Source organism: Haliotis cracherodii, unplaced genomic scaffold (assembly GCF_022045235.1).
Source record: "Haliotis cracherodii isolate W230 unplaced genomic scaffold, xgHalCrac1.p SCAF_4, whole genome shotgun sequence".
Taxonomy (NCBI): Eukaryota; Metazoa; Mollusca; class Gastropoda; order Lepetellida; family Haliotidae; genus Haliotis; species Haliotis cracherodii.
Window position 1 is genome coordinate 13914892 of NW_027266297.1, and position 288358 is coordinate 14203249.

Here is a 288358-nt window from a genome sequence, read left to right on the forward strand (position 1 = left end):
AATGGGCAACGTTTCTTTATCGTGATGTGCAAAGCTCTTTGGATAATAATAGCGACAAACCATTTCCAAAGCCACAAGAAGATTGTACTAATCATGTGTTTGCACTCTCGTTTTGGAAAAAGAGAATATTCTGAATGTCTAACTATAACAATACCTCGTTCACTCGATGGTCTTGGGACCGCCAAACACATGTCGAATTCTTCAAGACAGTGTGGATGTACATGTCGACCACAGGGCACATGTGGACACCAACAGGACCACAGCAACACGTCATCTTAACGATTTAACAAGAAATTGAGTTCACGTTAACGAACTATCACTGTGTGCGTTAATTATATAAATAAATAATACTCTTCCCAATTGCATATATTGATGAATCACTATCGAATAGTGATGATACTAGGTGTTAGTAAAACGGAGCGCGTATCCTACCCCTCACGGAGCACTCGCCACAAGCACATGCAAAGACAAGTCAATTGTTCCACTAGAAAACATAATTATGGTACAAGTTAAAATGGGTGGTGAGGTGAAATCGGGTCAAAGATTACTGTACTGTAAAGATTACTGTATAGCGACGTGCATGTACGTGTGTGTGTGTGTGTGGCTGCTTGTTCTAGTGCCACAGTTTAACATGAATACCCCACTCAGACACAGTACACTGACTCCGAGCCGACCAGACCAGCGCCATGCAAGTACCGTCATGGATGCGGTCAGTTAAAATAGGGACTCGGATTATGGAAACATTTGAAAACCTGTACGTTGATCCGATAAATACAGATGAACACATAATCCCCAAACTATCATTGCTGAATGGGCAACTTGACTCTTTGTCTGCTAAAGAGACGCATTGATCTTTGACAGACTAGCACTGGCGTTATGGTTTCCAAGCAATACAGGATGAACAAAACAAATTGGGATCATGAAATATTTTTTATATATCGCACAAATGTAATTAAACTCAGTCTTCATCACGCAAAAGTATCCACAAAAATATTCAGGATCCTTTAATATTTTAGTTCAGAATATAATACGATGAAGTCCATTGTTGGATGAGTACTTGTCTGTGAGCTTGGGTCGATTTGATTGAACAAATCTTCGTCTTTAGATCGGTTTAAATTAATATTTACAACACTTCATGCTTAAAGAAAACCATACACTTCCCTATGTATCTATCTATCAGCATCATAAACAACTTTTTCCTATTATTTGAATCATGTTTTAACAGACTACATGTATTAATCAGAAACTGTAGACAAGGGCTTTCTTCCCAACCAGACGGTTTAACCATATCACACCGATTGCACTGTCAATACGGTTTAGCCTTCCTCACCTGTAAAAAATTCAGTTACATGTAAGTGTTGAGCGTTATTTTTTAAATATTCTTGTTTGTCCTATCTTATTGCACTTAACACAAAGTTAAACCAAGATTTCCTTGCTGACTCTGCAGGCCCAGCAGTATCACCCATACACTTTACGGATGGAAAGTTTTCAGAAGATCACTGCGGACGTTCCATCGGCATCTAGCGGTATTCGCACCCTTGGACTCATTCGTGCAGACATTTGTTTTAACTGGTATTCGCGCCCTGGTCGTGTTCGTACAGACGTTTGTTTTAACTGGTATTCGGATCGGGTGATGAGGCTCGCTGACTTGGTTGATGCATGTCATCGTATCCCGATTGCGTAGAGCGATGTTCATGATATCAATCGCTGGATTGTTGTCTGGTCCAGACTCGATTATTTAGAGTCCACCGTCATAGCTTGTATATTACCGAGTGTGGTGCTAAACAACAAACAAACAAAGCGTGGGAAATTGATGCAACTTTGAACGACCTTCCAGTTACATAAAGCCATGTCAAGTCAGTGTGATAGAAAAGTCTTCTGAGCGAATCTGTGGTTCTCTAAGCACCAGTCAGCTGGTTGTCCCATCTCGCGTGAAAATAACATTACTGGCAAGACCCTAGCTGTTCGTTAGGATGGAATAGAAAACCCTTAAATGAATTCTCCACGCAGTCTTATAGCTCTGTTTACCTAACACATATTAATCTGAAATATAATCCCAGCAGCGCTGGACTATGTCAGGGGAACACGCTCAGTTTCCAGTAGAGGTTTCTGAAATCTGGGGAATGTCCGCAGTAATCCCAGAAATAATTGCACGACTTCCGCTGACACCAAACACTCTGGTGGGGCCACGGACAAAATATATTGATCGTGTTGACTCTCTGAGGAACTCTATATGTTCAAACAGTGAAAAGCCTCAACTATAGATGGGGCTTCGTTTATAGATGCTTCATTGTGCTTACTGGCAGAGCAGGACACGCGTAGCCTTTTCTTTAACACGTGGTGGCATCACTGATTTTCAGTGATCCATTGAGATTGGGAGGGGGCGGGAGTGGTGGTGGCGTAGAGTCATGTTCATTTTTCTTCATTTGTAGGGACTGAGATTTTATTTTGTTCTGAAAAGAGAGCTGAGAATATTTTTTTACCACACATTTCAAATTCAACCTATGGAAAGAATGTTAAAAGTTTCTCACTGTTCACTAAAACATAATAACTGTAAAGGAGAAGGTGATTTTAAAACATAACAATGACAATAGCAGTATAACAAAGATTGTTCATATAATAAAAGACCATACTTAAAATCAAGCGACGTAAGGAGGTGTTAATTGATGTTTAAAGATAGCGCTGGGGATTAAGGGTCCTGCCAAGAGGGGCTTATGATTAGAGGGGATACGCTGAATGTATTCTGTATACCTTAAACAGTAAAAAAGAGATAGAATAATTTAAGTGCACTTTCGAAACATAATAAAACAAGTAGGTATTTTCGGTAAATGAAGCTTTAAAGAACCTATTGAAGTTGTTTGCACTATAACAATACCCTTGATCCTCATGGTGCTTTTGTCCCCAAAAGCGTTTTTAAAATGGTGACAATGTTGAAAGTACAAGTATACAGTAAAATGCATTTCTCCAATCACAAAGATCAGTATTTGCCTCAAATTGGTCAGGATTTTCAGATACTCACTTATATCATAACAAAATAGAAACAGCCATTAGGAAAGAATATTCCCGACAGGTGCAATAAATATAAGAAGCCAAAATCATTCAGCCCAGTTCTTCTGAATGGCACTGTCCCGTTGTCATGGTTAAAAAACGGGATAGCTCTTATCGCTTTGCCGTACATTATCGACGTCTATGCAGTTACCGAGCTTATATTTTTGCCTCTATGTCACGTATTGAAGATGTCGTTGATGCCATATATAGTCGACAGCCATACCAAGATTTTTAGAGTCCTTGATTGTGCTAGTGGCTTTTGGCATATATCACTCCATCCAGATACAAAACACCAGTCTGCCTTCATGACATGGTGTTTTTTTAATGGAATCGCCTCCCTTTCGGCCTAAAAAATGCTCCTATGGCATTTTAGCAAACCATTTCAAACGGAATCTGGCATCGTTCATCCCCTCTATACAACCTTCTGAAAAAATGCGTCTTTCGAATGGTCTAACAATTGCCATCAGACAATCGAAAAGCTAAAACAAGCCCATATAACAGCCCCCATCCTTGCATACCTGACCAAAACAAACCCTTCATCCTCACAACTGATGCATCTATTATTGCAATAGGGTACATTTTAGGCCAACTTCATTCTCATGGCGTAGCTTGTGATAATATTGTTAATTCATGTCTTTTGACCATACAAGTATCTTCCTGTTCTGCTTTTAGAAACAAACAATGTTGATTGATAACATTCCCTTTGTTCGTCAGTTTAGGTTATTGCAATAAACTATTTTTATTCATATGTAAGTTTATAATGTATTTTTTCCGAGTAAGGTTATATGATTCTCAATGGTCCTTTCCCATCACAGTCATCATTTGTTATGGCCTCTTGAAATGGAAGGTTTGAAATTATTATTAATAAATAAGAGCTACAGGAATACTGCCTCTCATGGTCATGTCTCTCTGTAAAAGATACTCTGTCCATATTGTGATCGATGTGATCGATGATTTTTATTGATGTTTTTTTCAAGCAGATGGAGGCTGAGTTTTTTATTTAAACAAAATTATTAACTTTTTTTGTTGCAACAATGTATTTTTTGTAGCAGGCAATTTCTTCTTTTTGTCAACAGTCTGAAGCATAATTTTTCAAGACTTTTCGGGGACATTTTGTTTCAATAAAATCCCAATCTGGGTGCTGGGTTAGCCTAGCGGTTAAATCGTTTGCTCGTCAGACCAAAAGCCCCGGTTCGAATCCCCGCAAGGGTACAATGTGAAGCCTATTTCTGGTGTCCCCCGACGTGATATTGCGGGGGGAAAACATACTCACTCACTCATTAAGAATCGCTATGAAATTGTGATGACAGTAGGTGTTGGCGAGAAGGTGGGCGTGTCCTGCTCTACCGGTGGCACCAGTCTCAGCCTACAATAAAACAGTTTGGGAAAGGTATAACCTTGACTGCTGTACCACACACCAAGACAGAGAGATACACGAGATCGGACGGTTAATTGACTGCTGATTGGTATAATGCGTGTCTGTGACGGCGATAGACAATGTAATCTTTCAGCCTGATTGTGCATTAGAAGGAAAACGGATAGAATAGTAATGTGCCTTACGTTTCTCAATGTGGGTCGTCTCTGTATGTTTCTCATTACCATGGCAACAGACTATGGATTAATAGATGATAAACAAGCATTTTATCTTCTGCGCAGCAGTTGTGATTTATATGTAAACTGGATTTATAGAACCAAACACAATAACAAATGTGAGTAAATGGGGAATTGATTGGAATTAAATTTGACAAACCTTTTATCAACTTTGATAACCCTTTCAGCGTGGAAGTGATTGGAAATCATAAAAAAAATTGCATTCAAATTTCATAAACCTTTAACAAAACTTTTACAAACTTTTCAGTTTGAAAGTGATTTGAAATAATTCGAATTTACATTAATTTTGATAAATCATTCTAAAAAAAAGTTACCAGTAAACGATGTTACCGTTGTAAAGTACACTGACGAGTCAGTTTCCTTCTGCAATTTTTAACATTGTGTATGAATATTCATTCATAATTCATCCACAATTATTGTCTCTGAGGTGTGATTTTGTATTTGATAAACCTGTAAATGACAATACACCTGTTTTAATTTTCAATTTGTCATAAAGTTTTGGATATATATTACTAGATTTGGAAGTAACGAGAATCTTTGGAGAAGTCAAATAGCATCATTTGAAACGGAATCTTCATTCAGCATATGGATGGCTTCAAACGTAAAGGTGATTATTTAAAGTTGTGTTTAAATTCATGTCCTCGGGGCGGATTTTGTCCAATGTTTCTGTGTTTTCTTCGTAAAACATCTTGGCCTCTGCATCATATAGTGTCAACCTTCCAGGTTAAAACAAGCAGGATAATAACATGCTGCGGAAACTTGTCAATTCGAACACGATAAATAGCTTAAGGTGAGTAACTTTTCGATCTGTCATGTCAGGTTAAGCCATGTTGGTCTCAAACCCACCCACGGTGCTACAAGAGAAGCATTTTTTACAGAATGTTTACAAGTATGTTCATAATTACACATGATGAAAGGTACATGTAGATACAGAAATGCTGGTATGATACACAACAATATGTTTTATTAACAGAAGTGAGAATAGTCGAAGTACATTTTGAAAGTCTTTTGATATCGTTGAGTGGCGTAGGACAAAACACACGTTTATTTATAAACTGAGAGGAACAAGAACGGATTTGTTTGTTTGTTTTTATGAAAGAACTGTTGTAAAATTTGATTGTCTATTTAACCATAATTCAATCCTGGAACAGTTTAGGAAAAGTGGCTGGGTAATTTTGTGTTAAAATATATTGGTTCAAAATAGACTGGGGTCAGAAATGAATTAGCAACCTTACGACCCCTAGAATGTCCCATGTTTAAAATGTTGTGAAATGTGTGCATAAAAGGGCATATTTATTGATTTTCAAAGATACAATGTCTTAGATTCCCATCAGCAGTTGTGTATATTGCCAAATTTTGTTTTTGATTTATTAAAGTTTTTACAAAAAATATTTTGAAAAATAAAACCATACAGAGGTTGAGTGCTGACGAATCGCCAGTACAATTCACTTAAGATATTTTTAATTGAAAATCAAACCTACGATAAATCAACTGAGTGGAATAGTTTCTATTACCACTCAATTTCTAACCATACGAGCTGAAATGGGAAGATTTAAATAGATTGTGAAATTCGACCCGTGAAGATCCGGGGTAGAATAGGTCTTCAGCAACCCATGCTTGCCGTAAAAGGCGACTATGCTTGTCGTAAGAGGCGATCGGGTGGTCAGGCTCACTGACTTGGTTGATTGATCTCATTGATCCCTATTGCGTGGATCGATGCTCATGATATCAGTCACTGGATTGTCTGGTCCAAATACGATTATTTACAGACCGCCGTCATATAGCTGGAATATTACTCGAATTCGACATATCGCTTTAGGCGTTGTTATTGTATTAACCTGTCAGAATCCCTTCCTAGATTTCAGTTTTACATCATTTTTGCATATCTCGAAGAAACTCGAGGATAGCTCAACATCAACTGTCCTGTACAGACAGTGTTTCGTTGTGCATGTCAACAGGGATCAACAGCCTTGAAATACCCAGTTGTGGCACGTGGATTAAGTACCGCATTAGGTGCTGATATCGATGGCATTACATGTTATAATGGTGGTCTGATAGCTCTTTCAGTACACCCAACATCCCTTATAAAATCCCCTGTCTGATGAAGACGGAAAGCTGTTAACTATGGTGGCTGAGAGGGGACATCGCTTTCTCGCTCTATCGCTTTCTCGCTTTATCGCTCTATCGCTTTATCGCTTTATCGCTTTCTCGCTCTATCGCTTTATCGCTTTATCGCTTTCTCGCGGTTAAGCAGTATCCCCTCTTGACCACTACAGGGGCCGCATGTGATATCTGCTGCAATTGGGAGGTAATATTGAACTTTTCTCACTATTTACTTAAAACATAATTTAACTGTACAGTCGTAGGTGATTTTAAAACAATCCACCGATTTTTGCGTAAAATGTAATTGATTTATTTATGGCCCTATTCAGTTGTATGTGACCATCACGCCGAAAGCGCGTGGCAGATCATGGCAATACGCTCTAAATAAATCAGGTTAAAATCTAAATATATACTTTTCAAAAGAAGTTAAGAAGACTATAGTTAATTAGTCATGGCTGATTGTTTTGCAAAAATACAATCTTATAATTGTGGGTGTTCTATAACTTGTTTCGGTAGTATATGATTTACAGTGTGTCATAATGTTGTCCGTAAATGTTCTTTTTGACATTTGATGTATGTTTAACTTGAATTGATTTCTTGTCTTGTGCAAATCTACAAATATATGTACTTGCATATAGTAATTTGATAAACACCGCTGTGATCCAGTTATGTCACGGGTAACACCAGAAATGGGCTTCACACATTGTACCCATGTGGGGAATCGAACTGGGTCTTCGGCGTGACGATCGAACGCTGTAACCACTAGGCTATCCCACTGCCCCCATCGCTGTGGCGTTACCACAGTTGATATGTGTACTTGTGTAAATTACACATATGGAGAGACATAATTAGTGTGGCCACATAGTTAAGGTTGATAACAATATGAAATGCATTACTATGATTATCTATCACATATATTAAATCAGCTATCATTGTGATATGTTATGTATATCTTAAGTATAGTTTTGTCAAAATTATGTATGTGTGTGTGTGTGTGTGTGTGTGTGTGTGTGTGTGTGTGTGTGTGTGTGTGTGTGTGTGTGTGTGTGTTTCCGACTCATTGTCTGTGTAAAAAGGTAGTACATAACAACATAACTCATATCAGAACGCACAATTGTTAACCATACAGTTTAAATGGATACAGAATTGCTACATGGATATGTATATTCCTGCCTGAGCCTATACTATAATTGGATATCTAGTCTCTCCTTGCGGGAAAGTTAAACTTTATTTTACAAGCACTTTAGCATTAAATTTAATTCCCGAAGACAGTTTGATCGAAAGTCATTATAAGAAACGAGTTGTTTAAAAAAATTATTTACAACGCATTTCATTTCTATTGTCCAAGGAATGGGGTTACGGGTTAATGACGCTCTCGAAAGTCGTATATGTGACTTATGGTAGAGACATATATCTAATTCATCTGTATTTTGTAAGGGAAACATAACTGTGTACATGTATGCATAATGTACATGCAACTTAATGAACATAATTGTGATCCCGAAATAGGACGAGCACATATTCGGCTTCAATTCCAAATCTAATCACCGAACAAAATAATTCTTTGGAAGCAACAATACAAACTGGCTAATAAAACTGACATATATGATCTCCTTTTTATCAGTTTTAAGTTTGATGGAGGAATGGGGGGCGGAACAAAATGAAAATATGAACAGTGACTATCTGTATTCTTTGAATCTTGCTTATTTATTACACTACAAGGAAATATGCAAGCTAAACGAGAAAAAATTACGTCTGTATTTTGTAACATATTTATCTACTGCAAGATGTTTAAAAAATATAATCATAAGAGGCAAAATAGCGGTGAGAATTACAGGATCACTAAATATCAGCAAAAACCGTTTTAATGTACGGCATTATGGGAAATATCGCTTTCTCGCTCTATCGCTTTCTCGCTCTATCGCTTTATCGCTTTCTCGCTCTATCGCTTTATCGCTTTCTCGCTCTATCGCTTTCTCGCTCTATCGCTTTATCGCTTTATCGCTCTATCGCTTTATCGCTCTATCGCTCTATCGCTTTATCGCTCTATCGCTTTCTCGCGGTTTAGCAATATTCCCTATTGTGGGTTTTAATCATAAAAGAGAGCTGAGATTTTTCCAGTCGCATTTCAAATTATACATATGGACGGAATGTTGAAATTTTCTCACTATCTACTGAAATATAATTTAACAGTACAGACATATGTGCTTTTATAACAATCCACGTATTTCTGCGTAAAAAAGAATTTGATTGATTTATGACCCTATTTAGCTATTGGATCCCCCGCCCCCAGGCCAAGTTATAAAAACAAATAGCAAGTAGTACGTTCTTCCTAAAAAGCAATAGTGTTTTCCTAAAAACAACGCTTATATCAACGTTTATTCTGTTTGCGGAGTAGATGTCATCAAAGTGGAATTCCTCACCCAAGCAATGGTTAATACTACCGGATGTCCTTTATGTAATTTCTAGTTTTTGGATGACATATTGTTCTCAGTAACCGTAATGTGGAAATAGATATTTGATTGGTTTTATATTCAAGTTGGTATTTCCGCTATTCAAAGTGTTCAGTGAGGCCGTCTTATCAACAGTCATTTCTGAGACATAAATGCAAAGTATAATTACCTTATTCGAAAGTAATATTGCGCCCCGCTCAAATCAACGCTATTTTTGCTAAAATATTGGCTATTGAACAATCCCAATTAGCACCCCTTGCGATTGATTAATCTACACCAGACTTATTTATTCGCGTATAATACGCACTCGTGCGTTATATGCACACTTAATTATGGGCAATTAAATTCGGGAAAAATATATCTGTCGTATATCAACATTTCAGGCTGTCAGCATAAACCACGAAATTTATCTTTCAACTCAACTTTTTTTTTTCGCCAAAATATTATTCTTGAGAGCGCCCTGGGCACTTATTACGTCGAATACGGTAATTATGTCTACGCTATTTTTATTTTCGTTTATAATTAACATTAATTTCAAGATTTACAGCACATACTATTCAAAAGAAGTTAAAGAACACCCGATTCCTTCATATGACTATGGTTAGTCATTAGAAGAAGCAATAGGGCGAGAAAGCGATAGCGCGATAAAGCGAGAAAGCGATAAAGCGAGAAAGCGAGAAAGCGATAGAGCGAGAAAGCGAGAAAGCGAGAAAGCGATGTCCCCTCTCGGCCACCATAGTTAACGTGTCTGATGAGAAGCGACAGCGAGGAGACGTCATGTTGAGAAAACAGTCCACGTTTTTTGTAATGTATTTCTTTGTATGTTGCTAAACCTCACTTTCAGCAATATTCTAGCAATATAAGGAAGGCGAGACCTGTCTGGTTATAATTTAGTTCATGTTGTTTTTCTTCCTATTTGTAAGTTTATATTTTCATGTTTTTTATTTACTTTTTTTATATATTATTATTGGGGGTGTGGGGGGGCTCAATGCAATAGTCTATTTAAGCGGCCTGCAAATAATCTAGTGTAGGTCTGATTTTCAAGGGACAGGATTGTCTGGTCCAGACTCGATTATTTACAGACCGCCGTCATATAGCTGGAATATTGCTGAGTGCGGCGTTAAACAACAAACCAACCAACTAATTTCAAAGGTTGAATGATAACAAGCGCGGATACAGTTTAACACACTACATGCAATGTGAATACAAATAGTTCGCGAAACAATTTGATTGTTAATTCTGGTGATCACATCAACAAATGAATTAGCGCTTGCGACCTTACGACCTAGTTGAACCCGTGTTGACCGTGGTTTTACCAAAGTAACCGTAGTTGATCAATGGTAGCACATGTTAACTGATTTACTTGACCAAAGGTGCCCATACCAAATGAACCCCTGGGGCGAGGTACCCTGATTGTCAGTCTCCAAGTGACGATATCGGTAAAGTTGATTAGTTTAATCTATTAAGGTAGTCATGTATAAATACATTTTAATAAATAAAAATACATGTACTAGGTATTGATAGTATATATACTCTTCAAAAAAGAAACGCACAGGTAGATTTTTAGTAATTTTTTTGTACCTAATAAAATCGATACATTTAATTTAATATCATAGATACAAATATGAAATTTTGGAGCTCGATAGTCACATGTTGTCGTTGTACAAATGCATTGAAAACTGCTCATTGTCATGTCACATAAGACCACAAGGTTGCGCTGAACTCAGTATCTCTTGTGACCGCCCCGGGCAGCAATCATGGCTCTGCATCTCCTCGGCCCTGACTGGGAAGTGTATGAATTCTGTCCTGCGGAATTCTACTACATTCTGCTTGTAACGCGTTGGCCAGGTGTGGGGGTGTCTGCGGCGTGTTCTGACGTTGACGTACACGTCGATCGAGTTCATCCCAGAGGTGTTCGAATGGGTTGAGATCTGTAGATCTTGACGTTGATGTTGGCATTATGAAGGTAGTCTACCGTGACACGAGCTGTGTGCGGTGGAGCGTTGTCCTGTTGAAACAGCTCCCTCGGGCGGTTGATGAGTGGAAGAAGTTGAGGTTGAAGAATTTCATTCATGTAGCGATTTGCTATCAAATGTCTCTGAACCACAACCAAGTCAGATCCCGTGGTATAGGATATGGCCCCCGACACCATGAATCTACCGCCACCGAATTTGTCGGATTCACATACACAATGTGGGGTAAAACGCTCATGTCCTCCTTCTCGTCGGTGAAGAAGACGTGATTCATCGCTAAACCACACTCGTCTCCAGTTTCTCAAATTCCAAGGCTGTAAGGTATGGCACCAACGCAAGGGTCGCTGTCGATGGATCTGTTGCAAAACAGGGACGATAACCGGGTCTTCTGGGTCGGATTCCAGCCTCGCGAAGATGGTTCCTGACAGTCTGGTCCGATATCCTCCTCAAACCAGGGATGCGATCTGCAGCCTCCGTAGCTGTGGCATTGGAACAGTGGAATGTGGCGATCCTGTACAGGGGTGGTAACTCTTGGTCAGCCGGCGTGTATCGGTCACAAAGGCGGCAAATGGTGCTGTGGTGGACGTTGAAGTGGCGTGTAGCATAAGACTGCCATTCCCCCCTTTGGATTCGTCCGATGGCGATGTTCCGATCGGCAGCACTAAGTCTCGGGTTTTTCGAACTTGAAAAATGTTGACAATTGAATGACAAATTATTAGCTTATGCTTGCCTTTTAGAGCCACAACCACGCGTTACGAATGCCATAATTTGCACGTGCATTTTGCTTTACTGTTTTTCTCTATAAAACTTTTGAAAACAATATCGTTTGAGACATTGCAAATCGACAATGGCTGCGTTTTGAAGCACCGTTTGTCGAATATCAGGCAACCAACATTTTCCAATAACATACAGTAAAGTACGTTTATAACGAACACGCTTATAACGAACTGACGGATATAACGAACTGATTTTTGTCCCGACTATTTGCTATAGTTATGCTGTATATATGCTTATAACGAAATACGGTTATAACAAACTAAAGTTAGAGGTCCCTTTGAGTTCGTTATAACCGTAGTTTACTGTATATCCAATTTATATACCGGATTTTTTTGTGTAGTCAGGTTCAATGAACTGCATACTACCTGTGCGTTTCTTTCTTTGAAGAGTGTATATATTTTGATATGCATCAGGGAAACATAACTTTCGATAAATACTTAAGATTCATTGTTGACAGTTTTGTGTTTGATTATTTTTCATCTGTTGATGTTCTACACGTTTCTTGCATTGAGTGAGTGAGTGTGTTGGGTTTAACGCCGCTTTTACAGTATTCCCGTTATATCACCACGTGTCAGCTTAATGTGGGAGGAAAGCCTGAAGTGATGCAGGTCTCAGACGTTAACCACTTCGGTGAAACCCACGAGCACGGGTATGGTGCTGACAAACCTAGAAACATAATCGGGGCGAGCCGGCATTCGAACTCACAATCACAGGTTTCTGGCGTGCCCAAGGGACGCAACTCTGCACAGCAAATCGCGGCGCCTAAGACGACTGGGCCAGTATTTGAAAGAAAAAGGACTATTGCAGTTCGCCAAGCAATGAAACACTTGTTCACTTGTTGTGTGTTACAACAATACACATGGCCGTTGTGTTTTTCTTTCTCCCGGCAGCCATCCTGTATTATGTCTAAGGTTGCATTTCCGGCGTTATATTTCGGATACAAGTTATGTTGGAATTAACGCTGGCTAACTCAAGTCAACCATGGTGGCCAGAAATGTGTTAGCCTTGGTTGACTCAGGTCACTCAAATTTTAATCGAACGCACTTATTATAGGGTTGCAATAAGTTTGCACTTTGTCTATGAAAAGTGGCCCGTGAAGATCTGAGGTAAAATAGGTTTTCAGCTACCCATGCTTGGCGTAAAAGGCGACAATGCTTGTCGAAAGAGGCGACTAACGGGATCGGGTGGTCAGGTTCGCTGACTTGGTTGATGCATGTCATCGTATCCCAATTACGTGGATCGATGTTCATGATGTTAGTCACTGGATTGTCTGGTCCAGACTCGTTTTTTAACAGACAGCCGTCATATTGCCGAGTGCGGCGTTAAGCAACAAACAAAACAAAAACTATCAAATTAGTCAAGGACCAACCTTTCGATTTTCAAGGCCAGGGTAACCCTTTTTACTTTTAAAAGTTGCTTGGTTGAATTTGTCATGTCAGAAAACATATTATTAGACACTAAAATCATGACTATCGGACAATGTTAACTGTGTTTGTGAATTTCACCGACTGCCAAAAGTGCGTTGACCTTTCAACGTTTTTGGCCATAGCTACCCCATTAAAGGTCGGAAGTATAACAAACTATATATGTCTAGGTTTCTTATGACTGGACGTGTAATTTGATATGCATATCGACACAATTTTGAATTTTGACCCCTGTGTGACCTTTGTTGACCCTTCCCAAAATGCCCGGGATTTTCAACCGGGCAGCCCAAGTCAAAATTGTTCAGTATACATCAGGAACTCAAAAACACTTTCAAACCTTTGTTTACATGATTTGGTCACGGGACCTACAGGTTGGTCTTCTAGTAAATGTATGAATATGTGGTATGCTTTGCAAATGGTTGGTAGGTATGTGATGGGGTTGCGCCCACCCACGGTTGGTTTATTATATCTTTGGGAACATTTCAAAATACACCCAACTCATAACCCCAGTCTCTGCTTCTTCTCATCTTTGACCCGTTCCCTTCGCGTCATATTCTTCATAACTTCAAGATGTTGTCGGTAATGTGCACACGCTGGGCGCGTGTAAGCACAGACACCTGGGCCAAGCGTGCCGCCCACGCATTTAAAACATAAGTAAACAACATATGGTTAGCATGACAGACTGATGGTGTCAAGTGGCTCGTGCGTTAATTTACTTGCTGGTCTCATGGGCTGGGTTTGTTTTGTACTCTGTTCAGTGGTTACCGGGTGACTATCAGCCTCACTGGACGCAGCTGTCGACTTCTGCCGGACAAGTTTGTCACTATCTCAGAAGACCAAAGACTAGGGTGACTATCGTGGGCATTGAACTATCATTGCCATAAATGATTGCCATCAACGATTGTGACAATATTGCAAAACATGTACAACTATTGAACTAGTTTTGCGACCGGTTTTACGTACCTTGTCTGGGCTTGGCCTCGTTTGTTTGCCTCGCAGTGACTGACGCAGTGGCGGAGTAAACTTGATGGAGCTGATAACACGGCTATCACCTTAACACAGAGTTGATAACTACCTCTGTCGTTCTATTAACATGGGGAAAATGGACAAAGTTTGACAAATATTTTATCACGTTAAATGTCACATATTAAGAAATGGAAATTGTGAAATAAGGGAATATTACAACTAACGAGCACATTCCATTATTTTTAATCTGCCAGGGGGCAACCCGATAACGCATGTCGGACACGACAAGCATCTCTCGTTTCTGCTTGTCAGATAGAGTTAGGCAAAATAATGTAAGAAGTTAATATCTTTATCTGTATCTTCAGCTGTTTATCGTCCACCCTTATGAAATCACCCGTACCACGTATACATTCGTGGCATACTAGAAACTGGTAAACTATTATTCTTACAAAACTTCACTCATAAACACCTTTATCATCAAAGCCTCGTTTAAACTTAATTATATAATTCTGTCTAGATAGCGCCACTAAAGTTCACAATAACAACTTTATCGTTAGTATAATCAGTAAATGAGATTATCTGTAGTAGCGAGAATAGGTATAAACACGGACGACAGACAGTCATAAATCGTTATGTGGCGTTTTAATAAACTCACTGTTTATTCACTCAGGTCTTGTGTTGTGTGGGTTGGTCGTATACAACGGCACCTCTGCAAAGCGAGCTGATTCCCCAACTCTCGTTTTAATAGTTCTACAATGTCCATTCTAGTCCTCCATTCCGCAGAATTAGGGAGGTACCTCTGATTATTTTCTAATGTATAGAACGCCGCGATATAACTGGAATACTGTTAAAAGCGGCGTTAAACCAAACTCACGCACTCACTCTAATGTATAGATGTGAACCTTTTTTCTGAATTGAGACCCACACGTATCTTCAAGGTGTACCTTGTTATCAAAACAAACGGAAAAACAATTTATTTTCCGTATTTTGCTTTTAACGGCTGTCCTTACTGTCGATATGATTGATAGTGTAGAGCGGCATCAGTTTTAACTATTGATAATGCCATCGGACCATGGACAATGGCAAAGCATCGGTAGTTGCATCAAACGTTACACACCAAAGTGAGTGAGTATGGTTTTACGCCGCTTTTAACTATATTCGAGCAATATCACGGCGGGGGACACCAGAAATGGGCTTCACACATTGTACCCATGTCGGGGATCGAACCCGGGACTTCGGCGTGACGAGCGAACGCTTAAACCACAAGGCTACCCGTCGCCCCTTACACACCAAAGATACATACATGCATTTTACCTTGCGGTTCATGGGTGCAGATTCATTACCCAAAACCACCCATGGTGGCACAAGAGTAAAAAGAAATTTAACATAAGATAAATATACATAGAACAATTTCAGAAATTGTATACACAATTACATGTTCAAATTACATCAGGATGAGGGTTTAAGAACTTATAGATACGTGTACATATATGTATGTATATATATGTATACAAAAGCGTTTAGTGCTGTTGTTGGAAAACAGTTTTGCCAATAATAGTCTTGTGCAAATGGGGGAACTTTATAATATTCATAGATGTAAAGAGACATATAAAGAACAAAGAATTCGCACTTAAATTTATATACATCAGCTTCTACGTGGGAGGTACATAGATGACATGTTTGGTCCTCACATGTGATTTTTTTATTATCTAAAGTATGGGGGGCACGGGTGGCCCAGTCGTCTAAGGCGCTGCTATTCGCTACGCAGAGTTGCGTCCCTTGAGCAAGCAAGAAACCTATGATTGTGGGTTCGAATCATGTTTCTAGGTTTGTCAGCACCATACCCGTGATCGTTGGTTTCACCGAAGTGGTAAACGTCTGAGACCTGCATCACTTGGTGCTTTCCTCCCACATTAAGCTGACACGCTGTGATATCACTGGAATACTGTTAAAATCGTCGTTAAACACAACTCACTCACTCTAAAGTATGATACATGTACTGCAACCTAACACAATCTGTATGAACACCGTTTTTGGGGACAGCTGGCGTTCCACGTGCAACGGAAGAATCAATTACATTAAACAGGGGTTGCGGGGGAGTGTGATGCGGTGCATTAGTGTTTTCATGAATTCGTGTCGACTCGAAGCCCTCCATCCCTGCTGCTGTTAATTGCTTAGAAGATGCAGATTCGCGGTTTCAGTTGTCAGGTCGCCATTTTTCTGAAGCTTGTTCAGTAGTATACGGTTACAAATGTCTATGCGCAGTTGAGATTATTGGACCATCATATGACATAAGGCACCTTGGTTCATAAAAAAATATATGCGAAATGGCAGCCGAGCAAAGAGGAAGGAGATTCGTGTTAATTACCAGTCCATCAAAAATAAGAGCAATATCATTTAAAATAGGATGGGCATCTGCATGCAAACTTGATATTTTACGAAAAAATAGATAGCTATTTGGCTCCGTCCACATTTCATCAAACACACATGTGTTTAGACTGTTAGTTGGCTTCGTAATGTGAAATATAATGGTATTTGCTGTCGCGGAAATGAAGTAGAAAATTGGTTTGGGAAATGTTTGTTTTTCCAACAGGACACGCTGGAATTTCTCTCCAATGTAGAAAGCTCGGACCGTGTTCTTAATTACATAGTTAATGTGAGGTGCAAATGGTAACGTGGGCGTTGAAGATTACTGCACTGTATACTGACTCCGAGCCGACCAGTACTTGTTTCAGCATTGCCGAGCGCCAGGCAGGGTAATAACAAGTACCATATTTTAACTCCGGAGATCGAATCACCAACCTTCTGCTCTCCGGGCCATGGAGGCGGTCTGTATCTTTTAAAGCTTAGAATACACTATGCATAATGTTGTGTTACACGGAGGCGGTACATTGATGATGAGATGGAAGATGACAAAGATGGTGACACAGATAATGACAAAGATGATTACATATATAATCCTAAGTGATGACATATGACGACACAGATGATGACACAGGTAACAAGATACATGATGACACATGATGACGATGAAAACGAAGATGACACACGATGACATAGAAAATGACGTAGATGTTGACACAGATGATGACACACACATGCTGAGATAGGTGATGCCACATGTTGATAAAGAAAATAACACATGGTGACACAGATGATGACACATATGACATATGATGACACAGATGATGACACAAATGATGACACAGATGACACAGATAATGACACAGATGATGACACAGATGCTGATACAGATGCTTACACAGATGATGACACAAATGATGACATAGATGCTGATACAGATGACACAGATGGTGACAAAGATGATGACACAAATGATGACACAGATGATGACATAGATGCTGACACAGATAATGACATAAATGATGACACATGATGACACAGATGATGACATAGTCAATGACACAGATGATGGCATAGATGATGACATATGATGACACACATGATGACATAGATGATGAGATAGATAATGACACAGATGATGACATAGTCAATGACACAGATGCTTACACAGATGATGACTTAGATTATCACAATCTGAACAAGTCAGGTATGTACAAGTAAGTAAGTTCTGATGCATTGAACAGTTCCTTTCAAGCAATATCGCAGATATCATCAACCTAGCTGCGTGCCTGTTGTCACCTATGAATCAAACAACATGACTGACCAATCAGAAACTCCGATGTGACACAGAATCCTGTATTTTGTCTGACAACCTCTCAGGGTTTTATCAAATATTCAGGTACACATTGTGAAATATATATTTTCCTGTAAAGCGTAATTACTCATCATGCGGAGAATAAATTTTCAAACAATTAGGAAACATGAATGAAAATTCTCAAAATATTTGTTTAAATGTATCAGTGAGTGAGTGAGTTGGGTTTAACGCCGCTTTTAACAGTATTCCAGTTATATCGCGGCGTGTCAGCTTAATGTGGGAGGAAAGCCCGAAGTGATGCAGGTCTCAATTGAGCCTTCGATGACTATCTTTCAATTTGACTATCCGCGTGGACAGAAGGATTGTGCGGAAGGACGGACATACAGTTGCACTTCAACTTCAATATGTTTTCACAGATATGTTTTATGATGTAAACTAAATATGTTCAGGGGAGATTGGGTGAATGTGGGGTCGCGATGTGATATCGCTTCCCCAGTAGTTGTGTGTCTGTCTCTTGGGCTCGATTACCTTTGGCGACTCATTTGACCCACAGAATTGAAACAAGTTTGTCGTGCCAATCGACAGCTGTGCCCGATAAAATCTGATAGTAGCCGGGTAACTGACTTTGAGGGTTATCGACACAAGATTACGGACCTGTTAAGCATACGGAATTGGTTGCGAGACAGAATAAGATTAAGCACTTCAGACTAAATGGTTTGTGTTGGTGATATCGAAGTGCAATTGGGAAATCTTAGCACAGGTTGTTTGGGACTTGGAGGTCATAAGGGTTTTCCAATGCTTAATGACTCTACTCTTCCTTGTGAAGTGGGTTATTGTCGGGACAGCGAGTTCATATGGAGCACGCCCAAGTATGTCGTTAAGTCGTTTTAATGAGAATATATAAGTTGGGATAAGTGAAAAAATATGTCACTCCTTGCGATAGACGGAGTGCTATTTATATTCTCGCCTCTCTGGGGCAAACCCTATTACAATCATACATAAGTCGTTAAAATTACCAATGGCCTACTTCGATAACACATCTCTATCATATCTCTCTCATATACATTTTTAGCTTCAAAGGATCTGCTTTGAACTTTGTATTATATCGCTTGTCATGGTGATACGTCACATGATAGTATTATAGGAAATTGAAAAATCTCTCTTCCCCCCCCCCCCCCTCTCTCTCTCTCTCTCCCTCTCTCTCTCTCTCTCTCTCTCCCTCTCTCCACCTGATACAATAATGCACATCACGAATTTCCCCTTCACTTACAATTTTAAACAACATTTTAAACAAATTAATGGTGTACTTATGTTTCTGTAATAATTTTGTTTAGACATTTTTTTCAGTAATTTAACTTCAAATCACACCCTTTTCTCAATGCTTTTGAGATTTGTGTTAAGTAGTATTCGGGATTCAGTTGAGGGCAATTAGATGGCGTTCAGGATTCAGGGGAGGGGGTTGGCACCCCCCTACAATCACGGTACACACGTGGAACTTACATTAGCTGTATAACAGCGAGGATGTAACTTCCCTCCAAAAGTTAACACGCGGGAGACAGGCAGCAGAATGCTATGAATGTCCGACTCAATACTGTCTCGCACAACTGTCGCTATACATTACACCTCTACATGCCCATGCTTGCCGACACGATGAGGACACGGTGAGATGTTACGTGTGAGGTTTGTGTTGCAATGTGTCCCACATAAACAACCTCTGTAGCTTCATAGTCCTAGAATGTTTCAACAGAAATGTGGCTCTTGTGGAGAAGACTATAATAATTAAATTACATCATACGTTTGCATTGAAGATGCACATCATACGCCAGGATCAGAAACTGACACTGCTTTTCACCACAACCGTCGACAACCCACTACTTCTAAGAAAAGTGTGAGGTGAGGTGAAATTGGCTTTAACGTCGCGTCCAAGATTATTGCACTTATATAGCGACGTGCATGTACGTGTGTGTGTTTGTGTGGCTGCTTGTACTAGTCCGGACTGATACCGATTGATAGTGCTAGCTCACTGAGATACCATCCCGCAGTTTAACATGAATACCCCACTCAGACACAGTATACTGACTCCGAGCCGACCAGTCCTTGTTTTAACCCCTTAATGCCGAGCGCCAGACAGGGGAACAACAAGTACCATCTTTTAACGTCCTTTGGTATGACGCGGTCGGTGATCGAACCCCGGACCTTCCGCTCTCCCGGCGGACGCTCTACGACTAGACCACGGGGGCGGTCGAAGAAAAGTGTGATGTGTGATTAAAGGCACATGTTCTTTTTCACAATAAAGTTTTTCATCTTGAGAACATGGAAATGGAAAGCTCTAAAGCTTAACATCGTCCCCGTGTTCCAAGTTTTCGACTCTGAATTGTGCAAATGAGACTGAAAAGACTGCAAAGGAGTTTTCCGTGTACATGAATTATCATGATTTATTGTCCGGTGATATATTGCCATAAATAATTATTTTCATGTACAATCCCTTAAAGTTAATGAGTGAGTGAGTGAGTTGAGTGACTGAGTTGATTTAACGCCGCTTTGAACAGTATTCCAGTTATATCACGGCGTGTCGGTTTAATCTGGGAGGAAAGCCCGAAGTGATGCAGGTCACAGACGTTTACCACTTCGGTGAAAACCAAGAGCACGGGTATGGTGCTGAAAAACCTAGAGATATAATCTAGACGAACCGAGATTCGAACCCACGATCATAGGTTCCTGGCGTGCCCAAGGGGAACAACTCTGCATGGCGAATTGCTACGCCTAAGACGACCCAATACCTAAAGATTGAGATGGACGCTTCATTGTCAAGACGCACACAGACCCCAACGAAGTCTCAAAACCCGTCATGATATTAATGCATCATCGACAAAAGTTGGAAACACGGGTGGCCCAGTCTTCTAAGGCGCCGCGATTCGCTGTGCAGAGTTGCCTCCTTTGTGCACGCCAGAATCCTATGATTGTGGGTTCGAATTCCGGTTCATCCCGATTATGTTTCTATGTTTGTCAGCACCATACCTGTGCTCGTAGGTTTCACCGAAGTGGTAAACGTCTGAGACCTGCATCACTTAGGGCTTTCCTCCCACATTAAGCTGACACGCCGTGATATGACTGGAATACTGATAAAAGCGGCGTTAAACCCAACTCACTCACTCACTCACTCATTCGACAAAAGTTGCCGGAATCCCACGATTAACCAAATGCAATATGTCAAATACACGAAACACTGCCAAGTGCCAATTTAAATATATTATGAAAATCATGGTGAGAACATCCTGACCCACAATAAAACTACGCTGGCATGTTTCCATATGATGCACGTGTTACACGTGTTAGTATTTATGATGTTCAGTAGACTGCAGAGTGACGCGTTTATCCGCCCGAATGTTTGAAGACAGAAATCTGCAAGTATAGCTTTTTTATGATCGTTTTAGTTCGTAGCGATGGAACCGCCTCCCTGGTCCAGTGGATAGAGTGTCTGCCTGGAAAGAGGAAGGTCGGTGGTTCAAACCCCTGGCACCGTCATACCGTTTAAAGGTGGCCACCGTTCGTGACCATTCGCCTTTCCGGAACACTCCCTTGTCTAGTGGATAGAGCATCTGCCCGGAGAGTGGAAGGTCACACCAAAAGACGTTAAAAGGTAAACTAAGTGCTTTTTGTTACCTTGTCTGGCGCTCGGCATTAAGGGGCTACTATAAAGACTGTCGGCTCGGAGTCAGTATACTGTGTCTGAGGTTGGATATTCACGTTATACTGCGTCATGTTATCTCAGTGTGCTAGCACTACAAAATCGTCATTTGTCCGGACTAGAACAAGCAGCCACACACATACACGTGCATGCACGTCGCTATGCTTGTTGTTACCCTGCCTGGCGCTCGGCATTAAGGGGCTAAAACAAGGACTGGTCGGCTCGGAGTCAGTATACTGTGTCTGAGTGGGGTAACCATGTTGCTGGGATGTGTTATCGAAACTACCATAGAGTGTCCTCCGGCTTTACAGAAACATATAAGCTGGTTTTTAAATAACCGTCTGTGCTCATTGTGTCTAATCCTACCATACAGATATCAGCATGACATTCCATCCGCATTGAAATTGACACAGCGAAATACGCACCGATCACTATCGCTAGTCAGTGGGCGTTGTGCAAACAATGAAAGGTACAACGATACGTTTCTCATTTCTCAAGATTCCGCGGTCTTATTCATATGATCACGAGCTAAGTGCTGATCGAAATCTAATAATACATCTACATAATACTGAGTTTAAACAGACGAGTTTCTTGTGACTTGGGAAAAGTCAAAGTTACCTCTGTAAGAAAATGTTCTTGCTTAAACGCTTGTATCGCGTAACACGGGGCCTGGGCGTTTTAGATACATTGTTGATAACACACATTCATTACGTGTGGCATAATACTCCTTATTGTAAAGGGGGAGACCGTACCACCTTATTTCTTTATGTAGGGCACGATTAGAGGATTAGGTCCATGTTCCTTAATGCTTTTTGACATTAAGTTGAGTTGTTTCTATATGAAACATGTGGAGGGTTTAAGTTTGATTGTATAAGGGTTGAATGTCACGTTGACATTAGTTACATTCGAGTCATGCACGTGTTTATACGTTTACCGTTATGCCGAGAGAATATCTTGTAAGTTTTGCCAAAGAATATCTTTATTGTTTTTACTATCGCTCTTTGACAAACACGCTGACGGACTGATAAACTGACAGAAAGAAAGAAAGATGGAGAGAGAAAGAAAGACACAGAAGAGTGAAGAATATTGCTGGTATAACGCCACTGAACACTATTTCCGTTATATCACGGATGTCGAAACAAAGCAGGTCTCAGATGTTTATTACGTCCGCGAAACCAAAGACCATAGTTTGGAGCTGAAACATTATCGGGGAGACTCTGGAATTCGAACCCAAGATCATATGTTTCTGGCACTCCTTAGGAACTCAATTCTGTAGTAGTGGCGCCTTTGGTGACCGGGAGACGAAAAGAAAAGAAAGAAACAAAGACGACAAATATAAAACTCGCGGAAATATGCAAGGACAAAGAATGGCATTCGTCAGAAAGTAAGTGAGTGAGTTAACACAATGTTAACATTATTCCAGTTAAATCACGGCGTGTCAGCTTAATGTGGGAGGAAAGCCCTAAGTGATGCAGGTCTCAGACGTTTACCACTTCGGTGAGACCCACGATCACGGGTATGGTGCTGACAAACCTAGAAACATAATCGGGGAGAACCGGGATTCGAACCCACAATCATGGGATTTTGGCGTGCCCAAGGGACGCAACTCTGCACAGCGAATTGCAGCGCCTTAGACGACTGGGCCACCCGTGCCCCCTTGAAACTAGGTGACCCACATGTAAGTTGGCTGATGTCCATTAGCGGTCTTTAAAGAGATTCTGCTGAGAGGCCGCCGAGTGACATAATTTGCTTAAATGACGTCGTAATGACCATAAGATGAATTCCCTGAGCTTAGGAGACGCCCAAGACCCTACTTACTCGTCGCGGATGGTGATTCCAGCCGCCAACAGATGAATGAAGCAGAGACGACAGGGCAGTTCCTTTTGTCCAGATGAGGAGACAGAAGTGCAAGGGATCGCCTATTATATCCGACATCTACATGAAGCATTACTCTGTCTAACTTAATTTGTTCCACGTCTCAACTTTCGATCCAATAACCGCTCCCTCGTGCACCATATGTTGCGCGCTGAAAACAATTACACTCCCATTTTACTAGCGCCGAAAAACATGCAAATAGCACGCCAGTATCAGGAATAAGTCAAAGCCAAATCTCATGGGGCTGACGGCGGCGAGAAAAGTCAGTTCTATTTGAACTTGTTAAGACTGTTTGGCTTCCGGAATATTTTTCTGACAAAGTATTTCCATAAAACAGAAGTCAGTCTCAACACGTCAACATGTTTTGCTCCCAAAAGCTCAATAACACTTCAGGCACCCTCCTCATCATCTTGTTATCAGCAGCATTTTATCAAGTTGAAACAGAAACAGTTTATCCTCTTAAATATATAAAACGCCAACGCCAGAGAAAACACAGTCTCGATTATCCGACGAAACAGATTCCATTGGCGTAAAATGAAATTATATGGATTGATTACTGGGAATCAGAGAAAAGGGTAAGCATGCCCTGCTTTGCCACCAACAGTGGTTTTGTTTGTTTGTTTGTTTGTTTGTGTGTGTTTTTGTTGTTTAACACCGCGCTCAGCAGTATTCCCGATATGTGATGGCGGTCTGGACCAGACAATCCAGCGATTGACATCATGAGCATCAATCCACGCAACTGGGATCGATGACATGCATCAACGAAGTCAGCGAGCCTGACCACCCGATCCCGTTAGTCGCCTTTTATGACAAGAGTGGGTTGCTGAAGACCTATTCTAACCCGGATCTTCACGGGTGATGCAAAAGAGTACATAGAAGTGTATTATTACAGACTTTAAAATCAAAACAGATCACAATGTCAAAATGGCATCGGTATGTTTTTATCGTGTCATGAGTAAGTACGAGTTAGTGTATATTTAGAAAGATGTATACTTCAGAGAAACATATCAACCAGTTTCGTTGTGATACCTCGTTCGTGTTACCTATGTTGTTTGAGTGTTTTTACGATATGACTGCATATGTACACTTGCGTTTAATACATACATCATACAACAAGTAACAGTTCAGCATAACAGCACAACACAGTAAAGTACAACGCAAAACAAAGCAGCACAATACAGTAAAGTACAGCGCACAAACAACACAGTATAGTACAACGCATCACAGCACAATAAAGTACAACGCATCACAGCACAATAAAGTACAACACATCACAACACAGTAAAGTACAACGCATCACAACACGGTAAAGTACAACGCATCACAACACGGTAAAGTACAACATAGAACAACACAGTAAAGTACAACGCAAAACAAAGCAGCACAATACAGTAAAGTACAGCGCACAAACAACACAGTATAGTACAACGCATCACAGCACAATAAAGTACAACACATCACAACACAGTAAAGTACAACGCATCACAGCACAATAAAATACAACACATCACAACACAGTAAAGTACAACGCATCACAACACGGTAAAGTACAACATAGAACAACACAGTAAAGTTCAACGCATCACAACACGGTAAAGTACAACATAAAACAACACAGTAAAGTTCAAAGCAGAACAGCACAGTAGTGTACAACGCAGTGCAACACAGTAAAGTACAACGCAAAACAACAGTAAAATACAGAACAGAACAACACAGTAGAGCAATACGCAGCACAACGCTGTAAAGTAAAGCGCGTCACAACACAGTAAAGTACAACGCATCACAACACAGTGAAATACAACGCATCACAACACAGTATAGTACAAAGCAACGCAACGCAACACCGTGCAGTACATCTCAGAAGAAACACAGCGCAGCTACACAACAGAGCTCTACAATACTTGGGAAATTACATTTTAACACAAAGCATAGCAACACATGTTAACAAATCAGATCTTCAACACGAAGTCCCTTCAGTAAATGGTAATATCAACATGTATGCCTACACTCATGCTAAAGATAAAAAGTACAAAAACGCCCTATTCTAAAACTGGAATATAAGTTGACCTTTCTGGCATCTGACTCAATTGTCGGACATCACACCTCAATTGTCATTTCTCAACCAGTGACCAAGACTTGGGCCTAAAATTACAAACACAATTTTTACGAATTACATGTGAGTGTGTACAGTATTCTACGGTAGTTCAAACAGGATGGACAGTTTTACCCTTTTCACCAACACCTGGTGTCATCACAGATTTTCAGGGATCTAATCATACAATTTGCACCACTGTTTTGCCTTTTATGGAATGGAATCTGTTTCGGCGGATAAGCGAGACTGGTTATTCTCTGGCTTTGACGTTTTATGTTTACAATGTCAGGGTTCCATGGCCTCGTTTAAAACCAATATTAGCGGTACTACTTTTGAAAGAAATATTTTTTCAATACAGTAAACTACGGATATAGCGAACTCAAAGGGACCACTAAGTTTAGTTCGTTATAACCGTAGTTCGTCATAAGCATATATACAGCATAACTACAGCAAATAGTCGGGGGGAAAAGTAAGTTCGCTATATCCGTCAGTTCGTTATAAGCGTGTTCTTTTAAACGCAGTTTACTGTACTTCCAACACTGTCTACTGGTCACTAACGCTTTGTACGTTAATAGTTTCACAGCTCAATATAGCAATATTAGTGATATTCTCTTTTACACAATACATTAATGCAGGGCATCCAGCATTCCCAGGGGAAATTATGTTTTTGGTTAAACCATGGCCAAATTATTTTGTTCCTGCATTTTCAGAAAAAAATTGTTAAACCCTCAATGAATATTTAATTATCCATCCTTTACGATCGTCGTTAAGATAAAATAATTTTGTGAAACATGGCCTATATAATTATGCTAATATGATGTTTTTCTTTTCCCCATGAGTATATTGTTAATGTGCATGCAGTTTACCGATTGTATTATTGCCGGTTACAGAAATAGGCGAAAGCTGGCGATGCATTCCGGGAGAAGAGATACGAATGCATGAATGAGTTGAGGTGAAATTGGATTTAACGTCGCGCCCAAGATTATATAGCGACGTGCATGCACGTGCGTGTGTCTGCTTGTACTAGTCCGGACTGATACCGATTTATAACGCTAGCTCACTGAGATACCATCCCGCAGTTTAACATGAATACCCCACTCAGACACAGTAAACTGACTCCGACCCGACAAGTTCTTGTTTTAGCCCCTTGATGCCGAGCGCCAGACAGGATAACAACAGGTACCATCTTTTAACGTCTTTTGGTATGACGCGGCCGAGGATAGAACCCCGGACCTTCCACTCTCCGGGCGGACGCTCTACCACTAGACCACGGAGGCGGTCAATGCACGAATGAAACTTTATCCTCTCATACAGTTCAGAAAAAGTTCCTTTGTTCGAAAACACGTTGTTTTGAGCCTCTGCAAATTATGACACATTGCGAGAGATGCTGATGCAGGCTTTCCAATCAATTTCTCTATCCCCTTTTCATCAAGCAAACTTAACGCCCGTACTACGAGTCCAGCTCAATCGGCATTTATTTCATCCAATTTGTCTACGCCAAATGGCCATCCACAGTAAGGTGTTGACAGAAGAATATTTGATCTCTGTTACAAAAATGGGAAAACAAAACATCAATCAATACCACCTCCTACGAACCATTACTTGTTCATGAATTATTCAACAATCAAACCTGCTCGGGCATTATTACGTTAAGGTTGACACCACAGCCACGCCGTCGACAAGGTACTAAAACCTATGTAAAACTATTTCGGTTCAAAAGACACAAAAGAGTGGGTGAGTTGTTTGTTAACGGTAATGAAATAAAGCTACTATACAAAACAAAACTAAATATCATGAAAAGTGAAAGTGACAAATATTTCCATATTCAGAAGAAATCACTTAAGTTTAAAATCGATTGTACGATTCCCACAATATCATGAACATGTGTTTATGAATCACTATGAAATAGTCATAATACAAGATGAGCGTATCCTGCCCAACCTGTGGCAGCCGTCACAAACACATGCAAAGGCAAGTCAATTGTTCACTTGAAGCCAACACGGAAACACATGAAAGCCACGTAAACTCACACCAAATTTGATTTCTATATTTTGTACATAACCCTCTCACTTAATACTTTCATTGCGTCAGGATGCGTGAAACCCATTTCTGGTGACCCCTGCAGTGATATTGCTGGAATATTGCTAACAACAGCGTAAAACCAAACTCACTCACTCACTCACTGCCTCAGGTGTTGTCCCTATTGTAATATTTAATATCACCCTTAACTAAAGTTGAACGGCATAACAGACAACAAGATTGCGACACAATCAGTAAACAACATGTCTTTCAAATGATCACGCCCCACAGGAAGAACCACAGACGGTTCACAACCCCAAAGCAACCCTTTCCAGCCCACAAACACGTTACAAATACTTTCAAAATAATTCGATTTTGTCTGAGAAGGGGGCTTTACTTCTTCCATATTGTTGTGTAGCTTTTGGCGCTGAGCTATTAAAGAAAATCACTTGAGAGAAGAAGAACCACACTCAAAAACAAACCAAATGAAATATAGACACATTGTTTGGAAAGACGGTTTATAACGGGTAAATAAATACCGTCAGTTGTTTGTGAAATACAGGTGAGGTGAAATCGTGTTTAACGTCGCGTCCAAGATTATTGCACTTATATAGCGACGTGCATGTACGTGTGTGTGTTTGTGTGGCTGCTTGCACTAGTCCGGACTGATGCCGATTTATAGTGCTAGCTCAGTGAGATACCATCCCGCAGTTTAACATGAATACCCCACTCAGACACAGTATACTGACTCCGAGCCAACCAGTCCCTTAATGCCGAGCGCCAGATAGGGTAACAACAAGTACCATCTTTTAACGTCTTTTGGTATGACGCGGCCGGAGATCGAGCCCCGGACCTTCCGCTCTCCGGGCGGACGCTCAACCACTAGACCACGGAGGGGGTCTGTGAAATACAGATTCCTTGTCTCTGAAAAGGCTGGGAGAAAAAAATTTCTCTTTGAAAATATCGTTCAGTGGACGTGCTGGATTTTCGGAAGATATTGAGGAGCTGTTAGGGTAGCTCTGTGGTTGAAGCATCTACTCATCACGCCAGAGGTACGGGTTCCCTTCTCTAATACCCTCCTCCATAATATTGCTGGAATTTGTGGCGTAAAATATCACTCACTCACTCACCAGAAACTATGCAACTCTTCCTCCAGATAAAGAGATCGACCCGTTGGTAAATTCGTGGTAGGATTGTGCTGAAGCTCTGATGAATTTGTGTTGACAAGAACGAGTTTGGAGGTTTCAAGGCAGGTCAGCTTTCAAGGCAGGTCATGCATCTGTATCCATTCTCGGTCTAGTCGAATCGATTCTTAATTCAAAATCGATAACGCTGAGCGAGCCACATGATCCAAATTGAACGTTGCATTGACTACCAACGACGGAAAAGCTCCATTTGACAAACAGGCAGTGGTTACCGTCATCGTCGACCTGCATGTATCATCGTCATTTATATTTTCAACAATGATCTCTTCTAGGAATATATGTACACGTTAATTAGAATCTAAGCTAAGAATATATCTAAACGTCAATCAAAATATAATGTAAGAACATCACTATTTTGCCTTTTACACCCTGTTTTTTGGCCAATATTCGTGACTGATTCGTCTCTGGCGCTGCCGTTTCGAATACTAAGTATATATTTCAACTACAGTTTAATCTAAGATTTTCAAAACGGTGCTCTCTGGAAATGAGTACTTACTCATGGAAAAATAGGCCAGGCGTCTTAGCCTAAAAGGAGTTCCAGGTAGTGACAAAACCTAAACAAAATATATTACTCAAGTTTAGTTACCTGACTAGTTCAAAATATTGGTGAAAAAACATACTTTGATAAAGAATGGATGAAATAACCACAAAATATATATTCATCGAAAGCTGTTATTTATTTGTACTGCTTGGACCAAGCCAAGTCATTTCTTAGAAATCAACATGACTTCTTCCATTGTCGTAGTGACAGGTTATAGAAATGTTATCTATTTCTCAAAAAACGTATTACATCACAGTGTTTTAGTTATTTTGAAGTTGTTCTTATGTAACAGTTGCTTTGAAATAATAGGTTTTAAAGTTTGAATCGAGACTTTGTCAAATTATTTTTCAAATCGTAGTCTGGAATGGAAGTGCAGTTTGCTTGAGAAAGCTGCTTTCTGACTGGCTAATGTCGACTTCTAGTGTCCAAGGTAGTTTTAACGCCTTAAAAACCGGCGGTAATTGTTGTTAATTACCAGGGTATAGCCAGTCGCGTACCTCTTCTTCTGAACTACGGTAATCCCCTCGTTCTTTGGTGTTGACTGTCTGGGATGGGCGTGAGGTACAATGTCAGCACTCGAGGGCCTTGGACTTTTTACCGTAATTCCTCCAACAAGCACAAATAGTGATCTTCGCTTAACAGCTTTTATTCCCACTTTGTGTTGCCGGTCAACCCACTCTATTTGGCATTTAAATACGAGACTCCGGCCGCAAAGCTTCAGTCTCAGTCGAAATGCTGGTACCTAAGCTTGGTTTCTGGTTCGAAAGATCGTGACAACAAGCCGAGAGCGGAGCACCAGTCCAGATGCAGTCTCCCCAGCCGCTCCCTAGCCGCTCTCTAGCCGTTCTCTAGCCGCCCTCTAGCCGCTCCCTAGCCGCTCTCTAGCCGTTCTCTAGCCGTTGTCTCGATTTGGGGCTTTTGCCCCTTTTTAAACCGGTACCTACGTCACAGCTCTACTCTACTCTTTCCATCTATCATTGGTCAACCACCGTTCCCCCCTACACTAGATCATTCTAACCCACTCTTATCTAATAACCAGCAGCTTATTCGGACTTGTTATGATGCAGCTTCTCACCCTTTTGGAATTCGAACTATTTTCGCTATTTCGGTCAGAGTTCGCGAAAGGTTGTTCTGACGTGATCAGTAATGGGATGTCACCAGACATTTGTTCAACGGTAGCGAGAACTAAGATCTAGTTTTAATGAGATTGACGGTGACGACGCCATTTACAAATTGCCGGAACCCAGGGGACAATTCCGATCTATAATTATGTTCGCCATTAACGTGATGATTTACTTCTGAAAATGATCCTGCTGGCACAACCTCCTTGCCAACAGATTCATCCTGAATTATGGCTGAATACCGCCGTTATTAGCTGAAGCTGAGTCAGCATTGTACAGGGAGAGGGTCGATGAAACTGAAACTTTTATGGCCGATGATTGTTTGGCTGTGACGCTGTGTTCAGGGTGTGTTTTTCGTAATTGTGTGTGTTAAGAAATAGACCTCATCATGTCTGATAAGCTGTTTGATAAGTTCCAAGGCTATACTGAATGATAAGTCTAGCCATATAATATGCAAGTCTAGACAAGCGACAATGCAGGACGCCAGTCTAGCATAGGGACAACTTGTTTTTATAATCAACATAATCAAAACATTTTTATTTAAACAAATGATCAATGGCTTAGAGACTCGTGCAAGTCTAGGTTATCGGCAGTCACTGTTATACGCAAGGCATTTGTATGAAAAGCGTGTTAATTTTGACATATCGAATGGAATTGGATACCTGGTTTTAATCATACTTGATCATTTCAGGAACGTTAGAATACACACAATGTCAACTATGATCTATTCACGTAAACGTTAACTGCAGTATGATCTAAAAATATACATCACCAACAACAAAAATATGAGGATGTCAGAGTTAGCTACGATCAAATCTAGGTTTATTTGTTTATTGTTTAAAGCCGCCCTCAGCAATATGAAGGCGGTCTGTAAATAATCGAGTCTGGACCAGACAAACCAGTGATTGACATCATGAGCATCGATCTACCAAATTGGGATACGATGACATCAATCATGTCAGCGATCCCGTTAGTCGCCTCTTACAATGAGCATCATGGTTGCTGAAAACTAATTCAAACCCGGATCGTCACGGTTTTCAAATGAAGGTATTGACGTGAACATCAAGTGTTGCCATTAATGTCAACTGGGATCTTATACATAGAGACATCTCCATTCATGACTGAAACTTTTGATGATATTCTTCATCACACACAAACTGCGCGCAGGTTACAGACAGTTATTTACCGGAAATAATGCATCAGAAATATTGCACCAGGAATGAACTCTTATTTCCTTTCATTGCAAAATCTCATTTCCTTCTAATCGATAAATGCACTATCGTGATTGTTCATTTCTCAGATAATGAAAAGGACAATAAGGAAAGTGTGTAGCGAATTCTGATCTCAATACGCTGCAGGCGAGTATAGGACATATTCAGGTTGATAGGACCCAAATAGACATTAGACTTCAGCAAATCACCACACGGAACACATGGTTTGTGCGGTGAAGTACTGGCGGCCGCTTGAGGACAGAGGCGCTGGGCTAGCTCAGTGGTTTTCTTGCCACACATAATACCAGGGATCGTGTTCCCTGACCAAGCCATTCCACCGATAAGGAATATTACTTGCAGTAATGACAAAAATGCGTAGCAGGCAGTAGGCAATCGATTCAATTCTCAACCGGTGAGTGAGTGAGTTGGATTTAACGCCGCTTTTAACAGTATTCCAGTTATATCGCGGCGTGTCAGCCTAATGTGGGAGGAAAGCCCGAAGTGATGCAGGTCTCAGACGTTTACCACTTCGGTGAAACCCACGACCACGGGTATGGTTCTGACAAACCTAGAAACATAATCGGGTCGAACCGGGATTCGAACCCACAATCATAGGTGCCCAAGGGACGCAACTCTGCATAGCGAATTACAGCGCCTTAAGCGATTGGGCCAACCGTGCCCCCAATTCTCAACCGGATATATAACCATGTGATCATAACTCCCTGATGATGTTCATCTCTTAGAAGATTTCTTGAAAAGCGCACCTTGTTATTTTAAGTTATATTGCTTATCGGCTGAATGGCTTGTTTTCACTTTAAGAATGTGTACACAAGCAGCTATCTTCGATAATCAATAATCGCGATATTTCGTGATTCTATTTCAAGTGGCGAGAACTGTAAATGTGGTTGAAAACAAGGCTCGCTCCTCCTGTTTTTACCGAATAACATTAAACATGGCGTCTTGATCATGACTTGTTTGTTTGTTGTTTTATGCCACACTCAGCAACATTCCAGCTATATGACGGCAGTCTGTAAATAATGGAGTCTGGACTAGACAATCCAGTGATTGACTTTATGAGCATCGATCTACGCAATTGGGGTGGGTTGCTGAAGTCCAATTGTAACCCGGATCTTCACGGGGATCATGTGATCAGGTTTGTGTCAATAGTTATGTATCTACACTGTTTTGCGCAGCTGGAAGGGCAATCGAAACAAGTCTGACATGACGAACAATAATAACACTTCTATTACACGTCATTACTGTGAGGTTTTTTAACCATCTTACCGCCGTACGTTTAGATGTATTCTGTGTATAACGGCGATGGTCAACAATCATAGCCAGCAACGAACCAAGCAATCTGGGAACGACGAACAGGTCTCGCGTTGTAACCATGGGAGCCCTTCCAGAAAGCATTAATTTTATCATGTACAAGGGCCTTGTTCTACTTCGGGGACGCCCCAGCCTTCCACCTGTCACCCCAACCCACTCCACACCCAACATCAAGTACAATGACGCCCCCCCCCCCCCCCCCCCCCCACACACACACGACCAACCAACCCGGCGTTAGTTAGTACACTTTACATTATGCAATAATCTCGCCCCATTCATGACTCAAAATAACATTCAAGGGGTGGTAAGGTAGCTAAGTGGTTAAAGCACTTGCTCATTATGTTCTGCACCCTGGTTCGAGTCCCCACATGGGTACATCTGTGACACGGATTGTTGGTGCATTCCACAATGAAATGGCTGGAAAATTGAGAAAGCAGTGTCAATTATCACAATGTCTTCATGGTCGATTGCCAGATTCGCTGAGGCTGTGATACGTTGTGTGACATACCGGCGCTCCTGGGATTCGCCAAAGTGATAAACGATCATGGACCGCGTCTTTTGGGGCTCTCCGCTCACATTAAGATTTAACGCCGCGATGTTTCTCCAATACCTCTGTTCAGCCACACGCCCAACTTGAACATCAATCTTGACTGTCGTAATGGAGAATATTACACGTTTCTGTACTGTTCCACACAGCGACAGTCGGATACAAACGCTGTGTTGAGCTGGCACAGGCATAGCAGCAACTGGTTGATTTTTTCGCGCTATGAATGTCGGTCAAGCTAATTTTTGACTAAAATTGAGCAAAATCATGTGATCAAAGCACTCTTTCTCATCTCTGCCAAATAGGACGTGTTGTGTCGGAAGCGGGAAAAGGCGAGTGATCCCGAGTAATCAAAGCTCATGCAAAACAGAATAATTCATCTGTTTGAGAGTCAGCAATGTGGATACACTGCCGACAAGTGGATGGGACGCAATGCACTTTCACACAGACCAGATTAATGCGTTCCCTCCGGGAGATTTACAGAGATTAAAAGTCCATCTCGGGGCGATCCTGGAATGATCGATAGTGACATGTTGTTAGGAGGACATGATGGAATAGAGGGTAATATATGCCTTGCGACTGCTTCGGTCTAAAAGAAAGTGGTGGCGGCGGTTGTGGTTTCGATTAAGTGTTAAATTATATTGCATCTTCGCGAGGCAAGGGCGTTAACTAGCTATAAGAGTCCAGTTTGTGTCCCTTGCCGAACTTGGCTGGAAATTCCAGGCTCGATCGAAGCGCCGCTAATGGTTATTACGAGTTATGGCCCTGCTGTGTCCCACTTATTTACCACACAGATTCCACCTCTCCTTATCACTAAACCAAATCAAACGAAATGGCGGCTCCCAGTCGAGACGATCTGATCGATACTCAAGATCTATATTGTAATAAAACGGGCTTTATCTCGCGAAATACATCAAATCGTTGAAGCACCTGGATTAAAAACATGAAAGGATTTGAAAAATGTATGTGTCGACGCCCAGTTCTGCCAGTTCCCGAAATCTGCACGTTGAAATCCATGTTGTACACGAACAAGGTGTCTAGTTCGTTAAACGATTTTTATTGGACTATGTATAGACTCGTTAGTCCAGCCAAAATGTAGCTCCGGAATTCCAAGCCTAGTTCGGCAAAGGTGGAAACGTGACTTTTATAGTCAGTTAACTCCCTTACCTCGGGAAGATGATTGTTTTGAGGCAGACGATAATTAATTGCACGGACGTTTTGAATAGCCTTTTTACCCTAACGGCGAAACCAGTGAAATATGAAAGGTACTCGACATGAGAGCTAACGATGAGTAATTTAATATTGTATGAAATGAAATCATGATCACTTTTTGACATCAGTTACCCGTTATGAAGGACGATCCTAAAAGAAAGGTTGTCATACCTGTGATATTAATATTTGTTTCGGGAAACTATCAAAATGCAATCCAAGAGCTCCCTACAGCGACAGGTTAACTGTATAAACCAATTATGCCACACGACCGGTGTGTAGTGGAGCTTGGATTGTACAGAAAACTACATTCCGGAGTACACCACTGATTCCAGAGTACACACAATAGGAATAATTCGTCTGGCCTGAAAAGTAAAACAGATAAATCCAATGATAAATCCAATGAAATCATTCATGTCATTGAATTGTCTGTCCCTTTAGATACTAATATGCTTCAAAACAAATATGGCAAATATACAGACTTCGGTTTCGAAATGCCAGTTTTGGGTGGGTTTGACCAGGCAGCACTTCCTGAGCCTAACCAGTGACATTACCATCTCATTCTACCGGGTACCCATTCAGTGCTGGATGTACACATGCCTATGTAGACACCACATGTGCTTCAGTGTTGGGCAGGACCGAAGCCCAAGAAACTCGCAGGAGTCAAGCTGTCGACCCATCCAATAACTCTCCGCGACCGACGTTAGTTAACTTCAGCTGATATCTGATATACTGTATAGCGCGGAGTTTAACCTAATATACTCACTCAGGACAATTACATTTCTAGGCAAAATCGCCCAGTGATTCTATGCTGAATTACTCATGTGTCATAGAGCCTTCAATCATCCAGACTACTTTCAGGGGATAAACGTAAGCAGCTTATAAATCCGTGATGCAGATAGCAAATTACTTTTGTCTTGCAATTTGTGAATCAAGTTAATAATTCACAATTCACAGATAAAAAAGTAATCATTGTCTAGCGATGAAATTCTCGATCAAGTTCAAGAGTATTGGTTCGGTGAAACTTCTTTAATGACCAAATAATAAGTTAGAACACACAATAATGAACGTTAACTTAAAAAAGAAAGTGATTAACTTGAAATATTTATACCATACGGATCAAAAGTAACTGTTCATACGGAAATACATCAGTTAGCTTGCCTATGATACGCCGATAATCACCCAAATGCTCTTAGTGTACTGCCTTCACGATGCAGTCTTAATGTTATCTTGAAAGTCATGCAGACATTTTCTGTCTGATGAAACACACATTCATACATTATAGATTTCATTAGACTAACTCAATCGTTTTACTCAGATAAAGTTGAAGTATGGCTGAAGGCTCCAGTCAGAATGTCAGTAGCATTCTCCTTTCTGGTACTTCAAATCCCATTACATCCTGTCTACTTGTGATGTTATGGTTTCATAACTAGAAATACTAACATCCGCCTCTACAATTGTGAGTGAGTTGGGTTTAACGCCTCTTTTAACAGTATTCCAGTTATATCACGTATCAGCTGAATGTGGGAGGAAAGCCCGAAGTGATGCAGGTCTCAGACGCTTACCACTTCGGTGAAACACATGAGCACAGGTGTGGTGCTGACAAACCTAGAAATATCGGGGCGAAACCAGGATTCGAACCCACAATCATAGGATTCCGGCGTGCCCAAAGGAAGAAACTCTGCTCAGCGAATCGCGGCGCCTTAGACGACTGGGCCATCCGTGCCCTCTCCGCCTCTACAAACCAACGAACATTTATTTGAGTACTCGGTCGGGGCTCGCATGAAAAACTGCACATATATTCAGTGTATTTCAGAAAATGTACATCCCTGGTTTATATATTTTCACGTAATGGTAGACACACTATTTAATTCAAACAGTCAATCTTATCTATTCTCAATACTGAACTGTTTAAAGTACATGCATTACAAAGTATAGGAGGGGAGTCTGTACACTGAAAATTACTTCCTAATTGACATGGCATGATAAATATACATTGATAAGTTACAAACGATGTTTATTAGTAACTGATATCCTCAAAGAAACGGGCGGTCGGGTAGCCTAGTGGTTTAAGCGTTCGCTCGTCACGCCGAAGACCCGGGTTCGCTTCCCAAAATGGATACAATGCGTATCCCCGCCGTGATATTGCTGGAATATTGCTAAAAGCGGCCTAAAACCATACTCCCACACTCATTCATCAAAGAAACAAATTTGTTTACATTTGGATGAACAAAATAGAACCGTAATAGGTATATGTTTCTCAAGTTATTGTATTTAGTACATACCAATAACAAGTGACATCCTCCTCCACTGAATTTGAATTACATAGCGTCCACAATCTCTTATTTCTTGGTGCATTATTGTGTCTTCCTAGTTTTATTAATGTATATGGACTGCATTTAATTATGATAGTGATGTTCTAACTAAAACTTTCTCAGGTTCACATCCATGGAATAGCTGTCATCAGATAACAATGGTTTGTATAAGGTGGTGAGGTGAAATGGGGTTTAACGTCCCGTCCAAGATTATTGTACTTATATAGCGACGTGCATGCACGTGTGTGTGTGTGAGGCTGCTTGTACTAGTCAGGACAGGTACCGATTTATAGTGCTAGCTATAGAGATACCATACCGCAGTGAATACCCTAATCAGACACAGCATACTGACGCCGAGACGACCAGTCCTTGTTTTAGCCCCTTAAAGCCGAGCGCCTGACAGGGTAACAACAAGTACCATCTTTTAACGTCTTTTGGTATGACGCGGCCGGGGATCGATCTCCGGACCTTCCGCTCTCCGGGCGGACGCTCTACCACTAGACCACGGAGGCGGTCTGATTTGTATAACTTATAGTAGAACATTTACATGATGAATCAACAAGAGAAGTCCACTGTTGGGTGAATATATCAACAATAATTTGTTTTAGTGATATTAAGAAAAACCTTCTTGAATTTTTGGTACATATATGTTGTTCCATACATAACCGTAACCACATTTCACATGATAAGCTAAGTTCTTAGATTCATGGGTTTCATATTGTAAAATGTTTTTTTAGTAATCGGTAACATGGCATTTATTTAGTAACTGCAATATATTGTCAAACATAAAGCGGTGAACGTCCACTCGCTCGAGCTCCATACACCATTACATTTAAAGTACAGTGTTTCGTACCAGGAAATCGTTTCGATGCATTCTCATCAACTGATTTAACCGATTTAGATTCACATAGCCCCCATACTTCAAAGTAAAATAAAATAATTGGGGAAATCTATGCATCAAAAATATTATAGGCTGTCTTATATGAAATGTCACTTACATTTTGTAAAGTATGTAAGACCCCGAAAAGTACTTTGACCCTTGAATCACTGCATTATTAGTACATTGTTTCCACGATAACTTATTTGTAAACGTGACACCTAAATATTTTAGGAAGTAACTGTTTCTAATGTTTTGCCTTTGAAATATCATATTTCCTCTTTTGCAAGTTCGTTTCCTTCACTGAACACAATAACCTTAGTCTAATCTATATTAACATTTAGTAATTCCAATTTTTACAATATAATTCTAACTGATTTATGAACCTTTGTAAGTCTTTAACAGTACTTTAGAACATAACAATATCATCAGCAAAGTGTAACATAAATATTCTTTATAGTTTGTTCCGCAAGTTCATTAATAAAGAATGAGAAGAGAAACCAAATCAATTGGTTTACTTCGATGCGTTATCTGGATGACATTTTCTCCATAAGATGTCCCGGCAGGAGAACTTTCCAATCAGCCAATCAGTGTGGGAGCATTCAGAACAGCCTATCTGGTTTCTGTTTCTGGTGGGCTGGTTGGTTGGTTGGTTTGAACCCTTTAACTACATGGCTACCCCCAGTTCATGAAGCGCTGCTACAGCTCAACGCCACAACGTCTACACAACATTGTGCAGATTCAATAAACGTGGAACGCCGCAGGGGGTCCACTGATGAATAAGACAGGATATTATGTGTAAAATAAGCCTTATTGTAATCCGACGCCACACAGTTTAGCCTATTTGATTTTACAGGGCAGCGGTGTGTTCAAGATGCTACTTGTGGGAAAAGACAATCTATTTGTCCTGGAATTATAATTCATCGCTGTTGCTTACCGGACAAATCTCTGGAGTAAATATGGCATCGGATATCTTTCAGTGCTTATGATTATAAAAGTCCCAGTGCTAAATATATGAATTGTCTATATTAACTTTTTGTCTGAAGACGTTTGCCGTATGCAATCAAAAAGTTATATATATTTAGATCAATCCATCAATCAATGTAGAAACCGGCGGATTATAGGTATTAAACGGTGCGTTGTTTCAGCGTCAAAGATACATACCATCTCATGAGAGTGAAGTGTTTGGACAGTATTTTCAGTACTTATTCAGTACCCACGTATGGCTTCAGGGCATTGAAGTTGATATCATTGAATAATACGTGTATTTCATTTAAATCCAGGGGCGGTCGGGTAGCCTAGTGGTTAAAGCGTTCGCTCGACACGCCGAAGACCCGGGTTCGATTCCCGACATGGTACAATGTGTGAAGCCAATTTCTGGTGTCCCCCGCCGTGATATTGCTGGAATATTGCTAAAAGCGGCGTAACACCAAACTCACTCACTCACTCATTTAAATCCATTTATGCAGTGTCTATGCAGCGTTCGTTCTTAAAATTACACGAACAACCAATGAAGATCCGTGTTAGAATAGGTCTTGAGCGACCCATGTTAGACAAGCTCGCTGACTTGGTTGATGAATGTCATCTTATCCCAATTGCGTACATAGATGCTCATGATGTCAATCACTGGATTGTCTGGTCCAGACTCGATTATTTTCAGACCGTCGTCATACAGTTGGCATATTGCTGAGTGCGGCTTTAGACGACAAAGAAACAAACATGATTACACAAACAATCACAAGTAATATATAGTTTCGCTTATATTATAGTTAATTGAAAGAGTCGACGAGAACTCCCACGCACTTTTTTAAAAATCCTTTTAATGAATTCCCCTATACATAACGCTACAGGACTTCCCTAATGCGCTGCTACACCTCGTCCTGGGATTACCTATATCCCGGGCTCTTCCCTGTGTGCTCAGCTGTAAATTATACAATGGCAGGAGACATCGCTGTCGGAGGTTTCCTATTTAATACAAAGATTAAGAGGACAAAACAAACACTTCATCCTCGACATGATCAAGCTTATAACTTAGTACTCAACGGCTTAAAGGTTGAAGGTCTTCAAAGCTTCAACAATCGAAAAACCTCGTCTGGTTCCGTACCTTCGACCGCATTAGTGACCAATCACGTCACCCCGTAAAAGGGCGAGTGTTCACGATTATTTCGACTGATGTACATGACGAGGGCCCGAGGTTGATCGCCTTTATTTCTGAAATTCAACCTCTTTACAGCGACAAGGCGTCGCGTAATGTATTAAAACACTAACTTTAGATGTACGTGATGCACAGAGCCTTCGCCTGGCAATATGGCGACAAAGTTTCGTATCTCAGTCTCACTTAAAGTCTGCTTGTATGCAGGGTAAGTTGTGGGGAATACGGTTTGATGTTCCCTCTGTGTGGCCATGGACAATCAATCGTAGTCCCCGCGGGATAATACCTAAAGTCTGCTCCGAGTATACACCTGGGGCACCCGCATAACACGTCGGCTGTAGAACGTGGAACAGGAATTCGTCACCCGTCCATCTCTCAATCAAACAACTGTATATTCGCTAAAAGGAAGGCGTACATATATTTATAAGATCAAGTAGCATTTGTAAATCTAATAATCTAATTGACCCAAGGGAGCTCCAAAGTAGATTGGCCCTAAATCGCCTCTGATTCGTTGATACAGTGCACGTAAACTGGTTCAAGCGGTATCGGTAACGTAAGCTGGAGGTAAATTTATATGAAAGGAGCTTATCAAAACTAGGCAGGAGAAATATCACAAGATAAGGGAGCAACCATTTGATTTTCCGGAATTTGAATATATACAAATGATATTCCCATTTCTTGCAGGAATGTGTCTGAAGAATATAGTTCATTATTATTTATTCAATAAAATGTAATCGAGCACCTGTTTTTGTTGGATTTTTTTTTTTTTAAATGCTGATCTCAAACCAAAATACTGAGCAGCAAAGAACTGATTACTTTTTTCATATTGGAACTGTGGGGAATAACGGGAGGTTTGCCACGCTGACGATCCGGGTTTTCGATTGCCTACAAGGGTATATGTTAAGTGTCCACCGTATTGAAAGATATTGGAAGAATATTGATGAAAACATCTTTACTCGCTAGTTTCCCATCAGGCAAATGGTGCCTTATTTGGCAATGTGGTTAATAATTGTTTGATTGGCATTCTAGAATTTGGTGAGTAAATAAGAATACATACACCTTTATAGATTACAACGTCTAGTTTATTTTATATAGCGAGGTTTCGATGTAGATTCTTACCCCGTTATTAAGCTGGGGTTACTACGACCAGGCAATGAGAGGCATTTACATATATGCCGAGAGCATGGTTCACCCCGTGAGTCGCGCAGCACGGAGATTTAGTTCAAGTGCTGACACAAGTCATCAGATCACCTCACCCATGCAGCGTCTTCCGTCATGGCAAAACATGCGATGCATGCTGATAAACAACATTATAAAAATGACACAACCGATTGTTCCCTGCCTCTTGCTATTAGATGAACTACAAAACAAGCATGAAATACGCCAATGTCGCCATTTTAAGTCTAAGTCAAAGTCGTTGCAATGAAAACTCGAAAAATGTTTTTGTAAAAAATCCCAAATTATCAAAAGGCACCAGGGCCCACTTGCACAAAACGATCTTAGCGCTAAGACTATTGTAAGCCTATGTTAAAGTATGGGAGTTAAGATCATCTTAGCGCTAAGATCTCTTTGTGCAAGTGGACCCAGATCATCATCAGACCTATCTATGTGCCAAGTTTGGTTAAGATATCTCTCATGTTTTGGGGTTGTTTTTTGCTGCTCCGGAAACGAAACATGACGGACGGAAGGCCGGAAGGACGGACGGACAGCACTCATTTCTATATCCACTTCTTTGCGGGGGATAATAACCAAAAGAGCCCTCTCGAACGGTTCTTCACACTCCTCAATTAATCAGCAATGAATCGTCATATAGTGAGTGTGTTCAAATCAGCAATAGGCCTGCTGACGAAGCATGCGGATCACCAGGCGTGACAAAAATCTCATAGAATATTACGTTTCCGCTTCTGAAAACGTTATAATGAGCATATAGGTAATTTAGGTATACACACATCAAAGTGTTATTCTTACCACGTTGTCACTGGTTGGCCTACTTGTGTAGATGTCGAGTCGGGGTCGGGTGACAAATTAGGTAATGTGGGTCTTCTCTTGTTTCCACTTGATTTTCATCGTTTCCGTACAGCGAAGCTTGCTCGTTTTGGTTCAAAATCGTGTGGTTTTGCGATTTCTTGAAGGGTCAAGGGAACTTCTTCGGACCAGGCAAGGTATCGGATGCCATGTTGTCTCACCATAAACTGGTACTTGATATCTTTTGCGTTGTGACAAGACAGGAACCCAGTTACTTTGGCACCAATTACGTCATAATCTAAGGGGGATAACTCAGGCCTGTTTAGCTCGGAAAACGAAGGCCTCATAACGGCATGACATTTTCACACTTATTGTGAGCTCGCTACATTGACTGTGAGGAAAATGAGTGTATATTTTCAAACACTGATACTAACTTATTCTAAAATTCCGTTTTGTTTAAAATAAGAAAGAAAATGATTTTTGCGTGTACACTTCCCCTTTAAGTGTCCATCGTATTGAAAGACGCATGCAGATAAACAACATTATAGAAAGGACACAACCGATTGTTCCCTGCCTCTAGCTATCAGATGAACTATAAAACAATCATGAAATACGCCAATGTCGCCATTTTAAGTCTAAGTCAAAGTCGTTGCAATAAAAACTCGAAATTTTTTTGGCTCAAAAATCCCAAATTATCAAAAGGCACCAGGGCCCACTTTCACAAAACGATCTCAGCGCTAAGACTATTGTAAGCCTATGTTAAAGTATGGGAGTTAAGATCATCTTAGCGCTAAGATCGCTTTGTGCAAGTGGACCCAGATCACCACTAGACCTATCTATGTGCCAAGCCCTCATTCCTATACCCCCTTCCACTTCTTGGCGGGGGAAATTGACCAAAAAGAGCCCTCTCGAACGGTTCTTCACACTCCTCAACTAATCAGCAATGAATCGTCATTTAGTGAGTGAGTTCAAATCAGCAAGCTATGATGGCCTTGGCACGTTGGCAGAAGACTGATCTGTCTTGGGTTGTGTGGCTGATCTGCTGAAGTACACTGTCAGTAAACGTATACAATTCGGTGTTCTAATGTTCAGGCAACTACTATCTATGCCAACGTGTTTATGTTAGATCGTTTTCCAGACCCTCGATCACGACTGCTTCCAATTTGATTCCAACTTCGAAGGACGAGCATGACTATTTATGTTGCTGAATAGCCTTAAGGGTGTGCTTTCGAGAGTGTTTATGGTTGAAACTTGAATGAAAAACATGAATTCTGATAAGCATCAAAGACCCATGACGCCTATTACTTGGTTTGAACAGGCGTTGTTAAATGCAGCCTATATCTCACGGACGTGTACGAGATCTCGAACGAGATTTTCACAATAGTAAAGCTTTCTAATAACAATCATTCACGTGAGATGGCAGAACATTTATTAAGTGGTGCAATATATGCCGCAGATATAATTGTAAAAAAACGAATTCTGACCCAAAAAATTGAGATAACCATGGACAAATGAGTTAGTGAGTGAGTGGGTTGGGTTTAACCTCGCTTTGAACAATATATCAGTTATATCACGGCGCGTCAGCTTGATGTGGGATCAAAGCCCGAAGTGATGCAGGTCTGAGACGTTTACTACTTGGTGAAACCCATGAGCACGGGTATGGTGCTGACAAACCTAGAAACATTTTCAGGGCGAAACGGGAATCGAACACACGATCATTGGTGGACAAACTGAAGGAGGTGCGGGTTCTGGGTACCCCATTCTTGTCATGGGGGATGAATAAATGAATAAATGAGGATCGGGTGGTTACAATGTGAGATCTGAGTTTCATTCCACAAAGCTGCCTCCAAAACTATTATGACAAAGCTGGAGGCACTTTGTAACTATAACAAGGGTTATATTTGGGATAACACTTTCTGAGAAAAGTACAGATTCTCGTCCTTTTTGGGGTTGAATCCCATACGAGAATCTGTACTTTAACCAGAAAGTGTTATGCCAAATATAACCTTTGTAACATTTGACCATTTTCTATATGGCAGTGTGTGTGCATAGCTTTCGGTCATTGTAGCCGTGTCAATTTACCCTTGTCAGAGGGGTACACAAAGTACGTGATCTAGATTACCAATTGTCGGACTTTCATTTTTGAGGAAGCCTCGATGGCTGGGTTGGTTAGATCCCTTACTTTGTGTGCTAGCCATTAGATGCCTCACTGTCAGTGTGGTTCGAATCCCGGACGAGAATCAGTACTTTACTCAGAAAGTGTTATCCCAAATAAAACCTTTGTTACATTTGACCACTTTTTATATGACATTTTGTGTCTGGCATGGCGACACTAATGTTATCAAATAAATTTGACTAGAAGAAATATTAGGCGAGATATTACAATCCTCTATGTCGTCTGCTTCCGTTTCGAGGGGGGATAACTCTAATATTACAATCTTCTGTGTTTCCGAAAAGAAGCTTTACTATTCTTGCCGAAGTTGTCGTTGGATTTGATATTTACACCATCAGATTAATACGTAATAGATTAGCATTTAAACTTCAACCGGATTGTAATTTGTACTTACAATACGATTTTGTTCTGTCATGTTTGGCATCGGACTCTACCGAGAGCAAAATTAATCAATTGCGGACTGTTCCGGTGTGATTGTGTAGCGTTGCTATGCAAGGTGAGATGTACTCTTATCTTAAGAAGGTTTCTAAAAGAAGCGCCGTTAAAGAGACTTTAGTGAAACGGCACCCTAACTGGGCCTTGAATATACATGTATCGTTGCTCATGTTGTCAGACACCGGTTTGTCTAGCCCAGATAGCCGATTGTTTATATACAAGACGCCATGATAATAGCTGCGCTATTGCTGACCACGTCGTAAAACAACATTCACACATAGATCAAGGACCCCATCAGTTGCCAGGCCAACCGAGAAATGAAATGTGTCCTAAAAGACATGTGTTTTTCATTTGTGAAATCTTTCGAATTGGTTAAATACGCACCCCTTCGTATTCAAAACAATTTGTTGTGTCCCCTTTGGGGCGACAAAACACTCGGCACTACGACATTTCTCCTCTCTGTTTTCTGAGTGCCTGGTCGTCGTATTTCCGAGTGGTTGCTCTTTTGTATAAAGGACACAGCTATCCAGTCGTTTGGTTGATGAAGGTGGATCTTTGAAGATAGCAGTAGGTCAGAAAGATCAAACAGGCACACACACATTGCTTTCCTGCTCTCACCACAACACTCACACTTGGTCATCTCGAGGTGGACTTGTTCCTTGGCTGCCGAATGATAGCCAGACAAAGAGCGTCTCATACAGCCCTGATTTCACGTCTGGATATTTCCTTCAGTCAGATGCCTTTTTTACCCTGTGACGCGAACTCCTGCACGTTCACGCAAACAAATCCGTGTTTATTCCCCACAATGAATGACATCGATTCTCCTCCGCGTTTAGAATTCCATGTAACGCGGACCTCATCACCGTGTTCTCCTCCCGCCAAACGCTATGTAGTGCTGATCATATCGTGGGCTCATGCGAAGGAGGATGCTGCTGTTTACATGCTTTGGGCGTTTACAGGCCCTGTTCATGATATAGAGGAAAATAAAAGCATCATTAGAGGAAGGTTTCGTGTGAGTGGTCATACTTGTTTTGTGAATATTCAACCAGGGAGTCTATAAAGACTTTGAATAGCCCCCTGATTCAACAAAGACAGTGTCCGTTGCAATCCGGGTATATTTGTATATGCAATAACAAAAGTAACTGTGACCATGTATTAAAACCTGAAAATTAAATTCAATTAAATACAACACTTTATATCTTCGGTGGAAATGAGAGAACTTTTGAGTTATATGCCTTAAGACTGGCTCAACAAGTGTCCCTGCTTATTCATCATAACAAAGACACGTACTGTACATCTTAAAGCTAATTCCTCCCTCATCAAGTATTGAGATGAAGGGACCGCCTCCGTGGTCTAGTGGTATAGCGTCCGCCCGGGGAACGGAAGTCCAGGGTTCGATCCCCGGCTGCGTCATACCAAAAGACGTTAAAAGATGGTTACCCTGTCTGGCGCTCGGCATTAGGGGCATACAACAAGGACTGGTCGGCACGGCGTCAGTATACTGTGTCTGAGTTGGGTATTCATGTTAAACTGCGGGATGGTATCTCAGTGTGCTAGCACTATAAATCAGCATCAGTCCGGACTAGTACAAGCAGTCACACACACACACATACACGTGCATGCACGTCGCTATATGATTGCAATTACCTTGGACGCGACGTTAAACCCCATTTCACCTCACCTCACCTTGAGATGAATGCCGCCATAAGGAGAGGTGGGTTCGAATCCCTATTCGCCCTGTTAATGTTTCTAGCCATGGCGGCACCATATCCATTGGTTTCGCCAAAGTTGGAATCGTCTGTCTAGCACCACTTTGGGCTTTGCTTCCAAAGATCTAGACATGTTTTGAACTTTATGTTTCAAAAAGGTAACCATCACAAGCTCGGTAATTTCTTATTATTGGTTTGGCGACTAACTAATTTATCTATTTACCAACGGGCGTCATTGCTTTTTCCAAATCACAATTATATAAGCATCTTAACTTATAGAATCACGCAAGGGCAATTCGCTGGATGTTGGTTGTTAACTAAAGACATCGCGGTGTTGTTCAAAGGTCATCGTAATTACACAGGTGTTTGTCAATATGTTATTGTCAGTGATAGGTGTCAGTGACGTCTTTGCATCCTTCATGAATAAAGCCGATTAGGTGGGCCACACAGGTCATGAACATCAAAGTTCATGTTGGAAGCAGATAGTGTGTTCGTTAGTTCATGTTGGAAGCAGATAGTGTGTTCGTTGGTTAATATGGGAGCCATGCAGTTTGTCCGTTAGTTGATATGGGAGCCATAGAGTTGATGCGTTAGTAAATATGGGAGCCAGACAGTTGATGCATTAGTAAATATGGGAGCCAGACAGTATGTCCGTTAGTTGATATGGGAGCCAGACAGTATGTCCGTTAGTTGATATGGGAGCCAGACAGTATGTCCGTTAGTTGATATGGGAGCCAGACAGTATGTCCGTTAGAAAATATAGGAGCCAGACAGTATGTCCGTTAGTTGATATGGGAGCCAGACAGTATGTCCGCTAGTTAATATGTGAGCTAGATAGTTTGTCCGTTAGTTAATATGGGAGCCAGACAGTTTGTCCGTTAGTTAATATGAGAGCCAGTTGGAATCACGTAGTATCTCTGCTTGTCCGTGTTTTTAACCGGATAGTATGTCCAAAATCATGTAGCATCTCCGCAAGTCCGTGACTGAATTGGATAGCATGTCCGCAAGATAGTTTGTCCGCTAGATCGCGTGGAAACCAGATAATATGTCCAATAGTCCTTGTTGGAACCAGATATAGCATGTCCGCTAGTCCATGACTGAACCAGATAGTATGTCGGCTAGTCAATGTCTGAACCAGATATAGCATGTCCGCTAGTCCATGACTGAACCAGACAGTATGTCCGCTAGTCCATGACTGAACCAGACAGTATGTCGGCTGGTCCATGACTGAATCATACAGTGTGTCGGCTGGTCCATGACTGAACCAGACAGTGTGTCCGCTAGTCCATGACTGAACAGAAAGTATGTCGGCTAGTCCATGACTGAACCAGACAGTATGTCGGCTGGTCCATGACTGAACCAGAAAGTATGTCGGCTAGTCCGTGACTGAACAGAAAGTATGTCGGCTAGTCCATGACTGAACCAGACAGTATGTCAGCTAGTCCATGACTGAACCAGAAAGTATGTCGGCTGGTCCATGACTGAACCAGACAGTGTGTCGGCTAGTCCATGACTGAACCAGACAGTATGTCGGCTAGTCCATGACTGAACCAGACAGTGTGTCGGCTGGTCCATGACTGAACCAGATAGTGTGTCGGCTGGTCCATGACTGAACCAGACAATATGTCGGCTAGGCCACGACTGAACCAGGCAATATGTCGGCTAGTCCATGACTGAACCAGACAGTATGTCGGCTAGTCCATGACTGAACCAGATAGTATATCGACTAGACCATGACTGAACCCGACAGTACGTGCGCTAGTCCATCATGGAACCAGACAGTATGTCGGCTAGTCCATGACTGAACCAGATAGTATATCGACTAGTACATGACTGAACCAGGCAATATGTCGGCTAGTCGATGACTGAACCAGGCAATATGTCGGCTAGTCCATGACTGATCCAGACAGTATGTCGGTTAGTTCATGACTGAACCAGATAGTAGTATATCGACTCGACCATGACTGAATCAGACAGTACGTCCGCTAGTCCATCATGGAACCAGATAGTATTTCCGCTAGTACGTGTTGGAACGAGACAGTATATGTTTTCTCGCTCCTATATCGCTCTCATCTTTCAAACATTGCTCTAAATTCAATTTTACGACAATGGTTCTCGTTTGGAAATATCGTTACGATCACAATATGACAGTCCTTCAAACTGAAAATTGGAAAGCTGTAAATACGAGAGCAATGTTGGGAGTTTAAGCATTAAGAGTTTTAATATTTTTAAAATGAAACAAATTCTCCTAATAGCTGCATCTGCTGAATATGGATTGCTTGTTTTATTTCCATCTTAGTATTGTTCCTAAAAAGGAAGACAGTTGATCATTTGGTATATTTTGTAGAAACATCTTATAAAGAGGAGTATATTAATACGCGTAAATATAGTTCAGTGCCGCGTTTGGACATGACGATATATAATGGGCCAGCTGAAATAAACTCCAGGCGTTTATTTAATGATTTATGGTATGTTTGTTGGAAACGAAAGGGATTGGCTGGTCAGTCGGCGATTTGGTTGATTTACATGAAATTGTTTCCCAATTGCGTGAAATATTCATGATGTCAATCACTAAATTGTCTGGTCCTGATTTGATTATTTACATGAAGCCCTCATTAAGCTGGAATATTGCTTAGTGTGGCGCGCAACAACAAATATTAGGTTGTTGCAAAAGGCTTTCCCTGCACTTGAAGTCTACATGAGGATGTTAACGTACGAGTGTAAACAGTGTCCACTGTTGTCCGTCAGGACACAGTATGAAAAGGACAGGCAGACATTGGAAACACCTCCAGTCGTTTCATCACCTTTGAATGTATGGACTGCACCTTTGATCTCTGGTGCAGACATTTATGATGCATATTATGCACCTTTGTGACAGCCTTGATTTGAATAGTGCATGTATTCCTGTTTTAGCCTCGCCATATATAATATTCACTCCGTTCTAGTCGGCTTATTCCGCCATTTCTATGTTATACCTCGGGTCCCTCGACTCATCTCGATCCAATAAAACCTCGACAAGCACAGGCGGGAATCCATCATAGTCTTCTTGTAAATGTTCAACTGTTTTCCTTTTGCTTTTTTCTTCAAATCAAAGCTATTTTCTAAGCACTGAATGTCAACAATGTGTCAACACATTCAAGATCCAAATCCTGTTTAAGACTGTGTTTCAAATCCTAAAAGGAAAACACATTTGGTATGTTCTATTTAACATGTTTAGGGTCTAAACATATGAAATGAGCTATCGTCTCACAGCCTAAACACCACCTAAACACAACCTCCTCATAATATTCACAACCTGTTTAAAACAAAATGCATATCATTGTGTATTATCCTCATAGTCCAAACATGTTTAGAATTTGAACATGATTTTAAAAATACAGTTCAATAGGCATTAAGTCAAATTAAGAAGAGATTTATAATATTATATACTCTGCAAAAAAAGAAACGCAAAAGTGGTAAAATCGTAAATATCTGACAGTGTTGCCGGCATCCACACAAAATTAATACCAAAATGATTTCTGAATGGATTTGGGATTTATATGCGTGGAAAGAATGAGATAATGCAGAAATTTGGTCAAAAGATGGAAAAGTCGCAAAAACACAACCACGTGATATTCACGTGCACCATTGCGGCTATAAAACCGTTGGGTTTTCATTTGCCTCTTACAGCAAGTGAAAAGCAAAAACATGCCACTACTGACGGAAGCCCAACACAACAACGCCATCGTCCGACTGCAAACAGGAGAATCATCTTCAGCTGTTTAGCTTTCACCAAGCACCATTACAAGATTGTGGAACCGTTTTGAGACACACGGAACAACACGGGACCTCCCCAGATCTGGTCGACCACGTATCACTACAAGAGCACAGGGAAGATTTATTAGTCTACGTCACTTACGTGAAAGAACCACCACGATCACCTCTACAACTACGACAATACCAGGATTCCGTAGGATATAAACCCATACAGTGAGGAACCGTTTACGCGCTGAAGGTATTCGCGCTAGACCACCATTTTGAGGAATCATTTTGACGGACCTGCATCGCCGTGCGGATGGTAGCCGTGGTGTTTACAGACGACGCGGGGAACGTTATGCGAAACACTGCATACAGGAAGTGGACAGTGGACTGTGGTGGTAGTGTAATGATGTGGGTAACCATCTCCTAAACTGGTAGAACAGACTTGGTACAGGTTCTGGGGAATTTAACGGCATAATGTTACACGGATGAGATTATTCGGCCACGCGTCCTTCCCATTATGCAACAAGCGAACGCCAATTTCCAACAGGACAACGCCCGACCTCTCACGGCAAGACTGACAACAGCCCTTTTCAGGGATCATAACACCCAGGTCCTGCCAGGGCCCTCCGGGTCTCAAGACTTAAACCCAATCGAACATTTATGGAATGCAATTGATCAACGACTGGGAGCACTTCAGCAGCAACCACAGAACCTCCGACAGTTGGCAAATGCAAGAGCGGGTGAACATTCCCCAGGCCACAATTCGGAATCTGACTGCTTCCACTGGACAACGATGCCAGTTTTGGACTCTAATGGTGGCCATACAAGATATTGAGAACAGATGACCACTTGGGAAATATACTGTTCCATGTGTGCCATATGGAACCTTGGTCGATGACAATGATGTGTGCCAATTTTAAACAATCGATTACCATCTGTTGATTGTTTATATGATATATAAAATACACATCTGAAATTACTTTTGCGTTTCGTTTTTTGAAGAGTATGTATTGAAATTAGATGTGCAAATCAGATTCACAGGCATGTGCATAACACATATACAACTATAGGACTTACAACAAACTTGATACAATATTAACATAATAATCAAAAATCATCGACGTTTGTGACGTCAACAATCTCCGTAGCGCAGGTGGTATAGCGTGAAGGACTTCACATCAAGAGGTTGCAGGTTCTTATCCCGCCGAGGTTTTAAAAGTGGTGTCTTCATGAATGTGTTGTTGCTGTATGACTGTTAGTTTTGTACATACAGAAAATGGAAGCTGACAATGAAACTATACCTGATTATCACGATAGACTCCTTACTTTTTAAAGTAACAGTTACTCTTACCAAGCATGAATTTTTGTTGTGTTGTGTGTTGTGTGTTGTGTGTGTGTGTGTGTGTGTGTGCGTGCGTGCGTGCGTGTGTGTGTGTGTTTCACGGCCCTCTCCGACTTCAGTCCCTAAACTTGTTTAGACCCTAAACACGACAAAATTATGGGTTTGTGTTGAATGGTGAGTAGGAAAATTGACACTTGTGACAACAGTCTCTGTCTCACAGGTGATGTAGCGTGAAGGACAACAACCAATCAGGAGTTTGCAGGTTTGTATCCCGCCGCGGTTTAAAACTCGATGTGTTCAGAAACGTGTCCTGCTTTTTTATTAGCACTATTTCTCCCATATAGGAGTTGACAATGAAATTCTGTCTGAGACTACGATAGGGCCTTAATCATATTAGTTACCATGACCAACTCACCCCTGCTGAGGCCTGTGAAGATCCGGGAAAGGCGACTATGCTTGTCGTAAGAGGCAACTGATGGGATCGGGTGGTCAGTCACATTATACAACATACAACTGACCAGCTGTGTTGTCATTCCGTTTTGTTCATGTCATGTTTTCTCTTTTCGTTAGCACATAATAATTTAAACTTCTTGACGACTCGAAGATAACTGGACATCAACATTTTAAGTACAACCCTTATTGAAAACAGAGGAATTCAAAGAAAAGTGTCGTAGCTTAGTCTCATTAACATTTAACCCATTCCGGATTCCGGATAGAATAAGTCCATAATTATAGCAGCCTACAGATCTTATTTATCGTAATAGGAGATTGACCCAGGCAGTCAAATACAACACTTGATTAATTACAGGTCGGCCTAATATATTTACATGAATCTTTACTGTCGATGACTGGATCGTTAAACAGCAAACAAAGTGTTCCATTTATGCATCCATTTACGACTGGCGGAAGGACAAATGTATTTTATACTTTAGTAAGAAAGACTGAGATTTCTGAAGATGAGAAAAGTGATATTCACATTGCAGTGAACATAACAATTGATATTTCACTGCTGTGAACGTAACACTTTGACAGAGCTATTGTCATGCAGGAGTAAGCTCCCTTCGAATTGTGTCCCTTTATCGTTAGTCTAGCCCGTATGCCTGCTGACGTTCATTTTACGTTAGTTCCAAATAGACAAGGCAAAATAATTACAGGTGGTCATTTATGGAGACAATATCAATTCTTGTCGTTTGTTATTCTCTTGAAAATGTTTCGTTATAAACTGTACATTGAAAACTGTTCGCAAAGCACCGTTTTTGTTACTTGAAAAGCGTAAATTCTTTCGTTTCCAAGAGCGTTCTCGTAGTTTTCAAGAATTTTTTTAATAATAAATTGGTTAAGTATATAATCATATCAAGATATATATTAATAAAGAATTTTGTTAATATTTCTTTCAAGATTTTGCAAACACGAAACTACTTTCTAATACAAGGAATGGCACGTGAACCGTCCCTGTGTGTTAGGTAGGGAGAATTTACGTTTCAAGCTTTTACATTTGTAATGAAATAATTTAATTTCCGGTAGACAAATGCACTAAAATTATATACTAAATAGGATATTCCACGTGTCTCCTGAAATATCACGTTTCCCTCATCGTAACAGGGGAAAAGGAAAGACATGATATTTCACTCGACACATAAAATATCCTCTATTTATTATATACTTCAGTGTGAAAGACTGAGTTTTCTGAAGTTGAGAAAAGTTATATTTAATGGTTACACCACTCGTGAAAATACCTCCTTTCCCCCCCCGTCACTCGATGAGAGAAACATGATATTTCACTCGACACATGAAATATCCTCTATGTATGAGGAAGTTCGCGGGTGTACGTCACAAACGTTATGACGTTAGTCAAACCATGACGTCAGCGCACCAGACGGAAATAGCCGGAAGTGAGATTGGCGCCCGCAAAGAACTCTGGGCAGGAAAATGCGCCATTTGCAGAGAGTATTCATGCTTCCGGTCATGCTTTCGCTCAAATATGTAGCATCTACTCCTTATGATGGGGTGTTGCGCCTCCGGAACCGAAGTTACTGATTTTAGGGTAAGATTATGCAAATAATATACCTACTGCAATGGTATTTCGTGGCATTCAATAGATCTGGTCTTCTAAACTGGTATGGGTTAGGCTAACTCTGACTGGGTATTGTCTCGTTTCCGCGCCATTTTATCGATTATTTTGTGTAAAATCAGGTACATGTATGTTCCTTTTCTAGTTCTACAACTAGTGTCTTGAGAACAGGAAGTGTTTTTTTTAATACTTGATATCATATCAATGACAACTAATATAATTTCCTTGGGGGCCGACACTGTTCCAAGGGATGTAACTCTTATTATGAATAGTTTCTTGCAAGAATTACCACCCTTGAAAACCGCAATCCATTAGCCGAAACTTATGAAAGTTTTAAAGCGGCAATCATACCGGCTAGTTTTATGTCACACATAACCACATTTTACCTCCACATTGACAAGGCAAGCTTGTCTTTTTCAAATACTTCATGGAGTCTATTATTGGTTTGTGATGCTACCTTCCACTAGGCAAAAGTAAACTACTCAGGGATTTTTCGTTTTTACTTGGGTTACTAAATGATTTTGGCCGGTGGCCAGGTTGACAACCGAAAGTGCGTGTTAAGCAAATGTCAGTACAAAATCTGCATTCCCAAACTGGGATCAAACAGTTTATGCCGTTATATCTACAATTAAATAACACTTTCTGTAATCCTAATAAATATCGGCTAAAAAAAGCTAGAGTACATTATTCCGACTATTTCATAAGCATTTGTTTATCAATCACGAATATTCATAACTTATGTATAATAGAATTATAACTAATATTGTGGCTTAGTAATATTATTGCATTGACTGCAATGTAAATATACAATGTTGAAATACTTTCGAATGTAGGAAAATACGAACCTTTAAGAAAAGCCCAATTTAAAAATAATTAAGGACGTTTACCAATTATTTCACTGCTCTATCACAGACGATATTACGATACACAAATAATCACAGAAAGAGTATTATGATTGTTAACAACAAGCAATTTGAGGCTTTTTAACCTATGAGTAGGTTTAGGTGTTATGTGAAAACGTATTTGAATCAAAGTTAAAGAAGCAAGGATATGTGATCATGTGAAAGTTGAGGAACATGCAGTGATCGTGTACAAAAAGGGTTTAACACCAAAATCCTTCCATGAAGATATGAGTACAACGCAAGGGAATTCGAAGGATGCCCCTTTCTATGCCACCGTAAAGATGTTTAAGCGGGGTAGGTAGGGCCTTGAAGACGACCACCAACTTGGAAAGCCTGTTAGGTCAGCAACACCAGAAAATCAAGGATATGGTGATGACCGACGGGGCTCATTTTGTTAGTTCATTGGTAATGTCTCAGGAGAAAGTACATATCACAAACACGTGGGCAATGCATAAAGTATCAGCTTGTCTGGTTCCAAGGCTTCTGACATCTGATCAGAAACGCAAAAGATAAGGACTTCTACGGGATAAAATCCCTACAACATTTTTGGCAAAAGTGTATCTATACTGAACCAAATTAAAAACTTCACAATCCTAAAATTTTAACATTTTGACCAGTTATCATTGTGGGCCCTTATTGTGTATTTAAACAGTAATGGCCACGTATTGTCTTCAGATAACACCCGTTTTTGTGCAGGTGAATCGGTCAAAATCATGTGCCCAGCAGTATAGTGGCAAAAGTGTTTTTTCACGTGCAACTGGTCACGTGGCCATAATACCGCACGTGTTTTCAGCCATACTTGTTAGCAGTCATTAAAAAAACAAAAAAACACACAAGAAAACAAAAGTCTTTACGGCCATTTGTCATGCCACGCCTTTCAAATGTGCAACGTGAACGTGCCATCGGCATGTTGCAGACGGGAACGTCCGTAGCTGAAGTCGCAAGGACGATGGGTTGTAGTCGACGGACTGTTTATGATTTACAGACGCGTCTACAGCAAACGGGTACCACCGCTGATCGCCCTCGGCCAGGTCGACCACGTGTGACGTCACATGCAGAGGATCGTCAGATTGTCTTACGTCCCCTCCGTAACCGATTTTTGACGGCTACATCAACCAGAAATGAACTGTTTAGGGGTAGACTGAGTACGCAAACTATTCGAAACCGTATGAGAACTGCTCACCTTCAAGCACGACGGCCATACTGCGGGCCGATTCTGACTCGATTACACAGACATCAACGTCAATTGTGGGCACAGCGACACTTACGATGGACTCAGAGGTATTGGAATCAAGTCGTCTTCAGTGATGAATACCGATTTAATCTTCGATTTGCTGATGATAGGGCGAGGGTGTGGAGGCGTCGTCATGAACGTTACGCCCAGTGTTGTGTACAGGAAGTTGACAGATTTCGAGGCGGAAGTATCATGGTGTGGGGTGATTTCTGTGGCAATGAAAGTTCCAGGATTCTTGTCATCCGTGGCAACCTCAACGCTGCTGCTTACCGCGACCAGGTACAGGCACCAGAACTTCTGCCTTTTATGACAGCACATGGACCCGGTTTGATCTTTCAACACGACAATGCCAGACCCCACACAGCAATTTTGACAAGGAATTTCCTTCAGAATGCGGGAGTGAATGTCATGGACTGGCCGTCAAGGTCTCCCGACCCCAATCCCATCTAACACGTCTGGTATGCTCTTGGCAGAAGTCTGCCACTCTCCGGAACCAACCACAGAATTTGCAAGATCTTGGCACCATTTTGCAGCAACGATGGCGTCGTCTTCCCAATCATGTGTTCACAAGCATCACAAGGTCCATGCGGAGGCGTTGTGTGGCAGTTGTCAACCCACATGGTGGCCATACACGCTACTGAACTTGTGTGCCATCAGATTCTCGTGCTTGGGACTTATGATTTAAACTGTTGATGTTATTACCGAATACCGTAGGTGCTTGGAACAAATTATTGTTATATTACCACTGTTAATTAAATTCCTTCTTTGGACATTAATGATTAAAAATTACCTTCTCTGATACATTTGTCCGTTGTATATTATATATGGGATTACTTTTAAAAATGTGAAGTTTTTAATTTGACTCAGTATATGTGGAAGGAGATTTTGTTGAAAAATAAGTCATTTGCATAATACTCATTGCCACAATGTGCAACAATATTTGTGGCAGACAATTTCTTCAGAAGCATAACTATTTTTTTCAAGAATTTTCAGGGATAATATATTATTTTGGATCATCGTATCAAATCCCGTAAGTCAACTACAAAACAATATGTGCATGTGTCGTCATACAAACACAGCTATGTCCTGTATGTCAGCAAGATTTGAAAGTAATAAAAGAAATATATTTAATAAAATATATTTAGGCTCACTTTTAAGTAAAATGTATCTGTTTTTTGTCTGAAAACATATATCAAAGTCTCCATCCAAAATCCCCCTCCCAGAATATCAAATGGTCGGTTTACATCCCTGTAGTTTCTGGAGCTTGTTTTTTGCAAAGTAAGATTCGATATTCTGATTCAAGTCCGTATTTACAAACATTGCATTGCATTTCATTGCATATAAGGTATTGTTAATTTTGCAGCAAAGTCCAACGATTTCGCAAATGGCTGCTGAAGACTACGCAGTTGGAGTAGCAGGAGGAAGAGGCTGCACCGACATACCCTTCCTTCTTCTGTTTTTTGCTTTTATTGGAGGAATGGTACACAACAAATACCTATAAAATGTAGATTTACCTAGGGCAAATACAGCTTCATAATGTTACAAGTTTTCTGTGGGGCCCTGAATAGGCACTCAGTTAGTTGTAACCATTACTGACAAATGTTTATAGTGCATTAGAGTACATTCTCATGGTGATTGGGGGTCCCCAGCAACCTCTGCTTGTCGTACATGGTGACATTTGTGTGTTGTTTAAGGCCCACTCTTCTAGCAATACGACAGCGGCCTGTAAATAATCGACCAGATCACCAAATGATGGATATTGTGGTAAACGATCCACGCCGCCTGGGTACCATGACATTCAATGAACTAGTTCACCTCGCCTGACCACTCGGTCCGTTTGGTCGCATCTAACGATTAAAGCATTTGTTGTTGGTGACCTATTCTAACCCAGAATTTTCAGGACCTTGGATCGGGTAGTGAGACTGGTTGACTATGAATATGTTGGACGTCATCGCACCTGACGACGTTTGACGTTGCTAATATCAGTCAATGGTTTGTTTAGGAAACAGAGTCATGAAACAGCATGACTCACTTACTCACTATCTCATTTAGGTGTGTTAATACTATTTACGGAATTAACATAAAGCAATTTAATTCTTTCTTCTTTTTAATATCATCAATCTCGGGTACATTTGTTGTGAATTAGACATGAAAAGCTGACTATGTTTAGGTACAGAATTGCACACATTGCTAAATGTGGTTGATGGTTAATTACGTCTGTTCATACACTCTCCGGACATGTGGGGATTCTGGGTAAGAATAAAGGTCTGAAACAGCATATGCTTCTCATAAGAGGTGACTAAAGGGGTCGGGTTGTCAGGCTCGGTAATATGGTTGATGAATGTCATTGAATCCTACGATGCCAATCACTGGATTGTCTGTTCCAGACTTGATTATTTACAAACCGCTGGAATATTGCCAAGTGCGTCGTTAAACAACAAAATAAACTCTTTGCCAATACCAAACAGAAGGGAAAATTAATAACATCTTATCATTGGCATTCCTTTACTTTCTACGATTATTAGATTTATACAGAGTAAATTTCAAACATTTGACAAGAACGTTTGTCATTCAAACATTCCTTGACATCTTTTGCTTAACAGAAAAAAATGTAATCCTACTTGAAGGTTGTTTCCATGTCATGTTTGATGGGCAGCATCTAATATAATATTATGTATTATATTACATGTTTGCAACAGAGCCCGTGATCACGTGTTTACTTTAGTACTTATGTAGTTGATGCTAGTCATCAAAAGCAATTTCATTTCGACTTTATTGTTCTATTATATTTAGATACGGTATGTGTTTCAAGATGAGAGGTTAGACACAGCAAATGTCCATTACCGCTTCACATTTTGGCATGTGGATAGGAACTGAATGGTCTTGCACACACCATACATCCTTAACAGTGAGTGAGTTTATGCTTTACGTCACATCGGCAATATTTCAGCCATATCGTGACGAACATCCTTAACAAGACAACTCTGTTGTCTGAAGACATAGTCAGTGATACTCATTGTGTCAGTGTTATAGGGGAGCACGGGAGGCCCAGTCTTCTAAGGCGCCGCGATTCGCTGTGCAGAGTTGCGTCGCTTGGCACGCCAGAATCCTATGATTGTGGGTTCGAATCCCGGTTCGCCCCAATTATGTTTCTAGGTTTGTCAGCACCATACCCGTGCTCGTGGGTTTCATCGAACTGGTAAACGTCGGATACCTGCATCACTTCGGGCTTTCCTCCCACATTAAGCTGACAGGCCGCGATATAACTGGAATACTGTTAAAAGCGGCGTAAAACCCCACTCACTCACTCACTCAGTGTTATAGGGCCCGGACTCATAAACTTAACGGTCTTAACGGTTAGACGTTCGTAACTCCAACACTTCAACATCAACTTTACGGATGGTTTGTTTGTTAACGCCGCTCCCAGCAATATTCCAGATATATGACGGTAGTCTGTAAATAATCTGGACCAGACAATCCAGTGATTGACATCATGAGCATCGATCCACGCAATTGGGATACGATGACATGCATACGAAAGTTTCCCTTAGAGTGGCCTCCCTTGGTCATGTTAAGCAGACGACGCATTTCCTTGCACATCATAATAAAAGTCGCCATCTTTGTTGTTATGGTACAATATTTAAGATCGATTTTAGCAATCCTAAGTTGGTCTTGAGCAACTTAGCATTTTGAACTTAACTTGCAACACTCTTAAGTTAAGATTGCTTTGTGAAACGGGCGGCTGATCGTAACCAAAATTTAGGATCGCATACTTAGTGAGGTACAATCAACTTAGCCCTAAGATCGCTTTGTGGAACGGGGCCCGGGTGTTTATGAGGTGTCACATTTCACTGTACAGAGTGTCATCCCTCAGCGGTGCCAGGTGCAGCTGGTCGTGGGGACGAATCATAAATTCACCTGATGATGGTCTTTGTCCTGCGGCTCGCTATCGTTGCTCTGGTTGTTTCCTCAGTAATAATGATCAACGACAGTCGTCACTGTCACGTGGTGGCGGACATGTAGATGTTTTCAAGGATCAAACAACTTCGAATTATTAACTGGTAATATTTAGTGACAGCACTAACACATACGTCTCATTTATGACCGAAATCAATAACGATATGTGCTGATTGAATCACAGGAGTGAGTGAAATATGCTTTGACTCAATGGGCTTTGGTCCATTCGGGTTGTATGCGAGTGTTTTTTATTTTATTGTGTGTCCTTTGTTTAGGGGTATGTGAGCTACATCGGATTACAAGAGGGCGACCCCTACCGCCTCATCAACGGCTACGACAGTTGGGGAAACGTGTGCGGGCGGCCTAACAAGAAGATTGCTAACGTGGTTCTCTCAGGACGAGACATGACAACAAGACCGTACGTACTGACAGAGAGAGTGAGTTGGTGTTGTTTGCTCCTGGGTCAGCAATATTACAGCTGTATCACGGCCTTCTTAAGATAAGTGATGCTGGAACATGTAAACTAGTGGTTAATGTCGTGACCAACGATACTCGCTACTGTGTTACCGTGACATTCAATAATCACCCAGATGTAACCACACATTCCTAGTTTTAGGCTTTGAAGATAATGTTACAATAAAACGGATCATGTAAGTTTGTTTAACGTTCAGGCTTTCACGTCGGTTTAGGCGCCGCATTTTTCCAGAGTTCCTTCCATTAGGTAAGCCAGAATTCCGGTTCGCCCTCCTTATGTTTCTAGGTTTGCCAGCACCATGCCCTTTCTGGTTGGTTTCACCAAAGTGGTAAACGTCTGAGACCTGCATCACTTTTGGCTTTCCTCCCACATTTAGCTGACAGATGGTGATACAACTGGACTACTGTGACTAAACCAAACTCACTCACTCACTCACTCCAGGACATTGTCTGAGTGTTGTCTACCGTTGGATGCGATAATAGGAGAATATCAAAAGATTACAAAGTCATGCAAATCTCCTAACGCCAAGTGTCTATCGCAAAATACTGAATGTTACTATTTCGCTTCTATGGTCTTTGTTTACTACAATAAAATCTTATACAAGTCACGTGGCTAGTACACAGTGGGTTTTCACATTAAGTTAATAATCTGTTTTGCTGAAGGATCTGCTTGACAAGTTCATCTTTCCTCCTCCAAAATTGAAGGCCTGATGAGCTACAGAGCCCATGTATTTATTTTTTGTGAATAGCAACATAGATTTGTTTTTGAAATTTTAATCAATTTTAACATTTATAATTCTGCTTAACCTTAAACAGGGAGTAATGCATTGACGTTGCGACGTTTTCTTAGGTGTACTACTAACAAATCAAGGATCACCTGATTCGTTCTTATTAGTACAGTTAATCTGTCATGCCATGTTATCTAATTCATTGGCAGATTAACAATGTTTTTTGTAATATATTTAACTTGATAAGATGCGGAGATCGTTTTTTAACGGATGTAAACGACATGTTTTCATTGCAGGCGTATGACTTGTCCGCTAGCTGTTGTGCGGGTCTTCCGCTGTGGATGGCTTCATATCCGATATTACAATGTTTTCACATTTTATGACTTTCCAATCAACGTGGCCTTAGAACAAATGTGTCCATCATTTGTTGCCATTTTCTTCATTTCATTCCGATAGATAGGAGGGCCTGTTTAGGCACTATTCCTTTGCTGTCGGTAAGGTGGATGAGGATGTAATGTGTTCTGTTCCTTTTGTGGCGATTTTGTGGAAGACAAATCTACTAAAATAGTAGAGGCGGATTCAAGTCAATAGGAAAATAAAACCACAAAACTTATACCGGCGCTCTCAAAATTAGAACTAGAGGGCTCTTATTAGAATATTATTTTGGTGAAAACAAAACAGAGTTGAAAGATCGGAAATTTCGTGGTTTATGCTGACAATCTGAATTTTTTCCAGAATTTAATTCCCCGTAATTAAGGGTGGATATAACACACGAGTGCGTATTATATGCGAATAAATAAGTCTTGTGTACATTGATTAATTGGAAGGGGAGCTAATTGGGATTGTTCACTAGCCAATACATTAGACAATATCGCAATGGGCGCTTATTAGAGCGGGGCGCTTATTACGTCGATGTTAACAGTTTTGGTCGGCTGTTGTTGTTGTACAGGATGCAATACTTCCCCTGTCTGCAACTACCATCTCATACACCCTCTGGGTCCCCTCTGGATTTATCTGGAGATATGCCATTACATAGTACGATGTTAAACACTTGAAATTATTTTTCAGAAAAACCTTTTTCCAAGACAAAGATTACTTCTACAAGAAGTTCCTACCCTCTTTCCCTGCTGGCACCTTCAATTTAAATCTGCCCCCTTCACTGGACAACTGGAACCTGGGTGATCCCCTAACATCAACGAACCCCATCGTTTGTGTGGTCAAATGTCCAACAACTGAGCTATCAACTCCCTCCAGTATAGAATATCTGTGTGCATACGACAATGGGTCTTGTCCACCATTGCCTGTGCTCCCTCAGTAAGTCCATTATAACAAAAATCACAAAATAATGCTTACAATCATTTGATGTCATTAGCTGTCAGAACCATTTCATTTGTTGAATGCGCATTTTTTATTTTTGTGTATTCAAAATATATATTTTACTTATATGTATGTAGTTGACCTATCATCCAAGCTGACAATACCGGTTTTCATGTAATAAATACCAGCAGATTTCACATTCGAGTGAAATGAAATGAAATATAGGACCAAACGAAGATTTTTACGACCATTTTATTGAATCATGATAATGAGGGGACACGGGTGGCCAAGTCGGTTATGGCGCCCCAATTCCCTATGCGGAATTGCGTCCCTTGGATACGCCATAAACCTCTGATTGTGGGTTCGAATCCCGGTTCACCCCGATAATGTTTCTAGATTTGTCAGCACCATACCGGTGCTCGTGGGTTTCATCAGAGTGGTAAACGTCTGAGACCTACAAACTGTCGGGCTCCAAAATCAAGCTGACACACCCTGATATGACTGGAATACTGTTCAAGGCCGGGTTAAACACAACTCACTCATTGTTGAGTATTTATAAGTCAAGGATTTACATATGAAAAGGGAACAAAAGAGATAATCGAATTCATTGACAACTATTAGAAAACGGCGAGTACGAGGGTTGATTGATAAGTTATAAGCCTCATGTAGAAGGAATTGGTAATAGTTTAATTAAAGTTCAAATTTGTCTGCTTGCCGTAAAAGGCGACTATGCTTGTCGTAAGAGGCGACTAACAGGATCGGGTGGTCAGGCTCGCTGACTTGGTTTGATGCATGCCATCCATCCCAATTGCGTGGATCGATGCTCATGATATTAATCACCGGATTGTCTGGTCCAGACTCGATTATTTATAGACCGCCGTCATATAGCTGGAATATTGCTGAGTGCGGCCTTAAACAACACACAAACCAACCAACCTTTTCCAAAGGTAACAGCGCCCTGCGTATTTTACTGACATCTTACAGCTCTTTTGACTCCATCTTTTGTGGATATACCTCTGTGACATCATGTTGTCCATAAGAAGATTTCACTGTTACAGCTACAGCAGAGTGAGGCTTAGAACGTATCAACTCTCGTATATAAATATTTATTTAAGATTCATACAATGATCTTTGAAATATCTTGTTTTTAGCACGTCGCTCCTGAACCGGTGTGTGCCATCCTCTTTTTCCGTCATGATAGAAGCCGTCACATCAAGTATTAAAACAGCCATATCAGGAGAAGTCCCGCAGGTGGGTGTGTTTGTGGGTGGGATTACTCGTGCAATGTTTGGGCTCCATCAGTGGGAGCCCAAACTAGTTTCTCAATTCTTCATAAGTATGTAAGTATAGCCCAACATCTTGGATGTCATACCAACACAGACAGAAATTTCAATTGCTCACCTCTTGTCACTGCTAGACCTTTTCAGCATGTACTCTCTGTGTCTACCTGGTCATATTGTGTTCCATCGTTATTTGGCATCATGAAATTATGATTGCATGAATTAGCTCGCATTCCACTTCAAAACCCAAGAGGACAATGATGAACCGGTATTGACCAAGGTATAAGCCCATTTAACTTTGGTTGACCAATGTTAGCACATGCTAGCTGATTTAGTCATACTTCGGTAGACCTTAGTTAGGGGCATCCAAGTGCTGTCATAGTTAAAGCTTATTAGTTTAATTTATTGATTCAGGAAAACTATAAGTATTATAAATTAAACAAATAACTTGGTATTGGTACTATATATGTATTCTGTTATCCTACAAGGAAATTTAACTTTCGATTGTTGATATCGATACTTCAGCAGCGATAAAAAACTAACAGTTTTAGCCCTTATAATTATAACATATTTCAAAACCCTTAAAAAGGGCAAATTTCTACTTATCCTTAGGATACCTTAACTATAGTTTCTCGCGCTGTTTAGAATGATTTAAATGCATTAAATAGAAAATGAACGATGGCAGCTATTTCAAGTAATTAAACAGGTGTTGACCTCCCATAGTCGTTTGTTATAGTAATACCTTGGCTAAGATCTGAGGCGCCGCAATTCGCCATGCAGAGTTGCGTCACTCACTCTTGGGTTCCAATCCTAGATTCGCCTTGATAATGTTCCTATAGGTTTGTCGTCACCATACCTGCGGCTTTGGGTTTCACAATGTAGTCAACTTCTAAGATATGTATCTCTTCGAATTCCACAAAAAGGTGACATTTGATATATATACTGGAATACTGTTCACAATTGCGTTGAATCCATGCACTCACTCTCAGAAAATGGCTGGTTGTTGTTTAAGTAACGGGCCACTCTAAACAGTGCAAAATGGGATTTATGTACTGTGAAAATACACTGAATCCCATCAAAGTATTTTACCCTTAAATGCTGAATCCAATTATGTGTATTTTGTGTCGACTGATGTGGAAGGTAACCACTCTTTTGATGGATTCTGCCAATTATGCTGTTTACGATGTTTTCCTGTCTTAAGCTAATGGTGTACATAAATAGCACGGAATGCCACAACGAATTTGCAGAAAGAAATTCCTTCATATTTCCCATTATATCTTAATCTAACAAAATGTACGAGTTTCAGGACGTTTGCATGTCATATGTAATTATGTTTTGTCTGGCCACAGCATATTCGGAGCTGTATACTTTTTCCCACCGAGTTTTTTACTAAAATATTTCCCCCCTTCACTCAATGGCCAACATCAACATACATACAGAGTATTGACTGCGAAACCTGAATTTGGAATCTATAATTCTATACATTATACATATGTTTAGATTTAATAGCCTAATATGCTTCTTCTTTTTTGTCTATTGACCTTTCTCTTGGGAATTATTCTGAATCAATGCCATTGACATGCGCACGCCCTCACCTTCTTCTACTTAACCACTTAATACCCCCGGTATAATGCATTTTGCTATTTCAGAAAATTTTTGCAGATATTCAAAATACATGGCAAGAGCAGTTGTATCTGGCAGGAATATCCTTCGGTAAGCAACAGTCTCCAATACAGATCGAGATACTTCATCTAAACTCCATCGTTTGTATTGCCAGACACACATATTACCACACACAAATATCGTTATTTCTACATTGTGCTGTTTTGTTCTGCTATACGTTAAAATCATGTAATGACCTTTCTAGTCAGAATTGACAGAGCTGTACCTGGTGGCGTCCTTTAAACAATATGATTCTTAGCTTCATGAAAAAATTATTTTGATCGAAAGATAAACGAATCTATGAGACACAGTTGGTCACTTGATTGATTTTGATATACATGTATGTCACATATTGTATAAGTTTATAAAAGGCCCAAGAATTATTTTTTTCTTTATCTTTGAACTTTTGTTTTGGTTTTAGATTGAATAAATGCAGTAGATTGAATAGTTCAGTTGCTGTCAAAAGTAATGATGTAAGGTAATAAGGTGATAACAATGTGATACGTGTGGCCAGACTTTTACACATTTACTTTGGACAAAAGTACCTACCCATAGGGACACATGTAACCTCAAGTAGTAGACCGACTCCGTGGTCTAGAGGATAAAGCGTCTACCTGGAGAGAGGAGCGGAATATGGTTTGATCCCCACCTGCGTCATTCCAAAAGACGTTCCAAGAGGGTACTTAAACATTTGCCATGCCAGGAGCTCGGTATGAAGGGATAAACAAGATTTGGTCGGCTCAGATTCAGTATATATATTCTTGCAATAATCATCTCAGATTGAATGGATCTGGTGATCAGGCTTTGTGATCTGGTTCATTGTTTGTCATTGTTATTAACGCCGTCGAGGAGGTGCTCATGATGCCAGTTCCACCATATAGCTTGAATATGGCCGAATGACACTATCAGTATGAGCTTCAATAAGACCATTTAATGATTAATTGCTAGTATATTCTTTTCCGATCCGATATCTGTGTATTCCAAGTATGACATGAAGATCAAAGGTCATAGCTGCGAGAATACTACGCGCACACACACACACACACACACACACACTTACTGCATATAAAATTAAGCAATGACATTGTTACATGACTAAATGGATGAACCCCATGCATAATATTGTTTGAGAGGATATGTCGAAAATGTCAAACGATTACAACGTACCCACCATGAACAAATGCAATAACATAAGCTCACATGGACCCTGAGCTACAAAATCGACAATTGCTTTAAGTTTTCTCCAACATTTGCACAGGTTTCGCACTTGTCATCGTCATAACGCTCAGGTTCGTGGCGGGGATTGTCGTCTGGACAGTAACCATCTCAATGCTGCTAGTGTTTTTCGCAGCAGCCGGATACTGCTGGTGAGTCTCAGTAAATGCATTTGGAGACAGATGTTGTTTGAGAAATGATATGTTCTGCTAGATTTTGACCATCATTAAAAACAGTGTTTTACATATATGTGAGGTAGATGTCTGGTGAACGTGTTCAAGTGTTCTTCTTCAAGGTTGACATCCCAGTCCTGGTTTGAAATGTGTTTGTTTTTGTCAAGCACACAGACAACTTTACTTCAGGTTACTTAGTTAAACTTGCCCCTTAATTTCTTTGTTATGTTTAAACATACCTGACATATTTGCGAACATCATTTATATAGGATTACTTTTCACAGTAACCCGACGGCGTGAGATGTTGCTCATGATATCAATCATTGGTTTGTTTGGTGAAGATTCTATTATTACAGGCCACCGTCATCTGTCTTTTTCATAATTTTAGCCATGGGAGCCGTGCCAATTTACACTTATCTGAAGGGTGCACAAAGTACGTGATCGACACTAGCAGTTGTCGACTTTTATTTTTGTGGAAGCCTGAGTTGGTTAGATCGCTGACTTTGTGTGCTGGCGATTAGGTGCCTCACTCTTGCAGTGTTGTTTAGAATCACGGATGGGACTCAACCCCTAAAAAGTACGAGAACCTGTACTTTGCTAAGAAAGTGTTATCCCAAATATAACATTTGTTACACCGTAATATTGCTTGAATATTGTGGTGTTGAATATATTGAAACAACCAATCTGTGAGGTGCTATTATTTAATGGCATGAGTTATTCAAAACTCCAAATGAACACAGCCCTCAAATCACAACCGCAACATCTGGTGGGTACTAACATACCATTTATGTTCCTCTAGGTATTTGTTCTACACTCATCACACAAATCTCCAAGAAAAGGTGGTCAAAACGCCGGAAATGCAGGCGAAGGTCGATACCTGGATGGCGTATGCTTCTGTTGCATCTGTGATTGCGGTGGGTTGGCGGGATTATTGACATCTGAGCCTGGTCCTTACACTCCGTAAATAGTCCAAACAAGGAAGTGCAATCAGAGGCATGATTGCTGTCTGATCAGGTCGTATAATGTTTCAGAAAAACAAGGTTTCCGTTTACTTCCGTTCAATTCAACTGCACCAAGGTCTGCCATATTGAAAAAGTTTGTTGCCAGAAGTCCGACATTACTAATTACTATGAAGCCAAATTTAATATGGCAGTGAAGCTCATAATCCACTCTCAACACGATGGGTGATGCTGAAGGCATTGGATGAGGTAACAGAAAGGGGCGAGTCTTTTTAGCCATTATGACCATGGACCAGGTTAGCAATACCAATAGGAGGTTACTGCTTTCAACCTCAGGTCTGTCTGATCCAGACTTGATTATGTTAAAGCCGACCAAGAAAATGTATAATAGAGTTGACGGTGATATAAACTATATACTCACCTTTCATTGATATGAGAGATGTCCGTTCAAGGGGGTAATAACAACTAAGCCTGCATATAAATATGTTCCTGGGTATTTTTTTGTGTGCAAACGTGAGGAGTTAGGTTGGACATTTTATCATGTTTTCACACCAAGAATACCAAAAAACACAACTGGTCACAAATCGGTTAATACAATGTCGGTGGTAAAGCATGGATAACAGAGTATGTTTTGCATGATGCGGGACATTTGAAAAATGTTTTTGTTGGCAATAAAAATGACTGACGTGCTGGATTTAAAGTGAGGCGCTGGTGCCTGAGAAACATTGGGTTGATGTTTTTTCAGCCTTACCGTTATATAGGTTGCCACCTCTATTCGAATACATGATATTTTATTTTTAGCCAGACCGTGGATTAGAACAGGCAAATATGATCAGAAACACACATAGAAATGCCACACAATACATTTAATCGAATACTCCTCACAAACTCTAGGTTTTAAAAAAGAAGACACATGTGGCAATGCCAGGTAAGAAGTTTATATCCTTAGCAAACTATGTTCGTCGCAAGAGTGAGTGAGTGAGTATGGTTTTACACCGCTTTTAGCAATATTCTAGCACAATGACGGCAGGAGACAACCGAAATGGGCTTCACACATTGTATGAGGATTGGAACCGGAACTTCCACGAGCCAATACTTTAACCACCAGGCTTCCCCTCCGCCACTTTTAAGAGGCCACTATATTGATTGGGTAGTCAAACCGGCTGACTTGGTTGATGCCTGTCGTCATTTCCAAATTGCGTGGATCGATGCTCATGATGTCAGTCACTAGATTGTCTGACCGACACTCGATTATTTACAGACTGCCGTCATATAGCTGGAATATTGCTGAGTGCGGCGTTAAACAACAAACAAACAAACCGTCCGTAAAGCTGATCTTGAAGTGTTGGAGTTACAAACGTCTTACCGTTAAGACCGCTTTATGAGTCCGGGCCCTTTAACACTGACACAATGAGTATCACTGAGTATGTCTTTAGACAACAGAGTTGTCTTGCTAAGGATGTATGGTGTGTACAAGACTATTCAGTTCGTAGACCGCCGTCATATAGCTGGAATATTGCTGAGTGCGGCGTTAAACAACAAACAAAACGTTATGAAATATAGGGTGAGTCATGCCTGTCACCATGCTGAGTTGACTAGCCATCGTATCATGACCTGAACAGACCATTTGTATGCATGCCTAGTGACAATTGGCAAGCTTCCGCGATTAAAACGCATTCACTCATTGTTTGACAACCATGGTATCATTTTGGTCAAAATGACAGACAATATATGGCTCATTTCAGGTTTCAGTCTCTTCTTTTTCAGATCATTGTTTTTCTCCTGGTAATTGTCCTACGGAAGAGAATCAAACTGGTGAGACTATAATTGTAATAAAATGCATAAACATGTTAAATACTAAAAGTTTTTGAAAGATAAAGCAAAAGTGTCAAATGCTCAGAGGCATTTTACGGGTGCTTCGTTTGCTTTGACACTCGTGTATGCATTAGGTACATTTTGGATAGCTGGGTGTTTGAGGAAATGAAAGCATGCCAAACCCACTTAAACTGAAAAACATATTCATATATTGTATTTTCATGTCAAACAAATACTTCTATTTATTCTCTGGTCATAATAAGGGGGAACAATATTGATCACGAGAAAAGTGACTCTGATGAGGTCATTGTTGTGGATGTAGTGATAGGCCTTGTCTCTTTAATGTTAATGTCAGTGTAGGGAGTATTTAACCCTTGTTTCTTCCAGGTGGTGCAGCTGTTTAAAGAAGCAGGATCGGTCTTTCAACGCATCCCTCTTCTGTTGATACAACCTGTCTGGGTATGTTGCATGTCATGATGTAGTTTGTGTAAGGCTGCACTCATCGATGTTTGAGCAGACCAGACAATCCAGTGATTGACATCAGAGGATAGACCCATGCAACTCGGATATGGTGATTTTCAATCTACCATATCAATCTACCCCATGCATTCAGTCCACAATCAGCCCTTTGGAAACCTATAGTCCTACATGGAATGGCCACAGGTGCCTTATTTTTTTAAAGAAAAAAGCCCAAAGTTATGTGTAGAGGGGAGTGTTTGATAGAAAATTCATAGATTCTTCTTGGTAATCCCCACAGGTCTTCCTGTTGTATGATCAGTGTATGGACTGGGTCCAGTTATCATAACATAACTCAAACAATACCTTACCATAACTGAAATGAAGACATTATGTTCATCAGTATCCCACAGCCACCATTGCATCCCCCTTCCAAGTTATTTCAGATTTCAAAATATGCCCCCTTCCCATTGGAATGCAACATAAACAACATTCATTCACTCTCCCACTGTGGGTATCAGTTAGGTTTGTTAATGGAGTCTTTCATTCAATGAACAGCTGTATATATTTTCTCCTGAAGCATAGCATCTATTCCAGACTTTGATCATTCTTCTGTCTGTGGTTGGAGCACTGGTCTTCCTTGGGCTCTACATAGAGACGGCAGGTAAGAGTTGTGTCCCTTAGATGAAAAATATTGTCCTCATCTCTCAGAGGTGAGTTTCACCAAAGTGGCAAATATCTTTGACCTGCACCTTTGCCCACCTAAGGTCGGGGGCATGTGTGGCCCAGTCATCTAAGGTGCCACAATTTGCTGTTCAGAGTTGCGTCCCTTGTGTATGCCAGAGACCTAATCGTGGGCTCAGATCACTGTTATGCCTGATCATGTTGCTAGATTTGTCAGCACCACACCTGTGCTTTTGGGTTTCACAATTTTGAAGCGATAACCATCAGACTTGCATCACTTGGGGCTTTCCTTCCACATCAAGATGACTCACTGTGATAAAACTAGAATACTGTTCATAGCAGCTTTAAACCGACTCACTCCCTCACTCACTCCTACATAAGACATTTTAAGCATATTTTTTTTCTCATGACCTTTTTCAAAAGTGACTAGGTAGGGAGGTAGGGATAGTTTTTTGTTTGTAGGTAACAGATTTAAAAAGAGTAAACCTGTAAAAAATGTACCTGTGACCTCACTCACACCCTGTGTCTCCAAGTAAAAAGAGACTGCTGAAAACCTGTTTAGGACACATTTTAGTGAGTGAGTGAGTTGGGTTTAACGCCCCTGTTAAAAGTTTTCCAGTTATATCACAGCGTGTCAGCTTAACGTGGGAGGAAAGCCCGAAGTGAGGCAGGTCTCTGACGTTTACCACTAAGGTAAAACCCACGAGCACACCTGCTGACAAACCTAAAAACATAATCGGGGCGAACCAGGATTCAAACTCACAATCATAGGTTTCTGACGTGACCAAGGGACGCAACTCTGTACAGCGAATAGTGGCGCCTTAGACGTCTGGGTTACCCGTGCCCCGAGGATACATTGGGTATTGTCATTGGGTGTACATGAAGTAGAAATCAGACTTCAAAAGTCATTTTTCAACAGGGCATAGAAATAGAATAGGGGTGTCCATGGGCGGATACAGAAGAGGGTGCGCACCCAACCTTTTCATTTCGAAACAAATCTTTATTTCTGTATAAATTACCACCAAAGACAATAAATAGATCTTAATTGTGCACCCCCCTTTTCAAAAAAGCTGTATCCGCCCATGGGTGTCCAATAGGAACAGTAAACTTATTTAAAGCTGAGACAGTCTATGATAAGTATCTGATAAACTCTATAAAGTGTGGTTTAACCCAGCTTACTCATTATTTCTTTGTTTATGCCTTTGCATTAACATATTTGAACTTTTACTGCTGAAAAATTGCTAATCACAGAGTCTTTTCCCCTCAACCACTTCAGTCATCTGCAGTGAGTAATGAGATGCCATCGTTCATGTACATCAAGGTGTAGTTTGTTTATGTTCCTAATTACAGCTGTGTTTGATGTAGTTTCTACTCTGTTTGAGCAGGAGAGCCTGTCATAGACGCCCAGACTGCTTTTGTGAAGTATGAGCTTAATGCAATGATGAAGGTACCTTGGTTGTTTTTCATCATTTATTTATTTGCAGATTTCGGTAAACTGTAAAAAGAGTTTTCTTTGCTGCAATTAGATTCTACTTGTGTTAATGTAAAATGTGTTGTAAAGTCCTGTAACCTAGCTGCCAAATTCCTGGTCGAATCCCATATTCCATGTTTCTTTGAATCCTTGGTTTGTCTGTACCATACATGTGCTGTTCATTGATGTTGATAACATGGGGCACTTTGGGCTTTGATCCAGCATGGTGGTGACACCAGTGTTAGACATTGGCATCAGTCCTATAGTTAAGGTATCATAAGGACTAGTAGAGATTTGCCATTTGATCAGACTTTAAAGAAGGTTAACTTTCTCACACACTCACTCACTGAATACATGTCCATTAAGAGCCCTGCTGATTCTCTCATGAGACCTACAAAAGTGCTGTCTATTACCCAGTGTTGGAGTGTGAGTGAGTTGGGTTTAATGCTGCTTTGACAGTATTCCAGTTATATCCCAGCGTGTCAGCTTAAAGTGGGAGGAAAGCCCAAGTGATGCATGTTTCAGAGGTTTACCACTTCGGTGAAACCCAGGAGCACAAGCATGGTGCTGACAAACCTAGGAATATAATCGGGGCAAACCGGGATTCGAACCCACAATCATAGGTTTCTGGCGTGTGAATGCACAGTGAATCGCGGCGCCTTAGACAACTGGGCCTCCCAGTGTTGGAGGTTCAGCATGAAAGTCAAAGTGTTCTTTCATAACACTGAGGTTAAAAAAGTTAAGAATATTGGGGTCCCTTACCAGAAGGACCCAAGGAATTCTTTTCATTTGAAACTGTTACTATAAAGATAACTTTACTGGAAAGTGTAGAACTATTGTACTATACTACTAAAACATTAAGAACCACCCAAATTGTTTCGTAGCATATATGTCAAAAAGGTTCTACAGTTATGAATGAACTTGAATGCAACATTTAGTGCAGTGGTTAATAGTATGCTTACTATTGATAAATAGGCATGTTTCAGTTTGTTCTATGCAATGGCATTCTGTTATAAAGTGTAGTGGTTGTTGCTGACATGTGTCAGCGCTTGGTACTACTTTGTAGTACCTACAACAGGGATGTGAGCAGATTTTCCCGAATTAAAAAAGAGGAAAGGTCGAGGGGGGTCTTTAAACATTTGATTGCATTTTAAGCAATTTCGTGCAGTTTGGACAACTTTCACACCAAGAAATGTAAAAAGTCAATGGTAAAAGTCAATAAGTCAAATAAACAAAGAGTGAGTGAGTGAGTACGGTTTTACACCGCTTTTAGCAATATTCCAGCAATATCTCAGCGGGGGACACCAGAAATGGGCTTCACACAATGTACCCATGTCGGGAACAAATAAACAAAGATGGCGGATGCAGTAAAATTTCAAAGTTCAATCAGTACTTTTAAAAAATCGGGCAAAGCTTCCGCGCACATGGCTACTGCCAGGTCTTGGAGCAGTACTGCCATGAACCTCACCCCCCCTTCCCCTAAACACAAGGACAACTGTCACAAGCGTGACCCTTTCCCCATGTTGAAGCATATTGAGAAAAAAAATTACCTTGTATTTACTTACCTTTTGTTAAAAACAAAAAAACAAAACTCCATTTCAAACATAACACATAAATACAATTTATATAACAATCTTATGGGTTTTCGGACGCTGAAGAAACATTCATGGTTTTCTCGCTAATCACATAAGCAACTGTAAAACATCTCATTCACTTATAGGATAAAAGACACCTTTATTTAAAAACAAGCCATCATCTTAGTATTTACAATTTCTGTGTGATGCCACATTATAGTACAAGTATTCGTGATTGAAAACGTATGATGTCCGAAAACCTATGATGCTGAAAGCTCTGATCGAAAAAAGGACAATCCGTGACGTTTGTTTGGTTTTCAATAAAATGTTTCGGAATGTTTTTGTTTTTTATCTTAGATTATATTTTTACGCAGACTGCTGTTTTAAAAAATGTGACTTTCCACGTTTCCGCGGAGATTTCACATACCTGCTACAATCATACCTTTGTCTGATTGACAACCTTCTTGCAGATATAAAGCTTTTCAGTGCTCCAACCACATTTCAGTATCTAGGATTGTACCACCTTTGTCACATTGACGTTTTTCTCTGAAAGAAAATGTTTCAGTAAGTGTTTCAATATATATATAGATGGTATCCCTGTCGCTTTGGTATGGCATATGTATTTTTTTATTAAATGTTTCAGTATATAGGATGGTACCACTGTTACAGTGTGATGGCATTAGTATTTTCTATCAAATGTTTCACTGCTTGGTAGCATGTTTCAGTATATAACATGGTACCACTGTTACAGTGTGATGGCATTAGTATTTTTTATTAAATGTTTCACTGCTTGGTAGCATGTTTCAGTATATAACATGGTACCACTGTTACAGTGTGATGGTATATGTATTTTTTATTAAAATTTGCAGTGCTTGGTACAATGTTTCAGTATATAACATGGTACCACTGTTACAGTGTGATGGTATATGTATTTTTCATATAAAATTTGCAGTGCTTGGTACAATGTTTCAGTATATAACATGGTACCACTGTTACAGTGTGATGGCATATGTATTTTCTATCAAATGTTTCACTGCTTGGTAGCATGTTTAGGCAACTAGGATCAGGTACTCTGTTTTTAGAGCGATGGTTTATCTGTTGACAGAACATGTTTCAGTTTGTGGTGTCATGTTTCACTATCTACTATGGTATCACTGTTTACAAAGCGATGGCATATCTGCAAATATTACATGTTACAGTGATTGGTATCATGTTTCAGTATCTACGATGGTACCACTTCTTTGGCCTGCTGTGGATGTCTGCCTTTATTGTAGCTTGTCAAGATCTCACCATAGCGGGGGCAGTGTCTGAGTGGTATTTTTCAAGGTGGGTCTCTTGAAAGCTAAAACTGTCTACTTTCTAAAAGGATCAAATTGAATACCATATAGTGGAAAAATGACACATATATATGGTTAAATCAGGGAACCTTGAGGAGTTTATAAGTCAGGACAAGTTCCTTCTTCAAGATGTTCCAAGAAAACAACTCTATTCATTAATTCTTTAGATATTCTGTGACTTCTCAAGGCCGTAGTTAACTTTTTTTGACAGGGGTGGGGGGTGGGTCGGGGGCAAATATTTGTACAAGTATCACTTGTCCCCAACTTGTATTTTCATGATTCAAATAAAACTGTTTTCTATTAAAAAAAATATGGGGCAACTGTCTTCCCCCGGCTGGCTACGGCACTGCTTCTGTTAACCCTAAACAAATAACAATACTTTTTGCATAGTATTGTTAGTCCAAGACTAGTAAAAATCTAAAGGGACTAGTTGTTATTTTAATATCAATTCAATATCCTGTAAATAATCCACTAATCCAAAATGAGCTGCAGACTAGTTGGATCTGACTTTAGGTTTTCCTTACACATCAAGTGTGTCAGCTGAACTACTTTTCAAAGGGGCATTCAGGGGTGAGAATCTTCCGCTGAACTGTGAATTTTAGTGAACACAAATTTGTTAAAATCTCATGGCTTCCCCACACCCCAAAATTATGGACCACACTCTGTTGCAAGGATGTTTCAGCTAGAAAGGAAAATATCCATTCTCATCCCTGGGCATTAGACCTCGCTCCATCACCTCACGCACTCACTCGATCTCGATGCCTCACTCACCTCACCCCCTGCTCGAACAATGAGTTCAAATATTGGTGCCAATGTGTCCAGTAAAAGTACAACTTCACAATGTTTTAAACTGTGATTCTTTATTTCAGTGACAAATCGAAACTTGGATACCCAATATGTCGATCCATATACAATCTAATTAGGTAAATATGTCATTTTTTAAATTATTTTTCTACCTTTTAATTTAAAAATTTAAAACATTGTGGGGTAACGCGTTTTAAATAAATACAGCTAAATTTACCTCCTTTGAATTGAATTTCCGAAGATATTGCAAACTCATGAATGATGAGAGAACGTATGCATGGGCGGATACAGCATTTTTTAAAAGGGGGGGTGCACAATTAAGATCTATTTATTGTCTTTGGTGGTAATTTATACAGAAATAAAGATCCCCCCCCCCCCCCCCCCCTCTGTATCCGCCCATGGTATGGATAATAGATGAGGTTTTATTCCAAAGCTAACAATATAACATCTACATCACAGGGGCCTTCAGTCTTGGACAAGGGAACCCAGACTTTGACAATGTCAGAGTAGATCCCATGTCAGGCCAGAGTAGAATATCACATGATTTTACAGGTCATAATTGTAAATTGATCATTTATACAAAAACTATCTGCAGCCTTTGGGACCATATGGCCTTTGTTTCGGACAACCCATGAACACTGACAAAGAGCCTCTACAAATATAATTTTCAGCTTTTATTTTTCATCTTTCTTTTAATACTAGTAAATACAATAATATTTGCCCCCCAATCAATCCACGGGTATCTAGCAGGATATAGCCATCAGGATGTATGCCCATTCCAAATAGTTTTGTTGTCCAAATGTAAGGGAAAATACCTACCCACCCACTTACATACCCAGCCACCTTAACTTACCTACTGTGTTACCCAAAACAGGGATATTGTTCAAGATGGCCCCAGTGTATGTTTTTGAACACTATCTGCAGGTATCACCTGGGTACAGTCGCCTTTGGATCCTTCATCCTAGCAATAGTAAGGCTCGTCCGATTCATCCTGTCCAGGATTCAAAAGAGGTAAGTAAACCAATGATTCATTAATCAAATTCAATACATTTTCAAAGAGTTCAAATGAGACACTGAAGAACTAAATTCTGTCAACACTGTCTTTATTAAGGTGTATAGTGACGATCACCAAAGCGATTAGATCACATTGTACAACTTCTCCCTTGTGATTGAGTGTCAGGATCCTTTAATTACAGTACGCACTGGTGGATCCCCTGTCAGTCCCTAAGGCATGTCATAAGTTTGGGATACACATATGCAAGGTATCTGTTGAAGTTGTAACCAACTATGTTGTGTTCTAAGGCTTCATAAGAAGACTGGCCAGGTTGTGGAATTCCTCCTGAAGATGCTACAGTGTTGTCTCTACTGCTTTGAGAATTTCATCAAGTATCTCAACAGAAATGCTTACATTATGACGGGTAGGGTCCTATGTTCTTCAACTTGTCATGTCATGATGCTCTCACATCAGAAGTTACCCTTTGTAAGATATATACTGTATTCAACGTAATAAGCGCCCAGGGCGCTCTCAAAATTAGAAATAGGGGACTCTTATTAGAATATAATTTTGGTGAAAGAGTTGAAAGATCGTAAATTTTGTGGTTTATGCTTACAGTCTGAAATGATACAAAAGAAAAGTCTGTGCATATTATACACGACAGATATATTTTTCCAGGATTTACATATACTTGAAAAAGATATTCTTATAAAAAGCATTTTGGTTTATCTGATGTCTTCATAACATTTTTTAGAAGTTTAAGCATTTCCTAGATTATGCAGATCACATGGGCCATATCATACCTTGTACTTGAGAAAAAACTACTTGACCACAGATGGGATTGTTGAGTGAGTGCCAAATATATATCTTGCCTTACTTTCCAGCATCTCATGGGTACAATTTCATTACTGGCGCTAGGAGGGCCTTCTTGTTACTGCTAGCCAATATTCTGAGGGTAGCAGCCATCAACTCCATCGGTAGCTTCGTTCTCTTCCTGGCCAAGATGGGGTGTGTGGCAGTCACGGTGGTAATCGGCAACGAATTCTTCAAAGTGAGTGATAGGGCCAGGAAGTAATTGTATTATTTCTTATAATATAAATGAGGTATGTTTAAATTAAACATCAACACAGTTCATTTTCAGGTCAAACAGAAATGAAAATACTGGATTTTGAAGCAGCATTTAGGCCAGATCAATTTATATTTTTGTTTTCTGAAGGAGTCTACAGTACCCTATAGTGTTGGTTTCAAATGTTTGTTTGTTTTTGTTTGTTTGTTGTTTAACGCCCCACTCAGCAATATTCCAGCTATATGACGGTGGTCTGTAAAAAATCGAGTCTGGACCAGACAATCCAGTGATTGATTGATATGATGAGCATCGATCCACGCAGTTGTGATCTATGACATGCATCAACCAAGTCAGCGAGACTGACCACCCGATCCCCAAGTCACCTCTTATGACAAGAGAAAACAGTATGTTCATTTCCAAGATATCCATGGGATGGTACATATTGGTTTGCTTTGTTTTTTATTCTGCCCTCCTTCTCTCTAACTCCCCCCCTCCCCTAATGATATGATGACACGTCATCATCCAAGCCTGACAAGCCTCTGTCTGTGGAACCTGATACAGTGAATCACGCCACGCAGGTGGCAACAAATGGTTACACACTGCATGATATACTGGTTCAGGTTCCATTGAACATGTGCCGGGTTCTTATCACGATACAAACGTTATGGGGGATTGTGTCTTGTTAGTAATTTGTGTGGCTATGTCTATTAAAAGAGTGAGTGATTATGGTTTTACGTGGCTTTTAACAATATTCCACACATTGTACTCATGTTGGGATTTGAAACTGGATCTTTGACGTGACGAGTGAACGCTTTAACCACTAGGCTACCCGACCGCATACATGCAAACATTATGGGGCATTGTGTCTTGTTAGTAATTTGTGTGGCTATGTCTATTTAAAGAGTGAGTGAGTATGGTTTTACATGGCTTTTAGCAATATTCAAGCAATATCATGGCAGGGGGACACCAGAAATGGGCTTCACAGTTGTACTCATGTTGGGATTTGAAACTGGATCTTTGACGTGATGAGCAAACACTTTAACCACTAGGCTACCCGACCACCTCTCTATTTAAAGAGAGTACATATTCCATAGTTTGGGAGCCTTCTGGTGATTTTCTTTGGTCTAAAAAAAGCTGCCTCTAATGACAAGCATAGGTGCTGAAGACATATTCTAACAGAATCCTCACATCCTGTTTAAAGCATGGCACATTCCTGCCACAATCTAGACAATCATACACATATTAGAGACTCAATCAAATCTGAATCCAACATACATCTCTTGAGTTATCTTAATCCATCAAATAATCCTATCATTATATCTCATTTTAGTTGTGTATTAGACAGACATGTTTTAAATCAACATGAATTTTCCTCGAAAATTAACATTTAAAAAAATATTTTGATTTTGAAAATGTGAGAGTTGTTGCTGCAGACGCGAGATGATATAAACTACGTCTGGGCCCCCTTGACTGCTGTTGGTGCCGTGGCCTTTGCCATCACTCATTGCTTCATGCTGGTCTATGAGGTAAGTAGAGTGTAGTCTGAACAGTGCCTCCACGCATCACCCTAAAAGACATTAGGAGATGGTACTTCTTGTTATCCTGCCTGGCACTAAAAATAATGGGGCGAAAACAAGAACTGGTTGACTCGGTGTCAGTATAATGTGTCTGAGTGGGGTATCCATGTTAAATTAAGGCATGGTATCTGATAGGGCTTGCACTACAAAACCGGCAAAAATCCGAACAAACACATGTGCATGCACATGAGTAAATATTCTTAATCTCGACATTAAACCCCACCACTTCTTATGTTTTGGCTTTATGATCTGACATACCTTAGCCAAAAGCCACAATCGGACTATAGAATAAAAACCGTGTTTAAAATACCCACTTGCCCGCCAGTCAGAGATTGTCTATTTTGCTGACGGAGGGTTAGTTTTGAAAAGTTGGACACCCGATGGTCGGGATTTACTATTACAAAGTTGACAATCAACCAGTTTATTTTTATTTTCTGAGAACATTAACAGTACTATTCTTATGTTTACCCATTTGTTACTTTTGTTAGTTAGTCTAGATATTTTTGGTTGTCTGACTCTAATTTGGGGGAATTTTTATACACTGATAAACATAGTTATTCTTATTTGCCCATCTTTGATGAATAAGAAGGATACACTTCCAAAAATACAAAATTAAAGTAACTATTAATGTTTTAAATACCAATTGAGCCTGGGACAGACAAACCAGTGATTGGTATTGTGAGCAACATTCCACACAGATATGATTATGGATTATCAACCACGTCACCAAGCCTGAGTGAGTGAGTATGTTTTACGCCGCTTTTAGCAATATTCCAGCAATATCACGGTGGGGGACACCAGATATGGGCTTCACACATTGTACCCATTTGGGGAATCGAACCCGGGTCTTTGGCGTGACAAGCAAACGCTTTAACCACTAGGCTATCCTCATCACGCCTGAAATCCTCATGTTTAGTCAGCTCGTAGCAGATGCTGCTGGGGACCTCTTCCAACCCAGAATCCCAATGGGGGCGAGATTAGTAATGATAATTGTTACTGTTTCTCAGATCACCATGGACACAATCTTCCTGTGTTTCTGTGAAGACTGTGAAGAGAATGATGGCGTCACCAAACCCTACTTCATGTCCAAGAATCTCATGGTATGTCCAGATGATTTTTTTAACAAGGGACAGCCAGAATATATGCACAGAAATTAAGGTGGAAAAGGGCACTATTGCGATACAGGTAGAACTTCTGCAATAGTATTGTGACTGTTTAATTAGTACTTTTACCGCCCTACAATATCCTGGTATCATTGCTGTCACCAGTGGGCAAGTGGCCACTACAAAAATCTTGAAAAATTTTCTCTAACTCCAAATATGATGGCATTTATATTGTATGTATGTCTTTGGGAATATTCAAGAATGAGAATGGATATTTTCCTTTTCAGCTGAAACTTCTTTGCAATGGAACGTGGTCCATAATTTGCTGATATATGATAGGTGATATATTAACCACATGATACTGGTAGCTGAAAAGTCATTTAATATTTGTGGACTTTTTTTTAATTATCTATTGATAATGTTGATAGGGAAACACAGAATTGATGTTGCATCTGATCGTTTGACAAATTTATTGTGGATCATGCATCTACGATCATTACCCCCCTATTTGTTTAGCAATTGTAATTTGTCCTTTCGACACGACAATCAAAATCCTCTTTTACAGGCAAGTCTTCCAACATTAGGCAACACATGAAACCTGTAAAAGACAAAATCAGTCCTGTGGGTTATCTAATATTAATAATGAACAGCTCTTTTAAGGAAAAAAAACGAGTAGCCTTTCATTCGCTCAACCATGTCCATTTTGGCCAGATCCGTGTGACCAGAATTTAATGTAGTCTTGCCTTAGCATGAAATACGTCATGAGACTACTTTGTACAATCAGTAGAAAATTGACCTAACTGTCAAGATGCACAAGCGTTATCTTTTTTTCCACAGCTATTTGTTAACAATGTAAACAAGGATGCTGAAACGAGAGAAGCAAAGAAGAACAAAACCGAACCAGATGAAGACGACACGGATTAAGAGAACACAAAAGCATCTTCAAAAGACAACACCACATGATTACTTTTACTTAAATGCTTATCATCATTGAGTATGTCATTCAACCATGGAATCCCCATAGGTTCCAATCTCATTACTGTTGCAGGTAGCACACCTCCAACTCAGCTTATGAGTGTCAGATCAGATTGCCCAACCAGAATGAAAATGAATTGGCCTCATTTTGTTATGGCCTCAATTAGGAAATTTAGATTTATACAAGGGGAAAGCCACACAGACCTCAAATGTTCATTCACTGCTATTCCCTTTTCAGTGCACATGCCACAGCATCAGAAATGATAGGATGTATGAATATCCACATAATCAACATCAATATCAAGCACCACTATATTTGTTGTTTTAGTTCATTTTGAGATGAAATCAGACGTGCTGTTTTGAATGTTTTGCTCACTTGTACCAGTGATTTAGAACCACAACGCTAATTGACTGATGAAAAAGTTCACTTCACAGAGTTGTCATCCTGAGAGGTATTGTATCAGAGTAAAATATCTGCTTTTAATGAGATTGTATAGGTTAGTTTATAAATGCTTCAAATGGGTAATAGCCTGTTTATAGGATGCATTGGAAAACTAAATTCATCAGGATTTCAGGCTAGAATAGGGCCCCAGTACCCCATGATTGTTACGAGAACCTCCTAACATGTGGATCAGGTGGTCACAGTGTCGGATCTGGTTGATTATAGATCTTCATATAAGATGTCTTGTTTGAATCAGAGTTGATTATATACAGACTGTAACGATGTTGAAGGAATGTGCTGTAATATGTGGACTGCAGTGTACAATAACACGCCTTGGAACACTGATATTGTTTCCTGAGCCAACAGTTTAAGGATTTGACTCCTCTCAGCCAAAAGCAAATCAGAAAATCAAATTGAACTAGTTAAACTTTTTCTTATTTACCAACCCCTCCATCACACACGGAAGTGAAAAATAAAAAGATACATGTATAACAATAAAACCATCAAGAATTAACATGTTTAATGACAACAGATCAAATGCATAGTACATGTAGCCTCTGCCATTGTTCACCTTCTTAGAAGTATAAAATAGACAAACATGCCCATCTTAATTTATACTACCATGTTAACTGTATGTTCTGAGATTTGACATTGAAGTATAAAATAAAAGAATATGCCAATCTGAATTCTTACTGCCATTTTAACTCTATGTTGTGAGATTTGACAGTGTACATTGTTGTATGTAATATTAAATGTAATTTCAAATGTTCATAATAAAGTGCATATTTTGTATGTAACCTGTTACAAATGTGTTGTGTAGACCTGTTTGTAAAGGCAGACATGTTTGACTACAGTGCAGGATGGGCAGAAGAAGAAAAAACATGTCTGATGACACAAGAATAGCCTTCAGTCTGCTTCAAAAGTTGAAACTACTATCCAAAAACTTGTCACTTGAGATCATTTCAGGTAGAGCTTACTGTTGATGTACCAGTGGCTCAAGTCACAGATGGACTTCACAGCTTCAACCACAGGACCATGTAACTAATAACAATAAAAAAAACTTGCAAAAAAAATCATAGGGCCTCGTCTGCGAGGTTTTTTTTGTTACTACCGCATTCGACGTAAAATCTCAAAATTAGAAATAGGGGGCTCTTATTAAAATATTATTTTGGTGAAAAAAACCAGAGTAGAAAGATAAATTTCGTGGTTTATGCTGACAGCCTGAAATGTTTATGTACGGCAGATATATTTTTCCAGAATTTAATTGCCCATAATTAATGGTGCATATAACACAGGAGTGCGTATTATACAGGAGTGAATAAGTCTTGTTTACATTGATCAATTGGAAGGGGTGCTAATTGGGATTGTTCACGTGCCAATATATAAGAAAATATTGCCATGGGTGCTTATTTGAGCGGGGCGCTTATTACATTGAAGAGGGTAATATAAGTAACATGGTCCTGTGCTTGAACCCATGACAGGAATCAAACCCACATCCTCAGGGTGACAAACACTTTAACCACTAAGCTACTCGCTGCCCTTATGAATGTTTCATTTACCCTCACAGCTGAAAGCAAGCCTGATCTGACCACTTGATAACTTTTCAAGGATGGACAGATCATGGTCCATTTGCACAAAGCGATCTTAACAATCACAGCAATTGTAACAACAATGTTTTAACATAACCTAATGATTGTCGTTGCGCTAAGAACGCTTTATTCAAGTGGGACCTGGAACTATCTTATAGTAAGTGCTCATTTGCATGTAATCAGGGGCAGATACGTTAGACCAGCATACTGAACAATGGAGGAGTGAGTGAGTTGGGCTTAACACCGCTTTTAACAGTATTCCAGTTATATCGCAGTGTGTCAGCTTAATGTGGGAGGAAAGCTCGAAGTGATGCAGGTCTCAGACGTTTACCACTTTCGGTGAAACCCACAAGCATGGGAATGGTGCTGACAAACCTAGAAACATAATTGGGGCGAACCGGGATTCCAACCCACAATCATAGGTTTCTGGCGTGCCCAAGGGACGCAACTCTGCACAGCGAATCGCGACGACTGGGCCACCCGTGCCCCCGAACAATGGAGGAAATGAAAGCCTGTGACTGATGACACCAAGAATAGGCTCATAAAGACATGCCAGGTCTCAGACCACTTGATGACTGTTCACTGTTTTATTGAGAAGTTATCCAGATGCCAACCCTAACTTGAGGCAATTAGAAATATCTGGGAAAACTGCCATCTTAAAATTATTTAATTGTAAAAAAAAATAATTACATCAGAATCAGCATATCTGATTATATGGTTCTGATAAAAATAAAACAAATTTGATCACCCAAATTTGGTAAACCTTACCACAAGCCAAAATAATTAAAAGTTTTATATCTGACAATGACTGTAGCGAGGTTAATAGTTAGCTTAAATTACAGGTGATGTTTATTTTTAACAAGATTCATTACATATTTCACTTAATCCCTTTGGCAGAACTGAGTTCCAAATATTTGAATGATTATTTATCTTCCCACATCATGAAGGGTGGCATCTCTGAAGGGTGACATACAATATCATTAAAATCAGATCTTCGTTCTCGCTTCAGCTAAACAAAGATATGAGGACATCCCATTACGGGTCACGTCAGAACGACCTTTCATCCAACCAATCAGAGCGTCACTTTCCATCCTGAAAGTGACAGTCGGAATGTGTTTTCTAATCATGCAACCTCAAAATATTTAACAGAGGGTATTCCGAACAACATTTACGGGTTTCTATGATTATATCCATACAAACTAGGCCATATAATCCATTCCAGAATGTTGTTTTGGTCAGTTTTAATTTTTTTAATCGAGAATATGTCAAAATATGTTTCGAAGCGTAGTCGCCAGTTTGAAACTAGTGCCGTAAAGCTGGAGATAGCTGCCTTCTGATTGGCAAATGTCGATTTCTTGTAAGTCATTTCCTTGGTCGGTCAATGTTACCTGTAATGGGATGTCCTCAGATCTCTGGAGAGCGGCAGCGAAAACTAAGATCTGATTTTAATGGGTGACATATCATGTACCTGTAGTAGAGTGCTATGAGAATAGGCTGGCACTGTCAACATTCTGAGGCTCTCTATCCATGCTGTCATTTAGATCATCAAAATCTCTATGTAAATTCTTTCTTGTCGATTTCCCATCTTTCTTCCGCAACTTTCCTGACTCCAGCAGCTTCTCAAAATCATCACTACTTTCTTGGAGAAGTCTTTGAACTCTTCTCCGCGGGGATTTCCCGGGAGACTTCCCTGGGGATGCTTTCCCTTTCTTCCACTTCCTGTGCTCACTAAAACAGTCAATACTCTCATCTGCTAAAGTGCTCTCGTTGAGTAAGTCCGATGTCAAATCTGCATCTTTTTCAGAAGTTGATGATTCTGGGGAAAACAGGTCGCAGGAATTTTCATTCTTCTTGGCTTTGGGAGGAGCAGGCTTCCTACGTGATGTGGAAGTGGTGAATAGATCATCAAGTACGGAAACACCTAACTGTTCCTCATCTTCTTTTGCATCTCTCGCTAACTGTGCTTTCTTCTCCCTTTCCCTACCGCAGTTACCAATTTGAAACAGCAACTCATCTACATCTGATCCTTCGTCTCCTACAAACGGCACTTTAACTTCATCAACAATGACAGTCTCAGAAAATTCCAACTCTGTATTAACCAGTTTCTGTTCCTCTTCCTTTGAATGCTTACTCAGTTTTTGTGGAACACTTTCAAACAGTGAGTCGAAATTGGATGCAGCAACCGTTCTAGTGGCCAGACTCTGACCTTGAGACTTGGTTCTTCTCCCACGAGGAGTACGTGTCCGAGTGGTGACTCCTCTCTGTGTTATTGTCCTGCCCACTTCCATGCTGGACAGGTCACTTTCGTCGTGGTCAAGTCGGCTTGGACCTGGTTTGGGTTGTGGAATGGACTGAGATTCACTGTCATCATACTCGATAAAAGTGAGACCTTGTTTTGACTTCCTTGGACGACCCTTAGGCTGAATTTTAGAGACAGTTTTCCTCTCATTGCCTGAAAAGATGAAACAAAACTCAAGATTTCAACATCTAGAATTATCGCCATAATATTGAAATCGCCTATTCTATATTCCTCACAATTGTACCCCCAAAACTCCAAAGTGGCAGAAAAGTTCACGGTGCAATAAAAGGCTGCAGAGTTTCTAACACAACTACCCTTGCAAACACCATGCAACATTTGTCTATGCATGTGGGTGGATGGGTAGACTATTGGTTTAAAGGGCAAGTAAAGTGAAAAAAAGTATTGTGATTTTGTTGAGTATAACAATTGTCCCAGATATTAAGTCAATTCCCGAAAGAAAAAATATAATAATCGTAAAAAGTATTTAAATGTCCAGGTACATGTAAAAGTGATGAAATGACATTCTCCGTTATCGGACTAAAAAACAAAACTGTTTAGGGATGTGGCCTCAAGTTACCAGCGCAACGGTGCAGCGATGGGTGACAAATGTTTTCAATGGCTGATATGTTGTGATGCTGGTAAGCCATATGCATATGATAGGACGAGGTCAATCTAAAACTGTTGCTGTTTCTGTTAATCCTACAAAAATAACATTGACCATTTTGCTAATTGTGAACTTGTATCCGTCAAAAACCAAGCTGCGATCCCTCTTAGAACTGGGAATAAACTGTAAATCAACCTGAGCATTTGCCACGTTGGAATACTGTTTCTTGTCTTTAATTCTTTTTATGATTAATATGTTCACTCGCTCATTGATATATATCTTAAACGCTTTCACTCAGTACAGTGTATGTGAATAGAGTTCACCAATTAGATGTGTCATATTTTGTGAGATATTCACCGATTACTTGTCTTATGTGAGATACCCTCATTAATCCTCCATTGACTTGCCCATCACCACCCATAACAATAGGTGTTGGACATGTAGAAAGACCAGGTAGACTGGCACCATCCTCATTGTTGAAATTGTGCAGCACATTGAGCAGCTGGAATCCCCTTCCTGCTGGGTATTTGTCATTTGAGGAACGATTTTACATGTCGTTTCTTATCGTCTTTTCAACACCATTTCCGATTTTCAAATTTAATTTTGGTCAAGCATTTGTGATCAAGCATGCCGTAAAGTATTAAAATATGCAAAGTTGCTATGTTGACTTTACTTGCCCTTTAAGTGGTCACTCATGCCGTAAGCCTGGGTATGATTACTCACATGGGTACAATATGTGAAGCTGATTTCTGGTGTCCCCAGTCATGATTTTGCCAAAAACTGTTGTAAAACCATACTGGCTCCCCTCTCACTGTTTATTGTGCACAAGCTGTACTAAAATAATTTCTTAGTCCACATGTTTATCATATCCATACAATTTTGCCCAAGGATCAAACATTTGCTAAAAAACCCACCTTTTTTAAGACTGTTGGGCTTCTTAACACTGCTGCTGACCACTGAACTGTCATCAGTCTTGGTGATGGTCAAGGATGTATTGACCACATCCTCCAGGTTAGGATGCTCCTGGGTATAGAAATCTCTTAGCAGCTGTAGGCGTGACGCTGTATCACCGCCAAGGATTGTCTCCGCTAGCGCCATCTGTTCTGCTGCTTCACTGGCGGCCATCTTGGCAAAGTGTTGTCTAGCAAATAGAAGATATGTATTCGATGCAAGTTGAGGTGAACACTGCTTTGAATAGTATTACAGTTTTATCATAACATGTCTACCTTTTATAATCACTGCACACACTGTCGTGTATGTTGGTGTTCTAATGAAAAAATGTAAGTTAACATATCAGCTGTCTGAAGAGATGAAGCCAAGAATTATATACTTAAAGCGAAATCATTCAAGATATGCCATTATATGTAAAATACAATGTAATTAATTCCCATTTTAGACATTATATCCCATATTTGCATATGACAAAGGTGATTGAGAGTTGTGCCATACCATTCTTTAAAACTTGAGTGAGTGAGTGAGTTGGGTTTAACGCCGCTTTTAACAGTATTCCAGTCATATCGCGGCATGTCAGCTTAATGTGGGAGGAAAGCCCGAACTGATGCAGGTTTCAGACGTTTACCACTTCAGTGAAACCCATGAGCACGGGTATGGTGCTGACAATCCTAGAAACATAATTGGGGCGAACCAGGATTCCAACCCACAATCATAGGTTTCTGGCGTGCCCAAGGGACGCAACTCTGCACAGCGAATCGCGGCGCCTGAGACGACTGGGCCACCCGTGCCCCCTTTAAAACTGCATCTGCATTGTAACCTTGTGTGATGTCATAGCACCGAATGACATCATCCACAAAATGTCGCTGCACATTCTCATGCACATTCTCATGCACATTAGACATGTTTGAAATTGAGGTAAATACGAATATGCTCACATTTTTATCGATTTGCCAGAAAAAAAACCCGCTAACATATACATATATATCATGATGCCTTCCTACCAACAAAATGTGCCATAAATTGTTAAAATATTATTAAAGTTAAATCCAATTAATAACAGATATACAGGAAACTCTTTAACATACGTTAACTATGGTAAGATGTGAATTTGGCTTGGTAGTTAACAAGAGTACATTGTGCAATAAAATGCACGCTAACCCCATACTTTGGTCTTCTGGCAAGATTTCAGAAATACTTACCACAGAAAAAGATTTATCCCTGTTTACTTTATTTTTCCCATTTACCAGATATGAATTTTCACCCCAAAATGTGTTAACCCCCTGGATGCCAGAGGGACATATATGTCCTTCCTCTACAACCCTCACTTTGAAGTCGAATAAAATTCAAAATACATCACCCACTCAACTACACTTTACAGTTTTGAATAAGGTGGGAAATTCCCTGTTCTGTGATATCATCCACTGGCATTTTAGGCCAAGCAAAAGTACTGAACATGACCTCTGAAAATTAGGTACAACGTAAATGTCGCCATTTTTTACACATTACTCAATCACCATTCACGGCGTTATTTACAGCATGTTTTGAAATATAAATTTCGGATATTTACTCGGAGAAATGATTTTCAAAAATAGCATATTAGTGATCTGTCTTTTATGAAATCACCAATGATCATTCCAAAACGTCTCCGATAACCCTAGAATCGTTTAGAATGTTTTGGGAAAAACGAAAACACAAACGCCGAAGTGAACTTTCCGCCATATTGGATAGTGTTTACAAAATCACGTTTCAGGTACACCGGTTATGAGACGCCTGTAACATCACGTATATTTCAAACTTATCTCCGATACCTACATCCTTGAATTCCTCATACATTTTAGAATCAAATGACCAGTGGTCTTTGTCACCAATACGAAGTGGCTAGATGAAATCAAGCAAAATAAGTAAGGTGTGAAAACGAACGCTGTGCTCGAAAAACTGGACATGGTTGAAATGTAAACAAAGCAAAATACAGATTTTACACAGTGTAGCATATTCTCCTATTTTGAGCTATCCATTCGACTATTCGTTCAAGATATTGGTTCAACATTTTCAGAAGTGTAAATGTAACTGCAGCATGTATACGTATGTCTTTGGATGTGTAATAAGTCAATATTATAAGTTCATATAACCAATGTCCATGAATAGCCGTTTCATTTTATTTTATAACTAAAACTGAATATATTACTTTAACAAAATGGATAATATTTTTCGGTAAAATATATGCACCCATTTCTGAAATGTCTTGGTCATGGATTTGTCTTTTATGTCGTTGGATACAGAGAACAGTGGTATCTAACGATTCGCCAGGTGCGCGTTAGTCCCAAACAATTTACGAATTATTCCTCTCGTTTGTCATTATATAATCAATGGTTTCATTCTGTTTTCAATATTGTGATCACAGGATAGTAAACAGTTTACTTTATTTCTCCAGGAATTGTAAAATGTATAAAAATAAAACCCATGCCAGGTACCCCTTTGGTTCAAACGTATACGATTATCCTGATAATTCTATACCAATAGAGCTTTCTTTGCATCTTTTATTGTCTAAGAAAAAATAACATAATCATGAACAAATATATGTCCAATATTGAATATAATTTTGGTTGTTTTGAAATATTTTTTTGGCAATTTCATTACGTAAATTGATGCCAAACAGGTGCGTGTCTTGTCCAATTAAGATACACGATAAACTATCTAATTGTTTACATATTTAAGACATTATTTACTTGGTGAGAGCAGTCATTTTATGTTGTGTCGAAAAAGCGTCAAATTCCACTCCACACATCGAGATTTTCCATAACATGAACAAAAATTAGGGGAGATATATATTAATCAAAATACCAGTGTCGTCTTTTCCCGACGTTATCAAAGACATAAAACCAGCAATGACGTCAAAAGGAATGGTGTTATTTTTAGGGTATTTCATTACATTGATGATAAGGCTTGTGCTCCATTAATAATGATGCAACATTAGTCAAATTACACTTACACAATCAGGAGAATGTTGGAATCTAAGGACTAAGTTATAGGTTAGATAAAGCCATCCATTTCTCTATTACCTCCTATTTATGAAGTACGATTTCATCATTTCTTATGGGTATATTTTATAACTAAACGTGTACAGTTTCAATATCGATATTTGTGTTGGAATAGTTTGGTTCCTCCTGAACAAAACACCACGAAAATATATTGTCCTTACCCACAGCTAATTCTTACCAAGTGACCTGAGTTACAACAAACTAGAGCTAAGCATAGCGGAGTTATGCCCCCTTTTCTCTGTACGTGTGTAACCTCTCTGTCACCTTTTGACGTCATAGAGAAAAATCAGTTTTCGTCATTTACGGCATGCTATTTTTGGAATTGAATGTATGTCGTTATACATACGCAGATAACTCCATTTGATATGTAGTTATGTCGTTCAGATATTAGGCAGTATTTTGTTCGCTCACAGTTTCCGTAAAGCTTCTTAATAAAAAATTTTGTCGCACAGTACTTTTATCGGTGTACCATAAAAAGCGGAGAAATTTTCTGTTTTTCAACGCAGAATAAATTCTCGGACAACACTTAGGAGTGTCTGTTTTTAAAACCGGTTTGATATTTACAGTTAAATTTACACCATCAAATGGGAAAATTAATATTCTCCACCCCTGCGTAATTTTATAGCCAGAGGTAGATCCAGTGCCGCGTTAGCGCAATTCTTGCACAACATTCACTTTTCTGATCTTAGGAAAATGTGCGTCAGAAAAAAAACTCGGCATCCAGAGGGTTAACTAAGAAATTAAGAATAATTAAGAAGCTGGCCTAAGTTCATAAACTTCATAATACACGTAATAATCCTACTAAGCTTCCTACCTTCTAATGGCTGTGGGTGTCTGGCCTATCAAGACCCTACAAGACCCATGTTCTACTGCCCGTGGGGTATTGTGATCAGGCCCAGGCTTCCTACCGCGGCCCCGCCCTCTGCTTCCACCCTTCTTCAGTGGGGGAGGGGTAGGGATCTCCTCCTCACTGGACTACAGCAACATATGTACAAATAAAAAATTGCAAGTGATTCTGTGTCTAACCAAGCAATTATTTTTCGCATTTGTTTCCACATTTAAAACTGAAAAACAATTAGACCACGCTCACAAATGGTTGGTTGGTTGGTTGGTTGTTTGTTTAACACCACACTCAGCAATATGATGGCGGTCTGTAAATAATCGCGTCTGGACCACACAATCCAGTGATTAATATCATGAGCATCGATCCACGCAATTGGGACCCACAAATGCACTACTGTTTCCTGGCTGATAATAGAATGGGTGGGGCTTGTGTTGTAATACTGGGCTGAATGATACCACTTACCTTCGCATAGTAGTGACTAGTCTACAGATTTTTGTGTGTTAATGATTAAATAAGCAGTCTGAGTTCCTGTTGTTGACATATTTATTTATAACAATTGACTTCATTTATGGATTTACACAGTGTGCACACCAGTGTTTTATGTTTATTCCTTCATAAGTAAAAAATTATAGTGAAGTTGATTAAAAAAAATACAACAAAGTTATCACTAATTATCACATTGTTGATAAAACACAAAATCAACTGTTTCTCAGTCACCATTGTTTGTTTGTTGTTCAATGCCGCACTCAGCAGCATTCCAGCTATATGACGGTGGTCTGTAAGTAATTGAGTCTGGACCAGACAATCCAGTGATTGACATCATGGGCATCGATCTATGCAATTGCGATCGATGACATGCAGAGACCAAGTCAGCAAGCTTGACCACCAGATCCTGTTAGTCGCCTCTTACGACAAGCATAGTCACCTTTTACGGCAGGCAAGGGTTGCTGAAGACCTATTCTACCCCGGATCTTCAAGTCATCAAGTCATTAAGAATGAATAACTGTTGAAAAAATACACTTATTTACTGTCGCTATAAATGTAAATAAATCATTTTAAAAAGAATTTACAAATTTGATTAACAGATTGAATTGAAGTTTCATTAAACAAAAAATGAATATTGGATCATGTTTCTGTGGGCAATGTATATACAGAGACATTTCTGGTGTCATACATGCAAAGTTTCAGCATCATAAACCTTGTGTTTTAGGGATGAGGGATGTCAAAAAAGCAAAACATGATGGATGGACAAATGAATGGACAAAAAATATTAAAAAAATTGTTGAAAATACTAACCTCTGAGTAAGGGTCAACCTCCATGGCTGGTACTTGAGAGTTCTGGTGCAGCTCATACACATCATGGATGGCATGTCGAGATATGTGGTTCTCTGCTCGAGATGCACCGACCACCTTGGGGTTCTCATGGACATGCATAACACCACATTTCTCTGAGGACAGACAGTGATAAACACACTCAATAAGCAGATTGAGTTTTTCAACTACTTGTAGACCTGCCAACCTGAAATTTCACAAATACCAGCTACTGAATAAAACATTTAAAAACTTTAAATTTTAAAACATTTTGCTCTTGTTCCCAGCAAATCTGACTCAACTTCAGTAATAAAAAAACATTTATAGTATATAAAGCTTTTTGTTTTGTTTGTTGTTTAACACCGCGCTCAGCAATATTCCAGCTATATGACGGCGGTCTGTAAATAATCGAGTCTGGACCAGACAATCCAGTGATTGACATCATGAGCATCGATCCATGCAATTGGGATATGATGACATGCATAAACCAAGTCAGCGGTCACCCGATCCCGTTAGTCGCCTCTTATGACAAGGTTAGTCGCCTTTTACAGCAAGCATGGGTTGCTGAAGACCTGTTCTACCCAAATCTTCACAGGTTTTATTTGTTCTTAATAAAACATTTAAATTTAAAATCTATTGTGCTAAATTTAACATCTGAAACCTCACACTGCAAGTTCGGTTCCCAATCTAATTTAGCAAAGTTATTTCTTCAAGTAACCTAGTTCTACACTAAAAAACACAGTATGTTAATCTCCTAAATAAACACGGATCGTATGGTTTCAGCTGACAGCCTGAATTGATACAAAAGAAAAGTCTGTGAGTATTATACACGACAGATATATTTTTCCAGAATTTAATTGCCCCTAATGGTGCATATAACACACGAGTGCGTATTATACACAAATAAATGTACACCAATTGTGTACATTGATCAGTCGGAAGGGTGCTTATTGGGATTGTTCACTAGCCACTTTATTGGCAAATATGGCCGTGGGAGCTTATTACGTCGAAAACGGTATTACCAAACACAGAGTTGATTGATGTGAAGGACTGAGCCACTGAGGCATCAGGGGCAGACAACTCCTTCAGTCTTGAGGCAGTGTTTGTGTGTCTCTGCCCTGAGCTCCTTGTGCTAGACACCTGTGCTTTAGTCTTCCTTGGTGGAGAGGGACGTGGTGATGCAATATCCAGACCTGAGTCTGAAAGTTAAGTATTTTTATATTAATGTACTTACAGACCACAAGAAATTATCTACTAAAATTTAGATCAACATATGGATCATTTAACTGACACTAGATAGCTATCAAATATTCATGATATTCTTTATTAGGCTAAAAAAAAATACACAATGTAGTCTTGGTTCTCAGACCCTGCCCGCATCATCATAAAGTTCTCCGCACACAAAACAAAAAAATCCTTAAATATTCCAAATCCAACGGAAGACAAATACTGTATTTCAGTATTTTACTTATTTATGTAGGGAGGCCCTTTCACCGGATTGATTGTATAAAATTGTTCATTGACATTGACAACTGTTTATTGGTTACATACTAGTTTGAACAACCCCCCCCCACCCCACCCCCCCAAAGAAAAAAAACAACACCTTAAGGAAAGGTGCCACCCCTATTATAACTTCCCTCTACCCAAGCAGGATGCTAGACAGTTGAATGGACATTTTAGTGAGTCAGTACACGACGTTGTCTTCACATCCTACCATCATCCGTGCCCAGCAGATGTCTGAGTGCATCTTCAGACTCTTCATCATCTGTCTGCTGGTCAGCGTTTTCGTCAGACAAATCTCCATCCTCCTTCAGTGTCTCCTCCGTGGTGTCGGATGGTGGAGCTACGTACTTCAACATCTGAAACCCACGTAAACCATCCTCCACCTTCTGGTTTCTCTGGAATAGTGACATGAAACTGTGAGTGAGTGAGTGAGTGAGTGAGTGAGTGAGGGAGAGAGGGAGGGAGTATTATTTCTAACAACTTTCCAGGGAACACCAGATATGGACCTTACATATTGTATCTGAGTGGGGAATCGAACCCGGGCCTTTGGCGTTACAAGCAAACACAGAATCCACTCGGCTACCTAACCAGGTACCGGGTAATCATGACAATGTGAAGAGCATATAATATGATTCACATTGTTTTGTTGCATCACAATACTGCCTCACAATACCATTAAGCACAATTACACGCAATCAATCAAGTCACTGAAAACACAATCCCTATTTGATTCAGTTCCTTTTTTTATCTTTTTTTAGTTGTTTTATGCTGCACTCAGCAATATTCCAGCTATATGACGGCGGTCTGTAAATAATCGAGTCTGGACCAGATAATCCAGGGATTGATATCATGAGCATCGTTCCACACAAGAGGGATCGATGACATGCTTCAACCAAGTCAGCGAGTCTGACCACCCGATCCCGTTAGGCAAGCATGGGTCTCCACGGGTAGATTCAGTTCTAACATCAAGCAACAGATACTGGGAAGTCTTCTTACTGGCATCTAAAGGGGGAAAACAGAAATGGCTTCTCACACTAAGCATCCTCCTCGTACCTCTAGAATATCCATAGTCAGACAAGAACCCCCTGTGCGGATCTGGAACATGTTCTTCACACCAAACAGCTCCCCCTTGTGGAAGCGATCACCTTGGATACCGTGGAAGAAACGCGTCGCATTCTCACTTGCAACAGCAACATTTCCTAGTTGCTGTAGGAGGGAGAGTATTTCACTCAATCTGAGCCAAACATGCATGGTAAGAACTAGGGCTAGAAATATGGTTTGTTTGTTTGTTGTTTAACCCCACACTATTATTAAAATATTCCAGCTTTATGACGGGGGTCTGTAAATAATCAAATCTTGACCAGACAATCTAGTGAATGACATCAAGAGCATTCATCAACGCAATTGGGATACAAGACATGCATCAATAAAGTTGGCGAGACAGATCACCCAATCCCATTAGTCGCCTCTTAGAACAAGCATGGGTTGCTGAAGATCAATTCTAACCCGGATTTCCATGGAGCTGGAAAGATGTACCATAGTCACGGTATGTTATGTATCAAGTTCCCATTTCAGGTAAAAATGAATAAATTCAAAATAACAAAGGATGACATAAGGTATATATATTTTCACAAATCCTTTTCATGTTAACAAAACACTGATACATGATCAGATTACCCTCAGATCATATCGCAAAAGAATGATCACTTACAGTTTGGAAACTGATGCATGCAAAGGTATACATACAAGTTGTGAAGAGATACATATCCATACAGAATGAAGCTTACTGTGTAACATATTACTGAGTGAGGTTTAATGCTATTGAACACTATTTCAGTTATGACAGTTATATGAGTCAGCTTCATGCTGAACGAAAGCAGGAAGTACTTCAGGTTCTAGAAGTTTACCACTTCGGTGAAACCCACAAGCACGGATAAGGTGCATCAGATGATTTGGCCACCTATGCATCTAAATATCATTGAGTATGGTTTCTCATGGCATTGGTGAATTGTTTCAGCCTCTGGCACAACAATAATACTGCCAGATGATATTGACAACTAAACTCAATCAATATATAGTAAATAATGTAAACTACGTTTATAACGAACACGCTTATAACTACTGGTGGATAAAACAAACTGGTTTTTGGTGTCGCCATTTGCGGTATGTATATGTTCTATATATGTTTATAACTAACTATGGTTATAACAAACTGATATTAGTGGTCCCTTAGAATTTGAACTCATTCACTATGCACAAAGAAGCTTGGTTATTTTTGTCACTCTCTGCAATATATCAGCTAATGACAGTGGCCAATAAATAATTGAGTATGGACCAGACAATCCAGTGATTGATCGTACGAGGATCAGTCAACATCATCAGGGTATGATGACACACAATGAACAGAGCTAGATCACCTGATCCGTCTAATCGATTCTTATGACCAGCGGAGGCTGGTGTTGACCCGTTCTTACCCATCATCCCCATAGGGTTGAACCACTTGAAACAGCCTACCTGTTTGTATATCTGACGTAGGTAAATGTTTTCTTCTATTGTTCCAACAGAGATGAGGCGATATACATTCACATTCTTCCTCTGACCAATTCTGTATGCTCTGAAATCAGCAACGATAAACATTAGAAATAAATGTTTTGTTGTTTAACGCCTCACTCCAGGAAATGACTTTGGTCTGTAAATAATCGAGTCTTAGCCAGACAATCCAGTGATTGACATCATGAGAATCGATCTATGCAATTGGGATCGATGACATGCATCAACCAAGTCAGGGAGCCTTACCACCCGATCCTGTTACACGCCTTACGAATAGGTTGCTGAAAGCCTGTTAGAGTCTAACCTGGATCTTCGCAGGGAAGTAGTGATAAATGAGATGCACTGACAGTAAGCATGACAGTAAGGTTTGTGTAGCAGGGCGTGGAGTTATCCCAAAGATGACATCCTTACCTTGTCAGCTTGCTGACGGGGTTAACCTCTTTGGTCATGTGGACAAGGCGTCCGACCTTTGATCAGAAGGTCCGTGGTTCGAATCCCATCACGGGACTCGGAAATTTTATGGCCGCAAACATCCAGTTTTCAGAACAAGCTCCATGGACCAGAAACAGCTCAAGGGAGAGCACTCACCTGTCTTGAGCTTGAAGGTCATGACTTGGATTCCAGTTGGGGTCAAAGATCACGACCTTGTTGGCCCCAGTCAAGTTCAATCCTAACCCGCCAGCTCTGAAACCATGAACAAATCATAGTTTGACATTGAAAGATGGATAACAGAATATGTTGAAATTGACAAAAAATAAACAGCGTACATGCATTCACTATGTAAAACTTAAATTCAAATGAAGTATTTTCCTTGAAATGCTGTCAATAATAAATAAATAAATAAATAAATAAATAAATATTGCGCTAAAACGTTTGGAAACCTAGTATTTGCACAAAGCGCTTCAGGATATTATATACATCATACATACACACAAGCAATGATAGCAATAGAAATGCAAAGCAGTGGTAATGCTTTGGTAAGTGGAAGGTCTTTTAAATGGGATATGAAGGAGGCTAGTGATGTTAAGACATGAGAATCATGTGGCAGGACGTTCCACAGAACAGGAGCAGTGTAACTGAAGGAACGGCAGCTGAATGATTTTACGTGCCGTTTTGGTATTCTCAGGAGATTGTGATAAGAAAATCTCAATGATCTTGCGAGGTCATCTCTGGATACTATCACAAAGATACTTTGGACTTAAATAAAACATTGTGCAATCTTATGCCAATGATAGTGTTTTTGAGTGCCATGTTAAATCCCATCAACACTTCCTCAATAACTGCTTCATGGGAAAGTTATTTCTGTGAGTGAATGGTATTTTACGCAGCATATTTAGCATAATAGTCACGCAAAAATAAACAAGGCCAGCGACAACACATGCAATGATCCATGTTGTTGATACATGATAATCCACAACCTGCCTTGTCACATAACTCACCAGACCCTGGGTCCCTGCAATATCAGGGATAACTGGGGTCTACAATTAGTCACTTTCAAAACAATTCTTTCGGATTATTGTCTATATGATTTCGATGAAAATATATTTTCTTTCACATTTTATTTTATCACCCTAAAATCAAAAACGTATTGTTAATAAATTACTGATTAGTAGTATATGGGACAAAGACCCTGCTTTTAGTAGTCTGAACTAATGCTGGCTTAGTGCACTGAGATATCATGCCACAGTTGAACATGGATACCCCACACAGACAAGGGCCATGCAGGGTAAGAACAAGTACCATCTGTTAACCTCTTTTCATATGACGCAGCCCGGGATTAAACCACTGACCTTCCGCTCTCCAGTCAGTAGTGATGGGTATTGCCCCTTGAACCTGTATTGCAATATTGCGATACAAAGTCGTGTATTGCGATACGTACCACAATATAATGCCAAAACCAAATGGTTTCAACTTCTGAGAAAAAATAAAGAAGTTCTTCTGTTTTAAGACTTGTTTTATTATATTTGGGTAAAAACAAACTTTCTTTTTGACTAGAAACACATTATCATCATGGAGTATTCCAAGAGGAATAAACTAATGGAAGTGTTATTATTGAGCCGGCGTATTTCACAAACGATTCACATTTGCTACAAACAGCAACATTTTCTTCGATTGTTTGATCGATTTTACCCTTTTTCAACCCGAAATGCTAGCACACATTGGATTTAACTCTAATCGAACGTGACATCAGCTTTATCGATCGCCTTTGATCGCCTTGAATTAAAACACAAAATTCAAATAGGTAATACATTTTTTTAAATGGCCTCAATTTATTGCAATATTGAAACTGTATTACAACACTTATTGGACACGAAGCAACATCATGGCTAACTGGTATACCGGTTATAACGTGCACCTCTACTAGTCCGATGCTCTATATCCACTCAACAAAAGAGGCAGTCCTGGTCAATAACTCACTGAAATTACTTATGTTGTTTTGCAGACCAAATTCCAAAAACATTTTGTATTATTAACTTGATTTACTCCAAGAGATGGTAACTGCTGGCATCTCTGGAATCCCCGCAGGTGGAAACTGAACACAACTCACTTTGTAGATATCAGACAGACAAAGATGCTGGGGTCCTTGTTGAACTCGCGTACAATATCCATCCTACGCCGGTTGTTGACGGTGCCGTCGATGCGTCGATACTCGTGTCCGTCACTGATGATGTACTGTTCCAGGATGTCCAGCAGCTAGAGAGGGAAGATGAACATTGAGTGTTACATTACAGACTTAGCCAGCTTCAGATAGAGTCTGCAGAAAAACATTATAAGGGTAACGGTATTTTTCAGGGGATTATCACTTGCAGTAGCTCGAGGTCTTACATTAACTTCCCAACAAAGGAGGGCAGTTGAAAAGACCGAGGGCTTCTGCAAATGATAATGCCCTGAAAAATAGCGTTACCGTTATTATAGCGAAAATGGATGGAATTTGTCATCAAACAAAAAGAAACAACAATATCGGTTTTCAAACATTTACTGCAATCAACACGAATGTCACTGACTCACTTTTACAAATATGGAAACGACATAGAACAAACCAGATGACGTCACTATTGAACATGACATCACCTATCCCTATCCTATGACGTCACCTAACAACAGGCGTCATAACGGCCCGTCATCAAGAAATATGAGGGCATTATCAAGTTACAGCGGCCCACTCATTTTTGATAACATGCGGGCGGTTTAATGATAATTCTATCCATTTTAGCTACAACACATTGTATCCCTTCAGCGATTTTAGGTAATTAAAATTTGAAAAATGGTCAAAACAAATTTAAAATTTGAGATAAAACATTACTAGACATGATGGTTTTCCGATTAAATTGTATTTTCTGTTATGCAAGACCTTGTTAAATATGCAAAAAAACCATCAAAATTCTTTAACCCAGTCTATAAGGCAACCCACTTGAAAGCCCTGTAGTTCTATGTACGAAAAACTCACCTAATACATGGCCATATAAGGTATGCTAAGTATATAATCATTGTTTTGATCATGATTTAGATAATCTTATGATTATGGTAGTTTTTCAGAGTGGTATTATGTTTATCAGTAAATCCCATCAACACTTCTTCATTGGTGCTTATGAGGCAGTTATTTCGGTAAGAGAGTGAATGTTGTTTTACGCTGCATATTTAGCATAATAATACACATCGCCAAGGTGAAATAACCAACAAACATGCAATACATGCAACACGTTCTTCCCTGGAATTCCCTTACTTGTTTCATTTATCACAAGAATGGGTTTTGTGCTGACAAACCAAGTATCTAAAGGTCAATTCTGCGACTCAAACAATTGTGAGTGAATGAGTTATAATTTTAAACCACACTGGCAGTATTTCAGACATACTGTGACTAGCCCAAGTGATACAGTCATAGGATCGTGACACTTCTAAGCAATGCAAATCTGGACTGAAAATTTGTATGACCGTACACATCTGGGCAAACCTCGCAGCCCACTTATTTCAGAAGACTAACAGAAAAACTATTACCCTGGTAGAGTAGGAGAACACCAACACCTTGCTGTGAGTCTTGTAGAACACTGAGAGAAGACCCTGGAGAATCTGGTGTCGAACATACAAATGTCATCATACATGATAAAATGTTCACTTCTCACATTCATACAGCATAGGGGTTCCAATCTTTAGATTTGGTGCTACTTATTATCAGTATGAAATTATGATGACAACACATCCGGTTTATGTCTGAGCGATGGTTCCTTGTTTCCCTTCGTAATTGAAACATCCTGAAACATATATAGCCACAAGTCCAAAGCCCGACTATTCAGTCTGGTGAGATGAGGTAATAGACTACCATTTGATTATGTACTAAGTTTGGGCTAATAGACTAGAAAAGCTTTTGGCACAGACTGTAGAACTAACAAATATATATACATATACTCACTTCATAGTTTCAATATATAGAAAATAAAATTGCTATTTAGAGAATAACAAACAAGTTATAAGGTAATTTGAATAATCAATCTCGTTAAAATCAGATCTTGTTGCCGCTAAACAAAGATCTGAGGACATCCCATTACGTCACGTCATAATGACCTTACAAACAGCACGCAGCCTGGGACTGGATGATACAAAACATAGCACTCATTGGCTTCTTATCCAATGAATACAAATAGCGCGCAGCCTGGGACTGGATGATACAAAACAAAGCATTCATTGGCTGCTTATCCCATGAATACAAATAGCGTGCAGCCTGGGACTGGATGATACAAAACAAAGCATTCATTGGCCTCTTATCCTATGAATACAAATAGCACACAGCCTGGGACTGGATGATACAAAACATACTATTCATTGGCTTCTTATCCAATGAATACAAATAGCACGCAGCCTGGGACTGGATGATACAAAACATAGCACTCATTGGCCTCTTATCCTATGAATACAAATAGCACACAGCCTGGGACCGGATGATACAAAACATAGCATTCATTGGCCTCTTATCCTATGAATACAAATAGCGCGCAGCCTGGGACTGGATGATACAAAACATAGCATTCATTGGCCCCTTATCCTATGAATACAAATAGCACGCAACCTGGGACTGGATGATACAAAACAAAGCATTCATTGGCCTCTTATCCTATGAATACAAATAGCACGCAGCCTGGGACTGGATGATACAAAACATAGCATTTATTGCCCTCTTTTCACATGAATACAAATAGCGGACTTATAGTCAGCAATAAGGATATGATACAGATTTGTTCCACTTTTTTGGCCGACACTGGTTGGTTAAAACTATTAGAGCTGAGCTTGCGGTGCATACACACAGAGGGACCAGTTTATTAACCATTCAATTGCCCAGGACAGATAATCCAATGTTTCTCTTAGCTTGTTGGTTGTTCTCATAATCCTATATTCCTGTGATTTAGTTCCTGTTCTCAAGTTTTAAGTTTCCATGACTAGAAATGTTCGCCCAACAAACCTTCATCTTTCCACAGTACTTAGGATCAGATAGTGTCCGGAAGGATGCTTCCCGCGTCTGCTCCAGGAACTGGGGGTGGTCCTTGAATGCAACCTTGCACACCTCCCTCGTTCTCTTCAGCTGCTGTGGGCTGGAGTTGGCGTGAGGTGTGAGCAGAGCCACGTGATTGGCTGTCTTCAGAAGCAGGTGCATGAAGGAGAACATGATGCTTGTGATGTTGTGACCTTCTTGGGAGACCTTCAACACAAAGGTTCTGTTTCTGATTTCCAAGAACACAAGTATCTGTTCACCCTGAAAACTTTCATAAAGCAACTGTAATGTTACAACTGTCATAAGTCTATTATGCAGTATGGGATCGTAGCGCTACGATCAATTTGTGAAACGAGGCTTTGGTCTAGAATAGTTTTATTTGGTCTCATGGGCTCAGTTAATAATAGTCCAAATACAAATACTTGAATCTACTGAACATGTCAAGAGGTGAGGTGCGGTGAGTAGTGGTGAGGTGAAATGGGGTGTAACAATTTTTAAGATTGTTTCACTTATGTAGTGACATCCTAGGGCAGACTAATGCTGGTTTTATAGTGCTAGCCCACTGAGATACCATGCCACAGATTAACATGGATACCCCACTCACAAACAGTATACTGACTCTGAGCTAACCACTCCTTGTTTTAATTCCTTAATGCAGAGAGCCAGGCAGGGTAAAACCAAGTACCATCTTTTAACGTCTCTTGGTATGACACGGCCGGGGGGAGTAAACCACCGACCTTCCTAATATTTTGTATTTACAATGTAGATAAACATAAAATCATGCACATTTGCAGGTGTTATTAGGTATTTGATATGTTTGTTTGTTTGTTTGTTGTTTAACTCCCCACTCAGCAATATTCCAGCTATGTGACGCCGGTCTGTAAATAATCAAGTCAGGACAAGACAATCCAGTGATTGACATCATGAGCATCAACCTACGTCATTGGGATCGACACGCATCAACTAAGTCAGCGAACCTGACCACCTAATCCCATTAGTTGCCTCTTACATCTTACGACAAGCATTTGATGTGAGAGTGCAAGACAGTGCTATTGAAATCACCTAAATGTTTACCTCTGGAAGTTCAAAATGAAATTTCTGGGCACCAAATACACAATAAAACCCACCAATTTGAAAACACATAACGTTTATCTCCTATTTGATCATGTTGATCCCATCAGAGTCTTTGCACATAATGAGCTGAGAAGAATGCAATACTGTATCAGTGCTTCACAGCTGACATTACCTTGTAGCAGCATTTGCTTCTTGTTCTTGTGCTCTCACAGTCACAGGGGTCGTCCATTCTCATAACGAGGCTCATGTCAGGATGACCCAGCACAGCTCTGTACACACTTTCCTGGAGCGGCGTCAACTTACAGAACACCACGTTGTCGTCTGATTGTGTAGACAAGAGAATGAAAACAACTTGCGTCTGTGAGTGAGTGAGTGAGTGAGTATGGTTTTACGCCGCTTTTAGCAATATTCCAGCAATATCACGGCGGAGGGCACCAGAAATAGGCTTTACCCATTGTACCCATGTCAGAAATCAAACCCAGGTCTTCGGTGTGACGAGCAAATGCTTTAAGCACTATGCTACCCGACCGCCCCTCTTATGTCTATGAAGAGTAAGCAATAGTCAGTAAGCAATAGGTAAGTGGGTGGGTGTTTGAGTGTTTGAGTGTTTGAGTGTTTGAGTGAGTGGTTGAGTGAGTGGTTGAGTGGTTGAGTGAGTGGTTGAGTGAGTGAGTGGTTGAGTGAGTGTTTGAGTGAGTGGTTGATTGAGTGGTTGAATGGCTGAGTGAGTGAGTGAGTGGTTGAGTGGTTGAGTGAGTGAGTGGTTGAGTGAGTGGTTGAGTGAGTGAGTGAGTGAGTGAGTGAGTGGTTGAGTGAGTGAGTGAGTGAGTGAGTGGGTGGGTGGGTGGGTGGGTGGGTGGGTGGGTGAGTGAGTGAGTGAGTGAGTGAGTGAGTGAGTGCCATAATCAGCAATGAGTGTTTTGAAACTCAGGGTGAAACTCTTTATTAGCATTTGACTCAAAACGGGTCTATTGCGGGCTAATGGGACCAGTCATAAAATAAAAATCAATTAAAAATTCAAAAATACAAATTTTGTTTTTGCAATCTTTATTCATTTGTTTCACATTTTTGCAAAATCTAGGGTCGGCAAAACTTTCAGCAACTTACCTTTCTCTGGCAGCTGGTCAGCAATAATCTTCTTGGTTCTTCTGATCATCATGCCTGTCCGCTTGTTGGAGAATTCCTCTTTTTCTGAAACCACCACGAGTGTTTCAGATAACTGTTTGTAATGCAATACAGTTTTTAGTAATTGTTTCCAACATTGGGTTTATCCAGGAGATGAGGCTGAGGGTGTTCATCACAAGTTCGTGGGTAAATCGATTTTACACTAATGAATTATGGTACTGTCAGGCCATTATTTTTCCATAAGGTGGTTTACAAATTTTTCCCAAACAAATCTCCTTGCAGGGATAAAATAACATAATTAAAAGAATTTGACAAAAATGTTTTTTTAATTCATTTGGGTGAGTGATTGATGGCAATAAGTTGTTTCGTTGCTACATTGAAAGATTGTAAAGAATTATTTGTTATTCTTTTATTAATTTATTTTGGTCTGCGGTGATGTAATATATTAACAAAATTATCACTTTTTCTGGCCAGGGCTAGCTCCCTCTTTGTTGCATCATGTCGCTGGCCTCGCTCTATGACCTGGACAAACTCTGTCTCAAACTCGTACAGTCTTCCCATCACATCTGGCTGGGCCCTGGAACATGGATACACACACCAACCAGTTATTAGACATAATAGCTTATCTTACCTCCATGGCAGAATGTTGAGATCTAAATAAAGTGATCTGGATAAAATATGATGTACCCTCGGTATATCACGAAAAAAGAAACCATTCTTGGCGTCAGGATCGACACACCATCAACCAAGTCATAGAGTCTGAACACTTGGTCCATTCAGTTGTCTCTAACGACTCGCATACCCTGCTTGGGACCAATTCTACTCTGGAGTGCGTGAGTGAATTTGGTTTAACGCCGCCTTTAACAGTATTCCTGTTATATCACGGCGTGGCAACTTAATGTGGGAGGGAAGCACGAAGTGATGCAGGTCTCAGATGTTTACCACTTCGGTGAAACCCACGAGCACGGGTATGGTGCTGACAAACCTAGAAACATAATAGGGGCGAACCGGGATTCAAACCCACAATCATAGTTTTCTGGCGTGCCCAAGGGACGCAACTCTGCACAGCAAATTGCGGCGCCTAGACGACTGGGCCATCTGTGCCCCCTCCCTGCTTTGGACCAATTATACTGAAGAATCCCTATAGGTACTGTAGTAAAGTTTCAGGTTCACCTGCATCCCTGGTCATCTAACAGTCCTTACCAGTCCAGGATAGACCAGAGTTCTGTCATGTTGTTCTGTAATGCAGTTCCAGTGAGACCATAGCGCTTCTTGGTGTGCAGACAACGTAGGGCTTGAGTTGTCTGTGCCTTAAGACCCTGCAGTGTCAACATCAAACACATGAAACCACCTTTTCTAACGGTCATTTCAATCGGAACAAGTTTAGGATGTCCAATGTATCAAAAAACAAAAAAAATAAAAAGATTCCTATATACACTCTGGCCCAAAACTTTGAGTCCACTTACCCGAACGTGTTTATACCGTATATCGTCGACTATAGAGTGATCCCACTTATAAGGCCGACACCTGTACACCCATTCATAATTGATGCTAAATCATATACCTATAAAGCGATCTGGAATGAAGCACATCACCAGCGCACACACAACCTTACATTTGCAAACAAAACAATGCTTTTTTAAGTTTGTAACTCTAGTAAACAGAGCCATTTTGTTGCTGCTATTAAAATAAAGTTCATTCATGAAGTAATAACATAAGAGTGAGTGAGTATGGTTTTACGCCACTTTTAGCAATATTCCAGCAATATCACGGCGGGGGACACCGGAAATGGGCTTCACACATTGTACACATGTCGGGAATCGAACCTGGGTCGTCAGCGTGACGAGGGAACGCTTTAACCACTAGGCTACCCGACCTCCCCAATAACATAAGAACATATTTCAAGTTACAAGTAATCTATTCATGCACACACTTATCATAAACTAATTCATACAAATCACACAACTGTCTCTTCCAGAGTGAATTACATATAGGCTGCTGGAATATTGCAGCCATAAACAACTAACAAAAACAATATCATATATTTTATACAGTTTTTTTCATTTTCATAATGAACAATCATAAATCAGCCTTAGTGAATCCACCGAACACCGAGTCAGAGTCTTCTCCAACTCCGCACCATGGACTTGCTTATCGTAAACCCACGTGCAGCAGCAAAGTGATTTGAACTTTCAGCATAGGCAACCACCTTGAGCTTGAAAGCAGCATCGCAAGCGAATTGTTTTCTCTTTGAATTCATGATGAGGTAAGCATCATATACATATTAGTGTTTTCATGAGTTTTATTAGCCAATTTCACTGGAATGCACATAATTGTCTACACTTAGGTTTTGGACTATTGACTGAAACCACAGATTAACATACAGAAGTTAGAATGGAACATCGTAATATGTGGATCACAATATACTTTTTTTTCCACAACTAGCCACAAACTTGTGATTTGGATTTAGAATGATCCCCTGAATTGTTTCTTGGTCAGTTAATCAGTGTATGTTATTCTGGGCTAGATTCAAGTCCTATCATGCAAGCACCTATAAATAGAGTAGGGACAAGGCTTGAGCTATGGCGGGTAACTTGGGTACCCGGGTCGGGTGGGTACTGAGTAGGACCCGGGTACCCACAGGACTACCCGGATCCGTGGTTAGTCACATTATATAATGTTTAATGGCAAAAATTATCTAGAACTCTATGGTTACACTACAAGTCACTAATGTTCGCATTTCTTTCAGACTATGCACCCATTCCTTCTGATTTTTTATATGGTTGAATAAAGATATAACTCAGATATAATTCAGTGTATGAATGTCCAGATTGTTTAATACAGGTATCTAAATACGTTTTGTCAGGTCTATTCTAAAAATGTGCCCAAGCAGACATTTAGAGACATCTCCTGAGACCTAAAGCTCAACCATAGTCAAATACTGTATTTCAGTATTATACTCATCAAGAAAAACATTTATGTAGGAAGGCCCTTGCTCAAGTTGATTGTACACAGCAGTTTATTTGCTTACACAACTGTTTATTTGGTTACAAATTAGTATGAATAATCCAAACAAACAAAAACACCAACCACCGCACTACTTTTTCAGAAGCCATTGCCTGAGAACCCATTCTTTTATTTTCTTAAGCCTAAAATAGAAAATGACCCCCATAGGTTCGGGCTTTCCTCCCCATCCAGCTGATGCACGTACCAGTTACTGGTGGCACACCTGCCCCTTTCACCCACCTTGATTCTGTGCACCTCATCCACTATCACCGCCTCCCAGTCAACACAGTTCAGCTCCTCCTACAACATGAACAGAGCTTCACTTCAGCTCAATCTCATTAAAGTCAGACCTTAGTTCTCGCTACCGCTAAACAAAGATCTGAAGACATCCCATTAGGGGTCACGTCAGAACGACCTTTCATCCGACCAATCAGTATGTCGCTTACGGGATTATGAAAGTGACAGTCGGAATGTGATTTCTGGTCATGCAATCTCGAAAACTTTAACATGGTGTATTCCGAACGATAGTTACGGGTTTAACGACTGAATCCTTACACTCTACACCATCTATTAGCCATTCAAGAATGTTTTTTTGTTCAGGTTTCAAATTTGTAGTCGAGAATTTGTCAAACTATGTTTCGAAGTGTAGTCGCCAATTTGAAATTTGTGCCGTAAAGCACGAGAAAGCTGCCTTCTGATTGGTCATTCCATTGGTCGGTCAAAGTTCACGCAAGGTCGGCCTGACATGACCCTTAATGGGATGTCCTCAGATCTTTGTTTAGCGGAAGCGAGAACAAAGATCTGATTTTAATGAGATTGACATCAGCTGCACTTGTGTAAAATATGCAATATAACTCACCATAACCCAATACTTACATAAAAAGACACATGTAAAAAAATTACAAATTTTTATAACACTTTTGTGCATAATTAACTACCCAATGTATCCTTTCATCTTAACCGGGGCCTACTTGCACAAAGCGATGATCTTAGCGCTAAGATGATCGTAACTCCCATACTTCAACATAGGCTTACAATAGTCTTAGCGCTAAGATCGCTTTGTGCACTCGGGCCCTGATGTCTTTACAGATATGTATTTACTGAATGAGGGCATCACATATACATGAACTCAACTGCAGTGAATAATGCACAAAAGTGCTATATCTCTAGACTGAACCCAAGGGAGTAAAAGTATGTTGAGTACCCCCAAAAAACTGTCAATACCCAGTATGACTGACAATGGCTCAAATATTGTCTGGAGCCTTGATGAAACACAATACATTAATGTTAACAAAGCAAAAGCCTTCTTTATTCCTTGTTCCTGTTTCAAGAAATATGATGTACGACACACTTGATACATGTAATGTCCCTTGAAGATTCTGCATAAGAGTCACCATGAATGTAGAACATACATAAGAGGCCTGTTTTTATTCATTATTTACACTCTAAAATGTAGTACTGAACAGTAAATATTATATGTTCTTATTTTTTAATGACAAATTAATGGGTTACTATGGTTACCTCCCATCTTATAAGCCTACTTAGAAGTAATGTTCGTCAACAGACTTGGAAGAACAACCAAAAAAACCAGTGAGCTCAAACATTTTTCATCGAAATAGCAATCTGCCTGCTAGTCAAATGCCAGTGACTTAAATTGGGCTGATAACATTTCCATAAAGCTGGCCGACTGTCTAGTTGAAAGCAGTAGTGAATACATATTTATTTCTACGAAACATCATGTCAATTAAGGCGTCATTCAATATCAAAGTCTGTTGTCATTTTGTTTTCAATTGAAGTTTATGGGAAACCCACGTGAAGCAGTAAACTGGGTTTTGCCGTACACTAATTATGACTGACATATATGTACATGTGCTATGAGAGATGCATGTGAAAGTCTAAGAACCTCCCCAAACTTCAAACAAACGTACAGTACAAACAGCCAATCAGCTTCGCTGTTGTTTGGCCTGATAGTCTCAAAACATATGAAATACATTCTGGTTAACACAAAATAAGTAGGGTTAGTAACTTATGATGATGGCTTGCAACATTATTTTGTCAGCAAACCCTCATGGCCAGTGAACAATGGAACTAATTCATACTCTGCTTTCACGCCTGAACTGACCATATTGTCTCTGAACGTCTCAAACGTTGTCACGACAACCTCCAGTTTTCCTTTCTTCACTTCTGCCAAACATGACTTCTTGTCTGAACCATGAAACTTTCTGGAGACAGAAATTATGGATATCGAAAAACAAGTTTGAATGGATGATTATATCAACGTTCTTCATCAGGATGTCTGGGTGCCGGTAGGAACCAGTCATTTAATATAGGGGGTGGGTCACCCAAAAATCTAGGGGAGGGTCATTAAAAATAATGCACATATTTGGGGAGGTTCACAAAAAAATGGACATTATATAAAAAATAAAAAGTGCTTTTGCATTTTGTCTTTTCGAGAAGGTTCGTGAAAAAAATGTACAAGGATAAGGGGGAGGATCATATAACAAGCATTGGCGGAGAGCCAATATTTGTAGATAGTGAGTCGTAAATCTCTGTTTTGCATGTTGTCTTTTCGAGAAGGTTCATGAAAAAAATGTACAAGGATAAGGGGAGGGTCATATGACAAGAATTAGGGGAGAGCCAATATTTTTAGCTAGTGAGTCGTAAACCCTCTGACCCATCCACACCTGTCGTAAATAACTGGTCCCTTACGAAACGTGAGTTGAATGAGCTTAATGTTGCTGAATGCCGCAATGAGCTACATTCTATTCGTATCAAGGCAGATAGAGATATAATCAAGTCTGGACCTGTCAAACCATGAGCACTATTGGGTACAATGACATGCAATCGGCAAAGTAACAAAGCTTGACCACCCACAGCTTCTTTTATTCAACTATTACCACAAGTGCGCAGTACTGGCAACCTATTGCCCTCACTGGCTTACTATTTCCTAGATGAATTAATGTTTTGTTTGTATAATCAGAATGGTTCGAGATTGCAGACTAACAGAAAAGCAACCAACTTCCCCCTTACATTCTCACAATACTAATCACATGACAGTTGAAATGAAATAGAAATTCAAACTGACATTCAAAGAAAATAATTAAGCTGGGGGAAAAGTATTCATCGTCACTACTGTCGTCACTTGTTTGAGCTCAACTCCCTGCATGGTTGTGGCGGCCTGTCAGAGTGGGGAGCTTGGCTGTACATAAATTAAGGGGAGATAACCCTTGACTGACCTTGCTGTGAAGTATCCCCATGTGTCCAGTTCGTCCAGCCAGTTGTACAAGACGCTGCCGGGGCCGATGATGAGGAAGGGTTTGTAGTCTATGTCAGCGAAGTCCGAGGAATCTGACAACTGTCGTCACAAAACAATTCCCACATACAGAAGATCAAGCGTATCATTGTAATGTGATGACCAGTGACTTCTTTGAGTGGCATTTAGAAGTTGGAGTGATGAAGTAAGACGAGTTCTATGGATGAACAACTTCTTTATTACAATTAGTGCGACGTTTCGGTGTAGTTCCTAACACCTTTATCACCTTTATCAGTGGACTTATATTACTCTTTCAAGCAGCCAACAAATGGGCACAGAAAAAAATATATTCTGTTCCCTTCACCTAAAACAATTCAATTGTAGGTACTGATCTTACACTCCTATGGATATCATTATCAAGGTTCTACTACACCAAATCAGAACCAGTTTGGACAGTGCGGTTTTCGTAGGGAGCCTTCAGTGCAGATCGGGAGATATCTGCAGGCTGTGATTGGAGGATAATCTGTAACATCCATCCAGTTATTAAAACTGACCATGTTTTTCTATATTTAGTACTGTCTTTTTCAACATGATGACTTATGCTGAATGTGACCACAGCTATTTTCAAGTAGGTGACATTTGGTGCGAAACTGGGGATGGTGTGTTTAGCTTCCGGTACTCGGAAAAGGAGCTGGCTAAGCTAGTCATTTTTTATTTTTTTATTGCAGCTCTAAGGCCAAACTGTGCACACACGTACAGGTAATAGCTGTTGAATGCTTAGTTATTTTAAAAAAAATATAACGTTACTATAGAAGTCTATGGGAAAACATTTGGTTGTGTGTAACCTCAAAGCCATTGCTACTTGTACAATGCACATGTTGTATGTCAGGTGCCACTGAGTTCAAATCAGGTGCTATTGTCTTCAAAACACTGTAAAAAGTTAGTCGAACAGTATAGTGATGCAAAGCAGTTTGTAGTGGGGCAATACGCAGATGCATCGGTGGATCACACTTTTTTCACTTCTCGATACAAGCATCGATCACAATTGCACTCTGAGTAAAAAGTATAAATTCTAACCTTAAACATATTCTTTAATACATGTTACATCAAACACATATTACTAGTGAAAATGAGTATTAAAAACATAAATATTTTCATCTATCTTGTCTCTCAAAAAGCACCAAAGATAAGAGCACATGCAAGTAACGCGATACACGTCGGATTGGGAGCAAAGTATCGTGATATGTATCGGATTGCACAGTCCTAACACTAAATGCAATAATTTCTGCCATGACATTTTGTGTGATGAGACATATGGAAACTTTTCACGTATTGCATGTCATATCACAACCATACCACTGCAATTCCATTGTACTGCGACCCTAGAGAATTTTGAGATTCATGTTGTTTTGTGACAAAGTATGCAACTCAAAAGAAGTTACAGAACACCTGGGTCTTTCACAATTAAAAACCCTGACAGTCCTATTTTTTCAAACCTATATATTAAATATTGATTAGAGACTGGTCATTTATTTTGAGGGGGAGGGGGGGGTCATGAATAAATGTTACAATGTTACATGTATTGGGGGTCATGAAAAATGTTACCAAAAAATAGTGGGAAGTTGTCAGCAGCATATGATAGTCCGAAGACCAATCCCCTTCCCCCTGCCCATACAAAATGACCAGTGCCTACCTTCTTTTGAGTAGATTATATTGTTACGGTTGTACCAGTTACCATGGTTACCACATTTGTTGTTCATGTGTACAAAGCTTACCTTCCTGATGAACTTGGGCTTCAGTCTCATGACGTCCACCCTGTTTCCCTGCTTGTGCAGCAAGGCAGCCAGCAGGCCAATCACCTTCACACACACAGGCACACTCATAGACACAAAATAAGAAAGGCGTGTGTCTTCATCTATTCTGAAGAATCTACCCGTGACACACTTAATTGTTAGCTGCATCAACGCGAGTACAGTAGATCACAGATATAACGTCTTACAAGGGACCAGAGAAATCAGTTTGTTATATCCGTTGTTCGTTATACACGTTTTCGCTCAGAAACGTCCGCCATCTTGGATAAGACAAAACACAATACACGTAATTGCAGCATTAAGTTGTATTAGCAGTGACCACTCAATTGATAACAATTTATAACATTCATTTAATAACATTAAATTCATAACATTTTTTGAAGATTGTTATCAAATACATGTACAAGATGTAAACATATTTACCATTTATTTATTTACATACGAGATGTGTAGTCTGTGATTTTGCTTTTGATTCGCCGCTGATTGCGTACAGCCAATTTTCAGTGACACTTGACACTGAGTGAGATTTCTCAGTTCGCTATACACGTTACTAATTAGTAGTAGATGGGCTTGTCGGTGATCAGATATCAGTTCACTGTATCCCTTAGTTCGCTGTAGAGAGTTCGTTATATACGTAGATTTTATATGATATTATATAGGAGATAAATCGGGGATTTTTTAACAGTTCATTGTATCCGCTTGTTTGCTATATCCGTGTTCATTATATCCATGTTCTACTGTACCGTATAAAATGGGGTACTGGCTGATCATAAAGGCCATACTATCAGGCATAAAGGTGGATACTTTGATTGAATAACCAGAAGCAGCTCCATCTTTACAAAATGTCAAAATCCAGTCAAAACTACTGGCAATATTTTGTTCTTTTTATTTCGTAATACATTTCACTTTATCATATTGTGGAATTTGGTGCTCATCAAAATGATTCTGCCCAAATCATAAAGGTTGACATTTCTGTAGAATTTTTCTATGACAAAAGGTGAAGTACCTGCACAGTTTTGCCGAGTCCCATGTCGTCCCCGAGTATCGCACCTCTACCCTCTCTGTAATGCGAGTACAGGAACTTGATGCCTACCCGCTGGTAGTCTCGCAGATACTGGTTGATGGTTGCCGGCACCTACAATTATTTATTGAAAATATTACATTCTATTTTATACCAGGACTTATTTATTTAGCACAGAGCACATATTGGAGAGAAATATTTTGTTTCATTTAAGACATTTTTACAACTGTAATATCTGTTTTACTTATCATATCACACACGAATAAGTATGCATTGAGTGAGTATGGTTTTATCATAAAACTTTTATGCCACTTTTGGCAATATTTCAGCAAAATCATGGCGGGGACACAAGAAATGGGCTTAACACGATTTTCCGATGTGGAGAATCGAACCCAGGCCTTCTACGCAAGGTGCGAATGCTTTAACCACTAGGCTACCTCACCGTCCCTCATAGTAGTGTTTGTGTTGCATCACATTGATGACACTTGCCTTGATCTATTCTGAAGAGTCTACCCACGACACACTACACAGCTAGCTGAGTCAACGCAAGTACCATATGTAAACTAACATTCTTTGAAAATATTTTGCAGTGAAACCAGTATACTGAGAGTAACAGACAGACATGACACTGAATATATCAACAGCCTGTTCCCTGTACGATGATTAAATATTAATTGGAAGAAACATGAATACAATTGGGCTGGCTAATGAGATCGATAATCACAAATATCTTTGATCGGAAGAATCAACAATTATCGATATGAAAATTGTGTCATCGATGATATCTTACATAAACTATTGTGATGAAATAAAGATTAAATTTATCGATACAGAGTTGTTATTATCAATCATGTCAATTGCCAAAGACGGAAAGCAACTGTTTTTGTTATATCTTAAATGTCCACAAAGTAATCCATGAATAAATGAAATAAGTTGATTTCTTTTAGACTTCTTTGTATGTTAATTCAAAATTACTTCTCCGATATTAATCGACAATTGATCTAAATTTAGTTAACAATTATTGAACTTTATGATCTACATCCATAGCCAGACCTAAACTACAAATCTTTATTAAAATTCATAACCCATTCTTTTTAACTTACGTTTTGTGACAAAAATACATATCAACACTGAGAAAGAGTCAAGATGTAGACACGATCGATAACAATGCTCAGCCATACTTGTAGGGAAGCAATGACTATATGTGCTGAATTATCAGATTAAAGTTAAAGCTTAAATTTGATCTAAATTCTGTTTACAAAAAAACCTACAATACACCTTAAATAGTTACATTTGATAAAGGCTGAGAGTATATATATGACTGTCAAGATCTATCTACATAATCTACATTCAACAGCCACTGTCATCAGCTGATGTGATAACTAGTCCTCCTGACTGCAGGGATTTGCCCCTTTCCGTAACCTGCAAGAAGACTCGTCCCTCTATCGATGAATGTTATGTGCGAAAATACGACAAACCAATCAGAATGCGTGTATGATTATAAGTTCTTCGTCAATGAATCCCTTACATGTTTTGCATCTAAAAATATACCCAAGACACAGTTAAATGTGTTCAATCATACTGTATAATGTTCCAATGTGCTTTAAATTGCTTCTGAAATATATATAATACATGGGGAAATAATATGTGAACTATTACGCAACGAGTTGACGATTGTTTTAGGTATACGCGTTTGCGCTAAGATGGAACCCGGTCGAAAAACATAAATTGGAAAATTTAAAATTTCAAATTGGAAATACTTACTGATATTGCTGCAGACTTGAAGCCAGAGCTCCAGATAAGTTTTTGAGCAATTGAGCTTTTACTCGACGGTTTCTATTTTAATTGGGGTATCACATTTTTCATTGGGTAACCAATTATTTTCATTCATCTATTCACTCTATTGGGTTTTTCCAAAAAATGAGATTTAAAAAAAAATGAAATAATGTTTTAGATGTAATATAACGGTTCTAAATATAGGCTTGACTCGGAAAGTAAATTAGCTCGTAAATGTGTTTCTGAAATTAGCTCCGCATTGGGTATTTATGCATGCTGTTTTCAAACAATTTTCAAACGGTTTCCATTTAATGCATGCGTTTCTGTACGCAAGTTAATTGAAAGTAATTGGGTTTTGAATAGTTTTGGGGGGTATTTTACGAAAATACGCAGCTTATCTGTAGCTCTGGAAGCTGAATATTGGGCTCTGGGCCCTGGATTGAGTTTTAGAATAATTTCAGCTGCATCACGGGAGGGACACCAAGTAATGGCCCACATTAAACACATATAGAGATGGAGTTCCAGTGTGTGCCAAGGCTATTGAGGCCAAAGTTTGAATCACCTGGCTATTCCACAGGCCTAGTCCTCTATGACCAACAAGGTACCGGTACTTAGCCCCCATCTACCCTGCGCCCTTATGAGTGAGGGTCATGATATTGTAAGGAGGACACAGTGGCGCACCTGGACACAGTGACTTACTAATATTGCCTCACAGTGACTCACCTCGATACAGTGACTTACTTATTCACCTATACTCAAACTGACTCACATGGGCACAGACTCACCTGGACTCAGTGACTCACCTGAATGCAGTGACTCACCTGGAAACAGTGACTCACATGAACTTACCTGGACACAGTGACCCACCTGGATTCACCTGAACAGTGACCCACCTGGACAGTGACTCACCTGTATGCAGTGACTCACCTGGACTCATCTAGACACTGTGAATCACCTGGGCACAGTGACTCACATGAACTTACCTGGACACAGTGACCCATCTGGATTCACCTGGACAGTGACCCACCTGGACTCACCTGGACAGTGACTCACCTGGACTCACCTGTATGCAGTGACTCACCTAGACACTGTGACTCACCTGGGCACAGTGACTCACCTGGACAGCTGGTGTCTTTCCCTGCTCAGACAACAGGAATGGCACTTTACTCACAGTGACTCACCTGGTTACAGTGGCTTACTTATTCACCTGGACTCACAGTAACTCACATGGACACAGACTCACCTGGACTCACAGTGACTCACCTGTATGCAGTGACTCAACTGGACTCATAGTGACTCACCTGTATGCAGTGACTCAACTGGACTCATAGTGACTCACCTGTATGCAGTGACTCACCTGGACTCACTGTGACTCACCTGGACAGCTGGTGCCTCCCCCTGCTCAGACAACAGGAATGGTACTTTACTAGCCGACTGCGTAAAGGAAAATTTAGGCTTCTCCATATCGTCCTCAGTAAACCCTGGTGAAAATAAAACCAAACTGCTTGTATGATATACACACAATCATTCCCAAAACATGTCAACTCATTGCAACATAAATCACCAATGAAATGGACCCTATTGAGTAAAAATATATTGAATACCCAAACAAAACTATCACTATCAAATGTAATGATGGCATGTAAGAAAATACTCAATGGCTAAAAAGGTTATCTGAAACCCTAAGATGGAATGACAACATGCCACAAAGCTCAATTTTTATTTCAAAATTGGTACAGGCAGATCCAAATGTCAAAATATATTCAGCCTCACCTGAGAATGCATCCTCGTCTCGCGTGCCAGTTGTCGTCCTGTTCCTCTTCTCTACACACCTGACATCTGGTCTGGTTGTGCGGGTGTCGTCACTCAGCCTTGTACTTGTGCTGGCTTCTTGTGAATCATGGACACTAAAATATTTACCAGTCAGTTGAGTATTTTTTCACACTTGAAGCGTGGTATCAATATGTGCTACATGTTTATCATTAACAGAATATCTTTTCCATGACCAAAATATATTGAAACATATGGACTTTTTGAGTTTCAAAATGCTGGTACGTGTGTTCAGGTGTAGAACCAATCAGTGATTAAACGTAATGAAGTATGAGTTCTCAAAACACCAGACCTTCTTCCTCCTTGGGAGTGAGCGAGTGAGTGAGTTGGGTTTAACGCCGCTTTTAACAGTATTCCAGTCATATTGCGGTGTGTCAGCTTAATGTGGGAAGGAAAGCCCAAAGTAATGCAGGTCTCAGACGTTTACGACTTTGGTGAAACCCACGAGCACGGGTATGGTGCTGACAAACCTAGAAATATTATCGGGGTGAACCAGGATTCGAATCCACAATCATAGGTTTGTGGCGTGCCCAAGGGATGCAACTTTGCACAGTGAATCGTGGCACCTTAGATGACTGGTCCACCCGTGCCCCCTCCTCCTTGGAGCGCCAGACACTTACATCATGTTTATAGATTAATATCTTCAAAAGTTACATATGTAAATAAGGCAAAATTGTGTCATAAGACCAGAGAAAGCTGTATCTTATGATATCAAAGCCTTTTAGTGTGTTGGCAAAAACATGTAATGAACATAATGGTACAATAGGGAAGTCACTACAAAACTATGAACTGTCAAAGAAAAAGATGGAAAATTGGTTTACATTTATTTTTGATGGGTTGCTCTCTTGAAAAAGAATATCAACATTTTTAAAAACAAATTTTTATTTTGTGTAAATACGATCGTGCTATCTTCTTGAGAAAACATGTGATTTTCAGAACTTGTCTGTCCATGGGATCAGTATAAATATACTACAGTATATAGAGTTGCAATAAGTATCACTTCAACATAACTGAATGTTTGTCATTTCCATATTTCTAAAGGTGTGTGTTTTGTAATTTGAACAGCTGAAAATATGCTAGGACCAAAAATTCATATTACTACAGTAAACTACGGTTATAATGAACACGCTTATAACGAACTGACGGATATAACGAACTTACTTTTATGGTCCCGATTATTTGCTGTATTTATGCTGTATATATGCTTATAACAAACTACGGTTATAACGAACTAAAATTAGTAGTCCCTTTGAGTTTGTTATAACCATACTTTACTGTATATGTACTATTACTTTTTAGGTTTAAAGTCAATATTAAGCCATTTTAAAAATATTAATATTAAAGTATTTTTCATTCAGCTATTCCTACCCAGCATTTTGATGCTTGGTTGTACTTTTATCTTTCTTCCTTCCTCCGATGGCTACAACGGCTCTCTTCTTGCCATGAGACTTTGTCTTTGAGCCCCTTGCACTTGACAGGCTCATGGTCCATTCTGAAACTTTACCCTTTGTTTTAGGTGCATGTGACAGCCAGTCCTCATCATTGTCACTGTCCATCGTGTGGAATTTTCCCCTAGAATAGAAACAAATGACTGAAGGAGACAGACATACTTACATTATTTTCAAAGTAGAGATATATTATCTGTGGAATAATCAGATTTAAAAGAAATTAGATAACTATAGTCAGTTGAGACATACGAAAGGCATTGTCCATCTTCCCTAGGCAAGGGAGCTAACTGACTATTAAAGTCCAGTTTCCACCCTTGCTGAACTAGGCTGAAATTATGGACTATGGCTGGACTAACAAGTCTATGCATAGTCCAATCAAAATTGCATAACGAAATCGACATCCAGTTCATAAACTGGTGTGCAGATTTAAATCGATAGCAGGATTTGCAGATGTGTACCGACAACTCGGCGTCAACAGATATGTTTGAAATCTTTTCATGTTTTTAATCAAGCCACTCATGTGTTGTGATGCAATTCGTGAAGTAACAACTGTTTTATCATAATATAGATTTTGATTATTGATCAGATCGTCTTCACTGGGTGCCGCCATTTTGTTTGATGCAAGTGATGTAAGAGGCGGAATCTGATTGGTCAGTAGGAGGGACATAGAAGGGACACAGCTTGTAACAGCCACTGGTAGCACTACGATCAAGCCAAGAAATTCCAGCCTAGTTCGGCAAGGGTGGAAACTGGACTTTTACAGTTAGTTAACTCCCTTGCCTCGGGAAGATGGTCATTGTCATTTTATTGCAAAAACAAAAAAACAGCTTGCTTGCTAGCTTGCTAGGTTCAGGAAGTTACTCTGAATGCAAGATGATTTGAGTTTTATTGTCACTGAAATGATAATATGCATAAATACTCACTCAAGTCGTAAATATTCCTCGTTGCCAAAGAGTGGTTTACACATACTCTTCTCAAGAGCATCCTCATCTGTAAAGAAGGTGGTATCTCAGCGATGTGTTGACAAGGACTGACACCTTGTCCTCACGTTACACCCTCAATTAACAATAATTCAATGTTCAAAGCAAGTGACTCATATCTCTGTATGTCAATGAATCTGTATCAATAATACATTTGCATTATGTATTTACTTATGTTATATATTTTTATGTCATTCATGAAATGATTAGACACTTACTTATACCAGTGCACACTTTTGTTATTTATCAAGTCACATGAGGCAATCCAAAACGTCAGACGGTCGAATCGCTTATAATGAAATACAGTTACAACGAACTAAAATTTGCATCATAACCATAGTTTACTGTATAATATTTTAAAATATGTTTTAGCAAAAACTTTTCATAATGATTTTAAGTAAATAAAATGTCTTCGTAAGAAGGATCATACATGCAAAAATTCAGCTGTATCAGTCACGCAGTTATCAGAAAAGAAGATATTTACAACCAAGGTCCCTTGCCCTTGCCAGACAATCACAGCAATGGATGTTTTGGCTTTGACAAGCTAAGTGAGTGAGTGAGTTGGGTTTAACGCTGCAGTATTCCAGTTATATCAAGGCGTGGCAGCTTAATGTGAAGGAAAGCCCGAAGTGATGCAGGTCTCAGATGTTTACCATTTCGGTGAAATCCACGAGCACGGGTATGGTGCTGACAAACCTAGAAACATAATCGGGGCGAACCGGGATTCGAACCCACAATCATAGGTTTCTAGTGTGCCCAAGGGGCGCAACCCCGACAAGCTAAGAGGTGGCTGACACACTCAAACAGACAAAACCTCTCCAAATGTAACTCAAACTGTAACTGTTTGAGGTCAACATGTTAAAGTTTAATCTTTTGTGAAATTTTTTAAATATATATTATGTTTGCGACAGAAATACTGAAATATGATGCCATCATTAGAAGGAACATGTATTTTTAGCTTCACCTGTCCAGCAGCTTTACGGGGGCCAACAATGTCTTTTGTGAGAATTTAAGGGCTTGGTAACATGGCAAAAGTGTAAAAGTTAAATCAAGGTCAAAATTCAGAATACCCCAAAAAAACTAGACACATATGTTATGCACCAATTTCTTTACAATTTGTTTAAAGAGAACCAAGTCATGGGCATTAATGGGTTTTTTTTAATATGGCTGCCATGGTGACCAGTTTGAACATAAGACTGGAACCTCTTGATGAACTGATGAACTTCAGGTTTCATCATCAGTGGGAATAAGCATGTGGTCCATGTGTTGTTTGAGGAATAGATGTTTACAGGTGAGCTTACTCGACCAAACAGAATTTTACTACACCAAAAAGGATTTTACTAGACTCAGGCTTCTGACTTGTGGCAGATTGGTTCCATAGCTCACCTTTTTCTGAAGAATCCATAGTGTTTTTCCTCCGTCCAGACTTCTGCTTGGTTGGTTGGAGGCTGGAGATAGGTACTTCTTCATTTTCTTCAGAGTCATACTCATCAAACTTGACCACAGCAAATACCCCCTTTCTGTTTCCACGGTGAATCTCTTTGATGCATGCTCTGTATAGCTCCCCATCACCAGAATATGGTGCCAGACATTTCTCACCTCGGGCCCAAACTGTCGAAATATGTTTTTAACTTTTATCAGTGAATCTGTAATAATTACACAAAGACTGATGAAGGAGTAAACATACACTCCGAAACATTGTGTTCCTCATAATAAAGTTGATATCCATATATTCCCTTCCTTATACACAAAGACTAGACTGTTACTTATTTTAGATATAGATTTATTCTTTTACCTGGAACATACTATTACAGAATAATGTGACTTCGATCCAACATGTAACCATGGTAACATTTATACATGGACTCACAAACATAATAATCATCATGACATTGATTTACCTTTCTGCTTACTTCTATCATCTCCTTCCTCATCACTGGTGTGGGGCATCGTCACTCTGCTCAAGTTTTAACCCATGTTGCTTCTTCTGCAGTAGCATATAGCCATTGATTTGAAAACATTTTAAAAAAAATCATGTTTGGTTTATACGTCATGCGTATCTTTCTCTTCATACTTGAAACTTCCGGATACCCACCTCAGGATGCTCTGAGTGCAGTGTTCGAAATAATCTTAAATCTCAACAAGACAGTCAGGCAGGTGACCCACAATATTGTTGCCTGCCCATCTTAAAAGTTTACGTATTCAGACATTATAATACTGAATATCGTGAAAAATAAGGGACAAATCGCTTCTTGATTCAACTGAAATAATATAAACAATTACTTGAGAAACCTACAAGGAGTTATCGCCACCATTTCTTGCATGCTTTTTTTTAGGAAATTAGAAGTTTGTAACTCATCTGTAAGAAAAACAAGCAAGCTTTTCACTTCAATTTGCCTCTAATAAAAAACATTACTGAAGCCAGTTTACTCTGCACAGCACTTGCATTGTCACCTTCACTGTGCGGAGTTCTAATGTTTTAGTTTGAAAATCAAATCAGGCACGTGACATTACACTCAGAAATTATATCATGAATGATTTAAGAACACACAGAACTGTCAACATATACTGTCCCTTTAAGATGAAAAAGCTTCCTGTTTTGACTTTTGCAGAAAGTAATAAGAACTGTGAACAAATAGTGGCATACATGAAGTGGTATTTAATAAAACTACATTATAAGATGTATATGTCCTTGTTTTCATAACTGTATCCCATTATCAAAGACGAAGAAAACTACTATCTTAAACTGCATGTTGAAATGTTCAGGGATTCCACCTTGGAGTATGAGTTGACTCAGTTTTTATGATATATCATAAATGTTTGATTACTGAATGACAGGGTTAAATTCAGTTTCTCTCATATACATAGATCTAGTTATTGTTTCTTTATGATTTTTTTTGCCAAGACGAGTTGAGGTCTTTTCACCAATTTCACACCATTTTTTCCAGGAACATATGGATCCATTTAGCCGATACCTATCACCAAAACAAACATAATAATGCTGACTCTTGTTTTCTTGTATTCCTGGATACCTGTAAATACTTGGGAAACAGGTTTTCTAAAAGCATTAAATCTAAACATAAGCACGAGGATACGTAGGCTAATGGACGATATAAACTTTGCTGAATGTAATATAGCATCATGTAATTGCAACTTAAATTCAGGCTAAAATATCTTTTGGCGATTTGGGGTTAGGCCAATTTAATTTTTTGTGTTCGAAACAGCAATAATGGGGAGGCCTTTATAGCCAGCTGATACAGTGTAATACAGTGATAGCAGACAGCCGACTGGTCTCAGAGTAACAGACTATGTTGTTCGAATTAATTGAGAATGACATCGCATTTGAATAAGGTTTTTGAAAACCTGGAGCTAGCGTGACCTGTCATGTATCTAAGATTTGCTATATTTGACTTTACATTATCACCTTATCTGATTTCCGTGCGGGTAAAAGTCCATTTTCGAAACCATGCAGAAATTGACAAGCTGGAGCATGGGTTTTTCTTTGATACATGGAATGATTATTTATTGTCTATTGTCAAAATCACGTGTCAAATACATTATGAAAAATATGAAAATATATTCCATTACTGTAGCTATCAAGATCACTTCACTAGAACGACCAATGTTTGTCAACAAATTCCCCCTCGATAATTATACAGAAACAAACAATAATTACTCCCTATTTTTAATACGTAGAATACCATTGGTGTAAATATCAGAGGTGAACCAATGGAGATCCTCGTATTAACAATCTAAGGCATGTGCTCGAAAATTTAGTTTCCGGTTGTTGATAATGATGGTTGACATTGCTGTAATTTTGTGAACATTTGAATGATCAAAACCACCTTTATTTAATGGTGAGTTCGAACAAAAGGTTTGTAATGCGTAGTTCATTCACTCGTCTCGCAAATGATAGTTTCTTTGGTCGACTAGGAAGAAATGTATTTAGTTGAAATCCTTTCTTTTGTCACTCAATACGTATTTCCTTCTCTATCATCGTGGGTTATAAAGTCGGCCAGACAGTAAATTGACTTGAATGACGGTGCATTCTAAAGCTTTTGTAATAAAGTTTCTTATTGAGCTCTCTGTGGCTAGTGATTAACACTTTACAAACTTAATAGTAAATGAACAGTGAAGTCTTATTACTCTCAATTCAATATAATTTGTAGGATATCCTCCTTCACAGGACATTTTGTCTGACAGTTGTTTTAATTTCAGTGTAAGTTGATATTTAATGAGACAGCATCCCTGTTGTTTTTAATTTCCAAATCTGGTACACCCAAACTTATATCCTTGTTATGTGTTTTCAAGACCCCAAGAAATGAAGAAGTACTTCTGATTACGTGTCTAATAACAATCCAAATAAGCATGATAAGCTAAAATTTAGTCTTACCTTTGAGAACATAAGTACCAAACCAATGAGGTGTTTGACAATAGATGACATCACTCGACTGCAGCAGAGGTTTACAGACAGGACCGAGGAGGTCACGTTTTTTATCAAGGATTTTGTTTTTTTTGGAATATAGTTGAAATTGTATTGTTGAAGACATCAACTACTGGTATGAAGCAGAATTTGAGCATGTGGAGATTTGATTCACTCATCCCATGAATATCCTCAATGTCATCTTCTCATGAGGATGTAAACATGTTAAAGGTAAAATTTATATATATTGCCTTTGGCTTAAGAATTAGGCTGTTGGTTCAGGCATTTAAGGCTGGGCTAAATTGGAAAATAACTGACAACAACTTTCCTGTCTGTCAACAAATGGTAATCACACAGACTAATGATAGTCTTGTCTGCATGATGTGACAAAGACACCAAAGAGGTCTTTCTCCCACTTTCATTATTCCAATTTTAACCCTTGCAGCCCAATGTACCAATACAAAAGCCTATAAAAGTAACATGAATATGCTTTGACTTTATATAGAAACTTAAATATTACTACTTATCCTTTGAACATTATGACCATGGGGAAAACTGCTCAAGGCAAATGCTTATTTGTTTCCCAGTGTAGAGAGTATATATTCTGTTTCTTACATACCGTGCATACTATTAATTATTATCCAAAAATATTTCTTATTGACAGTGATAGAAAGCGGCACTGGTCCTGTAGTCCTTGCCAAACTGCCCAATAGTTAAGGTATCATAAGGACAAGTAGTAGAAATTTGCATATTTTTAAGAGTTTTGCTATATCTTATTAATATTAGGACTTGTGGACTAAAAACGTTAGTGTCTATCACTGGTTGATCATTTGAACATATTGAAGATATCATGGATCTAGGGACATAGGGATAGACAACTAGTTTCAAAAGTATATTGTTTTACACGAAATGCTGAAATGAGATGTCAGTTGTTTTTTAGATAAGTAAGTTATTTTATCTTTGAATACTTATCAGTTGCTAACTTTTTGACATACCATAAATGGTATCCCTTGGATGATCAGTTGTTGGTTGATCTGGAGCATGTGTAGAGACCAGGGCCCACTTGCACAAAGCGATCTAAGCGCTAAGACTATTGTAGGCCTATGCTAAAGTATGGGAGTTAAGATCATCTTAGCGCTAAGATCGCTTTGTGCAAGTGGGCCCTGGACTTTGTTTATGACCTGAAAATGTCTTTTCACCTGTGTAGTGGAGCCATACTTATATTGAGTTGGCTAAGGTATCGTAATTTGGTGCCCAAAACCTATGATCCCGGATTTGTCTTGATTGTATTCCTAGGTTTTTCAACACCATACTTGTGCTCGAGGGTTTCAGCAAAGTGATAAATGTCTCAGCTTTGCATCTAAATGATCACTTCGGGCTTTCCTACTACTTCCAACCAATATGCTGTGATATGACGGAAATATTTTTGAGATATTCTTCATGGAATCAAAAACATCCTGTCATGAATGTGCCATCTGTATAAGCCTCCTGAGACCTGAGACCTGTGAAGATCCGGGTTAGAATCGGTCTTCAGCAACCCATGCTTGCCGTAAAAGGCGATTTGCTTATCATAAGAGGCAACTTTAAGGGATTGGTTGGTGAGGCTCGCTGACTTGGTTGATCGTATCCCACTTGCATAGAACAGTGCTCATGATGTCAATCACTGGATGGTATGGTCCAGACTCGATTATTTACAGACCACCGCCATATGGGTGGAATATTGCTGAGTGCGGCATTAAACAACAAGCAAACAAACAAATCTTTCGACCTGATAAAATTACTTTTACACAACAAATGTTCACTTTCTTATCAATAGTGCTGTAACACTGCACTGACAATGCTTTGGTCATGATGGTTGTAATATTTTATTAAAATATTCAATGATGCACTGAAAAGTTCCATAAGCTGATGTCAAGTCACAGATTACAAGTTAAAATATCAATAGGCGACATTAATACTTTGCTACACCATTCCAGATTTGGCCTGTTTATAAGATTACATGAAACCTGCATCCACTGATGCAAATTCTCAAAGATACAGTGAGCTACAGAGCCAAGTTTGCTCTCCTTTGCAACAAGACAATCAAGTTCTAACACTGATTTATCTTTATTTCAGAGATAGAATGAGATGAAAAACTCAGAAAATGGCTGACGTAGCAGAGGTGCCGAATTCCGATGGTCGAACTCGAAAGAGTAAAAGGAAGGCTGCAAATAAGGCAGTGGAAGAACCCATGGCAGCAAATGATGACAAAGATGAAGACAAAGAAATGGATAAGCCGGATTCTCCATCGCGATCAACCTCATCTCCAGACCCCAACTGTGCTATCTGTCTCAGCAAGCTGGAGAATAAGTCATTCACTGACAGCTGCTTTCACATGTTCTGCTTTGTGTGTCTCCTGGAGTGGTCCAAAATCAAGGCAGAATGCCCATTGTGCAAACAGCCATTCAAGAGTATTATTCACAATGTCCGCTCTTATGATGACTATGATCAATACCACCTTGAAGTTGACGCAGTAGGGAACCAATTTTCTTTTGGTAGCCCCAACGGACGTCGTTTTCGTTATCGGACAACATTGACCCAGGATCATGTTTTTGGTTTCCGACCGAGAAGAAATTCTCAGCATCCTGATATCGGAAGCCGTTTGCCTACGACGATTACCACCCGTCAAAACTGGCGTCGACAGAGAGAAGCAGCTACGTCAGAATTCAGGCGACGCGTTTACATCAATGGCATGCGAGTTGTAGGAATCAGAGACTCAAGTGGACGATCTAGGAATATATCACCTGAATTCTTTGCCTCAAACCCTGCCACATCCCATCGCCTTGTGCCCTGGTTGAACAGGGAGTTGAATGCTTTGCTATACAATCATGAGGAACATGTGCAATTTGTTCTGGAATTGATCATGGATCTGATTAAAAGGTTCCCTATTCAGAGTGAAGAATTTTTTCAACACGTGTTTCCATTTATCAGCAGACACACAAGACACTTCATGCATGAATTTGAAAGCTTTGCAAAGTCGCCCTTCTGTATTTCATCCTATGATCAAAAGGCTATCTATGAGCAAAAACCAGAATCAGTATCAGATTCAGATTCAGTTCACTCTGACGGAAATGACAGCGATGTTATGATAGTATCCCCAACTTATTGTCCAACATCCCCAACTTATTGTCCAACATCCCCGAGTTATGTCCCTAATCCTGCAAGAAGAAGACGTGACCCTGGGGCTGTAAGACTCCACCACCCTCGGTCCGAGATAACTCCATACTCTGTCAGTCTCCGGGACTTATTGGAGGAAGATGATGACCAAATCACATCTCACTCAGGCTGGGAATCTCCTATTGCTGGTCCTTCTTGGCACTTGACTCCTGACACCAGCAGTGCTCTTGCAATTCCTGGAAGCTCCAGTTCACAGCCAGGACCAAGCTATCAATTTCTTAATAACATAGCCCGAAGGAAGAGGTCAAAGGTTAAGGTGGAAGGTGCTGCTGGAATCAATGTAGATTCGGAGACGAATTTGGTTGAGTCAGATTCAGAGTCAGGTAGTGATGTCGTGTGTACTGGGTATGACAAGCCCTGGCAAGAAAGGACTCCAGTAGTTGTTTCAACAGATACAGAAGAAGAAAATATGATAGAAAGGGCTGAGAAGGTTAAGAGAAAGAAAGCCCAATCCAAGCGACAAGAAGACTCCAAGAAAAGTAGGAGGAGGTCAAGAAGTCCATCTCATTCACAATCACGGAGAAGAAGAAGGTCAAGGTCATCGTCATCCCGATCTAACCACAGGCGAAGTAGATCTCATTCGGCGTCAAGACATCGACGTAGGCAAAGATCAACATCTTCCCGTTATCGCAGTCGGTCAAGGTCAGGGTCAAGGCGTCAGCGATATAGGTCTCCTTCACCATCCTCTAGGTCAAGATACAAAAGAAGGAATAGATCCAGATCTCTTGTTTACGAGGATGCATTTGGCTTCTCAAGACGTACAGCACGTTCTCCAGAAACAAACAGTGTGCTACATTCAGACGCTAGAAGGAAGAAGAAAAGGGACCGCCACAGAAACTCAAGGTACAGTGACTCCTCTTCTAGGTCAAGGTCGAAATCCTCTGAGAGATACCACAGAAGTAGACATAATAAATCAAAAAGTTCTAGACGGCATCGAGGATCAAGAAGTTCTAGTGTTGAAGTCTTAACAAGCAAACATAAACACAAGAAACATCATAAGAAGCACAAAAGAAGCCGAGACACAGATAAAGAGAAGAGTGGTTCTAATAATGTCCAGTATAAAATAGTTAAGGATAAATGTGATGGAAAATCATCCAAAGACCCTCTCTTGTCCATCACCATCAAACGAGATAAGTCCGAAGATACACCTGTCGTGTCCAGCACTGTTGATGCTGCTCCAGTTGTTTATCCTGAGATAGATATCCCTGAGAATTTAGTTATCAGAACAGAGCCAGTTAGTCCTCAGCGTACAACTGAAGCATCAAATGAGACAGTCACACAGACAAGTGAAGAGAGCACAAGCTCCACACAGCAGATCCCCGTTAGTACAAGCTCCACACTACAGTCACACAACCAAACCAGTTCATCTACTCAGCAGAAACCAGCAACCCCTAAAGAAGGCTCTGACAGAAAAAAGGAAGATTCGGACTCCTCTGATGACTGTGTGGAAGTTAAGAGAAAGTCATTCAAGAAACATCCATCTGGACACAAGAAAAGCAGGAGGCAGTTACCACGGATTCCTGACCCTTCCACAAGCACCGTGACCAGTAGTACATGTGTATCCCAAGTTTCTGACCAGAGGATCCCAGTACTGGATGCAATGGCTCATTTGTTCCAAGGATTGAGTAACCAAGGGCTTTCTCAGACTCCACAATCTGATTTCAGAGCAGTTATCCCTGGGATGATGTCAAATTTATTTGATACCGGTCTAATGTATGGCTATCCCGCTGCTGATTGGTCCAGCTTGTCGAACTTCTTACCAAGACTTCCTGCTCAAGTGACCTCATTGGACCACCCAGTGATGGTGAGTTCCAGTGATGATAGTGATGTTGTTGTAGAATCTGTAGATAACAGCTCCAGACAAGCAGTGTCATCCAGCAGCAATTCTGTCCGAGACCGAGGACTCCAGGACCTGATGAGAGTCAACTTCATGGACAGGATTCCTGTTCTCTGTGATGAGATACATAGTCATAAGAGTATTGAAGTCCAAGAGGAAATCAGTGTTGTGAATTCGGATAGTGATACCATCATCGAGGAGGCTAGTTCTACTGGAAGACCAACAGCCTCCGATGCTGTAATGGAGGTCATCGATAGTGATGACGAACCTAAGGACCTCTCAACACCAGAAAGGACACAGATGACCTCCAAGAAGGATGAGTCCAAAGACACAGATAGTGTCAGCAAAGACCTTCCTAGTGATACCGAGGACATTTTACAACCAGAATTAATTTCAGCTGTTATGCCAGAAGCACTACATGATTCAAAAGATTTGCATCCAAATCATCCGTGCTCCATGAATGCAAGTTCCTCAACAGCCAAAACTTCTGATCCTGACTCTGACAAGAATGAGATGATTTCTGGGGATTCTTGTGCATCACAAATATGCGATAACTCCATAAAGAATAGTAACAGCAGCAATGAAAATATAAGCCAGAATCCATCCACCTCTGGAGAAGAATCCATTGATGTAGGAGTTGAGTGGGGCCATTCATCTGACCCAGTTCCAGTAAATAATAGAAACGGAACTGCAACCGACCACAGATCTGAAGAATCTATGGACATTGATGTAGTTGGAGATTCTGATGCTGGAATGAGAAATGACATCGCTATTGTTAGTTCCAGAGATGCTGGGTCAGATGAAAATGGTTCAGAACAGCCTGTTGCTAGTGAACAGATGCACCTGATGTCTCCGTTAATGAACAGTGGACAACCCAATGCTGACAGTACTAGGCCCATGGCAGAAGCCTGTGTCAGCAATTCTGCAAATGAGCCTTACCCACTTCTTGCTAGTGAAAGTAATAATGTAACCTCACATTTGCCTAAGAATTCTCCCCAACAAGACAATGGGGAACTGTCATCTGGTAGCATTTCATCGCATTCTGTGGAAGCTGAAAGTAACATTGAAATCAGTTCCACTGGTGACGGAACCAGTGCAAGGTGTGACTATTCTCTTGACGACGGCAAGGTTGTCTCATCTGAAAATTGTGACTCGCAACCAGCTCCTATACTACAGATGATTGAAGGTGTGAGTGAAATTTCCTCGGATGAAGAGGAGGCACTTGTCCAGAAACATCCCCAAGTAATTGCAGATGCTAGTGATATATCTTCAGAGGAGAGTGATTTTGGGGAGGTCGCTCAACCCACCCCTAGTTCTGTATCAGGATCTTCTAAACTTAATCCTCAAGTGATTGGGGACAATACAGACTCTTCTGATGAGGGCGAAATTTCTTCCGATGATGACGTCCAACCTCAAGAGATAGAGGATCTCAGCAATGTGTCTTCAGAGTCTGATGACAGCAGCAGCAGACATGCTTCAGAAAGTTATAGAATATCCCAGTTTCAGTCAAATCAGGCACGACACTCTTCACGCATTGTTAAAGCTTCATCAACAGCAAGCATGTCAAGGGGGTTGGATGAGACCTCAGTGAGACCAGCTGTGGACTCAAGACTTAAAAATAGTGATAATGACGATAGTAGTTCGGGAGAACTAAGTGATAATAGTGATGATGAGCAGGTTTATGATGATATTTCCTCCTCAGAGAACTTTGACTCACCAGCAAGTCCTAACAGACAGGTTGATCAACCTTTAGTGACAAGAGAGTTAGAAGAGTCACTGAGTGAAGGAGAAATAGTATCAGATTGAATGAATGTGTTGATTGATCTTATGTCTTTCCTCACTCACATGCACTACGTTGTCTTGCAGATCATTCTTGGCTTAGTGTGCATTTATATATTTGAACCGATGAGGATCTTACAGGTGACCCTGTACATCATGTACATAAGATTTTATATTTATGGATATAGCAGTCATAGAGTTAGGACTGTTTTAGCTTCTATACTTAGCATTGTCCCTAGGCAAGTGAGTTAACTGACTACATAAGTCCAGTTTCCACCCTTGCCAAACTAGGCTGGTATTATGGAGTTAGAATTTGGCTGGACTAACGAGTCTGTGCATAGTCCAATCAAAATCATGCAACAAAATAAAAATCCGGTTCGTAAACTACGCGAGGATTTCGGTCAATTTATTTCTGTATAAATTACCACCAAAGACAATAAATAGATCTTAATTGTGCACCCCCCCCCCCCCCCCCCTTTTTAAAAAAGCTGTATCCGCCCATGGGACATAACTCGTAATAACCACTGGTGGCGCCATGATCGAGCCCAGGAATTCCAGCCTAGTTCAGCAAGGGTGGAAACTGGACTTTTAAAGTCAGTTAACTCCCCTGCCTCGGGAAGATGATACTTAGTAGCACTGTGGTCATATTGTGAAGTGGGGGCCCAGCATGCAGAAATAAGTGTGATCTTGAGTGAACTAATTTCTGTCCTGTGTGGTTGATTCACTTATTGCAAGTGTTGGATACATAGGTAGAGGGATGGAGAGTAGCTGACATGCAACAAACATCACTGATCCATTGGGCAATATTAGGGCTGGAAACCAAGGGGTCTTTGTCATAGCCAATAGAGATTTAGGGGGTCCCCAGATGTAAAGGATATATGCCGGAAGCAGCAAATCTCAATGACCCGAGGACACCCTTCAGCTTGAACATTGCTGATCACTACTGGTTAATCAAACACTTACTGTGACCCAGTTGGGCTTGCATGGCTTTATTCCTACATTCTGCTGACACTGTTTATAACTGAAATACTGTTCAAAGACATTAATCTCGCAAACTCACTCGGCTACAGTTGGTAAAAGAGATTCCTGGAGGTTTTACTAATCCAGCTGTTGATGATTTCCCACTGGAAAAAAAACATTGGCATCACAAGTCAGTTATTATATTTATTATTATTTATTCATCCTGTTCAGTGAGGCAGTCCAGATTGTATATGTATAACCAAAAATAATTTGTATTGCACTAGAGCTCCAGAATTTTTGGTGTTGTGGGTATTTTACCCATGCATTTTAAAATCATTGGGTATCAGTGATTCTATCTGGGTATTCAAATTTCTGTTACCCACTAGTTTTTACACATGTGGGTATTAAAGTTAAATATTTAAAAACACTATTCATTCAATTTTCACACTGCGCAGTATGATCATGATGATGTTTGGATGATATGGTGTGTTATCTATAAACTGAAGAATTTCCCTTCTCTTTCTACGCATTGTTTGGTCAATCTGAAATAAACTGTCTCGGTGACTGGGAGCGATTGATAATGACCAGCTGTTACAGTTATTTATTGACACTGAGTTAATCTGATTAAGTTGAGTTTCTCATTAACCAGTGAAAAAGTTATAATTAACTAAGTGGACAAAGTGTTCAGATCAATTTGATTACATGCAGGATTAGCGTTGTTGTTTTAGCTGACAATTTACACAGCTTTTTTTCAATAATAAATTATTTTTTGGGACTGTAATTCTAGTCCAAAGTCCAAAGTGTAAAAAGTCTGAATTAGAGAGTGGTACATGTTGTAGGTCAGTTTGAGTAATGACAATTTATTCGAGAACTGAGGGGACTGCAGAAAAAGTCCAGTTTCCACGGAAATCCGAATTTAGCAGAGTCTGATTTGGACAGATTCCACTGTATCAGGGAGATGTGATGTTTGTTGGCTGGAACTACACATCTTGACTCCACTTTGTGTAGAGTCCTTGCATCGTTGATGGGGTTAAGCCCAATGAAATGGCATTCAGCATTCTTGTCACCAGGGGGTGGACTAATGATCTAAGGCGCAGCAGCTTGTAGTTCAGAGTTGTGTCCCATGGCGATGCCAGGATCAGCCATCATGGGTTTGAATGTTCACTTATTATGATAATTGGACTGCCAGCAACCTACTGTGATCGTGAATTTTACTTCTATCCTTGTGGTACCGGTAAATGTCTTTAAGCTGCATGTCTAACTTTGGGACTGTTATGATATTTTAGCTCATGTTTTACAATCTAGATCTGGCATTAACGAAATATCTTATAACAGGGCCAAACTTTGGAGTGAGTCTACTCACCCAGACATGTCTCTTGACATCATTTTCCGTACCGGAAGATCTCAGTATTATTAATTATCAATGTATGGAATTTTATTTGCAAAGCTTACAAGACAGAAGGAATGTTTTCTAGACTCTGGCTAGAGACTAGTGGCTAAAGTTACAGACTGCAGGGTACTAATTATGTTTAGATCTACTCTGGAATAGGGCACCAGACCAGGATCTGCTTGCAATAAGCCATCTTAACACAGACAGGATTGAACTCCCATACCTCATCATAGACTTACAGTAGTCTTAATGCTAACATTGCTTTGTGCAAGTGGGCCCAGCTTTCTTTTTATCAAATGTAACAATAGTTACAAGAGATAACATTGCATGTTTTCAGGTGTGCAGGTGTTACTGGTATTTGATGCCATGAAATTTGAACATTTGAAACCGCCAGTTGACACAAATGATTCATTGACATTATAAAATACAAATTACATGAGGAGTTTTAAACACAACATACAGTACTTTGGGGAATCTTTATCTGGTAAATTGATATTCAACTTAAAATTTGAGTTGTAATTAGTGTTTGAACAATGAAATAAGAGTATTGTATTGGTGCAGAGCTATGTGTAATGAGTTCCATGTTTCATGCTTTTGTCACACCAATTATTGTTTAAATGTTCGCAATATGAATTATTTTGAAAACCCTGGTGCTTAGTATATAGTACTGTTTGCTGATTACTTCCCCCTACCCTGGGTGAGTGAGCTAGTTTTGCGGGGTTTTAGCAATAGTCCAGCAATATCACGGTGGGGAACACCAGAAATTGATTACGTATGTCTACATATGCTGAAAGCTTAGTTTTGTTTCTAGTTTTATTAGTGCCATACTCATAATAAAGTGGTAAACATCTAAGACCTGCATCACTTTCGGCTTTCCTCTCACACAAAGCTGACCCGTCATGATAGAACTGAAAGTCTCTTCAAAGCTAATTAAGTTCAACCTGCTCACTCCGAGGAAGGGTAGGCGCTTATGAAAGATTGGAGGCGGGTATTTTAAACACTGATAAAGTCAGCATGTTTAGTATATTTGCAGTAACATCATGTATACATATGTTATGACTTCTGAAGTTCTGGGAAAGATTTGTTTTATTCAAAGGAGGATTGAAGTGACCAGGGACCATGGAGGCAATGCATTTGATCAATTATTATTCATTTTTGATTCCACATAAAACCAACATGCAGAGATATAACTGATATAATGTTCATAACTGTTAAACCCAACTCACTCACTCATTCATTCATGAATGCAAGCAGGAACCTTCTGCCATCAGAATTTCATCCTCAATGGATGATTATCCAGTGTATATATCTCGTGACACATTTGCCACTGTAGCTTTGTTTGGAGTCTTGTTCAGATGAAACAATGCTACAAATAGCGATTCGCGATTGCAACAAGCAGTGATGTTAACTGTTCTGGACTCACATTGTTGCATACTGTCTCAAATACAACAGAGCTTTCCTCCACTATCTGACTCAAATGAGAACATTGTTGTCTATCTTTAAGATCATTTATTAGTCGTCCGATTTGTGGGGGGGTCAGGTAGCCCAGTGGTTAAAGTGTTTGCTCGTCACGCCAAAGACCCGAGTTCGATTCCTGACATTGGTACAATGTGTGAAGCCCATTTCTGGTGTCCCCTGCTGTGATATTGCTGGAATATTGCTAAAAAGTGGCGTAAAACCATACTCACTCTTCTGATTTGTTTTAATGTATCTAGGGTTTGCTCGTGTGAGCTATGAGTAATAGATCTATTGCAAACTCTCATTTAGAAGAATCTGTTTTAATCGATTGTTGACTTTAAGCTCAGGTGTATTAGGTTGGAGGCAAGGAAGATGGAGCTGCATGGTGACATCGATTCTGAAACTTATCTTTGGTAGCGAATTGGTCCTGGGTGTTGTCGAAATAGATGGCGAGATACATTGAATAATCAAGAGTTAATATGTTTGAAACAAATATATTTGTTCACCACTTCCCACAATAGGTATAAACCGTTTCTCTTTCAAAACACAGGCTCCAATGATGACGTGCATGTACATTATTTTGCTTTTTGAGCATTTTTTAGTATCACAAATATGCTTTATATGTTTTATTTTATTTTGAGTATAGAATAACCTTGCGATTTAGTTGATACCATGGTTACCAAAATGTGTTTGTTTTTTGGCTTGTACAGCTGTTATGTAAATGTAATACTTGTACATATGTGTATATTCAGAATTATTGTTGTAATGTTAATCAGGGATGATCCTCTTGACCATGTTAATCAACAATACCAAAAATGTCAAATAAAATCCAGTGATATGAATGGAAGGATTGATGTGTTGTTACTCGCAAGGCCTCATGGTGCACTTCAGGCAAACGCAAGACAGAACACAAGGCCACAACTTTCTCCAGGCAAGGCCACGACTTTCTCCAGGCAAACGCAAGACAGAACACAAAGCCAGGACTTTCTTCAGGCAAACGCAAGACAGAACACAAGGCCAGGACTTTCTTCAGGCAAACGCAAGACAGAACACAAAGCCAGGACTTTCTTCAGGCAAACGCAAGACAGAACACAAGGCCAGGACTTTCTTCAGGCAAATGCAAGATGGAACACAAAGCCAGGACTTTCTTCAGGCAAACGCAAGACAGAACACAAAGCCAGGACTTTCTTCAGGCAAACGCAAGACAGAACACAAGGCCACGACTTTCTTCAGGCAAACGCAAGACAGAACACAAAGCCAGGACTTTCTTCAGGCAAACGCAAGACAGAACACAAAGCCAGGACTTTCTCCAGGCAAACGCAAGACAGAACACAAAGCCAGGACTTTCTTCAGGCAAACGCAAGACAGAACACAAAGCCAGGACTTTCTTCAGGCAAACGCAAGACAGAACACAAGGCCACGACTTTCTTCAGGCAAACGCAAGACAGAACACAAAGCCAGGACTTTCTTCAGGCAAACGCAAGACAGAACACAAAGCCAGGACTTTCTCCAGGCAAACGCAAGACAGAACACAAAGCCAGGACTTTCTTCAGGCAAACGCAAGACAGAACACAAAGCCAGGACTTTCTTCAGGCAAACGCAAGACAGAACACAAGGCCAGGACTTTCTTCAGGCAAACGCAAGACAGAACACAAAGCCAGGACTTTCTTCAGGCAAACGCAAGACAGAACACAAGGCCAGGACTTTCTTCAGGCAAACGCAAGACAGAACACAAAGCCAGGACTTTCTTCAGGCAAACGCAAGACAGAACACAAGGCCACGCCTTTCTTCAGGCAAACGCAAGACAGAACACAAAGCCAGGACTTTCTTCAGGCAAACGCAAGACAGAACACGAGGCCACGCCTTTCTCCAGGCAAACGCAAGACAGAACACAAGGCCACGACTTTCTTCAGGCAAACGCAAGACAGAACACTAGGCCACGCCTTTCTTCAGGCAAATGCAAGATGGAACGAATTGTTTGATAGGCATTACTTAGAAGCAAGATAGAGCACTAGGCCATGACTTTCTTCAGGCAAATGCAAGATAGAATATTGAATATATTTCAAGTATGATTTTAACATGTTTAAGGGTGAATTCAGTTTGTTAAAAAAAACTTTCCAGTCTACTTTTCAATAGATTTTATTGTTGATACGCTGACTTTTATTAACTGAGCTTATAAGACCATTCTTTGGACTATTGAAATGACCTACACAGCCCATCAAAGGGAGATAAGTTTGACCTTATGGGTCATCTTTGCACTATGAAGAATCTGTATTGGACACTGATGTAAAAGTCGTGGATCACTTTTTATTTCCAGTGTTTACTTTAAGTTTATATATCACAGCACCTAAGAGGGAGGAAAGCCCAAAGTGACGCAAGTCACAGACATTCACCATTTTGGGGAAACCAACAAGATGGATATTGTGTTCTATTTTTAACCCTTGATCACCTTACCCTGGTGTGGATAATGGACTACTATTACAGCGAGTGACGGACTTTGGTTTAACGCCGCCGTATTTCATTTACATCACTGCGTGTCTGCTTGATGGGGAGGAAAGCTTAAAGTGATACAGTTCTTGAACTTTGGTAAAACTCACATGCATTGTAATGCTGACAAATGAATCATTATCAGAGTGAATCAAGGATTTGAACCTACTATCACTGCTGACAAGGGGCCCGTTCCACAAAGCGATCTTAGCGCTACGATTGTCGTAGGTCAGTGTTAAAGAATGGGAGTTACGATCAAATTAGAGCTAAGATCACTTAGTGGAACGGGGCCCAGAGCATCAGGCTCACCCAAGGGACACAACTCTGCACAGTGAATTACATTGCTATAGACGACCGGAACACCTGTTGCCCTTGCATCAAAGAAAACAACAAACATCATAGCACTTGCAGATTTAATTGATGAAATACATGACAAACAAGTTGTGTAACCATGAGGAATGTAGACACACTGCTTTTTAGGCTGACAGAAGGACAGCTTCCTTCAATCTCGATGTCATTTCCAGGACTTGTCACATGGGCTGCTAACATGGCATAGCAACCAGTACAATATCTCAAACTTCATTCTTTCACATTTTCCCCATAAATCTTACCTAGTTCTTGTTACCATATTTGCTTCACACTAATGTCATAACAAAATTCCAATAAAATGTATTGTGTATAATAGCGCTTGAAAAGTAAGTCAAGTAAAACATGGCACAGTCCTCTTATCAGTGAGATTGGACTGTTTATGTTGTTTTACTTGGTTTAGAGGTCTACGGAATTAACAACCAGGAAAGAGATAAAAAAACATTCAAAAAAACTTTATGTGGTTACCAACACCAAGCTTGATAATCTCACTTATGAACAAAAACATCACAGTTCTGAGAAAAGTGCTACATGTTCTATCACCTGTTAATAACTATCCACTCACCATAACTCCAAACAGTCTGAACTCGAAAAAATTGTTAACATTCCTCTTGAATTTGACAAAAAATGCCTCAATGAAAATTTTAATGTTCTCATCCTGCAAAACCAATATTCTCAAACAAAAGAAAATTGACAAAACTAAATTTATTTATATTTGACAAACGACCAAAGGCTTTGAGAAAATATATCATTGAACAAATGTTTTAATACAAGATGTGCCACTCATAAGCAACATGACAACCTATTTCAGTAACAAATTTCCTGTGCAAAATATTTTATTTAGAAAAATCGTGGAACCTGCTTATGTTGTGAGGATGGACCAATAAATATATTTAGGTAAACCTATTCCGAGATACAGAAATTACCGGACATATTAAGAGGTAAAATGCTGTTATAACTGGGTTCAGTTTGAGAAAAATGCTTGACAGAGTACTTATGCCTATATTGTACGTTGAGGAGTGATTGAAACATATATATGACCTCTTGACATATATACTGATGGTCAAAAGTCTAGCAACCATGAATACTTAAATAGCTGTATTGAAAGTGACATAAAACATACACAAAGTAAATCAATGCCCCATACAACATTTCATTAATTGTAAATAACATCCCACATATATAATCAATTCTAGTCATGATATTTTACAGTTAACTTGGAAAAGCACTGATCATGACATCATTGAAACCTCAATTTTAACATCTGATCTTAATTCAATGAATTGGTGAAAATGGAGTCAATGAATCTATCAATGCTATTTTAACATTATCCTCAGAAAAGCCATTGTCATAACAATGATAACATGCATCATTCTAGTATTTCATTTATATATCACATATTTATACTATTCAGTAACATCTCTGTTCCTCGGTCCCTTCATCCACTAACTAGTGCTACTGATTCATAAAATCAGTCGCATACCTTATAATGTTTATTGCAGTCTTATTGAAAACTGCTGGCAGAATTTATTTACTTGATTAACTTGTTAAAGTATTATATATATTATATATATTATATATGTTATATACGTCACATACTGCACATCGATAATTTCAATATTTTTCAAAACAATATCAAATTACTACAAACTGAAATATTCTAAAAAGCATTCAGCACAATCTTAAATTAAGGTTATGATTGATGTTTTGATTGCTGACAATTTCTGATTATATACGACAAAATGAAACAAATCATCCTTGACCTTTGTAATACTTAAACAGTACTCGAAATAAATCAGCCATGTTAGTGTAGCAAACAGGATGAATCAACTACTCAACACAAATAAATACAAGAGGAGGAGGATCTGTGTGTGTCCGTCTCTTGTGGACAACAACAAGTATATACATCAAACTGCTGTCCACGGAATAGCCTATTCACCAACTAACAAAGACGGCATCAAACAGTTACATCATTTCATGTCACACATAATATACCTGTATCCATGACAAAAGTCATAGAGCTTCTCTTATCAGAAAATACTCCAACACTATATCATAATAGCTTCTTTAATGACTGGTATAGATCTGCCAATCCACATTGCAATGAATGTGTTATTATTTGGACCACCATTCCTACAACTAAAAACGAAATAAGCTATACTGACACACAATGAAAACACATAATCTTGAAACACATCAAATGGGATTCCAACCCAACGAAGAATACCTTTGAATACCTCATGTCTAAATACACAGAACAATCTAATTTAATTATTGTTGCCATTTTGCCACATAAAAAAACCCATGGATACGCGATTTCAAAGTGTTTCAGTTTAGGTTGTTTCAAAAAGAATAATTCTTTCTCCTTAAACAATAAGAATTACATTTTCTTACATAAACAAATATATAAATAGTTTCATACACTTAAAGTACATATAGTTCTCTGTCAGAATAATCAAAATCATCTATGTTGTATCGTACAAAAATGACCTCCATTTTGTTCTGAGCTACAATCCCTCTGCGTGACATACAAGGACCGAACATAGGGGCTTGTTTCAACGGTGAGCTTATAGTCTGACTGTACATGGATTCCTAGGATGCCAGACAATGAGAAGCAGCTTCTCACTGGGTGCGCAGCTGGTAGTCTCCGTTCTGTGTGATGTAGCGCACCCATGGCAGCGCTTGATACCCGCTCTTCTCAATGATCTTGAGGTAACGAACCTGCAACAAGTACACAATCCAGCTGAATACAGTTCACTACATTTGACTTGTTTCAATCTCATTAAAATCAGATCTTAGTTCTCGCTACCGCTAAACAAAGATCTGAGGACATCCCATTAAGGGTCACGTCAGAATGACCTTGCGCGAACTGTGACCAATCAGAAGACAGCTTTTCGTGCTTTACTGCACAAATTTCAAATTGGAGACTACGCTTCGAAACATATTTTGACAAATTCTCGATTACAAATTTGAAACCTGAACAAAAAAACATTCTGGGATCGTCTAGATTGTAAGGAATCAGTCGTTAAACCCCTAACTATCGTTCGGAATACCCCATTGTTAAAGTTTTGGAGATTGCATGATTAGAAATCACATTCCGACTGTCACTTTCATAATCTGGTAAGCGACTCACTGATTGGTTGGAAAGGTCGTTCTGACGTGACCCCTGATGGGACGTCTTCAGATCTTTGTTTAGCGGTAGTGAGAACTAAGGTCTGATTTTAATGAGATTTGACTTGTTTTGAGGTCAGGCTTCACAGGCAAGGATAAATGAAAATGGTTAAGCATCACATTGATAATCGAGGAAGATCACAATGGATTACACCTATGATATTCTTTTATTGAAGTTTGTACCAGTGTGGGAAAGTCAAACTTGAGTCTTCATTGTAATGAAATATGTCAGTCGTAAATCTTTTCCCAATTCACTATAATGGCATTCTAAATGACAAACACACAAAAATATAAGTCACTACAGTTGGGGTAAGTGGGAAAATTGTAATTATTCTTGTAATGGCTACATACACACTGCTGCAGCAATGATACTGATAACGAAGGTCTCTTGCTGGGAAGGAGCATGCCGTTTCAGTGTTGGAAGGACAAGAATCGGAGACATGATAAGAAGATCTGTCACCTCTAGGACTATAGTTCAGATGTATCCAAGTCCTGATGAAAGCTGTGAGTGTGGGAAAAGGCTAGCCCATCTTCATCCTAGGCGGAGGTTAATGATGTTGGAAGTCAAGACTCCGAACAGCTACATTCAAACTTACCTGAATTCCTGATACAGTAAAGTAAGGAATCTCGAACTTGACATTGATTGGAGGCCGACCTTCCAGGTCCTCACTCATCACGCTGGGCAGACCAAAGTGAGCTCGCATCAAATACTCCTTCCCTCCCTGGAAGAAAGGTTATTGCTACAGTGTTTTAACAGTACGGAACTGTAGGAACTCAATCTGACTGAAAACTTGATTTACGTTACAGCCAACAATATTCCAACCCTATCCCAGGGGCATGTTGGTTGGTTGGTTTGTTGTTTAACGCCGCACTCAGCAATATTCCAGCTATATGACAACGGTCTGTAAATAATCGAGCCAGGACCAGACAATCCAGTGATTGACATCATGAGCATCGATCCCCGCAATTGGGATCATTGACATACATCAACCAAGTCAGCGAGCTGAAGACCTATTCTACCCCGGATCTTCACGGGTCCCCAGGGGCATGTAAATAATCAAGACTGGGCTATACAAACCAGTGATTGATTTATCAACAACAGGGTATGATGACACACGGAACTTGATTTAAGGAACTTGACTTAACTTGCACAAGATGCGTGTTGACATGAAAACCAAGTTGCATCAAACAAAACCAAGTTGCACCCAGGTTCCATAAATTTATCAAGATGAAGCAGAGGCCGGTCTGCTGCCAGTGTCCCATAAATTAATGACACATTGCTGTAAGACGTAATAGGAACATATGCACATAATCTTGAAGTACCTACAGATTGATAACGTCAAGCCCCAAGTATGCCAACTAACATGTGAGACAGGGATTAGTGACGTAGTATGGTAAATAAACTTTAGCGGCACTGAGTGTGTTCATTGGTCGATTTTGAGTGGACAGGTAAGGGTCAGTCAGAAGCAAAATTCGAAAGCTTTTGATGTCAACTTGGTGCTAACTATTAGGATGAATTTTTCAATAATAGGTTGCACTTGTGCATGTTTTATATAGCTAAATCGAGCCCTGCTCTTATTGTTATGACAAGCAATAGAGTGCTGGGGGGCTGTTATTATCCAGGTCCCCACAAGCATGTTAAGACACAAAAGTTATGTGCACAGTTACCATTGCTAATACCCTAATCAAGTTGATCCTTTGTCATACAGGCTGTTGTGTACTCACTGGGAAAGATTTGATGCTCCAGACAACACTGCTTATTTCTGGAGAGTATTTACAACTCCCGACAGACGTCTTAAACTTGGGGGAATCCGCATCAGTTGGTACCGGAATAATGATTTCAACATTGTTGGCTGTGGATCTCCTCTTGAACTGACTCTTGGCCTGGAAGAATCACAACATAAAGATCACGGTCCACATGCACAAAGCGATAATAGTGCAAGGGTGATCACAACTCACATACACTAACTTAGACTTGTGACATTCATAGTGCTAAGATCGTGATAAGGTGAGTGTGATAAGAGGTAAAGATACTGTGTTTTCAATGTAGACCTGTTACCTAGGTTACCTGTTGATTTCATGCTAAATTTAACATTGCAACCTGAAGATACTGGTATTTAAATATGACGATAATTGAGAAAGAAGTACCTGTACTTTATTATGAATATTAGCTTCTGCAGTGATGTGGACATCAAATCAGATGTTTCAATCAGAGGTAGTTATCGTGATTTGAAACTACTGATTGACCAATCAGAATGGGGTATTTTCCAAATTCATGGTTGCATTTGGTTTATGTCCCCATACCACCAAAGTTTAAGCAAGGAGCAGACAACGTGCTTGAGTGAGTGACTGTTTTGACAGTATATTTATATAACAGCAAGTCAGCATAACTTGGGAGGAAATCTCAAAGTGAATGAGTGAATTTAGTATGACGCTACAGTATTTCCATTATATCACAGCATGTCGGTTGATAAAGGGTACTTATCATAAGGCTTAACTCTTATCTGAGTGAGTGAGTGAGTGAGTGAGTACGGTTTTACACGGCTTTTAGCAATAATCCAGCAATATCACGGCGGGGGACACCAGAAATGGGCTTCACACATTGTACCCATGTCGGGAATCGAACGCGGTCTTCTGCGTGACGAGCGAATGCTTTAACCACTAGGCTACCCAACCGCCCCTACTCTTATCTGAACCAATGTTACTGTCGTCACCTTGTTACATATTTCCAGTCTAGGAACAAGTCCTCTAGGACAACATGACAATACAGGTGTACCTTACCTTGATCATGTACTCCACCCTGCTGTGGGCGTGTCTCTCAATCACTGACTCCACCCAGATCAGTGGCTTCACCTGCAACAACATGACACAATAACAATAGCAGAGAACAGATAAAAGGGCGACAAGGCTCATGCCAATTGACTGAAACAACAATAGCAGTTGGATCTGCTATCTGTCGTAGATCTAATCATCATAAAGCCTGTTGTACATTTCGTTTTTATTTCCATTTTCCCAAAAATATAAATCTTTAAATATTCCGCATCTTGAACACGCGATCCCAGCAGTTAAATGCTACAATACTTAAGAACATGATTTTGCCGAATTTATTTTAAACAAAATTTGGTTATATACTAGCTTGAACAATAAAACAAACAAAAAACACACTGCCTGCCCACACAATATTTTCATAGCCATTGCCTGAGAAAATAATTCTTTTATTGTCTCAAGCCTTAACTAAGTGTGGCCCAAGGGACACAACTCTGGACGCATCAGATCAAAATAACTTCAGTGCACTCGCCTTGAAGTTGAGACTGGCAGACAAAATGCTGGAATAAACTACCAACCAGTCACAACATAACAGTTGCCTTTACAGTGCAACCAGTCAACCATTAGTCCTTTCATACTCAGCACTGACATCTCAATAATATCTCTACAAAGGCTAAAGATGCAGCTCAGCATGACTTACATGAGTGTTGAGCCTGTACGACATGAGTTCAAACTCTCCATCTGGTGGGATGAAGGAGATGGTTCTATCATTTTCAAATCTGGACAGTCGCACACACTGATGGAACTTAACATCCTCGAGTTCCACTGACTTGCTCTTCCCCCCTGCAATAGATCACACACGTTCTAGATCACATAACAAAACATTGTCAAGTTCAGACTGGATCATTTATAGTGAGTGAATGAGTATTTTTTTACGCCGCTTTTAGCAATATTCCAGCAATATCACGGCAGTGGATACCAGAAATGGGCTTCACACATTGTACCCATGTCGGGAATCAAACCCGGGTCTTCTGCGTGACGAGCGAACGCTTTAACCAGTAGGCTACCCGACCACCCCAGATCATTTATAACTTAAGCAATGAGGAGCATATTATTTATGGAATAATGATTCCAAAATGATCTCTGAAAACAACTTGATTTTGATCAGTGACTCAGGACTTCACCTGAAAGTGCTGATTTTATGTCAGCACCGAAATGTTTCAATTGCATAATCTTTCTTTGTACAGGGATTAATCCTGGATTCCAAACTAAGTGCCCTTGCCAGGAAATCTGGTCAAAAAATTATCATAACTTTGATCAATAGAAATACTTTGCCTAGAAAACTCCCTGTTGTATATTTAAACAACTGGGAGAAACACTGCATCACTCTGGAAAGCAAACAATGAAAGAAAAGGATTTATACATCATCCGGAAGATTTCAGCTGACATCATCTTTTAATCAGACTGCAGCTTACGTTCACATTTGCTGAACATTAACGAAACTCTGTAGTACTCATGTTACGTTTGTTGCTGAAAGCCACACTCAGCAATATTCCAGCTATACGATGACGGCCTGTAAATAATCAAGTCCGGACTAGACAATCCAGTGATTGATATAATGAGCAGCCATTAGGGTACGATGACACGCAATCTACTGAGCCACCGAGTCTGACCACCAGATCAATTTGGCACCTCTTACCAGGTTGCTAGGGACCAAGTTTAACCCAAAAGCCACACAGGTAAGTGATGAGGTGAAATGGGGTTTAACGTCACGTCCAAGATTATTGCACTTATATAGCGACGTGCATGTACGTGTGTGTGTTTGTGTGGCTGCTTTTACTAGTCCGGACGGATGCCGAGATTCATAGTGCTAGCTTTCTGAGATACCATGCCGCAGTTTAACATGAATACCCCACTCAGACACAGTATACTGACTCCAAGCCGACCAGTCCTTGTTTTAGCCCCTTAATGCCGAACGCCAGACAGGGTAACAACAAGTACCAGCTTTTAACGTCTTTTGGTATGACGCGGTCGGGGATCGAACCCCGGACTTTCAGCTCTCTGGGCGGACGCTCTGCCAATAGACCACGAAGGCGGTCCACACAGGTAAGTAACAGAGGACAAGTAGCAGGACTGGACCAGCACATAAAGGTACCATCACAAGAACAAAGTGTGGGATGAGGATGAGTCCTATTGGTCTCATAACTGTTCCTTTTCGTCCCGGTCATGTCACGAGTCCTCTATCTGCCTCAGAGCACAGCCAATACTTGGGTTCAGCAAATAGCATATCAGTGTACATAGTGAATAGTGTATGCAAACAGCACTATCACTTTCAACTCAAAGCCCATGCATTTGTGTAAATCTCAAGGCACATACACCTTGAGTGGCAGTGTTGACAGCCGCACGATAAACCACAAACAACATGAAGAATGAGGCGTGGTGTATTTCATGAAAAAATACTGTTCTATGATTTCTTTGAAAGGCCTGTAGAAGTTGGAGTACTAAGTAAGGATGAGATATATATAGACGAACAACTTCTTTATTACAATTAGGAGTGACGTTTTGGTATAGGTTCTAACACTGTTATCAAGCAAGTGCTTGATAACCATGTTAGAACCAACACCAAAATGTCGCTCCTACTTGTAACAAAGAAGTTCTCCATTTTTCTTATCCTTACTGTTCTATGATGTCAGGGAATAACAAACTTAATCCCCCTGTTCATAATATCAACTCCTCCGATAATGCCAAGATCGGATTGTATTCAAGGAGCCATCAACATTTAAAGATGGAAAATATTTTTAAAGCTTGTCAGTTTTATTAACTATTGTTGATATTTCATATACAAAAAAAAATGGCCCATAGTCGTTGTTTAATAAAACAATAAAACACTGCCTGGAGAATAAACCACTCTGCGCCCTTGTGGTTTATTTTCCCTGTAGTGTTTTACTGTATGATAAACAACCCACCATAGCCACTTATTTCTTTAATAACAGTACTACATGTGACTGGATTTGAGCCTTTAGCTGTTCAAAGCATAGTAAGATGAAGTCAAAGGTCGATTAAACATGTATTGATTAAAATGATGATACACATTTGAAGATGACAGGCTTAAACAGGACTCTTTGAATTATTTGGGGAATAATGTTGTATTATCAATGATAACAATGCAGTGCTTCGAGCATACATACACATGAGTTATCAGTGTTTATGTGCTTTACAAGACTATTACAATTAACCTGATTATCATTGTATTAACATCATTATCATCAACATAAACCTGACAAACATTTCATATTCATGAACGAAATATAACTAAATATCAATATTACTCACTGCCTGTACTTTCAAACAGAACTTTATCATTTAGGCCGAGGCGTAGTTCAGGCATTCCTGACAGAAACACCCTCATTTTGATTGCTCCCACTATCTCGCTCCGTAACACATTGCCGTTGGCACTCACCTGTGAACAGAGAAAACATCTGACAACATCACTCTAGTTGAAGACAAAAGCAAGATGGAGTGTTTATTATAGTCAATACTACTCCAAACCTTAGAGGGATACTGGGCTATTTCATACTGTTACGTAACTGGTGTACATTAATTGTATATTTACTTTCGTTAACTCTAAATGAAGCTGAACATGCTCCAGTTGCATGGCAATATGGAAACTATTTGTATGACACCAGGATTCGATTTTACAGGTGGCCCTCTGGCCTGAGGCTAGTTAAATTTGCAAAGGGCTTGCTGAAATGTAAAGTAGGTAGCCTGCCATTTCACCATTTCTCTGCGTTTATGTATATTTTTTTCATTGGATGCATCTCATGAATCGTGTAATTTTGTTGAGAAAATATACAGGGGTATGAGGTCATGGTTAAGTCAAAGAAAGCAAGACATCGATTATCTCAGTGGAATGACAATCGGCTGCCATTTTGTAATGTTGCTTACAACAACAGGGGTTCTAAAATTTCTTGAGCCCCCCAGATTACTTAGTCGCTACGTGACCTCAGGTTTGGCTGCTTCGGGTACTCTATCATTTTAGTAGTGGGCCCGTTAGTTTGATGACGGGCCAGTAACTTTTAAAAGGAAAAAGCTCTGCTGGCTACATACAAATTTGTAGTTAGATCTACCCCTAGACTATCCCTGTGATTTGGTGGGTGGGTGGGTGGGTTTTCGGTGTGAGAGAGAGAGAGAGAGAGAGAGAGAGAGAGAGAGAGAGTGAGTGAGTGAGTGAGTGAGTGAGTGAGTGAGTGAGAGAGAGAGAGTTGGGTTTGACGCCGCTTTTAACAGTATTCCATTTATATTATGGCGAGTCATTTTGGGGGAGGAAAGCTTGAAGTGAGTCAATGAATGAAGCTGTGTCCAGGGAGAGGGAAACCAGTAAGTGTTCAGACCAATGAGCACACAGGCCTCACTCTGCCTCAATATCAGGCAATGGTAAGCTCATGCACCGAGGACTGCTCATTTGATTTCCATGACTTACACACCATTCTATTCTATTCTATTCACAGGAGAAAACTACGTCCATGCATAGTGAGCTTCTAGTAAAACACTACTAAGAACAACATTCCATAAGTTTAGTCTAGAAATGTTGAGAATTCTACTGAAAGGCATGTTCAGTTCAGTTTATGCCACAGATCTCAGTACACCTACGAGAAGATTAACAGATTCTATGACATCAAGAAAGACTTCGTTCTTCCTGTATTTCACGCCTTCCGATCGCCACGACACAGCATTGGTGACAGCCATGGGTGGACGAGGAGCAATCTCCAACTTGTGACTATCTTGGGTGATGTACCTGTAACAAACACATCCATGATTGACACAACAATATTAATTACTCATTGGCATATACAAATAATGACAAATGTCAACTCAATGAGAATATTCATAATCCAGGAATTTCATCCACATGATCCAGGCGTTCCCATTAAGCAAATGCAAGTTCATTTTCAAAAAATTTGACTAAAAACATTTTCTTAATTCAGGTTAACATTCATATTGGCAGTGGTGACTTGCATCTCACTGATAACAGGACCGACCCATGAAGATCCGTGTTAGAATAGGTCTTCAGCCATGCTTGCTGTAAAAGGCGACAATGCTTGTCGTAAGAGGCGACTAAAGGGATCGGGAGGTCAGACTTGCTGACTTGGTTGATGCATGTCATTGTATCTCAATTGTGTGGATCGATGCTCATGATGTCAAACACAGGATTGTCTGGTCCAAATTCGATTATTTACAGGCTGCCGTCATATAGCTGGAATATTGCTGAGTGCTGCGTTAAACAACAAATAACCTAACCCAACACAACCCTTCCTAACCAATAACAGGACAAATAAAGAAAATGGACCTAGTACTTTGGTTTACATTATTGCATTGAATGCAATGCTCAAATATGTCCAAAGAAGTCTTTATTTAAGAAACTAAGGTTTCATATTTTTTTTAAAACACCATTCTCCTTTCCAATGGATCCCTGGATCAAAACTTTGGATGAAACTTTCCTCTGGAACATTCACCATTCTTACTTCCGATCCCTCAGGACATAATGTGTCCCCAAAGATTGTTGGTTATCCTCTAATGGTTACATACTGCTCCACATAGTATACTCACTCTTGTAAGATCTTGCTGTCAGTAGTCTGTGGGTAGCCAAAATCCATCACCTCATCCAGAAGCTCATAAATGACAACAAAGTTGTCTCGGATACTTTCCTCTTCCAACTCTTTAAAATACTCCACAAATATCTGTAAGAAAGGAGATATCTCAACTGTGACATCATGGCCAAAGTATATCAAGAACTGTTTGAAATCAAAATCGTGAAAGGGATGAGATTAAATACTTCTGTAGTACCCCAGGAACCCCTTCCACAAAGCGATCTTAGTGCTATGATTGTTGTATGTCTATGTTAAAGTATGCGATTCATGTTCACCTTAGCACTACGATTGCTTTGCCAACAGTGAAACAGGAATACCTACATACATCCCAAACACAAGTGTCAAAATGTGTGGAGTCACCCTTGGCAAGAGTGCCTCTGTTCACCCAGCAAGGAACGGGTACCAGATATGTGAGGTGGATGTAAAAAAAACCCTTGCACCCGCTAGGCAGCTTTGATTATATACTCCCCAGGAGGTTGAAAACGATAACTGGAATGCATATAGATCCACTGGTAAAAAACTGCACATGAGCAGATACAAGTATCTGGAATAGTGTGGTGTATAAATGTATAATATTATCATAAAATCTTATTTAACTTTTCATATTTTAACCACTTCAAAGTGTTTTCTGAAGAACTAAAATGGCATAATATGCCATGAGTCTTACATCTCTCCCAAACTTCAGCATCATTATTTCTAAGTCTCAAAAGCTACAAATTCCAAATTTTAACAGTGCTTTTCACACAGGGCAAACACAGCACTTCTGTTGTACCTGTACAAGTTTATGCAGGAAGGAGAACATCAGAGCCGCATTTGCGTTTTTCTTGGACGTGGCCACCAGGTACAGGTTGTTGTACTTGATGTAGATGTATGCCAGATCACCATGTTGGATGATGGGGGATACATTGCCTTCCTCTTCCTTGTCCATCACTAAGGTCATGAACTTATCAATTACAGACATGTCGATGTCACCCCGGTAGTTCCGACTTATCAGAACCTGAAAATACAGACAAGGTTGAAATAAAATTTAATGCCACTAGTCTGCAAAAATGACCTGCAACTTTTTCTCATATTACTAGTAATGCGTCTGTACATGTTCATATATTAAGAAGTTCAAAATGTTCAAGTGGTAGAAACATTACTCATGCAGAAGACCAACTGCCAGTCACGTGAGCAAGTACAAATAGAAGAAATAATTTTAAGTGTTTCATTAACTTGAATTTGGCATTTTCAATGGCCATGAAACATAAGAAAGGTTCTTATTATCATTATCATACCTTCAAAAACATAGTTTTCACGGGTTTAGCATAATAATAGCATTACCTTTCCCTTGACATCAAGGAGATAAATGGCTGAAGCAGACATGGTGAATCAGTCAGTGACACCTACAAGCAAAAATAAAAATGATTTTTTAGATACGGTAAACATGGTAAAGGACATAATAGTAACAGCACTTTTTGTGGTCAACAAATTTAATCACATGGCATAACAAATAACTCTAACAAGCGACATAACTCTAAGTACCAGAAAATGGTCTTCAAATGATACTTGTATAATAAAGCATCAAATCCATGGTGTATACATGGTATAGGCTTCCCTAACTGTATACTGTATTTAGCGTGATGATGTAATAAGAGTGAGTGTGTGAGTTTGGTTTAACGCTGCTTTTAACAGTATTCCAGTTATATCATGGTGTTTTAGTTAATCATGTGAATGTGGGAGGAAAGCCCAACATGCCCAAAGTGATGCAGGTCTCAGACATTTACCACTTTGGTAAAACCCATGAGCACGGGTATGGTGCTGACAAACTTAGAAACATAATCGGGCCGAACCGGGATTTGAACCCACAATCATAGGTTTCTGGCATGCCCAAGGGACGCAACTCTGCACAGCGAATCACAGCGCCTTAAACGACTGGGCCACCTGAGCCCCTGATGTAATAAGAAAATTTAAAAGAGGTGAGCGCATTCAAACCATACACAAGTCTAATTTGTTGTAAGAGAGTGTGCTGACAGTAGTGAACAGATATAGTTCAAATGTTACGAGGCAACAATTTTATACCACTTCAGCGCTGTTGTTTTCTTGAAAATATCTGTAATATTCACAAGAAAATCTGGATTGTCATGCAAATTGTGGTTTTAAACCATGTATACATGGTATAGAGAGGTGTTTATAAATAAAGATTACTAACAGATTGGTCAAGAAGTTGGTCAGTGGGTGCTTATTGAAGCACTGCAGCGAACATAATGTGGCGAATAGACAAATACAGCAGTAGTAATCATAGCAATACTACCTGTTGATTGTCATGAACCCTTTCAGTTGATTAATCTTTCCTGCTTGTAAATGTAATGCTAGTTACCTATAAATTCTTGGCCGAGGGCCACTGCTATCATGGCTATGACTCATCTCTTCAACAATGACCAAAGTTAGTAACATAAACATTAATCTCCATCAGAATTTGAGGATCATTTCCCTGATAAAATGCCTGATCATGTTCGAGGGATTCGTAATTGGAACCTCATCAGTAAATTCAGCAACATGCTTATGTTCACTGTCCATAGACATCCTACATGCATACATTACGAGCCACGCACTCATTAATTAACCTGAGACTACCAACTAAGATGATTAACACAATCAAAACATGAACAGGATATTGGCCTATGGCTGTATACCACTAGTCTTGTCAATTGGAACTTGTTGTCATGTTTAGGGCATCATGGTCACTGCCTGAATTATTCACTTACAAAATGCCATATACATGACTGCGGTATGTATAAAGGTAGTATTTGATTCACAGTCTATTCTTCTCCCACAAACAGCAGACTATATATTTAGATATGAGCAATTATTTACCAAAGCCAGCTGGAAAAGCAGCTCGAACATTGTAATAATGGCACAAATCACACATTGTTAGTTTTAGTTTTATAAACAAGGAGATATATTCAAAGGGGCCAAGTACCTGAATTACCACAAAGATCGTCAGTCGAATTATTTGGTTTCCAGTCGCCGGTTCATATCATTTTCTCCACCTCCCATAAACCGGAAGCGGCGACCATTACAAGTGCGTGTCACGCATGCGCTAAGATGGGGGGGGGATCACTTCCTGTTTCCGTGTAAACAGACTAAACATTTACCTGCGGCGGGAAGCTCAAATAACTTATCAACTGCGTCCTAATTACTGAGGTAACTTGTTGTCCGTATTCGGCATGTGTTATATCAGTCCATATAGTAACGGTTCTTAGAAACATGATCAACATCGATCGCAAGCCAGAAAAAAGAAATTGTGGAATGGAATTTTGTTGTCATGATAACATCACTACCTCTGACAGGCACTGCAGCATAAGTTAATAACCCTTGAATATTTCCAGTAAGTAACATCACATATGACATACACAGAAAACATATTTGAGACAATATATATTGGCATAAACGTCCCTGAACCTCTTTTTCAATTTCAAACATGTCAAGTTGAAGTTTGTAGTGTTTATAGTTTTAATTTGATGCTGTAGATCAACAGTTGATATCAATTAATTATTAAATCAAGCATATATAGAGCTACTTATCCAGATATACTCACTGCTCAAGAGCGCTTAGTTGTATGCTCTTTGTGTGAGTTGGGTTTAACACCGCTTTTAACAGTATTCCAGTTATATCACGATGTGTCAGCTTAATGTGGGAGGACAACCCTGAAGTGATGCAGGTCTCAGCGTTTACCACTTCGGTGAAACCCACAAGCACAGGTATGGTGCTGACAAACCTAGAAACATAACAGGGGCGAATCGGGATTTGAACCCACAATCATAGGTTTCTGGCGTGCCCAAGGGATGCAACTCAGTGAATCACAGCGCCTTAGACGACTGGGCCACCCATGCCCCCTGCTCTTTTGAAGAGGATGGTCTTGAGCTTTGATCTGAAGGTCTTGCAGCTTCAGATCCCCTGACATCAATGGGCAGTGAATTCTATAGAGTTGTTCCTGCTTTTCGGAAGGTTCTGTCGCCATATGTTGTTCTGCTGGTTTGTGAAGGGAAGTGAGTTCCTGGAGGTATGCTGGGGATAACCCATGGATCGATTTGTAGACAAACATGATCAGCTTGAGCACGATCCTGAGTCTCACAGGTAGCCAGCGCAGCTCTTTCAGGACGGGTGTAATGTGTTCATGCATTGACTTACGTGTGATGAGTCTGGCAGCAGTGTTTTGCACACACTGTAGTCTATCAAGATGATGTTGCTGGATACTATACAGATGACTATTACAATAGTCAAGTCTTGATGTTACGGATGCATGGACTAGGCACGTGACTGATGCTGTGTTGTGTCTACATATCTTGCTATCTGCCTGATGTTCCTGATGTGAAAGTAAGCTGTCTTGCACGTGTTGCTAACATGGTTATCCAGACTGAGTGTTGAGTCAATGATCACGCCTAGATTTCGGGCACAAGAGTTTTGCTCAACCGTACAGTCCCCAATTTTCAAACAAGGAACTCGTACTTTGGACTGTATCTGTTTAAAGCTGATAATCAAGAGCTCAGTTTTGTCATCATTAAGTTTGAGAAAGTGGCTTCTCATCCAGCATCTGATGTCATCTATGCAGCATGAGATTGCTTTACAGGTAATGCTGACTGATGATGTAGTCAACGGTCAGAATCCCAGACACAATTGTGTATCATCAGCATACAGATGGAAACTTAAATTGTGAGATCTTGCTATATCTCTCACTGGTAGGCTGTAGATGGTGAAAAGTATTGGGCCAAGGACAGAGCCTTGAGGCACTCCAAAACTTAAGTTCATACTTCCTTGATCTTACTCCATTAATGATGACTGATTGATAGCGTCCTGAGAGATATGAAGCAATCCAAGATAAGGCATCTCCAGTACTGCCAACTTGGTGATTCGAGTGTTGTCAGTAGATTGGAATGATCTATAGTGTCGAAAGCCGCAGATAGGTCCAAGAGCACAAGAACTGTAGCTCCCTGAGAATCGACAGCATGAATTAGGTCAGTCTGCACATGCTGCACATGCAACAAGGCTGTTTTCCCAGCTGTGACCAGTCTTGTAGGCTGACTGCATAATTTCACCTACATTATTTGCATGCATATGGTCATGAAGACGTGATGCTACCGATGTTCTATCACCTTTGAAATAAATGGCAGGTTGGAAACTGTGCGGTCGTTGTTTTTAGAACATCTTGATCTAAGGTTTTTTCTTGAGGAACGGAGTTATCAATGCTTCCTTTAGAGAAGAGGGAACCTCACATTGAGACAGTGATTGGTTTATGATAGCCGTGATGGTTGGTATGAGGACACTTTGGCAGTTCTTAAATAGCCATGTGGGACATGGGTCGAGAGAACAGGATTTGGTCGGACTCTTTGCCAATAGTTTTGTCACTTCTTCTTCACTTGCTGGTGGGAGGCATGTCAAGTGAATGCCAACCGGCCTAACCGGAAGATCACGAGCGTCAGTATGACGTGTCAAGTGAATTTCAACTGGAAGGTCACGAGCGCCTGTTGACACCATACTGTCTTGTGATCCACGAATACAGGAATGAATAATTGACTATAGGAGCAAGTACACACTTTACGTTTCTAAGGGCCACGAATATTGTCCCATCTAATTTATATCAAGACCATGAATATTGGTTCAACGATAACTACCATATTCGACGTAATAACATCTTCCCGAGGCAAGAGAGTTAACTGACTTTAAAAGTCCAGTTCCACCCTTGCCGAACTAGGCTGGAATTCCTGGGCTCGATCGTAGTGCCACCAGTGGCTGCTACGAGTTATGTCCTTTCTATGCCTCTCCTATTGACCAATAGGATTCAGCCTCTCGTATCACTTGCATTTGTTTTAACAAAACGGTGGCGCCCAGTCAAGACAATCTGATCGATAATCAAGATCTATATTGTGATAAAACGAGTCTTGTATCTCGAAGTGCATCGAATCATGTGAGCACCTTGATTAAAAACATGAAAAGATTTAGAAAATATCTGTTGACAACGAGTTGGCAATGCACATGCTTTGCAAATCCTGCAGTCGACCGAAATCTGCATGATACTCTACGAACTGGATTTCGATTTCAGTGCGCGATTTTGATTGGACTATGCATAGACTCTTTGGCCCAGCCAAAATCTAACTCCATAATACCAGCCTAGTTCGGCAAGGGTGGAAACTGGACTTTTATAGTCAGTTAACTCACTTGCCTCGGGAAGATGATGTAATAAGTGCCCAAGGCGCTCTCAAAATTAGAAATAAGGGGCTCTTACTAAAATATTATTTTGGTGAAAAAAACTGTGTTGAAAGATAAATATCGTTATTTATGCTGAAATATTTATGTACGACAGATATATTTTTCCAGAATTCAATTACCCCTAATTTAGGGTGCATATAACACATGCATGCTTATTATACACGAATAAATAAGTCTTGTGTACATTGATCAATCGGAATGGGTGCTAATTTGGATTGTTCACTAGCCAATATCTTAGCAAATGTCACCGTGGGCGCTTATTAGAGCGGGGCGCTTATTACGTCGAATACGGTAGTTCCTATAAAGACCACAAATGTTGGTCAACGACCGTAAAGTGTGTCTTGCTCCAACGAACGAAAAGCCTGCACTGTCACGTGTCAGCATTCATTTTCTGCACGTGAAACGAAAGCCACGATCTGATTTCCGCGAAGCGTGTGGCGTTTGTGCTAAGTGTTCATGTTACATGAACCGAAACAATGTTTGTTTTGTTTTTATAATTTTTTCTCCACAACAACGAGTTTGTATCCAGTGGGAGTTTGCTTCCTCATGGCTATGTGATCGGTATCTCCTGATCGAAGCCAAGTTTCAGTGATAGCCAGAAGGTCCAAATTATGTTCACCTACAAGGTCACATGGTTACTGGGGTTTGTCAACATATTGAGTATGTGTTTTGGCCAATCTTACATTTATTACACCAAATCTTAGAGAGGAGTTAGAATTTCTGACAGGTTTAAAGGTTATTCCAGGATGCTTGTTTCGAGACCCTCCTCTGGTGCCCCTGTAAGTATTATACACATGATGGGTGAGTTATTATGTGAAATAGTTAAAACGCCAACAAGCTTTCATCGAACTTACAAAAGCATTATCATTGATTATAAAATCTTTGTTTACACCAATCTATTTTATGAATTTTGACATGTAACACAAACTAATGATTTCAACTTCATCTCAGTGCTCATCATATGTTTTCACATGCCTGCAGATGGAAGGCTGAAAAAAAACAGTGGCGGTCGGGTAGCCTAGTGGTTAAAGCCTTCGCACGTCACGCCGAAGACCCAGGTTCGATTCCCGACATGGGTACAATGTGTGAAGCCCATTTCTGGTGTCCCCCGACGTAATATTGCTTGAATATTGCTAAAAAGCGGCGAAAAACCAAACTCACTCACTGATACAAAACAATGATTAGTATTGTCTGTCTCAATTAGAACAGGCCTTCCTATCTATCGGAGTAAAATTATGAAATTCAGAAATATTTACCAACACATTGTTATAAAGACAGCATTATTTGATTAAAAAGTTTTTAAAATGTGAATACATTGAAATATTATAGGATCCTTGTGTTATTGGTTTTTGAGCCCAAAAGAAGTATTACAGATAAGTGTCCAATAACAATCCCACTAAGCAAAAATTATGTCTTTGCAATGTTTTATAATTTCTCTAAAAATTTACACCATATTTACACTTGTCTGACCTAAAGCAGCTTTTTGTCATACAGTAATTTATTCCAAATTTAGACACAGAATATGACTGAAATAATCATCAGTGGTGGATCCTGAGTCAGTATATAAGGGGGTTGGAACATGTGATGAATAAAATGAGTGAGGTTTTTCCTGCAGAATCAAACACATACAGGGTTTCAAGTATACAAGACCATGAACGGAATATGTGAATGTATACACTCAAACTGTACCAAATGTATTGGCTTGACATGTAATCTGGTCAATCTGCATGGTCCTTTGTACATGTATTGTAATGGTTGTATGTTGGTACATTTTTAGCAATACATGCAAAATATATTTTCTTAAAGAAGTTCTATTAGTTTGTCTGCATCTCTCTCAATGATAGATGCCTTCAAAATACAAGTAACCCAAATCAGTTTGTCCAGATTCCATCCAATATCCAAACTTTCCTCCTCACTAAGTCAGTCTTTTCGCTTACAAATTTTAAGAATGAGTGAGTGAGTTGGGTTTAATGCTGCTTTTAACAGTATTCCAGTTATATCACGGCATGTCAGCTTAATGTGGGAGGAAAGCCTGCAGTGATGCAGGTGTCAAACATTCACCACTTCGGTGAAACCCACGAGCACAGGTATGGTGCTGACAAACCTAGAAACATAATCGGGGCGAACCAGGATTCGAACACAGAATCACAGGTTTCTGGCGTGCCCAAGGGACGCAACTCTGCACAGCGAATGACAGTTGGTATCTTTGTGTGAACAAGTACACCACCACTCACCGCAGTGCCTCATTTCACGTTGTCAGTAATGGAAAACGATTCATTATCATGTAGCCTAAGATGTAGATAGGAAGTTGTTATCCATAAAATTGTGTCTACCTTGTCATCCGTCAACTTCTAAGTAAAGTAAGACAAGTTCTATGGATGAACAACTTCTTTATTACAATTAGTGCGATGCAATTTACTGTATAAACATTTATGTTAATAAGTATATATACCTATGTTGTTTAGCACTATCCATCACTTGCTTGATAAAGGTGTTAGGATCTACACCGGAACGTCACACTTATTGTAATAAAGAAGTTGTTCATCCATAGAACTTGTCTTACTTCATCACACCAACTTCTAAGAAGTCAACTTCTAAGTAATGCCTATCAGAGCTCCAGATAAGCTACGTATCTGCGTGAAATACGCATAAAAAATGCAGAAATACGCAGTAAAATAAAATCCAAGCGTATCAAATATGCAATGAACATTACAGATACGCTACAAAAATAAAACTTGTGCGTATCATCAAAATAGTGTTAGGTAACCCTGCGTATTCATTTAACAAATCAGCAACTTATTTTGAAATTATAAACACACATTCCGTCAACCTTGCCAAACTCCACGATGACAGTTACATCATGATCATTTGCCATCACACTTTCTTTTGGAAGTATCGTGGTCCTATAAAGCTCTTAAACACACACGACACCAGTTTGCAGGGACTAGATGAATAGTGTTTTTAAATATTTAACTTAAATACCCACATGTGTAAAAACTAGTGGGTAGCAGAAATTTGAATACCCAGATAGAATTACTGATACCCACTGATTTTAAAATGCATGGGTAAAATACCCACAACACCAAAAGCCTATCTGGAGCTCTGCCTATCAAACAATTTAGATTAATGCTCTGTATGTAAACAATGGGCCGAGGCAGCCTCTCCAGTCTCCACAGCTCCATTCCCCGGATTTCAATAGGCATACACGCTAGTGGTAGGAGTAGGGCAGGTGTTCATTTCTTTTTTAGATGATAATGAAATCACATATGGTACACCAAGATTCTACCTTGACTTGTACTGTATGTTTAGATAATTACTTTAGAGCCTGGAATGAACCATGTGGACAATGGTTGATGGAGGTATTATGGTTCTGTTCGGATGAACAAAACCTTCCAAATGGCATGAAAAGTAAAAATCCTTAAAGGGTGGCAGGGTTGGATTCTCCCATGTGTGAAGCCCATTTCTGATGTCCCCCCCTCTCATGATACTGCTGGAAATTAAGATGTGGGTGGGTTATCATGGAACTGTTCTGGGTGAACAATACCTTCCAAATGGCGTGCTGGTTTTCTAGGGGGGAATTAGTCAGCAAAGAGCCGGAGTCACAGGAGACTTATCATAATTTTATTTACAAAAACAATTAACAATGAACAATATCTTAGAATATACCTGAGGGTGCCACAGAGAGTCGGTACAACCCTCTGGGCTGTGTGAGAGAGGTCTGCTTGGTATGAGTGTCAAACCCCTTCTGCTTAACATTTTGCTTCTGTATGTATTTAACAAAAATTAGAACAATGAAAAGGAATATGATTGGTTGATACACAATGGGGTGTGCCCTATGGTTAAAGAATGGCTAGACAGAGGGGAATACTTAATCCTGTTAATCCTGTTGGACTGGCACTAATCTCATTGACATATTTACTGGGTGCTTGGAAAAGGATTATGGTATCAGTATAGACGAGCTTGTATGGGGGCTAATCTTTAAAGAGTTTAAATTGAAGTAATTGCTTAATGTTATTCTAAGATAGGTGATGACAGATTTACTTAAGTAAAATAGTTCAAGGCAATCTATAAAACTATGTAGACATAACTTTTGTCCTATTGATTAGTATGTCTGGGAGATGGGATCTTGTCACCTTAGGCTAGCATCTATCTAAAAAGCTATAACTGAAACTAATGATATTTTGTATCTGCATTTTACCTTGATTTATGTATTACTTGCTAACTATAATTATATGAAATTTTGTATAAATGTTATTGATAAATTGATAACTTATAAAAGCCCTTGCTGTGGATCTAATTATTATATGAGAGTGAGTGAGTTTGGTTTAACGCCGCTTTTAACATTATTCCAGTCATATCACAGCGTGTCAGCTTAGTGTGTGAGGAAAGCCCAAAGTGATGCAGGTGTCAGACGTTCATCACTTCGGCGGTGAAACCCACAAGCACGGGTATGGTGCTGACAAACCTAAAACATAATCGGGGCGAACCAGGATTCGAACCCACAATCATAGGTTTCTGGCGTGCCCAAGGGACGCAACTCTGCACAGAGAATCGCGGTGCCTTAGACAACTGGGCCAAACGTGCCCCCTATTATATGAGAACTTTGTATGAATGTTATATCATGATAGAGAAATCACACACACACTCATTATTGCTCTTTATGTGCTGTAGGTACAATGAATATTATTATGTGTTCCTCTGCAGTATATATTTTTTCTGTATCTATTCTCTATATTTGTGCGTACTGGATGCACATTTGTGCGTCGCATGAAACCCTGTTACACCTTGTATACATGTTCTAGTGGGCCTGTATAAGTGTATCCTTATATCAGACTGAGCTGTGCGCATAAAGCACAAGGACAAAGTACAGATAGCATTTTCAGTTATTACGCAATTGCAGGAGTGACTTACAGCTTGTACACAAATTGTTGGAAATTTGGTTGTAAAATCATGATTTATTTGGTCATCCCCCACCAATCATCCAAATGAATTGGTTAGCATCGTTTTGTTGTTTTTCAATGTTAAGTTCAGTAGAATTAGATCACACCTAACAAAAACAAATACAAATACCTACTTAAGCACTTAATGTCAATCTTTCCTCCAAGAACAAAGGAAGTATTGATCTCAGGAAACAAAATTATCTCTGTGTTTTAAAATACAGACACAATATATTGTGTAATCTGATTTTTTCAACAGTTGAGAATTTCAAGTTTGTGTTCCATTATGGAAGATTGCATTTGGTTGCTTGGTCGTTTGGACCATTCGATCAATCTTCAATTATTTCAATTAATTCAAACACCATTGTTGTATATATGTAGACATTCTGTTGAAGTGTGTTCATGGTGGAACACTAAGCACCACTTAGGAGATTCACATACTGTGTTTTCAATGTAGAGCTGGGTTACCTGTAGATTTAACTGCGCTAAATTGAATTTGGAACCGAACATGCAGCGTGAGGTTTCAAATGTTAAATTTAGCGCGGTTAAATCTACAGGTAACCTAGCTCTACATTGAAAACACAGTATTTTTATCTCTATTCTATCATTGCGGTGGTTCAAGAAGGGAGCTAACTCTGCTTGCCTAATCGATGTGGCAAGATGGGCCCACACTCAAAACTGAATGTACTTGTAGAGACTATGTACTATGTCTAAAAACTGTATTACGAACTACTATTTTGTCTATTTAAAGTAAGTTTCCTGACTTTGAACAATGTTAATTTGGATTAGATTATGCAAATGTGTGAAAATTAAAGCCGAACTCACTTCAATAATCTTTGCAAAATTGGATCATGCGCTCATTAATATTCATGAATAATATCTTTTATGGAACAAATTCCTGGGATAGTTTGAAATCATTGGTCATAGGCTTGTCTTGTTTCCAAGTTCCAATCAAGTTTAGATGAAAGTGTTGCAATCAATATGAGGGAAAAACTTGTCCCACCTTTAGAAATTGATTATCAACACAAAGCCAACGCAATGTTTGTTTGTTTGTTGTTTAACGCCACACTCAGGATATTCCAGCTATATGACGGCAGTCTGTAAATAATCGAGCCTGGATTAGACAATCCAGTGATTGACATCATGAGCATCAATCTTTGCAATTGGGTTACGATGACATGTATCAACCAATTCAGCGAGCCTGACTACCTGATCCAGTTACTTGCCTCTTACAACAATCATAGTCGCCTTTTACGGCAAGCATGGTTTGCTGAAGACCTATTCTACCAGGGATGTTCATGTGTCGCCAATGTAATGAAGCTTGGAGATGTACAAATGCGGGCGCACTTGTTTGGATCACCATATATATGCCTAGAGAGAAGTGGTCCCACATTTTAAAGAATAACCCGTAATGTGATGTCATCAGATCTTTGTTTAGCGGTAGCGAGAACTAAGATCTGATTTTAAATGAGATTGCAAGGAATGCTGACTGCTGGAGTTTACTCCTTCATGATAATGCCTCTTCTCACACCTCTTGACTTGCAAAGGCTGCTGTGTGACAATGTGGGTTCGAAGAACCTTGTTGACCTCAAAAGCTGTCGTGAATGGGTTTTTCAGGGTAGCTTCAGAAAACCTCTTCCTGACTGGAAGTGAAATTCTTCACTGTCAATATGATAAGTGTATTGAAAAGCAGGGAGATTATGTTGAAAAACAAAATTAAAAACACTTTCACAATTGTTGGTTTTGTTTATTAGGCTTAGAACAGTTTGGCCAGCCATCTTACCAGTTAATGAAATATTTCTTTTTCAAAGTATTTGAAAATCGGATGTAGACAATGTCACTTTCCCATTGATCCAATAGCAGAGATTGTTCTGAACAAAAACAGACAAGGATTTTTTTGCTGTACAAAGTGAAATGCAACGTGATAAACTAAAACCATATTTGTAAAGAAAAGTAGTTACGTCAGATCACAGCTGCTAATTTAATCAACAATTGTTTAATTAACAATGTCAAAATGTGTTTCAATAAAGGACAAAAAAGCATCCACCTGGCTTAACAGCTCAGTGATAAACAGATAAAAAACAGTTTAATCAAATGACAGCTGTCAAATTTATCATAATTATATATTGACAATGTCATACATGTAATTAAATGCACCGCTGAGTTATCCATTGGACTTAACAGATTACATGTATACTACCATACAGCCAGCATTGTCCTCCACTATGGCTCAGCTATAATCAGTAGCAGTTACCAAGCCGAGGACAGTTATATGAATAGTGTTGTTTCTCATGACCTTCAAAACTGGGTAGGGAGGGAGGATTCTATTTATTTTTTTCAATTTTAGCCAGTTACAAATCTATCAAAGTAAACCAGGTGACCTCCGAGAACTATTAAGAAACAGACCTGAGGCCATGGTGACCTTGACTCCCCTATAAGGGGTCGTGACGTAGCCTAGTGCTTGATGCTTTTGCTCGTCATGATAAATGCAAGGGTTCGATTCCATTTTGGTATAATGTGTAATGTATAATGTGTAATGTGTGAATACATTTCTGGTACCCTCCTCTTCAACACCAATCGTGATTTCGACTGAATTTCTTTGAAAAGCGATGAAAACACAACTCAGTTATTGTGGATCTGACTCGCACAGCATTTGAAAAACATCAGAATTTTGTCCAAAATGGGTTGAAAAAGTCCTTTCTGAACAATGGTTAATAGTTAAAATCATAAGGGGCAGGGCAACTTTATGGGCATGAAAGTAATGAGAAACAATAAATTTATTTTATCAAGCTTCATCAATTAAGACTGTTACCATCAAGGTTGCAGTAACTTCCATTGATTATACAGACTGTGCCTGGTCAATCACCACACTCGTAGACACCTTGTCTATGCTGAACAATGACTCAGCTGGGATCCATTTTGATCACCTATTACCTCACTGCTCTGTCAGCTAGGCCTGGATTTACACATGCTTGACCTGCAGGGGATCAGTGTGACTTTGTGTGTGGTATATATATAGTGTATATGGTGTATTGTGGAGGTGCTGAATTTAGTTGTGAATGTATTTCTGGTTGGATTCAGAGGTTGTATGTCCATTTTTACATCTTAAACATTTTACTTCATTATGTTATGTTATATAATATCACATTGTGTTTGTTCCTGTTGGCTTTGGCATTCCCATCCTATTCTGAGCCAATACTTGAGAACCGTTCAATGTTTTTCAACAAAACTTGCAATATGCTTTGCACATCAGCTTAACTGGTGCCTTTTGCTATTTTGAGCCAACTTGTAGACCAGTCTGTAAGTAATCTGTTTTAAGAAGCTGATCTTTTACTTGACATTCAGTATTTTATTTTGCATATTATGTTTACCACATCTGTAAATTGCAGGTATTCTGAAAGATCAAGGAGCTAATCTGTGATTCAAATCTTTAATAAGTGCCCTCCCTTTGTCAATTTTCTAAATGCCAGGGTGTTTATTATGAGCACTACAGTATGTCACGCTGTGTTAATGTGGGAGGCAAACCCAGAGACAGGGTGAAGACGTTTACCGCATTAGTAAAGCGTAGTATTCATCTGATAGATCAAGGATCGTAATTGGGACAAATAAACACCCTCCCATTGTCTATTTATAAGTTCCTAGGGACCTGGATACAGTCATTCAGTGCCGTCATTGAGCTGCACCCCTTTGTCCCCAGCGACCTATGTTGATTGTAAGAGGTCACTAAATGGATCAAGCAGTCAGACTCAGTGACTTGGTTGATGGTGTTTGTTTGTGTGGATCGTTGCTCATAATATCAATCACTGGTTTGTCTGGTCCAGATTCAGTTATGTTTTAATATTCCGGAGGTTTTTTCAACCTCACACTGATGTCACTAACAGTAAAAACAATAAGCCAACTAGTACAAAGTCCATCATATATTCCATGGTCACCATGGTAACTTGGGAAATTTTGTACCATGGTGTATTACTTTTCTGTAATTTTTGGAGCAACTTATGTTTTAAACAAATTGAGATTTCCCTTCTCTGCAATCCAACGGGGCGGTCGGGTAGCCTAGTGGTTAAAGCGTTCGCGAAGACCCGGGTTCGATTCCCGACATGGGTACAATGTGTGAAGCCCATTTCTGGTGTCCCCCGCCGTGATATTGCTGGAATATTGCTAAAAGCGGCGTAAAACCATACTCACTCATTCACTCACTGTAATCCAACACATGCAGCCGTGAATGAAAATAAGTTATATGCCATAATCATCTTCCCAGAGGGGAAATGTCAAACGTATAAAATGACAATCTATGACAGTGCAGATATATTTCTGTCACACACAGGAATCCATTATTCATGCTTTCATGCATGACGGCGAACATCGCAGGTTTTTCGAGCTGAGGAAGATCATGCTTCGCCGAACAGGACCTCTCTTTTGATACAGATCTACCCTATCCCATGGAGCTAGAAACATTGTGATGTATGTTGTTCAACGTTTCTAGGCCAAGGTGATTTGACAGTATTCAGTTATAGCTGCACTTGACTTAACCAAGCCTTCGTGTAAGTAGTCAGGCCCTAGACTTGCACTAAGTAAACATGTGCATGTGTGGTAGACTGATAGGGCAATGTTATGCTGGTTTTCGTTTTTGTTGCTTGCTTGATGCGAGTAGTACTGAGGTAAGTTTTGAGTTCTACTAAAACCTTTCAACCGTAGGATTTGTATAGTTAAGTGCTTTGGTGTCATCTTTACAATGCACTGCTCGGGCATCATGACTGGTTTGAGAAAGGGAAATTTAAAGGATTGGAAATGTTTTGTATATCATTTATAACATAACGTTAACATAAACATCCTTTCACTAAGGTTGTGGAGATTTTATGTATATCTCAATATTAGCAAGGCATAGGCGTGACGGGGTAGCCTAGTGGTTAAAGCGTTCGCTCGTCACGCTGAAGACCCGGGTTCGAATCCCGACATGAGTACAATGTGTGAAGCCCATTTCTGGTGTCCACCGCCGTGATATTGCTGGAATATTGCTAAAAGCGGCATAAAACCAAACTCACTCACTCACTATTCAGTGTCTTTTTTATGAAACCTCATCCCAGGACTGTCCACAGCCAGCATCTATTGTGATCACCCATTCTCCCAGTCTTGTTAGATTTAGGCCAACACCTCCCCAGCATGCCCAGGGACAGAGTTGTTAACTTTAGACCAACTCCTGCCTTGCCTACTGAGGGACAGTGTGCCTTAACTTTAGACCAACTCCTGCCTTGCATGCACAGGGACAGAGTGTCTTAACTTTAGACCAACTCTTGCCGTGCATGCCCAGGGACAGAGTGTCTTAACTTTAGACCAACTCCTGCCTTGCATGCTGAGGGGCAGAGTGCCTTAACTTTAGACCAACTCCTGCCTTGCATGCTGAGGGACAGAGTGTCTTAACCTCAGACCAATTCCTGCTTTGCATGCCCAGGGACAGAGTGCCTTAACTTTAGACCAACTCCTGCCTTGCATACCCAGGGACAGAGTGTCTTAACCTCAGACCAATTCCTGCTTTGCATGCTCAGGGACAGAGTGCCTTAACTTTAGACCAACTCCTGCCTTGCATGCTGAGGGGCAGAGTGCCTTAACTTTAGACCAACTCCTGCCTTGCCTACTGAGGGACAGTGTGCCTTAACTTTAGACCAACTCCTGCCTTGCATGCACAGGGACAGAGAGTCTTAACTTTAGACCAACTCTTGCCGTGCATGCCCAGGGACAGAGTGTCTTAACTTTAGACCAACTCCTGCCTTGCATGCTGAGGGGCAGAGTGCCTTAACTTTAGACCAACTCCTGCCTTGCCTGTTGAGGGACAGAGTGTCTTAACCTCAGACCAATTCCTGCTTTGCATGCCCAGGGACAGAGTGCCTTAACTTTAGACCAACTCCTGCCTTGCATGCTGAGGGGCAGAGTGCCTTAACTTTAGACCAACTCCTGCCTTGCCTACTGAGGGACAGTGTGCCTTAACTTTAGACCAACTCCTGCCTTGCATGCTGAGGGGCAGAGTGCCTTAACTTTAGACCAACTCCTGCCTAGTGCCTGCTGAGGGACAGAGTGTCTTAACCTCAGACCAATTCCTGCTTTGCATGCCCAGGGACAGAGTGCCTTAACTTTAGACCAACTCCTGCCTTGCATACCCAGGGACAGAGTGTCTTAACCTCAGACCAATTCCTGCTTTGCATGCCCAGGGACAGAGTGTCTTAACTTTAGACCAACTCCTGCCTTGCATGCCCAGGGACAGTGTGCCTTAACTTTAGACTAACTCCTGCCTTGCATGCCCAGTGACAAAGTGCCTTAACTTTAGACCAACTCCTGCCTTGCATGCCCAGGGACAGTGTGCCTTAACTTTAGACCAACTCCTGCCTAGCATGCCCAGGGACAGTGTGCCTTAACCTCAGACCAATTCCTGCTTTGCATGCCCAGGGACAGAGTGTCTTAACTTTAGACCAACTCCTGCCTAGCATGCCCAGGGACAGAGTGTCTTAACCTCAGACCAATTCCTGCTTTGCATGCCCAGGGACAGAGTGTCTTAACTTTAGACCAACTCCTGCCTTGCATACCCAGGGACAGAGTGTCTTAACCTCAGACCAATTCCTGCTTTGCATGCCCAGGGACAGAGTGTCTTAACTTTAGACCAACTCCTGCCTTGCATGCCCAGGGACAGTGTGCCTTAACTTTAGACTAACTCCTGCCTTGCATGCCCAGGGACAGTGTGCCTTAACTTTAGACCAACTTCTGCCTAGCATGCCCAGGGACAGTGTGCCTTAACCTCAGACCAATTCCTGCCTTGCATGCCCAGTGACAGAGTGCCTTAACCTCAGACCAATTCCTGCCTTGCATGCCTAGTGACAGAGTGTCTTAACCTCAGACCAATTCCTGCCTAGCATGCCCAGGGAGAAGGTGCCTTACTTTAGACCAACGCCTGCCTAGCATGCCCAGGGACAGAGTGTCTTAACCTCAGACTAATTCCTGCCTAGCATGCCCAAGGACCGAGTGCCTTACTTTAGACCAACTCCTGCCTAGCATGCCCAGGGACAGGATGCCTTACTTTAGACCAACTCCTGCCTAGCATGCCCAGGGACAGTGTGCCTTAACCTCAGACCAACTCCTGCCTAGCATGCACAGGGACAGTGTGCCTTAACCTCAGACCAATTCCTGCCTAGCATGCCCAGTGACAGAGTGTCTTAACCTCAGACCAATTCCTGCCTAGCATGCCCAAGGACAGTGTGCCTTAACTTTAGACCAACTCCTGCCTTGCATGCCCAGGGAGAGGGTGCCTTACTTTAGACCAACTCCTGCCTTGCATGCCCAGGGACAGTGTGCCTTAACTTTAGACCAACTCCTGCCTTGCATGCCCAGGGACAGTGTGCCTTAACTTTAGACCAACTCCTGCCTAGCATGCCCAGTGACAGTGTGCCTTAACCTTAGACCAACTCCTGCCTAGCATGCCCAGTGACAGAGTGTCTTAACCTCAGACCAACTCCTGCCTTGCATGCCCAGGGAGAGGGTGCCTTAACTTTAGACCAACTCCTGCCTTGCATGCCCAGGGAGAGGGTGCCTTACTTTAGACCAACTCCTGCCTTGCATGCCCAGGGACAGTGTGCCTTAACTTTAGACCAACTCCTGCCTAGCATGCCCAGTGACAGTGTGCCTTAACCTTAGACCAACTCCTGCCTAGCATGCCCAGTGACAGAGTGTCTTAACCTCAGACCAATTCCTGCCTAGCATGCCCAAGGACAGTGTGCCTTAACTTTAGACCAACTCCTGCCTTGCATGCCCAGGGAGAGGGTGCCTTACTTTAGACCAACTCCTGCCTTGCATGCCCAGGGACAGTGTGCCTTAACTTTAGACCAACTCCTGCCTTGCATGCCCAGGGACAGTGTGCCTTAACTTTAGACCAACTCCTGCCTAGCATGCCCAGTGACAGTGTGCCTTAACTTTAGACCAACTCCTGCCTAGCATGCCCAGTGACAGAGTGTCTTAACTTTAGACCAACTCCTGCCTTGCATGCCCAGGGACAGTGTGCCTTAACTTTAGACCAACTCCTGCCTAGCATGCCCAAGGACAGTGTGCCTTAACTTTAGACCAACTCCTGCCTTGCATGCCCAGGGAGAGGGTGCCTTACTTTAGACCAACTCCTGCCTTGCATGCCCAGGGACAGTGTGCCTTAACTTTAGACCAACTCCTGCCTTGCATGCCCAGGGACAGTGTGCCTTAACTTTAGACCAACTCCTGCCTAGCATGCCCAGTGACAGTGTGCCTTAACTTTAGACCAACTCCTGCCTAGCATGCCCAGTGACAGAGTGTCTTAACTTTAGACCAACTCCTGCCTTGCATGCCCAGGGACAGTGTGCCTTAACTTTAGACCAACTCCTGCCTAGCATGCACAGGGAGAGGGTGCCTTAACTTTAGACCAACTCCTGCCTAGCATGCCCAGGGAGAGGATGCCTTAACTTTAGACCAACTCCTGTCTTGCATGCACAGGGACAGTGTGCCTTAACTTTAGACCAACTCCTGTCTTGCATGTCCAGGAACAGAGTGCCTTAACTTTAGACCAACTCCTGTCTTGCATGCACAGGGACAGAGTGCCATAACTTTAGACCAACTCCTGCCAAGCTCCCTTACACTTGATGCACTGTGCTCATTAGTCATGATAGGACCAGTCTAATTTGTACTGTGGTTACATGAAGCCTGTGTAGAGGGTAATACATTGTAGCTGTTAATGGTTGAGGAAGTCACTCCTATGTATAAATGGGATCGTTTGCGTAATTATTCCTCATCATATTATTATATTTTCTGATATTTGTTGCTGAAGTGTGGCGAGAATAGGTCTCAGTTTCTCCAGCATAGTGGGTGTGACGATGTTTCATCATGCAGCTCATGACGGGGTTAGTGTTCTGCCCATTTGTATCCCTTGCATCCATCTGCATCACTTACAAAACACAATGTTAAAATACCATTGAAAATAAGAACTTAAAAAAGATTGCCTTTTTTCAGCCAAATAACTTTTTTCCTAGTTTGTCTGTCAGGGTCACTTAGTTTAGAATCCAGGAAAAGTCTCTACATATACAGAGGTAAACACTGCATGAAAGACAGGGGTGATTTCATAAACACAAAACACTTTTTGGGAACTAACTACCGTATTTGACGTAATAAGCGCCCAGGGTGCTCTCAAAATTAGAAATAGGGGGCTCTTATTAGAATATTATTTTGGTGAAAAGAGACAGAGTTGAAAGGTAAATTTTGTGGTTTATGCTGACAGCCTGAAGTGTTTATGTGCAACAGATGTATTTTTCCAGGATTTAATTGCCCATGATTAATGGTGCATACAACACACAAGTGCATATTATATGCGAATAAATAAGTCTTGTGTACATTGATCATTCGTAAGGGGTGCTAATTGGGATTGTTCACCTGCCAATATATTAGCAAATGTTTCCGTGGGCGCTTATTAGAGCAGGGCGCTAAGTTTATATGGGCCCTGCTTTGTGCACAGTATGCATATATACTCACCATCAACAGAAATGCGAATACTGTACATGTTGGTTAATATATGAAGATTTTCCCATATTCAAGAGATTTTAGAGTGGTTGGATGCACAAATGAACATACTGTTATCAGGTTATGGTGTGTGAACCGACACTCATTAAACCATCACATGTGACGTCATAGATACATGACTCGAAATGCACCATTTGTCTTGTGCAGGATAAGCGTGTATAGTTTGGAAATCATTCGCAGCACACTGTGATAAGAATAAAGACACACTGTAATAACACTTGACTTATTGTTAGTTTTGTCATTAAGTGGTACACATTGGAAACATCTCTTCTTAACGTACATACTTCTCTATGTGTTTCTGTTGTTCGCGTTTCTATTGGCGGTGTGTATACCAACAAGCCAGGGAGAAGCAGTATCTCACCTCTAGTGAGAGAATAATTATTCAATTGATTGCCATCTGTGTGGTACAAGATACAGTCAAACCTCGGAGGATACAAAAGATAACCTTCAATCAGATATGATCATTGTAGCACACGATCGTTGTAGCCAGTATATTTGTAATGCACGTGCTTAGAGTGAGTGATAATGGTTTTACACCACTTTTAGCAATATTCCAGCAATATCGCAGCGGGGGGCATAAGAAATGGGCCTTCACACATTGTATCCGTGTGGGAATTCAAAACAATGTCTTCGGCGTGACCAGCGAACGCTTTAACCATTAGGCTACCCCACCGCCCCACACATTCGCATTGCAGATAGGACCCGTGAAGATACGGGGTAGAACAGGTCTTCAGCAACCCATACTTGCCATTAAAGGCGATTATGCTTGTCGTAAGAGGCGACTAACGGAATCGGGTGGTCAGGTTTGCTGACATGGTCGATGCATGTCATCAATCCTACTTGCTTGTAACTTAGAACTCAAGGCTAACAAGGAAATATGAAACCAACTGATAGTCATGTTTTCAATCATATCAAAGATTTATTGAGTATTTGTAACATATGTTTAAAAGAATTGTATGCAACAGGCTGTAAAGTCTAATTAAATGTATTCTAGGAAATGTTAAAATGAGCTTGTAATGAAAGAAAATAGTATCTATCAGACCAGCTGTGGACAATGTGAAGTATGTCTTCCATGCCGTCATTACACTCAGGTCATCAGAAAGACTTACAGCTTTACTGCTGAGGTGAGCAATGGTGAGGTGAAGTGAAGTAGGGTGGGGTTTAATGTCGCATTCAAGATTATTGCATTTATGTCGCGATGTGCATGTACCGATCTCATTAAAATCAGATCTTAGTTCTCGTTACTGCTAACAAATATTTGAGCACACCCCATTACGGGTCACGTCAGACCGACCTTGCGAGAGCTTTGACCGACCAATGCAATGACTGACCAGAAGTCGACATTAGCCAATCAGAAGGCAGCTTTCTCGTGCTTTAAAGCACTAATTTCAAATTGGTGACTACGCTTCGAAACATATTTTGACAAATTCTCAATTAGAAATTTGAAACCTGAACAAAAGAACATTCTGGAATGGCTAATGGATGGTCTAGATTGTATGGATTCAGTTGTAAAGCATGTAACTGTCGTTCCGAATACCCCGTGTTTAGAAATCACATTCCGACCATCACTTTCATGATCTGGTAAGGGACGTTTTCATTGGTCGGATGAAAGGTCGTTCTGACGTGACCCTTAATGGGATGTCCACAGATCTTTGTTTGTGGTAGCGAGAACTAGTATCTGTTTTTATTGGGATTGTGCATGTACATGCATGCGTGCGTGTGTGTGTGGCTGTTAGTACTAGTCCAGACTAATGGCAATTTTCAAAATAATAGCCCACTGCAATACCATGCCCCAGTTTTAACATGGATACTCCACTCAGACACTCACACACAGTATACTGACTCCTGCAACAGACCAGTCCTTGTTTTATCCCCTTAATTCTGACCCCTAGGCAGGGTAACAAAGAGTACCATCTTTTAACGGTTTTAATATGTTGCAGCTGGTGATCGAAGCAACGACCCCCAGGCAGGGTAACAAAAAGCACCATCTTTTAATTGTTTTTGGGGGGGGGGTATGATGTGGCTGGAGATCGAACCACCAAATATTTGAGTATGTACATTGACCTACTTTGTTTAAGGGACCATTATTGGGGTTTCCTGAATTCAGTACAACTAATAAAAATATTGAACTCAACCCATGTTTCTTCACTCAGTATCTTCGGGGGCGGTCGGGTAGCCTTGTGGTTAAAGCGTTCGCTCGTCAAACCGAAGACCCGGGTTCGATTCCCGACATGGGTACAATGTGTGAAGCCCATTTCTGGTGTCCACCGCCGTGATATTGCTGGAATATTGCTAAAAGCGGCATTAAACCATACTCACTCACTCACTCAGTATCTTTGCCAACACAAACAGTCTGCAATTTTTTCTTGGTAGAAAATAAATAAAATACTTTTCAAGGTAAACGTAACAGGAAACCTCATGTGCCTTGTTCAAAATCCAAATTAGAAATGATGTATCTTTTAGCAGATGTTAATGTTTGGTTGATTTGTTGATATGTGTAGCCCTTGGGAATGTCGTTGAGATACTTGTCACTCAAATTTACTCTCAGTGTCATGCACTACTACATATCCTTGGGTTGGGGCTACAGGGTTTTACGAGATGCACAAATATGCGTACCTATATGCATAAATATAGTGAATAGACGCAGAAAAAGAATATGCTGTGTCATTGTAGCTATAGCGCATCAAGAGCAGTTATGGACATCTGTCATTTCATCTATCAATCATGACCACTGTCCAGATGATCAATGATTAATTCCAGGCTCTAAAGTAATTATCGAAACGTACAGTATGCTACACCATTTCATCACTTCACTGGACCTTCATATTGCCTGCAAGGACCCTACAAATTTATTATTGGGGTGCCCTGGAACCCCACTTTTGTTAGTCAAGGTAAAACTCTGGGTCGTTGAAAGATTTTGAGTGACTTAAGGTAGTTCTGCTTCTTTGTTCCCTGAGCCACTCCTAGGTGTGTTTGTGTCACATGTTTGTAGGAGCTAGCACCCTTGTTTCCAACTTGCTATTATCAAGTATGTGATCAGGTAAAACCGAGAGCCAAAGTAATCGGACCAGAAGTATAATATTTGTTATTAAGGGAGCTACAGGCAGGGTTTTGCATGATGCAGAAATATGTGTCCGGTATGCACTAATGTAGAGAATGGAAGGCAGATGGTGCTTCCCCCATGAAATATAAAGATCCTGTAAATTAATGTGATGTACAGTACACTACACCATTCTGTTACTTTTGTTACTTCATAGGGGCCTCATAATATTACTGTAAGGACCCTTGAAATTCATTATTGGTCCCCTGGACCCCCAGTTTTGGAAGTCAAGGTAAAATCCTGGCTGCAGGTATACTACTCAAAGTTTGCTAAGGATCACCACTTTAAAAGGTAATAGGTCAAATTGTTTGCTTCTGATGATATTGCTTGAAGACATGTTTAATGAACAAAAGTCTGTTGTCATGTGCCACCGGCGTCTCATGTTCCCAATAAGTGTTTGGAGTGTTGCCAAAGGAAGATTGTTCCACTCTTCAGTAAGAGCATTGCTGAGTTCCTGTGGAGTTGCTGGAAGGACAGGGTGTCTTGAGAGGGTGATCTGCAGCTCGTTTCACTTGTGTTCAATAGGGTTGAGGTCTGGTGACAGGGCTGGCCACTCACATGTGGTCTCCTGCTCTAAGTAGTCATCAGCGAACCCGGCATGATGAGGTGATGCTTTATCGTCCATGAGGATGAAGTCTGGTCCAATTGCACCAACATGCAGTCTCAAGTACACGTCCAGAATGTCATCCCTTAAGTGCACACCTGTCATCGTGCCCTGCTGTAGGACATGGAGATCGGTTCTTCCAGCTCTACTGAACCCACCCCAAATCATGATTGAGCCCCCTCCATAGTGGTCATGTTCAGCTACTTTGGAATCCTGAAATCTTTCTCCTTGTCTCGGGCACAACGATCTGTGAAGTCTGACAGTATCTCGATTCATCAGTGAGTGAGTGAGTATGGTTTTACGCTGCTTTTAGCAATATTCCTGCTATATCACAGTGGAGGACACCAGAAATGGGCATCCCACATTGTACACCTCTCGGTAATTGACCTCCGGTCTTCAGCGTGACGAGCGAATGATTCATCAGGGAAAAGTTCTGAAGCTCAGTCCTGGTATCTCCAATTGATGTGATTTCAGCCCAATCCAAATGTGCCTTCCTGTGATGTCAAGTCAGTGGGATGCGAATACATGCCGTCCCAGACCGGAGACCTGTAGGGTTGAGACGTATGAAACGTAAATGCCTCTGTGGTTCCGCAGGTCATTTCTGAATGTGGTGGCAGTCATGAAGTCATGACGCCTTGCTGCAAACAGGAAAACTGATCCAAAGACGTTTGCAATGGGATATTGTGTTGACCCAGTTGTTTTTGGTGTCAACATAATGAGTAGATGAGCTGTCATGTCATTGGATTTGCAGGCCGTGGTCACATGGTCGAGTACTGCTGTGTAGCATCAGCAACAATAAAATAATAACTTTGTGTGAGTGGCAAGTGCTACCCTCTTCACTAACATCTTGTGTCATAACTGATTTTCTGTGATCTTTTCATATCAGTTTTACTGCCATTTTGCCATTTATGTCCAATAGAATCTGTTCGGGCACAAAATTTAGACTGGTTGTTGACGTTTTATATATTTGATAATTATCCAAAAATATTGATATGAGTTTTGTAATTGTATGTTTATTATTTATCAATTCATCAAAGACAGATGAAATAAAATAAATTAAAACCTTTTCTACCAATATAATATTTTTGCTCTTTGTAGCTTTTGTCTGAAGTCAGTAAACGTAATAATTAAATGGATGTTGCCTAATATAATGGTCACCAGCTGGTTACTTCCTGGCTAACTGACAGCCTACAAGGACAACCTACCACAAATATTTGAGTCACTCATGTAAAACAGACCATGGGGTCTATGAACAATGGATATCCCATCTAACAAAGACCCTCACCCAAAATAGTAGGTGTTATAACATGGCCCACTTCTATAGCCTATAATGACTTGTAACCTTGAACTTTTGAAGGGGGGAATATAACCCTGAAATTACACTTTCCATTGTTAGGTTTTCCTGGTGGGAGAGTATGGCCCTGAAGGAGTATATGCATGGCCTGGATCATATTATTAAGATGTTGAACTGTGTTTTCAATATAATATTTCTGCAGCTGTGATGAAAATATCCTTATGTGGGGCAAAGATATGGAAACAAAGGGCCCTGAAAGTGGATGATGATGTGACTGGAGAGATGTTTGTGTTTTAGATGAGGTAAGGTGAGGGAAGGGAGGAGGATGTGACATGGCCAACCAACGATGCATGATAGCTGAGGTAAACAACAGCCACATCGCAGGTAAACGACGCAGATTAGAGGACTATGACTGCCAGGTGAACGATTCCTGTGACAAAAACAGCAACGGAATGATTACAGGTAGGAATATGAGTTGCAAGGCTAGATTAACTGTTGCCATGGTTATGGGCTGTATTTTCTCAAAGGAATAAATGTTTTCAAGCTCGAACATATAGGGGAGGGTGAGCCAGTGAGATATGTTACAGTTAAAACACAACTGAGGATTTGATTGGGAAAAGCCCTTGCTGAAGGTTTCACCAAACCAAAATCTAACTACGAACCGTCTAATTGCAAAAAATACCAGAAAGATTAAAAAAACACTGAGATATCTTATAGTGAAGCAAAACAGTAATTGTGTGAAATGAATTCGATGACAGCGGGTGAGAGAAAGAAACTGAAGTTCGGGACATGTAAGATTGAAGACCCTTTCAATACCTGCCCCGGTGGCATATTACTAAACATGATATGTGAGCTTGCAGGTTAAAATTTCTTAATGGAATTTTCATGTAAAAACATTGTGACCTTTAACGTTTCAATAATCAACATTAGATGCATATTAAGAAGATGTTTATAGATCTTTAGTGATGTAAACACTACCTCATGAGAGGTTCTTCAAAATGTTGATAAACATCAAAGGAAGACACATTCGGGAAATATGGCATTTATTCCAACAAAATTTCAACGATCTTGACAATCTGTGATTTCTCAATAAATGTAGGCCTTAAAACAGTAGGATTATGTCACTATAGATTGATATGTGTAGGAAAAGACAATCTCATTAAAATTTGATCTTAGTTCTCGCTATCGCTAAACAAAGATCTGAGGACATCCCTTTACGGGTCACGTCAGAACGACCTTTCATCCGACCAATCAAAGCCTCAGTTACCAGATCATGAAAGTGACAGTCGGAATGTGTTTTCTAATCATGCAACCTAGAAAATGTTAACACGGGGTATTCCGAACAAGAGTTACGGCCCGTACGACGGATTCGGACAGTCAAAATTATCTCTCACTTCCGTGGGATAAACTTTTGAATGAAGGAGGCGTTGCACAGTATGTGGGAAGCACTGCCATCCAATCTCAAACATATATTAGACATTCTGGAATGTTCCTTTTCAAAATTTTAATCGAGAATTTTGTCAACATATTTTTCAAGCATAGTCTGAAATGGAAGTTGCTAAGTTAAAACGAGTGCTGTGAAGCTCGAGAAAGCTGCTTTCTAATTGGCTGATGTCGACATCTTGCTTATCATTTCAGTGGTCAGTCTAAGTTCGCGAAAGGTCGTTCTGACGTGACCCGTAATGGGATTTCCTCAGGTCTTTGTTTAGCGGCATTAGATCTGATTTTAATGAGATTGAGGAAAAGATGGAGAGAGTTTAAGATGTCAGGAGCAAAACAATAGAGGGTGAGATGGAGAGAAATATGTGTGGGTTGGCTGGATGAAATGAGGGGAGGATGGGCAAGACAGAAATGTGGAGTGTGATCTGGAGAGAATTAGGGGCAGTTCATCTGAACACTCCCTGGGTTTGTACCTCTGAAATGAGGTCATTTATGTTTCATAGGTGTCAAATAAAACCGACTCATTCTATGAACATAGTGTGAACCCTCTGGTTGGCTGACATTGACAGCCAAACTAGGTTGTAATTTCTGGGCTCAATCGTGGCTAGAGCAAGTTATGTTCTTTCTATGTCCCTCCTATTGACCAATCAGATTCCGCCTCTCATATCACTTGCATTTGCTTCAAACAAATGGCGATGCCCAGTCAAGACGATCTGACCGATAATTAAGATCTATTGTAATAAAACAGGTCTTACTTGGTAAGGTGCATCAAGTCATGTGAGCACCTTCATTAAAAACATGAAAATATTAGGAAAATATCTGTTGACGCCCAGTTGGTGGTACACATGCTTTGCAAATCCTGCAATCGAGCGAAATCTGCACCGTTTTCGTTACTCGATTTTGATTTTACCTCTGGAAGATGCCATCACCTGAGAATACATATGTCTGTCAAATCACTTGAGAACCTTGATTATACACATGAAAAGATTCGGAATATATATGTTGATGATAAATTGCGGTACACATGCTTTGCAAATCTTGCAATCGACTTAAATTTGCATGGCAGTTTCCGAACTGGATGTCTGTTTCATTGTGATATTTTGATTGGACTATGCATAGACTCATTAGTCCAGCTAAGATATAATGGAAACAATCGATTTATCGACTTTTATTGCTTACCAATAGCGATATATTGATATTTCGATTTATCGTGACACCCCTATCAATCAGATTGTATTGACTGGGCGCTGCCATTTTTGTTTGAAGCAAATGCAAGTGATATGAGAGGTGGAATCTGATTGGTCAATAGGAGGGACGTAGAAGGGACGTAACTATTAATAGCCACTGGTGGCGCTAGGATCGAAACCAGAAATTCCAGCACAGTTCAGCAAGGGGAAACTGGACATTTACAGTCAGTCACAGTCCCTTGCCTCGGGATGATGGGGTGATGAAGGAGTTCAGTGTGTGATACATACAGACCCATGACGATGGGGAGGGTTGGCCAGAGAATATCAGGGGAGGAAAACCAAGTGACAAGTACCGTATTCGACGTAATAAGCGCCCCGCTCTAATAAGCGCCCACGGCGATATTTGCTAATATATTGGCAAGTGAACAATCTCAATTAGCACCCCTTCCGATTGATCAATGTACACAAGACTTATTTATTTGTGTATAATACGCACTCGTGTGTTATATGCACCCTTAATTATGGGCAATTAAACAGTATATAAACAGTTCAGGCCGTCAGCATAAACCACGAAATTTATCTTTCCACTCTGTTTTTTCCCACCAAAATAATATTCTAATAATTATTTGTAATTTTGAGAGCGCCCTGGGCGCTTATTACGTCGAATACGGTATTTGAATTCTGTTTGTAAGAATAAATTTTAATATTGTTTATTTTGAAGGTTTGTAAAATTATATAACTTGAATATGATTTATGTTTCACTAGGAAACAACCATTTCTTCCCAATTCGTCGCAGCAATTGTGTCTTCCACACTGAAGAGTGGAATCCGACAGGAACCGCCTTGTTTAAGCCACTTTTCGAGGATCTGCTGATAAACTCACTCAAACATGATCAGATCAGTTGTGGAGAAGGGGATTTTTTCATAGCTGACGATCAGGGGAGCTACTCACAGACTGTCCCAGGTATGATGAGACGAAACAAAGATGCAGTTGGGTAGCCGAGTGTTTCAAGCATTTCCTGGTCGCACTGAAAACTCGAGTTTGTTTCCCAATACTGTTGCTATGTGTGATACTCATTATTGGTGCCCCCAGTTGGGATTCCGGGCTAGACTTCCCTAGCAACATATGCTGGTCATAAGAGGCAATTTAATGGATCGGATGATAAGACTTGGTAATTAGTCTGATGGCATGTCAATGTACTGTAAGGCATGAATCACTGGATTGTCTTGTATTATTTACAGGCTGCTGTCATATAGCTAAAATACTGAGTGTGGCATTAAACAAAAGACAAACAAACACTCATTGGTGCCATATTATGGCTGGAATATTCTTCAAAGTGTCATAAACACCAACTCATTCACTCATCAAAATTTCTTTTCTCAGCTGGGACTTTAATATTTAAACTACCATTCCCACTTGTCAAAAACTACTGCTGCCCTTTGATTAAGTTTCGCATTATTTGTTTCGGATAAATAGGGAAGGAGGTTTTATTTTGTTTTTGTTTAGGTTACCAAACTGTCAGTAAACTTGATTTTATGCACCTCATGACCTCTTTTGTGGGAAAAAATTGTTTCTTAATTATTGTAAAAGTGCTAAAAAATAAAATAAAAATGCTAGGGACAGTCAGGTCATGAGACACATGAAATTATGAAAACAAACCTAAAGTGTCACAAACAAACATATATGATTGATTAAGCCTGTGATCCCAACACTGAACCATATGAGAGCTCTAAAGCTGTTTTCTTAGCAAGCAGTGATTAAAAAAAATATAGTATGCAGAATCTATATAAACTCTAGGGGCAAGTCTTGGGTGCAGCAGTATGATTTTATTCCGGACCCATTTCACCTTTATATCCTGTTTAGATGAATATTGAAACTGTAAGTTATTGTGTAATACGCCTGTCCTGGAGCAATAAGATATAGATTAACCCATTTTGTTAGGAGACCAGAAATGGGCTTCACACATTGTACCCATGTGGGGCATCGAACCCGGGTCTTTGAAGTGATGAGCAAACTCTTTAACCACTAGACTACCCCACCGCCCCTACTTGTTTAGTGATGGTCAAGTTTGGGTCACACTATTTATAAACACTGTCAGACTATGATGCTGAATGATAGTAGGAAGGTTAGTCTGCACTTTGCTTCATACCTGCTGCATTAAAGGTTAGGAAATTTCAGCATATATGGTCAGCAGAAAAAAAGCTAAATATTATGTTTTGCCCCGTATGTTAAAAAGTTGGAGTAGTTGGATCTGTGATCCAAGTTCTGGGTAATAAGACAATGGTTCCTTGATAATGGTTAGCATGCTTATAGAACATGATGATATTGCTTGTCAGTTGCCTCATGGCTTTGGTCTCATTGCATATTATCATGATTAGGTAGAAATGACCCGTGAAGATGCGGGGTAGAATAGTCATCAGTAACCCATGCTTGCTGTAAAAGGCGACTATGCTTGTCATAAGAGGCGACTATGCTTGTCGTAAGAGGCGACTAACGGGACCGGGGGGTCAGGCTCGGTGACTTGGTTGATGCATGTCATCCTATCCCAATTGCGTGGGTTGATGCGTGGTCCTGACTCGATTATTTACAGCTCACCGTCATATAGGTGGAATATTGCTGAATGCAGCGTTAAACAACAAACAAAACAAAGAAATGAAAAGGTTTTTTGTTGAGCTCAGATGTTTTATCCTCAATGCATTTCAGTCCCATTGCATTTCTATTATGTTGCATGAACAATTATATACACATTTTGTAAAGTCTATTGTTAGGATCTGGCGTTCCATGGTGCAGTGATTCAGGCAATATCACTACTAATCATGCAATAAGAACAAGTATTACATGAGTTGTCTGCCCTAGGTCAGGTGCTCCACTGTAGTACATGAGTTGTCTGCCCTAGGTTGGGTGTTCAACAAGTATTACATGAGTTGTCTCCCCTAGGTCGGGTGCTGCATCTGTGGAAGTATGACAAGCTGGAGAAGAAGCTCTACATTGCCCGATCGTTCCTCTTCACCAATCTACAGGTAACTCTGAAATTTGACAGTCAGTCTCCGAGTCCCTCAACCATATTATTTTCCCTTCCGCCCAGCCCTTCCTGTAAATGCAATAGCCCTAAATGAAGCAAGTCTAGATTTTCCACAGGTTCTGAATCTCCCATCTCACTGGGGCTCCTTATCAATCTAAGTGGAGTATCAAAAATATATATTTTCCGAGACTAAGTGTTAGTCTGTGCTTTTTGTGATTGTCATTTTATCCCTTTTAACAGGAGTACATGACTGTCCAGCAGTTTCTACAAAAGTTGTGACTTTGACATCAGTGCCTGCAGCAGCAGCAGCAACAGTAGCAGTAGCAGCAGCAGCATAGCAATGGATGACATTACCTGTTGCCTTGTGGTTGATTATTTGATGAGACCAGTCTGTGCAGTGATGCATTCATCATAATGGTGGCATATTTGCTTGTCAGGTATGTCAGGCATGTGTCATTCTCCCTCTACATTGGCTCCACTCACCATCTGCTCCACTCCACATTCTGAGCTCCGTGGGGAGCAGACTGAATCAGACCTTTTCTTGGTCAAGTGATCCATTGCCTGTGAAAATCATGGGTTAGGAAGCAGAAGTATAGGCAGAGGGTCCATATTGTTTATTGTCAATGACCTGAGCACACTGGCAATGTGGCCTTGCTGTCTCATAGATATGTACACAAAGGAGCATGAAGCGTGTGTTGCTTAAATGTTCCCTAAGTTTCAGATGTTGTGAGTTATGTGGATAGTATTAAGTGGTTTGTTTGTTTTGGAGGATGAATGATTCTTGAGGTAAGCATGTAGCAATCTCTTTAAAATCAGATCTAAGTTCTCGCTGCCGCTAAACAAAGATCTGAGGACATCCCATTATGGGTCACGTCAGAATGACCTTTAGCGAACTTTGACCAACCACCGAAACAACAAACAAGAAGTCAACATCAGCCAATTAGAAAGCAGCTTTCTCGAGCTTTACGGCACTCGTTTCAACTTGGAGACTTCCATTTTCAGACAACGTTTGAAAAATATGTTGAAGCAGTTCTTGATTAAAATTCCCAAGGAAGCAAGAGATAGACAATAATTTTGACGGAATCAGTCGTACGGGCCATAACTGTCGTTCGGAATACCCCATGTTAACGTTTTCAAGGATGCATGATTAGAATACACATTCCGACTCACTTTCATGACCTAGTAAGCAACGCTTTGATTGGTCAGATGAAAGGTCGTTCTGACGTGACCTTGATGGGATGTCCTCAGATCTTTGTTTAGCAATGGCCAGAACTAAGATCTGATTTTAATGAGACTGAGCATGTAGTGTCCTCAAGTCAGCCTTTTGATTCAATCGGTGCACTGGGCATTTGGCATCCAATCAAAGGTTTTCCACTAGATAACTGTCATACTGGGACTGGGACGGGTAACTTGGGTACTCGGGTCGGGTGGGTCCTGAGAAGGACTAGGTACTCGAGTTACCCGTCATGTGATATATTGTTTGATGACAATGACAATCTAACTCCATGTTACACAACAATTCGCTTAATGTTCGCATTTCCTTCTAACTATGCACGCATTCCTTCTGATGTTTGTATGTTTGCGTAGATAAAGCTTCGGTCAGCTCTATGTATGCATGAACAGATTGCTTAAGGTATGTATCTAAGTATTTTTTGCCAGGGCTCCTGTTAAACAATTCTCAGTTGGACATTTTGTAGCCAACTTGAGACCTACAGCAGGTATCCAGGTAGTGTCAGGTAAAAGGGGGTCGGGTACTGGGGAAGTAAATTTGGTGTTGTCCCAGCCCTATGTCATACCTTGTTCAAAGATTCTTCGTTTCTACCACAAGCTGTGGAAGAGAAGTGATTGCTTTTTTTTCATTTTCATGATTCAGCTTTTCAGAAATACATTGAGGCCCAATCTTTATATTTCTTGGTTTATAGATCCATTTGGGAAAAATCTGGTTTGGTTGGTGGAAAACAATAAATGAAAGACATTTTACTTTTACTTGTTTTCAAGTAAAGGTTATCTGAGTATGCCAGCAGTCTCATCGGTCTCCTGTCTCATCAGTATTGCCGTTAAACTTGTTGAATGCACAATTATTATTCCTGATCCACAGATAAGTCGCATTCGACAGAGATTGTTGCTCTTCAGATTTATTTTATTTTTAACATTTCATTATTTTAGGTATGTGCATTCAGCCACGGATACCCGGAAAATTGTTGATGCAGCGTAAGACAGTATTATCTCATTCATTCAGTAGACCAAGTTAAGAAAAGATGCATTATCAAGAAAGTGTTCACTTTGAGTACACGGTCAATTTGTTTTTGACTACCGGTATATACTATGTTCCACCTTATACAAACAGAGTACCAGTTTCTATTATTATATACAGTGTAATGCATTTTGCCCCATAATAGACAGATAGTATAGATATGTATGTATAATATAATAAATACAGGACAAGAATATGTCACTTACCCTAGATATACCTACATATTTTGCCCTTATTGGTGCGTTCCTGATGTGAGAAGTCTCAAATTGCTCAAGCTTGTACTTCAGTAGCCATGCTTGTCTGCAGGGTGACACTACCACTGTCCATTGTTTGAACAACCAGTCAAATGCCATTTTATACAGTTACATTTTGATGTGATATTTTTTAATAATAATATTTACATGTGATCTTATTGAATTTACTTTTATTGCAGTTAGCAAATCAACTTGCATAATATATATTTTTTACTTCACAGTTTGACAAACATTGGATTTTATTTTTGAAATTTCAATATGAATATTTCAGTATGTAATATAAGCACAGAGTTTTGTATTTTAGTGGTCAAGTTTATCCCCAATTGCAAAATTTAAAAATATCAAATATATAATGTTTGATGTATTTGTTAGTACTCTTTCAAAAAGTACTTTTTCATATAGAAAACGTCACTTTAACCCTGATAATAAGATTTCAGCCATATGTGTACCCCGGTATTAACAAATTTCCTGAGAACATCTATAAAATATGAAGAAGAAAAAATTTAATTTGTTTTTATTCATTCCAGAGGGTACATAGTCATCGTATCATCATGATCATAGGAGGCATCAAATTACATGTTAATTATAATGAGAAAAATGAACAGGAAGTGATATGACAGTAGATTCACCTTTGATACATTGTAATAATTGTAAGAGATATAGATTAAGGAAGCTAATCCATCTGCGTTATGGTTTTCTCCATTAAACTCCATTTTTAAGTGAAAGAAATTATTGTTCCGTTTCATTTTGGACAATTCCTCATGGTAAATATCTTTCAGTATATTTCTGTATGACTTAAAATATGATTTTTCTCCTTTAATATGTGTTACGTAAATGTGTCTTTTTGCAAATATCAATAAGTGATTTAATAAGATGTTGTTTGTATCTCCAAAATAGATATCTTGTTTAGTAATGAAAACATGTCCGAAAATAACATTTATGAAAGCATTATATTTGTCCCAGAATTCTTTAACACAAGAACATTCTAAATATACATGAGTGATGTTTAAAAACAAGAAAATAGTTAGGTCTGGTACTCAATAAGCCTATCATCTTTCTTCCGGGGGGGTGGGGGGGCACGGGTGTCCCAGTCATCTAAGGCGCCGCGATTCGCTTTACAGAGTTGCATCCCTTGAGCGCGCCAGAAACCTATGATTATGGGTTCTAATCCTGGTTCGCCCCGATTATGTTTCTAGGTTTGTCAGCACCATACCCGTGCTCGTGGGTTTCACCGAAGTGGTAAACGTCTGTGACCTGCATCACTTCGGGCTTTCCTCCTACATTAAGCTGACATGCCATGATATAACTGGAAGACAAAGAAAAAAGCGGCGTTAATCCCAACTCACTCACTCTTTCTTCCTGAGATTAGCCCTGAATGTAGCTGGAATAGTGCAGCATTAAACAACAAATAAACAGCATGAGATTAACAGAGTTGTTTCATCTGTCTGTTTATGAATTTATTTTTTTAATGCCGCACTCCCTGATCTTTGAAACCACCTGTGACATCATCTGTTGAAGATATTTGTATAATGACCTCAGATGATTTGTTATGACAGCTTCAACAGAAGTTACAGAATGAAGTCGTCACAAACTTATGTTAACCTGAACCTCAGCTAAAGGAGGTTTTTTATGAACTATAAATACTAATTGTCTTGTATATTATATATATCTGTGTGCTCGTAGTTGTCATGAGTATTCGTATTAAGTATAAGTATTTTATGTTTAAATTACTTTGAACCATGTTTTTTGTGACTTTAACTCTGTGCTGTGAGCTTGTCTTCGATGTTCAGTTCCTCACACAATACAAATTGTATTGTTATTATTTTTGTTATATTGAGAATAGTGTTGCATGTGTGAAATTGACTAAGTTTTGAATCCACTTGTGCAGTGGTGGAACAAACCAGTACTGTATATACATTAACGTTGGTTGATTGGTTTGTTGTTTTTTGCAGCACTCAGCAATATTCCAGCTATATGACGGCGGTCTGTAAATTAATCGAGTCTGGACCAGACCATCCAGTGACTGACATCATCAGCATCGATCCACGCAATTGGGATCGATGACAAGCATCAACCAAGTCAGCGAGCCTGACCACCCCATCCCGTTAGTCGCCTTTTACGACATGCATAGTCGCCTTTTAATGCCCTGGATCTTCATGGGCCATATACTTTAACGCGTCACTTCACACGGGATTTAAAATCCCAAGTTTGATAGTGGGAATTTTGTTTAATCTCCCTCCAACACCCACTCAGGTGTCTGGACCTGATTGTTAGTATTGATTTTATTGTGTGCTGTGTAACACAATGGAATGTTGCGACCAACTTTGCATGTTAAGTGCAATGGGGCTTATAGCAATATTATAACTGTTAAAAAAAATCAATTTTAAAATTGGAATTGTTTTCCTATGTATAAAGATGTAGTTTATGTACTATGAAAAGATGTATGTTTTAATTATTCATTTCAAAATAATAACTGGTTTAAGTCCTGTTTGTGATGTAAATAATAGTGTATTTTCTTTATGTGTGTATTGACAGCTTTGTAAGGATAACTTGAATGCAAGCAAAACATTTATTTTTTTGTAAATACATATTTTACAATCAATGGAAGTTTGTTTTCTTTCATCACTGTAGATGTTTCTTATTCATATCACAGGAGCCCAGTGGAAAGTGTGTTCTCGTTTTACACAGAGGTCTGGGGTTTGATTCTAATGATAACTGCATTTTTTCTTGTCACTGTGATTGGCTGCATGAATAGCAGAATTTGGTTACGAAGCTTACTAAGGCATCAGTTCTGTTCTTGTAATGCTATAGCAGTGTCCCAAGAGTAAGAAAAGGATTTTTCTAAATTGAATCCATGAAGGGAATCAAACTCGGAACCTACCTTCGATGTATCGACACTTTTACCACCAGGTTGCTGGATGAGCCAGTGGAGTAGGTTACCTCCCTTACCTGCACTGGCTGGTGGGTAACGAAGACATTTGAAATCCGCACACATTTGAGACATAACACTATCACCTCCTTGATGTTATTTTATTCCACAAATATCGATGATGAAATCCTACCAGGCCCCTTTATTTCAGAATGGTTTTATTTCGAATTAAATAAATAAAACAAGCATGAAATACTCACATCCCCCGCCAATATGACATGTCAGGTGTGTGCAATGCATTAGCGCCTGTAAACTATGTTCACTGGGCCTTTTTGTAAAGAAATATACTACGTTTTTCAAGATCTGCTCCGGAAACGAGGACTACCTCCATTTTCAGTCTAAATCAAAGTCGTTGCCATGGAAACTCGAAAAATAACTTTTAAAACGAATCCAAAACTATCCAAAGGCACCAGTTCACCACTAGACCTACCAATGTGCAAAATATGATGAAGAAAAATGGTACGGTTTTCAAGGTCTGCTCCTGAAACGAGGACTACCACCATTTTCAGTCTAAATCAAAGTCGTTGCCATGGAAACTAAAAAAATATTGTTTTTAAAAATCCCAAACTATCAAAATTAAGGCACCAGTTCACCACTAGACCTATCTATGTGCCAAGTATGACGAAGAAATATGGTACGGTTTTCAAAATCTGCTCCGGAAACTAGGACTACTGCCAATTTCAGTCTAAATCAAAGTTATTGCCATGGAAACTCAAAAAATATTGTTTTTAAAAATCCCAAACTATCAAAAGGCACCAGTTCACCGCTAGACCTATCTATGTGCCAAGTATGACGAAGAAATATGGTACGGTTTTCAAGATCAGCTCCGGAAACGAGGACTACTGCCATTTTCAGTCTAAATCAAAGTCGTTGCCATGGAAACTCAATAATAACTTTTTTTTTAAATCCCAAACTATCAAAAGGCACCAGTTCACCACTAGATCTATCTATGTGCCAAGTTTGGTGAAGAAATATGGTACGGTTTTCAAGATCTGCTCCGGAAACGAAATGTGACGGACGGACGGACGGACGGATGGACGGACCGACGGCACCCATTCCTATATCCCCCTTCCACTTCGTGGCGGGGGATAATAATATATTTCACCTGATGTTCTGTGAAGAATGTGCTGTGAAACAAATGAAATTGTTCAGATCCTCAATTCAAAGAAATAAAATCGTGTTTTGAATCAGTGACTGAAACAATATAGTCTCTAGTCTCCAACAAAATTCCAAGCTAATTTTCTGATTTTCACGGTGTATGCAAAAGAAGAACTGTGCGCCGGAGATCGTAAATAACAGCATAATAAAAATTATGTTCTGAATATGCTTATTCATGAACAACGACGACATCTCAATTTGAATGTAATATGGCTGAATTCCACATTCTACATACCACACTTTTGATTGTTTGGATGCTCATGTTCACTGGAAATATTTGGAATATAGTTATATTCCGTATTTTGAATTACCCTAGTCCCCCGTGTGTTTTTTAATCAGTGCACCACACATAGCCACATGTGAAACGTTTGGTAGCAAAGTCAAAGCAAAATCGGAGTAGTGTGTCGGCGAATTTGCATCAAGGCTGTAGTATGTTTAAACCGTTTAATGGAATTCAATGTACAGCCGTAGCTCTGGTCATTCATATATTTTGTGTCCCATGGCTCAAATCTATTTGCGTCTGTACCGTGTTCCACTGACCTCGATAATCTGTTGGAAGACGGCACAGCTCTCTACAGTCACATAGTTAACCGAAGGCTATGAGGGGTATTTAGGTCATAATCAGCTCCCAGCAGCCACTGCCTCAAGCGATATTGTCAACATAACAGATCAGTTTTATGGCTCCGTCACAGGTGCTCCAAATATTGAAGCAGGGAAAACAAATTTCATGGAATCATTTCAACAAGCAATATTGATACCCCCGTCACTTTTGGTAACCTTTTAATGATGTCTCCATTGCATTTTTTACGGATTTTGATTCGTATGCCTTATTTGACTCTCATCATCGGAATGGTTTGGGTCAGATTGATCCGAATGGACAAGCGGTTTTACTTCTGTTTAGTAGTATGGATGAATTGTTATGTTACTTATGTTAGCTTTAATGTAATCAGTACAGTCAGTATAGTATGACTATCCGTGGCCCTGTGCTCTTCGGAGCGATGAGGTTGTTAAACCTGAACTATGGAAGCCAAGAGGGACATTGTCGCGTTGTCGGTGACAAAATGAACAAAAGAGCGACGACGGTTTTATAACCACACACCGAAATAAAAGAAATATTTATTACGTCCGTGATTCAGTTTTATTTGAATCATGAAAATGAAGTTTGGGACAAGTGATACTTGTACAAATATTTGCCCCACCACAACCTGTAAAAAAAAGTTAACTACGGTGATTTAAACAGTTGTCGCATTGTTAGACTCCGATCTTTCTAAATGTCCCGCCTAGTATTCCATACTAACCCGATCAACCAGTCAACACAACACATAAAAGGAACTCATAAAAGGAACTATCCATTGCCGTGTACTTTTCGTGCTCTCTGTACAATGTCTGGCGATGGGGGCCATTAACCCTTTAAGCTACATTGCGAATACTTTTCTATAGCACGATACAAAGACTCGCATTATATACGTTTTGTTCCTTATTTATATCTACGACCTAATTTATAACATACCTCCTGCTGTTAATCTTTATCTTTATGTATTTGGGCAGAGACGTTGAAAATTTCGATGTCTATCTCATCTTGTAGTCGTCAGAGTGTTTGAAAATTAAGACTGTGCAAGAGGCACAGAAATAAACGCGATCCACGGTGACGAAGTGGTTAACTAGACTATAGTGTTACCAACACGTCAATCTCTCCATCACCCACGGGGGCATACATAAACATATTGTCACGCAGGACTGACGAGATTATAGTTTATAGGTCACTTGAGCAGATATGGTGTTCACAACGTTGACTTTCTTGGCGTCAGCTTTGTTGATTGTATATTTGTTATTTAAAAGCTGGACGAACAAGGCTTCAAAACCGCTACCCCCGGGACCACGAGGTGTAGCTGCGTTGCTCACCTTTCTAAAAGCAGCAAGGAATACCACTGTGCACTTCTATTCCGAAACGTGGGCCAAACAGTATGGAGATATAGTTTCAATCACTCTCTTCAATCGGACGTTGTGTTTCGTCAATGAAGTCAAATTGGCGAAGCAACTTCTATGTGACAATGGGTATAAAGCTTATACTAACGACAGGCCGAAATCCTTTGTATCTAGTTTCATTTTCAAAGGACGTGGCATGGCATTTAGCCCGGCCGGGATGTATCACACGGCGATGAGAAAGACCTTCCACAACTCTCTGAGGCTTTATGGGGATGGAATTCAGGCCTTTGAAGATACCATTATGGATGAACTTCAGAACCTCGTTGTGGAGATGAACTCTCACTCGGAATTTCAATTAGAGGAAGTTATTGGCACTTCCCTATTGAATGTTATCTATATTTTGGTAAGTATACATGAAGTAATTGCCTGTTTCTTGCATTCAGAAATCGAACCTTGGTTTCCAGCGTGGGAGAGAACGAATACGAACCAGGCCCATTTCACAAAGCGGCTGTTGCACCTCGGGTATTGCTCAGCGTAGACATACGATAGTGGTAGCCCTAAGGTCGCTTTGTGAAACGGGTCTGAGGTGTTTCATGTCTTCGCTTGTCACATTGGAAACCCAGGTTCGATTCCTGTTGAGTGTTCTATGTTTAATCATGGTATGTTCTATCTCGATATGACTGGAACATTTTCTTGCTGAAAATCATACTCACCTGTTATAAAAAATAATGATCATTTCACAATAATTCCAAGTACAACGATTATTGTGTATTATTCTACCATTCTCTGATCCTCGATTATCCAGTTTATTATGTCTCCATTCTATTGGGATAAATTACCCTGGATCCACTCGCTTCCATCGATTCGTTTAGGAAGTGACGTCACAATCTCCATCAGTTATAGTCACAGAATTTATTTTGCTCATCAGTGTAATTTTATTGGACGGCTCTTTTTAGCGTTGCGTATTTCGTATCAGACTCAAAGTGCAGCTATCGTAGCTAATGGGGTGTTTATCTCAATACAATGGAGATATATCAGACGTTCAATCAAATAGCATTGATCAGTTATCATTGAGACGAAGCTGTGGTGTCGAATGTGTCGTGGGTATTACTCATTATTGAATGGAGATATATTACACCACAAGGGCGGATCCAGCATTATTAAAAGGGAGGGGTCCAAAATATCAAAATCCTCTCTCAGTTGGTTGTCAACATAATACTACATGTGGTTGTCAACATAATACTACATTTGGTTGTCAACATAATACTATATTTGGTAACATAATACTACAGTTGGTTTTCAACATAATACTATATTTGGTTGTCAACATAATACTACAGTTGGTTGTCAACATAATACTACAGTTGGTTGTCAACATAATACTACAGTTGGTTGTCAACATAATTCTACAATTGGTTGTCGACATAAAACTACAGTTGGTTGTCAACATAATACTACATGTGGTTGTCAACATAATACTACATTTGGTTGTCAGCATAAATACTAGAGTTGCATGTCAACATAATACTACAGTTGGTTGTCAACATAACACTATATTTGGTTGCCAACATAGTACTACATGTGGTTGTCAACATAATACTACATTTGGTTGTCAGCATAATACTAGAGTTGGTTGTCTACATAATAATACAGTTGGTTGTCAAGTTAATGTCAACATAACACTATATTTGGTTGCCAACATAGTACTACAGAAGGTTGTCAACATAATACTATATTTGGTTGTCAACATAATACTACAGTTGGTTGTCAACATAATACTACATTTGGTTGTCAACATAATACTATATTTGGTAACATAATACTACAGTTGGTTTTCAACATAATATTATAGTTGGTTGTCAACGTAATACTACAGTTGGGCTTCAGCATAATACTACAGTTGGTTGTCAACATAATACTACATGTGGTTGTCAACAAAATACTACAGTTGGTTGTCAACATAATACTACAGTTGGTTGTCAATATAATACTATATTTGGTTGTCAACATAATTCTATTTGGTTGTCAACATAATACTATATTTGGTTGTCAACATAATACTACAGTTGGTTGTCAGCATAATACTATATTTGGTTGTCAACATAATACTACAGTTGTTTTTCAAAACTTAGACGCCCCCATTCCACCCCCTCTGGACCCTCCCGTGCCCCTCGTAAGTGTTGTGTTTTTCATGGCTGATGAGGCGTTTGTGCCACGGGTCCGTATTAGGCCTATAACTATCATCAATACAATGAAAGGATTCAAGAGAAGCTTGTTCAACACAATCTTTCCCTAACCGTTCCCTAAATTACTAATACAAATGTTGAAATTCAACTGTAACCATGCGTGAGCGAGTTAAATCAAGGTCACATCGGCAATATTTCAGCCATATTAGAACAAAGTTACATTAATTAGTACTTAACTTCTTCTCGCCACTTGAACATACACCCTTAGCGGTATTTCATCCATATGATAAACAGAGGGGCAAAAGAATGGATACCGACTGTGTTTATGAAATCCAAAATTTTAAAAAACCTGTTGTTTCATTTGAGAGATTATGTCTTTTTAATCAACCCTAATTCCTGCAACATTTCGTAAACAGTAATCTATGGCTGGGTAATTGTATGTTAAACAAATTTGTTCAATAAACACTGGAATAAGATATGACTTTGCAACCACATGACCCTAGCATGTTAGACATATAAAAAAAAAAATATATATATATATATATATATATATATTTGCAGAAAAAATGCATATTTCTTGATTTTACAAAGATAAGATGTCTAAGATACCCATCAGCAGTTGTGTGTTATGCGAAACAATACAAATTATAGTTTAAAAAGTAAAACTATTTAGAAGAATTGTTTGAATCCTAGTGCACAAATTATAAGTGCTAGTAATTTTCAGGCAGTGAAAATGGCATCTGCAATTGACCTGCTTCTTTCTTAACAGCTGACAGACAAAAGGCCGAATGATGGCGGAAACACGGTGAGAGCTATGATAGCAAACAATGACATCATTAACGAGATGGCCTCTCTTGAAATCGACCAATCACTGACCTCGATGCCGTTTCTACGTCATGTGCCGGGGCCATTTAAAACTACCTGTGATAGGGCGCACTCTCGAACAGAGCACTTGTTGCATGTTGTGTTCGATTCTATGAAGGTATGTGTTGTTATTTGAAACTTTATAGAATTAACTTTCATCAGTTTGAATCCAAAACTTAGAGCCTAAACCGATGGATACGGCATCAACTCATGTTATAGGGCTCTGAGTGTTATTTAATTGTGGATTGTTTGCTAGATGTACATATTTCCACTGGTAGCCCAAGTGATGTGACATATCTTGTTCATCCGCCAGGTTCCGGGGTATAATTGGTCTTCAGCAGCCCATGCTTGTAGTAAGAGGCGACTAACGGGATGGGGTGGTCAGGCTCGCTGACTTGGTTGATGCCAACTGCGTAGATCGGGGTTCTGATTAAATTTACAATTAAACAACAACAAATAACAGACAACAAACAAACAATTTAACATATCAGGATGCAGGAAATTGGGGGTACTATAAGGGATACATATTTGTACGTGTGGGGTGGGATGGGACCGAATATTATCATGGAATGTTTTCGGTAACCGCTGCAAGACACAGACTTTTTCTCTCTGAAAGAACGAGCTCAAGCAAGTTTTCGGACCAACAACTCATTTTATAGCAGGACTTGTTAATCATTTATGTGGGTTTGAACCCGAAGGCAAATTATTCTTCAATGTCTTTTCTGGAGCAAACAAATGATACAGATTTTATCACGTTCACATTACAGGAATCTTATATACCTGGACGGTCTAAAGGGCTGATCCATGCTGCCATGGAATCCAATATGGCGGATGAAGACATCCGGTTGCTGATTCTTGAGATTATCGCTGCTGGTAAAACACACCTGAACCCAATGTTTTGTTCAGAACAATGAAACATTTTCAAGATCCGACTGAGGATCAAAGATGATAATGCAATTCATTCTCACTAAGAATACCCAGAAATAAACTGCCGGGCAAAAGAAAGTATACACGCAGAAACTGGATTTCACCCCAAAAATTCACAAACGTTACTTGGCTGGAAACAATCACGGAAACACTGCAGACTTAAGGTCCAGAATACACTTATGATACCCGTATCAACATCGAATAACCATTTCTTGTTTCTGACATTCTTAGTAACCATTGAACAAGGGTAAGATAGTTTCGTTTGCCCGACAGTTTAGAACTATTATGGCGTCGAGTAAAACAATAAAAAGGATAAAACAGGAATCTTGAGTGAGTGAGTGTCACTCCCAGCTACATCAATGCAACCTGTAAATAATGGGGTCTAGGCCAGACAAAAGCTTTGTTGATCACGCGTGCAACAATCTAGTTTAACACAAAAATGTGTTCATACTGGTGACATCTAATCTATATATTTTTTTCAGGATATCTGTCAACTAAAGGATCGTTGATCGGAATCATATTAGCGTTCATAGAGCAACCGGAAATGCAAGAAAAGCTTTACGACCAGATCAAGGTCACTGTCGGCGACAGACGTGTCAAGGTCGAGGACAAAGTTCACCTTCCCTATGTTGATGCCGTGATTCTCGAGTCTATTCGATATTTGTCTCATGGTACCCACGGAGTTCCACACATGGCTACAAAGGAACTGGAAGTGAACGGTTACAGGATCCCGAATCAGGCGATAGTAAGAATCTCTTCCTATATATGTTTGGTTTCTTGCTTGTTTAAAGCCGCACTCAGCAATTTTCAAGTCAGCGTGCCTGACCATCAGATCCCGTTAGTCGTATAACGGAATCTGCAGGTCGTTTTAAACTGACAGTCCTCTTGGTGTTACGAGGGGTGGTAAAAAAGTTCTATGCATGACTAACTTTCCACCAATGTCCGTTAGTCGTATAACGGAATCTGCAGGTCGTTTTAAACTGACAGTCCTCTTGGTGTTACGAGGGGTGGTTAAAAAAAGTTCTATGCATGACTAACTTTCCAGTATGCCGTAACAAAATGAACTAGTCAATGTAGTACATTGTTTGAGTAGTTCATTGCAAGTGTATTTGGTCTGTTGAGGCTATTTGTATATCAGTGACAGCCAGTTGAAAGTGATCGTGGTCAAAATGGACACATTAATAGAAAAGTACCGAACAGTCATTCAGTTTTTGACTGTAGAGTAAAGTACTCCCCAAGAAATTCATGACCTAGGTCTGGACGTCCCTCAGCATCTATCAATGAAGGAGATAGAAAAACTTGACCAGCCCTTGTATATCCTCGATAGTCCAGAGGGGCACGGGGGGCCCAGTCGTCTAAGGCGCCTCGATTCGCTGTGCAGATTTGCGTCCCTTGTGCACGACAGAAACCTATGATTGTGGGTTCGAATCCCGGCTCGCCCTGATTATGTTTCTAGGTTTGTCAGCACCATACCCGTGCTCGTGGGTTTCACCGAAGTGGTTAACGTCTGAGACCCGCATCACTTCGGGCTTTCCTCCCACATTAAGCTGACACGCCGTGATATAACTGGAATACTGTTATAAGCGGCGTTAAACCCAACTCACTCACTCACTCACTCACTCACTCACTCGATAGTCCCGCGTATTTTATCTCCATGTGTATTTACCACGTCAGAACGGAGATATAACGCTCAGGCTAATCGAGGATGGGTGTCATATTTCCCACACTGGATATACTACTGCATTGCTCGAGAGCAGACATTCAAAGTTCATATGTTTAGGAGACAGATATGGTCCACTGTCTAGTACCAATGTCCAGTCTAGGTCTAGACGTAATACTGGAAAGTGAAATGGTTTTTACCTGATTGATTGGGTAACACATATATAATATGAATAGGCAGACAAAAATTAAGCGACTTTGACTATCTTTATGGTCCAGTGGATAGAGAGTCTGCCCAGAAATCGGTGGTTCGATTCCCGGAGAGCGGTGATTCGATTCCCGGCCGCGTCATACCGAAACGCGATAAAAGATGGGGCATGTTGTTACCCTGTCTGGCGCTCGGCATTTCGAGGCTAAAACAAGGACTGGTCGGCTTGGAGTCTGTATACAGTGTCTGAGTCGGGTATTCACGCGCCACGGTATCTCAGTGGGCTATCTATATAAAATCGGTACTAGTTCGGATTAGTACAAACGCGCACGAACGCACGCACGCACACACACACACACACACACACACACACACACACACACACACACACACACACACACACACACTTATCCCCCACCTGCGAGGTGGCTACATGGAAAATATTTGCCCGCTCCTAAACCAATCAGAAGGAAGTATGTTAATGTAAGGTGGGATGAGATATTACGTATAATTCTGAATACGCTAGGATACGCTGAGTGTGAAAGAAATATGAGTTGTATTACCTGGAACTATCATTTGCCATTGATGAAATTTACGATACAATTGATGAAATTACGATACACAATATCAGGCATCGCCTAACATAAATATATTTGCCTAATATTCCTTGATTTTCGACTGTGGATAATTAATCATAATACAATTGCAGATTCTGATCAATCTTTGGTATTTAAACCACAACGAGAGTCTCTGGCATGATCCATGGGTGTTTAGACCAGAGCGTTTCCTTGACGACCAGGGCCAATTGCTAGCACCGGAACATCCGATCAGAAAACAGTAAGTTAGGCCAGACATCATGTCATATCTATGGTAGGACCATGGACACTTAATTACGATTTAGGGTCCATGGTAAGACATAAGACTACGGATGTTTAGTCAATCTTATGATTTTCGTTCCTCAATATAATAACGTTATGAGATAAAATGGAAAATCAAATGGTGGTTTGATTGATTCTGGTTATCACTAGGCTCTAGGTTTTCACTGAAACAAGAGACAAAATTCCAAGTCGGAGGTTTTAAAAAAAAAACGTGTGTGGGTGTACGTGTGTTGGGGACGGGGGGTTGTGCCGCTTCTTCTTGAACAGATTATTCAAAGACATGGAGAAATGTATTATTGGATTAAGGTAAATCATAAACACTGATATTATAGAAAAATTAACTATGATCCCAGACGCAAGTACACCAAAGGTTTGTTGTTTTTTTGCCTCAGGTTCCTGGCCTTTGGAACAGGAAAGCGGCAATGTCCAGGGGAAGTGTTCGCCAAAACGAGACTCTTCCTGTTTATCACAACTCTTGTCCAGCATTTCAAAATTTTGCCACCAGAGGGCGGGATGACGTCATCTTCCGATCCCCGAACATGGTCTCCAGGAATAATTCTTCAGCCTCTGCCAACTGGATGTAGAGTGGTTCGAAGGGAGACGTGCCCACTTCTGTGACAACCCACGATAGATATTGTATCAGCTACAGCTACAAACCCCCAGGGATTTTATCGAGAAAAATATTGTCCCACAAACTTCTTGAATAAAATAATAATGCTTCAGACTGTGAAAAAATAAGTTGACTGCTACGAAAATTACACTGATGCAAGATGGGTTTTTTCTTTCTAAAAATTTGGGCTCATAGTTTTATATAAAGAAATATCTGTCTTGTAGATGAGTGAGTGAGTTGGGTTTAACGCCGCCTTTAACATTATTCCAAATATATCACGGCATGTCAGCTTAATATGGGAGGAAAGCCCGAGGTGATGCAGGTCTCAGACGTTTACCCCTTCGGTGAAACCCACGAACACGGGTATGGTGCTGACAAACCTAGAAACATAATCGGGGCGAACCGGGATTCGAACCCACAATCATAAGTTTCTGGCGTGCCTAAGGGACGCAACTCTGCACAGCGAATCTCGGCGCCTTAGACGACTGGGCCACCCGTGCCCCCTCTTATAGATGAAGCTGAAAAAATATTTAATCTCGAAACAAAATCATACTCTTTCACACGTGAGTGACATAAGACCGTTCTTTTTTTGTCTGCATTGACAACTGTACCCCCATTTTGTGGGAGGGAGGGTGTGGATACAATCCAGTCTTGTCTTTCAGGGGCGGATACAGCTTTTCGGAGAGAAAATTACAACCCAAAAGATAATTTTGCGCTTTCGCCGCCATTACCTCTTCGCACAAGCACGCAGGTCCCGTTCCACAAAGCGATCTTGGCGCCAAGGTGACCGTAACTCCCATACTAAAATAGAGGCTTAAAATCATCGTAGCGCTTAGATAGCTTTGTGAAACGGGGCCTAGCCTTTCAAGAAGGATGGAAGCATGAGAGCTTCATATTTTCCTATTTATCAATGTATGTCATCTTTTCGCTTACATTCATGAAATTACAATGATAACGTATGCTGCATGCACAGTAATACCCCGTTCACATGCGCCTCTATCCATATGTGTGTATATTTGCATAAGTCTGTAAAAATACACACGTGAGTATACTTGTCATACGAACGCGTTTACTCATGTGTGTATATTTATACCAGGAGTAAATTTGCATCATGTCTGGAGCTGGTACAAATGTAAATTTGCACTGTATGTATATGTTGTAATGCGAACGATTATGCCAACGTCAGAGGATGATCTAATTAATTTATCTGTTGATTTGCCAACACCAAACAAATTGTCAACAGTTCTGTATTCTGAAGTTGACGCTATTCATTATACAGCAGTATGAACTTTATGTGGACACCCGGAGCTGGGCGGACAGTGTTTTCTTTGGGTTTCAAGGAGTCAAAACTTTGTGTACAAATTAATTCATGCGAAGATTTCGGTAGAGTAACTCTCTTCTCATTCAACTTTGATTGGTAAACATCCTGTTTTATGTTAAAATGTTGTGAAAAGACTGATGAATATGTGTGCCTTACACCATTTACATATTATATTTACACACATAAGTTGATTTTCATGTGAACGCATAGTATATAGAGGTTATCACGCGAGTGTGTTTGGGGATTTATTCCTAATGCAGGATATTTACCATCCCCAAACACACAAGCGTGATAACCTCTTTATCATATAATGTCATTCTTTACTTCTGTGTTTGGAAATCGCTTTCCGTCTCTCACAAACATTACCTATACATTGCGAGTTTTCCTGGAATGCGCGCATTAATATTTATTACGTATTACGGTAAGTGATGTGTCAGTCGGACAGTGACAGTAGACAATAGAGTTCCAACTGAAATTTGTTTCTTATACAGTGGCGAAGCAACATATATGCAAAACAACAATTGTTTTTACTTGCATTTCGCGGCAATCCATCGGTCTGTCCGCTAGAAGAAACTGCCCTTTGTCAAAGGGAAGCTACTCTAACCCTAGTCGTCACGGCCACGTTCAGACGTTGTAGATAGTCGGCCTGTCCTGTCATAACGTTAAGAAGTGAAAAAACGAAACAAGGTAACAATTCAAACATATTTCGACCAAATCCAACTATTTTAATTTGTTGAAACGGTTTCAAGCCGCAAAGATCTACAAGCACAGAGTCAGATATGGCTACTGATCACGTTTGGCTAGGCATAGCGCCCTCGCAAAATTGTTTCGAAATTTGTATCTCCAAAGTTGCCAAAACATATAAAATGCCTTAGCGACCTCACAGTTAGACAATGATTTTCAGTATATTAGACTGTTCTTTTGATAATGATAGCAATTATCACTGTATCCAGATTCTCGATGGTTAATTCTGACTCGATGGGCGACGCAATGTTTGTCAACACTGAAAGTAGTCCCTACATGACCTTGGATATTTGCATCTCTATCCGCATTTGACCCCCAACGGATATCGTTTTTAACCGTTGGCTTTATCCTGCCGAGAAACCTACCAATTATATGATACATTTACATATACACACGTATTTATAGTTATACATGTGTAAAATTACTTACGTGAGTATATGTTGTGCGTGTGAAGGGGTATACCTCGCCACTGGTCAGTTAGAGAAATAACACTAATCAAACTACACTACATACCCCGTTCACATGCGCCTCTATACATATGTGTATATGTGCGTGCGTGTGTAGAAATACATACGTAAGTATACTTGTCATGTGAACGCGTTTAATCATATATATTTACACCAGGAGCAAATTTGCATCATGTCTGGAGCAGGTGCACAAGTAAAGGTAAATTTGAACTGTTTGAATATGTTGCAATGTGAACGTTTATATCAACGTAAGAGGATGATCTAATTAATATCTGTTCTTTTGCCAACACCAAACAAATTGTCAACAGTGTCAACTTTTATACGTATATACAGAGTTGAGCGGACGGTGGTTATTTTTGGTTTCAAGGAGTCAAAACTTAAATTAAATCAAACAGATGTTGCTTCACGCGAAAGTAACTCTCTTCTCATTCAACTTTGATTGGAAAACAACCTGTTTTGTGTTGGAAGTCGTAAACAGACTGACGAATATGTGTGCCTTACACAATTTACATACTTTATTTACACACCTAAAATGCTTTTCATGTGAACGCATAGTACATTTACATATATGTATGTATAGTGTCTTCGTAACTCTCCTCTCCTTAAAAATAATGGACAGCATTTTGGCATACATGCTTAGAACTCGAGAAATACGGGCAAATGCTGCAGTGAAGCTAACTTTTGCAAACTTGCCTCTGCGGATGCCGATGAAGGTTCCCGACTAAATGGTCGCTATGACGTCATTCGGGTATATTGTGACGTCATGCTATTCTCTGGCCAGCTACAAAGGCGTCGAGACACATCTCTACGTTTGTCAAGATTAGTTTCAGTTTGAGAACAATTCCCGTTGTCAGCACACGAGCTTGGTAAGGGACTACTTACATCCGAATGGGTTATACAATTCTACAGGATATAGCAATTTATCTTATAAATATTACCCTCATTCAAACGTTTACGATGTAAATCTATATGATTGCTGAGAAAATGCCAACATTAGAGCAAATTGGCTTTGCTTTTTATCCCAAATATAGCCCGATATGCCGGTGGTCAGACTTCTGTGTGAGTGTGAAGGGGTCGATCCCGAAGTGAAGGAGTGTTTCCCTACAGAGCCGACAGGTATGTGTGCAGTTACTTTGATAAACGTGAAAACCCCTTTTTACTTTATTCAATTAAATGACGTTTACCACTTCGGTGAAACCAACGAACACAATCATAGTTTTCTGGTACACCCAAGGGACGCAACTCTGCACAACGAATCGCGGCGGCTTAGACGACTGGGCCACCCGCGCCCCCAGGAAAAGTCTGTTGTCACCAACATTGCCACAATAATACTTCCTTGAAAATTGGCCCTCCTGAAATGCCTTTTTTAATTACAGGGTTCGTATTTGGTTGAATTTATTATATAAAAATGGGTCAGTATAAAGAATCAGGGAACGTCATATTGTAGGGAAGTTCATACTAAACTGGTACATCTAGCAATTTCTAAATGCTACTTAAACAAAAATCGTTTATACTTAACAGTAATTTAGTTATTTAAGAAAATGATGTTTTCATTATCACCAATATTCTGGACAAATTATGAGCCACGCTATCATCACCATAATCATATTATTCTTGATAACTGGTCACCTGAAACGCCACTTTTTGCTTTGTTTCAGGGTTCCATAATGCGGTTCCAAACTTTGTCACAATCAAACCAACCCCCATCCGTCCTCAACCACCATTCCAGTCGGATTTCAGTAAAGAGGACACACAACAAGCGAAGGAGCACGAGCTCCGCGTGCAGCTGATGGCTGCCCTTGCCGAGGTGGACATTCTGCGATCTGACCTCCAGAAGGCCCAAGTCTGTTCAAAATGTCTGCAGACGGAAGTCAGACAACTGTCGGATCAGAAAGACTCCCTAAGGGAACAGGTGCAACGCTTGGTGGAGGAGGTGGACATGCTGAAAGGGAAGGGACAGTGTGTACATTCAGGGCAAGGTGAAGGTGTTGAACTTGCTCAGATGTCAAGGGTCACACAGACCACATGCTTTGGCCAGGCTGGCATAACCCAGAATATTACAATGTCACATGGACCCGACAAGCTGATACTAAGACGTCAACTTGAACTCTCCCAAAGCAATCTGTCAAAGCAAGACTTTTCATCAAGCTCAACCCATTTGATAGAAAATTGTAACAAGCAGCTAAATGTACAGAAATCAAAATCTTTCTTTAGTGGTTTAACCAAAATGTTCCGAAGACACAGATCCTGATGTATGTCTATAACGATCTAAATTTGCATAAATTCTTAACTTAAGCTTAAAAATAATGCGTTATAGTTATTTGTCTTTATTAGATTGTGTACGTGTGATACAAGTGCTTACTATGGTAATGAATGGAGTGAATGGGTCCAACGCCGTTTTGAATAGTAATTCAGATATATCGCTGCGTGTTAGCATTATGAGAGAGGAAAACCTTTAGTGATGCAAGTTTAAGCGTTTTCCTTTTTTTTCAAATCTACGCGGTGACGATCCTAGGAACATTATCAGGTCGGAGCTGAAATTCGAACCCACGATCCGAAGTTAATGGTACGCTTTAGTGACATACATGCAGCGCCACCCATGCCCTCGCCCAGTTTAGTTATCAAGTAATTTCTGCCCAAATAAACTTTAAGACTATGTCATTTTAACATGTCGTAGGAACGCTAAGATGTACGTGACTATTTTGTCAATGTTTCTGTGGAAAATAACGACAATGAGTTATTACGTCATCGCCAGTAGTTTAACAGGTAATGGGATCTTAGATTCGCATATCAGAATTGTATAAGGTCAACAAAGGTATATGTTTCTGGTCTTTTGGTTTGGCGAAAAAATGAAGCGACGAAAAATGACAAGTTCATTTGAATGTGCCTTCAGGGGCGGTCGGGAAGCCTAGTGGTTAAAGCGTTCGCTCGTCACGCCGAAGACCCGGGTTCGATTCCCGACATGGGTGCAATGTGTGAAGCCTATTTCTGGTGTCCCCCGCCGTGATATTGCTGGACTATTGCTAAAAGTGGCGTTAAACCATACTCACTGCATGCGCCTTCAACACTGACCTGAACGGTTTAATCTACGTATCATGGGAGGGAAACATAGAACGTTGTTTCCGGTATGAACAGTCCTTTTCTAAGCATGGGTTGCTGAAGATAAATTCTAACCCAATATATGAATGATATTTTAATTCAAAGCATGCGCACTCATAGGTTCCTAGTAAGAGCGGACCAATGAGCATCGGCCTCTTCCCGAGGCAAGAGAGTTAACTGTCCAGTCTCCATTCTTGCCAAACTAGGCTGGTATTATGGAGTATAGATTTTGGCTGGACTAACAAGTCCAATCAAAATCGCGCAATGAAATCAAAATCCGGTTCGTAAACTGTCATGCAGATTTCGGTCGATTGCGAATTGGCAAAACGTTGTCAACAGATATTTTCCAAATCTTTTCATGGTTTTAATCAAGTTGCTCACGTCAGACCCCTTTTATCACAATTTAGATCTTGATTATCGAACAGTTCGTCCTGACTGGGCGCCGCCATTTTGTTTGAATCAAATGCAAGTGATACGAGAGGTGGAAACTGATTGATCCATAGGAGAGGCATAGAAGGAACATAAATCGTAATAGCCACTGGTGGCGCTACGATCGAGACCAGAAATTCCAGCCTAGTTCGGCTAGGGTGGAACCTGGACTTTTAAAGTCAGTTAATTACCTTGCCTCGGGAAGATGGTGACAATGAGTAAACTGGTTGTCTGTATGATATCCGTTGGCGTTAGTTGTTGCTCACGCCACCGACCCCTGGGTTGCGTGGCCCAGACACAATAACAACACTGCGATATGGTTGGAACATCGTTGAATAGAGGTGTGGCATTAGCTGCCACGATTCTATGGCTGTTAGTTCGAATCCCAAATACTAATCCTTGGTTTGTCAGCACCACAACCGCAGGTGTTGGTTTCGCCAAAGTAGTAAACGCATGTAACATGCGTCACCGTGGACTTTCTTCCTATTAAAGGGAGATATCGAGCACATATTCCGACCGATGCTTAATCCCAAAACGAGGCTTACATCATCGTACTGATATTAGCATCACGATTTTGCACTGGTTCTGAAGGTGTGTATAATAGGGAGTCCACTGTGTGGTATTTAGATCGCAATTTACTATAGCCCATTAACCGCTTTTAGCAATATTGCAGCAATATCACGACAGGGGACACTTGAAATGGGCTTCAAACATTGTACCCATATGGGGAATTGAACCCGGGTCTTTGACGTGAAGAGCGAACAGTTTAACCACCAGGCTACCCCAACGCCCTTCACCAACAGTGAGTGAGTGAGTGAGTGAGTATGGTTTTACGCTGCTTTTAGCAAAATTCCAGCAATATCACGGCGGGGGACACCAGAAATGGGCTTCACACATTGTACCCATGTCGGGAATCGAACCCGGGTCTTCGGCGTGACGAGTGAACACTTTAACCACCAGGCTACCCTACCGCCCTTCACCAACAGTGAAAAGTTGAAGCCTGTAGTAACTTTTAACAGAAAGCCAACGTGAAACAATGTGAGAGAGCTGGCGTATGTGTATGATGTGCACGAAATCAATAGAGATGGACTGAACTGGGATTATCTTCTCAGACAAATCATTAATGTTGGAATTGTAGCGTCAAACCTTATGTGATACATTTTGTCCAGATTCGGAGTGTCCAAATAAATTTCACCAAGTAAACCTCTTTCGATCCGTGGTATGCTCGGGAACTGTGGAAGAATTTTTGACATCCTACGGGGTTTGTAATGCACTCCAAATTATTCCAGCTACAGTCCCGTGAAGATCCCGGGTAGAATAGGTCTTCAGCAACCCCTGCTTACCCTAAAAGATGACTATTCTTGTCGTAAGAGGCGACTAACGGGATCGGGTGGTCAGGCTCGCTGACTTGGTTGATGCAGTCATCGTATCCTAATTGCGTGGATCGATGCTCATGATGTCACTCACTGGATTGTTTTGTCCAGACTCGATTATTTACAGACCGCCGTCATATAGCTGTAATATTGCTGAGTGCGGCGTTAAACAACAAACCAAGCAAACCAACGAAGTTTAGGATGTCAATCACTGGATTGTCTGGTCCAGACTCGATTATTTACAGACCGCCGTCATATAGCTGGAATATTGCTGAGTGCGGCGTTAAACAACAGACAAAAACACATATTCCAGCTTCTCGTGTATCGTTATATCTTTGTGTTTGTGCAACCTCAAAGATATGACTTGTAGGTGAAAAGGGTATATTTGAAAGCACCTGGCATTTCCAGTAAACCCTCATATCCCATCTATGTAGTTTCATATTTTAGTTCACTTTTTTTATTTATTTTTTGTCTTTATCCTCATTGGATAACGTTGTAGACCCCTTCTCCATATTTGTTCAGGCCATCGAGTGAGACCGATCACATGGAGTTTTGTACAAACTGGTTTCGAAGAACTATATTTGTTTGTCAATGGAGTTTTCAACACCTGTTAAATCTTTGTGTACGAGCGTGAATGTTTTCTTTCACTCACCAGAAGTAGACATAGGTAGTCTTGTGGTCCAAGTTACGCGAAACAGTCATCAGGATCTCCTGATCGTGGGTTCGAATCCATGATTATGTCTGCACCATACCCGTGCTCATTGGTTAACCTCACACCTGCCGTGATATGACTGACGTATTGCTTAAAGCGGTGTTAGACCCAACGCACTCATTCCACAGTGAAGTAAAGTTTCCCTCTACATTTCGTTCTTTCTGGATAAGGGGCGGTCGGGTAGCCTAGTGGTTAAAGCGTTCGCTCGTCACGCCGAAGGTTCGATTCCTGATATGGGTACAATGTGTGAAGCCCATTTCTGGTGTCCCTCACCGTGATGTTGCTGGAATATTTTTAAAGCGGCGTTATACCATACTCACTCACTCACTCACTCTTTCTGGATAAGATTGGAGCGCGCGCACACACACACACACACACATATATATGTGTGTGTGTGTGTGTGCTGCGTGCGTGGGTCCTCTTATTGGAGTGTAAAATTTGTTACGAATGACATTGTTTTTTTCCGGTGTAATTTTTTCCACCGAACCTAATAATCGCACTCACAAGAAACAATAAGCAGCAATTGCCTGAGTCAGACAAGTGATATGTGCTCGAAGACTGAAATGACAAAATTGGGAATTTGAACTTCCGATAAGACAGTAAGTCAATTTGGTTTTTGTATTCCAAACCGTCCCACGGTTCAGAGGACTGTATAAACCATAAAATAATAAAGGCCTCATCGTTTGACAAACTTGGTAATAATTGTGAACATAGTTTCGAATGGATTAAATCCGCTAGATGCTATATAATTGGTTGTTGCAGGCGGTTCAGTACACACAGATCTTATGTTAACCGCTGGCGGGGGAGAGTAGCTGGATGGGTGACAGCGCTCAAGATTGAACACTGACTTTCTAAAGCTTCGGCCCTGCCCGACACTGAAACACAGGTTATTTAAAATGACCTTGTTCAACACCTGCCCGTTCACCCACCATCAAATGGTAGGATGGGATGGTAATGGTTGATTCCAAACCCTCAGCCTAGTTATATACATTAGAGAACTGATAAAAGATTGTGAATGCACATTGCATGATGTCTTGACCGGGGTAGAAATGACATTAACTGTGAGCATCCCTCTGCGTGGTGTTGAGTTCTATGCGTAATAATCATGACAATAATACGATTACTACTGATAGTAATTGTTAAAAGGATCAACTGTATCCTTGTGTCATTGATTTCCTTTCAATATAGTGCTATTCCTAATACTTTGACCAATGCGCGGCTAATGTTCCAATAGTTAATTTCGACGTAGTATGCATAACGTCAGTAGACATACAAGAAGATTAAAATTAAAGAAAACAGAATTCAAGTACATTAACGGCATATGGATAATCAATGAAGGTATCAACAAGTCAATAAAAACCCATGCCACACGAGACAGTTCCTATCGGTTAAACTATCATCTGCAACATAAACTTCCCCGTGTGCCCCCCTCTACGACTTTAACTTCACCTCAAACTGTCGGCGAGAAAGAGACCGGCTCTGTTCCAGGCCGACATCTGTGCACCCAGTAGTTTGGAACTTTCGTTCACCGTGTGTCAAAAATTTACGACGTGTCCGTATATAAACTACCAATCAGATTGCTTATTTTCGTCACTTGATTTTCGTCTTATTGCCAATACCAAAATTATACCTGCAAAAACCTGTCTTCTTTTCCAATACATTTTCAAACATATTCTCTCCCGCAATATTTTTTGACAGGTGAAGTTGTTAGCATTTCTTTGGCAACAACACACAGAGCGGGATTTTTTTATGATTTTTGTCGTTAGATAAACTCCCATTGAGGACACATAACCAAGGCCTTCCTTTTAGTTATTATCAAGTTTATGCAAACATAGATCGTTAAAGACTTTACACACATTAGTATCTGTGTCTTCGGAACATTTTGCTTAAACCAGAAAAGAAAGATTTCGATTTCTGTACATTTTGTTCCGTGTTACCATGTTCTATCAAATGGGTTGCGCTTGATGACAAGTCTTTCCTTGATGGCAGATTGCTTTGAGAGAGTTCAAGTTGACGTCTTGGTAACAGCTTGTCTTGGTCATGAGACATCATAATATTCTGAGCTTGGCCAGTCTGGTCAAAACATGTGGTCTGTATGACCCCTGACCTTTGAGCAAGTAGATCACGTTCACCTTGCCCTGAATGTACACACTGTCCCTTCCCTTTCAGCATGTCCACCTCCTCCACCAAGCGTTGCACCCGTTCCATCAGGGAGGCTTTCTGATCCGACAGTTGTCCAACTTGTGTCTTCAGATGGAGGTTATTCAGATCCAGACATCTGTAACAGACTTGAGCCTCTTGGATGTCAGAGCGGAGATCCTCCACTTGGGCAAGGGCAGCCATCATCTGCACGCGGAGCTCGTGCTTCTTCGCTTGTTGTGTGTCCTCTTTACTGAAATCCGACTGGAATGGTGGTTGAGGACAGATGGGGGTTGGTTTGATTGTGACAAAGTCTGGAACCGCATCAAGGGACACTGAAACAAATGTAAAAAGTGGCGTATCGGTTGACCAATTATCAATAATAGTATGATTATGGTGATGATAACAGGGCTCATAATTAAAAATAAGTAAATTATTGTTAAGTACAAACGATTAGGGTTTAAGTAGCATTTAGAAGTTGGTATGAAGTACAAAGGAGATAGTTCCATGGGATGACAAACACCGTTGTGTCGAAGTTGAAGGAATCTACGTAATACTTCGAGTTATCCGAGGTTCGACATAAACGCAAATGATGAATAAAGAAGGAATACGAAGGGAACGAACTTATACTTCGAGACAACCGCAAGTTCGACACATCAAAGCTCGACACAACGGTGTTTGACTGCAGCTACACCATAACGGGGCATTCATTGTAAGAAAGGAGATGTATAGCCATATAACTATCTCCCTTGTTTATGAACGATTTGTTGTTTAAACAACAAAACCTACACTGATATTCCTACATCTCAAGGTTACTATACACATACCCGTCGACTCTGTGGGGGCGGAACATTCCGCCACCTCGGAAGAGTAACTCTCACTCTCAGACACGGACAGAAGTCTGTCGACCGGCATATTACAGTCCGTTGTAACTAGAAAAAACAAACCAGAAACAGTTTACACGATATTAGAATATCTTAATCATAACATAGGAGACCTACAGGTTCATAAAGATTCACATTCAGACAAGAATCGAACACAATCAGATGTAATGATAAGAACCTGATAAGAATAGTTTTCACATTTAGGCCTAGTAGTTCGTGTAAGGTTTTATTTTTGTGTTAAAATTGAGTAATAAATAGTTAGCTCACGTCCAAATACATTAGTTAGTTAGGAAATGTAATACCTTCTTACCAAAAACCTGTGCAGACTGAAATCGTTCACAAACTGAATTAATTACGATAATCGTAGAGCTGTGCTGTGATGCTGCTGTCGCTACAGCCGTGACAATGACATGACGTCACAGAATGGAAAGATGACGTCATACGAGGGTAGCGACCATATTGTCGGCAACCTTCGTTCGCTTTCGTCACGCCTATGTAAGGAGCGGAATAAGCCGAATATGCATCCCCACACTTTATGCGCGTTGCCAACATATATTGCTGCATTAGACAAGAGTCCACTTGCCACTCACTCACTCACTCACAGGCAAGAGAGCTGTTAATGTGAAAATAGTATAACTGTTGATATCACATATTCAATTTATTGATATCTAAAATTCACTGTTATTTTAAGATATCACAAGATGTATAACTGTGAAGATCCGGGGTAGAATAGATCTTCAGCAACCCATTCTTGCCGTAAAAGGCAACTATGATTGTCGTAGGAGGCGACTAACGGGATCGGGTGATAAGGCTCGTTGAATCGGTTGGATCATGTCATCGATCCAAATTGCGTGGATCGATGCTCATGATATCAATCATGGATTGTCTGGCCCAGACTCGATTATTTACAGACCCCCGTCATATAGCTGGAATGTTGCCGAGTGCGGCGTTAAACAACAAACCAAACCAAACCAAAACCGAACAAGTATAACTGTTATCACTAATGCGATCATGAGGTACACCATGAATACCTGATATCACTAAATGTACTTATGATTTCTAAATATAAAAAACACACAATATTTTGAAAACTTTTAATGCATCTGTAGTCCTCGCCAATTGAAAAAAATCACGTACTATCGCGATTATTAAATAGCGAAGAAACAGCATGCTCGTGTAGTGTTTAAAGCACGCATTGCTAAATGTAGCCAACCCTTACTTGGAATGTACGTGAATTGTATCCCAAATGCATGGATCGATGCTCATGATGTCAATCACTGGATTGTCTGGTCCAGAATCGATTATTTACAGAGTCCGGCGCTAAACAACAAACAAAACGTTGGGAGAGTCGAGAAAGGAGAGAGGTGTTTGGGGTGTGTGTTTGTGTGTGTGTTTAGGGTGGAGGGATGTGGTCAGCATTAGGGTGCACAGGTGGACATATGTGGTTGAGGGTGGAGTGTGTGTGTGTTGGGTGGGGGTGGGGGGGGGTGGGGGGAGATATGAGACTAAGAGGTGTTCTGGGTGGAGAGAGCTGGGTAGGGTGGACATACATACTCAGGGTGGAGAGAGGGATGAGTACAGGGTGGACATACATACTCAGGGTGGAGAGAGGCGAATGGAGTAACGCGTGTCGGGTGGAGAGAGGTGGTTGGGGTGGAGAGAGGTGGTTAGGGTGGAGAGAGGTGGTTGGGGTAGAGAGAGGTGGTTTGGGTGGAGAAAGGTGGTTAGGGTGGGGAGAGGTGGTGAGGGTAGAGATAGGTGGTTATTTCGGAGAGAGAAGGTGAAGAAAAGACCGGATGAAGATAGGTACATGAGATGGAGAGAGGTGGTTAGAGTAGAGACGTCAATAATGAGTCACACACACAGGAAGTCGTAATACCATATATACTAACAAAAAAGTGAATAATGAACTTTTTTTAAATATCTGTTTTGTATTGAAGACCGAGTTCACAATAGTATAAAAAAAAATATCCACAAAAATATTCATGATCACTAACCTTTTTGTTCAGTTTATTTAAACGTGACTGCATGTGACTAGGGTGCGCATTAAGATTGAAACAGTTCGCGGTCTACCTACCGACAAATAGGCATGTGTTTATCTGATTTACGAGAAGGAAAATGTTTTAAATACCAAAGCAAATGTTGTGTAATGTAAGCAAGGTATTATTGCGACTCGGTTTTCACTCAAATGACAAATATGGGTAGCATTACCCCGTTTCTAATATTTGATTACACAAACCCACCCTGCACGTGGCACAGGTTAGTCAGAGCCACCCAACCCATCGCCACTGACGTTGTTCACAGCTATCGTAGGATCGTTCACTGAGCCTTCCTCATACACCTGACACTCTTCAACGCAGATGGTTGAGTAATGGCGCCGGGCTCAAATTATCTAAAGGTATTGTGAAGCTACAGTTCACCTTGTGACCTGAATAGCCCACCTGTGTTACATGTGGCGCAAGGGCGAAATCCCTACGATTTACAACTGTCAGATCAGCCACCCATGTTGCCAGTACAACTGCAGTACAACTGTACGTAAGGGTAAACTATTCATACTACGATCTCGTTGATGTGTGGCGTCACACCAGGAACCTCCACTATACAACTCCGTGAGTTTCCGTCGAAACGTTTTCTGTCTATGCTATGGAGTTAGTGACCTTATTGCTGATTCTGCTTAGCGTGTGCTGTTCTGTGTGGATTTATCAAAAATGGAGAGATATATCGTCAAAGCCCTTACCCCCAGGACCAAGAGGGTTAGGGACGTTCTTCAATTTTGTAAATGCTGTTTCCAACTTCACTCTCCACGCCCACGCCGACCGCTGGGCGAGGCAGTATGGGGACATCGTTTCAGTGGCACTGTTTGGGCAGAATATCATCATCCTTAACGAGGGGAGGTTAATGAAGAGGTTTTTCTGCGACGATTCCCTGAAAATGGTCACCAATGATAGACCGAGCTCGTTCGCTTCAAGGTTCGTTTTCAAGGACCAGTGTATAGGAGTGAGCTCCTTGGGTAAACATCACACACGAATGAGGAAGTTATTTCACGGTTCCTTGAAACTCTACGGCGATGGCGTCCAGTGCTTTGAGGACACGATCATTGAAGAACTTAAGCGCGTTGTGTTGGAGATTAACTCGAACGCGGAAGTACCACTTGATGAAATAATATCCAACTTTTTGCTGAATGTCATACACATTCTCGTAAGTATTGTATATATTTTCAGACCCTTCTGCCACGATGTCACTTAATTGGCGATTGCTTAAGTTTCTCGGATACAGATTGGGGAATTCGGGATGCACTTGACATATAACATGCTATATGTATGCAAATTATTCAGTAAACAAATTGCAATGGGTATTTTATTTAAAAAACATATATTCAGATCCGTGTATCGGATTTTTTTCATAAACAAGGAAGTTAGGGACTTTCATGATGACTCTGTTTGTAGTACAGTTGCACCCAGTTATAGTGATCATATATCGAGGGTAGGGAAACGATACATCCCATGTGTATGACGCGGTAGCTGTCAAAGAGATTATTATGCGAGCATGTGTGTCATACTGATTTACGAAACGAGTGTCGGAATTCTTGTATTTCCCGAGTTTGAGGGTAATACATGCATTTCTACACGAGTTTCTGTATTACCCATATTGTTTAATGCCTTTGAGCTCCCCCTTAGAAAAAAACAATGATCACCACCGCTGTCCGAGAAAAAAACACTTTTTTTATCGAATGACGTAACAATATTCAGCTATGACGTCATTTGAAGTGTAGCGTCATTCCGACATAGATCACAACAAGATTCGAATTACGTCAACAATACCATAACAACAATGACGGAAACAATACACTTGTGCGCGAGAATCTTGAGTGACACTTGCACACAAGTTCACAAACGAGTTTTATTAACTCGCTTATTTCTGGTCTAGTTTTCCTATGAGTAATGTTGTATTAACTCCTCAACTAGAGCATGACGGATACACAATGTCGGTGAGTGGTGTTTGTGGTTTACGGGACCAAGCAATTCTGCATTCCACCAGTGACTTTATATTTATCAATTGTGTAGATTACAGGCGTGACGTGATTACTGTGTGCCGCGAAATACCAAATGTCGGAAGTATTGCTTGAATTATGAAAAAAACTGAACCGAAGGTTAAGGTGCCGTGTGTGTCGTTCAAGTGTCCCGGTCTGGCTTGGCAGGGGTCCCCATATGTCGGCATGTTCATACAAACCAAAATACAGTAAACTACGGTTATAACGAAAACGCTTATAACGAACTGGCGGATATAACGAACTAACTTTTTAGTCCCGGCTATTTGCTGTAGTTATGCTGTATATATGCTTATAACGAACTACGGTTATAATGAACTAAAAATAGTAGTCCCTTTGAGTTCGTTATAACCGTAGTTTACTGTAATTTACTGACAAGCTAAAGGAAAAGAGATAGAGTGGGACCTCGTTAATCCGAATGCTTGGGGTCCGGAAAAATCGTTTTCTGGGCGACCTTTTTCAAAGCTTTCATCTCACTCGCCGTCTCTTATGTCTCACAGTCCTCCCTGAATCCCGAATACTACTGCACAAATCTGAAAAAAAAACATTGCGAAAAGTTTCGATTTCAAATTAAATTAGTGAAAAATTTAAATTTAAAGATTTAAATTGTTACGTATACAACATTCCTCCGAAATCTTCGTACGATTCTATTTGCATCCCACGTACCCATATTGCTCTAAAAAGACTGATTCGCTTGTACCGAAAGAGGATTAACAGCCTCATCTATGTTGGGAGCAACATTACTTTAGTTTATAGCATCAACAACTCCAAATTCATTCAACATCGTTTCCACTTGATGCGTGTAACAATGAGATTGTAGCACTTAAGAAACATGTTCCTGGTGGTACAGTTACTTCCTCATATACAGGAACAGGTTCTGTTTTAGCACCATTTAGTGTGGTATTCAACCGGACTTGACTAGACAAACTCAACATCCAACTGACAGTCCAAAATTAGATATTTGGGGGTAAAAGCCGGATGTTTTGTATTACCCGACACCGCGCTAGTGGGTAGGTGTCTAAGTAAAACCGTTCTTTTTTTACCAGTTTGATGAGTTTTGAATTTATATTAATTGTATTTTTTCTATCTCAGAGTCTCGAGGGAAAAATTAGGTAATACAGATTCCAAAAATACAAAAAAACTTTTTGGCGCGACATTAACAAACATTTGCCTTTCCTTAGCTGACAGATGAACGCCCAAACGATGGCGGTTCTACACTTCGCCAGATGAAAGAGTACAACAGCGCTGTCAACAGGTTGTTCGGACTAGAAGTTGACCAACCTCTGACTGTTATGCCTTTCCTGCGCCATCTACCGGGGCCTCTCAAAACGAAGTGCGACAATGTGAAATCCTGTATAGAAGCGCTGTACGCATCCATATATGAGAATATGAAGGTAACGTTTTACTTTGAATCTCCACTTTTAGTTTATGGATATCGTTAGATTTCCTATAATTAGTATGTTTGTTGGCTATAATGTCGTATTTTAAGTGATTATGTGAGTTGGGCTTAACACCACTTTGGACAATATGTCAGTCATATAACGATGTATCAACTTTATGTGGGAAGCAATCACGAAGTGATGAAGGTATTAAACGTTTACCACTGTGGTGACATCCACGAACACGGTGCTGAAACCTATAAACATAGTCTGGGTGAACCAGAATTTGAAGCCATGCCCATAGGGTCCTGGCACGTCTAAGGCCCGCAACTCTGCACAATGTTTTTCCTCCCAAATTCAGCTTTCAGGATGTAGGCTGTCAAGGTTCAAGATGATCATCTCAAGTATACACACTGGTGATATGTAAAGTTGTTTTCGTAAGTAACGCGATACCGGAAGAAAAATATATACATAAATTACCATGTGAAAAACAGGAATTTGTAGCTGTACATGTAACATGTTGAGGTCAGGGGTCTAAAAGAGGATGCAATAAGAAATTTAAAGCTGCACTCCCCGACGCTGTTCCGTGTGTGCAATGCTCTATTATTGTTCTTTACTTTACTGTATTTTACTCTTAATTTCTTGTTTGTTTTTAAGGCCCAGTACATCCCGGGTGAGCCCCGCGGTTTGATTCAAGCTGCCTTAGAAACTCAACACAACATGAGCGACAAATCCAAGATGGCGGATGATCACATCCGGTTTATAATGCTAGAAATAATCTCAGCTGGTAAGTTTTCTGTCATCATTTAAAGAACTAATGTCCTTTGCATTTTTAACAAGTTAAATTGAATTAGCGGTCGGGTAGCCTTGTAGTTAAAGCGTTCGCTCGTCAGCCCGAACAATGTGACAATGTGTGAAGCCCATTTCTGGTGTCCCCCGCCGTGATATTGCTGGAATATTGCTAAAAGCGGCGTAAAATCACACTCACTCACTCACTTAATGAGGGAGCGGTAGTGCTTCTTAAAGATGGAGCATTAGGGCGTCTTAAAGATGGATGCTTCCTGTCTTAAATGAGGCGACGTTAGTGTCTTAAAGAGGGAGCGTTAATGTCTTAAAGAGGGACTTCTGCGCGGTCCTTGAGTGAAGTCTAACCTCAACTCTGCCTCTCTGTGTGCGTGCGTGCGTGCGTGCGTATATGTGTGTGATAGTGCAGTGTTGACACCCACGTGACTACCCTCACAGGATACCTGACAACAAGAGGGACGTTACTTGGTCTTTTCCTCGCTTTGATGGAACAACCGGATCTTCAAGACACGCTGTACGAACACATCAAGGCCAGCGTAGGCGACCGAAAGGTCAATGTCGAGGACAGAGGGTCAATTCCGTATGTGGATGCCATGGTACTGGAAGTATTGAGATACCTAACCCACGGGCCGGTATCCCTACCACACCGGACCAACAAGGACATAGAGATAGACAGCTATAGGATACCCAAGGATTCAATTGTAAGGTCTGGCAGAAACCTCTCTATATAAGGTGTTCCATGTTCTCCGACAAACGCGGAGCCAGAGCGTTGTGTGCGCGTCCCTCCTTTGTCAAGTCTACTGAGACATATAAGCGTATACGAAATCATATTAATTCATAATCCTTTCTATTCTTGTTGTAAGAGGCGACTAACGGGATCGGGTGGTCAGGCGCGCTGACTTGGTTGATGCATGTCATTGTATCCCAATTGCGTGGAACGCCGTCATATTGCGGAGTGCGGTGTTAAACAACAAACAAACCAACCAACCCAATTGCGTGGATCGATGCTCATGATATCAATTATTGGATTGTCTGGTCCAGATTCGATTATTTACAAACCGCCGTCATATAGCTGGAATATTTCCGAGGGCGGCGTAAAGAAACAAAACAAACAAAACATCATGCTTTCAAATGAAGTTACAATGAATTGTTTAAGTGTCATTTAGAAGATGCATGAAAAGCGTTCCAGCATCTGTACCTACACGTCGCATTGGGATAAAGAGAAATGTGGTGATCCATGTCAACTCTGTTTTCCACAATGAATAAACTACTGTAATGTTTTATACTCATTTTTTCCGGAATTATGCTCATCTAGCATGCTGTAGTGCACTCCCTCCCTTTCAAAACGTGCTCCAAACAAATTAAATCGTGGCATATAGGTTAAGATATAAACCTTCTTTTGCAATTTTTATATGATTAAACGTTAGAATATCACAGTGATCAAGCTGAACCTTGGTGAAATTAATTATACGTTTCTTTTATTCACCATCTCCTCCACTCATGATGTTGCGAATCATACTATCATACATATAAAAAAACGCGACAAAACCCTTTCTATAGCCACAAGAAAGCTCTGCTTACATGATTGTACCATGAGCATGTGCTTGAGAACAGCTATCAGATAGTAATGATACCAAGTGTTTGCGTATCCTGCTCCACCGGTGGCACCTGTCAACGTCTTTTATCAAATACGGTCACACTTGACATGAACATGTTGTACTTTCACAATAACCACAACCACAAATCCCTTTCTTGGTGGCTGAAGATTTCACAACATTTGACCCATTCGACTTGAATGTTCACCGTCTTGGTGCTATTCTTAATTATACTCCTTGTTTTACAGATTACTTAATTCGTCTTTTACAGATTTTGACCAATTTCTGGTCAATGGCACATAACGAGAAGGTGTGGGGCTCCCCATGGGTGTTTCGGCCCGAGCGTTTCCTTGATGACCAAGGTCAGCTACTGCCGCCAGATCATCCAGTTCGGCAACGGTAAACAATCCTTTTGTTCATTCTTAAGTATGATCAGCTTTCCAAGATGCATCATTAAAAGGCATCGATCCGAACTTACTTGTATCTTCACCACTTAACGTATGGACCGCCTCCGTGGTCTAGTGGTAGAGCGTCTGCCCGTAGAGCGGTCAAAAGGTCAGTGGTTTGATCCCCATGCCGGGTCATACCAAAAGACGTTAAAAGATGGTACTTGTTGTTACCCTGCCTGGTGTTTGGTATTGAGAGGATAAAAGATGGACTGGTCGGCCTTGGAGTCAATATACACTGCCTGAGTGTGTATCCATTGATGTTATACTGTGGCATGGTATCTCAGTGGGCCAACACTTAAAGACCGGTAAAAGTCCGGACTAGTACAAGAGCACGCGCGCACGCGCTACATAAATGCAATGACCCAAGTTTATCTGAACCCATAACAGACACTCCCTCCCCCCCCACCTCCCCCATCCCCACACCCCACCACCATGTTTAAACAATCTTCCTCCCGAAATGTCAAATGGTTGGGCCCTAAGTTTCTATTTTCTGCCGACACAGGTTCTTGCCATTTGGTGTAGGAAAACGACAATGCCCTGGAGAAGTGTTTGCCAAAACGAGGATGTTTCTATTAATAACCACTCTATGCCAGCATTTCAAGTTTCTACCTCCAGAGGGCGGGATGACGTCATCGTCCGATGTGAGAACCTGGTCACCAGGTTTAATTCTTCAACCAGAGAAAGTCTTGTGCAAGGTGGAACTGAGAGACACCCGTCCTCTGCTTCGGTGAAAACATTTAATTGGTTCAGTTAAATAAATATATACAGTGCACATTAATACTAACTTCATAAAACATGTGTCTACTTCAGTGAATGCATAAACCATGTGTCTACTTCAGTGAATACATTGTCTACTTTAGTGAATTCATTAAACATGTGCCTACTTAAGTGAATGCATTGTCTACGTCAGTGAATACATAAAACATGTGTCTACTTCAGTGAATACATTGTCTACTTCAGTGAATACATACAACATGTGTCTACTTCAGTGTATGCATTGTCTATTTTAGTGAGTGCATAAAATATGTGTCTACTTCAGTGAATACATTGTCTACTTCAGTCAAAACATTGTCTACTTCATTCAATACACGTCTACTTCAGTCAATATATTGTCTACTTCAGTGAATACTTTGTGTACTTCAGTCAATACATAAAACATGTGTCTACTTCATTGTATGCATTGTCTACTTCAGTGAATAAATTGTCTACTTCAGTCAATACATAAAACATTGTCTACTTCAGTCAATACATATGTCTACTTCAGTCAATACATATGTCTAGTACAGTGAATACATTTGCCTTCTTCGGTGAATTACAAGTACAATACACAAAGATTCGAAAAAGCGGTACATTTGGGAGTACTTTGCTGCCCATCAACCTGTGTTTGTCGTAAGAGGCGACTAAATGTATCGGGTGGTCAGACTTGGTGTCATCTTATCCTAATTGCGATCGATACTCATGTCGTTATTCACTGGATTGTCTGATCCAGACTCGATTATTTACAGACCGCCGTCATATAGATGGAATATTGCTACACATAGTAGTCCAATCAAGTCCAAAAACTAATAGCGGAACGAAGCACATTATTGATTCGCATCCTGTTATGGTTTAATATTTTTGAGTTTAGATGATGTCTCTCCGTTTATCATACTCAAATACCTACTTCACAGAGACTCGAAGAATCTCTTTGCTGGTGTATCAATCATCTCTCGCGAGACGGGTCGGATTTTACTACGCTTCATGTGGTTAGATCTTGATAAAGGGAAAATGTAGTAGAAGGGGTTATCTCCCCTAACATTTATTATATGTTAAGAGACTGTGTATATTCTTTACCAAGTCTAAAAGCTTGTATTTGTTTAGTTTGTTGTTTAACGCCGCGCTCAACATTATTCCAACTATATGACAGCGGTCTGTAAATAGTCTGGACCAAACAACCCTGTGATTGATATCATGAGCATCGATCCACGCAATTGGGATACGATGACATTCATCAACCAAGTCAGCGAGTCTGACAACCCAATCCCGTTAGTCGCCCCTTACGACAAACATGGATTGCAGAAGACCTATTCTTACCCGGAGCTTCACGCGAAATACGTGCTGTTCAACCTTTATGGGGTAGCCTAGTGGTTAAAGCGTTTGCTCGTTCGATTCCCGACAGGTACAATGTGTGAAGCCCATTTCTGGTGTCCCCCGCCGTGATATTGCTGGAATATTGCTAAAAGCGGCGTAAAACCATACTCACTCACACAACCTGTATGGCAGCTTTGTCGCACAACGGAATCCGCGGTAGTTGTTTATGGCCGCTGTATTGAGTCTTTAGGAAAAGAATCGGTGCTACTTATATCCACGTCATTGTATTTTATAACAATGTGATATTTCAATGCTTATATTGAAACTATCAGTGACATTCAGTACTGGCATAAGATAAAAAAAAGAAAAAAGAAAAAATCAGTCCAGGCTGGATTATTTACAAACCGCCGTCATATAGCTGGAATATTGCTGAGAGCGGCGTTAAACAACAAATAAACAACAAACATAAATCAACAGTCAATTGTGAAAGGACTGTTTGGATTTCTCTGCTGCGCGGCTAACAGTGTGAACACGCGCACAAGATGTTGCTGATCTGAATCGGTATTGTCATGACTTGTAGTGTGGCTGATTTCTACCATGTCCTTTGAAGTTTTCAGTGTTACCCATTTGATTTCATCTGGTGGTCATGACAGGCTTTATTACAGACACAAACAAAACGCTGACATAAAGAGCATTAGATGTTCAGATGCTGTAGGTTGTTCATTGAGGAAATATATTCACATCAACTCAATAGGACATCATGAAAATTATTTTCGTACTAATGAGTGTGTAACTGGGAAGTCTGTTTCCTTTCAATATTTCTGTCTGAAAAATACAATTTTAAAGTTTTCGAAGTAATTTAATAGAAGCAACAAATATCAAGTATCTACTGTTCTTGTAACATCCCCTGGTTTATTAATCATATCGGGAATAATTTATAATGTTGAGATGAATATACAATTGCTTTCATAAAATTGCAATCTAACTGTTTGATTGACAGGCTCGATGTTGGTGAGTTAGAGAACGTACAACTTTATGGATAACTTCAGGTTTAGTGCACACAGCGACGTTTCGATGTAGATTCTTACACCCTCATTAAACATCTTTACTCCAGCTCGATAAGAATCTGCATCGTAACGTCGCTGTATGCACTAAACCAGAAGTTGTTATCCGTGAAGTTGTACGTTTTCTTAAATTACAATCTGTCAATTCAGTTAGGAATTTCGCTACACATACTTACCATCTCGGGACAAAAACATCATCTTTGTGATCATGTATAGCAGACTTTGATAAAGTTCATTCATTCTCTATAACGGAATGCCTTCACTATAATCGTGGTAATAATGACACGCATGTATTCATCCACTTTTGACCACACAGCCCAACCACTCACATAAAGGTTAATTATTTAAGGACAGGGTGTCATTCTACCGGTATTCATATTTCATAAATGTTTATATGTTTTTTCTCTCCAGAATTTGTCTTGTTTATCTGATCTGACTGCTCAGAAAAGATGTTTATGAGATTGTAATATTGTTCTCATGTACATACACTTACGTATAATCAATACCTGAGTTATACGTCTATGTCGATGCTGGATCTAACGTCCGACGTGAGTGTATGTTCAGTTCAGTTCAGTTTAAATCTGTTCAGTTCAATTCTGTTAAAATCAGTTCAGTTCAGTTAAAATCAGTTCAGCTCTATTAAAATCAGTTCAGTTCAGTTCAGTTCCGTTAAAATCAGTTCCGTTCCGTTCTGTTAAAATCAGTTCAGTTCAGTTCAGTTCTGTTCAGTTCTGTTAAAATCAGTTCCGTTCAGTTCTGTTAAAATCAGTTCCGTTCAGTTCTGTTAAAATCAGTTCCGTTCAGTTATGTTAAAATCAGTTCCGTTCAGTTCTGTTAAAATCAGTTCAGTTCAGTTCAGTTCAGTTGTTCAGTTCAGTTCTGTTAAAATCAGTTCAGTTCAGTTCTGTTAAAAGCAGTTCAGTTCAGTTCTGTTAAAATCAGTTCAGGTCAGTTCTGTTAAAATCAATTCAGTTCAGTTCAGTTAAAATCAGTTCAGTTCATTTCTGTTAAAATCAGTGAGGTTCAGTTCTGTTAAAATCAGTTCAGTTCTGTTAAAATCAATTCAGTTCAGTTCTGTTAAAATCAGTTCAGTTCTATTAAAATCAGTTCAGTTCAATTCTGTTAAAAGCAGTTCAATTCTATGTTCGTTCACAGTCTAACGTTTCACGCAGTGGTGTCATAACAATCATCAGAACAGAACCAGTGATCTGGGAAATACCGACGAATCGGAGATCAGCTATCCGACACGCCCCCATTCTGTGCGAGTTTGATGTCGGCCATTTGTTGGTTTCAACGTGGCGTGTGGGCCACATCGATGCTATAAATAAAGAACTGAGACATATCCTATATTGGGATCGTTAGAATTACCATATCAATATTAATCGATCGAGAAATATTTAAGCAACGTCACAAGGGCCTGTGGGTCTGATATTGTCGCCGATTCTAATTGCCACTCGATAAGAAAAACAACGTATTTGTCAACAACCGTTACATATCCTCTGTGTCTCATGCAACATGACCCCAGGCGACCATGACGTCAAAGATATCAAGGGGTCATGGGGTCAACATATCATCAGCTGTCTCATTAGCAAAGGGAGCGTGTCAGTCAGCCATACAGACCCTGCCACAAATATATCCAATATAGCCCATGCAAGTCTGTATATAATAGTTGGCAAGTTTAGATAACTTAATTTTCATGAAAATCTATTGCGGAGTGATTAATTAATGTTTAATTAATAATCAAAGAAAATGAGAATATAAACAAATCACAATATAAAATAAATATGAGTGAGTGAGTGAGTGAGTATGGTTTTACGCCGCTTCTAGCAATATTCCAGCAATACCACGGCGGGGGACACCAGAAATGGGCTTCCCACATCGTACCCATGTCGAGAATCGATACCGGTCTTCGGCGTGACGAGCGAACGCTTTAACAACTAGGCTACCCGACCGCCACAAATAAATACTGAAATATTGTATGAAAACAACTCATACATTCACTACTCTCATGAAGAAACTTTGCCAAGGAAAGGATGGGTTCGAATCCAAGTTCGTCCCGATTATGTTTCTGGGTTAATCTGCACCATACCCGTGCTCGTGGATTTCCCCAAAGTGGTACACGTCTGAGAATTGCATCTCATCAGGCTTTCCCCTCACATTAAGCTGATACGTTGGGATATAACTTGACTGTTATGAATTGACGTTATTCCAAAATCACTCACTCACTCAAACGTTAAAGCCGCTATTTTTTTATTTACAGCTCATTTTTATCATGTCAGTCAGCATAGCCAACGGAAATTTTGCCCATGTGTTTTACATTGTGATGTTCGGAAATGTTGGCTGGATCACTATTGAATTGCCATTTCCATTGTCAGTTTCATGAGCAAAGACATGAACACAAGTCCAAAAGAAAGAACACAAATAGCATATGGAAAAAACCCCAAACCATTTGCGACATGATTGAATTATTGAAACATAATGCTGCAGGAACTCTCAAACTCAACTGTTTGTTTGTTTGTTTGTTGTTTTACGCCGCACTCAGCAATATTACAGCTATATGACGGCGGTCTGTAAATAATCGAGACTGGACAAGACAATCAAGTTACTACCATTATGAGCATCGATCCACGCATTGGGATACGATGACATGCACCAAGTCAGCGAGCCTGACCATCCGATCCCGTTAGTCGCCTCTTACGACAAGCACAGTCGCCTTTTACGACAAGCATGGGTTTCTGAAGACCTACTCTACCCCGGATCTTCACGGGTCACTCTTTGTATGGCAGTAAATGTTATACTATTGCCCTCACGTTAGCGATTCATGACACAAAACATCGTTGTGTCATTTAAATATGATGGTTTGGGGAGGCAACAAGACGCCACTGCCAACAGTTCAGGGCAACATGGCAGCTAAGCGTTATATTGACCAGGTGCTCAGACCAGTACTAGTAGCATTCATTCGAAATCGACGTGGTTTTTACCGGCAGTATAACGCCATTGCTCATAGGCAGGTCAGTACAATTGACTGAGAGAGTATTTTTTACCCCTTTCTTTTAAAAATGCTATGTCCGCCCTTGCTGCTCACATCGCAAAGATTTTATGAACGGGAATAAGATCAACTTGTTTCCTCAGCCGTCACGTTCACGTGATCTCTCTCCAATAGAGTACTTGTGGCACTGCCTCGGAGGGGAAATCAGGAAAAGAGACAATCTGTTTGTTCATAGGGATACATGTGTATATTATTTTGTTTTTTCATTTGTAATCATTTGAAATTACCCCATTTCTAAATATTTAGTTTTATCTATAAACAAAGATGGTATTTATCGACAAAGATTGGATGTATAAAACAAACTGGATATTGATAAAAAGATAGTCCCCACATAGAATACTTGTATAAACACAAACATGACTGTGTAAACACAAAATTAAAGTATAAACACAAAATTAAAGTATAAACACGGAATGAATGTATTAACACAGAAAGGATGTATAAACAGGAATTGATGAGTGTATTAACACAAAACTGAGGTATTAACACACATACACGCGCGTACGTAGACATCAGAATATAAACACAGAATGAATGTATTAACACAGAAAGGATGTATAAACAGGAATTGATGAGTGTATTAACACAAAACTGAGGTATTAACACACATACACGCGCGTACGTAGACATCAGAATATAAACACAGAATGAATGTATTAACACAGAAAGGATGTATAAACAGGAATTGATGAGTGTATTAACACAAAACTGAGGTATTAACACACATACACGCGCGTACGTAGACATCAGAATATAAACACAGAATTGATGTACAAACACACACACTCGCACACATATGTATACATGTATAAACATCAAAGACTGGAATAGAGCTTCAGACATTGGAACCCATATCGTGCAACCTGACACTAACCTGGTCACTTGGCCACAGATATGACACGACAATTTGGCCCCCCTCATTAGCAACACAACACGAGAGATCGCCTGTTGGCCTCGGCGCGCTGAACAGCAGAAACATGGCAGATGCATTTTCAGCTTCGTGGACAATTATCTTTCTTTTTTGGATAAATGGCGCTGGGAATGCAAAAGCCGATTTGTGTGAGTATTTCCCAATGATGACACTATCATTGAACACTGTTTTGTTTGTTTGTTCTTTAACGTCGCACTCAGCAATATTCATGATATATGAAAAATAGTCAATAATCGAGTCTGGACCAGACAATTTAGCGTGGGCATCATGGGCATCGATGCAAGCAATTGGGATATGATGACATAGGCCAGACCTCCCGATCCGTTAAGTCGCCCTGTGTCATCAGTTTGTCACGTCATCATTGACGCTGTTCACTCTTGATTTACCATGTCGAACCCAAGGGTGGCCGCAATGCAAATCTGATATTGTCACACAAGTATATTTCACCGGAAGTAAGTATCTGTTTTACGAGCTGAACGTTCTTGGGTACCTCAGTCGTAGCGCTAAGCTTGCTTTGTGGAACGGGGCCCAGACCTTTAAGAATTTCTGCATTTACCTACTGCAGTGAACCGTAATGAGCTCTTATTATACCACAGCGTTTGTGAAAAACAATCCGTAAAAAAGCAATATACATCGCACGCCAGCCTTTAACTCCTCTTTCTTTTTGTTAATCAAGCCAGGGTGCATTGTGAAACCGGCTGGGAACGATATAACTTTACCGACTGTATCTGGCTCAGTGAGACCGCAACAACATACACCCTTGCAGAAAAAACATGTACCGAGAAAGGAGGACTGCTGCTTGTACTTAGGGATCGACGAAAGGAACTATTTGTGAATGGTAAGTGACACATGCAGTTTGGAGATGGGAGATCGGAATTTCAATTATTATATAGTTTATGTGATTAATTAGAGGTCGAAAACGTTAACCACGAGCGCCAGACTAAATAATGATCAAAGAAAATATTGGATTCGAATCCATGATCAGCGGATCCTGGCATGGCTATGGGACACAACTCTTTGAACAACCGTGCTTCGGCTCTGCCCTGCACATGATTATAGTGTAGATCTTTGTTTACTAATAACAAATGTACAAATGGTCACAGTGCTTGCTTTACTCAAGTCGTATTACCTACACATGAAAATAGACTAACAAACAAACAAACAAACAAACATTATGTCCTATCTAGTAAATTCATCTAAATATTTCCCATAACATTTCTGGAATGTCGTAATCGGGCCTTTGATGCTGAAACCATGACCGAAAAGCTTGAAGAGATAAGCAAATGCCGCTCCAAGAAGTTTGAATAAAATACATGTATACATGTTCTAAAGCACCTAAGGAAGTGAGAAACGTAGACATCATAAGATGGAGTTAGGCGTATGTTGCTGAACACGATGGAGACAATCACAATTCGAAAATCACATTCTTTGACCAGATTTGATACGCGCTTTCGGATTGGTACAACGTAAATTCCCACATGACAATGATCTTTAAGGTGGCGAATCATCTTGCAGTTTACGGAAATGGGTGGCTGGTGAAGAATTGTGGTTATGGTAGGGTCATTTCTTTCGAAGAACTCTACTCATGCACTATACCACTGATTGAAATATAATTATGCAATCTGTTGCAGCATTACCTGGAAGAAGTGGAGAGGAATTCTGGATAGGCCTGTTTACAACTTCATCGAATTACAACCCTCGCCTCAAATGGCAACTGCGTAATGAACGTACTGTTGATGCAAGTATTTAAACATTTCTCATGCAGTGAAACCTGTTAATACCGTACCCTGACTTAAGTACTGTTGGAAATGCTAGAAAAATGCTTTTTTTCCCTTATGAAAAGAGACAGACTGTTGCCATTGAAACATCGATTAACTACCGATCGACACACCTGTAGTTTGAAGTATTCCAGTCTGAAGGAGACCTATCGCCAATTTTACAGGAGAAAAAATCCGAACGAAAACAGCAAATTCAGATGTATTCTAAGTCCATGATTGAAATCTAGAACGGACTATAAAAATAAGCGCACGTGAATCCGTTATAATGATAATAATGTAGTCTTCATAACATACCTAAACAGAAAATTCATTTGAAAAACATTCTAGATATGCATCTTCTAAAACAATAAAATTACGCTGCATTTGTTGTGTCAACACTGCTCCCATGATGCATGTTACATTACACTTGCATAGTCACAGTCACCGAACACGACATGGAGTCTATACTAGGAAATGTGTACAAGTTCTTTACATTTGAGAGAGATAGAGGGAAACCATTTATTAGTTTAGGTAGGGTGCATTACCGAACTGCCAAAGCCATGGGGCTTTCAGTTCATACCAACACGTGGTATGATAAATATAACAAAGAGGTCAAGATTTCAGGTCATTTACCCTGATGACACCTGGTGCATAAGTTTTGTTGTTGTTGTTGTTGTTGTTGTTTAAGGCCGCACTCAGCAATATTCCAGCTATACGACGGCGGTCCGTAAATAATCGAGTCTGGACCACACATGTCAATTTGGGGATCAACGCAGTCTTTGCTAGATATCAGCCTTGTTGAACCCGCTATCATACCTTTTGGTGATAGTACAGATTCATATACGTCATAAGCGGAGTCCTATGTTACCTAAAGAAATCATCGGTAGAACAATAAATACGTCTTGATTAAAAAACCGCAACCTTCCAATATTCCCGTTTCATAGCTTTCAATTATTCCATCATTTTTCCAAGCAAATATAATGCTGTACATATATTCAATTGCTATCCCGTCAACGCATATCTCAGTAAAGTTCAATAACAGTAATATTTTGAGACCACACCCAACTCATTTGCACCTGTGAGAATGCACGGTTGGGGTATGAGGTCATCACCTTGGGACAGGTGTTCGGTAATTACCTCAGGTTATAGGCCGTTTCACACATGCATGAAGTTTTTCATCATTTTATCTGTAAATGTACCTTTTAAGATAATCTCAGTGTCAGTTAGGATACGCCAGATTAGGTAGATTTGTGTTATTTTGATATGTGCTATTGACATAGCCAAATGACTCGTGTATATTAAAAGAAGCCAGGAAAGCATTTTTCCAGCATTTCCAACAGTGCTTTAATTTGCCAATACCGGTCCTGAATTTTCGATGTTTATTCATCATCACGTAAAATCTGTTTAATCCGGACACCTTGACGACGGAATTTATCAAGTAATTGATGCTCTAATATGGATAAACATTTCTCATATCTCACTCACTGCATTAATCTGTTCTGTTCTTTTAAAAATAGTTTGATACAGAAGGTATTGGAAACCATAATGTTTCCTAAGGTCTTATACAAAGATAAAAAAAGAATTCCACTGGACCTGTTGGATGTCCTGCAAAGATTGAATTGTTCAAATATAATTTTATTTTTGCTGTTGAATTTAATTAAATTTTAATGTGAACAAAACGTAAGTCTGTCATACATATATGTTATGTTCTAGTGAGAGAGAGAGTTGGGTTTAACGCCTGTTTGAACAGTATTCCAGTTATACCACGGCGTGTCAGCTTGATGTGGAAGGAATGCAGATCGTCGACGTTTACCACTTTGGTTAATGAGTGAGTGAGTATGGTTTTACGCCGCTTTTAGCAATATTCCAGCAATATCACGGCGGGGGACACCAGAAATGGGCTTCACACATTGTACCCATGTCGGGAATCGAACCCGGGTCTTCGGCGTGGCGAGCGAACGCTTTAACCACTAGGCTACCCGACCGCCCCCACTTTGGTTAAACCCACGAGCAGGGGTATGGTGCTGACAAACCTGGAAACATTGATCGGGGCGAACCGGAATTCAAACCCACGATTATAGGGTTCTGGCGTGCCGAAGGGACGCAACTCTGTACAGCGTTTTGCAGCGCCTTAGACGACTGGAAGGGTCTCATTAAACTCAGATCTAAGTTCTCGCTGCCCCTCAACAAAGATCTAAGGACATCCCATTACGGGTCAAGTCAGAACGACCTTTCGCGAACTTTGACCACCCACTGAAACGATTAACTGGAAGTCGACATCAGCCAATTAGAAAGCAGCTTTCTCGAGCTTTACGGCACTCGTTTCAACCTGTCGACTTCCATTTCAGACTACACCTGACACAGTTCTCGATTAAAATTTTGAAAACTGAACAAACGAACATTCCGGAATATCTAATATATGGTTGAGATTATATGGCGGTGCTTCCCACGTACTGTGCAACGCCTCCTCCGTTCAAATGTTTATCCCGCGGAAGCGAGAGATAGACGATAATTCTGACGGAATCAGTCGCACGGGCTGTAACTGTCTTTGGGAATACCCAGTGTTAACATTTTCGAGGTTGCATGATTAGAAAACACATTCCGACTGTCACTTTCATGATCTGGTAAGCGACGCATTGATTGGTCGGATGAAAGGTCGTTCTGGCGTGACCCGTAATGGGATGTCCTCAGATCTTTGTTTAGCGATAGCGAGAACTAAGATCTGATTTTAATGAGATTGGACCTGAAGACCCATTTCTATTCAAATTGATCGTTTGATGAAAATGATTGTGGTTTCGAGAAGCAATGATGATAAATGTTCCCCCAAACAAGTAATATTATCTGTGCAGTTAAAGAAATTAATTGCGTGATATTGACACACAGTCTAATGCAAAAGTGACTGTGACCATGTTTGTATTATCATATTGGGATTGCTTTGGAAGCACATAGATCAAATGAAAACTGGTTATTTGTAAATTAAGTACATCACCTTTGCTGCTGGTTGTCCCAGTCTAAGCGTTGATACTGGTATAAACATACCTATCCAGAGAGGGCACGGGTGGCCCAGTCGTCTAAGGCGCCGCGATTCGCTGTGCAGAGTTACGTCTCTTGGCCACGCCAGAAACCTATGGTTGTGGGTTCGAATCCTGGTTTGCCCCGATTATTTTTCTAGGTTTGTCAGGACTATACCCATGCTCGTGGGTTTCACCAAAGTGGTAAACGTCTGAGACCTGCATCACTTCGGGCTTTCCTCTCACATTAAGCTGACACGCCGTGATATAACTGTAATACTGTTAAAAGCGGCGTTAAACCAAAACTCACCCACTTACTCCTACCCGCAGTTAAGTTACAGCAACTTTGAAGGAAGTCGGAAAAGAAGCAACCAGTGCGGCTTCCTCGGCGACAACGACAACACATGGTTGACCACAAGCTACTGTGACATCGAAAAGACATTTATCTGTGAAAAATCTTCTGGTGAGATTATTTTTTTGAAAATTCTGGGTGTGACAAAATTATGTTGGCGAGTGAGAGAGTTTGTTTGAACGCCACTTTGAATAGTATTTCATTTGTATGACGAAAGAGGTAACTTAAAACGGAGCCACCGAACACCCATTCCACAGAGTTAGCACCAATGTCCTGCACAGAAAGGTAATTCGATTTAGACGCTTTTGATCAAAAATAATTTAGGTCTTCCAACGATTGGGAAGCATTCCATTGCCTTATTTTCTTTACCATTTTGGTGAAATCCACAAGTTCACGAATGATGCTGATAGACCCTAAAGATATATATACCCCAAAGACCCCAAATATATGTAATTCGCTTTTCCGACCATATCATGAGCATGTTTTTATGAATCACTTATAAAAAGATATGATACCAGGTGCTCGCGAAAAGGTAAGCCTATCCTGCCGCACCGGTGACACCTATCACAAACATAAAACCAGGCTCGATTATTCAGGGTGTTATATTTTACTGGACCATTTCTCTACCATACATGTAGGTTCATTAGGAATCTGATTCGAATGTCATGACGCTTCCCTAGCCGCCCACTCAGATTACCCTCATACACGAGAGCCATTCTGTGAGAAGGAGTCGGTGACGTCACTTCCGGAAAGAGGCAATGGTTGTATTTATCCTAACAAAATGGAGATATGATAATGATAATGGAGGAACTTTCATTTGTTTTGAAAGAAAATGCACGTAAATACTACTTCGATTCCAAGAAACCAGACATAGAGATGCGAATATATTGTTTTATAGAGACAAAATGGCTTGAAGTAACGACATAATGTTAATCTCCCCTACCCCTGGCGTAGAGACGTAAAGATGCATGATGTTTCTGCAGATGTCACGATGACGTATGCGACTTCCCCGTATCTGCATTCACTCGTTCAAGTGTTTTATATTCCATTTTAAAGTTGTTTAAGTGTTTTTTACGTCGGGAAAATAACAACAACAATATAATAATGATTTATCGAAAATATCAAATCTTATTACATATTTATAATTTTTTTTTAATGATTTAATACTTTATCAATCTGGAATTCTACCATGACATCATCAATCAGTTTATTCATATATTACTGTAAGGCCACAGGCCCATAGTACAGAATACATGACAATGTGAAAGCGGTTAGGAATGTTACAAGGATTCATTTCTAAATAACATGGCATAATATATATATAGAGAGAGATTTTGTATAGCCGTTTTGCTCACATGTGAAATTAAAGAGATAAACGTGTATTTATTTGGATGAACATAGTATTTTTGTTCAATATATTTTTTCCTTAAATTATCATATTTACAACATACAAGTAGAAAATGAAAGTCATCTTCGACAACATTTAAAGAACATTGTTTACATAATCTTAAACATTTGGGTATTTTGTTGTGCCTGCCAACTTCAACCATTAACCTGTGTGAGCTGCATCTAAATTGTGTTAATGATATTCTGCATTTTCTTATATTTACATCAGTTAAATATTTTTCTGCGCATATTTGCATTTTAAAATATCTATAATATTCGCATTTGCTAGAAACATCTACAGTAGATCTCCGTGTTTGAAAGTACATGTCAAAAAGCGTCTGCCTTATTTTCGATATGAACATGGCATGATTCTCTAAGAAACATTGGTTTTCCCAGATGTAACTATACCCACATTTATACAGTAGACATTTAACATTGTATGCCCAATTTTGATCACCATTCTTTTCATACAATATCATCATATTATAACATTTTTTTGGCAATCTACTAACTGGCATTTTTAGTAATTTTAACCAGTATCTTATGATTTTTAAGTAGTGATATATATACAAGGCATGCGACCACATTCACCATAAACCATTACGTTAGACGTACTATGTTTAACACCAAGAAATCTTTTGCATGCGTATAAATGTACGGATTCAATTTCTTTAGCCTCTGCAAAACCCCATATTTCCGAACCATAGGAAAGAATAGGAGCTATTTTTGTGTCAAAAATTTTGAAGACAGATTTATAAGCACACTCGCTTAAATGTTCAAACGTTTGTAAAATGCCAATCAAATGTAAAATAGCATCTTTTAGCTTGAATTGCTGCATTACATATATGTCGGTTCGGTGTCAATTTACTTGAAAATATTACACCAAGATATTTATATGAGGTTTCAGTTTGGAGTAATTGTCCCCGAAAGTACCACTTTTCGTTTTTTAAAAGCGTATTTCCTTTGCTATATACAACAATTTTTGTCTTATCTAGATTAACATTAAGTTTCCACGTATCACAGTACAGTTCTAGCTGATTTATCAAAGTTTGTAAACCTTTTACAGTACTCGAGAACATGATTATATCATCTGCAAATAGTAACATAAATATTTTTATAAGTTCAGGATGCAATTGTATACCATCATCATAATTTCTTTTAATTTGGGCTGCAAGCTCATTAATAAAAAAAAAATAGAACAAAAAAGGGCTTAATACACATCCTTGGCGTACACCAGTATGACATAAAATAATCTGAATACATGCCGTTTTGTTTAACACATGATTTAACTTCCTTATAAATACCACATAACAATTTACCCATTTTATTACTGACACCATTTGAATTAAATAGATACCATAACTTATCTCTACAGACTGAATCGAATGCTTTCGAAAAATCTACAAATATAGCATACAATTTTCAACGTTTACGTTGAATATACCTATCTATAAAAGCCTGAAAATAAACATATTATCAGTGGTTGAGTAACCTTGTCGAAAACCTGCTTGCTCTTCCTCAATCTTATCAAGTGCTTCCGACCACAATACCAAGCGTTTATTAATAATGCTAAGAAATATCTTACTGAATATACTGGTCAGTGTAATCCCCCTATAATTTTCAACATAAGTCACTGAGCCTTTTTTGTGAATCGGAACGGTAGTTCCAAGTGTCCAACCTTTTGGAAAGTAAGAGGTATCCATTATTGTATTAAATAATATTACCAAATACGTCAGGGTATTATCAAGAGAGTATTTAAAGAATTCTGTTATCAAATCCCGGGCTTTTTAAGTTTTTCAGATTTTGAATAGCAGATTTGATTTATTCTTTTGAGATTGGGGAATCTAATATTTCCGTTGCAAAATTGGTTATTTGTGGAATCATCACCGCTGAAAAGATTTTTGAAGTAATTAAACCACTCATGCATTTCTATGTTAATTTTAGTTTCCTTCTTTTTGCTGATGTTTTTCAAGGTCGTCCAAAACTGTTTTGATGAGCTGATACTTTCTTCTATTTTTTCTCTGTTTCTATCCATGAATTGTTTTAATTTTTTTTCTGCAAGGAGCCTAATACTTATTTTTCGAATCAGTGTATTTAGCAAGTGAGTCTTTATCCTTTAATTTTCTGTAATGATTTAAAAGAGTGCACTTTCCTTCTTTAACAACTCACATTCCCAGTCAAACCACTGTTTACTTTCTCTGTTAGGGGTTACTTCCCTTTTCATTACATTCCCTGCATATGTAATAGCTTCTGTAAATAACGATACACTTTCATAAATATTTGTAAAAACAGAATCAATAGCTTCTCTTAGGTGGCATGCAAAGGTGTCTGATAACAGTCGTTCTTGGAAAATATCTGCTTTGCTGTTATCCCACTTAAACATTGAATGACTATGGTAGGCGTTTTCAAATGATGTTTTTCCACCTGAATGAAGCGCTCGTAATGACATTGTGATAGGTAGGTGCTGTGATTCGTGGCGTGACTCAATATCAAAATTTTGGCACAAGTCAAATATATCTATGGTGCTAATAATGTAATCGATAACACTTGCTCCAGCATTGCCAACAAATGTAAAATCACCTTTCTCTGAATCACTTCCAGAGTGGCCATTCGTGATGTGTACATTTAAAACAGCACATAAATTGATAAAACATTTTCCAAAGTTATTAAGAATAGCATCGTTTGAATATCTACAAAGATTAAACCTGTCTAAGAGGAAGTCCCAGTATGAAGTATCCTGGCCATGGAGATATTCAAGTATATCATCCTCTACATAATCTGGCTCTTTGCCAGTTCTTGCATTAAAGTCACCCCCTAAAATGCACGAAACGTCACCAACATCACCTAGGATGTCAAGCAGTTCATCCTGAAATAGCAATATAGCGTTTTTAGATCCAACATTACTGTCGTACCATGTAGATCCTTCTGGGTGAATATACACACAGCAGTATAACACGTGTTTTTCAAGTCCAAACAGTGACCTGTCTAGTAATAGATATACACCATTTGCTGTGATCCATGAGTTTTTAACATAAGCTAAAAGATGCTTTTTTACGAAGAAACAAATTCCACCTGAAGGTCTTCCAAAATTTGCTATCTTGTCTGCTGTCTTAATAAAGCCGGTATATTCGCAGAACGTATCATCAAAATTTAGTTTCTGGGTCCATGTCTCTGTCAAACCAGTTATGTCATTGGAGAATGCTTGATTCTGATTGGTTAAAACTAGGTTTCCTTTTTGCTACGGAAACCCCTTTTAAATATGTTAAACCTTTTCACACAAAAAAACGTGCTGCTGATCGATCGACCCACAGGAACTGTACAACGTATCGATATTTCCTCTATTACACTTTGGGTCTCTAATACAAGCCACGTCTTTAATACACGCCAGGTCAACGGCACAGATAAACCTACTGTGTTTTGATGTAGTCCCACTGTAGATACCTCTTATTTATACAGGTATCTACTCTACAGTGGGGCAACATGTTGCGACGAAATTAAAACAAAAATCTTTGGACTCCCTTTGAAAGGTGATTTGTCAACTTCTTTTTGAAAAACTATGTGTTTTGATCCCTTATTCTACACTATGTGTATTTTAATGTTGAACTTTAGTCGTATTTTCGCATTTATAACTACCTGTGACCCCTTTTCGGATTGTTCTAAGACAGCGGACCTGTGTACCCTGTGTAAATATGCATTTCAAAAGAGTGCCGTTTTCAAAGTGCTCTTGTCGTCATGGTAGCATGGAGATAAACCTACTGGGTTTTTTTAATTTGATGTAGTCCCACGGTAGAGTAGATACTTCTCATTTATACATTTGAAACCTCGTGCTAAAGCGCCCGGTTACACATTTAAATCAGAGGTATGTACTCTACAGTTTGTACTACATCAAATTTCAAAACAAAGTAGGTTGATCTCCTAAATATAAAATCGATATTTCGCTCGAATAAAATAGAACGTATTGTTTCACTGAGAAAAACAAACCTCATGGAAAGTCTCCCTCCAGTATGTCCCGTGACCACATGAAAATAGCTACATGATATAATATATACTGAGGAGCAAAAGAAACTATACCCGTCTGTTGTGTTTTATCATATCTTAAATTTTCAATTGAAAATATTTTCTTAATATTGCGATTTTATATCCCCCCAAATTATCGGTATTGGCGCTTAGTCAGCTCTCAAAGAATACTTCTACATGGTTTTATTTTTATTCAATTGATTTAAAATATTTAAAATTAAAACCAACATTTGATACACAACTGTTGTTGGTTACCTTAGATGTCCACATACCTTAGATATCTTATCTTTGAAAAATAATTTTGCTTTTTTCGGCACAAATTTACAACATTTCAAACACAGTAGGGGGCATATGGTTGCAAATTCATTTTTATCAAAGTCTTTGTCGAACCGTCGCTATGTAAGTGCAATAATCTTGGACGCAACATTTAACCCCATTTCAGCTCGCCTTCATTGAACCAGTTTAGTTTTACACAAATTTTCCCAGCCACGGATTACTTTCTACAAACTGTTGCAGGAATGATTTGATGGTTAAATAGACATGATCACATTTAACAACAGTTCTTTCTATATACAATTACTTCAAAAATTAACTCGGTATACTTTCTTTTGCCCCTCAGTTTATTCGGCCGATATGTCAAGTATTCATGCCATGCTGTTGCTGTTCCAGAATGCAAGGATGGATGGTATGGTCACAGCTGTGATGAACCTTGCCATTGCCAAGAAGAACACTGCCCGAGATACTTAGAAAAATGTTCATACGGATGTGAGATCGGGTGGCATGGTGACAAATGCGACATGCGTACGTATTTCTATGGAACACTAGAAGGGAGTCCGACATTGTCGCGTTGTCGGACGTTCAAAAACAAGCAAACAGCGTCAAAAGTAGCCGAAGTGCGACAATGCGACAACGCGACAACGCGACATTTTGGCATTGTTGCGCTTTGAATAATAAATAAATCCTTATTTTACCAAACGGCGACATTGCAACAACGCGACATATTATGTTCTTGATAAATGTCGCGTTGTCGCATTGTCGCTAATTGTTTTATTGTTTGTGAAATGGCGACAAAATGACAATCTCCCTTCTAGGATTCCATATATTTCTCTTATATAACTTCTGAAAATATGAGTTCAATACATACACCGCATTCAACGGCAATTAAGTAATATCAAGGCGGTTTAACTTATACGTGCTGAGAAGGGATAGGTAACGCCATCCTCGATGATCCAGAGTATTATTATATCATAATGGTGGAGATATAAGAATACGTTGGATAATCAAGGATGAAGTAACGCAGGCTGTGGATGTGTGCCAAGTTTGTGAAAGCATATAGGGCACGATGCACAATTTGAGGATAATTTCGCCACTAATCTGGCATTTGAAACCACATCCATCGATTTCGTTGCCTAAATTATTCCGCCATAATTGCAAACGAATTTTGAATTGACAACCAAAAAGATTGATGATGTGGTCAGTTTGAAAGCAAGCTTCTGGTGAGCAAAGACTTTTTCAGGGTCTAGGATAATGTGAGTGAGTGAATTTGTGTTTACACTTCTTAAAGTATTGTAGTTCTCTCCCGACGTGTCAGCTTACTGTGGGTGAAAAACAACAGACAATGGGCGTTTACCACGTTGGTGAATCCCACAAAGAATGGTGCGGACATATCAAGGATCATAATCTGGGACACGAAACCACGATCAGCGGATCCTGGTACAAGTAAGGGACGCGGTTCTAAACAGTGGAAATCCGATGTCTTTAACGACTGGACTACCCGTGCCCCCGTTAACATCCCTGACCGCCCTGGTGTACAAGGCTTGACCGATGGGACGTTTCATTTCAACAGAGATGTGGCTGTAGTATTAATGGCAGATACATAAAAAAACATAATCACTTACATCCATGGAGAAATAATATGGTGGCCCAGTCGCCTAAGGCGCCACAATTCGTTGTGCAGAGTTGCGTCTCTTTTGGCACTCCAGAAACCTATGAATGTCCATTCGAATCCCGGTTCGTCACGATGATGTTTCTAGGTTTGTCAGCACCATACCCGTGCTTGTAGGTGTCAGCAAAATGGTAAATGTCTTAGACAACACGTGCAATAGCCTTTACACTGTCTCCTTAATACATTGATTTAATGTATAACAATGGTAGGAGAAACACAAAGCTCAAACCAGTGTTCGAAATAAGCGCTTGCCCGTAGGTCCGTGGCAGGTGGATCTCGTGTCGGGCCAGTAGTTTCAAATTTGAATGGGTCCTTAAGGCCTGTGGTAAATTTACGTGTCGATTTATTTACCACAATAAGCTACAGTTTTTAATTTGGGGCCTGAAGAGTTTAGTTAGGATCTGCAACTTCTGAAGTATGTGGGCCATGATGGAAGCCTGGTAATGTTTTAATTTCAGACTCTGGTTCATCATTGCATCAGTTTACTTAAACTAGACATTCCTCACTATGACTCTGCTTAGCGGACCGCCTCCGTGGTCTAGTGGTAGAGCGTCCGCCCGGAGAGCGGAAGATAAGGGGTTCGATCCCCGACCGCGTAAAACCAAAAGACGTTAAAAAATGGCACTTGTTGTTACCCTGTCTGGCGCTCGGCATTGAGGGGCAAAAACAAGGACTGGTCGGCTCGGAGTCAGTATACTGTGTCTGAGTGGGGTAGTCATGTTCAACTGCGGCATGGTATCTCAGTGAGCTAGCACTATAAATTGGCATCAGTCCGGACTAGTACAAGCAGCCACACACATACACACACGTGCATGCACGTCACTATATAAGTGCAATAATCTTGGACGCGACATTAAACCCCATTAAACCCCACCTCACAACTTAGCGACCGTATGTATTGACGGGTGAGGGTGGGACGTAACGTTCACAAACCCGCAAACTGTTCACGATGTTTATGTTTCCATTAATACACAGTTAAGACTATTTCAATATTTATTAATATTTTCTTTATTTCCAGCACTTGTGCCGGCAGAGGGTAAGTCATACAAATACTCTATCTAGTTGATATAGGCGGAAATATGCAAGTATACATACATTAATCATTAATATAGCGTACGTCATATACACGGCATGGTGACGCCGTCCTTTGCAGGTGAGCAGGTTTTGCTTTCCTAATTTCCTATTCAATATGTGTTCATTCCCAAAGTGGAAACCTTTGCAATTATTAACGTAAAACAAGGGGAAAATGCACCCGAAAGAGCATTTCGTATATAAATATAATAGGTTTGAAATTCGTAGAGGAAATCGTGATTATTTACCCCCATTCATTAAAGCGCGCCATTTTGAAGGGTTACTGTTTCGTGGTTTTGTTATTCAAGCCTTGAATTAATCCACAAACTAATATCGTTTGCAGAATTGTTGTGAGTTATATAGGCTCGCTGACATGGTTGATGTATGTCATCGTATCCCGATTGTGCAGATCGATGCTCATGATGTCAATCACTAGACTGCGGGAGATGATGGACTGATAGCAGAAATGTTTAAGTCTTCTCCTGATGTTCTGGTTCCTTTTTTGACATTCTTCTTTAATGCTATATTTGATTCTGCATATTTTCCCTCATCTTGGGCTGTTGGCCACATTGTTCCTATATATAAGAAAGGCGATGCCAATTCTCCCACTAATTATAGGGGTATCACTATCTTAAGTGTATTCAGTAAACTTTATATTTCTATTTTAAACAGAAGACTTCAGTTTTGGTCGGAATCCTATGATAGACTAGTAGAGTCTCAGGCTGGTTTTAGGAGTGGATATTCCACAACTGATAATATTTTTGTTTTATATTCAGTAATAGAGAAATATTTGGCTAAGAAACGAGGTGTGATTTATGCCTTGTTTGTTGATTTTGCCAAAGCCTTTGATTCCATAGATAGATCCAAATTGCGTATGGTACTATACAAAAATGGTATTTCTCCGAAAATGTTCTGTTGTATACAGTCAATTTATAAACAAGTTTTGGCATTGGTCAAATACAATAACTCATTTTCTGATATGTTTAGCTGCAGTAAGGGAGTTCGTCAAGGATGTGTCCTTAGTCCCATTTTGTTTGCCTTGTTCATAAATGATCTTGCCATAGATATTGAATCCAGTTGCGCACATGGTATCCAATTTCATCCAGATGTAGTTCAATTGTTTTTATTACTTTTCGCAGATGATGTCATTCTCATAGCAGATACTGTTTATGGTCTCCAGAAAAGAATCAATGTGTTAGAATGTTATTGTAAAGATTATTCATTAACAGTCAATATTGATAAAACTAAAGTAGTAGTTTTTAAAAATGGGAGTGTTCTTTCAAAATATGAAAAATGGGTTTACGATGGAAAATTGTTGGAATGTGTAACTACATATAAATACCTTGGTGTATTATTTTTTCGAAATCTATCTTGGAGTGCACATATATCTAATGTTGTTAATCAAGCTAAAAAGGTTTTGTTTAAGCTTTTGAAGTCCCTACAGCTGATTAAACCTACTCCTATGAATATTTTCTTTAAAATTTTTGATGCTAAAGTTGTGCCAGTACTTCTTTACGGTGCAGAAGTTTGGGGTTTATCTTTATCGTTTTGCGAGGAGATTGAAGTTGTTCATACACTTGCTTGTAAACGTATTTTAGGAGTTAAGTCAGCAACTTCCAATCATGTTGTGCGTGGAGAGTGTGGGAGATACCCTTTGTATATCTATGCTCTCAAAAGATGCTTGAATTATTGGTGTAAGATTTTAAAGATGCCCGATTCGCGTTATCCACGAAAAAGTTACAATATGCTTGTGCAGCAGGCCATAGCAGGTAAGACTAATTGGGCCTCTAGAGTTAAATTACTTTTGTACGCCTATGGCTTTGGCTACGTATGGGAAAATCAGCATCTTGTTATTTCTATTTCATTTATTGATGAGTTCATTCAAAGATTAAAATGCTCTTATGAACAAGATTGGCATTTTGCTTTGACCAATAGCCCCAAGTATTCATCATATCTTTGCTATAAATTTAGGTTTAGCAGGGAATTTTATTTATCGGCTATTACAATCAATAAGTTTCGCGTTGCACTGGCACGTTTTAGAGCTAGCTCCCACTCGCTCCACATAGAAACCGGGAGATATTTTGGTATCCCAAGACAGCGAAGGTTATGTATGGTTTGTAAAACAGGCTATGTTGAGTCTGAATACCATTTTGTATTGGTTTGTGAAAAATATTATGCTCTCCGAGTGACATATATTCCTCAAAAATATTATGTAAATCCATCAATAGAACAATTTTACATACTTATGTCGTCTCTGCATCAGTCAACAATTAGAAGTCTGGCTTGTTATATTTACCACGCTTTTAAGTTAAGGAATTCATTTTTGCAGAAGTAATATTCTTTATCTATGAATGCCTTGCTGTTGTGTATTTAGGTGTACACAGTTGTATTTTTATACATGTCTGGTGAACCGAATTGTACTATGGGCCGCTGGCCCACTCATGTACTGAATAAACAGATTAGATTAGACTGTCTGGTCCAGGCACGATTATTTACAGACCGCCGTCATATAGCTGGAATATTTTGAGTGCGGCGTTAAACAACAAACAAACAAAACAAACGAAACAAACGATAATCGTTGATGTTATGTCCGCAGTGGCGTTCTACTGTTTCAACTCGGAAGTGTGGGGCCAGAGTATGCTCCTCCGTGTCAACCCTAGGGGCATAAGTTACGACGCAATAGACGCCACAGATCAACACGGCGTCAGCATGGACGGGTGCGACAAAGCGTCCTTCACATTTGACGACGCCACGGGGGTGTACAGTAGAGTCGTCAACATCACCGATGACGACAGTAACAGATGCGGTGGCGTTGTGGTAAGTTAAAGACGACTTTAACAATCAATCAATCAATCAATCAATCAATCAATCAATCAATCAATCAATCGAACGATCGATCCAACTTCTTAAATCGATCGATCCAATTTCTTAAATCGATCGATCGATCCAATTTCTTAAATCGATCGATCGATCAACCAATCACACAAAATATTTGCTTTTACGGAAAGGCCAGATATAGTAGTAGGCAATACGCTTCAATGGTGGAGTTGTAAATGATTATATTTTACATTCTGTTTGATACTGCATGATGGACAAAAAGAAAGTTTGCGTTGAATACAGAGTTTGTCTGTGGACATTGTTGCTATACATTTACACGTGTTGGGTTTTGCCAAGGAATACTTCTCGATATATTTACGACCGACAGTGATGTATTTGGGGAAAATGAGAATGAAAAGTAATGATATTCATCTTCGATACATCTTTATTTCTTTTATTTATATCCCTTAAAGAAGCGTATTAGTGGCACAGTCTTTAAAAATAAAATATATACGTAGATGATACATACATGTCCGTAGATGATACTAACATCTGCGTAGATGATACGTTCATCTACGTACATAATATAATAATCTACTAAGAAGAAAGTATCATCTACTGTCGAATTATCGAATTATCGCGAAGATCGATGCTCATGATGTCGATCACTGGATTGTCTGGTCCAGACACGATTATTTCCCTATATTAGGACCCCCGTCACATAGCTTGACTATTGCTGAGTGCGGCGTTAACCAACAAACAAAATAATTTTTGCCGAAGTATTCCCTTGACGATATGCAAGAATTGGCACTCTTCAATCCCACGGGTCATTTCGGCCAGCATTTGAAGGAATCTATAGTCAACAACAAAAGTTCCTGTGACGCCAATATTTTAGTGTATTTTTTGTAAAGTTTGGTTTACAATATTGTAGTACATGTATTGAATCAAGTCATAAAAACGCAACTGCTACAGAAAAGCATGCATTCCATCCAGAAGGTGACTTATGCAAGCCCCCATGCATTTCACTACCCAGGAATGGGTATAAAAACGGGATTCTATATGCATTGTTTAGCATCGTGCTGACAACAACCACCCAGAAAAACAACAAAATTACGCAATTATTCAACATTACGAAATGCCACGCCTGTCCGAAAATGAGCGTCTGCGAGCCATTGGTATGCTTTAAGCAGGATCGAGTCAACGTGATGTTGCAAGACAATTTCACGTCCACGAAAACACCATTTGGTGTTTATGGCAACGTTGGCAACAGACGAATGCAGTCAGAGACCATCCTCGGAGTGGCAGGCCACACGTAACCAATAATCGACAAGACAACTGGATTCGAACAACACACCTACGAAATCGATGCCAGCCAGGAACAGTGACTGCAAGAAGCATCCCTGGCCTTCGACGAATATCTTCACAAACCGTACGTTGCCGTCTCAGATGTGCAGGGATTTTCGCCAGAAGACCCGCCAGACGTCCCATTTTGACAGGAAACCACCGTCAAGCACGTCTAAAGTGGTGCAGACAGCGTCTACGCTGAACGGCCATGCAGTGGGGACAAGTTCTATTCACTGACGAGTCTCGTTTTCACCTCAGCCACAGCGATAGACGGATTCGAGAGTACCGACGTCGAGGTGAACGTTACGTCAATCATTGTGTCATGGAAGAAGATCGGTTCGGGGGCGGCAGCGTTATGGTATGGGATGGGATTACAGCAAGACAGAAGACCCGTTGATAGTGGTAGAGGGAAATCTCAATGGACAGCGCTACCACGACGAGATCATCGGCCCTGTTGTTTTACCGTTTTTGCGTCGTCATGGCCCAGGCATTACCTTTCAACATGAAAACGCCACTCCTCATATTGCTCGACTTGGTCAGGATTCCCTTCAACAAAACAACGTGAATGTCATTCCCTGGCCGGCTCGCTCCCCTGATCTCTCACCAGTCGAGCACATGTGGGATGAGATGTATCGGCGCCATCGACTTCAACCACGTGTTCCACAGACACTCCAGGAACTTCGAAACATGCTCCAGCAGATATGGACAGATATCCCCCAGGACTTTGTGCGACCCCTGGTCCATTCCATGAGACGAAGGTGTATTGCTTGCATCGCAACCCGAGGACACACACGCTATTGATTTGTAAATTGACATTTTGGCATGTTCATATTTTTTTATGAAATCACGCATTTTCTGAAGTCAGTATGGCAAAGTAAACCATTTGAACACTTACATGAGTCTTTTATCTGTTGCAAACCGTAATTGTTTCAAATTTGGTAAAAAACATAACTTTGCATTAAATCTTATTCCAAGTCACAGGAACTTTTGTTGTTCAGTATATATTCAACATAATTCGCTCAGTTTCACTAGTTCACGTGACTATGATATTTCATAAACAATCCGGATGTCGAGACCCTGATATTACATGTTGTTCTACTAGCCGGTCGTGATATAACCTAATAGTGTTCAAAGGGGAGTAGACCATCTCACTCACTCCCTCCCTCCCTCCCTCCCTCCCTCACTCACTCACGCTGTTTCTTTTTCAGACGGACGAGGGACTCACTCACTCACTCTGTTTCTTTTTCAGACGGAGGAGGGGGTTTGGCAATGGGCTTTCCGTTTCCAAGAACATACCGGGGTGTTGTCCCTTGCAGACCTCAACGTCGTCGTCAAATGCGACTTCAGCAAGGCTGACACACTGTCAAGCGACGGCGATATAGGCATTGAGGGGTAAAGTTGTAAACATATTGAACATATTCACCTCGCAATGTGACCCGGGGTGGGGGTGGGGGGTGGGGGTGGGGGGGGGGGGGGGGGGGGGGGGGGGGGGCGTCATGGATGAATCAGTCACTCGTCACGCCGAAGGACCGGGTACTACTCCACACATGAACACAGCGTGGGAATCCCATTTCTGGTGTCTCTTGTGTCGCAATGCTGGAATATTGCTTGAAGCGGCGTAAAACCATATTCACTCACGGGAATTAACGAAAGGCGAGGTACCCCTATATCATTTTGTGTTTCTCGAAGGTCGTTATTTGCGTGAACAATAACAGAGGCCGTCACCCCTTTAAGGATTTCAATACGATTCGTTATGACCGAGTATTCTCTAAATCAGACTTAGTCATATCTGTAAATAACTCCGAAGATAAACATGCGTGGGCAGATTGTTAGTTATAATCAATTGCCATGGTAAACGAAAGCATAGTTACCGTATACTTGGTAATAAAAGTTCTCCAAATTTCAAAATAACTAAGAAATGTAACTATTTGTATACTAAGCCGTGGGACAAACGAGTTAGTAATTATATATAAAAGAACTGTTGTTAAATTAGATTATGTCTATTTAACCAGCACTCATTCCTGCAACAGTTTGAAAAAAGTAATCCGTGGCTAGGTAATTCTATGTAAAAATAAATGGGATCAATGAAGACTGGGGCAAAAAACGAATTTACAACCACAGGACCCCTACCATACATTTAAAAAACATCTAGCCATGCAGAAGTATTCTTTGAGTACTGAATAAGCGCCAGTCCAGTTCGTGTTTTGGATATAATATCGCTTAAGATATTTTCAATTGAATATCAAACAAAATCAACTGTGAGGTATTGTTTTTTTTGCTCCTGTTTCTTATTATTTTTCATCTAGTATTACCGGCAAATGGTATTCGAAATGGATTTCACATATTGGATCCATGTGTGGATTCAAGACCTTTAAAAGACGTTGATAAACCCATAGTTGATAGTGAGTGAGTGCGTATAGTTTTACGCCGCTTTTAGCAATATTCCAGAATTATCACGGCGGGCGACACCAGACATTGTACCCATGTGGGGAATCGAACCCGTGTCTTCGGCGTGACAAGCGAACACTTTAACCACTAGGGTACCCCACCGCCCCTGACGTTTCTGTAAACGTTTCGTGCAGACGAAGAGGGTTCAATGTAATATATATGACTACTTTGATATGGATAATAGGAACATGATTCTTACATTCTGCAGAAAGGTTGATACTGTCGTGAAGAATCTGGATGAAACGAAAGAAGAGGTGAAACTGTCAGTGATCAGCCCCGCGACGCTGGAGGAAGTACAGAAGATCCAGCTTGGGGGCTATGTTGCTCTCAAACTAGAGCTACACACTAAATCAGGTCAATAACTTGATATTCGATATTGCTGCGACTTAACACAGAGATTGAATCGAACGATAACCTCTTAATGTATACATACAGAAAGAATGACTGATATACAACAGGATGCTGTTATCAAAATAAGTTTATTCACACGAAGAATTAGCATCAATGTATCTTGCAATGGAAAAGTGCAAGATCAAAAGATTACCACTTCTAGTGCAATTATGATAATGCTGTTGTTGCTGCTGTTTAACGCCGGCCGCACTCAGCAATATTCCAGCTGTATGACGGCGGTCTGTAAATAATCGAGTCTGGACCAGACAATCCATTGATTGACATCATGAGCATCGGTCCACGCAATTGGGACACGATGACACGCATCAACCAAGTCAGCGAGCCTGACCACCCAATCCCGTTTGTCGTCTCTTACGGCAAGCATGGTCGCCTTTTACGGCAAGCATGGGTTGCTGAAGACCTATTCTACCCCGGATCTTCACGGACCGATACATTAATGTGAACTTGGCGGTCCCAATAGGTCATAACACAAGGAGGCACAGACTTGAATATTCAGCCGAAAGTTTGAGTGACCTCAGTCAACCAAAAGTTACCACAATTCTGTCACTGGGGTTGACTTGATGTACCCCGTGTTTTTCATTTCTTTGCTTGACAAAGCTTTAGTGTACCTTTTCTTTTTAATGATTGTAAAAAAGGCAAGAAAGGTTAACCAACGCGTAGAACATCAAATATGCAAAATCACTATCAAAGTTATTTTTTAATTCTAAAGTATTTATATCAACAATCGAAAGTTAATTTTTCCCTAGCGCATTTCATAATTCATAAATACTGTTGTTACCTACAACCAACAGTGGTCAAGCTTCCAAAAGAGACATAGACATTGGGTATCCTGAGTGAAAATAATGATCTTCTCACAACCGGTGGTCTTGATGTAATGTGAGATGCGAGAGGCACGCCTTGCCCCCTTATATGCTATACATCTCACCTGGAAGGTTCTATACAGTGCTGGACAAGTCTATCTGTTCCAGAAGATTCTAGATTACACTAGACTCCCAGAAGAATCTGAAGATAATAACTTCCACAGCACTCCTTATATTAGATAGTACTACATTCCTCACAACTAGTTATTGTCTAAACACAATGATATAAGCGTCAACTCAATCTCAACAGAAACAATTTAATACAATTCCAACATTGTTTAACAATAAATTACACTTCCACACAGCACTGTCAATACCTAGTTAATTATATTCTTTAACACGATTTTATTAATGATTGAATTAATAAATGAAACTAATTACCTTTAACGATGACGTCACTTGAAGTACAGCACAGTAGGTATAGGCAACTTTGGTTAACCGAAGTATGACGTAAGACAGTTAACATGTGCTAACATTGATCAACCCTGGGTCGTCCAGAGTTTTGAAATTGAACGCAAACACTGTTTATCAAGAACATGTAACTTCCCGAACTTTCTGGTACTATTTTCCAATCAACTGGTCATGCAAATGGTCATATGATACGGTAACCTGACTTACAACTATTTATTTTTTCAAATATACATAATTCAACTAACTTGTTAACATTTATTAGGAATACTGTGGTTTACACATTCAATAGCGTTACGCATCTTACAATCATTTTTATGAACATAACATAACAGGTCTCAGACGCTTACCACTTTTGCGAAACCCACAAGCAAGGGTATGGAGCAGACAAACCCCGAAACATCATACCTGAGATTAGAACCTACGTTCGAATTGCGGCGCGTTAGACGACTGGCCCACCTGTAGCGCCAATACTGGAATACTTTTGCGACTCATATATATATATATATGTAACCCATTGCACTATGCTTGACCGTATCTTCATTGACAGTGATGTTTCTACTGCACTCCCTACAGGGTTCGTGGCGCGAGGAGTTTCGGGATACAACTGCGAGGCCTACACTTCAGACGGAACCAACTCAAGACTGCTGATAGATAAAAATGGGTGAATATGGAACCGTTATTCTGTGTTCAGTTCCTTATTTCGCCCAAACTACTCCCAGTGGTACGCACTTGGGCTCATTTGACTTCCGTGACTTATAAACGGCATCATTTCTTTACTTTACTAAAATAAACACGCGTCAATGCTGCCCTGTCTTTTCACTCGGCTGATCGATGAGTGCGTGAGTGAGTGAGTATGGTTTTACGCCGCTTATAGCACTTATAGCACGGTATACTTGTTTTTATTACGTGAAATTGGTATAAGATTTGCAAATTGTTTCAGAGAAATCGTGTTATTCCGCGGTATACTTCGGGAGTTACACGCTATACGTAGGTGGAAGCACTACTATTGACGTATGATTTGTTTGTTGTTTAACGCTGCACTCAGCAATAGTCCAGCTATTTGACAGCGGTCTGTAAATAATCGAGTCTGGACCAGACAATCCAGTGATTGACATCACGAGCATCGATCCACGCAATTGGGACACGATGACATGCATCAACCAAGTCAGCGAGCCTGACCACCCGATTCCGTTAGTCACCTCCTACGATTAGCACGGTCGCGTTTTACGGCAAGCATGGGTTGCTGAAGACCTATTCTACCCCGGATCTTCCCGGGTCTATGTATTACGTAAATAGTTCGATCTATTGACGTATGAAGTGGGACCATGTATACTTAAAGGTTTTCACGGAATATGTGTGCGTTTTACACATTTACTATACTGTAGAACTTATGACGGGGTAATTTTACAGCGGTTTATCGGTAATGGAAACCCTGATGAGTGAAACATTAAACATATTTCTACATTTCAGGTGCACAGCTCCCAATTCCTCCGTGTCTCCAATGAAGGGAGAGGACTCGTTAATCACGAATCCATTTCCAATTTTCACTTTCCCGGGGTACGCATCGATCAGCTTCCGGTGTCAATATGAGTACTGTTTCAAAACACAGCTGATGTGTTCAAATGTAAATATACATTTCATCTTTCCTTAAAGGTCTTTATGAATAGATTACGTTTCATAACGTCGCTCCAGGTATCAGGATCAACCAAATCCATCACTGGTATCAATCAATCCATCACTCTCATCCACCACCGGCATCAATCATAGCCGTCACTTATATTCATCAATGGCTTCAATCATAGCCGTCACCTTATCATCATAGCCGGAGAGCGAAAGGTCCGTGGTTCGATAACCCGGCCGCGTCATACCAAGAGACGTTAAAAGGTGGTACTTGTTGTTACCCTGCCTGGCGCTCGGCATTAAGGGGCTAAAACAAGGACTTGTCGGCTCGGAGTCAGTGTACTGTGTCTGAGTGAGGTAGCATGTTAACCTAGGGCATGGTATTGACAACGAGCACCCCCCTCCCCCCCCCCCCCCCCCCCCCCACACACACACACAGACACACGTGCAATAATCTCACCATCACACGCATGTATCACCACCACAAACCTAAACCATCACCGCCGTCAAACACAACCACCTCCATCCACCTCCAGTTCACATCGCCAACAGCAGCATCCATCAGTCAGCTCAGTCGAGCACATTACCCACATCTACATATCAACTCAATCACTTTACAAATCACCTTCATCGCTAAAATGATAATATCTACAATCACATCACAATAACGTCCCCATCTTCATCAACCGCAAACATCCTTCAACCATGTCCATGACCAAAATAATGTTGGCAGGGAGAGAATTCCAAAGTGTAGCTGCTGCTTAGACGAATGTTCCGTGACCATATATGACTTGAATATATTTCTTGGCCAATGTGACCGCCTCCGTGGTCTAGTGGTAGAGCGTCCGCCCGGAGAGGGGAAGATCCGGGGTTCGATCCCAGGCCGCGTCATGCCAAAAGACGTTAAAAGATGGTACTTGTTAACCTGTCTGGCGCTCGGCATTAAGGAGCTAAAACAAGGACTGGTCGGCTCGGAGTCAGTATACTGTGTTTGAGTGGGGTATTCATGTAACTGCGGCATGCTATCTCAGTGAGCTTGAACCACACACACACGTACATGCACGTCGCTACATAAGTGCAATAATCTTGGACGCGACGTTAAACCCAATTTCACCTCACCTCTTGGCCAGTGTAACAGACCATTTGATAATCTGCAGGGGTCTAGGATTTTTCTCGAGATAAGAATTGTTTTAAATTGAAACTATGTGCCTGAATACGTGTTTTTAAAACTTTGAAACGAAGTAAACTTATAGAATCCTCTTTTTATTTAGCGCTGCAAGTATTCGAGACGTTTTACATTCGGATATAGAAAAAAGCGTTCTGAAGATGATGCTGGCCCGAGGGTAAGAAAACCAGTGTTCACGACCGTGACGGTTCTACAGAGAGAAGCACAAGGTGAATGTTAAAATCAAAACCAAGTCATAACGATTAGTCATTGCGCGTCAGATTGGATCAAGAAATTATACATCCTTCGAACATTGAATGTCTCATTGTTTAAAAGGCGACAGTGCTTGTCGTAAGAGGCGACTAACAGGATCGGGCGGTCAGGTTCGCTGACTCGGTTGATGCATGTCATCGTATCCCAATTACGTGGATCAGTGCTCATGATGTCAATCACTGGATTGTCTGGTCCAGACTCGATTATTTACAGACCGCAGTCATAAAGCTGGAATATTGCTGAGTGCGGCGTTAAACAACAAACCAACCATGCAACCATAGAAATGAGAAATGTCATCATGTTCCTGTCATGATACATAGAGGTTATCACGTGCTTTTCGGATGATAGGAAACGTCACGTCTATCTAGAGTGCCCAATCTCATTAAAATCAGATCTTAGTTCTCGCTACATTTCTCTTACACTGATATATAGTGTTTTATAATTTCCCCTACACTGATATAGTATATTATAATTTCCCCTACACTGATATAGTATATTATAATTTCCCCTACACTGATATAGTATATTATAATTTCTCCTACATTGATACAGTATAGTATAATTTCTCTTACACTGATATAGTATATTATCATTTCTCCTACACTGATATAGTATATTATAATTTCTCCTACATTGATACAGTATAGTATAATTTCTCTTACACTGATATAGTATATTATCATTTCTCCTACACTGATATAGTATATTATAATTTCTCCTACACTGATATAGTATATTATCATTTCTCTTACACTGATATAGTATATTATAATTTATCCTACACTGATATAGTATAGTATAATTTCTCTTACACAGATATAGTATATTATCATTTCTCCTACACTGATATAGTATATTATCATTTCTCCTACACTGATATAGTATATTATAATTTCTCCTACACTGATATAGTATAGTATAATTTCTCTTACACTGATATAGTATATTATCATTTTCTTACCCTGGTAAAGTGTATTGTCATTTGTCTTACACTGGACTAGTGTAATATCATTTCTCTTACACTGATATAGTATATTATCATTTCTCTAACACTGATATAGTAAATAATCATTCTCTTACCCTGGTAAAGTGTATTGTCATTTGTCTTAAACTAGACTAGTATATTGTCATTTCTCTTACACTGGTATAGTATATTATCATTTCTGATTGTGCCTTCTACCAGTGACAACATCACGCACTGACTTAACCAACTCTGAAATACATTCAACAGGTTCCTCTTCTCTTGTGGCCCATTTGTTGGCATATGCTTCAACAGCATCCATTACGATATTTAAGTTGTGATCCCAATTGTTCGGAGGCTGTTAACCATATTTTGGTCCATATTTGAATAACTGACGAAGGCTGTTATAGTCAAGTCGACAAACTTGGTATCATGATCCGATAAATATGCAAATAAGGTCATCCTGCAGGAACAACTCTTATACGCTCCATCCCTAGCGTGGCTTCAAATCAGCTGGCACTATTTGATACATGGGGCGGTTCACCCTTGCATTGTATTCATACGAGGTCTGTATGGTTACTTCAGAGAGTTAAATTACGTCTTACACATGGATTATTTAAGAATGACACGACATGATAAAGAGATAATTACCTGTCTGGGTTTCCTCATCTTAAATATCAAATATCAGGAATAAAAATACTCGCGTAATTCATTTTTATGTCCCCGTGGTAAAACGGGGTATGTCATCTCCTGATGACTCTTGTTATAAATAATTATATTTACACTCAGCTAAATACCTATTTATCACGAGACAATTGCTTTCGTTTTAGGTCGTTCTGTGAGCAGTTTGGAAGTCCAGCCTTCTGACGACACAAACAGAGGTTTTCCCTTGCTCTACCTGAACCCCATCACATGTTCCTTGTTCCTGTTCTTGCTGACGGTGTTCCTGATGCTCCACGTGTTCTTCGTCAGATCTCTTAAGAAGACAGTTGATAATATGAAAGTGGAGCTCACGAGCCACAATCGTAGTCAGCGACTTCCACTCTTGTAAACTGAAAGGAAGCCGAACATTCCACAACAGCTGATGGCGTGGAGAAGGATAAATTGAAAGGGACACCACGCCTGATCCATTTGGCAGTCCCAGCATGTTTGATACTGACTGTTTGTTGTTTAACTCAGCAATATTCCAGCTATATGACGGTGGTCTGAATAATCGAGTCTGGTGTCCAGGGATTCATATCATGAGTATCGATCCATGAAATTGGGAATCGATAACATGCATCAACCAAGTCAGCGAGTCTGACCACCCGGTTCCGTTAGTCGGCTTTTACGGCAAGCATGGGTTGCTGAAGACCTATTCTACCCCGGATCTTCACGGGTCAGCAAGTTTGATACAATGTATTGAAAGACCTAAGGGACCTAATGTAAAATGTCACCTAAATCCGCCATTTCTGAACACGGCACCAGTGCTATAACAATCACTTAGGATGTGTGTGAAGACAAATACAAGTGACTATTATGTAAGCCTCGTATTGAGATTAAGCAGCGTTTGGAATGGTTGCTTGCTGATACCTTCAAGAATCTACTTTGTCTGCGAACTCAGAAACTATTATGTTGCACAATATATCAGTCATTGGCTACCCTATTTACTCATACACTATCTTAATTTCGCACAACGCATGCGCCGTAGTTACAAGGTCCAGACCTAGAATGGACCTTTCTGTCGATGGATCCAAGTCATGGACGTTTTATCTAATGCCTCTTGATATTGACATTCCGAGTTTGAGTTAATGCAATGTTGTAATCAAAACGAAAATTAAACAGCTAAACTTACGCCTGGTCTGTAACAGACTTGTAAATCAGTTGCCAAATAGCCATATAATGTACCTTCATATGGACACCCAGACTACAAAATTCAGTTGTTTGTATGGCCGCATATGCATAAACCGTGGTTATATTTAAAATAAATAGATCACCTAAATGCACGTCGTGTTTTTAAAGGCAGTTGACGCCATCTTGTGTTCATCCTGGTCGGATCAACAGCCATTCTTAAATGGGTACGTACATATATGCACTGAAAGTTAAAAGAAACTGGGATCACGGTCGTATTTCTCAAGTTGGCTTTTGAGCTCTAGAAATCATGTCTCCTCTGCCAAATTTCGGAACATGTTCATTCCCTATAAGAGAGATTTCAGCGGTTTGAACCCAGGGAAAAAACGTGTTGGTTTTATAAAACCCAATACGCTTTTCAAAAGCCTAGTTTTGTCTCATTCTTTATTTACCCAGTGTATAATATATCCGTTGTACTGGGCTCATTCGCCACGATAACCTCGTTCCGGAAGTGACGTCAGCATTCCAACTCCTTTGACTTTGGGAATTACGCTCGTACTTGCACGTCTATTTTTAGCGTCGAGCCATTTGATTCGGGCTCCGAAAGAAGTTACAGTGGCAAATGAATCTAGGGTAGAATTGAGTTATGATACACTGACTATTGGATATGATATCGATGATGGTTCTGTCTCGCCAAGTGGTTATAGCTATCCACACAATCCGATTTTGTTTGTTGTTGCTTAACGCCGCACTCAGCACTATTCCAGCTACACGACAGTGGTCATCTTCCCGAGTCAAGGGCGTTAACTGACTAGAAAAGTCCAGTTTCCATCCTTGCCGAACTTGGCTGAAATTTCCAGGCTCGATCGTAGCGCTACCTGTGGATATTACGAGTTATGTCCCTTCTATATCTCTCGTATTGACCAATCAGATTCCATGTCTTATATCACTTGCATTTGCTTCAAACAAAATGGCAGCGCCAAGCCAAGTCAAACTGATCAATAATCAAGATCTATATTGTAATAAAACTGGTCTCTCCCCCCCCCCCCCCCCCCCCCGAAGTGAAACAAACCACTTGAGTACCTTGATTGAAAACATGAAAAAAAATTCAAATTATCTGTCGACGCCCAGTTTGTGGTACACATGCTTTTCAAATCCTGAAGTCGATAGAAATCTGCACGTTGAAATCCATGTCGTTCGTTACGCGATTTTGATTGGACAATGCATAGTCTCTTTAGTCGAGCCAAAATATAACTCCAGAATTCCAACCTAGTCCGACAAGTGTGGAAACTTAAATTTTATAGTCAGTTACCCCCCTTGCCACAGGAAGATGGATGGTGGCCAATAAGTAGTCAAGTCTTGACCGGACAATCTAGTGATAGATATTGTGAGCAACGATCCAAGCCGTCAGAATACGATTACGCACAATCAACCAATTCAGGTAGCCTCTTCTGACCAGCTTAGGTTGCTGGGGGCTTATTTGTAAGCCAGAATCACCAATCGTTGATCACAATAAGGTTTTACGACCACCAAAGTCATGTAGTTCATATCAACATCATTATAATGCTATTCTTGCTGCTGCCTTCTTGACCGCGAGCTTACATCAATGAGTGAGTGAGTATGATTTTACGCTGCTTTTAGCAATATTCCAGCAATATCACACCAGAAACACCAGAATGGGTTTCACACGATGTACCAATGTCGGGAATCGAACCAGGGTCTTCGACGTGATGAGCGAACGCTTTAACCACTAGGCTACCCGACCGCCCTTACATCAATGAATGAGAGTGATTTTGCCCCTGTAGTAATATTTAATAGTGGGGGACTCATGTGAGAAATCAAACCAAGCCTCTCCTGAAGAAATGTATACCAAGTGAGTGTATGTTATTCTACAACGCAGGTCTGTTAATACTCTTGGCCAGAAAAAAACAGTGGTTGATGTCATGATCAACGCCCAATGCCGTCAGACCATGACGATATGCAATCAAGGAAGCCATCAAGTCTGAAAACCATTGATCTAATTTAGACGCCTCTTGGGGACCTAAAATAACCTGGGTCCCACAGGTCATATACTGGACAGACCATTTAATATGCCTGGGGGTAGACTAACATCTTGTCTCTGAAATGAACACATCGTACAGAAAAACACAGTTGTTCAGTTATCTTGATAAAAATATAGTAAAAGGGAGCCCAGTGACTCTCTTCATTTTCAGTAATCTAGACTTGCTAAACATTATAGACTTGTATGGGCTGTATTTGATATATATTTGTATCAGGGTTTTGTAAGACAGACTAGTCTGGGGGATAGGGCCTGAATTTTTTCTTTCAGTCACTGATCTAAGACATACAGTTTTTCTCTGAAAAGAGGAGCTTAACATTTTTAGAACTTATTTTTTCACATGTTTCAAGACATCCAGAATAAACAGTGACTTTTTTATTTTGTTTAAAAAAAATTGAAGCAAAAGTATTTTTTTGTGAATTTCAAACAGTCTGTCAAGAACTAACGAATGAGTGATATTGGATTCACAAAGCATCACAGGTATGATAAAACTAGCTGCATCGCAGTTACGGTTTCCTTTAAGAATAATCAAAGAAGCAAAGATCATATCTAGAATGAATTGGTTTAATAGATGATTTCAACACATGTAACATATCAACTACATGGCAGATTAATGAAGTAGAGTATACCAAGAAAGGTGAGAATGAGTATGGTTTTACGCCGCTTTTAGCAATATTCCAGCAATATCACGGCAGGGGACACCAGAAATGGGCTTCACACATTGTACCCATGTCGGGAATCGAACCCAGGTCTTGCCTGACGAGCTAACGCTTTAACCACCAGGCTACACGACCGCCCTTATACCCATAACAAGTGTTTCATTTCAAATCATGATACAGACAGTGTATTCAGTTATTTAGGCATAAAGGCCCAGGGCACAATGCAGATTGGATATTAAAATTTGTCACGTGATGTTCATGATTAGATTTTAAATCAAGTTACACATTCCTCATTATAAATTTTAAATATGTTTTAAAAATACAGAAACAGCATGGATCATATCAGAATTTTCAGAGTTTAGCAGATTTGTCATTAACTGACGGTCTTTAAAAATACCTTGCAACATGGGGAGACATTTATACCTTAAATGGGAATACGTTTCACATATAAGTAAGACATGGTATTCATCCTCTACTTCTCCGGATGAACAGTTTGTACAAAAAATAGTTCACAATATCGTACAAAGAAATTCTAAGCTATACAATAAGCTCTGATAAAACCTTTTTTTGTTTAAACAAGTAAAATATCTTTCAGTTTGTAACAATGATTTTACTTTGCTGTAGGTGAAGTGAGGTGAGGTGAGGTAAGGCGAGATGAAATGGGGTTTAACATCACATCCAAGATTATTGCACTTATATAACAACGTGCAGGCACCTGTATGGCTGCTAGTACTAGTCTGGAGTGATGCCGATTTATAGTGCTAGCACACTGAGATACCATGCCGCAGTTTAACATGAATACCCCACTCAGACACAGTATACTGACTCCGAGCCGACCAGTCAGGGTAACAACAAGCACCATCTTTCAACGTCTTTGGGTATGACGCTGGCCGGGGATTGAACCCAGGACCTTCCTCTCCCTGGTCGGACACTCTACCACTAGACCACAGAGGCGGTCACTATAGGTAAGTGATCAGACTCTGTGCGTTGTGAAATTGACATGTCTAAAACATTTGGAAATAACTCAGTAGATACAATAAAATAATCCACAACACTGCAACCTCTAGGGGAGCTGGAGGTAGAGTTACCAGAGCTATCCAGTACAGATCTCCCATTTACAATATGTACACAAAATAGCTTACAGAAGTCTAATTAACTTCTACCAAAATTATTAACATTTGCATCAAGTGAATTTTTAGCACAACCAAAATAATCTGCCTTGTAATCTTGATCTGTGGGTAAATATTCAATACCATCATCCAAAATATAATCTAATTGACACCCGGTTCTAGCATTAAAATCCAGACAGGATCAATGTACATGTTTCTCCATTGTCATACGTAATGTAATCAGTTGTTGGTTCCAGTAATCATTGCCGTTTTCTTCACTGTTACTGTAGTTGGTTATGTATTCAGGGGAAATATAAACAAACACCAAGAAAATGGTAAAGGGAGACAACCTATCCCTAACTCTGAAAAAAGGTTAGCTTTCCAGTGTCTGTGAACTCTTTAAAAAAGATGTGTCAATGTCTTTCTTACACATACTGCTAACCCTCCAGAAAATCTACCTTGACTGGAAAATCGCTTTGGATTACAAACAAAGGTTTCAAAATTACCATTCTGATTACAGAACAGTTTGTTGAAACACATGGTTTCTATCAAACAGAATATATCTAAATTTTCACAAAATGAAATAAAGTCAGCTGACTCTCCTTTGGACTTTAGTCCATGATTGTTCCATGCACACATTAATAACAGTGCTTACATTATACTGTGTATTATTATTATTATTATTATTATTATTATTATTATTATTATTATTATTATTATTATTATAATATTATTAATATTATTATTAGTCACAATAGCCCTGTCATAAGTGTTTGGAGAACTGACACTAGGTGCAGTATTTGACGAACAAATTATATCGTCTATTCCGGTGTTCGGAGTCACTGGTAGAGGATTGTCATCTGTAGCAACGATGCTGCTGACACTGATACGTGGTTTACACTGCCACTAGTAGTAAGTAAGGCTTTGGGGCCTCTGCCACATCTCTTCTTGGACTTATGTTGATAAGACGTACTGCCCCTTGGTTCAGATGTTCCAGGTGATTCAGAACTCCAGTTCCGACGTTTCCAAACCTGCTGTATATCTGCAGCCTCCTCATCCCACATGTACACAGTGCCGTCAACGATCAGTTTATACGACGGAGTTGGAGGATAATGATTGTAACCTTCAATCTCATCAGCGCATAGTTCTGCTTCCAAACATCTTCACTAGGTTACGATGGAGTCTGAAAACCAGGTGATGCGTGAGTAAGTGGGAATCACAGTACATTAAGGTCATTACTTAAAACTTGGAACAGATTTCCTGGCGATCAATAACCTTGGGGTTTGTTCGGAAATAGTCTGTCTTACAGACCCTGATACAAATATATATCAAATACAGCCCATGCAAGTCTATAGTGTTTGGCAAGTCTAGATCACTGCAGTATCAATGAAGAGAGTCACTGGGCTCCTTTTTATGATATTTTTATTAAGATAACTGAGCAACTGTTTTTTATGTACGATATGTTCATTTCAGAGACTAGATTTTAGTCTAGGTCGGAAAGAAACATCAACATTAGTTCTTTTCAATTTCAATCCTCTTGGGGCGTGGGTGGCCCAGTCAAGTGAGGCACCGCAATTTGCTGTACCAAGTTGCTTACCTTTGGCATGGCAGAAACCGATGATCGTGGGTTCAAATCCCGGTTCGCCGTGATTATGTTTCTAGGTTTGTCAGCCCCATACCGTGTTTGTGGGTTCCCCCGAAGTGGTAAAAGTCTGAGACCAGCATCCTTTCCTCCCACATTAAACTGACACACTGTGATATAGCTGGAATACTGTTCAAAGAGGCGTTTAACCCAACTCAATCTACTCGGCATATTTTGTACAGATATAGTTTGTATATTTAACACGACCGCCATTTGACAACAACAGTCCGACTAGCCATTTGTTTTGACTGGACAGTCACTATCTGACCTGACCAAGGACTTCAATCCTTTAACAAAAACCTGCATCCCCATCAGGAAAACATGTCAGTGTGACTTCTTTATCCTTGACATCCACAAAGTGACCACAATGGGACTCCTCACCTGCCAGTGATGTCCAGTCCGCCCGACTCCACACCATGGATCTCACCGTCAATGTTCATCTTACTCTCCAGACGTTTTTCACGTTCAGTGGTTCCTTCTCTTCCTATTACTCGAAGTCGGAATGATTTAACCTGTATCGTAGTTACAAAATCGTAGCCGTTGAACTGAAATAAAAAAATAATAAAAGTAAAATAATAATAACAACAACAATAATAATAATAATACCAATACTAATACTAATACCAATAATTTACGCTCGCAACAACAAACAACATTAAAGGCACAAATACTTATGCTGTTCCTGTCCTTTTAAATTCTTTTGGTGTTGTTCATTGGACGAAAAACACGAAATTCAGGGTATTGACACCCTCATACGAAATATCATGTCAGACAATCGATCCAACCACCCTCAATCTCTTATATTTACCAATCATAATGGGAGGACGTGGTTTGATTAACGTGTAGGCTCTTCATTTCAGACTTGTATTGTTCACTTCTGCACACATTTATTTGTCTGATGATCTTCTTGTGAAACATGTTAAGACTTATGATAAAAACAAGGCATTCAACAGTTTCCTTTAAGGAGCCAAATATGTGGGACATAATCTCAATGTCAGTGTTGATTTTGTTGATGGTTCTGTACTGCTGGACAGTACAGAAATGAGCGAAGTGCCTGATTAAATTCTTTTGAATAGGTCCGTTTTCAGCCTCAGACCTATCCAGGCCAACAAACCTAATCTTGTCCTTTTTGTTAAATCCAATGAAATCAATTTTATCATTGAATTTTTTGTCCCTTTTGACACTAATGTGATTGATAAGATTCAGAAAAAAACATGGCAAATAGACCCCTTGTTTTTAAAATGTCACGCTTGCATCCCAAGTACCTAGTTGTGCGACTCCCCATAGTTCCCTGTGCCTCAGGTTTGGTACCTCCCAAACTGTTGACTGACATTGGGAGAGTACCTGGGTTTGTTACCATGAACACAGCCCTTCTGACAATCTGGGTAATGCAGAAGGCTGCAGTGTTGGGGAGTCTTCACATTCTCTGAAAAGTTCTTCCTGGGAGAAGTCCCATCCACTGTCTGGGCTGTGTGTAGAGGGGGCAAGGGCCCTGAGCTGATGATGAGCCTAACCAGCCTGACTGTGCCAGGCTCACCCAAACCCTCTTTGCTGCATTTTTAGCTCACAGGGTCCGAAGGACATCGCCATGTTAGGTCATGGGACTACTTACACACAATACCAACTCCATGCATCGCATGCAACTTACCACATATAACACATGTTTATATGTAACTGCTTAGTATAGCAAGACAAATACACATATGCTACCAGGACTGGCCTTCTGTTCATCTGTCCGGCACTCCCAAAGGAGTTAGAACCTTGACCATGACATGCAAACCGATATTATCCCCACCCTATAATAAACAGATACATTGTATACATTTGTTTGTTATGAAGAGAATAAAACAATTTTGCCAATAGGATTCGCCCTGGGGTCCAGCCTTGCCTCTGGAAGCTTAAATCCTGGATCATAACATGGAAATGGTTCAGATCTTTATGATACATTTGTAGTCAGATTTCCCATCCACCCCTTTTAAATGCTGGCAGTCAAAATTACGAAATATTTGCAGTATTATATACATGTACAATGCAAATGTATATTTTGTCATGACTGCGTAAATATCCAGGTGAGCGATACAGACCCTATGGGCCTCTTGTTTATTTTGATAGTAGTAGTAGTAGTAGTAGTAGTAGTAGTAGTAGTAGTAGTAGTAGTAGTAGTAGTAGTAGTAGTAACAACAACAATAACAGTAATAACAAGAGTTTGCCAATAACATGGCTATATCCCCCGCCCCTGTTGCAGAATTTAAGACATAATTAAATCTAAACAAACCCAACCTTTTTTAACCGAGGCAGAACTTGTCAAGGAAATTGTAAAAAAAAGAAGAGTTTGGAACCTAAGTCCATCTTGTTGCCATGGAAACGTAAAAAATAAAAATTTCTAAAAGTCAGTTCAGCATGTACTTGACAGACCTGCAAAGTTTCATGAAAAAATATTGAACGGTTTCTGAGTTATGCTCCGTAAACGAAATGTGACGGACGGACAGAGCCCGTTTCTATATCCCCCGCCAACTTTGTTGGGCGGGCGATAATAATCTTCACACAAACGCTTTCTTAAAGTACTAAACCTTTGATAGGAATATTTACTCACGGCGTCTTTATGCATCTGGGTCATCTTGTAAAGCCAGGAGTAGAATGTCCACCTCCCACACTGCTTATCCATCACCAAAGACATTGCCTCCGCATTGACGTCAAAGACGCACTTATCCGTATTCTCCTGAGGGACCGGTACAGAAGGACAACATAATACTCCGGTATAACGACCCTCTATTGTCTTCCAAACTGGTTCTACGAAAAAATATAACACAAACTAGACTCAAATTTTCTCAAACACATTTTTATTTACACAGACACTTATCTCAATGTTCAGGACTTCCGGTTTATATCGGGTGTTGTATCATCCAGCAGTTAATTCTACACTACACTGCACTAGTTCGGGACATTTCAGCCTGATGACTGCATTATTGCTCACACCCCAGGGTGATAAAGTGGATACATTCCATAACGTCCTTAACTTTTAGGTTTTCAAACTTGAAACAAAATTGTGTCCTTATTCGCGGATCATGTAGCAAAGACGAGTGAGTGAGTGAGTGAGTGAGTGAGTGAGTGAGTGAGTGAGTGAGTGAGTGAGTGAGTGAGTTTCAAGGTTTAACGCCGTTTGAATAATATTTACATTATATCATTGCGTGTCAGGTTGATATGAGAGGCAAGCATGAAGTGATGCAAGTCTCAGACATTTATCACTTTGGTGAAATCCACAAGCCCGGATTAGTTGATGACAAACCTTAAAAGAAAATCAGGGCGAACCAGGATTCAAACTCACGACAAGTTTCTGGCATGAATAATGGACACACTTCTTCTCGGTGAATTAAGCCAAATACTTCTGTGGTATCTTTACGGATGGACAGCCGGTATGAAACGAAATCTCCTGCCTGATTAGGTACATTAAGTGTCTAAATTATTACGCAATGAAATATTTTCAACAGTCTATATATATCGCGACTGCATGTTTTTTTTGTTTTTTTGTTCATTTGTTGTTTAATGCGGCACTCAGCAATATTCAAGCTTTATGACAGCTGTCTGTACAGAATTGACCAGACTATCCAGTGATTGACATCGATCTGCGGAATTGGAATACGATGACATGCATCAACCAAGTCGGTGAGCCTGACCACCCGATCCCGTTAGTCGCCTCTTACGAGAAGCATGCCTTGGTGAGTGAACATCTATTCTAATTCTAACTCAGGGTTGAGACTGCGTGAGACATGAACATATACTACTCCACTTTTGGTAGGGATATTTCTTTTTATCTTTCCATGATACACAGAAACTATTCTCATGTCAAGTACCGTATTTGACGTAATAAGTGCCCTGCTCTAATAAGCGCCCATGGCGATATTTGCTAATATATTGGCTGGTGAACAATCCAAATTGGCACCTCTTCCAATTGATCAATGTACACAAGATTTATTTATTCGTGTATGATACACACTCGTGTATTATATGCATCCATAATTACGGGCAATTCAATTCTGGAAAAATCTGTTTGTCGTGTATAATACGCACAGACTTTTCTTTTGCGTCATTCAGGCTGTCAGCATTAACGACGAAATTGACAATCTTTCAACTCTGTTTTTTTTTCCACCAAAATTCTAATTAGAGCCCCCTATTTCTAATTTTAAGAGCGCCCTGGGTGCTTATTACGACAAATACGGTATATATAAAAAAATAATTCATCTTATCTAATTATCCATATAAAAAGTTGAGTCGTATATTTTGAAAAATATACTAAAAACATAAGAAAAGAAAGAATAACATTATATGCAGATGGCGACATACTTGTTTCTGTGTCGCTATTGTCCACTTCACTTCCGTCTCTGCAAGAGGTAAATCAATTTGACATGATACCATTCAATAAAACAATAAACACTTCCTGTTTATTTTCATCCCTGTTACACTGTCTAAGAACTAGTCGTGCGGTCACCCAGATTTGGAAATAGAGCATGCAGTAAAAATGTCACAAGCTATGATTGGATAATATTTTTCAAGATTTTATATATTTTCATATGTACATCAAACCAGTACTGACCAATGCTTTCTATAATTGCAACATTATTATCATTACAATAAATAATGTTGAGTATGACTGAAGAAAACTTTAAGTTCCATTTGTTGCAGATCTGTGGTTGATATTTACCATAGTTTATTCCAGCAAAATTTTGGGGTGTTAGTCATATTTTGTTATTTTCCTACAGATAATGGTATTTCTATATAAACACATACATAATGGTCTAGCAATGATAACTCACGTGGGTGTGTTGTAGGGCAAGTAGTCTATTTGAACATCGAACTCACGTCGAGATCTCAGAAATGCTGACAGCATTCCAACTAAAACAGGAAATAAACAAATAAACATAATAGAGGATTGCGCCATACTCATCACAGCTTTTTAACAGGAAATGCCTACCGTATTCGATGTAATAAGCACCCCGCTCTAATAAGCGCCCATGGCTATATTTGCAGATACATTGGCTAGTGAACAATCCCAATGAGCACCCCTTCCGATTGACCAATGTAAATAAGACTTATTTATTTGTGTATAATATACACTTGTGTGTTATGTGCACCCTTAATTATGGGCAATTAAATTCTGCAAAATATATATGTCTTGTATCATATGCACAGATTTTTCTTTTGTATCATTTAGGCTGCAGCATAAACCACAAAATTTACAATTTTTCAACTCAATTTTGTTTTTCTCACCAAAATTATATTCTGATAACAGCACCCTATTTCTAATTTTGAGAGCACCCCGGGCGCCTATTATGACAAATACTGTATATCACAAAAAACACTGCAGCCTTCTGCATTACACCTATTGTCAGAAGGGCTGTATTCCTGGCAGCAAATCCTGGGTACTCTCCCAATGTCAGTTAACAGGTTGGGAGGTACCAACTCAACTTGGTACTTTGGATGCAAGTGTGACATTTCGAAAGCCAGGTCTGCATATTTGCCATGTTTTTCCTCAATCTTGTCAATCACATTAGTGTCAAAAGGGACAGAAAATCCAATGATATAAATGATTTCATTGGATTTATCAAAAAACACAAGATCAGGTTTGTTGGCCTGGATACATCTGAGGTTGTATACGGGCGTATTCCAAAGAATTTTGTATTCATCATTTTCCATGACCCCATCTACATATTCTGGATAGAACCATGGATGGACCTCTGTGTCAAAACCACAAGCATGGTGAAGGCCGTAATAAAAGGATCGAGCTACACCATCATGTGGTTTAAGATACTGTGTTTGTGCCAAAGCTGGACATCCACTAACAATGTGTTGGACAGTCTCATTAAATTCATTACATATTCTACATTTCATATTTACATTTTGATATCTATGCAAAATCACACATTGACGGTTTCGAGTGGGAAGTGACTGGTCCTGACAGCAAACAGAAAGCCTTCTGTTTCACTTTTCAAGCCAGCCGACTTCATCCAAGCGAAGGACTCGGCAGGGTTGCGAACTCTCTCGATCAAGACACTGCACATAAACTTTATGCAGAGGTTGTTCAGAAAGCCTCTCCTTGAAAAACTGAGTCTGGGCCAAATTGATACGGCAGTTTGCTTGGTTGACACTCATTCCTGTACCGTCCAGCAGTACAGAACGTCAACAAAATCAACATCATGAGTCTTGACATGCTTCACAGGAGGATCATCTGATAAATAAATGGGTGCAAAAGTGCACAAAACAATTCTATTATTATCATTATTATTATAAAAAATACCACTGGTCACTACTTACAGAAGAACCGGAACCGACCCAACCGTCTCTCTTCCAAGAGAGTGTCGAAGAGATCACACCAGAAGCCATGGCCAAATAGCACCCCCGAAAAACTCAGATGACTGCCACAGTGACTGATGCTGGCAATGTTCTTGAAGGTCTTACACCCTGAGACACCAACAAGAACACATTTGTCAGCAGATTTGCACCTGACTCTGGAGGAATCGAGTATCGAGGAGTGACGAAAGTGCTTAGTGTCACATTTCCTTGAGCTTCAAAATAACAATATATTTGTGTAAACTGATTGACTGGCATTTTTAAAAGTAGGTAAGTGATAATGAAGACAAGATATTTTATGGATGACAAGATCTTTCTTCTATTGTGATGCGACAATTTGGTATAGATCCTTGCTTGATAACTTTATTCAAAGAATAGGAATTACACAATAGGCATCAGGTGAGTTATCACTGCTGGGGTCAAGAGTTCTACCCACTTGGTCAAACTAGGCATCATTGAACAATCAATGAACTGTTGTTGGTTAAATTATTTTATTGCCTTTAAACTTCCTTAATGCCAGTTAAAAGAATAAACATATACACTCTGTGTTTTTTTTAAGAAAATACTGTTTATTGTAAGTAAGGATGCAGTGCTAATAAGCAGTGTTATTTGCTTTTTGACTGGATTAAGGTAAGGATATGTATCATTCCACTGGGGATGGGGTGGGGGGGAGTCGCACTGATTTTGACTCACATTTTTGGCAAGGGGTCAGCAGTCATTTTAATTTAGAGACGCATTAATTGCAAGATTTACAGTATTTGTGTGTGACTGGAATCATTTTCAACTACACCAAATCAATCTGTTTTACCTTCAAATCTTTGTGTTTACAGGATGTAACTTAAAATAATGTTTTCATTATCTTTTTCTGAAATCAGGTGATTTGTTTCCGGAAGACTTAACAAATGTTTCATTCTTACTTGAAGTAAAACGAAACATAAAATAGACCCATACATGAGAGTTGGAGACAAAGTCAAATGCCTAAACTTATGTTAAAGGTAGTCATCAAGAACCCATTCCATTTGCTGCTTATCCAAAAACGAGGCTAAAATTATCGCATCTGTTTTTGGCGTTGCAAGTTCTGAACACAAGAACACAAGTATCACAGTTGCGTCATTTGCAAAATGGAAATTCCATTATGATGTATATATATGTTATGTGTCACTTGAAGTGTATGTCACCTTGCCCTTGAGTATTGGTAGATGGTTCTTTTAAAGTTATTATCCAGTGGGGACGGTGCTTTAAAACAACTCATTTAACTTGTTTAAACTATATTTTTACTGTGTAATAACCTTAAATGTACACGTATCAAAACTCAATGATCAATATTCGATCAAATAAACACATTCAATGATTCTTCATATGATTGGAGAAGACAAGCAAAGCTGTGCTTTCACAGAAAAATACCCTGTGTTATCAAGAACCAACATACCCGAAATGATGTTGAGGGCCGCAGTTTCTATGTCATCATTTCCGTATAGACTTTTCGCAACACCATTTCCTGTACCTGGGAAAAAGAAACAAAATGACTCACTTATTGGTGAATACGTAACTGAAGTCTTTACTATATGATAAGAAATACTATATGAAAAGAGTAAAGGCATCGGGATTAATTGTCTAATTGGCCCATCAAGTTGATTCTAGGTAAGGGCGGGGAGGTAGCCTAGTGGTTAAAGTGTTCACTCGTCAAGCCGAAGACCCGGGTTTGATTCCCCAAATTGGTACAATGTTTGAAGCCCACTTCTTGTGGGCCTTGCTGTGATATTGCTGAAATATTGTTAAAACTGCGTAATACCAATACTCACTTACTGATTCTGGGTTAGAATAGATAGAGAATCTCAACCTCGTGTCTTTTGATATCAAATATATCAACACGAGTTGATAAAAGTGGAAAAATCCTGAGGCTTGCAGAGGATTTTTGCCTCTTCTATCAACGAGTGTTGATATATTTGATATCAAAAGACACAAGGGTGAGATTTTATTTATCATCCAACATCATTCTTCCAACCTTTTCAATTTGTAGACAGTAATTAGCAGTGTCTTCAGTGTAAAAAGTACTGCTGACAGCTTCAGTAGCACAGCCATTAGTGATGTCATTTGATTGTGATGTCATGGTAACAAGTGATGTCACAATGGTCTGCAAAGCATTGTGATGTAATTTCATTGCAGCGATATCTACAGTGTAGATATCGCTTGATCTAATCCAAGCATATCTCCTGTGGGAGCCAGTTTTGGATGATAAAAGATCCTAGGAAACTTATGCTTGTCATAAGAGGACATTAAATGGATCAGATGGCCAGACTGGACGATGTGGTTGTCATTGTACTGCTTGCCCACTGACATACCATGCCACAGTGTAACATACATATACCACTCAGACACAGTATACTGACTCATAGCGGACCAGTCCTTCTTTTAGACCCTTAATGCCGAGTACCAGGCAGGCTAACAACAAGTGCCATCTTTTAACGTCTTATGGTGTGACAGGGACAGGGATCGGACCACCAACCTTCCGCTGTCCGGGGGGACGCTCTATCAACGAATTGGTCATTTGAAGCCTTCAGGACTCCCTCAAAGCTGTGGTTAATTATCTAAGCCATGTAAAGAGTAAGTGAGTGAGTGAGTATGGTTTTACGCCACTTTTATCAATATTCCAGCAATATCCCGGCGGGGGACACCAGAAATGGGCTTCACAGATTGTACCCATGTCGGAAACCGAACCCAGGCGAACGCTTTAACCACTAGGCTACCTGACCGCCCCGCCATGTAAAGCGCACGTGTTACACTACATATGGCTGTGAAGGGGATTACACTATATCTCACATTTGTCTCATGCATTATGTTTGTGGACACACCAAATGTGTCAACCATAAAGACTTTTCCACCGCATGAGTCCTAATATGGATCTAAGTCTTACATATGTCCCCATAGGGATTCTGGGTTAGAATAGGTGCCAAACAACACTTTTGAATGTCGTACAAGGCCACTGAAAGGTCAGACTCAATGACTTGGCTTATTGCCTGGCATTGTTACTCATAATATCAATCACTGGTTTGTCTCAGTTATTTTCAGGCTTCCGTCACATAGCTGGAATATGTTGAGTGCTGCGTGATGGGGATATTCCCTAGCAACAATGAAGATAAATCTTATTGTAGAAACTGCCAAGAAATATGATCGAGTTTGGTTTAACACCGCATTTAACAGTATTTCAGTTATATCAAGGCATGTCAGTTTAATGTGGGAGGAAAGCCCGAAGTGATGCAGGTCTTTAGTGTAACATAATCAGGGCGAACTGGAATTCGAACTCATAGGTTTCTGGCGTGCCCAGTGGATGCAACTCTGCATAGCGAATTGTGGTGCCCTAGACGTCTGGGCTACCAGTACGAAGGGTTATATTAATGCGTCCTGTAGTGACATCTGGTTGATTTCATGTAAACATGCCAGATTGTAGCTGTACGAGAAAGAATACTTCATCTGGAGGTTACCTGTGGGAATTATTCCAATTGGAAAAGGTAAGGCTGTCCAGTCCGTATCAGAGGCGCCACCTTGTATCCCGGCGTCTCTCTGTACCCTTGGCAACAGAGTGTGTAGGAGTTTATGGAGCGTGCCATCTCCTCCCATGACCACCACTCTGTTGAAATAATTATATGATTCAAAGTGGATACAGTTGTTTGTTTAACAAATGTTATGTTTGGGATAACACTTTCTGAGTAAAGTACAGGTTCTATTACTTTTGGGGGTTGATTCCTGTCCGGGATTCGAACTCACACTGCCAGAGTGAGGCACACAAAGTCAGCGATTTGCCTCACTCTGGCAGTGTGGGTTCGAATCCCGGACGTGAATCAACCCAAAAAAGTATGAGAATCTGCACATTTGTTACATTGACCACTTTCTAAATGAAATAGTGTGTTCACAGTTGTTTGTTTGTTTGTTGTTTAACGCCGCACTCAGCGATATTACAGCTATATGGCGGCAATCTGTTAATAATAGAGTCCTGGACCAGACAATCCAGTGATTGATGTCATGGGCATCGATCCACGCAATTGGGATACGATGACATGCATCAGCCAAGTCAGTGAGCCTGACCACCTGATCCTTTTAGTCACCTCTTACGCATAGTTGCATAGTTGCCTTTTACAGCAAGCGAAATACAGTTGAACCTTGTTAATCAGGACAGACAGGTTGAAACTTGCTAATCAATGTGGACAGGTTGAACCTTGTTAATCAGGACGGACAGGTTGAACCTTGTTGATAAGGACAGACAGGTTGAACCTCATTAATCAGGATGGAAAGGTGGAACCTTGTTAATCAGGACGGACAGGTTGAACCTTGCTAATCAGGACGGACAGGTTGAACCTTGTTAATCAGGACGGACAGGTTGAACCTTGTTAACCAGGACGGACAGGTCTGTACACATAAAAATCATTCAGGTGGGGGAGCTTCACCTAGGGTTGAATCTCATTAATATGTAACTCCACTTACCCGGAGACCCTTGAGAAGTCGTATGTGTCCCCCACTTCTTCTGTGTGTAATGCATTTTGAGACACTGATGAGAAAAAAGCATATTTCTGAACTTCATTTCAAAATATTTATCTTGACATTGACATTGATGTGCTATCATGTGCTATCATGTGATATCATGTAGGATTATCCAATACTACTTGCAACACCAATCAATACTATCCAGTTCAGAGACCTCCCTATCACATAGACTCCTATTAACTATATTGAGTGAGTACACTCAAGTGGTGTTGAAAAGGCAACATTCGACCCAATCTGGCTGGGGAATACTCCTTCGTCTGTATTTCGGTAACATAACACTACTAGTTTTGGGTTCATGTTAATTGGTTCCATATGTGATGTGGCGACTCACTTCCACTACCGCCATTGCCCGCTTCCGTGGTCAGTCGGATGCAGTGTCTGCCTGAGGGAAGAAGTTTGATGGATCGATCTCTGGTTGCTTTAAACCAAAGACGTGAAAAGATGGTACTTGGTACCCTGCGCTCGGCATCAAGGGAATAAAACAAGGACTGGTCGGCTCAGAGTCAGTATATCACAGTCCCATTCTCCATACACAGTTACATACTCTGTGTGTGTCACACTCTCTCCCCTCTCGCTCTCTCTCTCTAACCCCTCCCTCTCTCTCTCACTCACCTCTCTCTTTCCCCCCATCTCTCTCTCTAACCCCTCCCTCCCTCTCACTCACCTCTCCCCCCCCCCCCCCCCCCCCCCACACACACACACACTCTCTCTCTCCCTCTCTCACACACACATACACATACACATACACTTCCACACCCACACCCACACCCACATACACTATTGTGTACCTATGACTTCTGTGTTGATCTGGGCCAATTTGAACAAAGGGGCGACAACTCTATTGTACTTGACTTCCCCTTGCCCTCTTCCCCCGACAGGATTAATGAACACCAACAGTCGGGAGGGACGATCTGCAACAAGGGAGACATTGGTTTAACGTCGCTTTGAATAGTATTTGAGTAATATCACAGCATGTCAATTTGATGTGGAGAAAAACCCAAAGTGATGCTGGTCTTAGTCGTTAACCTTTTTGGTGGAAACAACAAACACAGGTTTCTGGCACTCCAAAGGGACAGCAAAGTAAGATAACTAGTGCCTTAACATTTATATTAACAAGATACTTGAAATAACTGCACAGTAGAAGATGAATTGGCTGATATCCCTTCCATAACAGTAATGAGTGAGTGAGTTTGGTTTAACACAGCTTTTAACAGTATTCCAGTTACATCATGGCGTGTCAGCTTAATGTGGGAGGAAAGCCCGAAGTGATGCAGGTCTCAGACGTTTACCACTTCGGTGAAACCCACGAGCACGGGTATGGGGCTGACAAACCTAGAAACATAATCCGGGCGAACCGGGATTTGAACCCACAATCATAGGTTTCTGGCGTGCCCAAGGGACGCAACTCTGCACAGCGAAGCGCGGTGCCTTAGACGACTGGGCCATCTGTACCCCCTCATAACAGTAAAACATGGAGCCAACAGCCATCAACACTGGAGTAAGGTATCACCTACCTTTCTTGCATTTCTCAAGAACAGCACTTAAAATGTCTTCGAAATTACTCTCGCTGCTATCAAATGTCCTGTATTTGTGTCTCCAGACACGGGTTTCTTGTCTGTCGATATAATGCAAGGTGAAACATTTGTCATTGTCAAGGTCACCGGTTATCTCTGTTGGTCTCCCGGACGACACACGTCCTCGATGGCAGGTGATGACGTCAGGCCAGGCGAGGGTAACTGTGAGAAGAGACAAACAATGCATTGACCTCCATAATGCATGTTATGTCTTCTCAATATACCACAGTATATATAGTTTGAAGATAGTAGGTTTTTTGTGCTGAGTGTTGAGTATACAGCCTCCACATGGTCAATGATCTAAGGGGAGCTCACTCTCACCTCTCTTCAGTCATGCATAACAGAGCTAGTAATGTTTAGGCGGTAGAGCACCTAACCGTAGTCATATATAATATAGATAACCCTACAATGCAGACACGAACAGTGCATTGACCTCCGTAATGTCGACATGAACAGTGCATTGATCTCTGTAATGTCAACATGAACAGTGCATTGACCTCCGTAATGTTGACATGTACAGTGCATTGACCTCTGTAATGTCGACACGAACAGTGCATTGACCTCCGTAATGTTGACATGAACAGTGGATTGACCTCCGTAATGTCAACATGAACAGTGCATTAACCTCCGTAATGTTGACATGAACAGTGCATAGACCTCTATTATTTCAACATGTAATGTGCAGTAGGATTGATATACAAATGTAACATGCTATTAGTCTGACATACAAATGTAACACGTTGTTGGATTGACATACAAATGTAACATGCTATTAGTCTGACATACAAATGTAACACGTTGGATTGACATACAAATGTAACATGCTATTAGTCTGACATACAAATGTAACACGTTGTTGGATTGACATACAAATGTAACATGCTATTAGTCTGACATACAAATGTAACACGTTGGATTGACATACAAATGTAACATGCTATTAGTCTGACATCCAAATGTAACACGTTGTTGGATTGACATACAAATGTAACATGCTGCTCATTAAATATAGACTTGTAACACACAGCTGAATTAATGTGAACAAGCTATGTGCTGTTGGAGTGGTATAAAATGTAACTTATTGTTGGATTGATATGAACAGGCTATGTGCTGTTGGAGTGGTATAAAATGTAACTTATTGTTGGATTGATATGAACAGGCTATGTGCTGTTGGAGTGGTGTAAAATGTAACTTATTGTTGGATTGATATGAACAGGCTATGTGCTGTTGGAGTGGTATAAAATGTAACTTATTGTTGGATTGATATGAACAGGCTATGTGCTGTTGGAGTGGTATAAAATGTAACTTATTGTTGGATTGTTATGAACAAGCTATGTGCTGTTGGAGTGGTATAAAATGTAACTTATTGTTGGATTGATATGAACAAGCTATGTGCTGTTGGAGTGGTGTAAAATGTAACTTATTGTTGGATTGATATGAACAAGCTATGTGCTGTTGGAGTGGTATAAAATGTAACTTATTGTTGGATTGATATGAACAAGCTATGTGCTGTTGGAGTGGTATAAAATGTAACTTATTGTTGGATTGATATGAACAAGCTATGTGCTCTTGGAGTGGTGTAAAATGTAACTTATTGTTGGATTGATATGAACAGGCGATGTGCTGTTGGAGTGGTATAAAAATGTAACTTATTGTTGGATTGTTATGAACAAGCTATGTGCTGTTGGGAGTGGTATAAAATGTAACTTATTGTTGGATTGATATGAACAAGCTATGTGCTGTTGGGAGTGGTATAAAATGTAACTTATTGTTGGATTGTTATGAACAAGCTATGTGCTGTTGGAGTGGTATAAATGTAACTTATTGTTGGATTGATATGAACAGGCTATGTGCTGTTGGAGTGGTATAAAATGTAACTTATTGTTGGATTGATATGAACAAGCTATGTGCTGTTGGAGTGGTATAAAAATGTAACTTATTGTTGGATTGATATGAACAAGCTATGTGCTGTTGGAGTGGTATAAAATGTAACTTATTGTTGGATTGTTATGAACAAGCTATGTGCTGTTGGAGTGGTATAAAATGTAACTTATTGTTGGATTGATATGAACAGGCTATGTGCTGTTGGGAGTGGTGTAAAATGTAACTTATTGTTGGATTGATATGAACAAGCTATGTGCTGTTGGAGTGGTATAAAATGTAACTTATTGCTGGATTGATATGAACAGGCTATGTGCTGTTGGAGTGGTATAAAATGTAACTTATTGTTGGATTGATATGAACAGGCTATGTGCTGTTGGGAGTGGTGTAAAATGTAACTTATTGTTGGATTGATATGAACAAGCTATGTGCTGTTGGAGTGGTATAAAATGTAACTTATTGCTGGATTGATATGAACAGGCTATGTGCTGTTGGAGTGGTATAAAATGTAACTTATTGTTGGATTGATATGAACAGGCTATGTGCTGTTGGAGTGGTATAAAATGTAACTTATTGCTGGATTGATATGGACATGTACGTTACTGTTGGATTGATATAAATATGCTACATTCTTAAGATATAAGTTAACATATACCATGCTGTTATATACATATGATATACATACCGTGCTGTTTGAATAATATGAATTAACCTATATGTTGATTGATTGATATGAACATGTAACTTGGTGTTGGGTTGTTAACAAATGTAACTTGCAGCCTTCCAGTTATATCACAGTGTTTGGGGTTGGGGTGTTGTTTACAAGAAAAGGGGTGGGGGGGTGGGGAATGAAATGTTATTGGTTTGATATAATCACATATGAGCTAGGGTGTTTAATCAACTTATGTGTCCAATGTCTTTTGGTCAATTATCACAGCAATATATGTCAGAATGTTAAATATATTAAATTCTGCTGCACATTGTACCTACCTGTTTGCAATTACTTAATATTGATGTCGCTTTTAGTGATCCAATTCTGTAAGAAATATTCTTATTATTCCATCTGGGTACCTCTAGATAACTAGTTTCACTGTTGGTACGCGCAGTTAGCTGTGCGCTCATCCATATACCAGCTGATACTTGCATTGTGTCAGGGCAATGTCCCAGGAAAAGGTTTCATGGTCAAAGGGAGACTACTCCTCAATGACCATTAATGCGGAAGTGATCGTTTACATAATACATTCGCACCGATTGTCGTGAATTTTTGTCGTACCCACGACATACGAGTCTCATCGACGAAAAGAAGCCCATATTAAATGCTTAACCACTCTGATTTACTCCATTTTTCTCGTGAAGAAGTCACAAACAAAGAAGCCATATTATCTCACGAGAATCAATCCCTTCCGCAGTACCTACCCTCTCTTGAATCCACCAAGTTTCTCCACGAAATGCCTTCCACCGTCAGACACAAACTCACATGGACGTTGTCGGTAACAAAATCACCCCTAGCAGAGACCATAAAATCTATAATACGGTCTCTGTCCCCAGTAAGCTGCATCTTCTGGGTGGGAGTCGGACCTTCGTCTCCCGGGGCCGCTGACTTGCCTCCCTCCATTGCTGACTAATTTGTAGTTTTACGTCCGTCGCTAGACTAACACCTAGTCTCTGAAATGAACATATTTTACAGAAAAAAACAGTTTATACAAACTATACTTATAAAATATAATAAAAAGGAGCTCAGAGACATATTCTTCATTTTAGATGATACTGCAGTAATCTAGACTTGCTAAATATTATAGACTTGCATGGGCGTTATTGGATGATGTCCTTCTGTCCTTCGGCGGAAGGCAGTGTCTCATGATGAGTTCAAAGGAAACGTCGTGACCATATGACTGCTCTGCCTAAATATACATTGTACAACTACTCGCCTACATTTCCCGATGACATGAGGCACCATACCTTAGGTCAAGCTGCGTGCAGCTTTAATAAGGGGTTATCAACTGTAAATGTACGTGGAATGCTTCAGCTAGGCTGATAGTGTTGTTTTCGACTTTGAGCTGTGTTAAATTATCGGCGCATTTTCAAAACCGATAAATTGCCTCTGACTTGCAGGATCTTACCAGACTGGCAACATATCCATTAACATAGTTTTTGATTTCATCAATCTTGTCAAGGGAGGGAAAGGATGATTTTTTATTATTATTATCATATTATTATTATTATTATTATTATTATCATTATTGGCTAAGGAATTCGTGAACTATTCCAGAAGGTACGAAAGAATTACAAAACCACCTGCAACTTTCTCGTGTTTAACACCGGGAAAACTCAATGCTGCAGTAGTATAGGTAATAGGGGTTCTGGCTCACTTCCACTGGAGCGGGATTCATATACCTATACTGCTACTACAGGTAGCATTTTTTATGTGTAAATGACTATGCGATTCAACGATAGTCATGAGATTCAGCTAAATTGACCACCACCTGGAGTCTATGATACAAATTTTTATAGGTAATAGGGGTTCTGGACCACTTCCACTGGAGCTGGATTCATATACCTATACTGCTACTACAGGGGGAATTTTTTATGCCAAAATGATTATGCGATTCAACGATAGTCATGGCTCCAGCTCACCAATACCTGGGTCCAATCATTGCTTTAGATGAGTCTAAATGGTAATAAAAATATTCTTCATTATTTTTATCTATAAAGCGATATTCAACATTTTTATTAAGTTCTTCGTTCATTTTACTAGGAGACCAGACTATATAACTACACTCTTTTTGTAAATTGATAAGAAACAATTGATTACCATATTTGGTTGGTTTGACATCACTGATATAATAAAAACCTTGTGGTAATTCTCTCCATTTAATAGTTTTTTCCATTATTATATATTTATGTAAGCATTTGTCTAAATGTAATCACACGATAGTAAGCAATTCATTTTTAATCTCCAACCAGTTCTTTGGTTTTGGCACGGAATAATTGACACGCTTGTTGCCTCCCTTGTTCTGTAAACTTTTTGTTATCGTCTTCGCTAATACCATTGGTCTTATGAGATTTTGATCGAATCTCCTGCTTCATTTCATTGTATTTGGTGAGTTCCGACAGCACTAAACGAAACTCATCCTCGGATATCTTACAATCGGCCACTGCTGTCGAAATATGATCCTCGATGCTGTTCAACTTTGCTTCGGCGAGTATTCGAATACTATCGTGTTTTAATGCTTTCTTTTGCAACCTACGAGAAATGAATTTTATCGCTATTCCTGCCAGTCCCGAGACTCCAGCGGTTATTTCCATGCCGAGCACGATAGGCACGGCGATTATAGTTGATAGTAAACCGACACCGGCTACACCGAGTCCCATGCCAGCCACTACAAGAGCGGTGTCAACTCCGTCCAGAGCATTCACGGCTCTGCGATACTTTTTATACAATCCAAGTCTCAACTCCCTATCCTTCTCTATTCGATGTTTTATGTCGTTTATTTGATGTAATCGAAATCCATCAACAGTTTCCATCATTTCATCGAGCGCTGGATATAAACTCATAGTGTATATTACGAATATATAATAGTCTTTAATTGGTCTTGCTTAAATGTTTTGAGAGTATACATCAACCTTATCAAATGTATATTATACGGCAAGAATATCTTAGAAAGAGAAATACTACCACTTTTAATAATTTGAACCCCCTCGAGGGTTGCAACGGGCGATGCACCGATATGAATAATACTGCAACGTTGACGCTCGTGTTTCTTGAGCCATTTAATCGATAAACCTGGTAATATTTCGAAGGCATCTACCGGTGCATCTCCGAACAAGACTTCAATAATAAGCGTAGAAATATTAGGTATTGCACTCAAGTTCTGTTTAATATCATCGAATTCTGTAACCAAATTTAAACTAACATTTTGGATTGCCGGACGACTATATAACATATGACCTGGTTTTTCTGGCAGGGGAGTGACTAACACACTTTTTCGTTTTGACGGGATATAGGCCGCGAGTACGATGCCACTATTTATTATCTTAGTTAAATTATGTCCCTTACCCATCATCGCATAAGGTGGGGTAATGACGATATTCAGTAGCCACTTGATGTTTGCCTCGACCATAGTCCATTTATTCTCACTGTTGTAAATGATACTGTACGGAGTGGTTTTAAGGAGTCTACTAACGTCGACATCGCTTAAATCTTCCAGATTACCCGTGAATGTGACTTCTTTCCGCTTGTATACATTATCGTGTAAGTGTAAAGCGTATAACATACCATTGGTACCGGGTTTACCGAATCCTTCCGTGTCTCCGAGATCGGAAAGCGCAATTGTATTACATTGTCTGAGCGTTCCAGGGCCTGATGCATCAACCATTATTTATAATATGGAGTGTTACACTTAAGTATCCTATATGTACAGGTTGGTGTTTTACATCTAATACAGAAATTTTGAGGTCTGAAATAATACCACGCTTTAATTTTTTATATTGTAATGACGAGAAAGATTCCGTTCTACCGCTATTGTATTTTTCATTTTTCACTGGAACACTTCTGAGTAGAGTTGAAGGGCTTTCTAGTTGAATATTATCCGTTGTACTGATTTGATCAAGATGGATGCACAGCTCTTTATAGGGAACTAAATCAGGTAATTTAGATCCCTCATTTTTTGATGAAGAGAGTCTTACAATATCATGTCTTGCAAATCCAAGTGTGTATGCTATGTTTCCGATAATAAATACACCATTTTCTCCAGGGGATAAATTTATTTTCCCAGTCGCCTCATTTTGTGTGAGACTAGCTCCATAAGGCTTAAAAAATTCATCATTGAGTGAGCATACGCTGTAATACCCATCAGGTATAACAATATTTCTACCTTGGTCCTTAGATAACCTTATCCCATTATTATTACCTCTCGCAGCACTTATATTGGTCCACCGTGGGTAATACGTTACATCGCATAGAGCGACTTCGAGTTGTCCATCAGAGTTATCGATTGTATGAAGCAGTTCAATAGACTGGCCATTTGTTATTCCCGGGAGTGTAACATACATATTAAATATACAATGATACTATATCATAACTTAAATATGAAATCAACTTGCATTACTAATCAATCGATTATAGTAACTGCCTCTGGTGCTGAATTTTTAGTTAAATTCCCCGATATCTTTGAAAAGTACAGGGTCACGGCAACTAGCGATAAAATTCACAATCCGATGCAATTTTGGCAGAATCAGTTAAACTTTGCCATATGGTGTGCCACAACGGGATGTGGCGTATCTCTTTACGCTCCAGGATTTGAACTGAATAAGTCTGTTATGTCATTTCACGTGTACTATCAGATTAGACGTATACTTAAAGAAATTAGTGCTCCATTACCGCAGGATCGAGCGTGGAATTCCACAAATAATCAGTACGATAAGAAGGCATTTGAACGTATTTGTAATGAATTTAATGTTTCTACGAGTAAAGATTGGCGTCTGAGTGGAGTTAACTATGGTCTAGGTATTCCATACGCTGGTGCACACTCTGTTAAAGAAGTCAGCGATGATTTACTGAAAAGGGGTCGGCTCCTTCCGAGCTTTGCTCTCTCAAGTAACGAGTGGAGAGATGATCGTATGAACTTTAAGGGTGGTGTTGCTTTCACCATCCAAAAGGTTGAGCAACCACCCGGAGACGCTTGGAATGAATTTCTTAATGATAAAACGGAAAACAATTTTACTAATCCAGGATTTGTAAGAGTTAATGAATCGATAAGAACTTATGTATGGGCAATTCTCGGAGCGCAATCGCAAACACGAACGTCCATTATCGGTTCTGGGACGGCGCTCGATGCGCAAAAACAGTTTGTCGCAAACGTGGAGGACGCCATTAATTCGCCAGTTGACATACCATCGTCTATAAAGCGTTTTCAAGATGCATTACAGTACGCTCAATCCAAAGTGGACTACGTTTTTGAATTAATAACTCAAACGATCACGGGCGAAAAGGGAATAGTCAAACCACAAACATCTTTTAATGCACAACCATCTACTGATGCACAAGTGTCACCGCATATTGCGGCTAAAAATCAACAACATATCGATGAAAAAACAGCGCTTGTAGTGGGTGGAGTCTCGGTTGGCTTACTCATGATTTGGTGGTTAAATAGTTCTTAGCGAATACGTACAACAGCCCTGCAATTGCTACGATCAACCCCCACAAGTTTTGACTAAGCCAAGTGGTGGTCTTAGCTAATAAATTCAATAGCCAGGAAACAACACTCCCTATTATACCGGGAAGTGCGGCCGCGGCTTTCTCAGCTAGCTTTCCCAGTGCTGAACCTAATGCTTTTAAATGCTTTTTTATCCACTCTCTTATACCGTTTTTATCGTTAGGCGGTGATCCGCCTCCACCTGTACCGCCACCTGTTAATGAGAGAGTCAAAGTCGATATAATAAATCCCAACGCGGTTAAAATACTAGCAATTGTTATTCCCTGTTCTCTGAACAATGTTTTAATTTTATCGGCCAGTGTAGTATCATCGTTGAGGACTTGATCGATAGTTTCTCGAATACGACTGATTTGCGAACGAAGTGCCTTTCTATTACTGGAAGCCGCTTCGAGGCGGGCCAATCTTTCCTCTTCTAAGTTACGCAATCTTTCAGCAACGCGACGTCTACTGAATTCATCGCCCGCCTGTTCGAGTTTTGTTTTCTCTTGAGCTATATGCTTGTCGATTTCGGATAGCTTGGCTGTATTATTGATGAGTTCTCCCCGCATAGTTTGCATTGCCTTGTCAAGACCTCGTAATTCCCTAATACTGAACTCCGAATGCGTTGAATTATCGTAATAGGTATCTAAGATTTCTCCGAGTCCGTCCGAGGCCACCATCGAGGCTGCTTCCAAATCATCTGTATTAACGAGTTCTTTCCTCATAGTCTGAAGAGCCTTAGTAGTCTTCGCGGGAAGTCGTCGGTAGTCTACAAAACCTAATTCATCACGAACAAAGCCGATGCCTTTTTTAGCGGCTATCGTAGACAAGGCTAGGGGCTTACGAGTACGAGAATGCATAAGATCAATATCCGGAGCGCCACGCAGTCGCAATATTCCTTTACTATCTATCTCAAACTTTGAATATTCACGACCTATTGGAGTAACATAATTTTTATCATCTTTTAATGCATCGTAATAATCATTGACGGTTGATTGTAAAATTTCATCATTAAGATTTGTGTCACCAAACCTGGTTTCATCAGTATCTTCGATTGGGTCACCAAAGGTACTTAGATCTAAGTCATTAATATCAAAATCAGTCATTTTTATATTAAACATAGGGTACATGTTTTCAATATAACAATGTCTTCGCAATACGGACGCAAGTTAAACCCACAACGCAGACTTCGGGATCCATTAGGGGTCAAAGCAATTCGTCAGTCTGTAACTATAACTAATAACCCTAGTACCATCGATCAGAATTAAACGCTTCTGGTTCGCTTTCCTAATCTCGGCGCACACGATGTGTTAGTTCCGGGAACTGTCCGACTAGCATTTACGATTAGTTTGACTTCTGCCGACGTTAACAGGGAGCCCGTTCAGAACTTAGGTCGTGCTATCGTTAAGAAAATCGCCATTAAAATTAGCGGTAATGAGGTTTTGAGTATCGACGATAGCGATGTATACTATTGTTACATGGATCTCTGGAGAACGGATAAAGAGCGGGAAAACTTACAGTACCAAGGTATTTGTAATAAGAACACATTGAGACTGCGCGTAGATGCTGAAAATGGTCATGGTACCATCGTAAAAGATCAGGCCGTTGCCGACGCATTAGGTAACAGATTCTATATTCCCCTAGACTTTGAATTACTAGATTCCCACATGCCATTTTATCAAGCATCCCTAGGCGATAGGTTAGAATATGAACTCACTTTTAACGACTACGGTAGAGTAATCAGATCCGCTAATGTAGATGCTAGCTATTCCATTGACAATATCTCGCTCGAGTACGATATGATAACGGATCCCGAATTAGCCAGACAAATTCGTAACCAGTATTCGGGAAGTTTAGCCATTTTGTACGATCGCGTGCTGCGACATCGAAAGATCACGATGGACAAAAAAGATACGATGTGGAATATCAATCTAAACGTCCCCACGAGGTCGTTGAAAGGTATTTTAATGTTGTTCGAGGACCCCTCCGATGCGTTTAAAAGAAATACCGAGAAGTTCTACAATCCCAAGATTACGAAAGTAGAATTGACTATCGAGGGCGTTCCTAATCAACTATATAGTCAAGGAATGCTATCGCATCAACAATGGGATGAGATTAAAAAACTTCCTTCTATAAAACGCTCTCCGGAAGTTAACGCGGTCGTGAAAGATCTGTCTCTCGGGAGTGTATCGATGGGTGAATACCTCACCTCGAAGTACGCGCTATGGCTCGACATGCGAACAACGGACGATGACCAATTACACGGCAGTGGGAGGAGAATAGAAAATGCTAGCGAGGGTGCCACCATACAGATAACGAAGCTCCAGGAATCGGCTGGTAAATTAAACATATATTTGTACGTGATTATGGATGCGCAACTTAATATACAAAATGGGAGATTCGTGCAAGCAATCTATTAATAATCTTTTACCTAAAGATCCGCACTGCGCTATCATATGCGGGCAAACGGGCTGCGGAAAAACAGCCTTTATTCTAGATATTTTACAAAGTCATTATCGGGACGTTTTCGATCATATTATTATTCTGTGCCCGACTATAAGCGTTAATAAAACATACTTATCGAGAGATTGGGTAATGAATGACGACGGAATACACAGAGTCGATCCGGGCGATCGTTTACAAGACTGTCTCCGAGTATGTCACGAAAAATACAAAGGAGAATCAACACTTTTCGTAATAGACGACTGCAGCGCGAGTAAAGAATTAACAAAAAAGAAGGATATGCTTTCGTATTTAGCATTCTCCGGACGTCATACTCAACATAGCGTTTGGGTACTTACTCAAAAATACAACTCTGTCCTGAAAGATCTCAGAGAGCAGACCAAATGGGTAGCGCTGTTTCATTGCAAAGATCGAGATTCATTCGAGGAATGTTTACGGGAAAATGACGTCATTTATACCAAGAATGAACGTGACAAAGTCAGAAAAGTGTTAGCAGCAACGAAGCACTGTAAACTCGTATTAAAAACCGATCAACCAGCTGCTTATGCAATTGCTTAGCAAAATGTAGCAAAATTATAGCAAAATTATAGCAAATATAGCAAAATTGTAGCAAAATTGTAGCAAAACTATAGCAAATTGAACATTAGCGGTTAATATTACATAAAATGTGGTTCGAAATCATCATTCTTTCGCAACAGTTCATTATTACCGGATGTATTGGATACTTCATATTATATCATGTTAGACTTAAATATCTCCTTAGGTATTACATTATGGAATGCGACGAACTCATCGAACAAATTCTCAAAGAATCTGATCAACATGCTGAAGTAGTTACAGATAAACATAGAGAAAGACTCGCGGCTTTGGTAGCCGGTGGAAAATGTTCCCAATATTTGGGAGAAAATTATACCATCGAAAAAATTGATAACATGACCGACGAAGAGATTAAAAAACTGTACGCGCGTTACGAGTCTAGACTGGGAGCTACAATGACTAAAACGATAGGGTCGTCTATATTACAACTATACACAGTAGTAGCTAGTACGTTTCTCCCCATCCCGGCAGAACATCGCATGTATTTATGCGAATCTCTAGAGAAAGACCCATTCATCGAACACGCTATAAGCTCAGTGAGCTGTGAGTTTTATCATAGATTCGGAATGTTCTTAGCTCCACTCACCACAGCTTTAATAACGGCTAGGTATTGTCAATTTAAACATACGTGCCCACTTAATAATATAAAGAACAAAGTTCAAATAAATAATGGAGACACAACAGATTGCGGAAACACAACAGATTGCGGAAACGCAACAACAGATTGCGGAAACAGAACCACAAGTGAATGAGGAACCACCAGTGAATGAGAAAACACAAAAACAAGCTAGAGTTACTAAGAACCCCAAAAAAATAGCCGCAGGAAGAAAGGGAGGGCTGGCGCGCAAAGCAAAATTAATAAATAATTCAAATCCGATTAAAACATGGACACTAGTAGGAGTTGCTGGTATAGCGGCTGTATGGTTCTTTTATAAGACCGAAGAAGAGAAAACGTCACCCCCGCCGCAACAACAAGTTCAATTAGAGGTTAGTCCTCATATAATGCTATAAGAAGCATGACTACTCCAGTTACAGACGGTAAAATGTTGGTAAACGCGACGTATCATTCAGCGGTGGTCACCGGCTTGGCCATTGGCTATGCCCGTATGGCTAAAATGCTTACTAAAGCCACACCTCCCAAGCTAGATTTTAATGGATATGATATAGGTATGATGATTCTGGATATTGGATTAGCAATGGCAACGAAGGATATGCTCATCAAACAAGGACTTATCCCGGAAGACATAATGAAGTAATGAATATTTATATTCATATACTATGGCATCAATTGCGATGATGGTCGGTGGAGCTGTTGTTAATGCTCTAGCTTTTTCGGGGAGTAATTATTTATTTTCCAGTATGAGGGAATCAAACGCTAAAGAAGTTGAAGAGGAGCGTAAACGACATAATAAAGCATTAGAACAATACCAAGCAGCTCAGTTACAATATACGCAGCAGAGAATGAAGAGATTAGACTTTATTCATGAACAACTGATTAAGGAAGGACATTCAATTCAAACGTTTAAGGATGTCGAATCCGCCATGCACGAATACTACCTCGTTTATGGGAAAAAACTCGACCCAATACCTAGACCAACAATGAGTCAGTTTTATACACCGTCAGAGGCTCAGAAAGACCGAGAGGTCGCATTTGTTATTATGGGGTTATCCGCTGTATTGATTTTCAGCTATTCCCTAGTGTAGATGTGATTTGCATTTAGACAAATGATGTGATAGATGTATATACCATGAATAACTGCAAGTTTACACTCATGGGGAAGACGACTCTATGTAACCGCCGCTGTGTTGATGTTTACTGCGGTATACACAATTATTACATCAAGCGTGGACACATAAACTATAAGTGTTCTGAATGCGGGATAGGGGTCAAAGGTCATTATTGTTTATGTAAGAAACACGGTGCTGATAGGGTCAGGAATCAGATTATTTATGCTAGGAAGAGAGATTACATCAATGAGAGGAATAGGTTGGGGAGGATACGTATTTAGATATATGAAAACAACCAATTAGACAAATGAATCATTTTGCATATACCACAATGGTTTTTGTCAGAGAGTTAAAAGCTATGGCAAAGCAACGTGGTCTACGTGGATATTCTCGAATGAGAAAAGCTGAATTGATTACCTTACTCGGTTTGGAACCACCACAGACTGTTAGAGAACTCAGAGTTCGAGCGAGAAACAGTGGGCTGAGAGGTTATTCTCGAATGAGAAGAGCTGAATTGATCGCTTTACTAGATAATAATCAACAAGACGAGGATAATGATAATGTTATTCAACAACAACAAGAATTAATATTTGTACCCACATCCGCCGGCGTTGGTAAATATCTAAGAGGTTGGAAGATGGATATTAATTCCAACATGGATGTTAACGATATTAAGCCCATCATATCGAGTAAAATTAACGAGGAATTAGATGATTTACAAAGTATAAAATACCAGCTGACGATTAAAATGACATTGGGTAAAAGTAACGCAGACGATAGCATCGAATATACCGAACCATATTTCCGAAGCAATCAAGAAGTTATAACCGAATCCGATACTATAAACGCATCATTAGATACATCAATTCAGAGGATACAGGAAACTTTAGAACGCTGGACTAATAGAGGTTCGGGTTGGGGTGTGGATAAAATCGATAGTTTATATTTAGATATAGCGAATTACATGCCTTTCAAAGGTGGATCTTATATAGATTTACCCCCGTATTATAAGAAGAAAAAAGCCATAATTAACGTAAAAAATAAATCCGATGACTGTTTAAGAATGATGATAAGATCTGCATTGTTCCCCGTAGACAAAAATGCGGATAGACCTTCTAGCTATCCCCAAAACGATGGACTCAACTTCGATGGTATAGACGAACCTACACCAATATCACAAATTGATAAGGTGGAAAAGCAAAATAATTTAGCTATAAATGTTTTCGGACATTCTAAAGGAATTGTTGTACACAGGATAAGCTCCGCTCCGGAACATATTCCCAGAATCAATTCATTTTTGATCGAAAAAGATGGTAAATATCATTATACGTGGATAAAGAGTTTAAACAGGGTGCTATACGATCAAACTAAATATAAGGGAAAGAAATATTTCTGCGAAAGATGCCTGCATGGGTACAGCAGACAAGATCTATTAGAATCGCATAAAGAAGACTGTAGAGGTGTTGGACAGACAGCTATCAGGATCGATATGCCTAAAGAGGGAAAAAATATATTAAAATTTGAACATTATTGTAATCAAATGCCAGTACCGTACGTAATTTATGCCGACTTCGAAGCGCTTATCAAACCCATAGAAAATACCAACCATAATAATCAAGAGAGTAGTTTTACGTACAAAACTCAAGAACATATTCCTTGTGGGTTTGGATATATAGTTGTAAGGTATGATGGGAAAACAAACACTCCCGTGATTTACAGAGGTCCCGATGCAGCTGGAAAGTTCCTAGAATATCTACAAAATGAAGAGAGAATAATCAGGGAAGAATTATCGTGTAAGAAACCCATGCGTATGTCGATAGATGATTGGAGGGCCCACAAGAAGTCAACGAGTTGTCACGTTTGTAATAAACCTCTGGATGGGGATTCCGTAAGAGATCATTGTCACGTCACGGGTAATTATCGGGGAGCCGCTCATAACGAGTGTAACTTGAAACTAAAAATGAATGCTCAAACAATACCCATCCCCGTTGTGTTTCATAACCTTAGAGGATACGATTCACATCTCATTATGCAAGCTATCTCAAAGACCGACGGCGGTTTAACGTGCATTCCTAACAATATGGAAAAATACATATCGTTCTCGTTGACTAAACCTATACATTATAGGGACAAGGATGGGAAATCTAGAATAAAGCAAAGTAATGGGCTTAGATTCATAGACTCCGTACAGTTTCTGTTATCTTCCCTGGACAATTTAGCTAAAGCGAACAATCCCGATGACTTCGCTATAACAAATCAATATACCGATAAGATAACTCGTCATTTGTTGCTGAGAAAAGGTGTATATCCTTACGAATATATGGATGATTGGTCTAGATTCGAAGAAACTGAATTACCACCCCTCGAATCATTCTATAGTAACTTAACGGAATCTAGAATAACAGATGCCGATTATGAACACACTCTGACGGTCTGGGATAAATTAGGTTGTAAGAATTTAGGTGATTATCACGATCTGTACTTAAAAACCGATGTACTGTTACTCGCTGATATATTCGAGATATTTAGAAAGACGTGTTTAAAACAATACGGCTTGGACCCGGCATGGTACTATTCCAGTCGTGGGATGCATTGTTGAAGAAGACCGGCGTAGAACTAAAACTACTCACAGATTACGATATGCACTTGTTTATTGAGAAAGGATTAAGAGGGGGTATATCGATGGCAGCGAAAAGGTATTCCAAGGCTAATAATAAATTAGTGGAAGGATATGATCCGAGTAAACCCGACACGCACATATTATATCTCGACGCTAACAATTTGTACGGATGGGCTATGAGTCAACCTTTACCCACGGGTGGTTTTGAGTGGGTCAATGCGAATGATATCAATGTGAATGATGAGAATAAAGGGTACATACTAGAAGTTGACTTGGAATATCCGAGTTCCTTACATAAAGACCATAACAGTTATCCGCTAGCTCCCGAAAGATTAATGGTTAATAAAGACTGGATGTCGGAATATCAACGTTCATTGATGGGTAATAATAGGTTAGCTAACGTAGAAAAACTCGTACCAAATTTGATGGATAAGACAAAATATATAGTTCACTACAGAAATCTCCAGTTGTATCTATCGTTAGGTATGAAACTAAAGAAAATACACAGAGTTCTTAAGTTCGATCAAAGCCCTTGGATGGAGCCCTATATAAGGTTGAACACAGATTTAAGAAAGATAGCCACCAGCGATTTCGAAAAGAATCTGTATAAGCTCATGAATAACTCGGTATTCGGTAAAACTATGGAGAATCTAAGGAAGCGTGTTGATGTTAAATTAGTCAGATCTAATGAGGAAGAAAGACTCAGGAAACTTATAGCCAGTCCAGCTTTTAACAGAAGCAAGATATTCGATAACGACTTAGCCGCGTTGCATATGCAGAAGAGTAATATAAAATTCAACAGACCGGTGTACGTCGGTATGAGTATTCTCGACTTGTCAAAACACTTAATGTATGACTTTTATTACAACGAACTTAAGAAGCAATACGGCGATAGATGCGAGATGTTATATACCGACACAGATTCTTTGTTGATGGAAATACAAACCGAGGATGTGTATAAAGATATGGCAGAAAAAATAGATATGTATGACACGAGCGATTACCCTAAAGATAATCCACTGCACAGCGTTGTAAATAAAAAGGTGTTAGGTAAGATGAAGGATGAATGTGCTGGGACTCCTATAGCGGAGTATGTAGGATTAAGACCTAAGATGTATTCTATAAAGAAGTCCGATAATGGAGAGATAAGAAAAGCCAAGGGTGTTAAGAAGTATGTTGTAAAAAAGCATATCAAACACGAACAGTATAAAGAATCATTATTCAATGGTAGAACGTTCAAACACGAGATGAACTCTTTAAGAAGTTACGATCATAGGATATATGGATTAAGAATGAACAAGACATCATTATCCCCCTTAGATACAAAGAGATGGATTGATAATGATGGTGTAACTACCTATGCTTATGGTTATGGTGGTAATACCGTACCGTCGGGAACTATGAACAACTCTTCTCGTACAAATGCCCTACCCGGTCCATCTTGAAGATAATAAAGAATAGGCTCTCCTTCTTTCGTAACCAATCGACTAATGTTATACGTCTTAAGGGACCATATGGGATCGGTTGCGCGACGTAGGCCTCCTTCGAGTTCACCGGGCTGGTATAAATATCTTACCCTTACTCTATCCGGAAGTTTTTGTTCTTTGCCTCTCCTCGGTGCTGAAGATTCGGAAGTCACGGATTTCATTTTAATCGCATCGGATGGTTTCTTCCCTATTAATCTCGTTACTTCATTATTCAGCGCTGATACAACGGCTGATAATCGTGTCACCCATTCGGTTGATCTCAATCGCTCGGATTTCATTTCGATCCCATACTGATAGCCAAACAAACGTTCCGCTAATGTCCTGTTAAATCTTTCGACGATAGCTTGACTGCGGTGGGCCTCTCTTTCACCACGGACGATTTTGACATCGTGCTTTGTTAACAGTTTAGTTACCGATCCCATAAACTCGCGACCGGGATCTACTTGAAATAGCTTAGGCCATTTTAGCGGTCCACGTTTATATATGCGGCTCAGTGCATTAGCTACTTCTGTTGAATCTTTCGAGGTTAATGGCTCAGCCTCTTTGTATCGACTAGCCACATCCACTAATGTTAAAGCGTATTTATACGTTTTGCGTTTTACCTTATCATGGGGAAGAAACAAGAGGTCAGCCTGATGAACTTCATTCGTCGTAGAAATATCAAACTTCTTTCTCGGTATATAACGCGGTGCCGGTAAATATATTTGCCACAACGCTTGTTTCTTTAACCAATCCTTGGCCACATCTTTAGATACCTTAGCCGCGGTGGCTAATTTTTTTATTGCTCCTATACCTTTCCAATATCCTCGTGGGCTATAGTAAATTTTATTCATTATTAATTAATATTGATGTTTCCTTTAATACAACTCATGACTATCGTTGAATCGCATAATCATTTTGGCATAAAAAATTCCCCCTGTAGTAGCAGTATAGGTATATGAATCCAGCTCCAGTGGAAGTGGTCCAGAACCCCTATTACCTATAAAAATTTGTATCATAGACTCCAGGTGGTGGTCAATTTAGCTGAATCTCATGACTATCGTTGAATCGCATAGTCATTTACACATAAAAAATGCTACCTGTAGTAGCAGTATAGGTATATGAATCCCGCTCCAGTGGAAGTGAGCCAGAACCCCTATTACCTATACTACTGCTGCAAATGTGTTTGTGAAGGAAAAAATAATGTTCTGGATTTCTTGTACGAGAATCAGCAGCACGCACACGTGCATCACAAGCAAAGAGCGTATTCCACGTGCGTCAGGCAAGGGCAACTCGCCCACTATAACCTCACACCACAACTGGTTCTGGTTTGTCCTTCAAATGTTTCCACAAATGTTTTGGTATGCCGAAATTGTGACAGAAGGGATGTAATTTAGGTTAGAGGAATTACCAGTGTCTGTGAAACAGAGTCACGGGGCTTGGTGATTGAAAATCCTCTAAATCATAAAGCTATGCTTCTAAAACAACACTAGTGAGTGAGTATGGTTTTACGCCGCTTTTAGCAATATTCCAGCAATATCATGGTAGGGGACACCAGAAATGGGCTTCACACATTGTACCCATGTCGGGATTCGAACCCGGGTCTTCGGCGTGACGAGCGAACGCTTTAACCACTAGGCTACCCGACCGCCTCTAAAACAACACTAAGCTCAGTCGCTTGACGAATAAATGTAAACAAGGCCTGTGTACGTTTTGAAAGCATTCATTAAACAATTTTAACATGAACAAGTCCTTTACCCTTGATCATTTTCCTATAACATGGGATCCATTTATTAATTATGTTCAGCTGCAAAATCCGAGCCATCTTCAACTCCACTTACAATACTAATTAACTCGTCGTGATTATATAGGTAACATTTCGCTGCTAGATGTATCCTAGATACAGTGGATTTTCCTCTTTTCAGTTACATGTTGAATTTTCGGATGTAGTAGAATATAAAAGTTGCTCTTAATACTTTTATTAATATATCTTAACGGAAAAATATGTGTATATTTTTAAATATTGCGCTAGACATCGTAAGTCAATGCTTTTATTGGGGGGCACGGGTGGCCCATTCGTCAAAGGCGACGCGTTTCGGTGTGCAGAGTTGCGTCCCTTGGGCACGCCAGAAACCTATGATTGTGGGTTCGAATCCCGGTTCGCCCCGATTATGTTTCTAGGTTTGTCAGCATCATACCCGTGCTCGTGGGTTTCACCGAAGTGGTAAACGTCTGAGACCTGCATCACTTCGGGCTTTCCTCCCACATTAAGCTGACACGCCCTGATATAACTGGAAAACTGTTAAAAGCGGCGTTATACTCAACTCACTTACTCACTCACTCAATGCATTTTTTCTGTCCTCTTTATGCGTATTAGTCATAACTATGAATATAATTTTGTCGTAATTCCACTATGTACATCTTCTTTGAAAACAAAACAACTTTTTATGTTAATGTTAATATTTGAGAGACACAAAGGCTTTCATTATTCGATATAATCATTGTCGATATGTGTAAATATTGCAGCCTATTCAATATAATGATAATAACAATGTGCATATTTATACGCTCATGCTAAAAGCGCTACATTATATGAGACCCGTGAAGATAAGGGGTAGAATAGGTCTTCAGAAACCCATGCTTGTCGTAAAAGCTGACTATGCTTGTCGTCAGAGGCGACAAACGGGATCGGGTGATCAGGCTCGGTGACTTAGTTGATGCATGTCATCGTATCCCAATTGCTTGGATCGATGCTCATGCCATCAATCACTGGACAGTCTGGTCCAGACTCGATTATTTACAGACCGTCGTCTTATAGCTGGAATATTGCTGAGTGCGGCCGGCGTTCAACAACAACAACAACAACAACAACAACAACAACAACAACATTATCATAATTGCACTACAATGCATTCTTTTGATCCCATGCACTTGCACTTTGTCCAAATATATTGATGTTGATTCTTAGTGTGAATAAACTTAGTTTGATAACACCATCCTGTTGTATTTCAATCATTCTTTCAGTATGTATACACTGTCAATAAGAGGTTATCGTTCGATTCAATTTCTGTGTTAACTCGCAGCAATATCGAATATCAAGTTATTGACCTGATTTAGTGTTTAGCTCTAGTTTGAGAG

The 288358-nt window shown here is 40.0% G+C and overlaps 12 protein-coding genes across 20 annotated transcripts; 8 read left to right on the forward strand and 4 right to left on the reverse strand.

Annotated features, from left to right (window-relative positions):
• The first annotated feature begins 53576 nt into the window (after positions 1-53576).
• On the forward strand, positions 53577-81373 carry LOC139480251 (choline transporter-like protein 1). Its single transcript, XM_071263288.1, has 20 exons — positions 53577-53621; positions 57148-57264; positions 60017-60159; positions 62012-62257; positions 63412-63511; positions 65190-65253; positions 66461-66569; positions 67390-67504; positions 69317-69364; positions 69752-69823; positions 70418-70484; positions 71890-71951; positions 74769-74875; positions 75756-75809; positions 76615-76701; positions 76993-77108; positions 77569-77735; positions 79184-79276; positions 80335-80427; positions 81268-81373. Exons 1-20 carry the CDS (start codon positions 53577-53579, stop codon positions 81352-81354), a joined length of 1992 nt encoding a protein of 663 aa, XP_071119389.1. The 3' UTR covers positions 81355-81373.
• A 985-nt stretch (positions 81374-82358) lies between these two features.
• LOC139479894 (DNA excision repair protein ERCC-6-like 2) lies at positions 82359-122822 on the reverse strand. The gene is made up of 28 exons (XM_071262812.1): positions 122770-122822; positions 121247-121332; positions 120732-120956; positions 119289-119355; positions 118286-118489; positions 116861-116994; positions 116465-116568; positions 113297-113425; positions 112255-112338; positions 110463-110581; positions 109349-109448; positions 107467-107526; positions 105424-105539; positions 104682-104797; positions 104203-104286; positions 103268-103416; positions 101992-102228; positions 100536-100607; positions 99088-99233; positions 97128-97223; positions 96504-96603; positions 95043-95195; positions 94201-94384; positions 93509-93685; positions 92472-92623; positions 91146-91306; positions 87254-87480; positions 82359-85888 (listed from the first exon to the last, which is right to left on the reverse strand). Exons 2-28 carry the CDS (start codon positions 121293-121295, stop codon positions 84918-84920), a joined length of 4416 nt encoding a protein of 1471 aa, XP_071118913.1. The 5' UTR covers positions 121296-121332; positions 122770-122822; the 3' UTR covers positions 82359-84917.
• A 311-nt stretch (positions 122823-123133) lies between these two features.
• Positions 123134-131992, forward strand: LOC139478680 (serine-rich adhesin for platelets-like). 2 transcript variants are annotated; one of them, XM_071261247.1, is made up of 2 exons: positions 123134-123202; positions 125884-131992. In XM_071261247.1, the coding sequence occupies exon 2, from the start codon at positions 125912-125914 to the stop codon at positions 130625-130627; it is 4716 nt and encodes a 1571-aa protein (XP_071117348.1). In that variant the 5' UTR covers positions 123134-123202; positions 125884-125911; the 3' UTR covers positions 130628-131992. The 2 variants fall into 2 exon arrangements, with proteins under 2 accessions (XP_071117348.1, XP_071117349.1); XM_071261248.1 differs by having other exon boundaries at positions 123144-123219.
• A 5309-nt stretch (positions 131993-137301) lies between these two features.
• Positions 137302-151896, reverse strand: LOC139478773 (AP-1 complex subunit mu-1). Its single transcript, XM_071261389.1, has 11 exons — positions 151809-151896; positions 150170-150231; positions 149619-149843; positions 148806-148936; positions 147849-147993; positions 146532-146658; positions 143899-144041; positions 143214-143285; positions 142158-142316; positions 141029-141154; positions 137302-139982 (listed from the first exon to the last, which is right to left on the reverse strand). The coding sequence occupies exons 2-11, from the start codon at positions 150209-150211 to the stop codon at positions 139884-139886; spliced, it is 1269 nt and encodes a 422-aa protein (XP_071117490.1). The 5' UTR covers positions 150212-150231; positions 151809-151896; the 3' UTR covers positions 137302-139883.
• Positions 151897-151948: 52 nt separating this feature from the next.
• LOC139478783 (uncharacterized) lies at positions 151949-185318 on the forward strand. 7 transcript variants are annotated; one of them, XR_011654327.1, is made up of 6 exons: positions 151949-152032; positions 174904-175068; positions 177999-178196; positions 180171-180253; positions 180496-182466; positions 184716-185318. XR_011654327.1 is itself a non-coding variant. In XM_071261404.1 (5 exons), the coding sequence occupies exons 2-5, from the start codon at positions 174939-174941 to the stop codon at positions 180532-180534; spliced, it is 450 nt and encodes a 149-aa protein (XP_071117505.1). In that variant the 5' UTR covers positions 151949-152032; positions 174904-174938; the 3' UTR covers positions 180535-185318. The 7 variants fall into 7 exon arrangements, 5 of the variants coding, with proteins under 5 accessions (XP_071117505.1, XP_071117507.1, XP_071117509.1 ...); XR_011654328.1 differs by having other exon boundaries at positions 180496-180692; XM_071261404.1 differs by having other exon boundaries at positions 180496-185318.
• A 3306-nt stretch (positions 185319-188624) lies between these two features.
• Positions 188625-196182, forward strand: LOC139480155 (cytochrome P450 1A2-like). The gene is made up of 6 exons (XM_071263189.1): positions 188625-189179; positions 191732-191944; positions 192594-192699; positions 193236-193498; positions 195330-195457; positions 195891-196182. Exons 1-6 carry the CDS (start codon positions 188625-188627, stop codon positions 196114-196116), a joined length of 1491 nt encoding a protein of 496 aa, XP_071119290.1. The 3' UTR covers positions 196117-196182.
• Positions 196183-199677: 3495 nt separating this feature from the next.
• LOC139480482 (uncharacterized) lies at positions 199678-200891 on the forward strand. Its single transcript, XM_071263570.1, has 2 exons — positions 199678-199756; positions 200299-200891. Exons 1-2 carry the CDS (start codon positions 199678-199680, stop codon positions 200889-200891), a joined length of 672 nt encoding a protein of 223 aa, XP_071119671.1.
• Positions 200892-206110: 5219 nt separating this feature from the next.
• Positions 206111-209607, reverse strand: LOC139479988 (uncharacterized). The gene is made up of 3 exons (XM_071262954.1): positions 209520-209607; positions 207220-207324; positions 206111-206727 (listed from the first exon to the last, which is right to left on the reverse strand). The coding sequence occupies exons 1-3, from the start codon at positions 209557-209559 to the stop codon at positions 206111-206113; spliced, it is 762 nt and encodes a 253-aa protein (XP_071119055.1). The 5' UTR covers positions 209560-209607.
• On the forward strand, positions 209501-216749 carry LOC139479987 (cytochrome P450 2U1-like). Its single transcript, XM_071262953.1, has 6 exons — positions 209501-210474; positions 212506-212718; positions 213361-213490; positions 213946-214208; positions 215374-215501; positions 216054-216749. Exons 1-6 carry the CDS (start codon positions 209920-209922, stop codon positions 216280-216282), a joined length of 1518 nt encoding a protein of 505 aa, XP_071119054.1. The 5' UTR covers positions 209501-209919; the 3' UTR covers positions 216283-216749.
• Positions 216750-222656: 5907 nt separating this feature from the next.
• Positions 222657-250495, forward strand: LOC139479219 (uncharacterized). Its single transcript, XM_071262070.1, has 13 exons — positions 222657-222793; positions 223342-223503; positions 224297-224403; positions 227764-227896; positions 233858-233989; positions 236152-236169; positions 238801-239021; positions 241615-241757; positions 243022-243167; positions 245069-245156; positions 245966-246119; positions 247387-247510; positions 249345-250495. The coding sequence occupies exons 1-13, from the start codon at positions 222712-222714 to the stop codon at positions 249563-249565; spliced, it is 1731 nt and encodes a 576-aa protein (XP_071118171.1). The 5' UTR covers positions 222657-222711; the 3' UTR covers positions 249566-250495.
• On the forward strand, positions 236900-238790 carry LOC139479220 (uncharacterized). Its single transcript, XM_071262071.1, has one exon. The coding sequence runs from the start codon at positions 237079-237081 to the stop codon at positions 238537-238539; it is 1461 nt and encodes a 486-aa protein (XP_071118172.1). The 5' UTR covers positions 236900-237078; the 3' UTR covers positions 238540-238790.
• Positions 250496-252971: 2476 nt separating the features above from the next.
• Positions 252972-271773, reverse strand: LOC139479691 (ceramide kinase-like). Of its 2 annotated transcripts, XM_071262534.1 has the most exons (13): positions 271569-271773; positions 268212-268433; positions 267486-267608; positions 267029-267115; positions 266638-266701; positions 265641-265786; positions 263588-263662; positions 262123-262269; positions 260625-260703; positions 260155-260192; positions 258407-258603; positions 256195-256358; positions 252972-255354 (listed from the first exon to the last, which is right to left on the reverse strand). In XM_071262534.1, exons 1-13 carry the CDS (start codon positions 271765-271767, stop codon positions 255306-255308), a joined length of 1590 nt encoding a protein of 529 aa, XP_071118635.1. In that variant the 5' UTR covers positions 271768-271773; the 3' UTR covers positions 252972-255305. The 2 variants fall into 2 exon arrangements, with proteins under 2 accessions (XP_071118635.1, XP_071118637.1); XM_071262536.1 differs by lacking the exon at positions 267029-267115.
• Between the last annotated feature and the right edge of the window lie 16585 nt (positions 271774-288358).

Excerpts from the sequence above, each read along its gene's own strand:
- LOC139480251 (XM_071263288.1), top strand. The coding sequence starts at position 53,577 with ATGATGGGGTGTTGCGCCTCCGGAACCGAAGTTACTGATTTTAGG. Across the intron at positions 69,824-70,417 it reads TGTTGATACAACCTGTCTGG|ACTTTGATCATTCTTCTGTC; the intron begins GTATGTTGCATG and ends CATCTATTCCAG. Across the intron at positions 71,952-74,768 it reads AGCTTAATGCAATGATGAAG|TATCTACGATGGTACCACTT; the intron begins GTACCTTGGTTG and ends ATCATGTTTCAG.
- LOC139479894 (XM_071262812.1), bottom strand. The coding sequence starts at position 121,295 with ATGCCCCACACCAGTGATGAGGAAGGAGATGATAGAAGTAAGCAGAAA. Across the intron at positions 113,426-116,464 it reads GGGAGGCACCAGCTGTCCAG|GTGCCGGCAACCATCAACCA; the intron begins GTGAGTCACAGT and ends AAATAATTGTAG. Across the intron at positions 102,229-103,267 it reads GAAGCAAATGCTGCTACAAG|GTCTCCCAAGAAGGTCACAA; the intron begins GTAATGTCAGCT and ends TTTGTGTTGAAG.
- LOC139478680 (XM_071261247.1), top strand. The coding sequence starts at position 125,912 with ATGGCTGACGTAGCAGAGGTGCCGAATTCCGATGGTCGAACTCGAAAG.
- LOC139478773 (XM_071261389.1), bottom strand. The coding sequence starts at position 150,211 with ATGTCTGCTTCAGCCATTTATCTCCTTGATGTCAAGGGAAAG. Across the intron at positions 148,937-149,618 it reads TCCTGCATAAACTTGTACAG|ATATTTGTGGAGTATTTTAA; the intron begins GTACAACAGAAG and ends CCTTTCTTACAG. Across the intron at positions 146,659-147,848 it reads TAGAATCTGTTAATCTTCTC|GTGAGTGCCAACGGCAATGT; the intron begins GTAGGTGTACTG and ends CTCTGTTCACAG.
- LOC139478783 (XM_071261404.1), top strand. The coding sequence starts at position 174,939 with ATGGCCAACCAACGATGCATGATAGCTGAGGTAAACAACAGCCACATC. Across the intron at positions 175,069-177,998 it reads CAGCAACGGAATGATTACAG|GAAACAACCATTTCTTCCCA; the intron begins GTAGGAATATGA and ends ATGTTTCACTAG. Across the intron at positions 178,197-180,170 it reads CTACTCACAGACTGTCCCAG|GTCGGGTGCTGCATCTGTGG; the intron begins GTATGATGAGAC and ends TGTCTCCCCTAG.
- LOC139480155 (XM_071263189.1), top strand. The coding sequence starts at position 188,625 with ATGGTGTTCACAACGTTGACTTTCTTGGCGTCAGCTTTGTTGATTGTA. Across the intron at positions 189,180-191,731 it reads TGAATGTTATCTATATTTTG|CTGACAGACAAAAGGCCGAA; the intron begins GTAAGTATACAT and ends CTTTCTTAACAG. Across the intron at positions 193,499-195,329 it reads GGATCCCGAATCAGGCGATA|ATTCTGATCAATCTTTGGTA; the intron begins GTAAGAATCTCT and ends ATACAATTGCAG.
- LOC139480482 (XM_071263570.1), top strand. The coding sequence starts at position 199,678 with ATGCCGGTGGTCAGACTTCTGTGTGAGTGTGAAGGGGTCGATCCCGAA. Across the intron at positions 199,757-200,298 it reads TTTCCCTACAGAGCCGACAG|GGTTCCATAATGCGGTTCCA; the intron begins GTATGTGTGCAG and ends GCTTTGTTTCAG.
- LOC139479988 (XM_071262954.1), bottom strand. The coding sequence starts at position 209,559 with ATGGGTTGGGTGGCTCTGACTAACCTGTGCCACGTGCAGG. Across the intron at positions 207,325-209,519 it reads TAACCTGTGCCACGTGCAGG|TTACAACGGACTGTAATATG; the intron begins GTGGGTTTGTGT and ends TGTTTTTTCTAG. Across the intron at positions 206,728-207,219 it reads CGCCCCCACAGAGTCGACGG|TGTCCCTTGATGCGGTTCCA; the intron begins GTATGTGTATAG and ends CATTTGTTTCAG.
- LOC139479987 (XM_071262953.1), top strand. The coding sequence starts at position 209,920 with ATGGAGTTAGTGACCTTATTGCTGATTCTGCTTAGCGTGTGCTGTTCT. Across the intron at positions 212,719-213,360 it reads CCATATATGAGAATATGAAG|GCCCAGTACATCCCGGGTGA; the intron begins GTAACGTTTTAC and ends TTTGTTTTTAAG. Across the intron at positions 215,502-216,053 it reads GATCATCCAGTTCGGCAACG|GTTCTTGCCATTTGGTGTAG; the intron begins GTAAACAATCCT and ends CTGCCGACACAG.
- LOC139479219 (XM_071262070.1), top strand. The coding sequence starts at position 222,712 with ATGGCAGATGCATTTTCAGCTTCGTGGACAATTATCTTTCTTTTTTGG. Across the intron at positions 224,404-227,763 it reads GTAATGAACGTACTGTTGAT|TTAAGTTACAGCAACTTTGA; the intron begins GCAAGTATTTAA and ends TCCTACCCGCAG. Across the intron at positions 247,511-249,344 it reads TCTACAGAGAGAAGCACAAG|GTCGTTCTGTGAGCAGTTTG; the intron begins GTGAATGTTAAA and ends CTTTCGTTTTAG.
- LOC139479220 (XM_071262071.1), top strand. The coding sequence starts at position 237,079 with ATGGTACTATACAAAAATGGTATTTCTCCGAAAATGTTCTGTTGTATA.
- LOC139479691 (XM_071262534.1), bottom strand. The coding sequence starts at position 271,767 with ATGGAGGGAGGCAAGTCAGCGGCCCCGGGAGACGAAGGTCCGACTCCC. Across the intron at positions 268,434-271,568 it reads CTTGGTGGATTCAAGAGAGG|TTACCCTCGCCTGGCCTGAC; the intron begins GTAGGTACTGCG and ends CTCTTCTCACAG. Across the intron at positions 260,704-262,122 it reads GGGTCGGTTCCGGTTCTTCT|TTGGAATGCTGTCAGCATTT; the intron begins GTAAGTAGTGAC and ends TTCCTGTTTTAG.